Source organism: Dromiciops gliroides, chromosome 1 (assembly GCF_019393635.1).
Source record: "Dromiciops gliroides isolate mDroGli1 chromosome 1, mDroGli1.pri, whole genome shotgun sequence".
NCBI lineage: Eukaryota > Metazoa > Chordata > Mammalia > Microbiotheria > Microbiotheriidae > Dromiciops > Dromiciops gliroides.
In genome coordinates this window covers 386301061-386557388 of record NC_057861.1, presented here as the reverse complement: position 1 = coordinate 386557388, position 256328 = coordinate 386301061, and the positions used below count along the sequence as shown (strand labels likewise).

General features: G+C 38.5%; 1 protein-coding gene across 3 annotated transcripts; it reads left to right on the top strand.

Annotated features, from left to right (window-relative positions):
• Positions 1-21356: 21356 nt before the first annotated feature.
• On the top strand, positions 21357-255995 carry BCL2 (BCL2 apoptosis regulator). Of its 3 annotated transcripts, XM_043977400.1 has the most exons (3): positions 21387-22095; positions 22320-23273; positions 249781-255995. In XM_043977400.1, exons 2-3 carry the CDS (start codon positions 22641-22643, stop codon positions 249913-249915), a joined length of 768 nt encoding a protein of 255 aa, XP_043833335.1. In that variant the 5' UTR covers positions 21387-22095; positions 22320-22640; the 3' UTR covers positions 249916-255995. The 3 variants fall into 3 exon arrangements, with proteins under 3 accessions (XP_043833336.1, XP_043833335.1, XP_043833334.1); XM_043977401.1 differs by lacking the exon at positions 249781-255995 and adding an exon at positions 171977-172164 and having other exon boundaries at positions 21357-23273; XM_043977399.1 differs by having other exon boundaries at positions 21387-23273.
• The last annotated feature ends 333 nt before the right edge of the window (positions 255996-256328 follow it).

The following is a 256328-nucleotide window of genomic DNA, read 5'->3' as shown; positions in this document are numbered from 1 at the left end:
AGACTAAAAGTTAGAAGATATGAGCGCAAGTCTGTTAGCTACATGACCTTGGGCAAATCACAATCACTCAGAAAATGTTTCCTCTTGCAAAATGGGGATAATAATATAACCTCGTATTTCTAAAATAAATTAGAGTTTATGATGTGATTTCCTTAGAGCAACCCTTTGAGGAAGATAGGGTAAGGATGTTTATGTCCATTTTACAAAGGGGGATGTTGAGAATCAGAGATCAAGTGATTTGCCCAGGGTCATACAGCTGGTCAGTAGAAGAGAACCAGGCCTTGAACCCAAGTCATCATCTACTACACCAGCTTAACTACATCTCAGCATTGTTCTGAGGATCAAATGATATACAAGAAACTGCAAAGCATGAGTCAGGTCATTGTAGTATTTTCTGACCTGTGTTTGTTTGTACATCTCTTTCATTGGTAGTTCAAGTGAGAAAGAGAAAAGAAAATTTTCTTTTCTTTCTTTCTTTTTTTGAAAAGAAAATTTTCAATTTCAGTTCACAATCCAGTGATTTGGAGTTTAAATGCAAAGAAATGTCCTGCCAGAGCATAAACAGTACTCAATCACCAGCTGCCAAGTTATTATATCTTTATTTGACTACAAATGGCAACAGGTTATAAATACACAGTAACTCTTTAAAGAACAACTAATTTTGTTCTTCAATCTTTAGCTCAGAATTAATTCCCCCCCCCCCAGTGATTTAGAAATGATTAAGAGCATTTTTCTGCTTGGGTCATGTTAATGTCAAGATGGCAGACTAGATATTTTCTCTGATCCCCATGACCTATAAAACATCTCTATAAAACAGAAATTTTGCACCAAAGATAAAGCCACTTCAGCTGTCTCCAAGGACTAAGACATCCAGAATCCTAAAGAAAGCTTAACCCCCACCCCCACCCCCCAAAAAAAATCACCCAGGAACATCCCATTCACAGATTCTATTTATTCAGCTCCCCTACCTCCCATGCCACTAGCATTGAGGCTACACTAGCAGACTCAAGGTCATGACACTGCTTACATCAAAACCCATCCCTATACCTTGTGCCCCCTTCCCTTTTTCCAAGGCTGGAGAGACTCCAGTTCCAGGTTGCAGAAGTTTGCTTGGGGCTTGACAGCCAGCTTGGGCTACAGCCTTTCAGGAGCAAAATCCTCTAGAGACCCACAACTCAGAACCAGTAGCACTGCAAAGCTCTGGACAGGCCTGAGGGAAGAATCCAACATCCAGCTAGGGCCCAACCAGCCAGAAGTTATTTGGAGCTGGTGAATTCAAGCCCCCTGTGAAACCACAGTTAGAGGGAAGGGCATCAGGAAGTGATTGATAAGGAAAATAAGCAGGAAAAAAAGGACTGAAGCTACCAAAGATTTCAGGAAGAAGAAATCTCAAATCCTTGAACATAAGCAAATAAATCAACAGGAAAAACAGTAACAACAGAAGGAAATATAGCCTCCAGATCTAATAAATACGTTTGGGCATCAGTGAATAAATACTGCAAAACAAAGGAAAATGATACAACACTTGAAGAGATGACACAGGACCCTGTTAAATGTGAGGAGAACATGGTACCACAATAGGCTGTTCTTGACTGGTTTAAAAAAGAGAATTACGAGAGTAGGATTTATGTCCCACTCAGTAAAAACAAGGGGCAGAATAGAAGGATGAATCTACAAAGACAAGCAAAGAAACAAAAGAAAGAACAATAGATGTTGAATGCAAATACACAGAAGTGAAGGATCCTAGGAGGAGAGGAGCAAAAAACAATATTAAAAGAGAATGTGCTCCCTATCTATACAAGCAAAACATTCTGCTCTCAAAGACACGATGTACAGAATCACCCCAAGGATCATGGGTCTCCTGCATGACAGGCAAAAAAAAAAAACCCCTTAACATCATAATGAAGGAAATAATAGAACTGCCCAGAACTTCTGAACATAGAAAATGAAATTCCAATTGAAAGAATTCACAGGTCACCTCTAAGGGGGGCGGGGTGGGGGGGGAACTTAAGGCTGAAAACTCCAAAACACAGAGTAGTTAAATTTAGCAGTTTATTTTAGAAACAACAAATTCTGCAAGCCATCAGGAAAAAGACCTCCAAATTAAAAAAGGAGAGGACATTTGAATTCTGTACCCACTAGGAAAAGGAAGAGGGAATGGAATAATGTATTCTGAAGAATAATGGAGCTTAGGGGTAGTCCAGAGTGACCCATCCTGCACATTTGAGCTTAACCATACAGGACAGAAGATAGATGTTCAATAATATAATGTTAAAAAAAAGATTTTGAAGCATTTAAAAAAATGAAAAGCAGAAGTGAAGAAATTATTTGCTTCTCAAACGCCCCAAATAACAAAAATGCAAGAGGAGTGAATATACTGTCCTTGCAGAGGCAAGGATAGTAACAGCAAGAGAGTGACACAGAGACAAATAAGAGGCTTCTCTGTAGATGTACACAAGGAAATTCCGAAAGCAGAAATCTGGTAGAGGTAACAGTGAAAAAGCAGACAGGGGCGGGGCAGACAATAGTGGACAGACAATGGCAACACCCTGCCTACAGGTGAATGCTTCTTTTGTGGAACTACATTACAACATGGGATGGTATATAAAAAAACAGGGAGAGGAGCAGGGGGATAGAGAGGAATGTGTGATGGACTTGGGTCTAATCAAGGGCTAGCAATGAGGAGAATATGAACTCTAGTTTCAGAAAGACAAGAGCCTACAAGGGAGTAGATGAGGAACAGAGTAGAAAGATTGAAAAGGGGAAAGAAAGGAAGTCTGACTTTGGGGGTGGGAAGGGGTTCCACTACTGAATATTTCCATGAAGATAGTTGGCGAGGGAGTTAAGGATCTTACACTGGATGATGCCTGGGGGATTTGGTGCTTAAAAGTTTACTTGTCCTGGCTGGGAGGAAGTTGGAACCCTTGGGGGCAACTGGCACCTGGAAGAGTGGAAAAGTATGGACACAGGGAGGAGGTTTCCAGGCAAATTTATAAGAAAACAAAAGGTCAATAAGAGAGGTATATATTGGTAGTGGGGAAGGGACCTTGCCATGGGGCAGTGTCCTCTGAGACCCACAATACTTGGCATTGTTCTGGGAGTAAAGCACAGTAGAAAAGGGGAGTCCATGGAGAAAGCCCTACAGGGCAATGGGAAGAAAGCACCTAGGAGTGAGGGAGTTGAGGCTTTGGGACAGCCAAATGGTGGGAATTGAGTCAATCACACATTCCATCTTGTTATTCAGTTCTGGAGCTAGCTCAGTTCCCTTTCTATTCAAGTATGGGTCTAGTCCAATTTTTGTCTTGTGAGAGAAAACCTTATTGTGTGGTTTGAACCCTAGCCCTGTGTGGCTGGGAAACTGGACTCACTTCTACCTATTGTGAGAGACCCTTAAATAAGGACCTGGGTAGGTTATGCTGACCAGAAACTCAGATTCAAAGATTGATTAGCAACCCATATGTCTTAGCTGAAAACTGGCTCCATACTGATCAACCGGTTGTTCCTTTGAGTTTTCTTTTGTTTTTGTTTGTTTATGTGTTTGTTTTTCCTTTGATTGTTTACAGACACTTAGAGGGAGTAGGATACCGGTTTTTCTAAATGCAGGGAATCCACTCTCCCCCTCCCAACTTGGAAAGTCCCTAATCTTTCTTCCCATTAGAAATCAGATTACCTAATGTTTTAGTGGTTCCTTTTAATTAATTAGTCTTATTTGATTAATTGTTTTTAATGTATAAAAGTCTTTCTCCCTCTGTATTCAGGGTCCAGCCCAAGCCTGGTCTGGTCCTGGTTTGTTGAGCAATAGGCATGCATTGCTTTTTTTTTTTTTTTCCTGATAAAAGTATTTTTTTTCCAGTTACATGTAAAGATAGTTCTCAACATTTGTTTATACCAGTTTTCTAATTTCAGATTTTTCTCCCTCCCTCCCCTATATCAGGTAATCTGATATAGGTTATATATATATATATATATATATATAATAACATTAAACATATTTCTGCATTAGTCATGTTATAAGAGAAGAATCAGAGCAATGAGGAAAAACCTCAAAATAGAGAAACAACAGCACCAAAAACAAAAGAAATAGTATGGTTCAATCTACATCTATACTTCACAGTTTTTTTTTTTCTGGATTTGGAGATCTCCTTCCATCATGAGTCCCCTGGAACTCTCCTGTACTGTTGCATTGGTGAGAAGAATCTAGTCCATCACAGTTGATCAACATGCAATGTTGATGATACTGTGTACAGTGTTCTTCTGGTTCTGCTCATCTCACTCATCATCAGTTCATGCAAGTCCTTCCAGGTTTCTCTGAACTCCTCCTGCTCATTGTTTCTTACAGCACAATAGAATTCCATTACATTCATATACCACAACTTGTTCAGCCATTCCCCAATTGATGGGCAACCCCTCAATTTCCAATTCCTTGCCACCAAAAAAAGAGCAGCTATAAATATTTTTGTACATGTGGGTCCTTTTCCCTTTTTTATGATCTCTTTGGGGAAAAGACCCAAAAGTGGTATTGCTGGGTCTAGGCATGCATTGCTTAATAAATTGAAATGCTCAGAAGTTTGAACCTTTGTGCCCAGTCACTTCATCTTTCACCCGTCACAGAGGGGAGAACCTAAAATGGATATGTCAGGAGCCTTGATTACATGAAGAATACAGACAAAAGAGAGAGAGCAGATAATTATAGGGGTTATAAATCAGAGAATGAGAGGCCAAGGTAAACAAAAAGAAGGTGGATAATGAAGAGAATGAGAGAAATCCTTTTTGGAAAGTGGCACAAAAAATGAAATTTTAAAAACTAATGAAGAGGACTTGCTGAAGGGGAGGAGAATAAGAGGGCACATATTTGACTAACAGAGAGGAAAAAAGAGGGGGAAGAAATATATAATCAAATTAAAGCAGGAGAGGAAAAAGAGCAAGTAATGAAATCCTAAAGGGAAAGGGTAACAAACGTAAAAAGGGGACCAAGGGTAAGGGGAAAAGACCCAGAAGAAACAGGGCCACCTTAAAAAAAAAGATTATCATAAAGAAATTGAAGGAATATAATACTATGTTTATAGCAGAAAGGGAAAAAAATTTAACTTGAAAAAATACCAATTTTAGAGACAGATGGAGAAAAATGTAAACCTAACTTTTATAACTTTAAGTGTAAATGAATTAAATAATCCAACAAAGTGAAAAAGAGTAACAGATTGTATAAGAAAACAAAATTCTACAATCTGTTGTTTACAAGAAACATTTAAAAAACAAAAGACACACAGAAAATGAAACTGAGGGGTGGGAAAAATTTACTATGAATCAAGTAGAGCTAAAAAAAAAAGAAGTAAGAGTTGTCACCATGCTGTCAAAGCAAAAACATTAAACAACCAAAAAGACATGAAGAAGGAAATTATATTATGCTGAAAGGAAATATAAACCATAGACCAATATGAGAAATAAACTTATATGCTCAAAATACCTTAGCATCCAAATTATTATTATTATTTTTTTTTTGGTGAGGCAATTGGGGTTAAGTGATTTGCCCAGGGTCACACAGCTAGTAAGTGTCAAGTACCTGAAGCCGGATTTGAACTCAGGTCCTCCTGACTCCAGGGCTGGTGCTCTATCCACTGCGCCACCTAGCTGCCCCAGCATCCAAATTCTTTGGGGTTTTTTTTGTTTTTTTGTTTGTTTGTTTTTTAAGTGAGGCAATTGGGGTTGTGACTTGCCCAGGGTCACACAGCTAGTAAGTGTTAAGTGTCTGAGGCCGGAATTGAACTCAGGTACTCCTGACTCCAGGGCCGGTGCTCTATGCACTGCGCCACCCAGCCGCCCCGAGCATCCAAATTCTTAAAGGAAACATCTGACCTTCAAGAAGATATGGACAGGAACACAATAGTAATAGGAGACTTCTATTTTTCTATCAGTTTTGGATAAACCTAACAGAAAGAGAAACAGTAGAGAAAATGTGGAACTGAACAAATAAAGACATGTGGCATCTTCTAAATGTGACAGCAAAAGAATACACATACTTATCTGCAGTGTATGGAGCTTTTACAAAATTTGACTATATACATATTGGGCACAGAGATATTACAAACAAATGAAAAGAGGAAGAAATAATTAATATATCTTTTATAGACCATAATGCAATAAGAATAGAAATTGGTTCAGGGACTACAAACAAAAGATACAGACAGATGGAGACAGCAATAAAATCCTAAAATAACAAGTGGATCAAAGAACAAATCATAGAAACAATAACTATGGAAAAGAAAATTATTTCTGTGATGCAGCTAAAGCACTCTTCAAGGAGAAAACAATTTCCTTACAATCATACATTTAACAAAATAGAAAAAAGAGGACTAATGAAGCAAATATGCACTTAAAAATTAGAAAACCAACAAATAAATCTAAAAATAAGTACAGAAGAGGAGAAAACACTAAATAACACTAAAAGTTGGTTCTTTGAAAAGACTAATAAAATTAATAAATCTTTAGCTAATTTGATTAAAAAGAGAGCAGAAAATCAGTAAAATAGCAAATGAGCAAGGTGAAATCACAGAAAAACCAGAAGTAAAATAATCAAAACATATGCACAATTATGTGCTAAAGAAACTGAGAAAACAAAATAGAGCAATATCTTCAAAAATATAAGACACCCAAACAGCATTTTTCTTCATAAGCACTGTTGCCTTTCCTTCTCATTTTAATAATTATTTCTCTTTAACAGCTTTGTCAATAGCTTTTTTGTTTGTTTCTGGTAAGAAATGTTGAAGAGAAAATAAAGAGTTTTTTTATACAATGGAGCATATTCTGAAATCCAAGTAATTATGAAACAATATTGATGTTATTCACCCAATGTGTATTTAAGTCACAGATGAAATCTTAAAATCAAGTGAGTCAAGTACTGTATATGGTTCAACTAAAGTACTGTAAGTAAAGTACTATACATTTTTTTTTGGTGAGGCAATTGGGGTTAAGTGACTTGCCTAGGGTCACACAGCTAGTAAGTGTTAAGTGTCTGAGGCCAAATTTGAACTCAGGTCCTCCTCAATCCAGGGCCTGTGCTCTATCCACTGCCACCACCTAGCTGCCCCCAGTACTATACATTTAATGTTATGAAGTGTAAGGCATCTAAATTTGGAAATTAGGCTAATATTAGATTGCTGGTCCAGATTGGTAGGAGAAAGGGAGGGGAAAGCAATTATATACCACCTACTATGTGTCAGGTATTGTTTTAAGTTTTTTGTTTTGTTTTGTTTTGTTTTTTACAAATATTATCTCATTTGATGCTCACAACAACCCAATGAGATAGGTGCTGCTATTATCCTCATTTTAGTTGAGGAAATTGAGACAAACAGAGGGCAAGTGACTTGTCCAGGGTCATACAGCTAGTAAATGTCTCAGGCTGTATTTGAACTCAACTCTTTGCCTCTGGGGAGCAGAAAATGACTCTCCAAACCTGCTTATTCCTTATGCGCTTCAAGGTTAATTGACCACATCTGGATAACTGGAGTGCTCCATGGCTCTTAGAATAATTTTGTTACAACAACTCAGCCTACTCATCTACCCAACAACACATTCTTTTATACAATTAATGGTTTCTACCTTCAATTTTCCCCATATGCATCCCCCCAACACACTTCAGTTCCTGAAGTCAATTATAACATGACGGAGTTAGAGGCTGCCTAATTGCCAATATGGCTTGTCAATAGGGAGATGATTGCCACTATATCCTTAGGGAACCTTTAAGCATGAAGGACCACCTTCAACCATACTCCCATGATTAGGAGACTTTCCTAGAAAAGGTAGCAATTCCCTTCCCTGACTCACTCTATCTGTTCATTCAACAAATAGTAAGTGCCTATTATGTGCTAAGTGCTGGGAATTAAATGACAACAATGAAATAGTGCCTGACACTAAGATGTTGACATTCTATTGAGCATTAAGAACATGTTCATAGAAAAATATAAAATGTATACAAAATAATTTTGGGTGGGTGGGTGGAAAAGTTATTAGCAGCTGGGGAATCCAAATAGACTTCCTGTCGAGGTGATGTTTCATGTCAGGTGATGTCATGTGTCCAGACAGGTGATATTACCCCCTTTTCACTCTATATCTGCCCAGTCTTATTGAACTTGGTTACACCTCAACCTTAAGCTGTCACAACACACTCTGAATCTTTACCTACCTCTTACTGAATATGGGCAGGAAGACTGCATCTGTCAGAGAAGCATGATATTGATGTCCATAAGTATTGGCTGCCTCCAATGCCTAGGGGATTGGCAAGGATAGAGGCCAAGAAAAGACCAGATATAGGATGTAAGGCATATATTATGCCCTAGAATTGTTCAATTCCATCTACCAAACTATGATGTTCAAATCTGCGATGGTGTTTTGGTAAGAAGAATGACATCGGAGCCTCACCATCATACTGAGTCAGCAATGGGGTGATTCAGCCCATGAGCAATGCAAACAAAATAGGGTTGAGAAATAAGCATTGCCACCACAAAAGCTGAAACTTTGGGCAAGCAGATTATATTAGACAATGCCCTGAGCACCTTACTGGACATTGCCTCTACTGACTTCCCAAGTTTGTAATCTTTATGCCTGTGCCTTTCCCACTCTTTCAATACCATGGATTTTAGTGGTATGGAGAAATACAGATTTGAAACCTGACCTGGCCTTTGGCTTATGCTTGATTTGATCATGATTGGACCTTGTCCCTCTTTCCCCCAAACTGGGGATGACCTATTACATTGAGCCCAAGCAATAGCTCTCATTGCCAGCTTTTATCAGTCATCAAACATCAAATATGTCATAGCATTATATATATGCATACACAGATACATTATATATAATAAATATATGTATACATGTACGTATATGTTATACATGCAAACACATACATAATACATATGGTTGTCATGTGGGAAACATTAGATGTCATGTATATTAATATAATTATGTGTTTTATCATGTTACTAGCCACAAGGTGTCCCAAAAGTCTTAGTGAAATTTAAAATTGTAGTAGTTTAAAAAGGGCACTAAAACTTTTGGAACATCACACCATAAGCACACACATATCTACACACAGATCGTGTTATAGATAGCATGATGGCTGTCCCCATACATATACACAAACATACACACATAATACACACACACCCCCCTGGTTCATCTCCTACCTGTCTGACCCCTTCTTTTTGGTCACCTTTCTATGCTAACTGTAAGTATACCCCAAAGCTCTGTCCTGGGCTTTCCTCTCCCTCTCTACTGTTTCACTTGGTAACCTTATCAGCTCCCACTGATAGATGGTTATCTTTGTGAGAGATAAGAGGTTTATTTGTCTAGCCCTAACCTCCAGTCTTGCATCTCTTACTGCATATGTGACATCTCGAACTATATGTCTCATAGACATCTTAAACTTAACATGTTCAAAACTAAACTCAAATATTTTTCCCCCAAACCCTTCCCTTTTCCTAATTTTCCTGTTAGTGTCAAGGGCACCAAGCCTAGTTATACCCCATGCCTCCCAAATATCTTACCTACCATATCCAATCAGTTGTCAAGTCTTCTTGTTTCTACCTTTGTAAAAGCTCCCATGGGGCAGCCAGGTGGCATAGTGGGTAGAACATTGGCCCTGGGGTCAGGAGGACCTGAGTTCAAATCTGGCCTCAGACACTTACTAGCTGTGTAATGCTGAGTAAGCCGCTTAATTCTGATTGCCTTAGAGGGGAAAAACAGCTTTCATATAAACTCCTTTCTCTCTTCTGATACTGACACCTCCTCAGTGCTGGTCATCATCATCTCATACCTGCACTATTGTAATAATCTTCCAGTTGGTCTTTCTGCCATAAGTCTCTCCGCACTCCATCTGCTCAGTTGTCAAACAGCTCTTCCTAAAGCACAGGTCTGACCATGTCACATGCCCCCCCCTCACTAAACAATAGTGGCTCCCTATTACTTCCAAGATCAAATATAAAATCCTCTATTTAGCTCTTATACCTCTTTATAACTTGGCTTCCTCCTCCATTTCCAGTCTTCTTGTACCTTACTCCCCTCCACACACTTTTTGATTCAGTAACACTGACCTTCTTGCTATTCTCACAAAACACTCCACCTTGAGACTCCAGGCTGTCCCTTGTACCTAGAACTAATTTTCTTCTCATCTGTGGTGCACAACTTCCCTGGCTTCCTTCAAATCTCAACTGAAGTCCAACCTTCTGCAAGAAGCCTTTCCTAGTACTACTTAATCTTAGTTACTTCCCTCTAGGATTATCTCCAATTTGCCCTGTATATATTCTGTTTGTACATAATCGCTTGCTTCCCCCTTTTCACTATGAGCATTTCAAGGACAGGGACTGTTTTTTGCTTTTCTTTGTATCCCTATTGCTTAGCATAATGCCTGACATGTGGTAGTTGTTAGAAGCTTTTTGCCACATGTACATGTACACACATCTGTATCTACATGTACATACATAGATACATATATGTATAGATAGGTAAGTAGATAAATGGATAGTTAGATAGTTCCTATTCTCCAGGCTAAATTTCTTCATTACTCATATTGTCCAGTTTCTAGAAGCTCCAGCATTCTGATTGTCCTCTCCTGGAGACACTTGTTTCTTAATCAGTCATACAACAATGATTGTCTTCTACTGTGTGCCAAGAACTGTGCTAGGTACTGAGACTACAAGTACAAAGAATGAAACAATCCCTATTCAAAATGATTGAGACACTAATTATACATAAAAATGATACAACATATCAATATCAATAAATACAAAATAAGGTAGTTTGGGAGGAAGGGCACTGGAAGTTCAGGGCATTGGGAAAGGCTTCCCACAAAAGGTAGTCCTTGACTGGTTTTGTTTTTTTCATGTTTGTTTTTGGTGGGTCAATGAGGGTTAAGTGACTTTCTCAGGGTCACACATAGCTGTGTCAAGCATCTGAGGCTTAATTTGAACTCAGGTTCTCCTGAATCCAGGGCTGGTGCTTTATCCACTATGCCACCTAGCTGCCCCCTTTGACCTAAGTTTCAAAGGAAGAGACAGACTGTATGAGACAGAGGCAAGGAGGGAGGGTCTTACAGGAATGTAGATTGGCCAGTGCAAAGGCATAGAGGTGGGAGATAGTGTTGTGTTTGAGGAATAGAGAAAAAGTCATTCTGGCTAGATCAAAGAGTACAAGACAGTGAGTAATACCCAATGAGGCTGGAAACATAGATTGGGCCAGGTGTAGCTTTAAATGCTACACATAGTTTACATTTTATCCTAGAAGCAATAGGAATACACTGAAGTTAAGTAGGGGAGTCACATGGTCAGAGCTGTGTTTAAGGAAAATGACTTTGGCAAAAATGGGTAGCATGTTCTGAATTGAGGAGAGATTTGAGGCAGAGAAACCAAAAAATGAAGACCAGAACTGCAGCTTAGAGTCCACATGTATTCTGACCAATTTAAAGTACAGCCAAATTCTCATACTCATATATGTTAATAAAGCCTATGATTACCTTAGGATTTGAGGAGTGTAGCCATGTCAGTGTTGACTCATTAAATTTATAGCCAACTATAATCCTGAGTCATCTTCACTTATCTTCTGTTTATTCCATCCTGAATTTGTGTTATTCCTTTATTGAATCTAATAGTACAAATTCAAAATGTAATAGGGTTGGGGCAGCTAGGTGGCGCAGTTGATAGAGCATCGGCCCTGGATTCAGGAGGACCTGAGTTCAAATCCGACCTCGGACACTTAACACTTACTAGCTGTGTGACCCTGGGCAAGTCACTTAACCCCAATTGCTTCACCAAAAACAAAACAAAACCAAAACCAAAATGTAATAGGGTTAAAGACAGAGAGACCACGTGGGATAGTGAATAGGGAGCTGGCCTCAGAAACATATTGTTCTGCATTCTAGCTCTACCTCTAACATACTGACTATATAATCCTAGGCAAGTCACTTAACCTTTGGGCCTCAGGCAACAACCAAAATGTCAGAATAGTTACTAAGGTGCATTGTTAAAGGAGGCTTCCTAAACTGGGGTTCTCTTTGCCAATTAAACCATAGATATGCGCCAACTCCTCCTGTCTCCCCCACCCTCCAAAAAGAAAGAGAAAAAAAACAAAGCTTTTAGTTCTTCTGTTTCATCATTCTAGCCCGCCAAGTTCCTTTTAAATCCTATTTGGATATCTTTGGATAATAAGCATGACTTTTGTACCTTCAAATGGAGTAAATTCAGGAGCCTCGTTCTTCATCTATGGAACAGGGATGAGCCTGAGGAGTAGGGGTGAACTTTGGTAGTACAGGGGAAAGGGCATGCAAAAGCCTTAAGCTGTAGCTACAACATAACTTTAATTTCATGTGTGACTCTGGACAAGTCACTTCAATGTCTCCTGACCTCAGTATCTTTTATATGTAAAATGAAGATGGTGGATTAGAGTTATCTTTCAATTCAAATATTCTATGATTCTTTTTTTTTCAATTTCTTCTTTTATAGTAGCTACTCTACCACTCCCTCTTTTTCTTTTTTTTTTTGCCAGGCAATGGGCCCAGGTCACACAGCTAGTAAGTATCAAGTGTCCGAGGCCGTATTTGAACTCAGGTTCTCCTGAATCCAGGGCCAGTGCTTTGTCCACTGTGCCACCTAGCTGCCCCTACTCCCTCTTTTTCTAAAATATACGTTAAATCATTGCAATAATTTAAATGTAACTAATTAAATATTAATCACACAAGCTCTAGAAAGATCAGAATTATGCTTTTGTTTGTTGAATGAGACTGACATTCTAAACCCAAAAAACTCTGATGTTTAATGTGAAGGGGAAGAACATTTTTCACCAAACTAAATTATGATGTTGAAAACCACCAGTGGTCATTCCTCACTTGATAAATGGTCAAAGGGTATGAACAGGAAGTTTTCAGAAGAAGAAATTAAAGCTATCAGTAGTCACATAAAAAAATGCTCTGAAATGCTAGGAATTAGAGAAATGCAAATTAAAACAACTCTGAGACATCATCTCACATTCATCAGATTGTCTAATATGACAGAAAAGGAAAATGACAAAATGTTTGAGGAGATGTACAAAAAGTGAGGCATTAATGCACTGTTGGTGGAGTTGTGAACTAGTCTAGCCATTCTGGAAAGCAATTTAGAACTATGCCCAAAGTACTGTAGAAGTGTGCATACCCTTTAACCCAGTAATGCCACTACTATGTCTATATCCCAAAGAGATAAAAAAAAGGAAAAAATACCTATATGAACAAAAACATTTCTATCAGCTCTTTTTTGTGGTGGCAAAGAATTGGAAATGGAGGGAATGCCCATCGATTGGGGAATGGCTGAAGAAGTTGTGATGGAATACTACTGTACTATAAGAAATAACCAATAGGATGGTTTCAGAAAAACCTGGGAAAACTTATATGAAGTTATGCAAAGTGAAGTGAGTAAAATCAAAAGAACATTATACACAGTAACAGCAATACTGGAAAGAAGATCAGGTATGAAAGACTTAGCTACTCTGATCAAGACAATGATCCAAGACAATTCCAAAGGAATCATAATGAAAAAATTCTGTCCATTTCCAGAGAGAGGGGAGGAGGGAGGGAGGGGAAGAAAGAGAGAGAGAGAGAGAGAGAGAGAGAGAGAGAGAGAACTGATAAACTCTGAGTTCAGATTGAAGCATACTTTTTTACTTTCTATATTTTCTCTCCTTTTTTGTTTGTGTTTTCTTTTGCAGCACGAATAATATGGAAATATGTTTTGCAGGACTTCACATGTATAATCAATAACACATTGCTTGCCTTTTCTGGATGGGGGAGAAGACTGGAGGAAGACAATTTAGAACTCAACATTTTAAAAACTGAATATTAAAATTTTTTACTTGTAATTTAATAAAATAAAGACATCAAAAAAGGAAAAAGAAAACCACCAGTAGGTGGCGAAACGTGGCAAGTTAAAGTTTCAACATTTTAGTGAACTGAAGTGGATAATAAAGGGAGAATTATTAATCTTTCAGTTAAGGAAAAATTTGATTAAATAACAACCACTTAAGGGTAACAAAGAATAAACACTAATTAGAGTTAAGATATTCCTTTGAGTTGGCTCTTAAAGTATGGAAACATGTTTAAGAAACATTTATAGGAAGGAAGGAAGGTTGGAAAGAAGGGGAAAAAGGAAAATGATTAAGAAATATGTATAGCAAGAAGAAAGAATATACTAAGGCTTTACTATGTATCAGCCACTGTACTAAGTACTTAACAAATATTTTCCTATTTGATCATCACAACAGTGCTGAGGATAAATATTATTACCCCCATTTTACAGTTCAAAAAATTGAGGTAGACAGGCTAAATGACTTGCCCAGGGTCATACAGCTAGTAACGATCTGAGGCTGAATTTGGGTCTTCCTGACTCCAGACCTAATGTTCTATTCACTGTAGCATTTATATTTTTTTAAAAAATAAAAATATAGTTTTTATGAGGGTACTAGTTATATGAAAAATATTTGTTAAAGTCTCAGCACTCTCTTATGCTGCTGTTAGAGTTTAATAATTACTTAATAATGCTTGTTAATTAAATACAAATACCTTTACTTCAAAGCCAAAGATGAGAGTTTTTATGTTTATTGTTTTCATGTAAAAGACATTCTTGCTTTCTTTCTTTCTGTTTGTTTGTTTTGGTGAGGCAATTGGGGTTAAGAGACTTGCCCAGGGTCACACAACTAATAAGTGTCAAGGGTCTGAGGGTGGATTTGAACTCAGGTCCTCCTGAATCCAGGGCTGGTGCTCTATCCACTGCACCACCTAGCTGCCACCATTCTTGTTTTCTTTCTTCCTTTCTTTCTTTTTGGTGAGGCAATTGGGGTTAAGTGACTTGCCTAGGGTCACACAGCCAGTAAGTGTTAAGTGTCTGAGGCTGGATCTGAACTCAGGTCCTCCTGAATCCAGGGCTGGTGCTCTATCCACTGCACCACCTAGCTGCCCCCATTCTTTCCTTCTTTTTCTTTCTTTCTTTCTTTCTTTCTTTCTTTCTTTCTTTCTTTCTTTCTTTCTTTCTTTCTTTCTTTCTTTCTTTCTTTTTGGTGAGGCAATTGGGGTTAAGTGACTTGCCCAGGGTCACACAGCTAGTAAGTGTTAAGTGTCTGAGGCTGGATCTGAACTCAGGTCCTCCGGCTCCAGGGCCAGTGCTCTATCCACTGCACCATCTAGCTGCCCCCATTCTTGCTTTCTTAATGGAGCAGGTTTCTTCCTGAACACTGAACCACTCCTTCAATTACTCTTTTTAAACAAAAGGGCAACATTGACATTAAATACAGAAGTTAGAATGGACTAAATGACTTGCATAAGATCATGGAGTTAGTAAATACCAGAGATGGGATTTGAACTTGTCTTGAAGACATTAAGCACATGATTCCAATATCCCATTATATTAAATACTTGGGATTTCAGAGGCATAGTCAAGTTAGATATTCAGAAGCTTACCATAGCTCATATCCACTATCACTCATTACCTAACATAACAGTCCAGTGACTGACTATAAGAAAACAGATGCATTTTACAATTTTAGCTTATGGCCTCCTCCTATGCCATTAATATGATTATTAGTACTTATATTCTTCTCCCCTACTGTGAGTCTTTTTGCCTCCTATATTCTTGAGGCAGTAACAAAAGTACTTAGGAGACCTCAACTCCTTCAGTAAAGATTTATAGGGCCAGTCTTATAAAATTCCTTACAGCACTGTTTGGGTGTAAGACTACATCTTATTTGTTTTAGTGCCCACCTACCTAATGTTAGTGTTTTGATTGTCATACATAAAATATTATATTGATAAAGTATTCATAGTATCTTGTTAATTTTTAGGTTTTAATACTTTTGAAGTTCTTCTTACTCTTTGCCCTCATTTTTTCCCCCCTTGTTGAAATTCTTTTGGAATTTCCTTATCTTTGTGGTCTAGCTGTGAATCAGTTCTGTGGGTCAATAGGATAGATGTCAAAATGTTTCACTATCACTTTTAAACTCCTGTCAAATCTATTAGAAATTGCCATGTTAAGATTTATGAATGAGGAAACTTGCATGTAAAGAGATTAGAGATTATATGATTGCTTTAAAAACAGACCAAGTTAGTAAGAGTAAGGATTATAGCTCTGTTATTTTTTCTTTTCAATACCTTTAGCAACTGGGTTATCATTACAAAAGGTCTCTTTAGGTCACTTGAATTTTGTCTGAATTTAGGGGAGTCCTGAAGATTTGATAAACAAAAAGATGTTTCAATTACATTTATGTGTTCAAATGAAGGTTAAAATGCCTTTGGTAGATGGAAGGACATGTTCTAGTTTGGTGAAAAGAAGACATTGGATCAAGAATATGACAAAAAATATAAAGAGCATGATGAAAATCATGGTGAAAGATTTTTTTTTAGCCTAAAAAAACTGGTGGCAAGAGTTTGGGAATGAAAATTACCATGATTTCATCTTTGTTGTATGTTTTCAGGAATGCACAACATCAGGTAGTAGTAAACATAATATGAGTAACTTGGTCCTTCTTTCAAATAACCTTGTTTTAAAAAAAATCTTTAAAAATATTTGAACCTATAAGCTAACAAAAAATGCAATGAACTTTCACCTTCCTTTTTCTCTTGGGCTGATCTATTGAGACTTGAGAATGGAATTAATTATACTTAAATCATATCCTTTCTCTTGTCTTTTGATCATGATGGTGAAAAGGATTCTGGAAATTGCTTAGAATATCCTGGTTTTGAGGTGAGAGTACCCATCCCCATAAGAGATTTCTAATGTCAAATGTAGCAACAGTGCAAACTTTGTGAATTCATATTCTGTACCACTACCATGACAGGACACAAAGTTGAATACGTTTCAAGGGAACCTCAGACCTACTTAATCAACGAGTATCTTCTAAAGAACCCCTTATGAGAGAATACTGAGGACAGTCATATCCCTAGTCTAAATGGTACCTGTTACTTCTCAGTGGTTATTGAAACTATCAACTCTGAATTCTAAAGAATTAATGAATAGCCTGTTGATTCAAAAGTAAATTTTAAGCCCCCCTCCCTCCAAAACACTTAACACTTAATAGTTTGAATGGGTCATTTACTCATCCAAGTCAGCCATGGAGAAGAGAGTCAATTTAAGCATCAAGCTGAGAAACAATGTGTTTCTGAAGTATGTATTGTAATAACATAATGGAAATAGTATTGGCCTGAAAGTCATAAGATCTGGGTTTGAATCCTGTTCCAATACTTAACTGCTTTACCTTGGACTAACTTCTTCAGAGCCTCAGTTTCCTCATCTATAAAATGGGGAGAATAATATTGCACTAACAACCTCATAGTTTTTGTAAGGAAAGTTCATTGTAAGCCTTAAATTTCTACATAAATGTGATTTATAAGTCAAATGAGATCATATTTGTAAAGTGCTTAGCACTTAGCACATAGTAGGTGCTACATAAATGTTTAGTCTCTTTCTCTAAAACTGTTTGGAACTCAGAACATATTCTCCTTACCCCCCCGCCCCCCGTTTTATGTTATGAATGTTATAAATAGGGAAGTTTAATTTTCCAGGTTGATCCAAAGAATATTATTTAACTCATAAGACTGCTGAATCGTAGTACCGAAGTTTTCCATTGTTTCTATTCGAAAATGCATCCAGAGGTCAAAATGGGAACTTGGAAGGCCAGGAACTTATCTCCTCCCTTCCCTATTCCCTCCCCTTCCTTCCCGACACATACCTTAAGAGAGGATTCATATTTTTCCTTATTCTGAGGAGCAATTGGTAGGGAGTAGGAATTTGGGGTTTGTGGGTGGAGGTTCCCTGGGCATTGAGGAAGAGTGGAAACGAGGGGATTCCCACTATTGTCACCAGCTTACATGTTTTATTGTTCATATTTGCAAGGCTATCTATATTAAGAAAAAGTTAATTAATTTGGTCACAGGTAGACATTATTCTTTAATTCAGCATGTATTCTCATATTATCTCATCTTGTGTATGTACATCTGTCCTATGCTTCTAGTTTTACCTTATTTATCGTGCAGTTTGCTTTTATAAGATACTATTTAGCAAATTACTGTGATTTTGGTTCATTTGAGGGTTTTTTTGGGGTATAGTCTATCAGACTATCAAAAATAAAAATGTCCAAACATAAGTGATTGATGAGGTTGATAATAAGCCATTAACTCTTTGTCCCCTCCTCCTGAAAGCTGCTCTTAGATCATTGACTGGCAGTTCCTGGCATGTGGGCCACAGGCCAAGGAATTACTGCAAATGATCTAAAGATCCATATGGACATAATGCATTGTCATTTTGTTCTTCCTTTAGTTCCAACAAAATTTGTATCATACTAAATATTTTTTGCATAGATTCATTACTATTTTTCCAAATACATATATATACATATATATATAATTTAGGGGTGAATAAAATATAAATGAATCTAAATGTGTTATTGCATTCATAGTAACTTTCTGTCGTTTATCAAGCAACACATTAGAATAGTCTAACTGCTTTCATGGGGTCCTGAAGAATTTGATGTTTTTTTTTTTTAAAGACCTTTATACTTGAAAAAGTTGAGAACTGCTCTCATAAGTCACAATATTAGGGACATGTAATCAATCCAAACTATTCATTTTACAGATGAGGAAACTGATGCTCAAAGAGGTTGTAACTTGTCTAAATTTACACAGCTAATTAGCAACAGAGTTCGAATTAGAATATCAGATTTCTCATCTCCAAGTCGGTCCCCTGCTCTCAATCTTCTCATCTTTATATATAATAGAACCTGGGTTTCTAAAGTCCACCCAGTCCAGCCAACCTTTTATTAATTTATTTATTTTTGCGGGGCAATGAGGGTTAAGTGGCTTGCCCAGGGTCACACAGCTAGTAAGTGTCAAGTGTCTGAGGTCGGATTTGTGTGTTGTTGTCGTCGTCGTTGTTGTTTTAAATGAGGAAACTGAAACCCTGGGTGGTTAAAGTGAGAAATGGAATTTGAATCCAGGTTCCCTAACTCCTGAGTCACTTCTCACTGAACCATGCTGCCTCTCTTTATATTGATAAATAATTTTTTTTTTATCATAGATTCTCAGGGACACAACTCCTTTTATCAACACAATTTAACAATTTATAGTTTTTAGGATGTTCTGGGAAACTAAACTTGTCCAGGCTCACATAGCTAGTTCTTATTTAAGACAACTGCAAACATGCTGGCTGTGTGGCAGGATGGTCCTCGAGAGTCTAGAGGAGCAAGGGCAGCTCGATTCGCATCTTCTGGGGGTGGGGGTGGCAATGACACCTTCCTGCCTCCGCCGGGTCTCTAGGTCTCTAAGTTTCACAAGTCTCTAAGCCTCCTGTAGAAAATGGAGATAATTAACACCTCCAGTTAAGATTCAAATGAGATAATGTATGTAAATTGCTATATTACAAGACAACTATTGTTAGTAGCTGGCCTAGGGAAAGGGGCGAGCTTTCTACAATTTACTATCTTCTATGCGAATACACTTTTTTCGGGGGGGGGGGGGGAGGCAGGTGCCCTAAGGTTCCGGGACTAAATGCTCCAGGGCCACCAGCCTCCTGGACCCTCCAGAGCTAATTCCCTGTCAAATTTCTGAGAAAGAGGAAGGGGTGGGAGGGATATTTTACTTTAAACAGCAACAACAACAACAACAACAAAATCATCATAAGCCCCCCCCCATTCCTTTCTCACCACACCCCCTACCCCAAGTACACATAGACACACAGAGACACAACCACGTTCAGCCTCCTATGAGAAATAGTTTCGAGGTGAAGGCTCTGAGTGGCTCATGGAAGCAATTGCAAGGTAAACACGCCTGTTGAGAGGCCTAATACCCAGTCCTGAGTCAAAGTCCCTTCGGCACAGGGCGAGCGCCAGCAGAACGAGGCGCAGTCCGGCCCAGCCCTCGGCCTGAGCCAGGGTCCCCTTTCCAGGCGCCGGCCGCGAAATCCAGATCGGCTGGCGGATTGAAGACGACTTTTTTTTTAAAAACAGAATCGATTTTTTCCCAGAGCTCCAGCTGTCTTATTTTTTTCCTTCCCTTTTATGCTTATTTTGTTCACAGTGTACCAACCCAGCCAGCCGCTCTCAGTTTTCTGGTAGTTGTTTGCCTCGGGTTTTTCTCCGGTGAAGTTTTGTTTTTGTCATTTTCCTGACGCCCCCGCCTCCCCGAGCTTCGCCCCACCCCGCCCCTTCCAGCCTGGCATCTCGGACTGGAGCTCAGCCCTCCCGGCTCTCCCTGGCCAGGGCGCGGAGAGAGCCGGGTCCTCGCGGCGCGGCGAGGCCATTATGTAAATGAGGGGAGGCGGGCAGCTCCTGCCTGGCAGAAGAGGCTCCCGTGGCCGTGGCCGTCCCCGCGGTCGCCTCTCCCCTGTCCCCGGTGTGCGGATCGGGCTCCGGGGCCAGGCCCCGCGCGCGCCAGCAAAGGGAGGGAACCGAGAGAGAACCGGAGCCGGGCTGGGGCAGGGGGGGCGGGGGGATGGGGATGCACTCAGCTCCGAGGGGGTGGCAACCTCACCCCCCCCCCCACCCCCGACCGTGCCACCCACCAGCAAGCCCTGGGCGGGCGTGCTCCCCGCCCACCCCAGGCCCCCTCCCCCTCGGACTCAGCCCCCTTCCTAGCCCTACCCGCCTCGCCTGGTGGGGGGCGGGAGGAGAGAATGGGACGGAGATGGCCCCGGGGGTGGTGGGTGGGTGGGGATGACACGGCCACACCTTCCCCGCCGCCCCGCCCGGTGCACACGCGGCTGGCACCCCCACCCCACCCTCTCCCAAGGACGCTGGGCTCTCGGATCCCAGCTTCGTCGCTGTCCCTTTAATTGGGGAAGGGGAAGCTGGAGGAGTGGGGGGGAGGGGGGTCGGAGGAGGAGGAGGGTTCTTTCTTCTTTTTTTTGAATGAACAGTGACGTAGCCCCCACAGGAAACCAGTTGGTTAGTGAGGAGAATGAAGTAAGAGGCCAGAATATACCCCCCGCCCCCTTTCCCCAGTTCTCTTCTTCTTCTTCCACCCCCGCCCTCCCCGCCCCCCCGCCCTCCCTCCCCATCCCTCTCTGTCTGCCCCGCTGCAGCTGCACTGAACTCTCCCTGTGGCGCTGCTGCTGCTGCTGCCGCCGCCGCTGCCGCTGCCGCCGCCGCCGCCGCCGTTGCCGCCGCTGCTGCTACAAGTGAATGTGCATTAGCCGCCAGGACCTCCCCGTCGGCGGCGCACAGAGCCGACTCAGTCACCCCAGCCCTGACTTCGCTGCACAGGGGTGGAGGTGGTGGAGGAGGCGAGGAGGAGGAGAGGAGGGGGGAGGTGCCGGTGCTGGTGGTGGAGGTGGAGGTGGTGGAAGAGGAGAAAGGGAGTGCGGCAGCGGAGGGTGCCCCGGTGGGGTGCAGCGGAAGAAGGGGTTTAGAGGGGGAGAACTTCGTAGCAGTCATCCTTTTTAGGAAAGGAGGGAAAAATAAAACCCTCCCCTCACGGCTTTACCCCCACCCCTTCACCAGCACCACCACACACAGCGAGCTCGCCTCTCGTGGAGCACACGGTGGTGTGCTGTACGCTTTCTGCCTTCATTTACCAAGCAGCTTTTTGGAAAATGTCTTTTCTGTCCGGAGTTTAATCAGAAGGGGAATTTTTTTCTTTTTTGCTCTTCCATCTTTTTTCCTTTCTCTTTTAAATGGAGACGTGAAGCAGTCATTGGAATAGAGATCAATGCCTGTACGCGCGCGCGTGTGTGCGTGTGTAAATTGCACAGGGAAAACCACAGGACTTCTGCAAAATACTGGATTGAAAATTGTAATTCATCTGCTGCCGCCGCCGCCACTGCCTTTTTCTTTCTTTCTTTTTCCCCCCTCCTTTTTACTCCTGGATTCTCCGATTGGAGTTTCTAGGGTTTGACACTTCTTCTGGAGGTGTCTGAAACAGAAGTCTGGGAATTAATTTGGAAATTCTTCTAATTTTTTCCAACTCCTGATTCATTTGGAAGTTTCAGAGCAAATATAACTTGAAAATCCTGAAGATTTGTGGGATTTCCCCCCCCTTATGAGCTTGTTCTGTTTTCACAAAAAGGAAACTTGACAGAGGAGCACACAGTACTTAAAAGACAAGTAAGTTCCTTGCACAGGAAAAATTACTTTCTGTAACTTTTAATAGAGCTTTGAGGTTTTACCTAAAAGTGCATTAGAATATGTTTGATTCCAAAACTAGTAAATTCTTATAAGTTGTAAAATGTGTAGCAGTCGTGGTAGTTACGAACCACATTCACCTAGAGTATCTAGAAGAAAGTGCACCTGATTTTGACTCAGTATGAGCTTTTTTTTTTACCTTTCAGCATCACCGAGGAAATAGAATAAAATAATCTAAATAATAACAATAGCGTGCCTGATGAAATAAAAAAGATACAAACGGAATTTAAAACATAAAAATACTGTGCATCTCATACCAAGGGGGAAACACCAAGAAGAATAAAATATTCCAGAGAGACAAGACTCCCCCAGGGTCAAGAAATGAAAAGCACATCCAATAAAATAACCGGATTATAATTATTATTCTGTATTTTGGGGGGGTGTGGGGTGGGAAAGGGAATAAGAGGTGGGTGTTGTCACCATTTGGCTGCTCTCCTTGGTATTGACTGCTCCCTCCTTTGGGAATCATGGCTCACCCTGAAAGAAGAGGGTATGATAACCGGGAAATAGTGATGAAATACATTCATTATAAGCTGTCACAGAGAGGGTACGAGTGGGATGCCGGAGATCTGATGGCACCAGCCTCTCCAAGTCTTCCTCCTGTTGTTGCTTCTGCCCCTGCTGTTGGGATCTTCTCTACCCAGCCAAGACATACACCTCTGCCTGCTGAACCCCAGGATTTGGCCACTTCTGCTGCTGCTGCTAGAAACTCACCTTTGCCTCCTCCTCCTGCTGTTGCTGCTGCTGCTACTGCTGCTGCTGGACCTGCTGTCAGTCCAGTGCCACCTGTGGTCCACCTGACCCTCCGTCAAGCTGGAGATGATTTTTCTCGAAGGTACCGGAGAGACTTTGATGAAATGTCAGGTCAGCTGCACCTGACCCCTGTTACTGCTAGGGGACGCTTTGCCACAGTGGTGGAGGAGCTGTTCAGGGATGGGGTGAACTGGGGGCGGATCGTGGCCTTCTTTGAATTTGGTGGTGTTATGTGTGTGGAGAGCGTCAACCGGGAGATGTCGCCCCTGGTGGACAGCATTGCCCTGTGGATGACTGAGTACCTGAACCGGCATCTGCACAACTGGATCCAGGATAACGGAGGATGGGTAGGTGTCTGGGCTGCATGTCTTGTTCAGTGTGAGTGTGAGAGTCGGTATCGCGGGCTTGTCCATGGATGCTGTCCCTGCAGTGTGTGGTCAGTCCTCTGCCACAGATGATGGCAGCTAAACTATTCCAGGTGGGATCAAAAGTTTTCTCCACGTTTTTCTTTACTTTTCATCCACCCTGACCTTTCACACCCACTGGATGACCCCTTTCCATCAACATGGTTTCAAAGTATTGCTCCAAGTGGATCATTTGCCAATTTGTGGTGTCTTCTGTTAAGTTAATCTTGATGAAGGTTATGGGGCTCAGCCTATCATTTTGTGGGGATTAAAATTCACCGGAGAACCAGGGAATGCCTCTTTCAATTTCTATACCCTATACTGATTCACTGGTAAAGGTAAAACCTGAGGAGAGAAAATGTGAGCTGCCTTTTCCCCTGGAAAAAAACTCCAGGGTACATTTTAAAGCAGGAAGCTCACATTCCAGAAGTTCCATTGGCTCAAACCTGTAACCAACAGGACTGTGGGATATGTGTAATTTGTTACATGATTATGGGACTTGTCCATATCCAGGGAGATTGACATGTACAACAGTGTATTTAGGAAAGAACTTGAGGATATTAATGACTCACTTCTTGTGGTGAAATATTTTGCATTTTATTTGTATAACTGGTTAACCTAAGACTTTTTTTTAGAATTTTAGATTCTGTTCAGCATATAGCACCTGTACCTTTTGGTAAGCTATTCTGCTGGGCTTTTAAATTGACCATTACTCTGTAAAAGAAGGAATGTTATTGCTTAGTTATGAACCCTCATAGTCACTGATTGGCAGATGTAAAGCACCTGTGAAATGCTCTTCCTGGTAGGTTAAATAAATGCTTTGTCCATTTTTTCCAAATTGGCAGTCTAATCCAGGACTTGACCATTTCATTGAAACTTGAATAAGATTTAGAACTAAATTCCAACCTGGAATCTCAGGGCACACCTGAAGTGCAGAACTTTGTGTCCAGATTTCAGTTATGGTAGACAAAAGTTTCTTGTTCTAACTAAAGAATCTCATTCCATGTTTCTGGGAATGTAAAAGATTACCTTAGAAGATACCCTTTTTTTTTGTCCTTGGGAGAACTATTAATATTGCTCTATGAGACCTGATTACAGAAAAAGGCCTAGGGAGGACTGAAAGTGAAATGTTTTGCACATATCCACCCACAATGCACAGATGTATGAACATGCACATATAATTTATGCAAAGTATTTAATATTGTATTGTAAACTATGTGAATCATTTGTGTAAGGGGAGAGAAGGACCATAAAATGAAAATGGGACACATATGAATATAGACCTCTATATTTAAAAATGAAATTAACTAGATTTTCATAATTCAGCCCCACATAATAAAGCCATATGGGGCAAATTTATTCTTAGGCTAACTCCCATGTAGTTAGATCTGTGGTTTTTGGGAAGAATCATACAACATAGTTTGTATGTGTGTGTGTGCTTTTAAAAAAAGATATAAATTATGAAAACAAAAAGGTTATCATTGAAAGAATAGTTTCTTTGAACCATATTTTAATTAAACAGGTTATATCAAGAAGCTAGGTTTATTTTTTTCACAGCCAATGCAAAGAGTATTTATTGTTAGGACTTGTGGTCTCCAAAAGCATCATCTTATGACTAAAACCAAACTACTAATCATTGAGAATATACTGTCAAATGCTCCCTTCAAGTGGAAGAAAGCCCAGATGGCAACTGGCATCCATCAAATAATTTATTAATAAAATAAGTAAAAAGAACATATATTTAGGGATGGTTGCTAAATCATAACATTTATCTTTGCAGTTGAGCTATAGCATAGTCTATTTCCCCTCTCTGTGACCTTGAGCAAGTCTTTACCTCTTGGAACCTCAATTCCCTTTGCCGTAAAATGAGAACTTTGGCTCTAAGGTTCCTACCAGTTTCTGAATCCTATGAGAGTCAAATCATATGCTTGTGAATTTGTGTTTTTAATAAGGGCTCTTTTTCACTGGGGAGGAGGGGTGGGGAAGAAAGAGTGATCAGATTTTCACATATTTTCATGGTCCACAAGTGCTTAAGATTGACAGTGACTACACTTATGGTATCAAAACATACATACAGTGAAAAGCCCCAACATGGTGAAGGCAAGTTGTGACCAAACTTTGTTACCTAAAATAAAATCACAAATGGCTTAAAGCAGAAGGTTTGCTAGCTTTCAGAAGGAAATAGATTGGTGACTTCAAGGAAAACTAAAGGTTTTGCTGAAAAAAAAAATCACAATACATGGAAATGATAAGTTGTGGAAGTTGCTGAATAAAGATTGTGACATGGGATCCTTGTTTAAGAAATTAAAGTATTTCAAATATTAAGCAAGAATGGCCAATTGCAAAGTACAAACTCTCTCAACATCTCATTCTCTCTCCCTTCTCTCCCAGTAACATAACCCCTTATAGAAAATCTACTCAATAACCTTCTATTTTAGAAAACTTCCTCATTTACTGCTAGTCCAATATAGTCGAACCTTGCTTTGTCTTTCTGAAGATGTCATATAATATCTTATTCAGATTTAAGAACAAGCCACATAGCAGGCTACAACACAGTTTATTGTTTATTATTTCCAATTTGTTTGCATTATCACTTTGTATTTCTAGTTTAGTACTCTAATGGCACCTAAGAAGTAATTATTTGTCATTTGCTTGTCAGTTGCGTCACCTTGGACAAGTCACTTAACCTCCCTAGACCTCAGTTTTCCCATCTTTAAAATAAGGGACTTGGGATTATATACCCTCTGGGGGCTCTTCCATAAACCTATGAACTATAGATCATGGTAATATACAGTGTTAGAGTGATACTAACCTCTTTAAAAGCAGAACATAAGATTTTTCTAATCTGTAGTTTTCCCAGGATTTAATAAACCAGTTTCTAAACTGCTGTATCAGTAAGTTAGCTTAAACCAGTGGGATCTTGTTGCTTTAGACACAATGTAACTTTTTGACACCAAACAAACTTACTAAAGTAGTCTGAGCCTTGAGCACTTAACTAAAGAGAGAAATATATTACCTCTTTGGGAAATCATGGATTTGTCACAGAATGCCACATCTGCACTCCAAATCAAAGCTAAGGTAAAGACTCAGCTGAAGCCTGATATGTGCCTTATTCTTTAACCTGAATAAGGTGTTGTGTGACATCCTGAGAAAGGCAGAGCAAGGTTAGACTATGTTGGGTTAGCACTGAGTGAGGAAGTCTTCTAAAATAGGTTATTGGGAAGCTTTTCTATGAGGGGTTATGTTACTGGGCAAGAAGAGGGAGGGAATGAGATGTTGGGAGAGGTTGCACTTTGGAATTGGCCATTCTTGCTCTCTTGACAACCATCCCAAAACTTCAGGTGTCTGGATAAATTCCTGAATGCCCACTGGGGTAGCCTAATGCTGGGAAGAAGTAAATTAGAAGTAGAGAGAAAAAAAGAAGCCATTCTTAAGGTAGTTAGGCCTATCTAACCATCTGTGTTTCCCAGGGTACTAAGGCAATTTCCATGGGCATCAGCGGTCCATTTCAGGCAAGTTAACATTTCAGTTTTAAGTGTTAAAATTTCAAAGGAGTTGCCCCAGTGGTGGTCAGGTGGTTCGGCTCTTTTAATGACCCTGTTAACCATTATTTTATCATACTGCTAGAGTCTGATATTCTAAATGGCTACAGGGACTCTGGGACTCTACTTAGTGACAAAGGAGTTCTTACAAGTTAAGTGTTACTGATCTGGGCATCTGATGGTCAGTGCAAACTATTACATCTCTGCTACTGGGAAGAGAAGTAATGTTCAACCCAGTGCCTTGTGATAGTGTATGAGAGGATGGAGATCTTGCTATAAGGTTCTTATTGTTTCCATTCCATTTGCTTGCTGAGGTGGCAGTGTCTTTCTTTTTCAGAATCTCAAATTATCCTTGAAGAAAGCTTTTGCTAGGCCATGCTTTTGAGAGTGAGAATTTGGTTATCTGCAGCCCTTGCTAGTTCCAGTCAGATTTTTCACTTAGCAAGCAGTACTATAGCCAAGCTGAATGCAGCTCACAGCCACTGAGGCATCTGATTAACTGGATAGCCAAAGCATTCTCAAGCCAGTGTGCCAGATGATATGTGAAGGAACATCAATTTTCCAGCAGCTAAACATCAGCTGCTTAGAAGCAATTTTGGCATCAAAATGTTAGGATTAAAAATAGCCTGAAAAATATCTAGCTTTAAATAAAATAATGATGAACTTTCCTTGGGAAAGTACATTCTTTTAGCTGGCTAGGAATCACATGACACTCTTTAATAATTCATTGTGTAGATAAAAAATATTGCAGCTCCTACAATTTTTTGGATTGATGTATGAGAAAAACTTCTTTAGGCCTGGACCTTCATACAAGTTTATTGATTCTATTGTTAGTGAGTCCAATTACCCTTTAGTTTGGGTGCCTGTTTTGTTTATCATTGAGTTGTATCACTGAAAACATGTTTTCACTCAACCACCAGGTTTCTATTGTGCTTTCTAGAACCTGTTGCACTTTTTAGTAATTTTGGATTGAACTAATGCATTTCAGATTGTTTAAATGTCACTAGGCTACATAGCAACACGCAGGTAATAAAAAGCAATAGTTAAAAAAATACCCCCAAACTCCTACATTGTTTCAGATACCTCTTGAACTGTGAGCCCACTCACCAAGTAGGTGGGTGGGTGCTGCATATCCTTTCTTTTTTTTGCATATATTTTCGGTGGTTTCTCTCCATCACTGTCCTTCTAGGTTCACTTCTAAGTCCACCAATCATATTGTAGCAATAATGTAGCAACTGAAATTTATCAGAAGTGCATTTGTATTTTTTTTAAAAAACAACCCAACAACACTGTCTTTGTTGTGTACAACTAAAGTTTTTTTTTCTTTCTGCCAAAGATGTATTGCATTTGAAGTTCAAAGGTTATACTAAACCTTTTTAAGATAAACCTACTTTATTTACTTTATGTACAGTAGTTGTGACCTCCCAGTTCCTTAATCTTAGAGAAGTCATATTATTGATTTCAGATTTATTAGTTTAGTGACTGCTTTTGTGCTACTCTTCTCTTATACTGACTGAGATGAAGCTTGTGTTTTCATCTAAACAAAACTGATGATGATCATTAGGGGGTACTATTAATAATAGCTAGCGTTTCTACAACACTTTAAGGTTTGCAAAGAGCTTTACAAATATGACCACATTTTTTTTCTTTCAAAAATCCTGGGTGGTGAGTGTTAATTATTATCCCCATTTTACAGATATGGAAACTGAGGTAGACTTGCCCAGGGTCACACAGATTGTAGGTGCCTGAGCCAGAATTTGAACTCCCATCTTCCTGATTCCAGGTTTAGAGTTCCATCCATTACAATACGTACTGAAGACTCCAAGTAAGGAGAGAGCAGATTTTGATTAAGCAGAGATGAATTCTTATTTAATGTCCCTGACTGAACCTCAGAATAATCATTCCTGTGGTATCCACATACAAGGTTATTTTAATGTTTAAATAAGAGAATACTGTAAAACACTTTTGAAAAAGTGCCACATAAATGTCCACTTTACTCTTGGGAGGCAACAGGGTCTAAAGGCAAGAGTGGTGCATTTGGTGTCTGAGACCCTGAGTTCAAAACCACTTTGTACAATTTACCACTTCTATAGTAGTAGGAAAATCACCTCACCTCTGCAGCCTTTAGTTTCTTCATTTGTAAACTAAAAGGGCTGGCCACTAAGGTCTCTTATAATTCTGAGTATATGGGCTTATTATTACCCTAAGGAGAAAGAGAATACCCTTATTTTGAGAATTTTGGTGGTACCACCTGTTTTATTTTTGTATGACCCATACAAGGAATGAAAACTGACATTGCAAAAAATAGTTCTACTTTTCAGGAAAATAATATTCAGTCATACTAGGCCTATGCAAATACTACATGAATGCTCTGTCTCTGTTTTCATTTAACATTACTAGGGACTTTGAATGTCATGGACAATCTGGTTTTATTTGTCAGTTTAAAGAATGAGAAGCTTAAGAATTTTGTAAGCATATCCAAGTCACTAGGGACATATGCTGAATAAATAAAAATCACTTACTATATTCTGGTAGAAAGAACTCAATAATACTTGGACTACTTACCTGCAGGAGTGTTGTGAGAAAAGTACCTCATACACCTTAAAACAACAAACAACAGCTATTGAAACAACGTGTGTGTGTGTGTGTGTGTGTGTGTGTGTTCTCAGTTTAAGCACTTTTATGCCCTGCATATGCAGGGCAAGTGCAGAATTGGGATCATTTTCTACATCAGTGGTGTCAAACAAATAGAAACAGGGTCCTCTAACCAGATATAAGGATCCCTGGGCACATATTGTTTTAGAAAACTATATATTAACATCATCTATGTTCTATTGTACTTTTGTTTATTTTGTTAAATATTTCCCAGTTTACATTTTAATCAAATTCTGGCTGCACTGGGGAGTGTTACAAACCTTCCCCCATCAATTGTATTTGACTCTGTTCTATTTTATTCAAGTCCCTTCCTCAAAAAGAAGAAAGACCATTTTATCTTTTATGTGATGTTTTAGGCAATTTTTTTAATACCCCAAACCACCAGAGAATTTCTTTAAGTTCTCCACTTGCATGTTGAGACATACTTACCTAATATTTCAATGGTTTATAAATTTAGAGCTCGAGGGCAAAGTAGAAGAGTCTTAAATCTAATCCCCTCATTTTACAGATGAGGAAACTGAAGGACAGAAATTAAGTGTCTTGCCCTGGGTTGGGTAGCCAATAAATGCTTGAGGGTAGGATTGGAACCTAGTTCTTCTTCACTCTAGTCCAGTGCCCTATAGCACATGGTTTTCCAACTGGATCAGGGATCTCAATGATGTGTATATATCCTCTAATGATTTATTTTGCAGCTCATGCAGTGCCACATTGGTCAGTGGCCTCCTCTAAGTTAGTCACTCAATGTGCTGGAAAAGGAGGAATCTTCCTTGAGTTAGTCAAAATAAACCTTTAAGGAAGGAATTTTCATGTGGGGCTTCACCATGCTTACAGCACCAGCATCCACCTACCACCTACCTCCTTTTTAAAAGGAGACCAAATTTAATTTTGGGGTAGCTAGGTGGTGTAGTAGATAGAGTGCCAGCTCTGGAGTCAGGAGGAACTAAATTCAAATCCAGCCTCAGACACTTACTAGCTGTATGACCCTGGGCAAGTCACTGAACCTGGTTTGCCTCAGTTCCTCATCCGTAAAATGAGCTGGAGGAGTTAAACCTCCAATATTTCTGCCAAAAAACAAACAGACAAAACCCCACCAAATGCGGTCATGAAAACTCAGACACAACTGAAATGACTGAACAACAAGAGCAACGATTTAATTTTCACACTAAAATATGTTAGTATTTCAAAACACCTGTGATTTCATTAGGATGGAGACTCCTTCCATGAATCCGTATCACAATCCATCCCTTTCTTAGGAGAGAGATTCCTCAACTATTATGGTGGTCAAGATCTATAGCCTAGTAACCTCCCTCCTGGTGATGAATCTCTCACCACTTAGCTAGCCTGGTCCCGGCCCCCCCCCCCTCCCCCCCGCCCCCCCCATGACAATTATTGCCCAGGTCAGAACTTAGGATCCTTTCAGCTTTATGCTACCTGCTAGAGCCTGCCCTTTGCTGGCATGATGTTTGAGGGTCACCTCCCCACCAAGACAAGGCACTTGGAGGAAGTCTTTTATGGAGACTGCTGAGTTTCATTTGTGGAATAAATCATTTGGATTGTGGTTTCAGCTGAACATTCTTTTTGGTTTCCAACCCAGACTGAAAACAATAATGACAACAAAATCCTTGCTGTGGGGCATCCCCAAAGGCGACCTATGCTGAAATTCTGGCCCTGGCGGTATCAATTTTTATGTAACATATTTTGTCTCAAAGTGTCTCAAGAGTTCTCTGCCTCCTTGTCTGGCCAATGGTTCTTCAGAACCTTTCATTTGGGGCAATAGTATTATCTCAGCTTGTTTTGTTTTGTTTTTTTGCGGGGCAATGAGGGTTAAGTGACTTGTCCAGAGTCACACAGCTAATAAGTGTCAAGTGTCTGAGGCCGGATTTGAACTCAGGTTTTCCTGAATCCAAAGCCGATGCTTTATCCACTGCACCACCTAGCTACCCCTCTCTCAGCTGTTTTAAGGGCTATTCTGTTCAGTTTCTCTCTCTCTCTCTCTCTCTCTCTCTCTCTCTCTCTCTCTCTCTCTCTCTCTCTCTCTTTCTGTCTCTGTCTCTGTCTGTCTGTCTCTCTCTGTTTCTCTTTCTCTCTCTCTGTCTCTCTTTCTCTGTCTCTCTTTGTCTCTGTCTCTCTCTGTGTCTCTGTGTCTCTCTCTCTGTGTCTCTCTCTGTCTCTGTCTCTCTCTCTGTATTTTGGTGCCTTCCTACTCTTTGTCATCTGTAGACCAAGTAGACTTTGGAGGTTTTTGAGAATGTGTACCAGTTACTTCCTTCCTAGCTTTTCTCTTTTCTTTTTTCTTCTCCTTAGTCCATGGTTAAAAGGTAGTGCTCTCATACCTTCTCTTTTGCATCTAGGCTTGTTGCCACCAGTCCAACACAAGACATCTTACTTTTAGGTAGCACAATGGCAATATCAGTCTACTCTAAATAGATTTTTTTTCAAGGACATCTTTGCTTCCACATCCCATCTCAGTCCTGCTGCTACCACTGGAAGGGTCTTTTACTTCTTCTATGTCTATGAATGCACAGAATATGAGTATCTTAATACAAGTTGACTTCACTCCAGAACCCTGCCTACTGTATCAAGCTGGTAGTCATTGTGCTTAAAAAATATACTGGAACTTGTTGCAAAATAGGATTTTTCACATAACTTTTGGAATAGATCTCTAATAAACAGTCATGATGATGAAGATGATTTTTATAGCATGTTTCTTATACAGCCAGCATTTTGGTGATCTTTTCCTCTTAAAACAATCCTCACAGTGTAGAACTAGTTTCTGTAGCTGGTAAGACAATTGTATGGTCAAGGATTTTATATGGAAGAAAAAAAGAATTGGGGTTTTTATTGTTACTAATTATGTATATCTAATTTTGCTTAAGCTTAAAGCTATTTTTTAAAAAGGATTTTACTCAGGTGGCTGTTCACTTGTGCATTAGGCTTGAATTGAAAGGAAGAACAATGTAGATATCTTTAAAAATACTGTAACAGTTAATTTAATATGTATAATAAGAGAACTGAAAAGGAAGGGGACTTCCCTTTGTTAAATATTTGCCCAACTAACACTATTTATGTCCAAAAAGACTTAATAAAGTACACCCTCAAGTATCTAGGACATTCTATTAATTTTGTTACTGAAATGCAAACAAAGGTCTGAAGAGAATGATTAGAACAGTATGAAGAATTGTCTGTTTCATATAATAATGTGTTTATACACCAGAAAAATGTTGATGACAGGTTTTGGTCACAACAGGGTTTCTTCTTTTAACAACAAGAACAAAAAAGATGGGGCATTTCTAGGCTATGGTACTGTTATGCTTATCAGAAGCTAGCCTCCTAAAATGTAATTTGTAAGATTCACTGTTTCTTAGATTTTATTGGGTTTTATTCAATAAAAACCCTTTCTTTAACTTTCTTGCACATGTAGTCATCTATTAAATTTTCAAAGGGGAACATTTCTCCTTTTACATTAAAAAAGACTTTATAAATTTAAATATTTTTATGAAACCTTTTGATAATGATCCATCTACCCAACCCAATCCCTTAACTTACATGGTTTCTTTCATTTGCTGTGTACCTGGGCTAACAAAGAGATAAATTTCTTTGTCCTAGAACAGGACTTCTTAAACCTTTCCCCCTCATGACCCCCTTTTGCCCAAGAGTTTTTTACATGATCCCGGGTATATAGATATATAAAATTGGTATACATAACCTTTTACTGTTGCCAAATTTTTCTTGATCTCCACATTCAGTTACTTGATCCCATATGGACCCCACAATTTAAGAAGCTTTGTCCTAGGGTACTAATGGTTGCCCCATTTGAATTGTCACATATACTTTTGGGTCCATTTCTACCTTCAGCCTGTCACTTGGCTTCAATATATGTTCTAGAAGTAGTTCCTATAACCAACCTGTCAATGCCTAATCAATCAATTAACAAATGAGCATTTCATTGTCTAATATATGAAAAGCACCACATTAGACCCTGGATATATAAAGGCAAAAGTGTAGCAGACTCCTTCAGAGAGCTCATATTCTATTGTGCGGTTAGCATTACACATACATCTCTGTACAGTATATAAGTGGAATAAATGAAGAATAGGATTTAGTTGAAGAAGGCAGCAATAGAGAGGCAATGACCTTTGAATTCAGAAGTTCCAGGGTTCAGGTCCTGCCTCTGGCACATTATAGCTCTGTGACTCTGGGCAAATCGACTCTCAGGTTTTGTTTGTTCTTTTCCTTCAGTCAAGTCCGATTGTGACCCCATTTAGGGTTTTCTTGGCAAAGATACTAGAGTGGTTTCCTTCTCCAGCTCATTTTATAGATGAGAAAACTGAGACAAACAGGGTGAAGTGACTTGCCCAGGGTCACATAGCTAGTAAGTGTCTGAGGCTAGATTTGAACTCATGAAGATGAGTCTTTCTGGTATAAAACTCAGTGCTCTGTCCACTTTGCCACTTAGCTGTCCTCTTGGTACTCTAGTCTCGGCAACTCTAAGAGTATAAAGTGCAGTGATAAAGTACCTTCATTGGTAGAGAGACTGTCCTCATGTGGGAGTGGCTGCTGCCAGTGAAGTCACAGGTCTTGTCTCTACTGTAATACAAAATCTTTTTAAGGGTAATGGTCTTTCCTCAGGTAAGCAGATATTGAATTTTAAAATCTGAATACATAAATGTAGCTAAAATAACCTGTTATAAATGCTGATCCTCTTGGAAAAGTGCTCTTGAACCTGTTGGACTGTGATACACACTTGTACACTCGTGTGGAAATGGGAGCAATGTTACAGGTGTTACCTATGTTATTTTCTTGAATGATCTGTTCTTTGTTTCCATGAGGAAGTTACTATGGAATTTGCCTGTATCTCACACATCATCTGGCACTTTGCATTTGCAGCATGTGCCTTAATGGTTGGAGGTGGGGGGGTGGGGATAAGGGGGAAGCGCTTTATTTGGAAAAATCTGTGTTTCCATTTATGTCTCTTCTTCAGCCTCAGAATTCCAGTGATAGAACCATGTTCCATCTCTAGTTAATAATCAGCTCATGAAACTCTCTGGGGCTTTAATGTAATGAGTCAGAAGCTTATGACTGAGCTTTACTCGGCTCTTTATTATGTCTCTTGAAAACAATAAGAAACCACAGTGTCAAGTAGAACTTTAATTTTTCAAGGAAGATTTTTCCATTGAGACCAATTCATCTTTCTTTTTTTATGGAGCCCTAATCACTACATTTCTCTAACTGTATGTTTGTTAAAAAGCTGTGACAGAGATTGAAGAATCCACAAATACTTTATGAGATTAACTGCCTAGAGCAGAAACCAAAAATGTGAGTATTAAAGGTTATCTTTTCTTGTCTTCTTCTGTCTGTGATCTGCTGGCCTAAGATATTTTTCTATTCTGTGTCAGAATAAGAAAAATTATATGTTAATTCCTAATTTAAAATGTGGACAAATATACCATATAACTACTTGTGTACCTACATTAATTCAACATTCAGCAAGCATTTATTCAGTATATATGTATATGTCCACATATACAGATACATCTGTATGTATGCATGTATATATATATATATGTCAATTTTCATATATACACAGAAAAGAAAGTATGAAATGTATGTAAGATAGCTGCAGACTCATTTCTGGATGGGTCTTGAAGGAAGGTAGCTATTCCATGAGGCAGACCATGGCTTCCAGGCATGGACTCTCTTGTGTGTAAAGACATGGAATGCCAATGTGTAGGAAACAGCAAGTGGCTAGAACATAGCATGCAGGAAGAAAAATAATATGCAATATCTGGAAAGGTTGGCTGGAGCCAGTTTGTGAAGGATTTTAAAAGTTAATCAGAGGAGATTATAGTTAATCTTTGAGATGATGGGGAACCACTAGATCTCCTTGAGCAGAAAAATGACCTGGTCAGAACTTTGATTTAGGAATATCAATTTGGCTGCTATGGGGAGAATGGGTCAGACAAGAGAAAGACTTGATGTGGTGAGGCCAATTAGGAGGCCATTGCAATAGTTTAGGGCAAGAGGTGATGAGGACCTGAACAATGGTAGTGGCCACATGTGTGGAGAGGAGGGTATGGGTATGACAGTTATTATGCAGGAAGCAACAAAATTTGGCAACTGTTTGGGTGAAAGAAAAGATAGTTGAAGATGATTATGTTGTAAACTTGGATGACTAGAAGTCTGGTGATGTTCTGAACAGAAAAAGGGACATTAGGAAGAGGGCAGGATTCATGGGAAAAGATAACAAGTCATGTTCAGGATATGGTGAATTTAAGATGACTATAGAATTTGCAGCTAGAGATATCCAGTAGTAGTTGGCGATGTGGAGCTAGAGTTCAGGAAAGGTTATCTAGATCTAAGAGTTATATCCTTTGAAATGATAGTTGGACCAGATAGGAGTTGGTTCTTATCATCAAGAAAAAAAAGTATACAATACTGCTGTATATGCATAATATTACTCCTAAAACCCTTTGGTGGATTTCTCTGAATTATGTCCAAATTATTCATTGTACCTTCAAGATACTATTTATCCCAACAATTTACTATCTGTCTGCCTATTATATTAAATGAGATAAGATGATTTTTTCCCCGTGTCTCCTCTGAGGGCCCTCTCTTTCTGGTTCTTCACTAACCAAAGTGACTCTTGCTTGAAACTTTGTTCTTTATTTGCTCCACCAATTTCTTGCTTATTTTAAATTCAATTGAATTAGACTAAAGTAACTTGAGACTTAAATCTCATAACAACTTACAGAATCCTGCCATAACCTTTATTGTATAGGTGAAGGTTTCAGCTAGTGTTCAGTAAAGATTAATACCCACTAATGGTATTAAAAGTCCACTACTTTTCAGTGGAAATTCAAACAGTCTATAGCATCCACTTGAAATATGATCACTGTTGATTTTAAGATTTTATCTTTTGTATTTGACTTGGCAAATGAAATTGTACACATCTCCAGAGGAAGATTGTCTTATATTTTAATTTACATTAAGTATTGAACTAAGCATTCAGGCTAATCTTGGATATTTTTCCTTTGTTGAGAATTACCAAATATATACATATGTGTATATAAAATATGAAAAACCCTATAATTTATTAAACATATAGTTTATTTAATTAAATTGAATAATCTAGAATAGATACAGCTGTTTTGTTTCTGCTTTATGTCCCAAACCTAATTTAGATTTTAATGTTCTCAAGGGTAAGATTTTCTTTTCCATATATTGTGAATTTTTACTTTTAATCCAAATTGAATGATTAATTCATTTTTTCATTCAATGAATATTTATTGAGTGCCTTCTCATGTGAAAGATACTATATAAGGTAAGGTAGAAAAAACAAGAAAGAAAGTTGAATTGAATTGCAGGCATTGTCTCTGCTCTCACAGTTTGCAATCTAGTAGGATTTATTGATTACAATGATGGTGATTAAGGAATTATATTTAATTCAGTTCCACAAAGAAGTCAAAGGCCTGTCTATAGATTAGTCATTTGCTTCATTTTATATATCATGAATTAATTCTTCAAGGAGAGCATCAGAAGTCACCAGATGTGGAAAGCAACAAGACCCATCACACACAAAAAATGAAATTGACTATATTATGAGACAGGAAACAACTGGTTACGGATATGGAGTAATTTCAGAATCAGCACTCTCTGTAGTCAGATCATCACCTAGTTAGAACAAAGGTCAAAATCAATATCAAATGAGAGAGGGATTCCTCATAGATGCTGAAATTGTCTAGGTATTCTTTTTTGGTAGAGAGCATTGTGCTGATTGTATCAATTGATAATCAATGAGCATTTATTACGTACCTACTATATACCAGGTACTGGAGACACAATGATAAAAATAAAAAAACAGCCCCAGCCTTCATGGAGTTTTAATCATGTGAGGGGAGAAACCCCAGAATGAATACTTAAGAATATTATAGGTATGTTCTCCTCAATTATATCAGATCCATGGCTTCTCAAAAGAGATCTGCTTATCAATCTGTAGGGGAAAAAGCAAATGGATTAAGAATGTATATTACCTGGTTTTCTAGATAGCCCAATGACTTAGTCCATCAGTACATCTTAAACAGGCACTGCAGAATCAAAAAAGCCCCAGAATTGAGTCAGAGAAGGAAAGAAGGATGGATAACATTTGGGAAATTGTGTAGTACTTTCAATGATTGCAAGTTGCTTTATAATGCCAAAGTCCACTTTTTCATTATCAGCATTCTCTCAGAGATGATGTATAGTTGTGAATCATAGAATGACGTGATCTCTGAAGAATAAAAATTATAGGTGACCTGAAGGCATTGGAGATACATTGAGGGTGGCAGTAAATTGCAACATTTTAGCAGTGATGACTTGTGCATAAGAAGTGGCATAAAAGACACTATCCAGGAAATGTATGATTGGGGAAAAAAGAGATGGGACAGTCATGTAGCAAGAGCAAGGGAGAACAGACTGATGTATGGCTATCCTGAGTGTTGCTCTGGTTCCCATTCACTCCCTCCAGTTGTTTGGATGTACCTTTTATAGAGCATGTATGGAACAACACCAATGATATTTGCACAGGACGAGAAAGCATGGATGGGTTGTGATTCACATGGTGGAAGAAGTTCCCAAATCAATGAGATCCTGAATCTATTGTGATTTCAGATTCAGTTGATAATGTGTAAGGAATTATCATGTAAGCAATTATTACGTAAGCAATGTAAGCAATCTTTTTAGTTTTTCCTGATGACCAGTTGTCTTATGGGTACTTGAAGCTCATTGTATCCAAAAGTGAACTAATCATCCCTTCCCTCAAAGCCTTGCTCTTCCTCGTGTCTTTTGGCAGCACCATCATGCAGGTAAGCAACCTTATAGTCAATCTTTTTACTATGACTTTTCCCTTATCCCTTGCATTCAGTAAGCCATCAAATCCTGCCAAGTCTCTTTCTGTAACATCTCTTGCCTCTGTCCCCATCTTAATATTTCCACTGCCACTATCCCAATTCAGTTCTCTTTACCTGCTAACTTGTCTCCTCCTTCCCATCTTTCTAATGCCCAACCCTGATCACATCACCCCGCTGTTTAAAAATATTCGATGAATTCCTAATTTCACCGTGCAAAATCAAAGTACTTACCTTGACTTTCAAGACATTCTGTAATCGTCTCCAACCTACCTTTTCAGCCTTATATCATACTTTGCCTCATCTTACTATGATATTTTCAGCCAAGATAATATATTCATCTGGTACTTTCCTGCCCCTGAACCTATGATCACAATGTTCCCTACATCTGGAATGCTGTCTTCTGCATGGCCCAGTTTGGCCTGTTGAAATTCTATTGGTTTTTCAAGGCTCACTTAACTGCTACCTATTCCAAGAACTCCTCCCTCAAGTTGGAAGTAATCTTTCCCTCCTCTGAACTCTAATAACATATTTTTTACAATTCTATGAACCTAACATTCTGGTTTGTATCATTATTACTTTTATACATATTTTATCTCTCCATAGAGATTCCAAACTCTTTGATGTTTGATATTAGGGATTTTACCTTGTATCTTCCCAGTGTTCAGCATATCTTGAGCATAATGTCTTTAAATAGCTGCTTCCTGAATGTATGAGAGAACGCATAGTATGGCAGGTTAACTTTACTCTAATTACTAAGTATTTTTTCTTTTTTAATATTTTATTTTTATGATGAAAAACAACCACCAACATTTCGATATACAAAGATTAAAAAAGAGAATTATATATGAAACCATAAACTTGTGGGGTTTGCTTTTAAGAAGAGTATACATTAAATTAAATGCATTAGTAACAAAATTTATTTCTTTCCCCTTCTAGATTCCTTTTCCTTTTATTCTTTTGTGTTTTAAAATTTTTTTTGTGGATAATCTAGCCTTTTTTGGGGGGGGTGGGGCAATGTGGGTTAAGTGACTTGCCCAGGCTCACACAGCCAGTAAGTGTCAAGTGTCTGAGCTCACATTTGAACTCAGGTCCTCCTGAATCCAGGGCTGGTGCTTTATCCACTGTGCCACCTAGCCGCCCCTATTCTTTGTGTTTTAAAAATGTTGTATTATTATGCTTTTAGTGATTACTTATTATATTTCATTATTTATTTTAAAATATTTACTCCTTCCCTCTTCTCCCATTTTTCTTTCTCATTCTCTCTTTCTTTTTCTTTCTTCCCTCCTTTCCTTCTTTTTCTTTCTTTCTTCATCCCTGCCTTTTTTCATCCTTCCTTTCTCATTATCTTTCCCCTTAATCTCACCTTTTTATTGTTTCACTACTTCTGTTTTGAATCCTTAGAGTTAACTTCCCTCCCTTTTTTTCTTTATATTCAATTAGGCACCAATTTCTATAGCATCTATCTTTTCCATCCCTCTATTCCTACTGCCACCACCCTCATTACTTTATTAGAGGACCTTAACACCACCCCAACCCTCCTGAATGATCTTCTTGCAAATAGGCTCTTCTTATCTAACCTGTCTTTCAGACAATTGCCAGAATAATCTTCCTTAGGCATTGAACAGGTCATGTCTCTTTTTAGAAATCTTTAGTGGTTCTCTTGACTATTTAACAAAGTTCAAGCTATTCTGCTACACATTTAAGGCCTTGAACAATCTGGTCCCACCCAGCTTTTCCAGTTTTATATTACTCTCTTCCATGAACTCTGTGCTTCATCCTCACTGGATTACTTTTAAAACCCTGAAAATGTCCTATAGTCCCATTGTTCATACCTTTGCACACACTGGTCCTTATGCTTAGAGTGTGGCCTCCCTTCTATTTGCCTGCTGATTTCTTTGGTTGTTGTTCAGTTGTTTCAGTTGTGTCTGACTCTTCATGACTCCATTTGGGGTTTTCTTGGCAAATACACAGGAGTGTTTTGCCATTTCCTTCTCCTGCTCATTTTACAGATGAAGAAACTGAGACAAACAAGGTTAAGTGAGTTGTCCAGGCTCACACAGCTAGTAAGTGTCTGAGGCAAGTTTTGAACTCAGGAAGATTGATCTTCCTTACTCCAAGACAGGCACTATTCACGGTGCCACTTAGCTGCATAACTATTGTTCAGTCCTGCCTGACTCTCCATGACTCTGGACCATAGGCACATTAATGCTGTCCATGGGGTTTTCTTGGCAAAGATATTGGAGTGACTTATTATTTCTTTTTCTAGTAGATTAAAGAAAACCGAAGTTAAGTGACTTGCCCAGGGTCACACAGATAGTAAATGTCTGAGGCCGGATTTGAACTCTGGTCTTCATGATTTCCAGCCTAGAGTGCTATCTACTGTGCTACCTAGCTGCCTCCTACTCATCCTTTAAAGCAGAGCTCAAATGCCACCTCTTCCATGGGACTTTCCCTGATTTCCCCTTGTCAGCCACAATTTTCCCTTTGGGAATTTATTTATTTTATTCCTGTCTAATGCATTTATCATCACCTATACTGTATTATCCTTATTTATGTATGCATGCTAGCTCCCTAATAGACTGTAAACTCCCTGGAAGCATGAGGTCTTATTCAATCTAAATTTCATATCTCTTTTAGTCCCTCAACTAGTGGTCTGTCCACAATATTCTCTCTATAAGTATTTGTCAAATGAATCCTTTTTGTAACCCACATGTAAAGGAAACATAAATCCAAAGTCACAGGGACAAAAATTTCCCTTACCACTACCCTCATAAAGATGAGCAGTTAAATCAAGCATGAACTTTGGAAGTCAGTAGGCACTCATTGCTCAATCAGATCCCAGAAATGAGAGATTAAGCCTGAAAGTTTAAAGAGGAATTTTGTTGGCCACAGAGTATCACAAATTGTGAAAACCAAGAGAGCATTATGGGTGAAATTCATTGTGCTTATAGGTACTTGCCACTGACCTTAAGCTGCTACATAAGTTCAGATCCCCGAAATAGCACTGTTTGAAGAAATGGTGGAAATCTCATTTGAAGAAATTTCATCTACCTGAAAAAAAGCCAAGCTTGTGATTGCTTGTCACTTATCATCTGTCAGGAGATGATTATGTGATTTCTTTGCCAGTAGTGCATCTTGACTGTCTTTCTCCAGGGGCTCTCTTAAAAGGGAGATGTGTAGCTCACAGTTTTCCTTGTGGAGAAAAAATGTGCACATGCAAACACACTTTTTCAGTGGTCATCGAGTGCTTGTCTCTGCGAGTGAATTCAGAAACTTCAGAACTTGAAGATAAGTAGCCCTGCTTTCTTAGTATCTGCTCCCTCTATTGATGCCAGATTCCACTTTAATGAACACATTCAGTGACAGCAGCATCCTTGAGCTTGTCCCTGTGCGTGAGAAAATGAGCTTCTCTGTTTTCTAACAGCTCACCACTCAGAAATAAATGACAGGCAGTGAACAAGTTTTCATTCAAAGTAGTTGTCATTTCTGTGAATGATACTTGGAGGCCATAGTTAAGGGTTATTCGTTTTCCTTTTTGTACTTGGCTTGTGTGTGAAAATGACAGGTTGTCATGACAAAGTGTTAGGTAACCATCAGGCTTCGTCTTGTTAATGTGAGTGTTTGGAGCATTCTTCATTTGGTTCGTTTAAAAATTAACTAATGAAATGATTGAATGTCAACTAACATTTGGAAACGCTTTCTGTCAAGTTCTGGTTGAATAAGCTGGATGCTTTAATACTTTCAAAACTAGGAGAGGAAGGAACATTTGAAAGAAGCATTAAGGTCCTTGGGTGGTACTTCAAACTTGTCCCTGTTCTGCTTTGTATCCTAGTCAAAGTAGGACACTCCTAATTGAATAGCCCACTTGCCCCTGTTCCTTTTCCCATGATGTGTTGCTTTCTGACACCATATCATGACATGGTATGATAGAGGTGTATTAAGAAATGTTGAAGTCTCTTCTAATAGACTGGCTTTTTGTGATGGAGTTTTTGGGTTTTTAGTTTTCAGTAACAAACCTTAAAAGTCTATGGTTTCAGTTTTGATCAGGTAAAAATCTGAGGAATTTATTATTTCATTAAAAGTGCCATCATGAAAGTGTGGGGGGGGTGCCACAACGGAGATAGTGTTAGCACAGGATCTGGCACATAGTAGGTACTTATTAAATGCTTGTTTTCTGGCTGACTTCTTTATGACTTGTTGCCCACTGTACTTTCCCCTACACCATACTGCCTGCCTGGGCATATTTTAGCGACGATGATAATGTTCTTTAACACAATAAAAAGTTACTTCAAAAGTTACTGTGTTTATATATGGGGAATATATTTAATTTTGAAAAGTAGGACACATTAATAACATCCTCTAATATTTCATGTCACGGATCTCTTCAAGATAATTAAAATAGGCCCAGTCTTGTCTTTCATGTTATTTTTCATCCCTAGAATCAGCTTTTATGTTTTGTCATGTTCTTAGCATGAAAGAATTTAACTGCTTGGTGCTTTACACATGCACACACTCACAGACCTCTTGAGGGAGTGTTTGCAAAGTGTTGTTTGGGGCTTGACCATATGATTCTTATTAAAGAAAATGGGAATGATGTGTCTAAAGCCTCTAAAAGGGCTTTGAAAACACAAGCCCCACAAACAAGGGAGTAGAGGGGGCTTAGAAAAACAGGCCATTTTTGTTAGTTTATGATAACTAAAATAGCTCTTCGTTTTGTATTTTATTTTTAATTTTAACTCTCTTTTAAAAAATGTACTGCCTAGGGGCTCTTAATGTTTTCTTATTCGCATATTGTACAAGAAAATGATGATTCCAAGACACCATCGGTATTAATGATTGCAATTGAACAAATGAAGATTTGTTGGTACAACCTTTAGGGCGTGGTTCCTAGAGTCATATGGAAATTTGCAAAAATGGATGTTTAATTTTGATCTTTTCCCATAGTTGAAAAACTCCGCCCCCATCATACTCTGACTTGCTTTACTTCTGACATTATCAACATGTAACATTTTAAAATTGTTTTGATTCAACTCAATTTAGCAAGCGTTCAATAAGCACTTGCTGTGTGTAAGGCACTGAACTAGGTGGTAGGGAGAAAAAGACAAAACTGAACAGGCCTTGCTCTCAAGGAGCTTAGATTCTATTAGGGGTTTGAATGGGACATTTACTCATAAGAAAATACCTGTATAAGGGGCAGCTAGATGGCGCGGTGGATAGAGCACCGGCCCCGGAGTCAGGAGTACCTGAGTTCAAATCCAGCCTCAGACACTTAACACGTACTAGCTGTGTGACCCTGGGCAAGTCACTTAACCGCAATTGCCTCACTAAAAAAAAAAAAAAAAGACAATACCAGTATATATAAAGTCATTTCAAGGGAAAACACCAGTGACATAGTGGAGTGGGGAGTGGAATGTGCAGGGAGATAGGAAAGATCTCATTTATGAGAGGTGCCTCTTGACCTATGTGCATTGAAGGAACCTAGAGATCCTAGGAGGCAGATAGAATGAATTACAGACCTGGGCAACTACCTGTGGAATACAATATATAGTCAGGAAAAGTGAAGGCCAGTTTGACTGGAATGTTGAAAAGGGAAGACTATTAAATAAGATGGGAAAAGCAGATGGCAATCAGATTATACAGCCATTCTAAATGGCAGCCTTCATATTTAATCTGAGGCAATAGGGAGCCACTGAAGATTTTTCAAGGAGAGGGACACCATCAGAACAGTGTTTTAGGAATATCATCGACTCTGCCACTGGGTGGAGGATAGAATGGAAAGGGAGAGCTTAGAGGCAGGAAAAGACAGGGAGCTAATGGAGCAACTAAAGTAAGAGGTAATAAAACAGCAGAACTAGGGTAAGATGAGGCTTTGTGAATAGAGAAAAGGAGGCCAATGTGAAAGATGTGGGGGAGAATCCACAAGACTTGGCGATTGATTACATATGAAGGATTAAGAAAAAGATTCAGGAATGATTCCAAGTTTGCAAAACTGTATACACCTGGAAGCATAGTGGTACCCTCAAAAGAAACAGGGAAATCTGGAGGAGGGAAGATTATTAGGGAAAAAGAATGAGTTCTATTTTAGACCTGAGTAGAATTTGATAGACCTATGATACCTATAGGTGGAGATGTCCAGCTGATAGTTGGGGACGAATGTATAGATTTGAGAGTCATCTGCATAGTTATTTATTGCATCAGACACAATGAAGAATATAGAATTAAAGGTGGGATTTTGATTTTCTTTGCTAAATTATTTGGTCTATTCTCCTCCCCATCCCCTTCTTTTCCAGTTCTCTGAATTTCATTTCTTACAAATAGTGGTAGTTTGTTTCATCAAAGGTCAGTAGTTGATATGGCTTTCATTTACTTGAGTGAAGAATTAATTGGGACAGCTAGATGGTGAAGTGGATAAAGCATTGGCCCTGGATTCAGGAGGACCTGAGTTCAAATGTGGCCTCAGACACTTGACACTTACTAGCTGTGTGACCCTGGGCAAGTCACTTAACCCTCATTTACCCTGCCCCCCCCCAAAGAATCAATTGGTATTTTCTGCAATTAAAAGGAGGAATACATCAAGAAGATACTTTACCAGAGAATTTTAAAACTATAAGCACAGAACTGGTAAAGACAATATTTATTTAATCCATGTGCATTTTCTGTCTCTCCTGTGTTTGTTTAGGAAACAAACTCATTTTTAGGTTTCTTGGTTTTATTAGGAATCTTTCTCAGAACACTGAAGACTGCCTTTAATTTTTTTTAAGTCCTTGGTTATATTTTTTTGATTGTTGTATGCTGCCTTTTTCATCTTTGGCCTCAAGATTTTATGTGACTAAGATCTTTGGAAATATTTATTAGCTTCTAGATTGATGTTATAGCATGTATACTCTGGCTCACTATTCCAGAGTTAGGCTGCTATACCTGTCCCTTGAGGTTCTATTTTTGGGATATCTTTTTTTCTACTGCCATTCACCTAAGCCCCTACCGGCTGCATTATTCACCTTCACCCCTCACTTCTTAGGGACCTATGATTTGCTCCCCAGTTTAATTTAACAACTTAGTATGAGTTAATTTTTACAAAGAGATATTCACTTTAAAACTATACTAAGAACAAATATATAAACATTTTCTCTCAATACCTCAGGGACAAGATCTCTCCTGTACCTCCTTGGTCTTTTTTGGGGGGCGCGCCAGGGAAGGATAGGCTTAATTTAGCTCAGTTCTTACATAGCACTGGTCCCACCAAGTTCATGTCCAGAAGTGGCATGACTGCCAGATGTATACTCATTTAAACTCCTACTGGCCTGGGTCCAGAAGGTCATTCTTGCTCTTCATGGTACCATAAGTCAAGTAAGCTGATGGGGTCAGTGCATTTGCTTTATCCAGATTATACTTATATCTAGAAGAAAAAAACTCCCAAATTTGAAGCTCTCATACAATTAGAAATATTTAAGTCACTTAATAAAATTCACCATTGCATTTCTATGGAAGAAAAAAATGTCCAAGACATTTGAAATTCAGAAAAGATGACTGTCCAAATATTGTGTGTTTAATATTGGCTGTGTTTTGCTTTTGTAGTAAAAATGTGGAAAAGTCTTCAGCTGCACCTTTATTGCTCCTTTCCCCATTCCCCTGGTCTCATTTTAAACTTGATCTTTGTGTTCTTTCTGTAGTCCATAGGTGAAATGACATATCATTCCATTTTACAATATAACAGATCTGTTTTTATATTTAGCTATAAATTTCATAATTCTTGTAAACAAGCCCACCTACAACATCCACTCTGTATCAAGGGACAGAGTTGTTTCCATCTCTCTTGGTTTAATTTGGATGCATTTGGCATAGAACAGCACATTATTTCCACAATAACAGTTGAACAGGATGCCTGCTGTGTTGATATGCAGGACTAAGTGAGTTTTACCATGTGCCAGGAAACTATGTTCTTAAAAAGAAGGCTGAATACTAAATTCTGAACATAATATGAAGTTATCATCCTCCTTCTCCATTCTGTTTTGTTCCTTGTTTGAGTTCATTTGTGTTAACTATAAATTAGCCTGAAACTTTTACTAAAATTGAAGTTTTAAGAGAGAATAAAAGGCAACAGAAATTTGGGGGGGTGTTGAGGGAGGGTCCTTTGGGGTTTGTTTAATAAAGCACCTGCAAAGGAAAAAAAAGTGTTGAGTCTCTAGAGCACAAGCTGGTATGATTTTTTTTAAAGCTAAACTTCATGACATTTTATAAGGAAGCAAAAAAAGGAAGGGAAATTATTATTCAGGGCAGTGGGACAATAGTAACCTTTCATTAAGGGAGAAATAGTTCAACTTCTGAACTCCCCAAACTCTGGGCTCAGTATTAGGTGCATGGAACTAAGCACCAGGTATTTCCTTTTTCATATATATAGTGTGAAAAAAACCCAAAACAAACCTCTGGTAGAATGTAAATTGTAAGCTTTAATTTATATGCTGTAACATTCTAGTGTAATGTTTTAGGGAGTCTTTTTTGTTATTTGTAACTTATTGAAAATGCTGACCAGCTAAAATAATTTAGATCTGTTTTCTTTATTTTTTCCCCCTCCCTTCCCCTCTCATCCTAAAGAGGGCTTCAATTGTATGTACGTATGTATGTATATATGTATATATACACATATGTACTTATATACAGATATCTATAAACACACACATATACACTCATACATATATAAGACAATGTTTATTTGCACTTGTCATCTGTTTCTCTGAAGGTGGGTAGCATCTTCCTTCTTAAGTCCAAGTCTTTCCATGTTTTTCTTTTTTTTTTTTTAACGATTCTTTTTTTTTTTTAGTGAGGCAATTGGGGTTAAGTGACTTGCCCACGGTCACACAGCTAGTAAGTGTTAAGTGTCTGAGGCCGGATTTGAACTCAGGTACTCCTGACTCCAGGGCCGGTGCTCTATCCACTGCACCATCTAACTGCCCCCATGTTTTTCTAAATCAACCAACTCATCATTTCCTATACTACACCAATATTCCAATCTAATATCGTCCTAATCGAGAGATTGTCTATGAAAGTTTCCCCAGTTTTCTGCATTCCTTCTATTCTTGACAACATAGATCTATTTTCTTAACAATTGCATGAGTTCTAAGGTTAGAGTATGATCCCAGGAAAGTAGGTGTGAATTCTGAGCCCAACATCAGACCCACAGATTTTCAGCCTATATGAAGGAAAAGAATTTATTCTTTCTTTTTTCAGAACATAAGAGAATAAAGAATGAACACTATGTTTGCAAATCATTTGGAGAACTTTTTTTTTTGGTGGGGCAATGGGGATTAAGTGACTTGCCCAGGATCACACAGCTAGCAAGTGTCAAGTATCTGAGGCCGGATTTGAACTCAGGTACTCCTGAATCCAGGGCCAGTGCACCACCTAACTGCCCCTGGAAAACTCTTAAATAGAAGTCTTTAGTGTTCAGTAATACATCCAGAGTTTACTTATCTTATAATGTTGATTATTTTAAGCAAAAAAGAGCTTTTGAGCAAATAGAATTGATTTCACAAAGTCAATACTACAAATCTTTAAACACTTTACTCATAGACAGTAAAATGAATTCCTCAGGCTTTTACTCAGATTCTGTTTACTCTGATCTTATTGTAATTCTAACAAACTTAGTTTTGCACAAACAAAACTAATGTAACCAAGATTACAAGGGAAGCAGAAAATTGGGAAAGAATTTTTGAAACAAATATTTCCGATAAAGGCCTTGGTTTTCAATTATATAGAGAACCAAGTCAAATTTATGAAAAGACAAGTAATTACCCAATTGATAAATGGGCAAAGGATATGAACAGGCAGTTTTCAGACAAAGAAATCAAAGCTGTCTATAATATGAAAAAATACTCTAGATCACTATTGGTCAGAGATGCAAATTAAAACAACTCTGAGGTATCAACTCATACTTATCAGAGTGACAAATATAACAAAAATGGAAAATATTGGATGTTGGAGGAGATGTAGGAAAGCTGGGGCACTAATCCACTGTTCGTGGAGTTGCAAAAAAATCCAACCATTCTGGGGAGCAATTTGAAACTATGCCCAATGGGCTATAAAACTGTGCATACCCTTTGATCCAGCAGTACCACTGCTAGGTTTATAACTCAAAGACATCCCCCAAAAGAGAAAAATACCTATTTGTACAAAAACATTTATAGCAACTCTTTTTGTGGTGGCTAAGAATTGGAAATCAAAGGAATGCCCATCAATTGGGGAATGGCTAAACAAGTTGTGGTATATGATGGTGATAGAATGTTATTGTGCTATAAGAAATGACAAGCAAGATAATTTCAGAAAGACCTGGAAAGACTTGTAGAAGTTGGTATATAAGTGAGCAGAACCAAGAGAACATTGTGCACAGAGACACTTGATGAAGAACTGTGAATGACTTAACTATTCTTAGCATTACGATGATCCAAGACAATCCCAAAAAACTATTGATGAAACTTACTATCTACCTCCAAAGAAAGAACTGATATTGATGGAACACAGAATGAAGCATGCTATGTTTCACTTTCAATTTTTTTATTCAAGTTTTCTTGTGCAAAATAACTAATATGGTAATATTTTATATAATTGTACATGTATAACCTATATTTGTTTACCACATCGGGGAGCGGGGAGGGGATGGAGGAAAGGAGGGATAAAAATTGGAAATCAGAACTATAAATAAAAAAAATGTTTATTACTAAAAAAAAATTCTAAGAAACCTAGGCATATGATTCCTTAGCCCACAGAAGATTACAAGTGGCAAACAGGAAGAAGGGGTGTTTGAAGGAAGAATCCTACTAGATGTGAGCATACTGACAAATCTAAGAAATGGTGCTTTGTAGAAATACCATGAAACTAGGCAAAGGAAATTAAAAACACAGCAGTCTGAGGCTTACTTCAGATACTACCTTCTCTGTGAAGTATTTCCTGATATCTTCCCCTTTTGCCCCTACAAAATTTTCCTTATACTATGGTTGTCTGTTTACTTTTGTATTTTCTACTAGAATATAAACTCATTGAGGTTGAGAACTGACTCATTTTTGTATTTGCATTCCCAGAATTTAGCAAAGTGCTTTTGCATATAGGATGTGCATAATATTTATTTTGTTGACATGAATTAGAGTACAAACATTTCAGCACATCCAGTGACTCCTAAGGACATCTCATACAATAATAATTTTAAAAATCACAGTTTAATAAAACTGCAATAATAATTGATATTCACAATGGTAATCTTGAGTCATCAAGTACAGGTTAAATCATGGGATGTTTTATGTACTGTGTATATTACAAATACAGAGATCACATCTTGTAGTATACAAGGATCTAGCCTTGGATTCAGACCTGTGTTCAAGTTCTAAGATACATTGGCTGTGTGATCTTGGGAAAGTCACTTACCCTCTCTATCCCCCAGGCATCTTTCTAAGACTGTAAATTGCAGACTAGGTGCTCACCTGCATTAGTATAGGGATTTTCTTGACCAGGACCTTCTTGATTGGGCATTCCATATACCAATGTTATGCCAAGTTTGGTTTGTCACCCCAACACCCCACTCCCAAGAAAGTGATAAAATTATAAAACTTTCTTTTTAAGAGGCTGAGAAATGTGTGATACATTTTGAAAGATTTTCATCAAAAATGATTAAAATAAAGAAATGAGGTACCCAAAGGGATAAACTTCAGTTATCTGGGAAATTCACTTGTATGCAATGGCTTCTTCCTTAATGATGTTGAATAAACCGAGATGCTATTATACTTCTTTAAAACCATTAACATATGTTAAAGAATAGTACTGTGGTAATAGTTTAGTTTGGCCAGCTATAAGCTGAATTGAAATTGTACCTGAGACTCAGTGATATTTCCTTGCCATGCTTGTTATTGGTCTCATCCTAAATAACTTGATATTTGATGCTTTTAGAGTTGAGAAATAGCTAGAAACTTGCCAGAAGTGTTTTTCAAATATTATTAAATCATGGATCTTTAAAGCAGCTAAAACCATTTTTGTGAGTGTATGTGTTGTTTCCCATCTTACACTGGGTTAAAATGTATTTTTCTTAGGTTTTTCCCCAGTTGGCAATCCAACATTTTGTAAAGGTTTTGAACCAATACATGTAGGTGTGAGTGGGTCTTAACGTAAACACCAGCCTTTTTAAAAAATGAAATAAATGACTAAAAACCTTACTTCAATTCAATGTGCTTGTCTTTTTTAAGGAAAGTTTTTCCAGCCTTCTCTTATTTAGGATGCCTGAATTCTTTTGGCTCAGGCTGTTCTGTGTCATTTCTTCCTTCCTGCTACCCCACATAATTCAGTTGAATGTGGGGGGATGGGGAGTATCGCATAATAGTTCTTGCTATACTTGGGCTCCCCAATTTGAAGGGCTCTTGTGAGGACAGGATTTTGTAGACTGTCGAGTGCTATATAGGAATACGCTATTATCGAATGAACGAAAAAAACAACAAACAATTCCACATTTATTAACCACCTACTATGTACAAAAACACCGAATTACACACGGGGATCAAAAAGAAAAGCAAGACTCCCTGCTTTTAAGGAAGTCACATTCTCATAGAGGGAGATAACACATAGAGGTAGTTTCAAATGGAAGTCAGATGCCTCATGGCCCTGAGGACACAGCAGCAAAGGGGATGGCAATTTGTCTTTTTAAATGTCATTACAATGGATGAAATCATACTGCTGTCTGATGTTGAAGCATTTCACAGCACCACAGACTTTGATGGTGAAAACTTTCTTTTCTCATCTTCAATAGCTGTGTTTGCTTAGGAGAGGGCAGTTGTAGAAGCTGCAGAGGAAATGGTTAGGTCATGTCTCTGCAAGGGTCGTTTCTCAGGATTATAGCTGGGCCAGCCAGGCTGGAAGGCATCTTTTCATCACTGGCCCTTAGTCAGCAGTTGGTGTTTATAATGACAAATATAGCAGGTCCATTCTCCATTGAGGTTGTTCCACTCAATGGCTGCTGGGGCCAAGCTGGAAGTAGAGCCAATGACCTGGGGGTACTGTTATTTTCAGGGTTCTTGGGCCTAGAGTCACTTAAACTCTGTCTGCCTCAGTTTCCTCAACTGCAAAATGGGGATAATAATAAGTACCTTGCAGAAATGTTGTGAGGATCAAATAACATAATATTGGTAAAGCACTTAGCCCAGTGCCTAGTACATGGTAGGCACTATGTAAATGCTTATTCCCTTCCCTTCTTGGATTTAGAGTCAGGAAGACAAGTTTACATCCTGCCTCAGATATTTTCTAGCTGGGTGAACCTGGATAAGTCATTTAACCTGTCTGAGCCTCAATTTCCTCATTATATAAAAGAGAGAAAATACTACTTTTCTTATAGAATTATTGTGAGGATTGAGTCTTTGTGGCCCTATTTGGGGTTTTCTTGGCAAAGATTCTGGAGTGGTTTTCCATTTTCTTCTCCAGCTCATTTTATAGATGAAGAAACTGAGGCAAACAGGGTCAAGTGAGTTGGCCACGGTCACACAGCTAGTAAGTGTCTAAGGTTGGATTTGAACTCATGAAGATGAGTCTTCCTGATTCCAAGCCTAGGGCTGTATCCACTGTGGCACCTAGCTGCCAAAGGAGGTTATAGGCAATAGTTATAACTCTTATAATGCTCTAATTCCAATGCAGTTTATTTGTTGAATTCCCAAGGATATTGGGATGGGGGAGAAGGGAATAGAGTCAGATAAGCATTATATAACACCTACTATGTTCTAAGTCCTATACTAAGTGCTTTATGAATATTATTTCATTTAATCTTCACAACAACCTAGTGAGGTGGATGCTATTATTATCCCCATTTTACAATTGAGAAAACTGAGACAAGCAAAGGTTATATGACTTGCCAAGGGTCACACAGCTAATTAGTAACTGAGACTAAATTTGAACTCAAGTCTTCTTCACTGTAGGCCCCATGTTCTATTCACTGCACCTTCTAGCTGCCTCTGAGGTTTGTGTTTGCAGTTCACGGATTTGTTGACTGTTTATGAAAAATAGCAAGCCCCTGGTATATAACTGTGGCCCTTTGATCATATCTCTTTATGTATTCTGCAGGTGCCAAGTCTTGCCACCTTCAGTGATATATGTTGCAGAATTTCTATTGTTTCCTTGTTAATTTTCATGATTATTATTGTTATCATCATCATTACCATCATCATTAGTGGAGGACTCATCCAAGTCCTTTCAGTTTTTTTTTAATATATTGAAATGCCAGTTGTTAAAAAACACCCCTAAATCCAAATTATTTTAATTAGTTAACATACTCACTCTGGCTGTCCATGTGTTGTCTTTTATTCTTACCACATAACTGCCCTACTTCCTTTTCCAAACATATGTGCCCTCTTATTTCAGGAAATGTTGGTGACATGATACAATGCCACCTTTCATCTTTTATTGCCCCTTGGACTCCTTGGAATTTTGATTCTTCTGAAATCACAGCATTCTATGATTTGTACCTATGGAGCATGATCGAGACAGTATTGGTGTTGAAGAGACTGGCTTTTGTAGCAGCAAGAATTTTCATGAATTTTCCCAAATGTGATGGAGCCATTCTTTTCCTGCTGTTCTTTTCTGGGACCTGCTTCATACATATACTCACACATTGATTAATTTTTTTAACAGACTTCTGATTTCATGGATGTAGGGAACTCCAGTTGAGTTCTGCCCATCTAGATTGCTTGACGACTCTCCTACAATTGATAGTCTGGGGGAGTTCCCTGAGGCATTGAAAGGTTCAGTGTCTCACCTAGAGTCACACACCCAGTATGTAAAGAGAGAATTTGAATCCAGGTTTTCTTTGCTTTAAGGCCAACTCTCTATTCTCCATGCTGTTTTGCTTCATTATATATATATATATATATATATATATACACACATACATACATACACATATATACATATATATACATACACATATATACATATATATATATATATATCTGTGTGTGTGAGTGTGTGTAGAATGATAGGGATTGACTTGTGATTTTACTGGTATAAGGAACTCTCAGATAAGAAAACTCTTTCATCAATGCAGGTTGATATTTTCTGTAACTAATAGTCTTAGAGAGTTGCTTAGAGCACTGAGAGATTAAGTTACCTGTCCAAGGTCATATATCCAGTATGAGTCAGGTGGGCTTTAAACCCAGGTCATCCTGAGTTCAAGATCACTATGTTGTATTGTCTGTCATACATATACATAGGGGTATATTTATGTGCCTGCGTGTATATGTTTATATACATATCTATGTACATATATGCGTATATGTGATCTATGGGTATAGTTTTGTTATTTGAATAAATAAAAGTCAATTTTAAAAATTAGTGCTTGGGGGTGGGGCAGCTAGGTGGTGCAATGGATAAAGCACCGGCCCTGGATTCAGGAGGACCTGAGTTCAAATCTAGCCTCAGACATTTGACACTTACTAGCTGGGTGACCCTGGGCAAGTCACTTAATCCCCATTGCCCCACAAAAAAAGAAAGAAAAATTAGTGCTTGGCACAGGTTTGCCAAATTCAGCAGCAATTCAGTTCAAAAAAACATTTGCAGATCACCTACTGTATAAGAGCATTGTGCTAGGCACTGGAACAGCTATGGATTGTCTACATTCTTGATTTTGTTTTGGCTCTGACAAATATTAGTTTTGTGACCCTGAAAGACTTGAGTTCAAATGTGGCCTCAGACACATGTACTTTTTGATCCAGTGACATTGGCCTCTGTTCATGAACAAGATACTCTGTCTCGAAGCTTCATGCATTTTCTCTCGCTGTCCTTCCTGCTTGGAACACTCTTTCTCCTCTGCTCCTACTACTGACCTTCCTGGTTTCCTTTAAATTCCAACTAAAATCCCACTTTCTACAGGAAGCCTTCCCCTCTTAATTCCAGTACTTTCCTTCTCTTAATTATTTCCTATTTATCTGTATGTAGCTTGCTTTGTATATACTTGTTTGCATATTGTCTTTCTCTTTAGATTGTAAGCTCTTTGAAGACAGGGACTGTCTTTTGCCTCTTTTTGCACACTAAGCACTTAGCACAGTGCCTAGCACATAGTAGATACTTAATAAATGTTGATTGATTAATTATTTAAATGACCTTGGGCAAGTCACCTAATCTCAATTTCCTCGTTTGTAAAAGGGGAATAATAATAATAGCACCTAACTCCCAGAGTTGTTGTGAAAACAAGATGAGATAATATTTGTAAATCACCTTGTAAACTTTAAAACTTCTTATAAATGCTATCATCATCATGATTTAATTTATACACACACCTCACTACCTCAAGATCTATGATTTCATTGGTATGAGTATTTCCACTGTTGATGGAGGTCACAACCTGTCTACACCATCCTAGACTGTCTTCATGGATTATTAAGGCCTTCCAAACCATTGCCTAGTGGCTAACATTCTCATAATGAGTCTCCCCATCACCGGACCAGTACTCCAAGTTTTTCTAGCTTGGTAAGACCTGCTAGAGTTTGCATTCCCTAGCATAATCTTTGATATCAGCATTCTTTCCACATTGCAATGAATCAACAGTCACACTGATCAGCCAATGAATCATCAATCATACTTTTGTGGAGGAATAGTCCAAAGATATACTAAGCAGCAGGAATGATAGTCTTAGTACTACCTCCTTTCCAACACAGAGGGCTGCAACAAAGTACCTCCTTATTATAATAGGATTTAGAATATAGTTCCTTAGGGAGGATCAACTCATGATCTAGGAAGAGCTGTGGCAGGGATAAAAGAAGGGACTATGAAGGACCTAAAAAGGGCTTCTTTATGGGTCCTCCTTTCCCTCCAACCCCCTTCACATTTGGCTTTGCCATTGAATTAACTTTGTCCCTTCCTTTTATTTTATTTTTTTAGAATGGCTCATATTGCACTTGGGACTGTCATCTCTCACAGCTAAGGGGACGATAATCCATATTTGTATCACTTTTCCCTCTCCCCTATGCCTTGGTTATTATTATTCATATATATATATATATATATAATATCACGGTAGGAATACAAGTGTGCATGCATGTACGTGTGCATGTTTTGCTGGGGAATAGATTGTTGTCAGTTCCATTTCCCAAGCTGCATCTGTTCTGGTATCTGAGAACCATGGCGTTCAAGTGTGTATGCTGTCATGGATCATTAGAGTCTGAGCTGAAGCTGTGTTTTCCTGTTACAGGTCAGAGTCACATAAAATAAACTCTTGTCATAACAAATGACACAGCAGCCAGATCACAGCTAGGAGCTCCTTCATTGATCCACAGTTGTTAGGACACTGATTTACATTTCAGGTTAGGAGGAAAAGGCCATCATTTGTTGACCTAGAATGAGGCTCTGGTTTATTCTCCTTTCCATACTTTCCAGTGGTCTGCTGTAAGTAGTTGTTAGAAATAGGGGGATGGGAGTCAGTGAAAGCACTTTTAAGAGCTCTTTGCTCTACTTGTATGCAAATTATTTTACAGAATTCAAAGGATTTAGCAGATATAGAGACCCAGAAAGAGTCCTGCCTCTGATACATATAGAATGGGAAATCTAGGCAAGTCATATAACTTCTCAGTGCTCCATGCAACTCTTGGAGACTATACTTTTCAAAGAAAGCGCCAACCTTCATGGGTAGAGGGGGTTTCCTTATCCAAAAGCTCCCCACACCAATGAAATTGCAGGTCCAGTCTCTGTCCCTATTCACGTACTCAGGAAAGCATTCTTCTACGTCTTCAGCAAACTTTTTTTTTAAAGTGACTTGCCCAGGGTCACACAGCTAGTAAGTGTTAAGTGTCTGAGGCCGGATTTGAACTCAGGTACTCCTGACTCCAGGGCCAGTGCTCTATCCACGGTGCCACCTAGCTGCCCCCTGTCTTCAGTAATCTTAAAACTAAAACAGAAGTGTTCATTTGTAAGGTATTTATAGTGTCTATAATGGTCATGTTCAAAGAGAGCTCAAGAAAGGAATTGCAGACCCCCCAAATGGATTCACTTATACCCCAAACAGATAAATTCTACTCAAAGTTCTCACTTGTAAGCAACCCAGAGATACTGTTTCTGGAATAGAAAGGTTCAAGACAAAATCATTTATTTAAACCCCTTCTTGCTTTGGCCCTGGACTTTTTTTTTTTTTTTGGTGGTGGTTACACATACTTTCATTTATTCAGTTGGTGAATATTTACTGCTCTGTGAATGTCACTAGGTACAACAAATAGTCATTAACAATATAGAAAAAATGGCTTTTAAATTGCTGAATTCAAAGTTCAGAGTGTTAATCATTATTATATCATGGAACCCCCAAGTTTTTAAAGCATTCCTTTTTATCAGGTCTGATATATCTCTTCTCAGCCCAGGGGTGTTATAATCTAGCATCATTTTATGCTTACATATAAATGCATTCAAAACACATATGGAATATTTCCATTTTAATTTTAAGCTAAGTACATACATATGTATGCCGTTATGGTCAGCAATAAGCTAAAGTCCAGTATTAGCCTGAAGGGTTGACTAATGTTTGATATTCAGAAGTATAAATATAAGCTCAGATTATACTTTGACATGTGTAGAATTTAATTTACCAGAACATTAAGACAAGGTAAAATTACAGTTAAAGAAAACATATAGTATCACACAAATACTTCAGCCTAATGTAAACTAGGAAAATGCAAATACCAGTTGATGCTGATTTAAATATCCCAGCCTTCGAGTCTATCAGTTTTCTCAACTACTTGGCCTTCACCTTCATTCCGTCTCAACTACAAACAATCATGCCCTTGATCCAGCTGTTATTCATAATTGCTCTACTTCAATGATGAATCCTGAAATCTCTTTCTTTGACCTTAACCTCCATCCCTCCAACTTTCCAAGTGCTTCACTCATTTTAAACCCATTATTTATTCTCACTGTGACCTCTAGTCTCCTTATCCCTCTTCCTCCCTCAGTGTTCAGAAGACCATTACCCCTACTCTGGCTTTACTTTCCTCCTGTCCCAATCTTGACAAAGGGGTCAAGTTAACCACTTCAACTTTACATGATCTCATGCTCTATGATTCCTTATCCCCTCGTTCTATTGCTGCTCATGCTTTGCTGAACCCCAACTCTGGAATACTTCCATCATCTGCTTTCTTTCTGCCTACTCACATGGTGCTGACTAAAACCACTACAAACTTGATGTTACCTAATCTCAACTGGGCCCTTGCTGACACAAGGCAATCCATTTCCCCTTCAATCCTGACTGATTGTTTCAAATCTTATTTTCTCTTATTACTCACTAAAGAATTTAACACAGTGCCTGGCATGTAATAGAGGTGATATACAGTTATCCCTTCTACATTACAACTTTCCCCACTGAGGTTTTGATATGTCACAGGTCAGCATGAGAAATTAAATGGAAATTTGGGGGAGTTTTGTGGAAGCAGCAGACAATACTTGAAGACCAGTAGATAATACAGAAAAAGTTTAGAAACTCAGAAATGCATAAAATATATGTATTGTATTAAACAATATCAATACATTTTATCTTTTAATACCATAATAATTCAGACTTCTTCTCTGGTATGAAGAGAGGCCAAAAAATTTTACACAGATTTTCCAGATGGAGAGGGGGAGATGCTCTTAACTTCTATGATGTGGGGTAACTGTATATGTATATGTATAGGTTTTTGTGTGTTTATATGTATGCATATATATGCATGTACATATGCATATATGCTTGTGTGTACATATGCATATGTGAGTATGTGTATATGCATATATGTATACATACACATACTTATTCTGTTCCCTCCTCCTTCCCACTTCTTACTTTCTTCCTCATCAGAAGTACTTCTCTCATACCTTACTTTAAAAAATATAAAGGCCATTCAATATGAGTTCTTGTTCTTCACATCAGAATCTTCTGACATCATCCTTTATTCTCCTTTTTCTCCAGACTCTAAAAAGATTATGGCCCTTCTCCTTAACTAGGTTTAATAATCCCACCACTCCCATCCCCTCTGGGAGATTATGTCCAAAGTAATTTTTTTCCTGTTTTTTAATTACTTTCTCTATCCTATATTTTACTATCATCCTATATTTGTTTCCTTTCACAGCCAAACTCCTAGAAAACATTTCTTCATTTGTTACCTAAACTTCACCACCTCATTAATTTCTCAACCCTTTAGAGTCTAGTTTGAAACCTCATTACTCAATTGGAACTCAAAAATACCAATCATCTCATAATTGGACCTTATCCAAGGATTTTTTTTTCTCAATCTCTCTTCCTTGACTTTTCTCGCTGAAACATGACATTGTTGAACATTCCCTCCACTTGGATATACTCTCCTTTCTGTGATTTCATAAAATTTTTCTCATGACTATTTGTCTGGCTAGTTCTTCTCTGTCTCCTTTGCTGTATCATTATCCATGTCCTGCCCCCTAAATATGGGTATATCCCAAGGTTCTATTTCAGTTTTCTTCTTTGTCTATAATCTTTCTTTTGGTGATCTCATCAGTGGATTCAATCATTACTTCTATGCAAATGACTCTTAGATATTTCTCTCTCTCAGAAAGATTGTACACACACACAAACACAACAATAATCATCTCTTTCATAAACTCCAGTTGCATATTGCCAAACACTGATTGGATATTTTGAATTTGATGTCCACTAGGCAGCTCAACTCAACTCAAAATATTTAAAACAGAACTCAGTACCCACTTTTCCTAATTTCTCTACTTCTGTTAGTGATACCATCATCCTCTAGTTATCCAGGTTCACAACCCTAGAATCACCCCCAACTCTTCATTCACCCTCGTCCTATCTCTAATCATTTGCCAAGTCTCATCAGTTCCATTTCCACAATATCTCTCATATATGGACGCTCTCTCCTCTCATGTGTTCGAACCCTTATTGCCACTTACTTGAGGGATTGTAATGGCCTCCTAATTAGTTTTGCTGCCTCGGCTCTATTACATGCTCAATTCATCCTCTACATCACTGCCAAAGTGATTTTCCTAAAGCACAGGTCTGACCACTTCACTCCCATGCTCAAAATGTTCCAGTGGTGCCCTCATGTCTCTAGGTTCAAATGAAAATGCCAAAGCCCTGTACAAGCTGACTCCAGGCTACCTTTCCAAAATGATAACGTCACTGCCTTTACATGGATTGTGTGGTCTTATTAAACTGGCATACTTGTCTTCCTTATGCAAAATATTCCATCTCCTGCCGCCTTACTTTTGCACTGGTTGCCCCCCATGCCTGATAAGCACTCTCTCTTTACCATAATAATCTTTTGGAATCCCTTGTTTCCTTGAAGGCTTAATTCAAGTGGCAATTCAAAGGCCTCCTTGAGGCTTTTCCTGATCCCTCAATTACTAGTGTTTCCCTCCCGTTGCCCCCCCCTTTTTTTACCTTGTATACATTTTGGTTTTGCTTATATATGTGCATCTTCTTTTTCTCTATTGGAAGGTAAGCTTAAGAATGTTTCATTTTTGTTTTTGTCTCTCCATTGCCTAGATCAATAAATACTTCAGAGAGGCCAGCACAGATCAGTCAAGTGGGTCTGGGAAGTGTTCAGAACCTGAGAGGTCAGAGAGGCAGTCAGAGCAGCACAAGAGAGCCGGATTGGTTGCTTTGGGGGTCTGCTCACTTTCTAGCTCTTAATGGCTATGAATGGCCCTGGGCCCAAAGTTATTTATTATATTCAGAAGGAGGCCAGAAGCTTGTAGGTTATTCCTGCCTCTGATGGAAGCCTGCCAGGGATGCTGGGATTACCTCACAGTTTAATTCATTCATATACACATCTGTGTTCAGTATTCTTTGAATCTCTCCCCTTCTTTTTCTCCATCTCTTATCCTCTTCCTTTCCTTTCATCATTTTTTCTTTTTTCCTTCCCTCTTTGAATTAGCCTCAATTCTTTATCTTAAATCTCAAGAGCTGTTCATGTCACACCTCGATCACTGGAAGTGTACCAGGACAGGATGGATGACTGACTTTCCTTTAGAGGTGTTGTAGGATGGCTCTGACCACTTAAAGCTACAGGGGACACCCCCATCTCTGAGATTCTAAGATAATTGTCCATTCCCCCAAAATAAAAATAATTTAAAAAGATAATTGCCCACTCCCATCACGTTTCCTGTCCATAACAGCTCCTCTCCTGCCTCTTGTTTTCTGTCCACGAATAATTACCTCATCCATTCTTTTCCTTGGGATTAAAACAATACTTCTAGGATTCAGGTTAACTTTTCAACAGGGTAACTGCTTTTTATCGCTAAAGTTCATATTCTTTTTGTTTCCTTGCAATGAGGTTTAAAAACAACAACACCCCACACACTTGGGTCTGTCTAATAGTTGTTGTTTTTTCCTTCTGAAAAATCCCATGCCCAGAGAAAATTCCCTAACCAAGGCTAGCAGGGCTCTCCTTTTCTATTCCACAGTATGCTTGGCATTCCAGGGCAGCATGTCGGCATACTGACATTGCTTTGGTTAGACTTGGAAGTGATGAATGATGACCCAGACAGAATCATTCAAGAATCCTATGGCAGAAGGTTTGGTCTACATACTCAGGCAGCTAACGTGCTAATCAGATTCTGTGTGATCACAGAATAAGAGCTGAATTATTCTTTTGCTGTATTGTGTCTTAAGAGTGACAGGGTTGTTTTTTTCTGTGCCAACTTTTTTTTTCTGTTTTCGATGATTCAAAACATACAGAAGGGTGCCAGATTTTATAATTATAGGATGATATTAGAATGAGCTTCTAGAGGCCAGTTAGAGTAGCTACTCTTTCCAGGACGGATGATACATAAAGCATTTTAACAAAGGATATCTATACAGGCATACTTTATTGTGCTTCACAGATAATGTTTTTGTTTTGTTTTGTTTTGTTTTTTGGTGTATAGAAATTGAAGGTTTGTGGCAACCCTATATTGAAAGGGTCTATCAGCACCATTTTTCCAACAGTATGTCACATTGTGTCTCTGTGTCACATTTTGGTAATTCTTGAAATATTTCTGACTTTTTCATTATTATTATTATATATGTTACGTTTATGTGTGATCAGCAATCTTTGATGTTCCTATTGCATTTGTTTTGGGGATCACAAAATGCATTTAATCAATAAATGTTGTATGTGATCTGACTGATCCACTGATCTGCCATTCCCCACTTTTCTCCCTCTCCTTGGCCCTCCCTATTCCCTGAGATAAAACAATATTGAAGTTAGGACAGTTATTAACCCTACAGTGGGCTCTAAATGTTTAAGTGAAAGGAAGAGTCCAATGAATGAGGCAAACTTCATTGTTGTCATATTTTAAGAAATTGCCACAGCCACCCCAGCCTTCAGTAGCCACCACCCTGATCAGTCAATGGCCATCAACATCGAGGCAAGATTCTCCACCAGCAAAAAGATTAGGAATTGCTGAAAGCTCTGATGATGGTTAGCAATTGTAAGCAATAAGGTTTTTTGTTGTTTTTTGTTGTTGTTTTTTTAATGAGGCAATTGGGGTTAAGTGACTTGCCCAGGGTCACACAGCTAGTAAGTGTTAAGTGTCTGAGGTCGAATTTGAATTCAGGTACTCCTGACTCCAGGGCCGGTGCTCTATCCACTGCACCACCTAGCTGCCCCAGCAATAAGGTATTTTTAAAATTATGGTATGCACAATTTTTTACACATAATACTACTGTACACTTAACAGAATATAATATAGTGTAAATATAACTTTTTATGCACTGGGAAACAAAATAATTCATGTGATTTGCATGATGATATTGCTTTATTGTGGTGGTCTGGAACTGAACCTGCAATATCTCTGAGGTATGCCTGCAAAAGATCTTGGTGGAAGGAAAGTATCAATGAGCTTCCTCCATAATTCAGTAGTGCATTTTTAAAAATTATAAAAGTATTTTATTATTTTCCAGTTACACGTAGAGATAGTTTTCTTTTTTTTGTTGTTGTTGGTTTTTTTAGTGAGGCAATTGGGGTTAAGTGACTTGCCCAGGGTCACACAGCTAGTAAGTGTTAAGTGTCTGAGGCTGGATTTGAACTCAGGTACTCCTGACTCCAGGGCCGGTGCTCTATCCACTGTGCCACCTAGCTGCCCCCTAGAGATAGTTTTCAACATTTTTTTTTTAAGATTTCTAGTTTCAAATATTTCTCCCTCCCTCCCCTCCCTTCGCCCCTCCCTAAGACAGCAGGTAATCTGATATAAGTTATATATGTATAATAACATTAAAAATATTTCTGCATTAGTCATATTATAAGAGAAGAATCAGAGCAAAAAGGAAAAACCTCAAAAAAGAAAAAACAACAGCACCAAAAACAACAAAAGAAATAGTATGGTTCAATCTGCATCCATATTCCACAGTTCTTTTTTTTTCTTTTTTCTGGATTTGGAGAGCATTTTCCATCATGAGTCCTTTGGATCTATCTTGGATCATTGTGTTGCTGAGAAGAATCAAGTCTATCACAGTTGATTAACACATAATGTTGATGATACTGTGTACAATGTTCTCCTGGTTCTGTTCGTCTCACTCATCATCAGTTCATGCAAGTCCTTGCAGGTTTCTCTGAAACCTCATCATTTCTTACAGAGTAGTGCATTTTTTAAGATACAATTTTTAAGAAGTAGTTTTTATTAAGTAACCTGAATTCTGGTTAGTGAATTTAAATAGATTTCCTTATTTTTTCCTAATAATAGGAAATGCCCCCTTTTTAATCACTCTTAGAAAACATGAAGATAACTATTAATTCTTCCTCTTTATCTTAAAGTGAAGTGATCAATCCAAATGTTAATTTTGCCTTCTGTAAAAGTGGCAAATAGCATTGAATCCTGTAGGACGAAATCTATTAATTACCTGTTGATTGAGAATGATCTTTTGATAGTCTTGTCATACAATCTCCTACTCAGTTATGTACCCATATAACAAATAATTTGGACTTAATCCTATTTTTCTATATTATTACTGAATATGATATATGCCAGTATCCAAAGACTTGCAAAAATAAAGAGGGTGATATTTATCTTTTCTTAATTTATCGGTATATTCACTGGTTAGTGAAATTATATTAGATTAGTCAGTTAAACAGTAAACACTTATTAAAAATTATTTTTTGCTACCCAAAGGGAAAATTAAAACATTGATAGTTTAGCATAGTGTCTGGAACATGGTAGGCATTGAATAAATAGTAATAGACTTACTGACTGAGAGAGCTTACGTTTTATTAGAGAAGACAACAGTGCACATATCTAGGTACAAAAACATATACTGAAGGTAATTTGTGGGGGGCAGGAGGGAGGTGAACTGAGTCAGTCAGAGAGATCAGGAAAGACTTCATGTAGAAAGTGGAATGTGAGCTGACCTTTAAAGGGAATGAGTGATTCTAAGACTTGGTGGTGAGAAGGGGAATATATTCCAGTCAAGAGAGATACTTGTTTTTAACATGACTGTGTAAAGGTATTGAGCCCAGAAATGGACCACCACGTCTGAGGAACAGCAAAATAGGCCATTAGACTGGACCATAGAGTACATGAAGGGGAGTGATATACAATAAGATGGGAAAAGTCGTTGGGAGCTAGGTTTGTGAAGGGCTTGCTTTCAGTGTTAAACAGAGGAGTTTGTGTTTCATCTTTGAGCCACTGAAATTTATTGAACAGGGGAGTAACATAGCCAGACCTGTGCTTCAGGAGAATCCCTTTGGAAGATGGATTAGAGAGGGAAGAGACTTGAGGTAAGAAGACAAGTTAGGAAGTTATACCAATGTTTTACAGCCTAGCTTTTTTAAACTGTGGGTCACAAGGCCTTATAGGGGCACTTAACTGAAGGTGGGGGTTGCAATTGACAGCAGTAACAGGTTATGTATAACAATTTATATTCCTATACATCTGGGGTTGCATAAAAATTTCTGGGGTGAGTAGGGGTTGCATGTGGAAAAAGTTTAAGAAGCCCTGCCCGAGAGTGATGAGGTTCTGAATGAGTGTGGTGGCATTGTGAGTAGAAAGAAGGGTGCCAATGTGAAAGATGTTATAGAGAGATAATCAACAGGATCTGGCAATTAATCGGTTATGTGGGGTGAAGGACAGTTTGCATCTGCTGCCCTATCTGGTTTCAACTTTCAGGAACAAGTTGCCCCTCACAGGATAAGCTCATCATCTCTAAACTCACCACACCAGTGACAAGCCATGACTGACACCACCTCCCTCAGCCTCCTCTCCTTTCTGATTGGAGGACAGAGTACCAAACTCCTCCCAATGCCTTCATTTACAGAGGGCAGAAACTAGAATCAGCTCACTCCACTTTGTACCTGCTTCAACTCTCTGGAGCAAGATGCCCCCACACCAGGTACCCCCTGGTATCCTGTCTCCCTCCACCCCTTTGCTGACTCTTTTTGTGTGTTATCTCTCCCTTTAGAATATAAACTCCTTGAGCGTAGGGATTAAATTTATTTTTATTAATTATGTCTCCAATGTTTAGCATAATCCCTGGCACATAGCAGGCACTTAATAAATGTTTATTGGATTGGATTGGATTGAGGGAAAGTGAAGAGTCAAGAATCATTCTGAGGTTGTGAACATGGGTGACTGGAAGTGAGCTTGAAAACATTTGCACTTTATGGAGTCAGACGAAATGCATTGTAGTCCTAGTTTTGGCATTTACTAGCTGTGTGATCTTGGGCAATTCTCTTTGCCTGTGCGGGCCTAGTTTCTCCTGAGAAAAAACATCAGAGAATTTAATTAGGTGATTCTTCCAGCCCTAAAATTCTAAGTATCGTGTTCTTTCCACTGTATTTACAATTTGCTTGTCTAATCATTTTATCTATTAGTTCCTAGAGGTACAATAATAGATTTGTCTATTCCCATGTTACCCTCTTAGGACCTTCAGTTTAACTCTTTTCAAATTTCTGGGTAGAGATACCAGTCCTCTTCAAACTTTCAAAGTTACAGCTAATGATTCTTTAATTCTTGACTATCTTGGGATCCAAGTCATCGGGCTTTTAAAAGTCTATTTAAATAGTCTTCTATTAGTTCTTTTATTCCATTCTTATCTTCCTGATGTGTTGCTTGTCCTTTCTATTTCACAGTTCATGTAGAAATTTAGTGTGCTACTGGTTTTAAGAAACCTCTAGTTCTATTGGACTCTAATTGCACTTCCTTCCCATGAGATTCTTTTAATTATTTACTTAAGCCACTTTCTTGAAATTCATTTTGTTTAGGATTCTGAGAAAAGGAAGGTGCAATATAAGCCAACTTCTATCAGTTTCTCACTCTTTTCCTCCAAGGTTGTTTTCTAATGATTATTCTTTTAACTTGAACAATTCAAATTTTAAAAGGTATTAATTCTAGATTTTTTTTCCCTAACACTTGTACAGGGAAGTATACCCTCAAACTCACTAAGAACTTGTTAGATAGTTTGACCAAAACCATACATGACTTGCTTAGCTATTCAACATATTTGTTCTATATTTTGTACAATTTAAAGCGTATCTATATGTTTTCATTTTTTAATAGGGCAATGCTGTCTGGTTTAAATTGTAATCTTAAAAGAGGGTGGGATAGTGTTTGTTTAACTGTCTGTATAGCATCCAGATCAGTTGATGTTTGATAGTTTCCAAAGCAAATCATAACCTATACTGAGTGGCTGGTATAGATGGTGTAGGCCCTTGTAGACAGTGTATGTAATAGATGTCCAACTAATTGAAAGTTTATGTCATTAGGAGTTCTTAAAATTTTGGTAAGAAAGCTGATGACTTATTTTAGTATTGGGTTTTTCTTTTCTTTAACATGTGGTAGTTTCTCCAAAGTCAAATGTGGGCTTTTAAAACATTTTAGAGATTCCTTAACTATAAAATTGGCCAAGTAGTTGAAAATTAAAATTGAGAATTACAGAAGGGAAATAAGCTTACTTGTTAAGTTAAATGAACATTTGGAAGAAAATTAATTCAATCTTACCAAGTGACTCTTGTGGGGAAAAAACCCAACTAGTTGAAGTATTGCATTATCCTTTTCTTTTCTTTCTTTCTTTCTTTCTTTCTTTCTTTCTTTCTTTCTTTCTTTCTTTCTTTTCTTCCTTCCTTCCTTCCTTCCTTCCTTCCTTCCTTCCTTCCTTCCTTCCTTCCTTCCTTCCTTCCTTCCTTCTTTCTTTCTTTCTTTCTTTCTTCTTTCTTTTCTTCCTTCCTTCCTTCCTTCCTTCCTTCCTTCCTTCCTTCCTTCCTTCCTTCCTTCCTTCCTTCCTTCCTTCCTTCCTTCCTTCCTTCCTTCCTTCCTTCCTTCCTTCCTTCCTTCCTTCCTTCCTTCTTTCTTTCTTTCTTTCTTTCTTTCTTTCTTTCTTTCTTTCTTTCTTTCTGTTGCTTTTTTGCATTTTCAACCTGCAGCTAAATTAGGCCACAGGAAAAGGATGGTGCACCTTCAAAGAAACAGTGGGGTTGGCTGTGTTCTTTATATTCGTGGAAAACAGCTGTGGGTACAGAGGGTAGATGTCAAGCATTTGTTCCACGCAAAGATAGGAAGACTTAGTTGTGAGGCACATCGGTCTCTTGTGGAGGAGGATGCAGTTGTGGAGCTGCATTATCAACATCTTAGAGGTTTTAGAAATCTGATGATAATGACCCTAGGAAAAAGATTCAGGTGGGATAGAGGTGGGAGGGGGAAAGAAACAGACATCCTACACAACCCTACTATCTCATATTTTCTTGATTCTGGTAGCTGCAGATTAAATAAATAAGGCGATTCTTTTCCATTGTCTTCTACCCATTAGAAAGTATTGTTTTACATACTTTTTCCCCCTTTTTCTGCTGAGTGAAGCACTAATTCAACCTTCTAGAGGAAATCTATAGAGAGTAGAGGTTTATGTTTCCTTCTTTCCATCATGATGTCTACCTCAAATGAATTTTTAGCTTTAGATTTGTCATTGTTTTGGCAAAACTGATTACTGATAACTATTTTGTTATGAAGAATGTGCTCTTTAATGCACTATAAAAATAAATTTTAGTTTATTATTATAGGATCATAGATTTAGAAATTGAAGCCCAGCCCCCCTTTCTTTGGGAAAATAAAAATTAATTCAATTTTTAAAACTTTTTTTTTTTGAGGCAAATGGGTTTAAGTGACTTGCCCAGGGTCACACAGCTAGTAAGTGTTCAGTGTCTGAGGCTGGATTTGAACTCAGGTCCTCCTGACTCCAGGGCCGGTGTTCTATCCACTGCGCCACCTAGCTGCCCCCTTTTAAACATTTTTTTTTAAATTAAACTATTTTTTTCAATCAACAAAAATGTTTTTCTTTCCCTCCAGCTCCTCCTCCTCAATGTTACAATGCACAGTTAACAAAACACCTTCCCTTATTAGCCATGTCCAAAAAGTATATGTTTCATTCTATACCCTAAATCTGTAACCTCTTTTTCAGGAGATAGGTAGCATATTTCATCACCAGTCCTCTGGAATCATGACTAGACATTGCTTTGATCAGAGTTCTTTGATAATTTTTTAATGTCCTCATAGTATTACATTACATTCATATTCCATAATTTCTTTAGCCATTCCCCAAATGATGGGCATTCCCCTAGTTCCAATTTTTGGTCCTCACAAAAAGAGCTATTATAAATATTTTTGGACATATGGATCCTTTTCCTCTTTCTTTGATCTCTTTGGGGTATAGATCTCTTTGCAGTATATATAGAGGGATAGCTGGGTCAAAGGGCTACACAAAGTTTAGTAACTTTTGGGGGCATGGTTCCAAATTGCTTTCCAGAATGGCTGACCCAATCCTAAGCTCTACCTACATTATATTATTGTGTCTTTCACCACAGCCCCTCCAACATTTCTCATTTTTCTTTTTTTGGTTAACTTTGCCAATATGCTGAATGTGAAGTGGAACCTCAGAGTCACTTTAATTTGCATTTCTCCAATTATTAGTTATCTGGAATTTTTTTGTGTGACTATTAATAGCTTGTATGTCTTCCTCAGAAAAGTGCCTGTTTATATCTTTTGACCTTATGTTAATTGGGAAATGCTATCTCCCTTTTTTTGCAGTTGAGGAAACAGATTCAGAGAAGGGAAGTGACTTGTCCAGAGGCAACAGAGGTAGCAGGTGTTAGAGATAGGATTCAAAACCATGCCTAACTTTGTCTGCTGCCTCATGGTGGCAGAAATTTAATTTTGCTTTGAAGACTTATGAGTGAATGAAGAATTAGACTGAATTATTTATTTTACAGTCCAGTTGATACTCTTAGCATTCTACAAGGCTCTACTCATCTTTAACTTTGTCTGTTTTTCATCATACTTGCCTGGAATATATTACAGCCATTGATGTCTGACTCATCTTCTTGAAGCACAAAGCCCAGAAGTGATTGTGTCTCCTCCCCTCAGAGGCCTTCTGGAGTTTTACATTGTGTATTGATTAAGCCCAAACTCTGTTTTGGCATCAAAGATTTCCAAGACTTTGTCCCAGTCTACCTTTCCAATTCATCTCTTCCTGTCAAAATCCTGTTTAGCCTTCAGAGCCCAGCTTAAACACCCTTGCTTTACAAAACTTCCCAGATCTGTCCATTTAAAAGCAATCTCACCTTAGGACTCCTTTAGCATTTTCTCTCTACCCTTATCATGGCACCAATACATACTGCCTTGTTGGCAAGGGGGTTGATGGGACACATATTTTTTCCAACTGGAGGAAGACACTGAAACATCATGGAAAGTGGAAGTGTAATGTTTAAAAAGTTTGAGAGACATAATTTCTATGTAATTAATCATTCAGTAATATTAGCATTTTATCAATAAAAGAGATCAATGGTACTCTTGAATGTCAAAGACCTCTCATGGCAGTGGGATCACAGTTTATATGTCCTTGGAAGAGTGGATTCCTGAGAGTGGCAATCAACTCTGATTGGTTAAAAATTAATGAGAGAATGAATATTATAATAAGAGGTGGGTTATATTCTATTGAGGGTCTTAAGGTGTGTGACACTGAGTACCCCAAGTATTAGTCAAAGAGATAACAATATACATAGCAAAGAAGAAATCCACTTCTACCTCAGACCTGTCTGACCAAACACAATGAACAGGAATTAACCAATTCTCCTGAGCTTACAATTTCTTTTACTATCTTTGATTATATCTTAGCCTGGCTAAGTCTTTGACCATGATTTCCCACACTGGTTGGTTTCTGGATGAGGAAACAGAAAAGTGAAAAACCTTGGTCGCAATACAATACAATATAATACAATACAATGCAATAGGTTGTTATTAAATATCAGAGATAAATAATCATTTCTCTCAGAAGCTACAGGGAACTGGAATCCCAAGGTTCATCAGGCCAGTCTAACAAACTTCAAGGGAATGACACGACTGTCCTGAACTAAATATAATCATAGGCATTCAGAGCCTTGTCAGACTCATTTGACCTGCATGGATAGAATTTGCTACTCTGCTGAGACCTGGTGATTCTATCCCCTCTCTACTTCTTCCCCTCTCTACCTTGGTAAACTGATGTTACTTGCTCCAGGGAGTTTCCTGCTCTTTAAATCTTGCCTATTTGCTGCCTGTACTTTTATAATGGACTTTGTCTTCTGGTAAAGACAAGCTAGTTTTTACTGCATTCTGAGTAAGTTTTTGTTGTAAATTACTGGACCACACTATGGGAAAAGAGACTCAAGGGAATTCTTGGGCCAAAATACCTAGACTTAACTGTGAGGCTTCATTGAAGTGTTTGCTTACTCTCTGGAGATGGAGAGGGTCTTAATTAATAAAACATGTTATCTCCTCTGCTCTACTGCAAACTTCTTGACGACAGGGAGCTTTCATCATATTTGCTGGCTTCTTAGCACCTAGCCCAGTATCATCACATAGTAGCCTCACAGAAATATTTTTTGAATGAGTATTAGTACTTTTGAATCACCTGTCCTTTAGATCTTGCTAAAGATCTCATTATAATATCCATTCTTCTCATTAATTGTTAACCAATCAGAGTTGATTGCCACCCTCAGGAATACCCACTCTTCCAAGAGCATATAAGCATTCAGTCGGTTCTGTGAAGGAACTTGGGCATTCCAGAGTGTTACTGTTCCCTTTTTATTAATCATCTGCTAGCATAATTAACAAAATGATTAATTGCCCAGAAACAATGTCTCCCAAACTGTTTATAAGTCATTCCTTGAAGTATCAGGAATCAATTCATGTTAATGTTACTTGAATTAAAATCTTCTGTTGCAGCTTTGTCCTGTATTTATCATTGTTTTCTAGGACATTGTGTTTCTTGGATAGCTTAGGTGACAAGAGATGCCTTTGAAGTTCTAGAATTGAAACTTTGGCATGTGCTCTGATATTGCTTTCAAGCTCCTCAGAACTATAGCCCCCTTTTTGGGGTCTCAGTTTAAGTGTAGATGGTAGGTAGAAACTCCCCTCTTGGGAGCAATCGATTTGATCCTGGCAGCCTTCCAACAAGGCAGTAAAAAATGTCAGATTGTCAACTTAAAGTCACCAGTAAAGAACTCAGTGCACAAGACTGTGTTCATAAAACAGGGTTTTAATGTCCCTTCCTAGATCTCTATATTTTGAAAGCTGTTTATTCCATGTAGTTTGGAGATAAGGAGGGTTTGGTATAGCGACATCTATTAAACACATTCTCAAATTTTTACAGAGAAATACCATTTCTTAGTGATTATGGGCAACTGTTCTGTCTACATTGTTGTTATTATAGCTATTATTAATTTGTGGACAATGATTTATTATAGGTTTCAATATGTAGAAATATAACAGTAGAAATAAAGATCATGTAGAAACAGTATAAAGTACAGATCATCTCCATTCTTTTGCCCAGTATTCATGAGGTGCCAAGAATGATGTGATTTGCTGAGCCTTCAAAAGATGAACTTACATCTTAACACTTTTTATTCATTGATAAAAGTAAATTATTTTATTCACCTGTGCAATAACCCAGAGACATTAAATATGAAAGAATAATAACAGCATAGTCACTTTTCCAGGATGATTTCTCCTGAACTCCATTGAAAAAAGACGAAAAAAGACAAAATGAATAGCAACAAAGAATTCCTTACCAGGAGAACTCAGTGCACACACTACTGTTGTTGGGGTTTTTTAAAAATTAAATTAAATTTTTTTTTGGTGGGGCAATGAGTGTTACGTGACTTGCCCAGGGTCACACAGCTAGTAAGTGTCAAGTGTCTGAGGTTGGATTTGAACTCAGATCCTCCTGAATCCAGGGCCAGTGCTTTATCCACTGCGCCACCTAGCTGCCCCCACTGTTGTTTTTTTAAGGAATGCAGTCATTCGGTCAATCAATAAGCATTTAAGTGCCAACTTTACAATGCCAGGCTAAGTGCTACTCATATAAAGAGTGGCAAAAGACAGTCCCTGCTCTCAAGGAGCTCACCCTCTAATGAGTATCCACATATTACTTTTTTAATTTTTCTATTTAAAAAGAACATCTGAACCAAAATCCTGCACCCCCCCCCTCCATCTCATATACACACATATAAACTGCTAAGTCTCCTGGGTGTTGTAGCTTTCGGTGAAAAGGCCTAGGTTAACCTGAAGAACTGAACAGAAGAGGTGGGAAATCTCATGTGTGGGGGCCCAATTATTCTGGATACTCTGTAGTTTGTTTCCAGCAAATGTTTTTTTGATGTCCCTCCTCTCCCCACCCTTCTTTTTTTCCTCTGCAACATAATATCTTCTGTGTCAGAATGCTAGGGAATCAGCCCTCCCTATCATATGGGGTTTGTGTAGCTTGAAGGACAAAAGTCATTTAAAGCTGGATTATATGCTGCTATTTGAAGAAGGGTGAAAACCATCCATTATTTCATGTTCTTTCCCATTGCATTATGACTGAATGTTACCCCCAAACCTGGTCAGTATGTTAGCCCTTTGCCCTCATCCCCGTCTTCGTTTTTGTATAAGTATTCAAATTTCAGGTACAACTCACTGCTATCTCTTCACAGCTCTGTAAATTTTGTGTTTCTGAATGAATTATTTGTCTCATGATTTAAAAAAATATATATATATATATAATATCTGACACATTTTGACCAGGTTGAAATCAACCATTGGGAGACCTACTGAGTATTTCAGAAGAACACTTACTATCGTACGAAGTGGAATTTTCCGTGATATTTGCTTTGTAAAACGATTGCTATAATGTACACTAGCATGAACAAGATCTCAACATTCTCTTTTCCCTTTGGAGTGACAGACTCTTGTCCAGAGATCTTCAGCCAGCGTATTATGAACTGGAGGGGACCTTGAAGCATTGGAGGGCTTTCTTATTAGCACCACTTCTCTCCCTTTATTGAAGGTATATCCCCAAACAAATGCTTCCCTCCCCCACTCCATGTCATCACTCATCAAAGCACCGGAGAGGTTATTATTAGGATGACTTTTGGTTAACCAGCTGTAGCTAGAAAATAGGAAATCTTTTGATTAACTGCCAACTACACAAAGGATTGACTCAAATTTGCTTGAGGCCCAGAAAAGTAAGGATTGCTTCCTATTGCTGCGTTCTCTGAAATACAGGTTTTCCCATTGGAATAGGAAAACAAATGTCCAGTTTATTTTTAATGGGTTCTTGATCTAACTAAGCCTGCGAAGTACCAGGAAATTCCATGGGAGTCGGTCTGGTCCCCTCTTAAAGGATTCTTTGAATCCTCTAAAACAAACTTTTAAAAGTTTATTCTTCAGCTGAAAAGATCTGTGGCTAATTAGGTAAACCATCAAACTTCAAATTCAGGAGCTGTGAATTCTAATTTCTGCTCTGTTGCCCTAGGGGATCTGTTATTAAACTATTTTTTTTGTATCATATAAGTAATTTGAAGATTTGGTTTTAAAACTAGCAGCCTCTCCAAATCCCAGTTTGCCTATTCTCAATTGTAATGTCCTTTAGGTAAGCAGTAAGATAATTCCTGGTACTGTATAGTTAAAGTCACTGTTTATTTTAAAGCTCCAAAAAACTGAGGAGATATAGCACATTTTTATTCTATGAACCACCACAAAAATATTTTGAAGTCAAGAATATAAACAGTAAGATCAGTAGTGCTTTATTAGGCACTTTGGCAACAGACTCTCCCTCTGGTAGGAAGAAATTTGGCCCCCAAACTTCAAAAGGATAAGGCATCCTTTCCTTTCCTTTCCTTTCCTTTCCTTTCCTTTCCTTTCCTTTCCTTTCCTTTCCTTTCCTTTCCTTTCCTTTCCTTTCCTTTCCTTTCCTTTCCTTTCCTTTCCTTTCCTTTCCTTTCCTTTCCTTTCCTTTCCTTTCCTTTCCTTTCCTTTCCTTTCCTTTCCTTTCCTTTCCTTTCCTTTCCTTTCCTTTCCTTTCCTTTCCTTTCCTTTCCTTTCCTTTCCTTTCCTTTCCTTTCCTTTCCCACACCCCCTGCCTTTTTGAAAATGAAAACTCTTGAAAGGTACAGTTCTAATGAAATTAGAACATCATCCATTTGACCTTCAAAAGAATCCTGAGACTTTGAGAGCATGTAAAATTCCTTGATAACTGGGCTTTTCGGAACTCTGAAATGACATTAATTTGGGCATTTGGTGTTCTCCAAGCCATGTTTATGGGCCCTGGGTCCTAGTGGGAGTAGCTTTTGCCCCTCATTACTTAGGAGACAAAACTGAAAAAGTAGTGGGGGTGGGGAGGGGCAGGCTAAGGCGATGTCTTGAAAGTTTCACTAATTGCAAAATGAAGTTAAATGGAGCATTCAATAAAAATACTTCTCAGAATTGATGGAGTACTTCTCAGAAGGGAATCCATTAAGTCTGGTTTCTCTAAAGTAGTGGAAATCCCGGGAACAAAAGCCAAATGCCTCAAAATTAAGTTATTGGAGAATTTTTGCATCGCTGAGGCCCAGTAACTTATAACATGGAACAGAGCAGCTGAATGTTCTAAAGTCTGTACAGTTGAAATAGGATAATATATTCAGGACATGTAAAACTTACACAGATTATAAACACTCCACCCCAACTATAATAAAGATTCAGTGCCTATTCTGGAAGCCTACAGTGGACTGAAGAAGGGTCAAAACAATGAATATATGGCATGTTGAATATTAATAACATCCAATACATTATTTAGAATTGTGTTAGATCAACCTTAAAAGGAAGTTTACCAGTTCCCCCACAGTTCCAGATTCTCCTTACCCTGAGAGGAACAAGAAGAAAAGAATATGTGAACTTAAACTTCTTAACTTCTTTACCTTAACCTATCCTAGGTTCCTACTCAATTACTAGTTTCTTATAAATCACCACTTGTCATGGGTAATTGGGCAGGTGGCTGTTTACAAATTTTTTTAAAATTAGAAATGCAGTTTTTAAAAATTGAGCAAAACCTGTACTGTGTAGGGAACTAGAGATAAAAGGCAAAGATAAAATACTTCTGGCCTTATAAGAGCTTACCTTCTATTTTTCACTAGAGTTGCTATTACCTCTAACTATGTATAGTAAAATACATGGCTTCAAAGGGTTGACTTATAGGAGGTCCTGCTAGTTTTAATGAAGAGATAAGAATGATTCTAATTAAAATATTGGTTATTTATAATACAAATCATTATTCAGTGTCCTTGCAATGAGCTTTTTCTTGTAATTTAAGCAGTTTACCCATATCCTTGTTTACTAACTTAATTTCTACTCTCAGTGACAAGGAAGGTATCAAGGAAGAAGAAATAGTTTTACCTAAGGTGCTGACTGTATCATGGTGGATGTCCTACATAGGGTCTAAATTAAAAAAGGATTTTGTATTTAGTGCAAGGCTTCCAAAATTTTATGACTCACAAAGCACAATGCACAAATTGCATTGAACTGTAGAACAAGACCTCATCAGTGATATTCACAACTCTTTGCAAAAGACTTCTTTTGGCTATTATATGTTGGAAGGTTGGTTGTTGTTTTTTTGAGAATTTGGAAACAATCCTAATGATTTTCTGTAGATACATTTCTAAACTTCTGGCAAATAGGAGGAATTGATTGGAATTGAAGTTTTAATGAAAATGCAGACATCCTTCACCATAGGGTTGTCCTTCAGCCTCTTAATTCTGTTCTTAATTGTATATATGCCAGGAACTTGGGCCAATGCCCATAAGTAGTTAGCTATTAGCAAATTCATGAAATAAGATAATGTTCATGCTTCTATTATCGACAATTTGCCAGTTTGAACTGAGGTCTTTATAGTTTATTATAATCATTAATGCCTGTCATTGAGAGATAGGGGTAGGGGGATAGTGGAGAGGCCATTGTTTTCACCTAATGAGAGATTTCAACAAAGCATAAGACCTTACCAAAGCTGACAAGTTATTATTATCCTTTAGAGTAGAAAGACAAAAGGACTCTCATTATTGACTTTCCTAGTTATTTTTCCCTTTTGTATGGTTATTAACCCTATTTAAGCTGTGTGCAAGGATATGTTGGCATATGTGTAACAACTGTCTCAGCACAGGGGAAGAGATGTGTACATCTTTTACATTTAATATGCATTATTAACATTTTCTCTCTTACCTTCTAAGTCAAGACAATAAGAAAATATAAATCAGGCCTTGATTTGTAACATTTGATCATTCCCAAGGTTTAAATATCTATACAAAAAAATGTTAACATCCAGCTCTCCATATAGCCCTTGCCTCTGAAACGTAGCTTACTGTAAATTTTATTGTATATGCATTGTGGATGAAAAAGTACTATGTGGAACCAATATAGTTTTCCACAGTATGCAAATGAAAAAAAACCACATGGTTTATAACTATGCTTATGCTTAACTTGGTCTGATACTTTCGTTCTTAGAAGATCTTCCTGATAATTTTGGTTCTCCAAAATAAAATTTAGTCCTTGAAAATAAGTAAAAATGACTGTGAAAAAACCTGGAGCAGACTGAATATGTGAGGGTCTAGTGTTGTCTGAGGCAGCTAGGTGGTGTAGTGGATCGAGTACCAGACATAGAGTCAGGAAGATCTGAGTTCAAATGTGGCCTCAGATATTTACTGGCTGTGTTATCCTGGCAAGTCATCTGTAAAATGAGAACATACTGCAGAAGGAAATGGCAAACCACTCCAATATCTTTGCAAAGAAAACCCAGTGGACAAGTCCATGAGGTCATGGAATGCCGGACACAATTGATTGACTAAACAATGACAAAGTGATGTCTCCTTGGTAATTTTTATCTCTACCCATCTCTGGGTAAAGATCATACTGATGAAAGAAAATTCACGGGCAGCTAGGTGGCGCAGTGGATAGAGCACTGGCCCTGGAATCAGGAGTACTTGAGTTCAAATCTGGCCTCAGACACTTAACACTTACTAGCTGTGTGAGTTCAAATCTGGCCTCAGACACTTAACACTTACTAGCTGTGTGACCCTGGGCAAGTCACTTAGCCCCAATTGCCTCACTAAAAAAAAAAGAAAGAAAGAAAGAAAGAAAGAAAGAAAGAAAGAAAGAAAGAAAGAAAATTCAGTCCTATCTGTCCTTTTTGAGTGGCTCTTGTTGACTCAAATGACATCAGAAAATTTGGTAACTTTTCTAGCACATCTGCCTGGAAGAATCAGATGTCTGCCTCTGATACTAAAGAGAACAGTTGCGTGCATTCTTGCAAGAATATGGAGTAAGTGACCCAAAGACCTAAACCATTAAGTCTTACATGGAGATCATGTTTCTTGAGAAGCTCATAGGGATAAAATTAAGGGTGTTCTTCACTTATCCTTATAGCAGCCTCTTTGCCTTTTATTTCTTTTAGACTTGGCAAAAGTTGAAGTGTTGGGAGCTGGGGATAGTAGTGGACAAGATGCCCTTTACCTACAAAGGTCCAGCTGAACCTTCTCCAATCCCAGGTGCTTTAAACCTAATTTGGACGTGCATTGGATAGTGTATAGACTAAAGAGCTCAATCTCTTTGCCTGGAACTCACTATACCCCGTCCCCCCTTTTTTTTTTGTTTTGCCCACCAACCAATGAGATTTAAAGCCTGAGCAATCCAGTCTTTTAACTTTTGTTTCCTCCCAGATGTTTGTTTTCCTGCCAGATCTTCAGGAAGGTACCTGTCACAAAGGCCCCTGCTTCTGTCTCAGTGATTGTGGAATCTGGGTTTTAGAGTACCTGTTAGGTTTTAATAGTAGCATTGGTTTTCCTTAAGATTTTCTATTAGCAATAGAGGTCCTGGCAGTCACCTCAAGCAGATTAAAGAAAAAATCTACATAGTACTATTAGGTTCATTTATTCTACCCTCTCCCCAACCCCAGATGCTCCTTCAATTAAAAGTGAGCTAGTGGTAAAAGTCGTTTTGTAATGAGATCTCACACTGCTTGCTGGTCTGATGAAGTTGTATTTTTAATGGTATATGGTTATTTTGTTAGCAGGCTTCATTTTCCATGTCTTCCCCCCTTCCAGCACCCCTAGGTACAGTCCTATTGGATCAGTTACCATCTGCTCTAGTGTTTGCATTTAGCCTGCAGGGCCTGTGATCTCAGAAACATTTCCTGTAAATGGAATCCCCCATGCCAGGCTTGTCAGACAATAGATATATAATTGGATAAATCCTAAACTGGAAACTACAAATAAAAAAAGAAAACTACACATAATGTACATATACAGTCCTCTCTGCACTCAACTGTTTACATATGAAACTACTTAAGTAAGCCCTTTATTTTTCTAAAACAATGAATCTGGCTTAGCAATGAAACTCATGGGTACTTTAAAAAATATATTTATTTAAGAAAAGGAGCAGAACTCTAATGTTGAGTAAGAGAATCGAAATCAGGAATCCCAGACACTATTCCTTTTTGTGAGTGGTGGTTTGGTTGGGGGGTGGGGAGGAGGAAGAGCAGGAAGACCCAGGTCTGTAAAAGTATAGCACTGCATTCACTATGCAGCACCACAACCACTTAGTGGATGATCCTTAAGAATTGCTATGTATAACTCATATCTGATTGCTTACAGCCTCAGAGAGGGGGGAGGGGAGGGAGGGAAGAAGGGATAAAAATTGGAACTCAAAACTATTAAAAATGTTTATTACTTTAAAAAAAAGAATTGCTATAGTGGAAAAAAATTATTGCCTTATGGCAGACCTGTTGAAAAAGTTCTCAGAATCTAGCTAAATTGTGCCTTGGATGACAGACCTATAACCCATTGCCAGACCCTTACACAAAACCTTTTTGGTTTGCTGGTATGTACCAGAGCTTGTATTCTATGGACAGAGCATCAGAAGAGAAAAATGGAGGAAAATGGCATTAATATTAATCTTATTATTCTGCCATGCTCAGTGATTCTTAGACGAGGACATTAGAGAAGGAAAAGCATTGTTGTGCTTTAATATACAAACAATAATATGTAACTTAATTTGCCTTGGCTTAAGTGGCTGCATGCTCTGGCCATTAGAAACTGCAATTGACTTTCTGCTGCCTTTGAAGAGATGGACATTCTAGCTGGGTTCACATAGTAGCTGCTTAACAGGAGCATGAATCTAGAGATGGCAGGACCAGCTTGTCCAGCCCCCTGATTTTACATATGAAGCTCAGGGTGACTTGCCCAAAGTCATAAAGTAAGCATCAGAGGCAGGATTTGAACCCAAGTCCTCATTAGCCTATTAGGCTAGAAGTAGGTTGAGGGAAAATGCACTTCAAGTGTTTTTACCTGCTGTTCCCCTTACCTGGAATACTCTCCCTTTTTTATCTCTGCCTTCTGGCTTCCCTGGCGCCCCTCAAATTTCAGCTAAAATTCTACCTTCTGCACAAAGCTTTTCCCAATTCCCTCTTCCCCATCCTAGTGCCTTCCCTCTGAGGTAATCTCCAATTTATTCTGTATAAATGTTGTTTAGATATAGTTGTCTCCAGAATTAGACTGTGAGCTTTTTGAGGTCAGAGACCAGGTGTTTGTCTTTGTATCCCTAGCATTTAGCAAAGTGCCTGGAACATAGTAGGCACTTTACTTAGGAAGGTCTGCTGAGATGAACAGACTCAACCCTAGTTTGGGGGGGGGTGGTTCATTTTCATTTTTTTTACTTCAATGATCTGATTAGATTTGTAACGATTGGAATGACGCCACCTGCTGGAGACTTACTGTAGAAGAGTTCCGCCCATGAAGCGAAGGTCTTTGAGGGCAAGACCAGGAGTCTTTTCTTTGGCGTCAGGAAGTGACGCGAGCTAGTGGGAGGAGGAAGGAAGAGACTGGCGCTTGCTCTCACTCTCTTGCCTTTGGACTCTGGTGGAGAGCGGAGCTAGAAATGTGCTCTCCCTTTAATAGATAGGAATCTAGGCCTTTCTCTCTCTTTACCAAATTCTTATTTTCCTTAATAAATGCTTAAAAGTCTAACTCTTGCTAAAGCTTATAATTTATTGGCGACCACTCATTAGATATTTTAGACAGTTTAGCTAGAATTTTAGCCCTTAACAGATTGTTGTGTGTGTATTCCCTGAGCATGCAGATCACAACCCCAACCATGCTCCCTTACAAATATACATTCGTAAACTGTCTTCAAGAGTTGATGTTCTTCTAAAACAAAACATTTCTTGGTAGCTAACTCTTTGGTGAGGACTCCATCTGAATCAAATCAGCTGGTTCTTTGATAACTGACATACTGTCCATCCCAGCCTAGCACTCTCAGTTTGTAGGCTGTAGAATCATAGGCATTCGAGCCAGGAGAGATGCAAATCTGATTTAGTGGGACACCCCCTCTTTTTATAAAGGTAACAGTTGAGACAAAGAAAGAAGTGCTATAAAGTCATACAGACAGCAAGAAGCAGAAATCGGAGTGAAACTTCTGATTCCAAATCCAGAGCGTCTTCCATGATTCCACACTGCCCTGCTGGAACTCTGCTCTTCTAGCTTAGTTTTCAGGAACCCAGGGTTACCTCTTCACTACAATAAAGCATTAAAATAGGATTTTCAGTGGATATCCATTTATAGTGTGCAGTATGTTATGTCAATTTTCTTCCCAATCAATCAACATTTGTAAAGTATCTACCGTGTTAAGTGGTGGGAATACAAAAAGAGGCAAAAAATAATCCTTGCCCTCAAGGAGTTTACAGTCTAATGGAGAAGCTTTCAATCTAATATAATAAGCCCCAAAGGAGTTTCTATTCTACTGGAGGAGATGGGGGTGGTACAGGGAAGAATATACACAAAGCCATGATTTGGAAAAAAGTTATTTGATTTGACATTTAAGTATAGTAATTAATAACCTTTGAGCTAGAATTTTCAGTCAGGATAGGATTAGAAGAAAGATTACAAAGGTGTAAAAAGTGAATAAGTAATAAAAAATAAAGGTCTAGACAGATTATTTGGAGTTTGGCAGTGAATGGAAGGAGAGACATTTGAGGAGATGAAGCAGGGAAAGATTCAGTAGAGTGACAATGAGAGAAAGGAATGGAGAGGGAAGAGGAGAGGGTGGCAGAGGGAGGAAAAAGAAGGGGGGAGAGAGACAGAAAGAGAGAGATCTTTATAAAAAATAAGCATTATCCTTTTGAGACTCACTCAAAGTAGAAAAGGAGAGGTGAAGCAAATGCACATACATTCCATTCCTTTGTGTTGATCAAAACTTTCTAAAAGATTACAAAGATACAAATTCATTTTATCTACTTTTAATAAAAATAGCCATATCCCCCAAAAGAGAAGAAGAACTATTTGTACAAAATTTTCATAGCAGCTCCTTTTGTTGTGGCTAAGAATTGGAATTCAAAGGAATGCCTATCAATTGGGGAATGGCTAAATAAGCTGTGGCATGTGATGGTGATAGAATATTATTGTGCTATAAGAAATGACGAGCAGGATGATTTCAGTTTGCTCATTTTCCCAATCTATTTCTTGACTTTTGACTCCTTAAAGTGGGGCACTGCTTGGGGAGGGGGGGACCGGCCCAAGATTCAGGGGGTCCCAGGTGGTATGATTTAAGGAGAGGCACGTTCACCACTCCCCTGGCCTGTGCTCTGGTCTGCAAGCAACCACAGGCCTGCTTGCCCTCTAACCTGGAAGAAAATCCAGTTCTACTGTGGCTGCATGCTCTGGTGTGCCTTCACCCCTCCCCAACCTGGGCTGCCATCCAAGACTGTGACCCAGATCGGAGCATGGGCAAAAGAATAGAGTCCTGCCTCAGCACTAGGAAAGAGATCCCTGTAATCTCCCCCTGGACAACCTCTCGACCCCCTCACTGTCCATGGGCTGAGTTCCAGAAGCAGCTGCTGCTCCAACTGATTCAGAAACTCCCAAAGCCTGATTCTCTGGGGCTGGGGCTGGGGCTGGGGCTGGGGCTTCACTCCACTCTCACCGTGGTACAACAGACCTTTCCTGCTGACCTTCTAAGCCATCTTTGGCTGGAAAATGATCTCACCCCATCCTTTTGTGGGTTCTGCTGCTCCAGGAATTGTCTTATGGCATTATTTGAAGGTATTTGGAGGGGTCTAGGGGAGAGCTCTGGGAAGTCACTGCCTTTAAGCAGCATGATTTCAGAAAGGCCTGGAAAGACTTGTATAAGCTGATGGATAGTGAAGCGAGCAGAACCAAGAGAACATTGTGCACAGAGAAAGCAATATTGTTTGAAGAACTGTGAATGATAATTGTTTTCAGCAATACAATGATCCCAGACAATCCCAAAGGATTATTGATGAAACATACTATCTACTTCCAAAGAAAGAACTAATATTGATGGAACACAGACTGAAGCATGGTATTTTCACTTTCTTTCATTTTTTCCTTTGTTCAAGTTTTATTCTACAAAATGATTAATATGGTAATGTTTTACATAATTGCACATGTATAATCCATATCTGATTGCTTACTGCCTCAGGGAAGGGAGAGGGGAGGGAGGGAAGGAGGGATAAAAATTGGAACTCAAAACTCAAAATTAAAATGTATATTACACTAAAAAAATGGCCAATTTCTACATATTTTCTATACTTAAGTTCTGAAATAGACCTGTGAATTTATTGATATGGATGTAGGTACTCATCCCAACAATATTACACTTTCTTACATTTACCAAAATCCAATGTAAAAAAACCATACCATATAATTTAATGGATTTTCTGCTCATACTTATGTGGGCTAAAAGCTAGATGTTTGGTTTAAGCACTATTGTCTTTAGTTTTCATTGGTTCTCCAAGTGAGTGTTTGTAATCTGTGATCACAGGCACATTTTGATTCAAGTCATGTGTGAAGATGTTAATTCACAACAGGGCTCTTATATGGTGAGAGACCTTTTTTTTAAAGAGTAGAAGGAAGAATTTTGCTAAGTTTTGTGTGACTGTATTACAACCACTTTGTAGTGGGGGGAAAAGGGTAACAAAATTTTAGGGAAAAAACCCTATTTTATTCAATTTATATTTCTATATTCATTGTGTTAGCAAAATTGTGTGTGATTTTATATTCATTTAGGTGGGTAAAAGAAAGCCAAAAATGAGGGTCCACAAAGGAAGATAAAAGATGAATTAGACATGGTCCCCACCTTCAGGGAGCTTATTACTTTGGTAGGAATATGAATTGTTCTAGGCAGCCAGGATGCTTAGTGGATAGAGTACTGGACCTGGAGTCAGGAAAATCTGAGTTCAAATCCATCCTTAGACACTAGCTGTTTGACCTTGGACAAGTCATAACCTCTATCTGCCTTGTTTTCCTCAACTATAAAATGGAGATAATAGTACCTTCCTCTCAGGGAGGCTTGTTGTGAGGATAAACTAAGAAATTTGTAAAGCCCTTTGCAAGCCTTAAAGTATTATATAACCCTTAGTTGTTATTTTTTTATTCCCACTCTCACCCACTAATGTTGGTCTGAGATTAACAGTAATAATAATAGCTAACATTTATATAGCATTCACGATGTGTCAGGGACTGTGCTAAATGCTTTACAAGTATTATCTCATTTGATCCTCACAACAACCCTGGGAGGGTAGGTGCTATTATTATCCCCATTTTACAGATGAGGAAACTGGCAAACAAAGGTTAAGCTACTTGCCCAGGGTCACATTGGAAGTATCTGAAGCCAAATTTGGACTAAGCAGTCAAAAACAGAAAATGAAATATTGATCAGAAAAATTCCCAGTATAATTATAAGCACAGACGTAACTGGGCAGCAGGGAAGGGGGTAAGGGCATGGAGGGGAGGGAAACTTCGTCCCAGGGGATGACTTGAGAGAGAGAGAGAGAAGATGGGCCACCATGATTTCTCCTCCAACTCCGCCCTCCCGTCACTGTAACTGAGGTTAGAATCTCTCTCAAGGCTCAACTGCCTGCCTCCTTTCCTTTTTGTCTCTAGATTCTCTGGAGAATGGTGCCTGGCACTTCATCCCTCCTTCCCTTTGGGATTGCTAGCTACAGTTCTAATCATGGGTATGACCATTGCTTTTTTACTCATCCTGGTGGTTTCAAGAAAGTCCAAGTTTGGAAATCATTGGTGACTAGTCTGTCAAAAAAGCACTACCAATAATAAAACAACAAAACAGCAGAGAGAGCCAATTTTATTTTTTTTTATTTTTGGTGTAGAAATAGATTTTAGAATAACAGTATATTATTTATAAAGACGCCTTAGTGTTCAGCTGGTCTGACCAATTTATTTTGCAGATAAAGAAATTTGACATTCCAGAGAGGTTCTCTGACTTTTTCAAAGTAACTCACTTGTTTAGTAGCTGAAATGGAACCAGAACCCAGCTTCCCTAACTCTCAAGTTTGGATCTTAGATGAACAATTCCTTGGTTCTTTTCTTCAGGCTGGGAAGGTTTTTATTATATTTCTGAAAATTAGATTTTAAGCTCCTTGATGGCAGTGATTGTCTTTTGCCTCTTTTTTTCCTATCCCCAGTGCTTAGCATAGAGCCTGAGACATAGTAGGCACTTAATAAGTGCTTACTGACTGACAGACTGACTGAAAGGACATTTGCATATCAAAGCTGGAAAGTTGCCTTTAACTATATACTGCTTTTAATCTTCTTCGTTGTCAGTTTACTTTGGGCTGCCTTTGACCTTTACCACTACCCCAGCTGTTAAGTGTAAACTGCAGTTGTTAATGTGCTTTCCTTGACATGTTTGTTGGAGACGATCATTTTTAAGGGGGTGGTAGCGTTTAGAAGAAAGGAGTGTTTGTTTCACATTCCTCCCTTCTTCTGTAGCATTCTACCTGGTGCTGTATTTTTAGTTTACACTAATACTCCTAGTAGGTTGACATGATACAGGCCCTATCCCATGTTCCTAAAGAGTCTGCATTGCACCTATGCTCCTGGTTGTTTTTGTGTTAAAATTTAACATCATCTCTCACCCATCCCAGTTTAAAAAAATCTGACAGTAATATTACCCTCCCTTTTTATGGAATCACTTTGCATTCTCTATTTCTTGTCCATAAAAATTGCTCCTAAGAGGAAATATCATCTATCTTAGAAAAGAGACTCGCTTATTTTATAGCATTATGGAAATTTTGATGCATTACCAAATCCTTCTAAATGGTTGGAAAGTTTATTTTTATTTGATCCCTGTCATTCTTGTGATTCTGGAATAGATTATAAACAAGCTGTAACGTGGAGAGGACTGTTAAAAGATATACAACAGAAGCAGCATCAAAAAAAGAATTGAATTTATATCCAGTGAGATAGGCTAATTAGTTTTTATATTTAAAAATATCCTCCAGCCAGATGGTTTCTCTGTCTCTGAAAGAGAATACAATTGAGTTTGACTCCCAATACCTCAAATAATAAGTCTAGGGTCTGCTTTGTGTGTGTATGTTTATGTGTGTGTATAGTTTATTTTATCTGCCCCACCCCCCAAACAGGCTAATTGTAGTCTCAGCGTAACTTCCAACTGAGGATTATTTGTATAAATTCAAATCCAAATTGATATTCTAAAAATAATTTTCACTTTTAAGTCCTTAGAATCAAAGACTAAACATTGTTGATATGGCTAATCTGACTAGTCTACCACCTGCCTTTTTCTTTATTTGGGCAATGAATACTTGCGTGAAATTTAGAAAAAACAACATAAAATTTGCTACCTATCTCTGAGTGGAAAGAAGGATGTGTTTACTATTTACTGCACATATAACATCATTAATCCACATCAGTTTGATAAAGAAAGTTCTTTTTAAAGAACATACATATGATTAAGAGCATCTAAAATGAATTAGAAAACACTTTTAGGATTTCCTCCAGTCTCCTGAAAATATTGTTTATCGATCTAAACTGTGTTCATTCAGTCCAATTGTAAAAGTATATACTATTGTCATTAGTCAAACAGTACTTCATCATGTAACCTTCAGCAAATCACTCCAACTCTCTGGGACTCAGTTTCCTCATGTGTAAAATGGGTAGTGGAACAATGGACTACATCATATCTTCTTTCCCTTTTCTCTCCAAGATTGTGATTCGGGGGAAATAGTTGGTGCTGTGTGGCATTGGCAGAATCCTGGTTATGTTCCTGGGTGGCATGCTGTACTTTTCTGGGTACCATTATGACTCTTAGGATGGGAGATTGTGAGAAATATACAGTTTATTCATTGTTGCTCAGCAGAGACAAGAATAACTATTTGTTAACTGTGCTGGAGCACACACATGTGAAGTGAGTCATGGTTTCTTTGCTTAGGATTCAGCTCATCAAAATTGCTACTGCTACTAGTGGTATGTGTTGGCCGATGAGGGGAAGGAGATGGAAGGGAAGGGAACAGGACAACGCTGATTCAGCAGAGGAGAGGGAAGAATGGGATGAGCCTAAAAATGAAGTCTTTCCTAATATTTTCCTACTGCTCTCCCCAAGTTCATTGAAAGGCAGCTTTCAGGAATGGTACTGACTGTTTCTCATTATAGATAATAATATATAATAGTTCTTAGCTATAATTGTATGTATCATATATGTTACATATATCATATAATAATTATACAATAACTATTATCTGGTTGTACTATTATTAGGGCAGCTAGGTGGCACAGTGGATAGAGCACTGGGCTTAGAATCAAGAAAACGTGTTCAGGGGCAGTTAGGTGGTGCAGTGGCTAAAGTACCAGCTCTGGATTCAGGAGGACCTGAGTTCAAGTGTGGCCTCAGACACTTGACACTTACTAGCTGTGTGACCCTGGACAAGACACTTAACCCTCATTGCCCTGGAAAAAAAAGAAGACTCATGTTCATGAGTTCAAATCTAGCCTTAGATGTTTACTAGCTGTGTGATTCTGGGAAAGTCACAACCCTGTTTGCCTCAATTTCCTCATCCGTAAAAAGAGCAGGAGAAGGAAATGCCAAGCCACTTCAGTATCTTTGCCAAGAAGATTCCAAAATTGGGTCACGAAGAGTCAAGCACAACTGAAAAATGACTGAATGATAACAACAACTGATTACCCAGGGAGTGTGTCCTTATTCTGGGGCTTAGCTGAAGACTTTGATCCCTGGAGACTGGGCACCCTCATCTCATTTTCAGCAAACATTTTAATAGAACCTCCTTGTGCGGTGCTCTATCCAAAGCCCAGAGAACAGAGATAATGCAAACATATTTTTTTTATATAAATAATCATATATTTACATGTAAAGCATGGACTTTAAATGAGACATGAAGCACTTAAAATTTAGTAGAGATGCTCTTTCCCAGCACCAACCTCAATTTCAAAGTAAAAAGGTAAAACCCCTTTTTCAGTGACCTCTAGGTCAAATCCTGTTTCATCAAACTGCAAGGGAATGTCCAAGTTCTCTTGTTGTAATGGAATGCTGTGTAGGTTATTGTTTGAAATAAGTGAGCCAATCCCCCAGGGGTTGGAAATCAATCCGTTTTATCAAGACTCCTGGGTTATTGCTGAGTCTGTTGTTATTTGTGGAGAAGATTCTTTATGGGTTTAAAAAAACAAACCCCCCCAAAGCTGGATTTAACCTGTAGTTACTAATACCTTTCTAAAGCAGTAGTATTTACTATGCCTGAGAAGCAAAGATGCCTAGGAGAGTCCAGCAGAGCTTTGAGAGCTATTTTTGTTTAGCTACATTTCCCTTTGGTTGAGATTTTCTTTTGGTTTGTTGAGAGTATTCACTGTCAGGTCAGATTTTATTTGTTGCATCCTTTTACACCTCTTTTGCAGACTGTTAATTTCCATTTCAAGTTCTTTTATATAGTAATGCTCTGTATTAATTAAAACATTTATCTCTTCCTCATTCATCCAGAGAAAGGACAGATGATGATTTATGTCTCTTTAATTAGTGTTCCTCTGAACTACTCTCCTTGACTTATAGTTTAATAAGCAAAAGAGGGGTTAGACTATCAGGTCTATTCTCTATAGCTTTAGTAATCCAAACTTTCTCACTGTGGCATGGAGGAATATGGTCATTGAAGTATATACCTTAAGTACTAATGCAGCATGCAGAGCAATACTCACTGATTATTAAGAAACTGTTAAAATATTTATATTAATGCTGTTAGTTGAATAAATAGAGTATGAATTTCCATGACAGAAGTGTATTTAAGCATTTTCCCCATGCCCTCAAGGCTCTAGTAAACTATATATGGTTTCTAGTAAAATAAATGCCTAATTTCTATATTGCTATGTGATTACCAGTAAATCTATGTGATCGACATTGAAAAGTACCCATTCTTCTCCTTTATATGATTGCCAGAAAACAAATTGCTCAAACCAGGTTTCTACTAAAATTATTTCTCAAAATAATTAATTTCATGGTGTTAAATCAGATTTTCATATATATATAATAGTATGAATTTTTTAAAAAGATAAATTAAGGTGAGATAAATTGAGGTTTGTTTGTTTTTTTGCGGGGCAATGGGGGTTAAGTGACTTGCCCAGGGTCACACAGCTAATAAGTGTCTGAGGCCGGATTTGAACTCAGGTACTCCTGAATCCAGGGCCGGTGCTTTATCCACTGCACCACCTAGCCGCCCCTAAATTGAGTTTTAAATAGGGACAGGAACTGGACCTTCAAGTTCCTTTTCTTCATAAATCTTTCCCAAGCAACTTCAATCTAGGAATAGATTTTCCTTCCTCTGAACTCATAGCACTTGTTTTTCTTACTCATAGGATGATAGCTAGAACCATAGAATTATAGCTAGATTTAAAGGAAGGAACCTCAGAGGTCAGATGAGGAAACTAAGGCCTAGATAGATTGAAGGACTTCCCCAGTATCACACAGCTGGCTAGTGTCTGAGATGGGATTTGAACCTACACCTTCCTGACTCTGACTCCAGCACTTTATCCACTGTTTTACACTGCCTCACAAAGCATAGTGAACCTAGAATCCCTAGGTGGTTTCTTCTCCATGTACTGATCTTGCTTAGCTTGTTGACTAAGTTAGCTAACCAAATTGGGCTCATTCAAGGTGGTACAGCCTTGCTCATCTAGAAGTTAATCATATGGTACCTTGAGATACTTCTGTTATTGTCTTGTTATTCCACTTTCTTGATATGCACTTGTTATTCCTCTTCCCAAGTACATTTTAATTTTCCTTCCTTCCTTCCTTGGCAGTGAGGGCTAAGTGACTTGCTCAGAGTCACACAGCTAGTAAGTGTCAAGTGTCTGACTGAGATGGGATTTGAACTCAGGTCCTCCTGAATCCAGGGCCAGTGCTTTATCCATTGCGCCACCTAGCTGCCCCCAATTCTTAAGGGAAGGGTATTTATACTCTCCATTGCATATAGCACAGTGGGTCTTAGCACACATAGGTGCCCAATGAATAATTGATTGATTTTTTTAACTGATTGATTCCAAAACCCCTATGAAAGCAAACCCTTTCTTTTTTTTCCTTCAAAAACAATTCTTTCTCAACTTGGGCTAGGTAAAATCAGACACAAGGATATAGTAGAATATAGTATTTTTCTTCTGCTTGCTTGCAAATGCAGATACAGCTAAGTGTTCAAAGGCGGTTTTTCTCTGTGTTTACTAGATGATTCAATTTAATAATAATTAGATTGAAGTGAAAAAAAAACTCAGAAAACTTAGCAGATTTAAATTGAGTTATTTACCATCATTTGGGGTAGGAAAAATTGAGTCAGATTTCATTAGAGGAAAATTGTGTGATGTTGCCACCATCTTGCTTCCTGTAACTTGGTATTGTCAGACTTCTTTTTCCCCTTTCAATTGGATTAAGCAATCATTTGGAAAATTGGATATTTCAGGTTCAGTGGGGTCCTTTGAGTCAAGAATAGCATCCTAGTGGGGGCATTAATAATAATTATTCTCGGGAACATGGTGTTATTACTGATTTCTGGGAAAACACAAGTTTGGACCTTTATTTTTTACTGGACCACCTTGCCTTGTGGATTTAATTGAAGCATAAGTATTACTTTTTATTCTGTGCTCCAACTTTGTTGTATGATGGTGCCCTGATTTATTAAGTAATTATAATGATAAGATAGACATAGTTTTTACATGATTGAAGATCACTTGAATAGAGCACAGGACAGAGATTCAAGAGACCTGAATTCTAGTTATAGCTCCTTAGTTTCTGCACCTCTTAAGTGGGAGTGAAATAACTCCCTCTTCCCCAGGGGTAGTATGAAATAAGGACCAAAATGCTTTTGTGCATTTGGAGGTAAGAGACTATATAAATAAGTTATATTTTATTACTAGTGCAATATAAATGTCATGAATTGATAGAGCCCAGGACTGGCATTCAGGCTTCTAGGTGCACAACTAACTAATAGAAAGGATGCCTGTGAACAAGATGTCCCTCCAGGTTAAGCTCATCACTTCTAAACTCACCACCATGCTGCTGACTCAGGCCTTGATTAACACCACCTTCCTCAGCTTCCTCTTCCCTCTGGAGGACTGGAGGGTAGAGTGCCTTCCTTTATGGAGGGCAGAAAGTAGACTCTCAGCTCACTCCACTTTGCATTTCTTTCTAACTCAGAGGCATACATGTCCTTGCAAGAGTTTTTGATTATCAGTTAAGGGAAGTCACCAAAGGATCATTTTAATAAAAGAACAACAAACAAGATTAGGAATTAGAATGAATTGTAACACTTACCAATATATAGATAGGAATTTTTCCTCTTAAAAGTCTTACTCTCTGTCATTATTACCTTCTAAATATAAAGCTTGTTAATACTGTTAAATTATTATTTCATTTTTTAAAAAATAAGTTCTATTTTCATAAGGGAAGAAGTTTTCTCATCTTGATCTCAGGTAATCATGCCAACGACAAAGCATTGTTTGTATCTCGTGGTCATGAGGAGGACAGCATCCATGTCTGTCTATTAGCAGATTCCCTGAGCTTTGTTAGCTGAACTGGCTCAGTTCTTTTGAACAGTGAAAACCCCTTAGAAGTTTAGCCTGCATATATAAAGTGACAGTGGGAAGCACCACATTTGCATTTTTAGTTCTCTTTCCACCCTGTTAAGCTGTGGCCTACTAATTTAGTTGGGTGGACTATGGTACTGAGTTTAAGGGAGGTAGATTCAGAGCTAGCTAGCTAATATAACCTTTATATTACTTATATATAATGGGTCATATAGCCTTTCTGTTAATACATAGATAATACAATTTTTAGAGGGCATATAAATACTATTTAGTTGATCTCCACAGAACCAGGTAGAAACTGGTCAATTAAGAGAGAAATTAAATGTTGTCTAAAATCCATGGCATATAGATTTAGACTCTAAACATTAAATTTGATCTTGGATTTAGCAGTAGGGCACGTTATTCTTTTTACATACACAAGTACTTGGTGAGCTGTCTCATAAAGGCATATTGTTGGTGTAAGGGAAATTAAACAAGGAAGTTTAGATGGATCAGCACAAATACATCTTGTTACTAGAAAAAAAATTCAGATGCTAAAGAAGGAAGGAAACTAGCATTTATTAAGTGCCTACTATATGCCAGCAATTTACAAATATTGTCTTATGTGATCCTTACAACAGCTCTAGGTAAGGTAAATGCTATTGTTATCCTTATTTTGCAGTTGTGGAATCTGAGGCAGACAGAGGTTAAATGACTTGCCTAGGATCACCCAGATAGTAAGTGTTTGGGGCTGGATTTGAACTCAGATCTTTCCAACCCCAGGACCAGCACTGTATTCACTGTACCACCTCCCTGCCTCAGGTAAGTACTATTATCAGTAGGATAATAGATTCAGAGCTGAAAGGAACTTTAGGGATCATCCCATCCACCTTCTTTATTTTGTAGCCAAGGAAGCTGAGGCATGGAGATATATATTTTTTTAATTTGCAAAGGGTCATGTAAATAATACTTAGCAGAACAGAGATTTGAACCCAGGTCTTTAGGTTCCAAATCTAGCATTCTTTTCTCTTAATGCATGCTGTCTATGAATGCTTTATTATGATTTTGCCACTATTCTGGGGCTCATTTTGATTATTTCATCATTTATTTTGCCTTTTGAGTGAATTTTAGTGATCTTGAAAGTGAAAGATCAGTAGCTGTGGCCAGAGCCACCTGGGAGTAGAACAGGTGCTTCCCCATTGAATATTGATTTGCAGGGCACCTGTTATGTCAGCCTTGAAAAGAATCTGGCCACCTTGCTGGGCCTTGCACGTTTCTTTCTCCCATCAAGTCTTCTATTAGGCTTCATTTTCTCCACTTTGGACATCCTGCTCTTTGAATAAGTGGATTAAGCTGTTTGTTGTCTAAATGCACTATATTTGTACTTGTTAATATCTGGACCACTTATGTGTTCTCAAATTGTTTAGTATTTGCTTTATCTCATTGGCCATATTATAAAGTCTTCCAGGGTAACTACTCTTTGATTTCTTTTGAATTTCTTACATCCCTCACAGAATTGCAATAAGGAAAACACTTTATTAACTTTAGAATCTCACATAAATGTGAGTTATTTACATTTCAGAGCCTTCATTTTCCTAGCTGTAGAATGGACCTTGATTTCTGATTGTTTCTTGCTAGCTTTTCTTGAATCTCCTTTGCCTGTTTAAGGTATTCCTTTGTAATGGTTGTGTTAAGAATATCCTCTTTTTGTCCCCATGGTAAAATATTATAGCATAGCAAAAAAACACAGTAATAAGCAATCTAATTTTGTGACTACTTGTGCCACTGAGGAAAAAAATATTTGCCAGTACAAGTGTAAAGTTCATCTACTGGAAACGTAAAATGATTAACTATGACTAACTTGAGCCTTTTGAGTTACCTTTTTTTGTGTGTGTGTGGGGCAATGGGAGTTAAGTGACTTTCCCAGGGTCACACAGCTAGTAAATGTCAAGTATCTGAGACTGGATTTGAACTCAGGTACTCCTGAATCTCAGGCTAGTGCTTTATCCACTGCACCACATAGCTGCCCCCTTGAGTTGCCTTTTAGTAAGCATACTTACTGGCTGTTGGTTGGTGGGTTGCTGTTGGTGCAGAAAGGAGACATTTGTCCATATGGACATTTCCCACGTTTCTAAAATTGCAGGGTTCCATTTCAGGTGTCCAGGGAGCCCTTATAATGATGCTGATATAGACTGATCCTATGCATAGGTTCTGGCATAATCCAGATGTGAGACATTTTGCTATTTTAATTATTACTCATTTTATTTCTAAGTTTACAAGGAGGTTTCTCCAACATAGGAAATTAGTTATGAGCTTTGGAACTTTTACCCTCAAACCCTAAAAATAGTTGTTAAATTCTTTCCCCAACTTATACCAGGTAAATGGGAAGAAATGCCAGGTTTATCTATCTTATTTACCAATTACATTTCCATGACAGCAATACACAGGTTAAAAAAAGCTCCACTGGTGGACTGATCATTTATTTGTACTCATAAGACTGCCCTAAGTGTAATGTCTCTAGAGCATTTTTCTTTTCCCATCTTTTAGAACAAATAATATCTGTTATCAGTTTATTAAAAAAGACAAATATTCATATCAATATACAGATCGAAAACATTTAAATGCCCCCCCACTTTTCATCTTGTTCTAGTTTATTCTATTTTTGCATCATTAGAGTTTTCCTGTGAAAAGAAAATGTATGATCAAATATGGGTGAAAAGAAATTCAATCTCCCTTTGTTTCTTTCTGCTTTGGGGTATTTTTGTGCATACAATTATAGAGCATCTAGCTCTGGGACAATATAGTGGGGAAAATCCTATATCTCCTCATTGCTTCCTCCACCCCGCCCCACCCCTGCAAAGATTCTTGGGACTAGACTCACTTACAGCTTTCAAAACAGATTTAAAAAGTAGGTTGTACTTTCCTGGCAATAACCCCAGTAGAATAAAGCAAAATTAGAACAATTTAGAACCACAGGTACCAAGTGAGAAATAAAGAAAAAAATTGGGGTTCTTGGTTTCCTTTGCTATGTTCACGGAATGACTGTAGCCTTGTAAACTCTTTGGCCTTGGAACATTCCTGTTCCTGCACCTATTTGTTGTGTCTCAGTCTCCTGGGAGAGAAGTCATTTGACTTTATCTATACTCTGCCTTGCCTACCCATGCTGCTCTATAAATGCTTGGCTGTCTTGTCCCCTAAGAATGAGGAGGGTTCAGTTCATCCCTTTTGAAGGATTTTAGCAGATCATCTCTTCTGTTTCCAGGGGCAGCTCTACGTAGGCTTGAGGTCTCACTGTATTCTGAAGTGTTTTGGAAACAGAATGTACAGAGAGAGAATTCCTGCTTTGTGACTATTAGATCACGTTGTTCCCTGGCACGACAGACTCTCGTTTGTATTAGACATCTGAGAACAGAAGTCCTAAATAACATGTTTCTATTCCCTGTTCTTTTATTAAACTCATTTGTTGATTAACTGGAATTATTTTAGGATAATAGTTGATTGTTTCTCTATCAGAGGCGATGTGCTTCCTTTATCGTAGAAGATTGCATAGTACAGTGGAAAGAATGTAGGATTGAAGGACAGAAGGCTACCACTTTGTCACTTTTGATCTGTGTAACCGGGGGTTACATTTAATCTCTTTGGCCCTTACTTTCCTCATATGAAAAATGAGGAAGGAAGGAAGCATTTATTAAGTATCTACTGTGAGCCAGGCACTTTGTAAATATATCTCATTTGATACTCACAATAACCATGGGAGATAAGTGCTTATTATTATCCCCATTTTATGGTTAAGGAAACTGAGGCAGACTGAGATTAAGTTTCTTGCATATGGTCACACACCTAATAAATATCTAAAGTCAAATCCAAACTCAGCTTTTCCTGACTCCAGGCCCAGACATCTCTATTCATTGTGCCCCCTGGATGCCTCAATAAATAAAGGGAGTTAGATTATATAACATCTTAGGTCCCTTTCAATGCTAAATCTATCATTTTAAGATGATGCTACTGTTTTATCCTGAGTTATTTTTATTTTTTTACTTTTTAACAATTATTATTTTTATTATTATTTTATTATTTTCCAGTTACATATTACATATAGGGATAGTTTTCAACATTTGTTTTCACTGGATTTTTAGTTCCAAATTTTTCCCCCCTCCCCCTTTCCCTCCCTCCTCCCCAAGACGGAAAGCAGTCTCTCTCTTTCTATATGTGTATATATATGTATATGTATATATATGTATATGTATATATATACACATATATGTATATATATAGGTTGTATATGTACAATCTGAGTTATTTTTAAATACATTTTTATTATCTTTTTCATATAAATGACATTTTCCAATATATGCCCCCTATGTTCTCCTTCCAAAAAGCCATTCCTCATACCAAAGACTAAAGAGGAGGAAAAAAAAGTTGAGTAAAAAATTAACCAACACATCAAAGAAGTCTGACATTATATGCAGTGTCCCACATTCATAGTCTCCCACCTCAGCAAAGAAGTGGGGAAGGGGCAGGGGTAAGAGTGCCTTCTCATGTTTTCTTTGAAGCCAAGCTTGGCCACTATAACTTTTCAGCATTCAGTTTTGTGTTATTGTTACCCTTTCCATTTATGCTGTTGTAGTCACTGTGTAGGGCAGCTAGGTGGTGCAGTAGATAGAATGCCAGACACAGAGTCAGGGAGACTCATCTTCCTTAATTCAGATCTGGCCTTGGACAGTTAATAGCTGTGTGACCCTGGGCAAGTCACTTTGCCTTGTTTTCCTCAGTTTCCTCATCTGTAAAATAAGCTGGAGAAGGAAATGGCCAACCATTCCAGTATCTTTGCCAGGAAAACCCCAAATGGGGTCATGGCATAGCATGAGTGAACAACAATAACAAGTCATCATGTAGATTTTTTTCCTGGTTCTACTTACTTAATTTTGTATCAATTCACACAAGTCTTTCCATACTTCTCGGCAGTCATCATATTCATCATTTCTTACAGTGTAGTAATGTTCCATGGTATTCATGTATCACATTTTTATTAACAACTATTTCCCAGTCCATGAACAGAGAGCCATTGTTTCCAGTTCTTTTCTACTATAAAAAGTGCTACTGTAAATAATTTGGTGTTTATGGAGCCTTTCTGTTTATTATGGACCTTGAAGCATAAATCTGGCAGTGGGACACTAAATTGTTCTTTTAAAAAATGAATTTATACTAATCTTCCCACCTCCCAATAATAACAATAACACACATTAGTGAGATCAAGACTGGCTAGGTTCAAAGGTATAGTCTGTGATTTTGGAACAAAACCAATATAACTGGTCCATTGTGAGCCCACACTAATGGCTGTGGCCTCATCATCACAACTGATGTGGCTATACAGCCACAGAGAGATCAAAATAGCTTCTTACTTATCATATTCCTGGCAGGCGATGACTCTGGTTAAGATGGCTTACAAGAACCCAGTTTATGCAGATGATGCAAAATATAGAGTTGGTTTCATAGTTAAACAATGCCATCAGGTTCAATGCCATCTATTATAAATTGCTAAGTTAGCAAGCTATATTGTTAATAACTAACTGGGGAAGACAAAGATTGCCATTGTCTACACTGCAATTCTTTTGTGTTCAAATGAAAGTTCTTTTGGGTTTTTAGAAATACTGTTTCTCAACCTCTTATTTCTTTCTCTCCAAAGAAATTAAACATGTTGTCTACTTTAAGCCAGTTCAATATATGAAAATCCAAATTGGTAAAAATAAATCTATTTGTATTAACAGGCAGTTTTCTGATGAAGAAATCAAAGTTATATATTGCCATGTGAAAAATGCTCTAAATCAACTCTGAGGTACCACCTGACACCTATAAGATTGGTGTAATATGACAAAAAAGGAAAATAATAAATGTTGGAGAAGTTGTGGAAAAATTGGAACACTAATGCATTGTTGGTGGAGCTGTGAACTGATCCAACCATTCTGGAGAGTAGTTTGGAACTATGCCCAAAGGGCTATAAAGCTGTGCATACCCTTTGACCCAGCAATACCACTATTAGGTCTTTTTCCCAGGGAGATCATGGAAAAGGGGAAAGGATCCCCATGTACAAAAATATTTATAGCTGCTCTTTTTGTGGTGGCAAGGAATTGGAAATCGAGGGGTTGCCCATCAATTGGGGAATGGCTGAACAAGTTGTGGTATATGAATGTAAAGGAATACTATTGTGCTGAAAGAAACAATGAGCAGGCAGATTTCAGAGAAACCTGGAAGGACTTGCATGAACTGATGATGAGTGAGATGAACAGAACCAGGATAACATTGTATACAGTATCAACAGCATTATATGTTGATCAACTGTGATAGACCTGATTCTTCTCAGCAATACAATGGTCCAAGATAGTTCCAAAGGACTCATGATGGAAAATGCTCTCCAAATCCAGAAAAAAAAAGAATTGTGGAATCTAGATACAGATCGAACAATACTATTTCTATTGTTTTTCTTTTTTGAGGTTTTTCCTTTTTGCTCTGATTCTTCTCTCATAACATGACTAAATCAGAAATATGTTTAATGTGATTATATATACATAACCCATATCAGATTACTTGCTGTCTTGGGAAGGGGGGAGGGAGGGGAGGGAGAAAAAATTGAAACTAGAAATCTTAGAAAAACAAATGTTGAAAACTATCTCTAAATGTAACTGGAAAATAATAAAATATTTATATGGAGAAAAAAAATAAATCTATTTGGGAATGGCTATTCATTTTAAGGAAGGAATTACCACAGGATTCTTTAAAAAATTAAACTCCAGGGCAACTAGGTGGCACAGTGGATAGAGCACTGGCCCTGGATTCAGGAGGACCTGAGTTCAAATCCAGCCTCAGACACTTAACACTTACTAGCTGTGTGACTCTGGGCAAGTCACTTAACTCCAATTGCCTTACCAAAAAAACCCCCCAAAACAAACAAACAAACAAATAAAATTCCACTGTTCACAATATGATTTAACTTAGAAAATTTCTCCCCAACTTTTATGCAACACATCTCTATTGTAAAGTAAGATAGCCCTGTAACTCTAGTTCATAGCTATTGAAAAGAAACACTTTGAAATTGGTATTATATTCCATTAATGCAGAAGTGTATTTCTCTCCCAGTCCTTTTTTGCAAATACCTTGGGTTTCTTGATTAGGAATCATTGTTTAGAGTGGTACTTGGTTTTAAACATTTTGATATTTTTTTCATTGGAGAAATGGTCAATGGAGCTTCCTCTCTACTTCTCCCACCCCCACCCTCAATCAAGCAGCTGGTACTTGGGACAGCTGGCACATCTCTTAGAGGGTTTAATGCATCCCCCTATAGGGTCACTTGGCTCTCACAAGCCTCGGGCACTTTTTGCTGAAAATGCTCCAGAAATTGGATTATTTTCTAAGTGGAGGAATATCCTGGTTTTCCCATTTAACCTCTACTTAGTCGAAAGCTAAAGAGAGGGAAATTGTTGTATTATCAGACATGTTAAAATGATGATAGAAAATGCTATATTCTAGGCAGCTTGACAGTACCTGCATTAGTCAACCACTTTTTGGATAAGAACCAACCCCTTGGGGGAGAATGCAGTCCTGCCCCAGACCTTAATTGGTTTTTATGTTCATTCTGTTTCTTCTAATTCTTTATGAAACAGTGATTTGCAGCACAAAGTAGTTTTTATATGTAGTGCACATTTTATTATTCGATGTAGTTCTTATCAAAAGATCATTTCTGCTTGCTTTTCCATTTATTTCTCTGACCTATCTCATGTTTGTTTTTCTTTTTCATTTGATTTCTTCTTGTTTGTGCTATTGCTGCTTATTTCCTTCCCATGCACTGGGATCAGAATATCCATGACTTTCTGTAACAAGAACAATATTGGTGCCAACAACAAATTTCTTTTGCTGTTATTAGCTGACACAAAGATGTTTTTGTTCATTTTTTCTTTCTGATATAAAGAATTCAAGGAGGAGAATCTGCCGATTTAATTTGCCTGTGTTTTTGATCAGTTGGCTAGGTAATGAATACCTTTCCCTTCATCAATTTGTCTATATGATGCAAAGCAACTCACTCATTGTGAACACACTCTAAAAAGATGCTTGGTTCTATTTCCTATGAATGAGGAACTGGGATTAACCAAGTGATTTGACACAGTAGATAAGATACTAGATCTGGAGTTGCAAAGACTTGGGTCCAAATTCAATCTCTGACACTTATTCACTGTGTGATCACGGGCAAGTAATAGCTTTGTTTTCTTTATTGGTAAAATGGAAATGGTAATGTTATAGGATTCAAATGGAGTAGTGTATGGAAAGTGCTTTGAAAACCTTCAAATTTTGAAAGCTTTAGTTATTTTTATCACTAGGTTTACCATTTTAAACCAAGATAAGACCTGCTTTTGAACAGGGAACGTACTTACCTTAAAAAATAAAAAGGTAAGAAGGTTCTATAGAATGGTAGCTATTTCTTATGTCAAATACCTGATATTTAAGAGTTTGGGAACTACTAGTAAGATCTCCCTTCCACCTGTCTACTAGGGTATAATTTACAGTCTTAGAGAGTATCTTGAATCTCAGAGAAGTAGAATGACTTGCTTATAGTCACATAGTAAAGCATGAGAGGCATTTGAACCCCATCTTCCTGACTTTGACTCCAGATGCTATCTACCATGTCCTGCTGACTCTCAGGTTTTTCCTTAAAACATTATAAATGACAGTTCCCTTATTAAAGTGAGATTTTGAAATGCTACTTTCTGTCATGTAGTCTGTTAAATAGCTTATGTAATAAACTGGAAACTCGCAGTCCCAGAATCTGTTTGCATGTTTTTAGTTGTGTTGCTAGGGAACTTAACTTCACAGTGTCTGTCAAATGGAGTATGGCTCCTCGCAAGTATATATTTTAAATGATATGAGAAAGTTATATATTGGTTTTATGTGATGTTTTAAATTTGTGTAGTGAAAAGACCCATCTTGGCTCTGCCATTAGTTGGTTATATGACCTTGGGCCTCTATCTATTCGTCTACAAAATGGGCTAGCTCAGAGGTGCTTCACATTTTTCTTTGTTTCATCAACCCCTTTGACAATATAGTGAAGTCCTCAGGATAATGTTTTTAAATACACAAAATAAAATGGAAAAGAAACCAATTATATTAAAATATAGTTATCCATATCTATCTGTCCTATCTATATCTATCTAAATGTCAACTTTATAGATACCAAATTGGGCTAGATTATTTTTTGTGGTCCTTTCTAGTTCTGAAATTCTATGCTTCTATTCTACTTTTTACACTATAGTAATAATTAAGGATTTATGAGTATTGTTGACACTAAAAAAACTCAATGAGGATGATGGAGATAATAATAACTAGGTGGTTCAGTAGATAGAACAGGGCCTGGAGTCAGGAAGCCCTTAGTTTGTCAGGCCTCAGACTGTAATCAGCTGTGTGACCCTGGGCAAGTCACTTAAACCTCTGTTTTGCTCGGTTTCCTCATTTATAAAGTGGGTATAAAGAAAACACCTACCTCCCCGAGTTGTTGTGAGGATCAAATGAGACATTTGTAAAGTGCTTAGCACAGTGCCTGACACTTAGTATGTGCTATATAAATGTTAGCTCATTATTATTAAACTAAAAATAAGTAATGCACAGGCATCTTCAAAACATAACTGACATATCAGGTTATTTTCCTGGAACATGTGAAGTCTGAGAGTTTGATCTTTATCACCAAATGTTGAGCAATAAGGTTTAGAAAAATTAAGGAGAGAAAGTGAGCTATGGAGAAAGGTAACTTCAACACTAAGAGAACATATGTGTAAGAGTTAGTTCAGTCAGCTGTAAATGGATCCAGACTCTCCTCCATATAAGAGATATGAAGGCAATGCTCCAGTGAAGTTCACATAATGAAAAGTGAAGTGTTCTTTGGGAGGGAGGGAGGGAGAGAGCCAGTCTTGGCTTCATATAGGTAAGATTCCTTTGAATTCAGATCTTGCTTCTCGACAGGATTCACACTCGTTCTGAGAGGGCAACTAACAAAATGATCCCAGTAAATTGCAACCCAGGGTGAAAGAATGTGGCTTTCTTCTTCTGGATCTCTGATAACTAGGCATATCCGAGGGGCATTTGCTTATCAGAGATGTTTGTAGTAGGCAGCTCAAGGAAACTGAGAAATTAACTGAAAATCTAGCAAATGACTTTCCCTTGGGTGGTGACTGTAGGTAGAATTCTGATGGAATACATAGTAAATACTTCCCCCTTGGTCTGATTCCCACACTATCCACAATAGTGAGAGCAGATAGACACTTATTTCAGTTTTTGAACAGCTGGTGATGCTTAAGAGCCAACCAAGGGTCTTTTTCAGTTGCCATGGGGCAGTTACAAATAGACTTTACCCGAGGCCCTCTGACCTGACAACTGTTTTACTGTACATTTTGTTTCCCTTGTCTTCAGAATGTGTGGTAAGCCCACTAATAAGTAATACATGATATTATTAGAAGTCTATCTGTAATGTCTCAATTGTTCCTTTGCATTAGATTCTCATTAGGTCATCATCAACAAACTTGTTCATGAGGGAGATGACAATATTTTGGAGGCAGCACTGCAGCATGTGAAGTATCAATGTGGCCATTATTCCTTTATTGACTGGAGGGCATGGGACTGGTTAAGGATGAGAAAGTCACAAACTGTCCTTCCTATAAAGAAAACCTCATCTAGGCATTAGTTAAGAACTTGGTATTTTCTATCAGTCAAAGGAGACTTGATGAGCAATTCAGATTGTCTTGTGCTCTTATGATTAAGTTCTATTATCATGTTTGCTTTAAAAAATTTTTTTAAAGTCTTTCAGGCATTGTCTTGCATCTTACTTTATAAAAGAAGCTGGTGACACACTCTATGGCTTTTCTTTTTCTGTTTTCACAGTCAGCTTTTTATTAGCCATGCCAATGGAGGCAAACAGACAGCATGGATCATGCAAATCCCATAGATTATTCAGAAATAATTTTTATATGATTTTGTAGTGTACTGAGGATAGGACTTACAGCTAAGAGAGACCTTGAAGATGATCAAGCTCACTCCCTTCTTTTTCCAGATGAGGAAAGTGAGGTCCAGGATGGTGAGTGGTTTGCCAGATGTGAAGTTGCTTGCCTAAGGTCATACACACAGCGAGAGAAGAATCAGACTCATAGAATCAGAGATTTCAACCTGAAAGGAGAGGTTAAATGAGTGGTCTGTGGGCACACAAAAATTAAGAAGAGTCAGGATTGGAAGCCAGGTCCACTGACTTCAAATCCAATTTGCTTTCCACTACATGGCTTCTTCTAACATCAGAGCTAGTTGGGCCCCTATCTTAGCTCCAGGTTCTAACTTTCCCCTATTCCCTTCCCCTGCCCACCTTTCTAGGTGGATTGTTGAATGGATGAGCATCTAAAGAAAGAGGAGGATGAAAGAAGATAATCCTCAAAAGGGATGGGTTTAATCATGAATAAAATTAGCCATTTAGGGACTTCAGTTGTTATCAATAATTTTTCAATCACATCCAACTCTTCATGACCCCATTTGGGGTTTTCTCGGCAAAGAGTGGTTTGCCATTTCCTTCTCCAGTCCATTCTACAAATGAGGGAACTGTGGCAAAGGGAGTTGAGTAACTTGCCCAAGATCACAAAGCTAATAAGTGTCTGAGATGGGATTTGAACTCATAAAGATGAGTCTGCCTGATTCCAAGCCTGGGGTGTTCTATTGGCTCTGCCCTATTGGGGGTCTTATCAGTCAATCAATCAACAAGCATTTCTTCAATAGCTACAATGTGCCAGCTATTGTTCAGGGCTAAAGTTACAAATATGAAGAAAGAAATCACCCCTGTTCTCACGATGTTTACATCCTAAACTTCCCATGGATCTTTTCAGAGTGAGAGCTTACAGATATACTTTCACTTGGATTCAATCAGTTTTGTGAGTCTACATATGCATTTTTGAATCATTCATTAGAGTAGACATATTATTTTAGCTTCAAATTTTGGAGATATTTTGTAACAGTACAGTTTGGATCAACCAGTTATCAGAATCAACTTGATAAATACATATGTGAAAATCTAGCTCTGGTGGGAGCATTTTCTTTTGTTTAAACTTTGAATTTAACAAGCACTAAACAAAATGGCCCATTTGCATAGTATAACAGAAGATGATGGTACACAGAATTGCATCTATTATGTAGAGCTTGCTTTTCTCTTAAAATATAATAAATTCAACATGTAACTTTTAAAGCAGTCCAACTTGTCTGTGATTGTTTCTGGCCCTTCATCATGTTTTCTTCTGTGTACTTAAAGATCCTTCAGTGGCTTTCTTTGTTTTGTTTTTTGTGTTTTTGTTGTTTTTGTTTTCACTTCTCCGTCTCTAACCTACCTTCATACTATATCCTTGTCCTCACTGGGAAAAAAAGAAAAATGAAGCTTATTTGACAAATATGCATAGTTAAGGAAAACAAATTCCCACATTGACTCTATTTGAAGATGTATGCATTAGTCTGTACCATTAGTCCATCACCTCTGTCCCAAGAGGGAGGTGTGATGCTTCATCATCAGTCCTTTAGAATCACGGTTGGTCATTGCATTGATCAGAGTTAAGCCTTTCAAAATTATTTTTCTTTATGTTGTTATAGTATGATTGTTCTCCTGGTACTGCTTACTTCACTGGGCATCAATTCACATCTCCCCCAGTTTGTCTAAAGCTCGTCATTTTAAAATTTCTTCTGGCAAAAGAATATTCCATTACATTATACTGTATGACATTTGTTCAGTAATTTTTCCCATTTGATGGATGAACCTTTAGTTTCCATTTATTTGCTATAATAAAAAGAGCTCCTTTGCACATTTTTGTATGTAGAGCTTCATTTCCTCTTTCTTTGTGTTTTGGGGCTGGGCAAAGGCCAGCATTAGTATCACTTGGTTCAAAGGTCATAGTTGAGTGACTTTTTGGGCATGGCTCCAGATTGCTTCCTAGAATGCCTGGACCAACTGATTCTCAGATCCAGCAACAGAAAAATCTGGAACATTTAATGAATTTGAGTACCACTCCTACACACATGCTAATCTTCTTCTATCTATTGGTTCCATTATAATTTATGTGCTACCAAAGCATTTTAATGCCAGGTCTTGACAGCTGTGATGGGCCTTGTGAAATGACTGCTTGGTGGGGATGGATGCGGAGGTACGTTTTATGAGCTCCATGTAGATGGTAGGCCAGACTGGAGAGTAAATGTGACAAAATCTGCTGATCAAGAAACAGGCTCTAGGGGCAGCTAGGTGGCGCAATGGATAGAGCACTGGCCCTGGAGTCAGGAGTACCTAAGTTCAAATCTGGCCTCAGACACTTAACACTTACTAGCTGTGTGATCCTGGGCAAGTCACGTAACCCCAATTGCCTCGCTAAAAAAAAAAAAAAAGAAACAGGCTCTAGTCTCAAAGAAGTTCTTAAGCTGGGGCCCATAAACTTTTTTTAATTTTGAAAATTATATTTAAATTGGTTTCCTTTCTAATCCTAACTATTTTATTTTATTCATTTAAAAACATCATCAATAGAGGTGCATAGACTTCACCAGATTGACAGAGCAGTCTATGACACCAAAAAGGTTAAGGACCCCTGATCTACTAGATGTGGTGCTGGAATTAGAATCAGGACGACCTAGGTTTATATTCTGCCTGGAACTCTGATTAGCTGTTTGACCATGACAATGCACTTATTCTTGCTGAGCCTCAATTTCCTCAGCATACTAAAACCTGTAGCACTTACTTTTGGGGTTGTGATGCTGAAACGACATGATGTATATTAAAAGTCTTGCAAACCTGAAAGTGCAATATGTAATTCTTGATTATTATTTTTAGTTAGTCTGTGACTGGTTAGATGTGTGGGCTGAGGCCAGGAACATAGGTACCTTCTGCCTAGCTTTGTCTTTTCTGTCCTCTCTCTTCCAATACCCCATCCTAGGAGAATCATCTCACAAACGTGTTCTGTAGGTCACAAGAGCGAATGACAGAGAATGTGGAAAGATGAGTACAAATCCACTCCCACTATCCCTTGCATATCTCAGGTACTTAATATATGTGAGTGCATCCACACTGAGTGAGTGCTTACTCACCCCAATTTCTCTTTCAAATACCTGTGAAATTTTGTTTACTCCTTACTTGTGATGTCATTAATGTAGAGAACTCAAGGGATGGAGACTCTTCACCAGTTCAGACTGGTATAGTTTTTTTGCAACTCAGAGTCTTAGAGAGTTGCCAGGGTTGCTGAGAGTTTAAGGGGTTTAATTAGGGTCTCACAGCCAGGATACATTAAACAGGGAGGGTAACTTGAGGGTCTTTCTGACTCCCACACCTACCAGAACTTTTACACACTGTCCCATGGGTACCTTTCACCAATGTCTAGATACCTATATATGAAATACCCACATGTATTTAAGTGGTGTGTTATCTTGATCATTTTGCGTTCTATAGACATTTATCTATTGTCATTTATGAGCTTGTGATCCTGGGAAAGTTAACTGCTTTTTGCCTCGGTTTTCCTCATTTATAAAATGGAGATAGTAATAGTACCTACTTTCCAGAGTTGTGAGGATCAAATGATATGATATTTGTAGAGTGCTTTGCAAAACCTTAAATCCCAATGTAAATGCTACCTATTTTGACTGTTTATTATCTTTGGCAAAATTTACAGTTTAAGCATTTATTAAGAAAACAAGAACCGGGGCAGCTAGGTGGCGCAGTGGATAGAGCACCGACCCTCGAGTCAGGAGTACCTGAGTTCAAATCCGGCCTCAGACACTTAACACTTACTAGCTGTGTGACCCTGGGCAAGTCACTTAACCCCAATTGCCTCACTAAAAAAAACCAAAAACAAAACCCAACAAGAAAACAAGAGCCACATTTCTACAAGTTCCTAAAATGTTTATATCTATTCTATTTTTTTCAGGGCAATGAGGGTTAAGTGACTTGCCCTGGGTCACACAACTAGTTAAGTGTCAAGTGTCTGAGGCTGGATTTGAACTCAGGTCCTCCTGAATCCAAGGCCAGTGCTTTATCCACTACACCACCCAGCTGCCCCCGTTTATATCTATTCTAAATAAAATATTCCTATTATGAAAGGTATTTCATCAGTTATGCAGATGATTAAGATCTTTTCTTCTTAGGGAATCTGTTTACTAGGGAAAAATTTTTCTTTTTTTCCCCTCTTTTTTCTTTTATGAAAAAGACTAGCAACTCTTTGTTTTATAGACCTAACTGAGTCTGATATTTGGAGGCAGATGCTGCATTTGATTCCTAGCTCTCAAACTTAATCTTTGTGTGACCTTGGGCACATTATTGAACCTCCCTGGGCCTCAGTTTCCTTATCTGTCAAATGAGGGGACTGAACTAGATGACCAAGCATTAGACCTTTGATCCTTATGCTCTAGATATTTGTAGAATAATAAATACAATTGTTTATTGAAATATGGAGTGAAATTTGACAACGAGAATGTTTCTTATATGAATGTACTATGATTCACAATCTTCAAACTATTAACTTAACCAATTCTTTGTTTAAGGATTTTTTTTTTTTGGTTTGATTTTGTTTGGGGCTGGTCTAGAGGGTGGCAAGAAGCATTGACATGCACTTAAAACCAGCCTCAAGTGATCATAGTGAGGATAACATGCAATGCTTTGTTCTTTCTTAGGCCCACAGAGTTTACAAACATTAATTAGCTAATCTTCAGAACACCCCTGAGAGGGAGATAGACATAATTTTCCCACGTTTTCATATGGGGAAATCCAAGGTAAACCAAGGTTAAGCAGTGACGTTTACTCAGCAAGTCTGTGGCATACTGAGAAAAGGAAGTTCAGGTTCTTGATTCCTCCATTCTCTGTCCTGCCCAGTCAATAGTATTTTCTCTGAATCTTCCTTCTTTCTTAGGATGCCACTTTAGGTTATTCCTGTCACTGAGGAATGAAACACTTAGATGAAAATAGTAATTATTCAATTGTGGCTATTTTTCCAGGCAGAAGGAAAGAAGAACATAAAAGAGTGTTTTGATTATGAAAGAAATATATAATATAATAAGTATGCTATATTGGTTTGAATATAGACTATCTTCAAATTTTATACAAAGATATCAATATATATATATGTATAATACATGTATATATATATATGTCTATATCCATATATGTGTGTTTGTAGGCTATATGTAGGTTTTATATAAGCCACATTTAGGGGAAAACGGTAGCCTATATTGAGATAAGTTCTCACTCTTTCAAATGCCATATTCCTTTACTTGACCCTTAAATTGAACATTTAGTATGGTTCGATTCCAATGACTTTTTTTTTTGCAGGGCAATGAGGGTTAAGTGACTTGCCCAGGGTCGCAAAGCTAGTCCAATGACTTTCATAGCAGTGATTTCATACTATCACAATTAGATAGATTCAATCCTGGCTAAATAACGGGACCTAAAGAGTATTTCCTTTATGGCTTCATGTCAGCTTGGAAGGCTCTGCTCTTAGTCCAATATTGTTGATTTTTTTTTAAAATCAGTGACTCGGATAAAAGCATAAAGGGCAAGCTTATTGAATTTATAGATAATCCAAAGCTAGATGCAATAACTAACATGTTGGATGATAGTGTAAAGAATATAGAAGATCTTGACAGGTAGTGGCTAATTAATAAGATGAAATTTTAACTGGGGTAAAGGTAAGGACTTACATTCAGGTTCAGGAAATTGAGCTCATTAGTACAAGATGGCAGAGATATGACTAGACAGCAGTTTGGAAAAGATTTGGCAGTTTTAGCTTATTATGAATCAATATTGTGATCCAGTAGCCCAGAAAACACTAATGCAATCTTAGGTTGCATTAAAACATTAATAAGAGAGATGATAATACTCTTGTTTTCTATTGTAGACACACCACATATAGAGCTTTATGGGAAGAATCTTGATCAGGATAATAATCTAGAAGGGAACAACCAAGATAGTGAAGGACCTTGAGATCTTACCATATGTAGATTAGTTGAAGGACCTGAGGATGTCTATCCCGAAGAGGAAAAGACCTAGGGGCTGGGGTAGTAGGAAGGGGAAGAGAATAAGATTTATATAGAGCCTACTATTGTGCTTGGCACTGTGGTAAGAAATTTACAAATAATATCTCCTACAACCCTGCAAGTTAGGTGCTGTTATTATCTCCATTTTATAATTGAGGAAACTGAGGCAACAGAAGTTGAGTGGCTTGCCCATGGTCCCACAGCTAGGAAGTGTCTGAGGTTGGATTTGAACTTAGGTCTTCCTGATTCCAGGTCCATTGTCAACTAGCTTCCTCATGATAGTAGAACATAGTAGATAAGTATTTTGAAGAGCTATCACGTGGAGAAGGGATTAGATTGATTTGGATTCCATTCAGAAAGGAAAACTAGAAGTAGTGGTAAAATTTGTCAAGAGACAAATTTAATCTTAATATAAAGAAAAACTTCTTAACAATTTGAGCTATTCAGGAGTGGAAGAGTTGCCTTAGGAGGTTGTGGATTTCTCTCCCTCTAGTCTATCAATCAATCAAAATTTATTGTTTAAAAATTCATTATTTATTTAAACATTAATTTCTTTCTTGAGTTCTAGGTTCTCTTCCTCCCTCCCATTGAGAAGGCAAACCATATAATATCAATTATACATGTGAAATCATTTAAAATATGTTTCCATATTAGCCACATCAAAAAAATTTAGAAAATTTAAAAGTGAGATAATTATACTTCAGATTGTACTCAGAGTTCATCAGTTCTCTCTCTGGAGGTGGATAGAATTTATTTATCATGAGTCCTTTGAAATTTTCTTTGATTATTGCATTGATCAGTAGTCAAGTCTTTCACAGTTGATTACCATTACAACATTGCTGTTATTCTGCACAATGATCACCCCCAGTTTTCACTTGACTTTGTATCAGTTCATATAGATCTTGGCTTGCTCCCCCGCTGAAACCACCCTTCTTGCCATTTTTTATAGCACATTAGTATTCCATCACAATCATATGCCACAACTTGTTCAGCCATTCCCCAGTTGATGAACATCCCCATAATTTCCAATTCTCTGCTATCACAAAAAACTACTACAATTATTTTTGTACATATAGGTCCTTTTTCTTTATTCTCTTTGGGATCCAGATGTAGTAGTGATATTGATGTGTCAAAGGTTATGCACAGTTGAATAGCCCTTTGTGCAATTCCAGTTTCAGATTGTTCTCCAGTTCACTATACCACCAGCAGTTCATTAATATACCTATTTTCCTTCATCCCCCCCAGCATTTGTAATTTCTGATAGGTGTGAGATGGTGCCTCACAATTGCTTTAATTTGCCTTTCTCTAATCAATAGTCATTTAGAGCATTTTTATATGACTATAGATAGGTTTGATTTCTTTTTCTTAAATTGCCTGTTTATATCCCTTCCCATATAGAAATGAAAATGGTTTGATTCCATTGAGTCCCTTTTGATTACTCTTTAATGTTTATGTTTTTATGCTTGAGTCTTCTGTTTAAATGTCAAATTTTTTATTCAGATCTGTTCTTTTAATCAGGAATGCTTGAAAGTCCTCTATTTCATTAAATATCTATTTTTCCCCTTGAAGGATTATATGCAGTTTTGCTGGGCAGGTTGTTCTTGGTTGTAATCTCCTCCTTTGCTTTCTGGAATATCCTCTTCTAAGCCCTCTGCTCCTTTAACATGGAAAAGGAAGTATAAAAGCTCAATGAAAAAAATAATTCCTTAAAAATTAGAATTGAGCAAGGGAAAGCTAATAACCTCATAAGACTTCAAGAAATAATAAATAAGTTGTCTTAGGCTGAAAATTCTGATTTGAGGTGTTATTTTGAAGTTGTTTGGAGGAAAATGTCCAATCAATTAAAATTGAATAGGCACTTACTATGTACTTGGCACTGTGCTAAGTGCTAGGAATAAAAAAAGGCAAAAGATATTCCCTTCCCTCAAGGAGATGAGGGGAGACAACACACAAACATAGACATATATATATATATATATATATATATATATATATATATGTATATATATATATATATATATATATGTATATTTATATGTGTGTGTATGTATACACACACACATACACACATATAGTTCCTACGTGATAAGTAGGAAATAACTAAGGGAAGGCACTAGAATTAAAAAGAGCTAGGCTAGGTCTATGAGTAAAGTCTGGATAGTAGCAGCTTCTCAGGTAAACTATAAAGGGGTTTTATATTCAGGTAGGCTTGGCTTAGATGAGTTCTGAGGTCTGTTCCCTCTCTTAGAGTCTGTGATTCAGCGAATTCAATAAAGGAAAAAGAGATGGAAGGTCATTCTAGGTTCCAGGCACAGTATAAGCCAAAGCAGGGAGGGTGTGGAGAATCTCAGGATGTGTTCAGAGGTCATGGTATACTTGAATTAGAGCATAGAATGTGTTGATGGGAAGAATATGAAAAAATAGAGGACAGCTGTCCAATGTAGGAGGGTCTTGAATACCATGTGTAAGAGTCTGAGTTTTATTTGGTGAAAGTATCTCAAAAATAGGAGATTTGGAGACAGAAGAGTCTAAAGAGCAGATTTATGCATGAGGGATATGTTTAGCAGCCATATGAAGAATGGATTGGAATGGAGAGAAAGTGAAGACATAGCTAGGTTATTGTGATCCAGGTAGTTGGTAACAACAGCTTGTACAACTAAGGGTTATGGCAGTGAGACTCGAGAGTGGGAAGCAAACTTGAGAATGCTGGGGCTTTCAACACAAACATGGTTACAGTCTTCCTAGCTTTGTGGAGTCTGTTCAGTCTGTTTCATGACCAAAGGCTGTCACCCATGATTGGGTGCAAGAGAAGAGTTAAAAACAGCTTCAAGGCTATAAACATGGGATTTAGAGTCATATGCAGAACTCCATAGTCCCCACGTTTCCTGCTTTGCATTTGGTGGCTCTGCATCATACCTTTCTTTTTGTTTGACACTCTCCTATCTCTTCACTTCAGTTCTTGACACATGGTACCCATACATTCAAAAGTTTCCTCCAGTGTCTGAACTCAACCTAGAAATGAACAACAGTGAATACATAGTAAAAGTACAACAGTCAAGATTATACCTTAAGGTAATCTGCTCTAACAGATGGTCTCCAGGGATACAGTCAACTAAAATGGCGGCCATCTGCAACCGTTTACATGGTATTTCTGTAGATTTGGCTTACACTGAACATTGGAAAGCCTCTCAGATTTTTGCTGAAAGTCAACTTTAACCTATTTATGACAAATATCTAGCATGTAAAAACCTGGAAATTTCAATTAGCTAGACATGTTAGCAGCAAAATAATTGGTGTTCCATGTATAACATATATCTGATTGCTTACTGCCTCAGGGAGTGGGGAGGGAGGGAAAGAGGAATGGTATTTGGAACTCAAAACTTAAATAAAAATGTTTATTATTATCCAAAAAAATAATTGGTGTTCATTATACAGACCTAGAGTTGCTTCTATATGATCTGAGAATGCTTTATTAATCACTAAGGGAAAAAGACCAGATCTATGATTTCATTAGTATAGGGAAATCCCAGGAAATTCCCTTTACCAAAGCAGGTTAGCACCATCTCAGGAACTTAGTCTAAATGAGTTGACTAGAGCATTGAGAGGTTAAGTGACTTTCCCAGGGTCACACAGTCAATATGTATCAGTGAGGTTTTTTATGACTGAGGCCAGTTCTATATTCACTATACCAACTGCCTCTCTATGAATCATCAAAGAAAGATCAAATTCAACTTCTTTTCTGTGTTAATCATATTTGATCATGTTTTCATTCTTTGTGGTAGTTTCCATTTAAATAGAATATTCATTTACTCAGGGCCTCTATTATTGAAACATTCTACAGAAATGGGACTTTACATAGGAGAGGCCTTTCATTTAGTATCATTCAAACACATGTTTTCCAGACCAATTGTGACACTTCAGAACAGAGACCCAAGAAAGTATCCTTTAAACAGTTTTCTGGGGGTGGAAAATAAACAGTGAATTTCTCTGTAGTTCAGGAAAGAAAAAAAAAACAAATGGAAAATTCATTCTTCCAGCTAAAGAACAATGTCTCAGTAGGGAAAAAATTATAAATGTCTCCTGCAGTTTATTGAGAAGTGAAAGTCCAAATAATTTTCTCTTTTTTGATAGCTATTCACAGCCACAAAATATGTGTATTATTTCCTTCTTGCCCACAACATACTAAGAATGATCTTGGAAATATATCAATGAATTCTGTCCCCCTCACCTCAGTCTCATTATTCTGAACATAGAAAATGTCTTAGTGTACTTACTGAATTAAGTTATTCATACCTACAGTTTGAAAAGAACTAGTATATTTGATAAACTTATTTACATTCCACAACAAATACGTTGTTCTTTTAATAATATGTTAAAAATGGTTCAAGGGAGTCTGGGAAGAGAGGTTGTCAGGGATGATAGTCCACATATACCATCTTTTCATGTAACTTTCAGCCCATAGTTTCAAAGACCACGAAGACAGTCCAGTTTATGTCATTCACAAAATAACATGATTTATTCATGAGGGGCAGTATGACATAGTGGATAGAGGGCCTTGGGGTGAGCATCCATGGGTATAAATTCTACCTCTGGCACAGGTCAGTTAAACTTTCAAGGCCCCCAGACAACTCCCTAAGATTGTGTGTAGTCTCAATAATGTTGAAATAACAGATTTGGACCCCCCGAAAAAATTCCCCTTAAAAATTTTGAAGAAGGTTCTCAAATAAAGAATAATTAAAAACCAGAATGAATATTCTCAGTATGTAAGTAGTTAACAGTAACTAGAGACTTTTAAATGTCAATTGTTCATTTTAATAGAAAGGTTAGAAGAATGGGTTGTCCAGATTAGCAAATTATTCCACAAGTCATTTATAGTTTCCATTTGGGATAGATTTTGTGCATGTATTTGAATATTGATATGTTTTTTATTTCTATGAATTCATTTCAGATAAAATTATGGAAGCCTGAATCACGAGAACTTGGGAAGCTATCTATTTTGCTCATCTTGCTTCTCTCTTTAATGTTTCCCTGCCACACATTCAGTGGTGGGAACAGAAATCTTTTTTTTCACGTGAGGCAGACTGACTTTGGAGCTGAGGCAGTAGCCAAGCTTTTGTTGTTTTAAGACCTTCCACACCGGGTGACAGGTTGTATGCCTAGCTAGAGTAAATAGCGGGAGTTTTAATGGTTAACAAAGTAAGTAATAAAACAGAATAGGTGCTAAATGTCAACAAACTTGAAAGCAGGATGTGCTGCCTTTAAGTCTTGCTGTGGATAGTAAAGATGACTAACTCTTTTTCTTTTCAAGATGGCTCTGTTGTTCTTTTTATAAACCAGGTTAATGGATGCAGATCACTTTGAAGCAATTTGGAATCTCAGAACAAAATTAGCATTAATTACACTTGGAGCTAGTGGAGAAGTAGAGGCATGAACTTTACCCCTTGAGAACAAGAACTTGTTTGTGGTTTGGGCTATTATTTACCAGATGAAAAACCTATAGCTTAAGTATGCTGCTTTTGACTAACAAAAAGTCATGACATTCAAACTCAAAATGTCCTTTTTCTACCTGTTAGTCATTTCTTTATGGTCACGCAATTGCATCGATGACTTTTAAAACCAAAATGAAAAAATCCCTCTTCATTTCTCTGCCCAGTTAATTTAGAAACTCCCTGTTATCTGTAGGTATTCTTGTACATTCATCCTTATGGTTTTGAAACCATGTTTTATGATAGGAAGCAGTCTCTTGAAAGCAAAGTTTTTATCTTGTAAAGTAGGTGAATAGTTCCTAATATATGATTTGATCCAAAGAAGGAAAGATCTTACCAACAGATCAATGAGAAGAGTTAATTTTCTTCGTAAGGATGAACAACTTAACTTAATGTATGAAAACTCCCTGGTGCCATGATTTTATATTATTCTGCTCACTATGGAATAAAGGTCATACTTCTTTTTTTTTCTTTTAAATGTACTTGGAAGTCACATCTATATGGCAGAATTTTTCTGATGAATAAAAGTCCTCTAGAAAAATAATTGTTTAAATAAGTACTCAAGGAAAGAATTTACTTTTCCCTGGTAAATTCAGTAGTGAAGGCAGGTGCTGTTTTAGGCCTGGCTTTATTATAAACTCGATGTGTCACCTTGGGGATGAGAGCTATCTGAGACTCACCTTTCTCATCTGTAAAACGAAAGGATTGGGTGGGTGGGGAAGCTGGGTGGCACAGTGGATAAAGCACTAGCTCTGGATTCAGGAGGACCTGAGTTCAAATCTGGCCTCAGACACTTGACACTTACTGTGTGACCTTGGGCAAGTCACTTAACCCCCATTGCCCCACAAAAAAAGAAAACAAAAAAACAATTGAGTAAAATGAAGGGATTGGAATATCTTGTCCATTTATTTATTTATTTAGCTATTTATCTGTTTATTTATTTGTTTGTTTGTTTATTTTTAGTGAGGCAGTTGGGGTTAAGTGACTTGCCCAGGGTCACACAGCTAGTAAGTGTTAAGTGTCTGAGGCTGGATTTGAACTCAGGTCCTCCTGACTCCAGGGCCGGTGCTCTATCCACTGCGCCACCTAGCTGCCCTGGAATATCTTGTCTAGAAAGTCCCCACATTATAGACCCAAGGAAAGAAAGTTTTTACTGAGAAATTCAAGTTACTCAACAGACTTCAGAGATGATGCTAACCTTTGTAAAGCATATAATCATTAAATCTGTGTACTTCACTTTGCAACCATACCTAATAACTCCTTTCTGTAAATCTCCAGTAGAATAGAATGTAAGCTCCTTGAGGGCAGGGAAATTTTTCTGTTGTATTTCCAATGTCTAGCATGTATCAGTGTACCCTACACCTAAGGAAACTTATTGTTTATTGAATTAAACATGCATTACTACAGAAGCAAACTCAAATTGTTATTCTGGTAGTTGGGATGAAACCCCAGGAAATAAAAACAAAGGCTGTTTTTTGCACAAACAACCAGACAGACAACACAGGCTTCATTTTGTTTATGAGTTTGGGTTTGGATTTTTTTTTTCTTGGGGGGCGGTGTTCTAGGAATAAAATGTATTCTTCCAGAAACCCAGTGTGAACCATTCTTGAAGCTAGTATTCATTTCAGGAAACATTTAAAAGCCTATACCCCTTCTCCTTCTAAAAACAATTGTTTATATCCTTATTTGAAACTCTTAAACTATGAATATTAATTATTTGTAATTAACCACCAGCAAGTAGAGCAACTGGATAAATTCTAATGGTTTCTAATTCTAATTTCTTACAATTTATATACATTCTCCCTTTTCTATGAGGCAATAGAGATTAAATCAGTTTCAGCAATTTGAGTCAATAGTAGCTTTCTAGTTTAATTATTCTACTGGCCTTTCTTTCTACTACAAGGCTATCTCTTTAATCCATGTATCTTGATACAGACTGGACAAGTCAGAGAATGTGGAGGTGGAAGAGACCTAAGGATAAGTTTGGCCAGACCTCAGCCCTCTAATTTTACAGATAAGAGAACTGAGGCTCAAGGTCGTACAACTAGTTGTCAGTCATGATGATATTCAAACCCTGATCTGACCAATTCTAGTACTTTTTCTAGCATACCAGTTGTTCCCATTGGTCTTCAGAACTGGGCTTTTTTTTTTTGGTAGTATAGGGAACTCAAAGAGCAAGGGATTCCCAGATTTTGGTGACTAAAAGATCATAGGACCCTAGATGTAGATCTGGAAGAAACTTCAAGGGCTATCTAGTTCAATGCCTTATTTTACAGATAAGGAAACTGAGGCCATGTAGGGTTTATAATGAGAGTGTCATAAACGGTTGATCACTTCTGGGGAACTTTTAATTACCTATTAGTCCCACTACTATCTTTATTGCATTTGTTTTATACACATATATTGCATTAGATAAATGTGTGCTCCTAGGTGCTACTTTTATGACTCATTTCATGAAGTATGTGAAAATTACAAGTTGATAGGAAAAGCCATTGCTGAAATCAGTATACTATAATTGTATAAAATAATTATAAACAAACTTACTAATATACTAAGTACTTAATAATTTTAGACCTTCCTTTTCCAAGAACTACACCATTTCTTACTTGATTATCAATCTATTTTTTCATTACTATGGGAAATTCACAATTTTCCTGTTTATGGACTTTAAATTATGAAATTTTTGATGGGATATCCTACCAGCTCAGACTTAATAATAAAACAATCAGCAAGCATTTATGAAGCACTTATTTTGTGTTATCTCACAATATTATTATTGACTATGAAGCAGATAAAAATTTGCATGGTCCTTATTGTTAGAGTAGCATCTTGGGAATAAGGAGATCAAAATGTTTCCTTTATTTTCTCAATATCTCAGTATCTCTTTGTAACTGTAACTTTGTAACTATAATTTTGAAGATGCTATCATCTGAAAATTAAAGAATATAATGTGTTCAAGGATTTTTTAAATAAGGAAATAAAGATATTATTCCTCTCATGAGGGAAATCACAGTTGAATAAACATTTTCAGAAAACTGTCTTTTTAAAGTGTGTTTTTTAGTTCATAGTTTTTCAACAATCATATCTGATATGAAGTTAAAGATTGTCCAGAGATGTATATCTTCAGAATGTGCAGGTAAGGGATCTTGTTCTTTTAAAAGTGATGTCCTTAAATATTCTTTCAGTGCTAATGATCTGACCCCATATTTCATACACATATTGCTAAAAAATCGTATTTTTATTGGCATCTATTTTATTAGGAGATCTCATTTTTCTCCCTTAGACAATCTATCTGAGTGTTTCAGTTTTGGACTTTTGCAAAGTTTCTTGGTACATAGCAAAATGTTTGACAGGTAGGAAGTTTATTTTGCTTATACTGTGATTGGTATTTCTTTGACCTTTTGCTATTTACCAAAACAATCTTGCCTGTTTTCTTCTAAGAAGGGTGTGAAATGACAGGGAGTCAACACATGATGACTTTGGTACCAGTAATCTTCTTAACTTTGCACTAGTTCTTCATGTACACTGATAAAAGTTATGAGGCTGTCTTCTCTGTTGCTTCTTATTCCTAGAGAAATGAGAATTGATAAGCAAAATTTATGTTGAAGTTATATGTTTGGGAAAGTTTTCTCCCCATTAAAGTTAGAAAAATTTAATGGCATTTTCTCACTTCATACATTTAAAGTATGTTACCTCTGCTGCTTCCTCTAATATATTTAACAATATCAAGTGTCCTGAATCATTAATGTGAACGGTCACGTACCATGGCCATTTATACCTGGACTAGGATTGGATTAGGGAAGGAGACCAGTAAAGACATTCAAGAAGTTCCTAGGAGTAATTGGTGCCACCATACCTTGACATGATCAGCATCCAGTAAATAAACCTAAATAAAAATCATAATAATAACTAAACCATCATGGAAATCATATAGCTCTGTCCTTGAAAAATCCCATAGTCAAATGATTAGAGTCCCCACTCCACAATGGACCTTGTATGTTTTTGTAAAATAGAATTGCTGTCTGATGTGTTTTTACCTCTCTGGGTTGTTCTGAAGATAACGCATCACTCATTAAAACAACAAACAGTTACTGCTTTCTTTGGCTATTGATCAGATGATTGTTTCTGTTTGGCTTGGTTGAGCTCTATGGGCTGCCAAGATACCAGGCCTTCTTCACTAGGAGGCCAAGACACAGACTGGGAAACAATGGGCAGTGTGTGGGCAGTTGCTATAGGAGCTATTGAAAAGATAGGTTCATTTTTCAACTAGGTTTGAAGTGAATCCTGTATTATATGGTCTATATATCTATTGGGAGCAAAATCCCTGGGTTCAAAGGACAAAAGTATCCAACAGGATTCTCTTTATTTACATTAATTTGCTTCCAGGCTAGAGCATAGCCTGATACATACATCCTAAAATTAAAGTTACAGTGAGAACGAGAAAATCCCCCAACTCCCCCCCCCCAACCAGTTTCATAGTAGGGTCCAATTCTGCTTCCCTTCTTCTCTACTTCATTGACTGACAAATGGGACGACTTTGTGGGACCTGTAAATTGATCTGACATAAAGAGCCTCTACCACAGCCTAGAAGCCAGGAAGTACCGGTCTGAATTTGTGCATCAACAACACAGTAGCAACCTAACAGATAATTGATCCTGGTCCCTAAATGATTATTTTGAGAAGACCATATGACCCCAAATAGTCTACTTTCTGAGCTAAAACCTATTCTGGCGCCACCCAACTTTGGAGACTTAATAATTTATAGGATGCTTTTACCACAGCATTTAATGCATGTGGAAGGACAAAAAAACCCAACAAGCCAGGTAAAGTGGTAACAGGTTACCTAATCAATGCATACCCAAGTAACCCAACCTGTGAACAGTGTACAGAAAAATCACCATTAGTGTGTAGAAATGAAAAATCACCAGAATTGGCAATAATTACTAAGACCAAAGAAAGGTACAGGCTGAAATAGAAACATGTCATAAACAGATTAAGAGAGAGACAAGAGATATAAGGGAAAACATCTGCTGGTTGGACTCAGCATCCAAAAGCAGCATATGCACATGAAGATCAATCTCATAATGTATTTTTAAATTGTTTAAATTGGCTTTTTTCATAATGTATTTTTTAAAAGTTTTCAGAGGAGCTTAACTAACAGCTCTGAACAGTTTTTTCCTGAGATTTGATAATCTAAGAATCCCCTTTTTGCTCCAGCCCACATAATATTCAGGAGCCGATGCATATCCTAAACAAAGGACCTATCTGCTTTGCTAGATGAACTTTCTGGAATTCATGGGATGAGCCATTTAAAACAATAATCTTTAGTGTTAGTTTGGGAACTACCCTTTAAAAATGTACCTATGAAAGCTCAGAGAATATCAAGACTGTGTTTTCAAGAGCTCAAATGTAACAAGCTGGTTTTCTGATGTCATGCAAAGAAAACAAGTGATTGAGGTTTTCTCCTTTGGTTGGTTGTTTTGGTACTACAAAGGTATCGTAAAGGAAGGAGAAGTAAGGTGTTCTCTGAAGGACTTTGCACAGATTTGGTAGCTTTGAACCATCTATGCATTGAAATGACAAAAAACTGAGACCAAACTGAGGTTCCACATTTTGTAGTGAGATACCATCTCTTCTCATGCATTCTCTAGTGCTACAACTTTGGGAAATGATATTAATACTTCATATTAAATTATTTTACTTGAATATAGATGTATATATACACACACACATACATATATATTGATGCTACATATGAAATAGGCAGATTGTCTGTGTCATTCTAATCACCATATGTGAAGTTTTATAATTATTCTCCACTTCATAGACTCCTCTTCCTAATTCTCATCTTTTCTTTTCTATGTCCCAGTGCAGACCAAGTCTGCAAAGAGCAAATAGAGAATTGTTACATTGATATATCTTCTGCTTGGAGGCTTTAGGTAACCTGCATTAAGCTCTTCATGTTTACATTTACATAGTAATTTTTAGTTTTCAAAGTGGTTTCCTCATAACACCTACAAGTAGTAGGTGGTAAAAGTAGAACTGTTTCCATTTTAGACAAAGAGACAGACTCTGAGGAATGAAATGACCTACACACACTAATCCAGCAGAAAGTGGTAGTGCCAGAACTTAAACCCAGGTATTGTGACACCACTAAATCCTGCTGCCTCCCTCAATACACAGGTCTAACGTTATTTACCAGAGACCCACTTCAGAACAAGGAGGAGAAATGGACAATAAAATGTTGGACTTGGACTCAGGAATACCTGGGTTCAAATCCCTCCTGAGACACTTTGTAGTTGTGTGACCCTAGACAATCATTTACCTCTCTGATCTCCCTAATTTGTAAAACTTAGCAAGTTGGACTTGATGGTATCAAAGGTTCCTCACAGCTTTAAATCTAGGATCCTGTAAGAAGAAGGATGATCCCTTTTGTGGGGAGAGGAGTTTTCCAGTTGGGGGCTGCCATATAAGAATGAGCCAGCAAGGGGGACTATAAATACACCCAAGAACGATGGAGGAAGGAAGAGTCATATGCCATGCAGTTCCTTCTGTGTGTGCGTTATCTGGCCTCTACTGAGCTCCCCAGCACCCCAGCCCCAAGAAAGCTGACACTCTGGGATACAAGGCCAAGAAAGGTTATGTCATCTACTATATTTATGTTCACTGTGGCAGGTAAAACCATCCAGTTCCCAAGGATGCAAACTATGGTAAACCTGTGCATCATGGTGTCAATCAGTTGAACTTTGCCAGGAGCCTTTGGTCTGTAGCAAAAGGGCTTGCTGGCCACCACTGTGGGACCCTGAAAGTCTTTTTTTTTTTTGGTGAGGCAATTAAGTGACTTGCCTAGGGTCACACAACTAGTAAGTGTCAAGTGTCTGAGGCCGGATTTGAACTCGGGTCCTCCTGACTCTAGGGCCGATGCTCTATTTGCTGTGCAACCTAGCTGCCCCCAACCCTGAGAGTCTTGAAATCCTACTGGGAGGATGAATATTCAACCTACAAATTTTTTGAGGTTATTCTTATTGTCCCATTCCATAAAGCTATCAGACGGAACACTGTCACTCAGTGGATCCCTAAGCCAGTGCACAAAGAGAGATGTGTGGGGCTACCTCAGCTGGCTGGAAAATCCGGGGTATTGGAAAGGGTCACAAGTTCCATCACTTCCTTGGGGAAATCTCATCGTTCTGCTTGAAGAAGGCACAATACTTTCCAACTACATCGATGCCATTAAGTAGGGCAGATTAATTTATAAACTTAATGTTTAATAAACAAAATGTGGAAGGGGAATCTGAACCAAGGGAATCTTGGTAAGTTTGGAAATTATCAGTAACATTGGGGCAGCTAGGTGGTGCAGTGGATAGAGCACCGGCCCTGGATTCAGGAGTACCTGAGTTCAAATCTGACCTGAGACACTTAACACTTACTAGCTGTGTGACCCTGGGCAAGTCACTTAACCCCAATTGCCTCCCTAAAAAAAAAGATATTACAACAAAATGAAATCTAATAGCTTGACTCTGAGTCATATATGTTTTAAGTGATAAGCTAGGGATCTCCTGGCCCCTGCCTTTTGTTTGTTAGGACAAGTGGCTGTCAAACTTTCTTATAATCCTTCTTCTCTTTTTCATACCATGGCACCTCAAATATGGGTATAGTATTGGGATGCAGATTGGGATAATGGAGACTAATTAAAATTGTCCATTCTTTCAAGGAACACCTACATACCAATATCTTTATGTACATTCACTTCTATAAAGACTTTCTGTGTTCAACCATGTGATCATGAAATAAACTTAGAGCTGCAAGAAAGCTCTCTATCAACTTACTAGGTGACTGTTATGAAATCATAATCTTGGACTGTCACTTGAGTTTTCCAAGATGATCAAAATTTCTTGAAAGACTGAGAAACAGATGCCTTCGAAAGGGAACCTAACCTTTCTTGAGAGTTTCAAAATTTTACTTAAGCAACTAAAATCATAGACCTTGTTATGGTGTTCATTTATTTACCAGATATTTGATGAGTGCTACATTAGGTTCTGTGAAAGACACAAAGATGAGTAGGACACATAGTTTCTGCCCTTGAGAAGGTAAAATAGGGAGATAAGGTATAAATGATGGTAACACAAGGGATGGTATCATGGGAAGAACAAGGATAAGTGTCATAAGAAAGATATGAAAAAAGTGCAATGGAGGAAGAACTAATGATAAAGGAGAGGATTGGGGAAATACAAGAAATGTGGCTTTTTATAAATGACATATAAGTAACCCTCAGCTAGGTGGCACAGTAGATTGAGCACCAGGCCTGGAGTCAGGAAGATTCATCTTCCTGGGTTCAAATCTGGCCTCAGGCATTTACAAGCTGTGTAACCTTGTAACTTAACTCTTTTTGCCTCAGTTTCCTCATCTGTATAATGATCAGGAGAAGGAAATGGCAAGCAAACCACTCTAGTATTTCTTCAAAGAAAACTTGAAATGAGGTCACAAAGAGTCAGACATGAGTGAACAGCAACAACAACTCTCAAAATGAAAATTCATGAGAAGTGAGAGATTAACTTTTAGAAATTAATTTCCTAAACTGAAATATAGAAGGACTAAAATGTTAAAATTATTCAGGTTATTTCTAAGCCTTTCATACTTTTTTTACTATTAAGATTTTATGGGCTATAGGAAGCCTAAGGAAGTCAGAGCTGGAAAGTATTGGAAGATCTAAAGGAAGGCCTTCTATTACAGGGTAGAGTTAGAGAGACAATTTAATTAGATTATATCAGTTAGGAATTTAGAGACATCAAATCTCATAGTTGGAAGGGACCTTTGAGTTCATCTTGATGCAAGAATTTTCCTATATGACATTCCCATCAAGCATTCATCTAGCCATTACTTGAACACATGTAGTACAAGGAACTCAGTACCTACCAAAACAGTACATTCCATTTTCAAACTGCTCTCAGAAATGATTTTCTATGATGAGCCAACATCTGGCCCCTGTAACTTCTAATCATTGATCCTACTTGAAGGAGGAAGAAGAAGCACAGTAAACCACCCCACTCTTTGACCTAATCATCCTTCAAATATTTAAAGATAATTACAAGATTTCCCCACCCAAAATTTCTCATTTCCAAGATAACCATGACCCAGTTAACTAGTTATGCTCCTTATATTTTATCATTTCAAAGCTGTTCATCATTTTGGTTGCTATCCTCTAAAAGCCCCCCAGTTTATAAGTTCCCCCCTCCTAAATATGTACTTTCCTAAATGTAACAAGAGTATTCCTTGAAGGAATTAATTCAGCATGGTGGCACAGTAGATAGGAAAACCTGAGCTCAAATCTAGCCTCATACACTTACTAGCTGTGTGACATTGGGCAAATCACTTAACCTTTGTCTGCCTGAGTTCCTTCATCTGTAAAATGAGGATGATAATAGGTTGACATGAGTATAAAATATAACATTTTAACGTGCTTTGCAAACCCTAAAATGCCATATGAATGCTAGCTATAATTGTTATTTTTTGTTGTTGTTAATATTACTACTGATAATGTCAAACACTATGGCTCTTTATATATTAGTCCTGAAAATGTTTTGGGGGGTTTTTTTTGATAGCTAAACAGGGCAGCTAAGTGATGTGGTAGATAGAGTTCTGGGCTTGGCTTTAGGAAGACCTGAGTTCATATCTAGCCTCAGATGTTTACTAGATGTTTACTGGATGTTTACTGGAAAAGTCATTTGACCCTATTTGCCTTAGTTTCTTCATCTGTAAAATGAGCTGGAGAAGGAAATTACAAACCACTTCCAGTCTCTTTGTTGAGAAAATCCCCAATGGGGTCATGAAGAGTCAGACGCACAAGTGAAAAAGAAACTGAACAACAGCATCATCATCATCCTCACCATCGCCACCACCACCACCATCATCATCATCAACCCTTGAAGAGCAGGAAGTTAAAAGCCAAGTAAGATTACAGAAAATCCAGGTTAGAATGACTTGATGACAGTTGCATCTCTTATCCAGAGTACCTTGAAACTCAAGACAAATATTTTGCCATCTTTTCTGGCTTCTGGTTCTGTGGGTTTGTTGCTTTTGAGACTATCAGGTTAGTCTTGTAAAGCTAAGAAAGACAGATACCTCTCCTCATCTGCATCCTGCAACAGTATCTAAGTTGTCAACTAAATTCTAGTCACACAATATATATTTTTTTGGTATTCTGTGATACAAACATCAAAAGGGGATGCAACTTGATTTTTATTCTGGTGAACAAAATGAACAAGTTGCACAAGGAGAAAACAATTAATACTGGACCCTCACCAGGTTGTTCTTTGTAATGTATCTTTTTTATTTTTTATTTAAGCCATGAGCCCTGTTCTCTCTCTGCATTCAGGGAACACAAACTCCTGTAAACATCCTTGGACCATCCAGCAGACATTCCACTTGCTCTTTTTCCAAGCATGAGCACTGTGGTGGCATGCGCTGCTTACACATCCATGCATACACCTAGGCCTCCCACTACCCAAACAGCAGAGCTAGAGGAGCATGTAAGAAATGCTCCACTGATGTAATTCCAGAGCTTTCGGATGGTCCTAGTCTCAGGTCGTGTGTCTTCTGGCCAAAAGTACTACTTAAGAGAATATGGGATGGAGTTAAAAGCTGCTTCTCCCCTCTAGCCTCACAAAGAGAGAATGCCATTCTCTCCTTCCCCCTTCACAGACTTTAAGGGGAGAATCAGGCTGATTATTTTTGAGGAATTGGGTTCAAGGCTTTCACCTTCATGTTGGTGCACCTATCTTTGTGCACCTGTGTGTATTGTATCATGCAATAATCCCTGAACAAACAGAAACTTTACCATTTCTTTTTGAGTCATGCGATGCCCTTACGAATGATTTTGTCCCAACATTTTGTAAATATTAAATATTCCTGCTGAAACCGGTATGGAACTTCAATATCCACAGAGTAGTGAAGTAAGTAATCAGAAAGTTTTACCACTAGAACAGGGAAAGAACCTCCCAAATACATACATTTCTAACCAGCTGCAGAAGGAACCAGTAAACAAAGTTACTTCATCCAGTCACGTGCCAGATCCCCGAGGGATTTTCCTAAGTTTGTGATTTATAACGATCACTTTTGAGGGACTCAGAAATGCTTAGGTGAGGTTGAATTACTGATTTTTTTTCTAAAGTTCTGTTTTCTTTAGAGTCTCTTCGGACGGTTTCTGATTCTGTTCCGTTTAAAGCCTTTTGTGGCATGAACTCACTGTGTTTCTGCCCACATCACTGCATTCCTGGGATGCCTTTCACAGGCCTTAGCAAGATCATCTGACAGCAGCCAGTGAAGTCAATGAACTTTATACATAATTAAATACCCGAAGCTGGGAGAATTAATTATTTTTTTCCCTCTGTGAAGTTGAGAAAAAATACATGTTACGTTACCCTGCCTTAATGGAGTAAATGTTATGTATAGTAACCAGGCTAGTTTCACATGATTTAATACTAAACAGAATAAGAAAGTGATTGCATCCTTTACATGGGCCCCACAGAACAGTCACCACCCACACTGTTTATTCAGACTCGGATCTTTGCCATTCAGGGTTTAAGCCAGAAGAGGGGGGAGGAAAAAAAGAGAGAGAGAGAGAGAGAGAGAGAGAGAGAGAGAGAGAGAGAGAGAGAGAGAGAGAGAGAGAGAGAGAGAGAGAATCCTGCAATGAAAGCTTTTGAAACTTTGTATTCTCAGTGAAAAGTGGCTGAGATTTTTGTTAAACCATTTAAAATCAATTACTCTGGATCCGATTTTCATTCACAGCAGCTTACAAGCAACTGTTAATTTTCTCCATGCACTCCTATTTGGAGTTAAGGCTGTGAGAGATTGGAACTGGGATAGTACTTCTGATCCGTTTAGGCATCTGATGCTACTACTAAACTATGTATGGGTAATTGGGCAACCCTGACCTCTGACCAGGTTTCTATAAAAGAGCAAGAGAAGGTGTTCAGGAGACAAAGAAATTTTATGAAAATGATTGTGGGATTGAAATAAGCATGTTCTAACTTCAAAGGAGAAAAAATCCCTGAGCAGGAACAGACCGAGGGAATGCAAAATGTAGAAAGAGAGAAGTTGGGACAGGGGGAGGAAGTATGGAGTCTTAGACTGGAAAAGATTTTGAGAAGGCACCTATTCTACCTTTATGTCTCTAGGACTGTATGCAAATAATTCCAAAGAGCCCCCCCCACCACCATTTTAAAGGATATCCAGAAAAGATTCAATAGTTTCTGTTGGTAATCCTGCCACAATGATTAACAGTTCCTCAATGATCTGATAGATCCATGATTTCTTTGGTGTGGGTATTCCTTCCATAAATATTCATGTTTCCTCATCGTCCCTATCTTTCCATGAATCTTCTACAGAGAATTTACTCAGTGCACTGGAGGACTTGTTCTATTTCTTTTAATATATTAGGCACACCCATAGTAAACACGTTGTCCATTTGTTCTCTCAATTCCTAGTGTCAGGAAAATGTTCCCTATTTCTAACCACCTCATCCCTTGCAATGTGTGTATAGGATGGTTCTACACTTCAGTGTACCCAAAGCTGTAACTAGAAAGTGTTTTCTCTTTGGTAAAACATTTGTCTGGGTGGTAGGGCAAGGGTAGCAGCAATACATTGGACAGACTGACCACAAACCCTGTCACCTGGGGAGGGAGATCTAGCTCCTCATCCCTATAGAAACTTTGAGGAGAGGGGATCCTAAGAGAGGGTCACTCCATTAGGATCCTGATGGACTGAGAGGGGGAATATAGGGTTGGCAATTGATGCATAGAAGACCATACTATGAAGGGAACATCCCCCCTTCCTCTTTCCTTCCCTCCCTCCCTCCCTTCTTTCCTCCCTGCCTTGCTTTCCCCTTCCTTCTCTCTCCCAGTATCCTCCTCTTCCTCCCTCCCTCTTTCTCTTCCTTTCCTCTCTCTTTTTCCTTCCTTTCCCATCTATTTTTTCTTCATTGCATCCTTCACTTCCTTCTTTGTGGACAAGATGAAGAGATGTGACTTGATTATAGTAGAGTTAAGTAGCTTTCAAATTGATTGATCTATACTTCTCTTCAGTGATATGACTTCGTTTTCCTCTGTTGAGTACCATTCTTGCCTTTTGAGTATGGATCCACTAGGTTGGGTTTTAAGTTTAACTATTCAACAATTTTAGATCAATCCATTATTAATGATTATTTGGGGTTTGTTTTTCAGCCTTTTTGAATCTACCTAACTATACTGTTATCTTGTAAGTTTCTCCCTATCCTGTCCCCAAGAAGAACACAAGAGATTTTATCAAAGGTTTTGTCACAATCTTGGCAAATGCAAATCTCTAGTATTCATCTGATCTGCTAACCTTGTCAGAAAGGAAATGGGCTTAGTCTCATGTGTGCTATTTTTGATGAAGCCATGATGGCTTTTTATGATCACTGTTTCTATTCCTAATAATATCTTTTCACAATAATATCTGATATCTGTTCCTAATCATATCTGTTCACAAATAATATCTTTAACAATATGTTCTAGAATTTTCTTCACTTTTTGTCATCTATTCTTATCATCCCATCTACACTTAATCTGTATACATCAATCCTTTTATTACCAGACCTCTAAAATGAAGCATCTATGTTCTGTCCTGTTTTCTCACCAACCTCTCATATTCCAGCCCATTGCAATCTGGCTTCCAACCTCAGCACTCAAGTGAAGCTGCCCTCTACACAGTTACTACTGATTTCTTGACTGTTGTGACAACTTTTTCATAGTCTCTCTGTTCTGCTTTTGACATTGTTTTACATTACTGTGCCCAGTCTGACTAGCATTTATTAAACACCCACTATATGCCAGGCACTGTGCTAAGCACTGTCCCTCAAACTGGGCTGTTCCCCTTCTATGGCATTTCATCTCCTGCCTCCAGTACTTTGCATAGGCTGTGCTCTATGCCTGGAAGGCTTTCCCTCCTCACCTCCATCTCTTGGAATCCCTACTTTCCTTCAAGACCCAGGTCAAGTACCACTTCCTTACAAGAAGTCTTTCCCAGTTCTCCAAGTTGTTGGTGTTTTCTCTCCCCCAATTACCTTGTATTTATTTTATATTTACTTAAATGTGTACATGTTCTTTCCCTCCAGTATACTATGTACCACTTGAATTTTGAGACTACTTTGTTTTTGTCTTTGTCTCTTCAGCACCTGTGCCTGAAATATAGTAAACACATAAAAAGTACTTGTTCGATCGAATTGAATTGACTTGAATTTGCCATCCCCTTCTCCTGGATACCCTTTCCTCCCTTGGCTTCTGTAACACAGATCTCTCCCCATTCTCCTTCAGGTTTGATCTCACTTTCTTAGTCATTATACATCTCTCCCCATAAATTAAACTCTCTGGTCTCTTTCTTCCCTACACTAATTCTCTTTCTTTTTTTTTTTTTTTTTTAGTGAGGCAATTGGGGTTAAGTGACTTGCCCAAGGTCACACAGCTAGTAAGTGTTAAGTGTCTGAGGCTGGATTTGAACTCAGGTACTCCTGACTCCAGGGCCAGTGCTCTATCCACTGCGCCACCTAGCTGCCCCCCTACACTAATTCTCTTTCTTTTTTTTTTTTAAGTGAGGCAATTGGGGTTAAGTGACTTGCCCAAGGTTACACAGCTAGTAAGTGTTAAGTGTCTGAGGCTGGATTTGAACTCAGGTACTCCTGACTCCAGGGCCAGTGCTCTATCCACTGCGCCACCTAGCTGCCCCCCTACACTAATTCTCACTGGTGATCTCTTCTTATTCCCATGGGTTTTAAGTCGGATCTCTATGAAGCTGATTCCAAAATCTATGTATCCAGCACAAATCTCTCTCAAACTTTAGTCTGACATTGTCAGTTTCTTACCAGACATCTTCAGCAGCTCAAACTCATTATGTCTAAAGCATAATTCATTATCTTCTCTCCTTCCAAATCAACTGTACATGTAGTATAGATGCTCAAGAAATATTCTTCATTAATTCATTGATTGAGAAAATAGCCTATAGGTCATATGGTCATCTGGTCAGAGAATCCAGAGCTCTGTGCCCTTGAGCTATACTGGTAAGGAAATCTAGATCTCATTCCTTTTATCGCATTAATTCACTGGGCAAACTTGGACAAACTATATTATCAGTTCCTTTTTTTTGTTTCTTAAATGAAGTGATAATAACTCTTCTTTAGAGGGATGTGCTGCTGATTACTGAAACAATTCTCACAATTCATTTTGTGATATTTAGAGGAAAAAATACAATCCAGCTGAAGTAAAGGCTTATGAATGGCAAGCAGTTTTTTAAAAAAATAATTACCATCTCAAGAAGAAGCTTCAATTAGCCTGTATTTTCCCCATGAAGCCTGTATTTCTTCCCCATGAAGATTCCATGGGTAATAAATGAGCATCTTTTCTTAACCAGTACCTTACACATAGTAGACACTCTGTAAATATCTATTGAGTTGAAATTTAATTCCTTAATTACCAGAAATGATACTCACTCACCTAGCATAATTGCTACTCAACCTCTCTAAGGAGGTAAATTGCTATTTTCCAGGCTAAAAATGGTCTTTTACAACTGAATCTAAGGCAGACAGTGATGGCCATGAAAAACCCTCTCCCTGTTGCCTCCACATAAATAAGTATTATTGATTACTTAATACCTTATTTTTTTTTACCTCTGCCATCACTCAATCACTTAGCAAGAGACTGAGGGAAAACTGAGATTGGATATATGGATATGAGAATTATCTGCACAGAGATGATAACTAAAGCCCTGGGAACCTTACTAAGGGAGAATGTAGAAAAGAAAGGACCAGGACAGAATCTTGTGGGACACCTATACTTAGGGGTATGATGGATAACCCTCCAGGAAGACTAAAAGGAGTGATTAGATAGCATAGAACAAAACTAGGAGAGAGTAATTTTCTGAAAACCTAGAGAAAGATAGTATGCAAGAGGAGAGGGTGGTCAGCAGTGTCAAATGGAACAGATGGGTCAAGAAGGATGAGGAATGAGCAAAAACTATCAGATCTCTCTATGGTTGCTAACTGGAGTGAACAGTTTCAGTTGAGTAATGGGGTCAGGAGACAATGCAAAGGTTTGAGGAGTGAGTGAAAGGAGAAGAAATAGAGACAAGTGGAAATAACTTTTTCTAAGAGTTCAGTTGAGAAACAGAGAAGAGATATAGGATGACAACTTGAGGGTACAATAGGTTCTGCTAGTATGGTCTCTTGCTTTTGGAAGGGGCAAAGAAAAGTAGCCAGTTCCAGAGCCAAAGGCCACCATCCTTTTGAAAATGCCCTGAAACTTTTACTTCTTTGCTTACCATTGCAGGAAATGTTTAAAAGTTATCATTGACTTGCAAAGAGGGGTTATTTTTCCAAGAGAAATATAAAGTTGGTCAGGAGAATTACCATATTAAAGGGAAAGTAATTTTTAGAAGACTATTCTGAGCCTTAGTAATCAGTACAATCACCTGGTAACATACTTTTCTCTGCGAAGGAAGTAAATTGATCATTCACTAAGATGCAATTTTGTTGTGAGATATTTCTTGGATTTCAGTGGAGCACTTTAAAAGGAGAGTAATGGCATATGCAAGATTCAGATACTTTGTTAATTAACCTGACTCTTTAGTCATGAGATAAGTTTCATATGGCTTGTAGACTCAGTCTCAACATTTTGTACTCACTATTTTTTAAAAATACTATTTTATTCTTTTCATAAATTGATAAAATAGCAAAATGTTTAAGCCAGGTTTTATGGTATGTTTAAGTTCTATTTAGTGATCTGTTCTATTAGTGATTTAGTGATAAGTTCTATTTAGTGATCCTGGTGGAACATGTACTATTGCAATGCAAGTGGCAAGAAGGCTAGTTCTAGAGTCAGAAGATGTGGCTTCAAATTCTGGCTTTGTATCTTACTTGCTATGTAACTTTGATCCTTTTGAGGCCTCAGTTTCCTCATTTGTAAAGAACAGGGGCAGGTAGGTGGCATAGTGGATAAGAGTGTTAGACTTGGAACCAGGAAGACTTGAGTTAAAATCCTGCCTCAGACATTTAGCTGTAACCCTGGACAAGTCACTTTACCTTTGTCTCAGTTTCCTCATCTGTAAAATGTGGATAATAGTAGCATCTCTCTTACAACATTGTTGTGAGGATCAAATGAGATAATATATGTAAATAGTTTTTCAAACTTTGAAATGCTATAAAATGTTAGTTGCTGCCATCACCACTGGCACTGTCACCCCACTTCTACTACTGCTACTACTACCACTGCTACTACCACCACTACTGCCGCTGCTGTTGCTGCTGCTGCTACTGCTACTACTACTACTACATGATCTTTATGTTCTCTTCTGGTTGTAAATCTTTTGCTTTTTTAGCTTCTTGGCATGCCTAGATTATAGCAATTATGTTTTCCCCCTTAAGTATCAGTTCTTTGATATTATGTCAATCAATAAATAAAATCTTTTGTTGAGTATCTCTTGAAAGAAGAATTGCTACATAGCATTTTTTGGAGGTGAGAAAGACATACATGAAATGAATAAAGAAATACAGTCTCCTATTTAGAAAAACCCACACAGGTCAAAAATTTCTACTCCCATATAAAACCTGATTCTCTGCTTTTAAAAACTTAATTTATTTTATATGCATTTATAATATGTCACTCCCACTACTTCTTCCACGAAACCAAACAAAAAACAAAAACCCACATTAACAAAACTTGTATCATAGCATGCATGGTCCAGCAAGCTTGAATCTCTTCTAGCAATATCCCCAACAAGTGGTTATCCTGCCCACGGTCAAATAGCTATTAAATGTTGAATGTAGGTTTTGATTCTAGATCTTCTTTGACTCCAACTTTCTGAATCCTGAGTCTAGCACTATTTAACACACCATGCTGCTTCTTTGGGGTGCTCATGTGGTAATGGGATGATCACTTGTTGTGGATGTAGCTAAAGGATTAAGATTTATGGTAGAGGGGCGGCTAGGTGGCGCAGTGCATAGAACACCGGCCCTGGAGTCAGGAGGACCTGAGTTCAAATCTGACCTCAGACACTTAACACTTCCTAGCTGTGTGACCCTGGGCAAGTCACTTAACCCCAATTGCCTCACTAAAAAAAAAAAAAAAAAAGATTTATGGTAGAAGTATGTACCTGGCCTACAACAGGTGTTTATGTTTGTTGGCAGATTGATTGATTCAGGTAAGGAAGGGTTGGACTTTGTAATCTGAAATGTTACTTAACTTTTCCTAGTCTTAGTTTCCTTGTCAGTAAGGTGGTGGTTATAATATCCACCTCCCTGGGTTGCTGTGATGCCCAATTGCAATAATGTTTATAAAGTTTGGGAATTATGCCACTTTTAGATAGAAATGCATAAATTATATTTCTGAAATTGCTTACTTTCTTTTGAATTGTCTCAGGAATTTAAGGCACAAAGATAATTTCATGATACCTAATATCAATCAGTAAGACATCAGGCCCTCTAAGTGGTAAATTACATATTTTAATTTATTCACTATCAAAGAGCAGGAAAAGAAGGAAGAGAGGGAGGAAGGAAGGAAAGAGAGGGGAGGAAGAAAAGAGAGTATGAAAGACAAAGGGAAAGAAGGACAGAAGGAAGAAAGGAGGAAGGGAGAAAGGAGAAAAGGAAGGAAAGAGAAAGGAAAAGAAGGAGGGAGGGAGAGAAAGATTTATTAAGCATCTACTATGTGCTAGGCATTGGGCTAGGTGATTCTTTACAAATATTTTCTCATATGATCCTCACAACAACCATGTAAAGTAGTGCTATTATTATATCCATTTTACAGATGAGGAAACACACATTAAGTGATTCACCCAGAATCAAAGAGCTAGTATATGAGACTGGATTTGAATTCAGGTCTTCCTGACTCCAGGTTTAGTTCTCTATCTGCTTTGCCACTTGGTTGCCTCTAGGGAGTGGTGGACTTCATGGGTGTGAGCATGGTTACAGAGTGAGGGAGCAGGTTGGAAACTTGAAAATTCAAAGGTGCGTAGGTGAGAGGAACCAGAGGCTTAATCAGTGAGTGGCTTGACTCACAATATGTTTTTTGTCTCATGTGTGATATGGGTTACTGTGGGAAAAACCTGGAGATCTTCAGGAAAAATATGTGTTAAGCTTTCAATGACTTAGGAATAGATATATCTACCTGAAAGCAGGAAGTAGAAGAGAAGTGGTAAAACCTCTAGGTCTTTCCTAGCCCTTAGGATTTTTTGATTAGATTCAAAGTTCAAAAAAATGTGTTTGATGACTATCTACTGCAAAGTGCTTAAGTATTTGGTGGTTGGAGCAGTGTGTGGTGTAGTGAGATCTCTGGACCAGTCATCAGGAGAACTGAGTTCTAGTTCTAGCTCCACCACTAATGAATGTATGACCTTGGGCAAGACATTTTATTCTTCTCTGAGATAAAAGTTTCTTCATCTATGAAATGGAGATGTGAAGGGGTAGAGATAGAAGATCCCTGGTAGATTTAACATTTTGGATTCTCTGAGTAGGAGGTATAGCTTGGAGGTGTGTCTCCCCACATATGTACAGGACAGATATCCAGCCCTTAGAGTCATGGCCATGTGCTAATTTTTGAGCTGTTTCACAGGTCAGGCCCACACTCTACCCGTCGGTCATATCTGTGGCTTACTCTTAGAGTTGGAGCTATCAGTAGACAAGATTGGGCACAGTACAAGTATGGGTAGGGGAAGAAAGAGGAGGAATCACAGCAAAATAAACTTTTCATAAATGCACATGTTTTTAAAGCCAGAAAATTTCATTCCCCGAGGCATGCAGATATTTATTTTGTAATGTCAAGTCATACATGTTACGGTGAAGACATGGAACCTCCAGTGGATATGGCTACATGAGGAGGGTATGATTTGCAAGTCTAGTCAAGGACAACTATGCCTGTTATTGAGATTTATTTATTCTGATGTCCTTCTGCAGCCATGGGCTTCTCAGTCAACTGGTGAGTAATTGTCCATGAGAACCAGTGTGCTGAGAGCCAGAACTGTATTGGGGTGCCTCTCACCACTGCCCATGAACTTTCAGGATGGCACAATCAATCAGTCAACAAAGAGTTATTGGCCTCCTACTACGTGCAAGAAACCATGAGAGATGCAGAGAAGCAGCCCGGCTTAATTAGTGGATGAAATGCTGGACTTGGCATTGGCAAACTTGGATCTGAATTCCACCACAGACACTTATGAGCTTTTCCCATAGACTGTCACTTAACCACTGAGAACCATAGATCCCTCATCTGTAAAATGTGGATAATAATATTTTTGTACTACCTTCCAAACCCAGGGTTGTTTTGAAGAAAGCACTACATCAAGGACTTATTAGTACTATTGTAAATCATGGCCCCTACCCTCAAGGATTTAGAATTTAGCTGGGGAGCCAAAACACATATGAATGTGTCTTGGATGACAACTCTTACCCAAACCACTCTTGGATTCCAAGAATGTGCTTCTTTTTTATTAACTGATAGACAACCTGTGGTCAATACCCATTTGTAGCCTTTGAGAAAACTTCTCCATACTGTCACCTGGCTTCTCCCTGCCATGCCACCTCCTCCCACCCTCATTGCCATCCAGTTGATAGGACAAAAGATGGGCTTCAGAAGCTGGGGAGAGAATGTTTCTGTGCACGCCTCACTCTGCCTTTCATGGCTGGGCTGAAGAGAACAGATGCTTGGCAGGTCGCCGGATGGACATCTGTTTTCACCAGCCCAACCACTTGCCACCAGAAGAGTCCGAGGCTAAGGCAGGTGCAGAAGTGCTCTCTCCCTTTGTCTCCTGGGACACAAGGCTGAGCTGAGCAAAACAGCTGTCCAAAAGTTAGCTCAACAGCTGTTTTCCTCAGCCCATTCAGTGGGGCAGATTTTTGTGGTAGCTGGTAGTGTCCTGGCTGACTTAATTCTAAGAGCTGATTATAATCAATGATAGTGATGAACTTATTGCTATTTGACAAAAGTAAACACTGCACCCTTGGTTACAGTAACATTAAGCAGGGGTTTGGTTAGCTCAAATTATGGTTTAAAAGCCTGGGTTAGGCACTCAGGAAAGTCTCATATTCCATATCTAAACTTGGGCTTTTAAATTTCCCATTCTTTTTAAAAAATTCCATTCTTAAGAAAAAGGTAATGTTATTTTTGCAGCTTCCCTGGATATAATGAATTTGGGTTGGTTCAGAAGAATTATGGTTTCTCAAGATCAGCATCAGTACTACATGCATCTATGATTTTGTTGATGTGGGAACTCCTCTCACCTTTGCAGATCCATTTGTAGATAAATATTAGACAGTTGCCTGAGGCTCAGAGTACTTGCACAGCTAGTAAGTGCTAGGGGCAGCATTTAAACCCACATTTTCCTGATTCCAGGCTCAGTGCTACTGTGCACTATAATAGTTTCCTCATTAAGGACCTTATCTATTTTGTAAAGTAAGGTTACATACAACTGTGCATGTGAAGTTAAAGGTCTTCTTGGGGATGTGCTCAGTGGCATTGCTACTGTGGGCAAAAACCATCATCTGATGTGGTCAATGGCTGCCTTCTCTCAGATTTTGGTTTTCTGCTTTGTCCATGCCATTTCTCCATCTCCCACCTGCACCCTCTTCCTAAGCAATGCAATAATCAATAAATATTTATCAAGTGCCGATGTTTTCAAGACACTTCTCAGTGACCAGAAAGCTTCTTTTAAATTCAATAAATAAATCAACAGGGGCAGCTAGGTGGCACAGTGGATAGAGCACCGGCCCTGGAGTCAGGAGGATCTGAGTTCAAATCCAGCCTCAGACATTTAATACTTACTAGCTGTGTGATCCTGGGCAAGTCACTTAACCCCAATTGCCTCATAAACAAACAAACAAACAAACAAATAAATCAACAAACAAACAAATAAATCAACAAACAAACAAATAAATCAACAATCATCCATTAAGCTCTGACTATGAGCCAGGCATCAGGAATATAAGTACAAAGAATGAAATAATCCCTATTTGCAGGGAGCCTACATTCTGATAAGGAGACAAGAGCATCTATTAATATGTGAAGGATAAATATAAAGTGAATAAATATGAATAAAATTATAAAATAGTTTGGAAGGGAAAGCACTAGCAGTTAGAGGATAAGAAAAGGCATCATGCAGAAGATGCTACTTGAGCTGGGTCTTTTTTTTTTTTTTTTTTTTTTTTTTTTAGTGAGGCAATTGGGGTTAAGTGACTTGCCCAGGGTCACACAGCTAGTGTTAAGTTAAGTGTCTGAGGCCGGATTTGAACTCAGGTACTCCTGACTCCAGGGCCGGTGCTCTATCCACTGCGCCACCTAGCTGCCCCTGAGCTGGGTCTTAACGTAAGAGGTAGAGCTAATGAGAGCATCTATTCCAGGCAAATGGGATGGCCATTGCAAAGACAAAGAAATGAGATAGGATGTTATATATAAGGAACATAAGAAAAGGCCAGTTTAGCTAAATTACATAATGAAGGGAGAGCATAATGTCCAACAATGCTGGAAAGATGGGTTGACATCCAAGTTGCACAGGACTTTAAAAGCTAAACAGAAGTTTATGTTTTATTCTAATGATAATAGGAAGACAGAGTAGAGTTTCATGGTTGGAACTTGCTTTGGAGAAAATTGCCATTGACCCTCCATAGGATGGAATAGAGTTGAGAGAGACTAGGAGGATGGAAACCAATCAGGAGGCTTTTGTAATAATGTAGGCATCTAGATAAGAAGTGAGGAAGGACTGAACTAAGGTGGTAGCTATATGAATGGAGGGAAAGGGGTCAGATGAGAGTTGTTGTGAAGGTAGAGACCTCAAGATTTGGCAACTAACTGGATATGTGATGCTAGGGAAAAAGAGGAGTAGAGGCTAATGCCTAGATTATTTGGAAATCGAAACCTGGGAAACTGAAAATATGGTGTTGCTTTCAACTGAGAGGGGGGAGTTTGGAAGAATGGTGGGTTTAGGAAGAACAATGAGATGTTGGACATGTTGGATTTGAGATGTCTCTGGGGTATCGAGTTTGAAATATCTAGTAGTATTATATGATTGAATCTAGGGGGAGAGGTGGCCTAGATGTATAGATCTGTAAATCATATGCTTGGAAATGATAGCTAAACCTAGGGGAGCTGAAGAAGCCACCAGGAGAAACAATGTAAAGGGTGAAGTAAAGAGTACATAGGGCAGGGGCAGCTAGATGGTGCAATGGATAAAGTACCAACACTAGGTTCAGGAGGACCTGAGTTCAAATCCAGCCTCAGACACTTGACACTTACTAGCTGTGTGACCCTGGGCAAGTCACTTAACCTTCATCCCCCCACCCTCCCCAAAGAGTGCATAGGGCAAAACTTTGGTGTTCACCTATTGTTAGGGGCTTAATATGGATGATGAGCCAACAAAGGAGATCAAGAAGGAACAAATAGGCAGGAGAACCAGGTAAGAGGAGTGTCACAAAAGCCCAGAGAGTCAAGGAGGACAAGGTGATCAACGATGTCAAATGCAGCAGATAGGTTGAAAAAGATTAGGACTGAGAAAAAGACCATCACATTTGGCAATGAAGAGATCATTTACAACTTTGGAGAGAGCAGTTTTAGTTGAGTGATGTGGGTGGAAACTGAACAGCAAAAGGTTATAGAGTGAATGAGACGAAAGGAAGTGGAAGCTGCAAGTGCAGACAGCTTTTTAAAGTAGATTGGCTGAGAAAGAAAAGAGAAATTTAGTTTGAGGGGCTGATAGTATCTAGTGAGGTTTTTTAAGAATGGGGAGAACTAGTAGATAAGGAGAAGTTGAAGATTGGGGCTAGGGAGTGAGTATGCAGTGTGCTAGGGCACAGAGGAAGGGATGGGATCAAGCACACATGTACAGAAAGATTGGCCTTTGAAAGGAGAAGGACTATCTGTTAGAGACTGGGAGGAAGGAGGAAAAAGTAGGAAATGCTGAGACAAGAATGGAAGTGAGAGTTCTTTCTACTCAGGTGCTCTTTAAAGAACATGAATAAAGGAAAAATACTAATCTTATCCTCAAGATGTCTTACAAGCTATTTAAGAATTTTCCTTAAGTCTGCTTTCAAAATTCTTTAAAAAGGGGGAAAAAGCCATAAGATTTTACAAAATGGTCCAGTGTCTCTTAACTGCCCACTTTTCCATTTAGGAAAATTATCCTTGTAAAAGTCATTTCCACAAACTTTCCTTTTCTTTGTAGCTCCATAATCATAGTAAGAATAAATATAATTACATGTTTATTGCATGATATATAATTACATATTTATTATAAATAGTAGTTATAGCGTAATTATATCAGTAGCTATATAATAGTATCTGGCACCTATTTATTGTTTTAAGTTTTGCAAAACACTTTATGTGCTTCACTTGGTCCTTTGAAGTAGGTACAGGTTTTATTATCCCATTTTAGGATTAAGAAACTGAGGCATATAGAAATGAACTGGCCAAGCCACCAAGCTAGAAAGTGTCAGAGATGGGATTTGAACCCAGGTTTTACGTGACTCAAAATCCAGTGCTTTTTTGCAAACATATTTGTTCTGTATCAGATAATCTCTTTATTTTCTTATCATTTTCCAACATGCCATAAGACTTTCTACAAGATTATACTTCTTCCCACAAAGTCACCTTGGCTTCTGTTTCAAGATATATTTGTTGTTACATATTCAGGAAAGTAACTGGGTACAAGATTTGACTCTTCTTCTCTGGGACCTCAGTTTTCCAATCCATAAAATAAGGGGGCCAGATAAGGCAAGGCAACATGCATTTATTAAGCATCCACTATGTTTGAAACACTGGGGATATTACAAAAAAAGGCAAAACAGTTCCTGCTCTCATGGAGATCTCACAGTCTAATGGGGAAGATAGTCTGCAAACAATAATGTAGACCATAGAGATCATCTCAGAGGGAAGGCGCTAGCATTAAGAGGGATCAGAAAAAGCTTCTTGTTGAAGGTGGGATTTTAGCTGAGACTGAAGGAAGCTGGGAGGCAGAGATGAAGAGGGACAGAATTCCAGGCAAAGAAAATAGCTGATGAAAATGCATGGAGGCAGCAGATGGAGTGTCTTGTGTAAGAATAGCAAAGAGGCCAGTGTCATTGAATCACAGAGTACTTAGAGGAAAGAAAGATATAAGCAGACTAGAAGGGTAGAAAGGGATTAGGATATGAAGGGATTTAAAAGCCAAATAGAGGACTTTACATTTGATCCTGGAGGCAATAGAAGTCTTGAGGAATTTATTGAAGGGAATGCTATAGGAAGAGTGAATTGATAGCTGAATGGAAAATCGACTGGATGGAGTAGAGAGAGACTTGAGGCAGGGAGACAAACTAGCAGGCTTATTGCAATAGTCCAGGGATGAGGTGAAAGCCTGCATAGATGAATGGCAGTGTCAGAGGAAAGAAGAGGACATAAAAGAGATATTATGAAGGTAAAATCAACAAGAGTTGTTATTATTATTATTATTTATTACTTTATTGGATATGGAGGGTGAGAGAATATAGAGTTGAACCTGGGTGACTGGAAGGATGGTGGGAGGTTTGGGAAGAAAAATAATGAATTCAGTTTTCGGTAAGTTGAGCTTACAATGTCAACAAAACATCAGAGACAATTAGAGATGTGAGACTGATGATTTCCTAGAATCTTTTCACCTTTAGAATCTATGATCCTATAATCCTGAATTACTCCAGCATCCCAAATGGGTATATAATTTTTCCAGCTATCTATACAAACATTTACAAAGTTAATACTAATCTGTCACCATATCCAGCTAATTATTTCTTTGTAAAAACTCTCACTTCTGTCCCCTCCTGTATATTTTCACTAACACCATGTAGCTAAGGGCTAAGCAAGCCATCTATAAGCTAGGCCCCTTATTGTACAGATGAGGAAACAGAAGCTTGGAGTTTTGACATGCCATGGTTACTTGTCTTGCTAATGTGTTAGAGGTAGGACTTGAACCCAAATCCAGTGCTCCTACCATGCTGCCTTCCATTATTTACCAGAAAAGGGATTTTTAACCTTTTAAGCCTCCAAAATTTTATTTTAAGCTATATACTACATTAAAAAAATACAACTCTTTCCAAATTGTATTATACATCACTGCTTTTCATTGCATTAATTTTACTGAGCATAATTATTCAGTGCCTCATGTGCCTTATTATTTTGGGAATCATTTTTTTTTTGCAATGTGCTTTAAATATAGTGAGGTCCTAAGGGACTACTAAAGCAAACAAACAATTTTCTGCTGTGCTAAACAATTGTCTTCTTGCCCTCTCTTCTTCTCTACTGTCAGTATCTGCTATTTTTAAGCATAACTCCTGATTCTAATCTCAGTTGCTTCCATAGCTTTTTCTCACTGTCGCATCTCTCCTTCTCTGTGTTCTTTCTTTTCTTGAATTCTTGTTTCTTTTGTCTCCTTTTTCTCCTGTTTCTTCCATGAATATTGGCTTTTACACCAAACAGCTTGCCTTTTGTAGTCAATGTCATGGAATGAGCACCGACGGGTCTTGTTGGCAAAAGCCTGGCTTTCTTTACCCTTACTAGGTGCGTAACCCTAGGCAAGTCATTTAAATTCTTTGAACCTCCATTTCCTCATCTATGAAATTAAATGAATACTACTTGCATGATCTACTATGCTTCACAGGGTTGGGAGGAAAACACTTTAAAAACCTTAGAGTCCACAAGGGTTAGGATTATCTATAGCCAATGGGTGCTTTACTTCCGGTTGATAAACTGACTAATCATTGGACTTGATGAATCTCAGGGGTCACTTTCAGGCAATCAGTCAATCAACAAACGTTTACTAATGATAACTTTCTGCTCTAATATTCTCAGTGTGGATCAACAGGATCATATGGCAGTCAAGAATAACACAGCAGTTTTAGGCTTCATGCAGAGCGGACAAGTGCCGAGAACATGGGAGTGGATTATACCAATATACTTTGCCCTATTCAGACCCCATGTGGAGTACTGTTCAGTTATCCCTTTCACATTGTGGTTTTGATATATCGAGGATCAGCACAAGAAATTAAATGGAAATTTGGGGGGAGTTTTGCAGAATTTGCAGACAGCACTTAAATGGCTAACTACTTAACCCAAATTTTATAATAAAGTTCCATAAACACCCCCATGAAAGAAAAAGAAAAAAAATAGACTTCTTCTCTGGTAGGGAGGGTAAAAAAATTTTACATGGATTTTCCAGATCACGTGGGATCTATGCCCCTAACCCCTGTAATGTGGAAGGGATAACTGTACTCAATTATGGAATCCCTATGGAGTAAGCACATTGATAAGCAAGAGAGGTTTCAGAGGAGGACAGTGTAGTGAAGAGCCTCAAGATCATACTGTATGAGGATTTTGGAAGGTCCCCAGGATTTTTAGCCTGGGGAAGAAGACCCAGGGGAGACCCTGTAAATGTTTTCAAGTACTTGAAGGATTTTTATGTGAAAGAAGGATTAGATTTGTTTGCTTAGCCCCAAACGGTTAGATCTGGTAGCAGTGAGTGAAACTTCTGCAGAGAGGCAGTTTTCAGCTCAAAGTAGCTAAAATTTTTCTAACAATTAGAGTCTCCTCAAAGTACAATGGCTTGCCCTGGTAATGGCTCATCCCTACTAGAAGTTGGCTGGATAAGCACTTCTTGGGAATATTGTAGAGGGGATTCTTGGTAGGATTAGGTTGGTCTTAATGGCTTCGGATACTTCTTTGGGCTATGTGATTCTCTGATCTCAAGGCCTTTGATTCTTTGGGGTATGTTTTCATCTAAGCTCATCACTCAAAAATTCCTTCCTGCTTGGGATGCTGCTTCTTTTAAAAGTGGCCTTTGCATGGGATGCTTCAGGTTGATCTAAGTAATTGAAGCATTACCATATTTGAAATGGAGAAGCAAATTCAGCCATAACAAGAGACATGTCCCTCATAACTTGTCCATTCATCCTGTCATGCTCACATAGCATTTTGTATTGTAACTGTTTAATTAACCTATCACACATTGTGAAGCAATATTGCTAACTATGATAGTATCTTAACTCCCTACTAGATTGTACAGACACTGTCTTATCTCTATTAAGTGTAAGCACTTAATAGATATTTGTTATATTTGTATCTTACTAAAGAACACTGGGAATCTTAACAATGGATCACCAAACCAAGGACATCTCAGGCTATAGTAGAGTGTTTCTTTTATGGATGATGGCACATTCTTAGAAGCTGGGTATGGCATTTTTTAACATGGCTTCATCATTATGGTGAATCTGGGATAGAATTCCAGCTTTAGCTTCTGAATTCTGAATTCCCTTATGTTTGTGGGTTTGCCAGACCCTTAACAGTATTTCAGTGTAATTTTTTGTGGTTTAATGTGCACACCAGTCTGAACTCAGTAGCTCTGTGGTTTATCATTTACTGAGAACTGTGTTTTTCTAAGAAAATGCTTTCTTCCTGGTGCATTTCTAAACTAAAGCCTTTTTTTTTTGTGAGTACATCAGCTTTAAGGGTTACTATGTGGAGCACCGTTGGTGGTAATAAGACTAAACAATCACCCAATTCACGCTGCAGGTGACTTTAACAGAAATCATATTGACTGAAATCGTATTAAGCACGTGATGCCGGCATGTGACTTTTGAACATTTGCCAAGAAAAGCACACAAGTGGCTAAATCTGGCTGCAAGAGCAAGGGATTTGCTTGTCTTGCCTCATGAGTAAGTAAAGTCCTCCCACACACGTTTATTGGGAATGTGAACCTAATCTTTATGGCTTTGGAGGGAAAATAATAACATACACAGTCCACATGAGCCTGCAGACATGCTTTCCACTTTCACTACCTTCAAGTATGTAGGTCAATTCTTGAGTCCTGGACTTAGTAGTAGGGAAGTATATGTACCATGAGATGAAAGCATTAACAAACTTCAGTTGTATTTTACAGAACTTCTTTCTCTTTATAGAATCAGATTGGGAGAAACCCTGGATTTTTTTGGGGAAACTTAAAATTTCCTTAACAGGAAAGAGAGTGTTTTGTGAGGCAGACACTCATTCTTTTTTCACTATTGGGCAAAAACTCACCAACTGACTATTCTTATGACTATTGTTATTATTATTATCTGTATACCCTAGATAAGGCTTAAGTGAATAAAAGGCATGTGTTGTCTGCTATTGTATGACTTAATGGAAACAAGCTTAAATGACTTGAGTGACTATTAGATTTATTTTTTTAACAGGGGAGATTCAGTTGTGTCACTGAAGGTAGTTACCTTTGTTTTTGGCACTCGTTCCTCAGTTCATTCAGTGAACATTTATTTTAAGTGCCTACTATGTGTAGAGCATGGTGCTGAGCACTGAGGGACATAATGAAATTTAGACAAAGCAATAATCTTTCCCCACAAGAAGTATATAGTCTGGGAAGGAGATAAGAAATGCAGGTAATCACATCAGCAAAGTATGGACACAACCTGCTGCCAAGCTAAAGTAATGTGAAATGTCATTATATTTTATTCCGGAAAAAAGGTCTCACATCAGCTAAATGTATTATGGCTTAGTACATATATCACTCTGCATATCTAAAGTGCTATATGAAATCAATACAATTGTGTCCAGAATGGACTGTGGAAAATAAGAACTTCTTGAAACAAGAATTCTTTGCCATTGTAAGCTGTAGTCAGAGTAAAAGGTGAAGGCGCAGAAACTAGGCTTTCAGACTTACTGTCACCTGGGCAGGTAGGAAAGAAGGCATCCAGGCACAGAATCGTGTTGGTCAAAGAGATGTAGGCAAAGACATTATCATTAAGTGACAAGTATGACTACATAGCACTTTTTTTGGTATAGCTTCTGAAAAACACAAAGAAGTTTAAATGTCATAAATTAAGACTGGTGCAAAGCAAGCAGAGTGGAATAATGCTGGAGCTTCACACTTCATGTCTGGGATGAGTTAAAATAAGGGGAATAAGTCAGCTAATGAGGTCAGTGAACTGGGTCAAAAAAGAATCGGATCACATGTGAGGATCCAGGGTGTGTGTTACAGGGGCTGACTGTGGGAGAACAATCTTAGTAGTTTTAAAGGAGAAAAGACCAGATTTAACACAGCCATGCAAAAGTGAATAGGAAGAAAACAAGAGGATTCAGATATCTGAAAGAATGACAGTAAAATAGGCCAAGAAAACAGTGAGCTACAAGAACAGAAGGCATTTGAGAAATATCAATTAGTCTTGGACATATGACTGAACCGAAACTAAGATAAAAACATTATCTCTCAATCCAGATTCTTTCAGTAGTCAGTAATTCAGTTTCTTTTTTTTCATTCATAAAGCAATAACAACAAAAACCCATTAATTAAACCCATTTGACCATAGTGTTAAGATTTGGGATTATGGAAATTGATATTCATAAAATGCAATATGAGTACGACTTTTAAAATCATTAAATAAGATATTCAGTAAAATCAGTATTTTGTCATAAGTAGTCAGTTAATATTAATCTTACATTTGCCATACAAAAATTAAAATCTTTACTTCTTGAGCCCACAAAACCAGCCCCATCTCCTCTCAACAGAAGACCTTGCCTTCTATTTTACTGAAATCAGAGCTACCTAGTATGAGTTTCTCCTTCCTCTCTTTACCTCTGAATATTTTTGACGGTGTCACACCTTACTGAGTAAATTTTAGTGTCTCCCTATTACCTCCAAGATCAAATATAAATTCCTCTATTTGACATTTCACCACCAGGACCATTTCAGTTTGTTACACTTCACTCACCTCTACACAAACTATTATGTAGCTATATTGGCCTCCTTGCTGCCCCTTACACACATACTCCATGTTGTCAGCACTATTAGATATGAGATCCTTGAGGGCAAAGACCATTTTTTTTGTCTTTTTGTATCCAGGTCTTTAGCACAGTGTCTGGAACATGGTAAGATCTTAATAAATGGTAGTTGACTGATTGATTTCACCTAGTTTCAACCTACCATTCCAGATATACATTACCCTTTAACACACTCTCTGGTCCAACCAAATTGCTCCATAGCCCATCTCCCTGGCTTTCTTTTTCTTTTTTTTTTTTTTTTGGTGAGGCAATTGGGGTTAAGTGACTTGCCCAGGGTCACACAGCTAGTAAGTGTTAAGTGTCTGAAGCCGGATTTGAACTCAGGTCCTCCTGATTCCAGGGCTGGTGCTCTATCCACTGTGCCACCTAGCTGCCCCCCATCTCCCTGACTTTCTACAGGCTATTTCCTGGGTCTGGAATGCACTCTCTCTTCACCTTTACTTCTTAGAATACCAATTTTCCTCCAGAGCTTAGCTCAGGTGCCATGTTAAGTAAGCTCCTTGAAGGCAGGGACTATTTCATTTCTGTCTTTTTATGCCCAGAACATCTCACAGCATTTGGCACATAGCAGGCTCCTGATAAAAGTATGTTGGCTGAATGAATTAGTAATGTTCTCGGTATCCTTGGGAAGAGGTGGATGACAACAGTATGCATTACAAACAAGAAAAGATTAATGGTAGAGTTCAGTCAGTTGGCCATAGACTTATCATTCAATAGTCACCACAACCCTCTTACTATCTTACAAACCCCTTTTCCATTCATGAAATTTCTATAACCTTTACAGCATGGTTTCTTTTTTAATTTAATTTAAATTTTTTTGGTGAGGTTATTGGGGTTAAGTGACTTGCCCAGGGTCACACAGCTAGTAAGTGTTAAGTGTCTGAGGCTGGATTTGAACTCAGGTCCTCCTGAATCTAGGGCCAGTGCTCTATCCACTGTGTCATCTAGTTGTCCCTCTTATTTTAATTATAAAAGTATTTTGTTATTTTCCAGTTACATGTAGAGATAGTTTTCAACATTTGTTTTTATAAGATTTCTAGTTTCAAAATTTTTTCCCTCCCTGCCCTCCCCCCACCCCAAGACAGCAAGTAATCTGATATAGGTTTTATATGTACAATAACATTAAATATATTTCTGCACTAGTCATGTTATAAGAGAAGAATCAGAGCAAAAAGGAAAAACCTCAAAAAAGAAAAACAACAGTACCAAAAACAAAAGAAATACTATGGTTCAATCTGCATCCATATTCCACAGTTCTTTTTTTTTTTCTTCTGGATTTGGAGAGCCTTTTCCATCATGAGTCCTTTGGAACTATCTTATACCATTGTATTGCTGAGAAGAATCAAGTATATCACAGATGATCAATACACAATGTTGATGATACTGTGTACAGTGTTCTCCTGGTTCTGCTCATCTCACACATCATCAGTTCATAGAGCATGGTTTCTTAACCTGGGATCCATGCCACAGCCCCATCTTTAAAGGGCCCTGGGATAGTTTGCACAGAGTCTGTGAATTTGGATAGTAGGGGAAAGATTTGCATCTTTTTTCCCCTTAACCATTAATTGAAATGTATCATTTTATTCAGTTTTTTAAAAAACAATATTCTGAGAAAGCTTCACTATGCTGCCAAAGGTACTCCTGTCTCACACAAAAAGGTTAAGAACATCAGATCTCAAGTATATATGCATTTTAGTTTTAAGTTCCTGTGTATTACCAAGGACATTATTGCCTTTTTTCCTTTCTTCCACACTTCAGCCCCCTTCCCAGTCCTCCATGAAATGACTAGACTCTTTTCTTCCAATACTAAGCCCCCAGGACTTATTTCATTGGCCACTCCTACTGGTTTGGGGCAGTAGCCACCTCTCTGCTCTCATAAATAAATAGCAAATAAACAGAGAGAAGGCCTGTATATGTCTTTTTTTTTTGCGGGGCAATGGGGGTTAAATGACTTGCCCAGGGTTACACAGCTAGTAAGTGTCAAGTGTCTGAGGCCGGATTTGAACTCAGGTACTCCTGAATCCAAGGCCGGTGCTTTATCCACTGTGCCACCTAGCTACCCCTCTGTATATGTCTTATTGATCAATCCATTTCTTGTAGGGAACTAGGTCTTGCTTTTTCTTTGGTTATATTATCTGTTTCTAGCAAAAAGCTTTAGTTTAGAAAGTTCAGAAAATTGTCTATCTTAAGCTTTATAGATTTTTATTTCCTTTACTTTTAGTTTTGTATATGAGATGCCCTGGCCTTAACAGCCACTCTACTGCGTAAACTCTAGTACCCACCTGAAACGAATCTTTCATTTCCTGGCCATAAAACTGGGAGGTATCCTTGTCTTTGTTTTTCTGTCTTCCTATATGAGAAAGACATTTCCCTCTTGGGCTTGAACAAAATTTTATCTCTTGGGCTACCAGCTTTAAGAAGCTTGCTGTCCCATCACTTATCCCTCTTGGAGTTCTCAGGGTCCTGACCTGGCTGGGACTCCTCTCTCCTCAACTGTTGCCTCATCCTCTTTGTCCAGGTTGGTTTAAATTTAATTCAGTTAAAAACTTACTCAGCATCTGCTATGTTCAAAGCATTGCTATTGTTCAAACCATAGTTGATGGAGATATATAGTAGGTTAGAATTTGAGAGAAAGATGTGAACAGTCATGCTAAAAGGGAAATTCAAATGTTAATCAGTCAACATTGACTAAGCATTTACTATGTGCTAGGGCACTGTGCAATTAGCTGGGGATACAAAAAGAGGAAAAAGACAATTCCTGCCCTAAAGGAGCTTATAATCTAATAGATGAAACAGCATGCAAATACGTATATACAAAGTGAACCATGTACAGGAGAAATGTTGTTGTTTGGTCATTTCAGTTGTCCATTCTTTGTGATCCCATTTGGGGTTTTCTTGGTAAAGATACTGAAGTGGTTTGCCATTTCCTTCTCCAGCTTATTTTATAGACAAGGAAACTGAGTCAAACAGGTAAGTGACTTTCCTAGGGTCACACAACTAATAAGTGTCTGAGGCTGGATTTGAACTCATGAAGATGAATCTTCCTGGCTCTGGGACTGGCACTCTATCTATAATGTGCCACTTAGCTGCCCCTATAGGATAAATTGGAAATAATTTAAAGAGAGAAGGCACTGAAATTGAGAGAGGTCCGTGAAGACTGATTGTAGAAGGTAAGATTTTAGTTGGGACTTAAAAGAGGCCAGGGAAAAAGAGGATATCCAGGCAAAATACCATGAAAAATTTGAAGAGGGATTGTGATCAAGCATGAAAATAATAGCTGTTTCTTAAACTGCTCAGTCTTACCAGGGATGGGAGTAGGGTAGAGAAGGAAGGAGCAAGGAGAGAGTTTAAAGGGATTCTTCTAAGTTCTCAAACCACTTGTGATTCTTAATTTATAAGGTAGGATTTTCTGCCCAGTGGCTGTACATTTGCATTTGAGCCCATTGCTCTCTGTTGACCATGTCACCTTGTTACCCAGCAGCCTAATCATAAGGTATAGGCCATCACAAGCCCCTCTCCTGAGCCTTAAGTGCTCAGGCTTCTCTTAACACAAGTCTTCCTTCCAGATTCTTAAACCAAAACCCTCTGGTGGCCCTCCCATCAAATTTTTATTTTCATACTTCCTTTCACACTGAGCTTTTAGATCATTAGTTGTTGTTGTTGTTGTTGTTTATCCTTCATTCTCAAAGAGGATCAATGACATCAGAAGGGTGATGTGTTGAATTGCAAGTGAATTGGATTTAAATGAGGCAGGTAGCTTGAAGATGGTAGATATAAACCCTTGGCCCCATTAGCACTGGACCCCTTTTCTGGGCTTTCCCTCTTGTTCCAATCATCTCTCAATCTTGGATTGTTGTATCACACATGGAATTTATTTATTATGTTATAGGCTTCACAAAACAACATATTCATATAGAATGTTATTAGAACTGAAGGAGGCCTTAAGATTATCTAGTGCTATGCCCTCATTTGAGAAAGAACTGAGGCCTGAAGTGATACAGTGACCTGCTCAAGGTTTCATCTCTAATTAGTAGAAAAGTTAGAACTCAAAACTAGGTGTTTTGAATATATCCATTTGATACACGCAGTTCATATCGACCAATTTTTCTTCCCCAATGATCAAGACTGAATCATGGTACCCCTATCCCATTACTTTAGGTCTTTAAAAATGCATTCTATGATTGACATATATCATAATATCCCACTTGTAAATATTAATTCTTGCATCAATAGGCTCAATTTTGTCTGTGCTTGGTCAGCTCTCTGGGTTGATGAAGCCAAGACCATAGAGTCCTTGCATGGACTCTTTACATTCTCTTCCTTGTTTACATCAAAGCTAAGCCCGTAGATCTTAGTAATCTTTTAATACTCCTACTAACCAAATTGGATGGACTTAGAATGTGAGCATGTATCAGTGCAAATCCATCACCAATACTAGGAAAATACTCCAGGTATATGCCTCTCATAATGAAGGGCAGGATGATGATGATATGTTTCTCAGTAAATCTATATTTTTGTGATTAAAAATGAGCTGTTTGTTTTTCAAAGTCACATGAGTAAAAGGGAAGTTAATGTTCAATTTATTACATGTTTAAGATATTGCTTTCCTTAACATGCAATTTTTCAGCTTGAAGAAGTATGGTAAAATACGTCGACTGATATGTAACAGAGATCTAGAAGCAACCAAGTAATGTTAGGAAATGTTTGTCTGCCATGGTTACTCTATTAAAATTTTTCTGATTTTTTCCCCTCCAGTCAAACCCTCCAATGTTTTAGCTGCTAGAGGTATATTTAGTATCTTTGATAATATTTAAGTCACAATTGTCACATGTTTTTTGCCTCTTTTTTATGAGTAATCATGGAAGAGTTTTGCCATCCTGATAGTTACCCTAATTGAGCTACTCTGAGGTAGCATGAACCTTTCACATTTTTTCAAACTTTTGCTATTTGGTGTGTTAGCATTTAACAAGAATGATTTTTTTAAGAAATGAAGTTAAGATAATCAAGCCCAAGGATTTGTTTTTGCACCTAACAAAGCCACCTTAGTTCTATATGCTTAGTCATGCTAATTATACCTATCATGGCAGAACTTACCACAAATATTAGTCATCTAAATTCAGTCTTATTTGATTACCAACATAAACAGCCTTCAGAGTCATTGCTATGTAATCTAACAATCTGGAATTTCAGATGTACAATTTCTAGGCAAATATTTCCCCTGTGGGAATCTCTCCTTCATTTTATGCTATTAGCCACTCTGTCCTTGAAATTTTCTCATTCCTTGTCTAACTTATGTAACATTATCCTTTCCTTGTCTATTTTCTTCACTGACTCTTCCTCTTGACCCTTAACTATGGATTTTTCTCTAGGTATTCTTCCTTGAATAGCTTTTCCATCCCCACACTTCAATTATCTCCTAAATGACAACTCCCAAATCTCTGTCTCTGATTATGTTGGAGATTCTATTCATTCGAGCTCTAGTCCCATAGTTTCAGAGGCCTTCTGGAATTTTCCTTGCAAACATTCTTTGGTAACCTCAAATTTTTCAAATTTTAATTCTCAAATTTCAGACACCTCAAAATTCAAAATCTAAATCCAAACCTCAATTTATTGTCATACCTCTTAAACCAGCCATCCCTCACAATTTCTTCAATGACACATCCAAATTAAAAACTTGGGAATTATCTTTGACTTAACCCTTCTCTCATCATTTGAAGTCAAGCATTTATTATTATTTCCACCTTGGAATCATCTCTTGTTTCTGTTCCTTTTATATTTTCACCACCAAAACCATTTCACTTCATATCTGGATTATTCCTGTATACTACTGACATGCTAATCTTCCTCAAACATTCTTTCACAATGTCATTCCACTGCTCAGAAATCTTCAGTGGCATGGTCTCTGTCTTCACATAATACTTTGCATGAGGTATGCCATAAATACACATGGATTGATTGAAAAGATGCTAAAATGAGTCCATGGTTCAAGGTTACTCTTGTGGATATTGTCTGGATTTTCATTGTGTAGCACCTCTAGCCACTGGCTTTACCACACACACACACACACACACACACACACACACACACACAGAGTGGTTTATTGATAAGGACTCTTAGCTCAGACTCAAAAGATCTGGATGGTAGGCCTGGCCCTTCCACTTTCTAGCTATCATCTAACTTCTCCAAACTTCAAGTTTTCCCATATATCAAAAGCAAAATGACAACCTCTGCCTATATGATAGGGCTATTGTGAGGATCAAATGAAGTAAAAGATATAAATGTACTAAAATCTCCACATTGGTACTATCATTACATTTTAAGGGTTTTCACTATTTTAGATACAGAGGAACAACAAAGATTCCAGAAAACCACCTATTTGAAAATGAAAGCTATGGGCAAAGTTAAAGGAATTAGAATTATTTAATATGAAGAAGAGAAAGATACAGTTTGACCTAATAAAATAAGGCTATCATCTATTCTCTGCCTCTAAGGACAAGCTTTTCATATAAATTATGAATTTTGTTTTTGCTTCATCTACTTTGCTAGAAGTTTCCTTAGTCCAATACATGAGAAGTGAAATTTGCTTCTTATGGAACAAGAAATGGCCTTTCATTCCCTTAGATTTCCATTAGTCACCTGTTGTTGCTGCTGCTGCTGCTGCTGTTTAATATCTGAATATAGCATTAGCATACATTCTCATTTTCTGTCCAGGTCCAACAGAGATCAGTAAGTCATTTGTTTCTCTACTCACTGGTACCATATTCTCATCTTTAGCATAACCATTTTCAGTATCCTCCTGCCCCCTTTCCATATCTTGCTCTGAAAACTGCAATCAAAACACTATCATTATTTATGGGAAAGTATTTCAGGGATTGCCTTATTGTTCCACTCACCATCTTGTGACTCTGAAGACCATAACTCTCTTCCCTAGCCAGTATTTCTCCATATGTATTTTCCCCCCATTGGAATATGAAATTCTTTGAGGTCAGAGAGTGTCTTGTTTTTGTTTTGTTTTGTTTTGTTTTTTGCAGGGCAATGGGGGTTAAGTGACTTGCCCAGGGTCGCACAGTTAGTAAGTGTCAAGTGTCTGAGGCCGGATGTGAACTCAGGTACTCCTGAATCCAGGGCCGGTGCTTTATCCACTATGCCACCTAGCTGCCTGAGTGTCTTGCTTTTGTATTTGAGTCCCTAGTACTTAGCAAAGAGCTTGGCACATAGTGGGTGCTTACTAGATATCTTTCATTTACTTTTTCTGAAAGAAAGGAGCCCAGAGGAACTATTTACATCATTCTATTTGAAGCCCTCCCTTGGAAAGAAAGAGATGTCAGGAATAGGTGTTTACATTCTTCTTTGAAGGGAAGGTAATATAAAATAAGGTTCTCATATTAGGTCTTACACTAAATAAACAGACAGGTGTTTAATGATAATCAACTATGCTATTTCTTCATTCAAATATAGGCTAATAAACTTGAAATCCATCCATTTTAGGTAATCACCAAATATACATATGTAACATACAGGGATGGTTCTTTGTTCATTTCTATGAGCCACAAAGAGTCAGACATCACTGAAGCAACAGAACAACAAACAAGCCTAGCAAAGCCCTGTTATTTATGTGTAAGATTCTTCCCATCCCACCCCACCCCCAAATGCCAAAATATAATAAATCAGATGTGACCAGAAACCTAATTGTTGTTTACTAAAAGTTTTTTTGGTTTCTTAAATTTGAAAATTAAAGATGAACTAGAAATGAAATAGTTTTTTTTGTTTTGTTTTGTTTTGTTTTGTTTTTTGGTGAGGCAGTTGGGTTAAGTGACTTGCCAAGGGTCACACAGCTAGTAAGTATCAAGTGTCTGAGGCCGGATTTGAACTCAGGTCCTCCTGTATCCAGGGCCAGTGCTCTATCCACTGTGCCACCTAGCTGCCCCTAGAAATGAAATAGTTTTAACTAACATGAACTTGAATTTAGCTTTTGATACAGAATTTATATGTGAATCCAACTATACTATTTTTGTCTATCAGGATGGTGGTGTGTCGTGTATGTATCCAAACTTTAAAGGCAACATTATTTTATCATCAGCCAGTTGTTGCCTAAATATATCATAATCACATAATGTACCTGGTAGGTATTTTTTTAAAAAGCATACAGTCTGCTACAGTTTACTTTCTCAATATTTAAGAATTCTTTAATTCCTTTTGCTATTTAAGTCCAGTGGTAGTTTCCAAAAAAAGTCTTGATATTAGTTACTAAGAAATCTTGGATGATAAATTTTCCTGAGGTCTGTATACTTACTTTCAAACTCACAAGAAAGAGAAATTTGTTTTGAAATAAAATTTTGTCTTTTGCATATAGGAATAAATATAGAGGGCATCTAGGTAGTGCAATAGATAGAGCATTAGGCCTGGAGTCAGAAAGACCTGAGTTCAAATGGAGCCTCAGACATTTACTCTCTATGTAACCTTGTGCACATCACTAAACCTTGTTTGCTTCAGTTTCCTCATCTGTAAAATAAGCTGTAGAAGGAAATGGCAAAACATTTAAGTGTCTTTGCCAAGAAAACTCCAAATGGACTTAAAATTTTAAGCCATGGCCCCCAAATCCTATTCCCACTCCCAGATATCACCTGCTTAACCAGCTCTTCATTTTCCAGTCAACCTTTCTTTTCTGAGGCCCCTATCTTCAATTAGTAGTAGTAAACCAGTGTTCCTAAGATCTTTAGTTTCTTGCCCAGAAATGCATTTACTCCAGCAGTGTTTTCTGGATTTTCTCTAGCAGTAGTCATGGTTTTAATGAACAGGACTAATTAGTGATCTTCAGTGTGGGTCTCAATAGGTTCAGCTGCCAAATAATTTTTCTAAAGCTCAGACCATATCACACCCCCACACCTCTCACTCAATGAACTCCAGTGGCTCTCTACGACCTCCAGTATCGAATATAAAATACTCTGTTTGGCCTTCAAAATTATTCATATTAGGGGCAGCTAGGTGGCGCAGTGGATAGAGCATTGGCCCTGGAGTCAGGGGTACCTGAGTTCAAATCTGACCTCAGACACTTAACACTCACTAGCTGAGTGACCCTGGGCAAGTCACTTAACCCCAATTGCCTCACCAAAAAAAACCCCAAACAACTATTCATATTGCCACCCTGCCTCCTTAATTAATTTAATTTATTATTATATGTCATATATATTATTATTTTTGTATCATATATATTATTATAGTATTTCTTACTCCTCCTTACACTTTTATTCTTTTCCATGTACTCAATCCAGTGCCATTGGCCTTTCTGTTACTTGAACAAGATATTTCATCTCATAGCTCCTGGCATTTTCTCTGGCTGTCTCCTATGCCTGGAATTCTTTCCCTTCTTATCTCTGCCTCATGGCTTCTTTCAAGTCCCAATAAAAATACCATCTTTTATAAGAAACCTTTCCCAAATGCTCTTCATTTTAGTGCCTTCCTTCTGTTGATTATTTCCTATTTATTTTGTATATAACTTGTTTGCTTGTTGTCTTCCCTGTTAGATTGTGACCTCAAGAATAGGAACTGTCTTTTGCTCTTTTTTTGTATCCTCAGCACTTAGTACAATGCCTGGCACATAATAGGCACTTGAGAAATGTTTAGTGGCTGTCTGCATTGCTTCTTGAATCCATGCTGTTCAAACCAGATGGGCAGCAAACAGGAAGACTCTCATGCATATGATATAGCCTCATACCATCTGTAATACCTATTCCTTTCCTTCCTCTTCATTCTGTTCTTTTTTTTGGGGGGGGGCAATGAGGGTTAAGTGACTTGCCCAGGGTAACACAGCTAGTAAGTGTCAAGTGTCTAAGGTCAAACTTGAACTCAGGTCCTCCTGAATCCAGGGCTAGTGCTTTATCTACTGCGCCACCTAGCTGCCCCTTCATTCTGATCTTGTAACATGGTGTAAGATTCCCTTTTTCCTTTTTCACCTTTGAATAGCTTCTTTGATTCCTTATAGGAACCCTTCACTGTACCTTATAACTTACACAGTAGAGAGACATTTGTCAAAATAGTTTTTCAACTCTAGGAAGGAGATTAACCCGCACTTTCTGTATTCATAGGTGTTAGTAACAGAAGCAAACAAAAACAAGAAAAGCATACTCTATGCAAATCACTACAAAATTCCCCGTTTCCATACTTGCTGGAAGTGAGAACTGTTGATACTTTTTGTAGCCAACTCTTATGTAAAATTTCCTGCTCAGTTTGTTCAGTGCACTGAGGGCATAATTACCGGGGGCCTCTGAATGAGGCTTTACTTATTTATTGACTGTGGGACTCTCAACTTTTCCGGAGACATGACATTACCTTTGGTTGGCAACTAACAAATTCTTTTCAAATCTCCAAAAGCAAGCAGAAGCCGCCCACAGCCGTTGTCCCCAAGAGGAGCTTGAGCAGAATCTAATTACCAGCCAATCTCTTCTTCCTACTGAAAGACTTTCCTATACCACTTCTTGTCAATGAGAAGTGCTATTAATGTAAACTGAATATAAACATAGCAACCAGACCTGAAATTCCCCAAGAGGGGTCAGACTGGTGTAAGATTACACCTTAAGGGGCAGCTAGGTGGCGCAGTGGATAAAGCATCAGACTTGGATTCAAGAGTACCTGAGTTCAAATCCAGCCTCAGACACTTGACACTAGCTGTGTGACCCTGGGCAAGTCACTTAACCCCCATTGCCCCGCAAAAAAACCCCAAAAAACCCAAACAAACAAAAAAAACAAAACAAAACAAAAAAAAAGATTACACCTTAAGTTTGAATCATCTGTTATGATTCTATCGTTTCTATTTAATATTAAAGATGCTTGATGTGATGATGATAGCTAATACTTATATAGCACTTTCTAGGAGCCAGGCACTGTACTAAGTGCAATATTATCTAATTTGATCCTCTCAACAACCCCGGGAGGGTAGGTGCTATTATTATACCTAGTGTATAGATTAGGAAAAGGAGGCAAAGAGAGGTTAAATGGCTTGCCCAAGGTCACTCAGCTAGTAAGTGTCCAGGTGAAATTTGGGGACCAGCAGTTTGAGGTACATGATTCCTCATTCAGTCTTAAAGTTTTAGGTCAGATATAGCTCTTAACTATTTTACTTTCTTGTTAGAAGAGGGAGTAGGACATTTTGTGAGTTCCTTTAAAAGTGTTTCTAAAAGAACATCTGAATCTGAACCAGTCCTTGGAATTCTTCTGAATAAAGTATAGCATCTGACAAGTGAGAGTATAAGAAGGGCCTTTAATTTTCTCCACAAGTTTTGAGATAGTTACCGTTAGAGCTTTTCCATGTGTGTGGATTTTTTTATATCAACCATCTCCTATATGTATGCATAAATAACATTTACTCTGTTGACAGCCATTAAGAATATCATGAGTTTATATGTCATTATCTACAGCAATGTCTCATGTTTGGTTTCCTGTGTTTTAAAGAAAAGTCTGTAAATAGCTTAAAATAGGGATTCCAATGAAATGTGGTTCTACTTAATTATATTTGGTCTGGGAGGCTATATAAGCCGAACTCTAAGAATACCGGTAGTGGTATATATCTACATTCTAAGAATTTAGGGAGGCGAGGTTTGTTCAGAATTAAATCATCTCTTCATATCTGTGAGGCTTCCTGCACTTCAAACCAAAACACACACACACACACACACACACACACACACACACACACACACACACACATAAAAAAATACAAACAACCCCCCCAAAAGGGAAAATGCCTGAGAGTCCCATTTATCTCACAACACTGAAAAGTCCTTTGTAGTCAGTTATTTCAGAACCTGCATTTATTTCTTTGATCAGTGGAAGAATTTTAACTGATATATGCCATCCTGTGTATATTTTAAAATGTGAAAACTTCTTGGTAAAAAGCAAGGAGAGTTCAGAGTTTCTGAAACCCATAGTGCAAAAGATAACTAGAAGTCTGAGAGAATCATTTACCTTTAGCTTTCTTGGTTAAATTCATTAATTATATGTATATATTTAACTCTTTAGCATTAGTGTTTCATTTGGAACTGCTTTACTTTCTTTTTTTTCCTTTTGTTTTCTTTGTAAAGAAACATTACATCTAGGTTGGATTATTTCAGAAAAAGTAAAAGCAGAGGCAAAATCTCAGAATTAAAATTATCCCATGCTACAACATTTTAAACAAAATAGAATGAGTATTGAAATGCCATGATGAAAATCCTAAGTAAGGCTAATGGGGGAAAAAGTTGATTTTAGTAAACATTTAATTTGGATTTTTGTTTTTGCATTCCTTCTATTCAACCTTCCCACAAATCTTCAACAACATTCCCAGAACCACAAATTTCACATCTTAATAACTTCTGATTCTTGGTTTATTATTCTTCTTTTGATGGTAGGAAGAGAGTAGGAGTGAGACATGAAATATCACATTGTCTTCCAAAAGCTTTGTGCTTGTATAATGCTTGCTGTCATTGATCCATTTTGGAAATACAAGGCCAACCTTCCTCTGAGGCCCTAAACTTATCATGCTATTTTCTTTTTTCTTTCTTTCCTTTTTTTGGGGGGTGGTGGTTGTGTGGCAATGAGGGTTAAGTGACTTGCCCAGGGTCACACAGCTAGTAAGTATCAAGTGTCTGAGGCTGGATTTGAACTCAGGTCCTCCTGAATCCAGGGCCAGTGCTCTATTCACTGCACCATATCTGCCCCTGAGGCCCTACTGTAAAGAATTAATTGTTATTTGAGGTTTCTGTGCCTCAGCTCGCACTGGCCTGGGGCTCCGCAAACTACACGGTGCTCCACCCACTGGTTGTAGCCACTGCCTGGGCTCTGGCACCTCACTTCATCACCACTCCCGGACGCCTACATAGGCCTGGCAAAATTATAATGATTGGAAGCCTAGTGAGGGCAGTCATGTGACTGTCAGAGCGGCCATCCCATTGGCTGGGCCTGTGTGGGGTGTTTCTGGGATTGAGGGAGGAGAATTGGGCATTCTAGCTGGACCCTGGAAGGCGACAAGAGTTCTGCTGCATATTCTTAGCTGATTCCTGGGCAGTGGTATTTTTTCAGGTTGTATAATTTCCCTTTCCCCATTTTATTTCCTTTCCCTTGATCCTACTGATCCTGTTTGTGGGTTTTTTTTTTTAAGTTCATTCTTGTTAAAATAAATCCTGTTCTGTTTTGAGGGAGGCTGCTGGTCTCCTTCCTTGCCCCAATATTGCGGGGAGCCGTTTAGCTAACCCTCCCCAATTAAAAATTGGTCCCCACACTATACTTATAATTTGGATGGTTGCCACCCTGTGAATGGTGGTGCTTGCTAATAGATCCATTAACTTAAGGTTTTCTTTAGATGTGGAAAACTGAGAGCACAAGTAACTGAAAACAATTCCTCTTCTTAAGCCTTTTCCATAAAAATATAGCTTAATTAAAAGAATAATTGTTAATAATTACTTGTCAAAGTCAAGATAAAGCAAAAATTTAAGAAATATACTTGGGAATAAATCTTAACTTTTAAAAAACTAATTTAATAATGATCAATTACTACTTAACTAAATCTTGACTTTCTTTTCTATTATTCAAAAGAGAACTTTTATTATATTTCACCTACAATGCTTCCAGGTATTGAAAAGCCCCAGGCTCTCCACCAGTCTATAAGTTCCCAATATGCGATGATGATGATATTAACTAACTATGCAGTACCTTAAGGTCTTTAGAACATTCTATGTATATTATCTCATTTGACCCTCCAGAACTAACTGAGCAAATATATAAAGGGAGATTGAGAAAATACAGGACAAGGGCTACTCTGGAGGTAGAACAAATTCAAATTCAACAAACATTTAAAATGACTGGTTGAGGGGCAGCTAGATGGCACGGTGGATAGAGCACCGGCCCTGGATTCAGGAGGACCTGAGTTCAAATCCGGCCTCAGACACTTAACACTTACTAGCTGTGTGACCCTGGGCAAGTCACTTAACCCCAATTGCCTCACTAAATAAAAAATAAATTAAAAAAAAATAAAATGACTGGTTGCAATATAGAGATAGGCATTCAGATGGTTTTTAGTGAACACTGTTAATTGAGTATCTGAGAGCTGTTGGAAACAAGGAAAGGAAGAATATTTATTAAGTGCCTACCATGTGTCAAGTACATGTCCTTAATACAACCCTGAGAGCTAGGTGCTATTATTATCCCCAATATACAGATGAGAAAACTAAGGTTGAGAAAGCTTGTGGGATTTGCCCAGGGTCTCACAGCTAGCAAATGTTTCAAAGATTTTCCTGTAGTACTAGTAGTTTGAAAAACCCTCTTTTGGTTCTTCCTATTGCCTGTTTTAATAGCAATGCAGTGAGTGTCTCAGGTCTTACAAATTACTTCTATGGCCCCTGAATGAGGTACCTTGAAAACTAAACTAAGGGGAAGCCTCAGACTGTTGCTTTCCTACATCCTTTATTCCCTTCATCTTTCCTCTTCATGATCAGAAGTAAAAATGGCAAAGAAAGAATTATATTTTTTCCCTCAGTCTCCTTCCAGTCTCCTCAGTGATTTTCCTTGCAGTTAGAAAAAAAACCCCTACTTTACCAACCAAGTTATTAATTTATTCATTTAACTCTTCCTTTCCTCCTTTGTCAGCACTCTGACACTGACATGGTTGAATAAACCTTGCAGTGATAAGCTTAGGTCACCAGTTTCTGTAAAGGGCCAAAATTTCCCCTCCATTTCCCCAACCACCCCCCAATTTTTTAACACATCTGAACATAACAAAACAGTTTTCAAATCAGTTATTCAGTTGTTTCTTCACAGCATTTATTATTGCCTGCTGTTGTTTTTTCCCCCGACATATTTCCCATAAAAATTCTTCAGAGTGTGAATAAAGTTTCAAATTGTTTAACATATGTTGGTAAAATTATAGTTTCATTAAACATTGACATGACTTTTCTTTCCCTATGTAGTAAAATATTCTATGTATATCACCCTACAGGTAGTTTTTTAAAGCCTCTTAGCCAAATACCATACAAGTGAGGATTAATTATATAATTTCATGCTCTATTTTTTTTAATTTAAAAATTTATGCTTGCTTTTTTCATTTGTTGGTTGGTTGATTGATCTGGATTCTTTTATTAGGGTTTTTCTTTGTTCTAGCTATTATTAGCTGTGTCATCATGGGCAAGTTAGTGAAGCTCTTTGAGCCTCAATTTCTTTATCTGTGAAATAGGGATACTAATATATGACCTGTCTTAACTGTGTGATGCAATGGACAGATAGCTGCCCTCAGAGCCAGGGAGAAATTCAAGTTCCATCTCTGACACATACAGGCTTTGTGACCCTGGGTGAGTCACTTAACTACTCAGTCCACAAGTTTCTGCATTTAGAAGCAGAAAATGCTGATATTATCTCATGTAACAATGGCATGTGTGGTCACTGTCCCTGGAATCTACTATGATTTACTTCAGTGGGGCAGGGGCTGTGAAGATTCCATATCAGCCCCCTCCTTTTCCTCCCTCCTCACTAATCCTTTGGGGTCTTTAATCAGGGTAGCTCCCTCCCCCTTCCTCATTTAAGTTATAACCCAAGTTGTGGCCAGGGATGGGCAGATTGCCTTTACCCAATTGTGGGAATAATACTCTAAAAGGCTCAACTATGCCTTCATCATCATAATACATGGTGGTTTCTGTCTTTACCCACTCTGAGAAGAGACACTTATTTTTATAGCATTCAGTAATTGGTACCTATTCATTAGAAACCAAGATGTCTTTATCTGTCTTCCCAATGTTGACTTGCCTAGCCCACTCCAACTCTATAGCCATCTAGTTGCTGAATCTTGTTTCTACTTCCACAATATCTTTTTATGTATCCTCTTCTCTATAATCACAGTCATCACCCTAGTTCAGGCCCTCATCTCTTCCCTGAGCTATTTATTGCATCAGCTTTCCAATTAGTTTTCCTGTCCCAAGTCTCTCCTTTCCAATCTACACTCCACAAAGATTCAAAAGTGATTCTTATAAAGTAATAATAAACTCCCTATTGCCTTTAGGATCAAATATAAACTTCAGTATGACTCTTACAACCCTTCACAAACTACTTTTCCAATCTTCTTATATTTTACTCCTCTCCCCACATGTTGATAGCCAGCCAGACTCAGGTTCCTCACACATGACTTTCTATCTCCTTTCTCCATGATTTCATACTCATTGTTCTCCCTTCCTCCCTCTACTCTACCTCTTTAAAACCTCTGGTTTTCTTCAAAACTCAGCTCAAATGTAATTTCCTGGTGCTCTTTGCTGCTAGGGCACTCATAACCCAAATTACCTTGTGTTTATTTTGCAAATTTTTTCATATATGAGGCTGCGTGGTGTTTCGGATAGAGAACTGGTCACAGAGCCAAGAAGAGCTAAGTTCAGGTCCCTCTTCTCACACACATCGGCTGTGTGACTTAGCAAGACATAACTTCCCAATGCTCTAAGCAACTCTTTCTAAAAATTAAATTTTTATTGATGTTTTTTGTTTCTTACATCACTATAGTATCTCACGTATCCCTTCCTTTCCCCCTCCCAGAAAATCATCTCATATTACAAATAGTATATTTCTGGAGAAGGTGGGGGGGGGGGAGAAAGTCAGCACAATTTTGTACATAGAAAAAAATCTGAAAACATTTGCATTGTAATACCTGTGGACCTTCCACTTCCATGAAGGGGTAGGGTTGGGGGTGTCTTTTCATAACTCTTCATTTGAGTCCCACTTTATCTTTATAATTTTGTTACATTTCTTTTTGCTTTTTGAGGGGTGAGTCATTGTTTTTTCCAATTACATTTGTAGTTTCTATGTGTTTTTGACTCTGCTTACTTTACTCTGCATCAGTTCATATAGCTCTTTCCATGCTTCTCTGTATTTAACACACACATCATTTTTTTTACAGCTCAGTAATATTCCATTACATTAATGTACCATAATTTGTTTAGCCATTCCCCAATTTATGAACATCTGCTTTTTTTCCAATTCTTAGCCAACACAAGAAGTACTGATGTAATATTTTGGAATATATGGGACCTTTTTCTTATCAATGGCTTCCTTAAAGTGTAAGCTCAATAATGAAGTGTCTTATTCAAAGGATATGAACATTTTAGCCAATTTATTTGCACAGTTCTAAATTACTTTCCATAATGGTTATACCATTTTACAGATCCACCAACAGTGTATTAATATGCCCATGTTTTCACAATGCCTCCAACATTGACTGTTTCCATTTTAAAAATAATTTTTGTTATTATGTAGGGTATGAGGTAAAACTTCAGGGTTGTTTTGATTTGCATTTTTCTCATTATTGTAGTTTTGAATATTTTTATGTGGTTGTGAATATTTTACAATTATTCTTTTGAGAACTATTTATTCATATTCTCTGACCATTTTTCTATTGGGGAATGGATATTAGTCATATACATATACATACATGTGTGTTATTTATTTATCTTAGCTACCAAACATTTATCAGAGAAATCTTATACAAAGATTTTTTTCCCTCCATTCAACCACTTCCCTTCTTATCCTGATTCATTAATGTTGCCTGTGCAGAAGCTTTTCAGTTTCAAGTTTCCTCTTCTCTATTATGTTTCTTCAGTTACTTTCTTTCAGTCTCCTTTAAGGTGGCCCTATTCCCATCCACTCTCTTCCCCTAACCTTTGATCTCTTCTTCTCATTTGATATTCCCCTTTCCTCTCCTCCCTGTCAGCTAGTTCTTTAATTCTTCAATTAAGAAGCATTCACCTGTAGGCAGGGGGTCACCAGGTTCTGTCCATAATACCCCCTATTTTCCTCTTCACTGTCATCTCTACCAGATTTCTGCCTTCACCTAGGTCTTCTATATATTTAGAAAGAACTTTCTTTATGGTCTCCTTGCTGTCACTATTGCTGTCCTTGCCTGCTGCATTTATTTACCTTTTATTTTTTTTTTTGGTCAGGCAATGAGGGTTAACTGACTTGCCCAGGGTCACACAGCTAGTAAGTGTCAAGTATCTGAGGCTGGATTTGAACTCTGGTCCTCCTGCATCCAGGGCTGGTGCTTTATCCATTGCACCACCTAGCTGCCCCCCATTTATTTACTCTTTATGCATTTCTGTCATTTGGGGTATTCAAGAGGCAAATGATATCTTCATTTTTGGTTTTCTTTCTAAAAGTACTTAAAAAAATTTTAAATTAAAAAATAAGTACTTTAAAATCTTCTTTGGTGTTGAACATTCATCTTTAGTTTTATATAGGTAAGCTCAAATTTACAGGACAGATCACCACATGCTGTATCCTGAACTTCATTGCTCTTCAAAACACATCATTCCATTCTTTCCTCCTTTTTTTAGTGGTTATAGAGTAGCCTTGTATTATTTGAATGTCCTTTTTTTATTAGACTATCTTTCTCTTGATGGTTTACAGAACTTCTTGTTTCTGAATTGAATTATTACATTTAACTACTACATATCTTGGAGTTTTGGGTATTTCAGCCTTTTTTTTTGTTCTGACAGTGATATGTGAATTCTTTCCATTGAAATTGTAAAGTCAATGTTCAGAAGTTCTGTGCAGTTCTCTTCTATTTTTTCCTTCATTATTGTGTTAAGATTTTTTTTTGTCCTATTATATTTTTGGGGATACCTGGATACTTAGTTTGTCTCTGTGTACCCCATCTTCAAGTTCAATATATTTCGATTACATAGTGAGCATATTGGGGGCAGCTAGGTGGCACAGTGGATAAAGCACCGGCCCTGGATTCAGGAGGACCTGAGTTCAAATCCGGCCTCAGACACTTGACACTTACTAGCTGTGTGACCTTGGGCAAGTCACTTAACCCTCATTGCCCTGCCCACCTCCCCAAATAGGAATCCTTACTATAATATATTTCCTTTTGTTTTGTTTTTACAGGGCAGTGAGGGTTAAGTGACTTGCCCAGGGTCACACAGCTAGTAAGTGTCAAGTGTCTGAGGCCGGATTTGAACTCAGGTCCTCCTGAATCCAGGGTCGGTGCTTTATTCACTGCGCCACCTAGCTGCCCCCAATATATTTCCTTTTAATGTTATTTTTAATTGCTTCTCTTCTTCTAGATTGTCCTTCACTTATGTATATTTACATTCCCAATTTATTTTTGTCTTGTTTGTTTTATTGATAAGACTTGCCATTGTAGACTCCAGCTTTTTTATTCTGCTCATTGCTTTTGCTATGCAGGCCATAAATTCTGCTCTCATAATTCTCATTTCTCTTTTAAATCATTCAAGAACAGCCTATTGTGGTTCTACATTCTCTTCAAATTCAGTAGGGTCCTCTTGCCTCACCAAATGTTGGATCATTTTCTTTTATTTTGCAGTATTTGTTCATAGACACTGACCTCATACTAGATTTAGAGACCATATTTTCTTCTGTTGTTACTATTTTTCCTGTTGACTTATTTGTTTATGTGCAAAGTCTTTGAGATTTTTTCTTCCTGAAATCTTTGGTAATTTTAGTCTCACCACTCCTCCCCCCTTTCCCTTATCACTCACTTCCTGACTCCTTCCTCTTTCATTGTTGTTTCCTTGGGGTCTGAATATCAAAGCACCTCAGCCTCCTCCCACTCTGGGCAATTCACAGTTCACCAACCTTGATCTCTGTTGCATCTGATTCTTGGGTGGTTAGAACCAGCCCCAGCTGGATGCTGTGCTCTTTTCTTCAGGCTTGGTGGAGTACTGTACAGTGTCCTATCCTGGTGATCCTTCTCACTCCCTCTGTTCCTCAGTTCTTTGGCTTGGCACTAGCACTTCAGAGCCTGTTTTCTCTGGCACTGACAGTTAAGAGTGTGGCAGCATTGGTGCTTCCAGGTTGCTGCCCCTGACTGGCTTTTGCTTATGAAGGTCTGTGGCTAAGCTGACTCTTGAGGCCTGCAGCCTGGAGCTGGATGCTCTCTGAGACTGGAAAGAGGGAGGGAGGATCAGGGTGTAGGGGCAGGTTTTGATATTAGCCTTTGTTGTGTCTTTGGGTCTACTGGAGCAGTTTCACTGTGGATGGGGCAGGGAGGATGGGTGCTGAGTGAGCTCAGGGTCAGGGAGCATTAGTTCCTAGGTTTCAGTTTTTTGCCATTCTTTTGGATTCTGGGTATCCCAGACCAATGAAACAGCTGAAGTTGCCTTATATTTGGTACATAATTTCTATTTTGAAGAGATCCAAGAGGTTGTGGGGATTGGAGAAAATGTCTAGTCTGCCCATCTTCTCTGCAACTCTTTAAGTCTATAAAGTTCATACAGAGGTCCTGACCTGCATTGATTGAGAGAGTTTCCTCACTAGAATTTTTCTAATACCAATGAAAGTACAGGTCTAATCCTGATTTCTGTATTTCATGTATGCATATATGTATGTATGCATGCAAATGTATAAACACATATGTATGCACACGTGCATACACACACGCATATGTGTGTGTGATATCCTTCCCCCAATAGAATATAAGTTTCTTTGCTTTCAGTCTATAGAAAGCAAACATTTATTACACACCTACTATGTGCCAGGTCCTTCCATACAAGAAAAGGCAAAAGATAGTCCTTGATTTAAAGGACCTCACAGTCTAATGGGGGAGATAACACATAACCAACCATTTACAAATAAACTATAGGTAGGATAAATTAAAGATTATCAACAAAGGGAAGACACTAGAATTAAGGGGGGGGTGTTAAGAAAGCTTCCTATATGAAGGTTTGATTTTACCTAGGAATTAAAGGAAGCCAGGGAGGAGGCCAAAATAAGGAGGGAGAGAATTCCAGGCATAAAGGACAGCCACAGAAAACATTCAGAATCAGGAGATGGAGTATCTTGTTCAAGGAATAGCAATGAGGCCAGTGTCACTGGATTATAGAGTATTGGGCAGGTGAGAGGAGCAGAAAGGCAGGGGCAGATTATAAAGAGCTTTTGAAAGCTGAACAGAGGATTTTATATTTGATCTTGGGTACAATTGGGAGCCACTAGAGTTGACTGAATGGGTGGGGAGGAGTGACAAGTGGACTGGAGTAGGGAGACACTTGAGGCAGGGAGATCATCCAAAAGGGTATTGCAAAAGTCCAGGCATAAAGAGATGAGGGCCTGCACAAGGGTGGTGGCCATGTCAGGAGGAGAGAAGGGGGCACATACAAGAGATGTTGTGAAGGTATAAATGACAACCACTTAAACATTGGGGGCAAAAGAGTAAGGGGTTGAGGATGATGCCTAAGTTGTGACCTTGGGTGAATGGGAGGATTGTGGTACCCTCCATAGTAAAAGAGAGTCTGGGAAGAAGAGAGAGGATGTAAAGGGGTGAAGCTAACAAGTTTGACTTGTTGAATTTAAGATGTGTAGGAGACATCCATCAATAGGCAACAGGAGATGGGAGACAGGAGAATAGCACAGAGGTCAGAGCTGTACAAATGTGCCTGAGAATCATCTGCATAGAGATGACACTGGAAACATTGGGAGCTAATGGGATCACTAAGTGAAATAGTACAGATGGAGATGCCCACAGTTAATGGGAATGACCTGGATAGAGATCCAACAAAGGAGATGAAAAGAATTGGTCATATGGCTATGAGGAGAAGCAGGTGAGATCAGTGTCATGAAAAATCTACAGGGTATCAATGAGAAGAGAGTAATTAATAGTGTCAAAGTCTGCTGAAAGATTAGGAACTAGAACATTGTTAGAATGCTCCGTTTAACTAGAAAGCATTATTCGGTCCAAGGCAAGCCTCTCTTAGATCTTGTCTAAGAGGCTGAGTTATGGAAATAATGTACATCATTATAAGGTCTTTTTGTTTACAAGATAGGCCCACTGTATGTACCCCAAAGGCATGTCTGAGCATAGGATATGGTATAAAGTTAGGGAGATTCACACAGCTAAGGGACTCAGTGGGTATAGTGCCAGGCCTGGAGTCAGCAAGATTCATCTTCCTGCGTTCAGATCTGTCCTAAGATACTTCCTAGTTGTGTGACCCTGGGGAAGACACTTAATCCTGTTTGCCTTAGTTTCCTAATCTGTAAAATGAGCTGGATAAGGAAATGGCAAAGTACTCCAGTATCCTTTTTTTTTTTTTTTTTTTTTTTTTTGCTGGGCAATGAGGCTTAAGTGTCTTGCCCAGGGTCACACAGCTAGTAAGTGTCAAGTTCAGATCTGAACTCAGGTCCTCCTGAATCCAGGGCCAGTGCTTCATCCACTGCACCACCTAGCTGCCCCCCTCCAGTATCCTTACCAAGAAAATGCCAGATAGGGTCACAAAGAGTCAGACACTGCTAAAAACAATTGAACTAAAATAATAATTGGGAGAGTCACGCACATATGCAGCTAAGTAGTTATGCATCTATCTCTAGAGGATAATAATGCTCGATAATAATTGTAAAGCATTTAGCAAAATCCCTGTCACAAAGTAAGAGTTATAGAAATGTTAGCTATTATTACTAGATTACTATTACTAGCTATTGTTACTACAGTATTACTATTAGAGCAATGGAATACAGTATTTCATCTCAGGAGTCCTTTATGCTCTTAAAAATTATGGAGTAGGGGCAGCTAGGTGGCGCCGTGGATAGAGCACTGGCCCTGGAGTCTGGAGGACCTGAGTTCAAATCTGGCCTCAGACACTTAACAATTACTAGCTGTGTGACCCTGGGCAAGTCACTTAACCCCAATTGCCTCACAAAAAAATTATGGAGTGCCCCCCAAGAACTTTTGTTTATGTGGGTTATATATGTGAAATGTTTTCCCTCCTCTTCTCTGTCTATTGGCTTCTCTGGCATCCATTAAATCCCAACTTCTATGGGAAGCCTTTCCCAAACCCCTCTTAATCTAGTGCCTCCCTTCTCTCACTTATTTCTTATTTCTCCTGCATATAGCATGTTTCCACAATTTGTTTGCTTTTACTTTTTGTACTGTGTTTTCCCCTCAATCCAGTTTTTATAAACTTGAGTGAGGCTTATAATTGTTTTAAATTTCAATATATACATGCTTTTTTTCACTTCCAAAGACTTTTCATTTTAGGAGTATGTCTAATAGCAGGAGTCACTTATATTTGGACCCCCTGCCCAAAACTCCACCTTCCAAATGGAGCTGTAGTTCATAACCACTGCGTTATCCTATTGGAAATGGGTTGAATTAAATGCCCCTGGAGGTACATTTCCACTCTTGGATTTTGTGTGACTTGCTCAAAGTCACACAGCTAATTAATCAAATGTTCTAACTGATAAATTCCCCAATTTTGTTTATCATTCTATAAAAATATGTAATATAATGCACTTAACAAAACTAGCTAACCATGATGGAATTTTTCTTTGAAAGTTCAAAGGACACTTATGGCTCACCTGATGCCCCAGGGGCTTAATGGTGAATGTCCCACATCTCTATATTCGAAATACAAAGTAGTTTTCCTACTCTCTACCATGGGACTCCAGCACTCCTCTCTTCTTTTTGCCCTTTCACAGTCTGCTTCTGCTGCCCACAATGCATCCCCCCTGAATCTCTGCCTCTTAGGATCCCTAGTTTTAAGGCTCAGCTCAAACACCTCCTTTTACAAGGAGCCTTTCTAAACCTCTCGGCCTCCAGCTATAAGTGCCCCCTATTGTCTTTTGTCCATTTTGTTTATATTTTGCAATGACTTATATGTAGTGTACATATCTCCCATGATGACATTTTAAGTTCCCAGAGGGTATGGACTATTTCAAATTTGTTTTCTTATGCCCAGGACCCACCATAATGGCCACTACATAATAAATACTTAATAATTGCTTGTTTATTGACTGGAAACAATTAATTGGGTTTCTGGTTGACAACATTTTGGAAAGTAACATAATTGGTGATTGAAAGCAAGAATGTTTCCTGGATGAGACAGTATTAAGCACATGATAGAGGATTCCAAGTTAGGAACACCTAACTTGGAATCCTCTATCGTGTGCTTCCTTCTAGGTGACCCTGGAGGTCACTTAACCCTTCTTAGCCTTAGTTTCTGTACTTGTAAAATGGGATTAATAATAGTGTCTACTTTCCCTGCTTATTATGATGATCAAGTGACATAACGTAAACACTTCACAGAATGGTATATAACTGTTAGGTGTTGTTATTGTTATACAGGAGCTATTCAAAAATGTTATCTGCTAGAAGCAAAGGATAATTTATATTTTCTTGAGTTCCAAGAGGCAAAGTGTGATGCGTCTGTGATTATAGATGGTAAAAAAAATGGGAAAGATTCAAACCCTGGCTATAGTTGTATATATTCCAAATGCTGGTTTTTCTTTCATGGGTCAAATTTTTCCCTTATTTGGATCAGGTTGACAGGCTAACATGGGATAGAAACATTATAACTAATTGCATCTGAATTTTTAAACTTGCTTTATAGATGAGATTTCACTGATCAGAGAAGTTCAATGAACAATTATCCTTTGAAAGTTATTAGCATGAAATGACCAAGATTTAAGTCAGCTATTCTTTTGTCTTCAAGCATTGGGGGAAATTAAGAAAAGGGAGGCATATGGCTCTGATAATTTCTTTTCTTTTGACAAATCTGTTTTGCTCTTATAACAGATAATGTTGTAGAATTCACATTAAAGAAGACTTCTCCCCAAATTATTTATTCCCTAATGTTTTGCTTTCTTACATGGTCCATTTTAGTCCCACCATTCTTATTTATTAGTTGCCATGTAGCTCAAAGAATTAGAATAATCATGTTTGGTCGATCACATATTTACAAAAACATATGGAAAATAAATTCCCTAATCTCCTTTGAGCCTGTTTATTCTTTAATGTGTGAAAGCCAAGTCTAGGCTAACTGGATCTACATAGAACACACTTTCTTGCAAACTGTTCCAGTAATTCCTGATGGATCTAATTCAGATAAGAGCTATGTAATGTTTATTTTTCTGAGACAAAAGAACAAAGCAGACTAAAGTACACAAATCTATATCTGAAAAATTTTGTGTCATTTTTTTATATTGTTACTACTGAGCTAATTTTAGGTATTGCCTGGTTTTCATTCAATTCTTTTCTTCAGGACAACAGGGTAGACATAACATGTCCAAAAAAGTAAAAACAACAGCAAAAGCCAGAGCACTACTCATCTCAGGGTCATTGGACGTGTTTCCCAATGTAAAGAATTAATTGTTATTTGAGGTTTTTATGCCTCAGCTCGCACTGGCTTGGGGCTCCGCAAACCGCACGGTGCTCCACCCACTGGTTGTAGCCGCTGCCTGGGCTCTGGCACCTCACGCCATCACCACTCCCCCAAGCCTACATGGGCCTGGCAAAATTATAATGATTGGAAGCCTAGTGAGGGCAGTCATGTGACTGTCAGAGCGGCCATCCCATTGGCTGGGCCTGTGTGGGGTGTTTCTAGGTTTGGGGGAGGAGCATTGGGCATTCTAGGTGGAAGCTGGAAAGGGCCCACCAAACAGGTGTTAGTATCACCTTTGATGGATGGGAAAACTGAGACACAGATGGGTTAAAATACCAATCTAAAGTTAAATGATGGCAATAGCACTATAAGGATTTACTCCTAAACAGAAAGCAGTTTCCTCACAAATTCTTGGGAATTCTGCATTACTCATTCCATTATTTTCAATACAGTAGGTGGGAACTCCAGGGATGGTTCAGAGAACACTGTAGAGTTGGTCACACCTGCCTTGCTGTAGAGATCTAACAGCAGTTCACTGGCCAAAGGCAGAATGTGCAGAAAGTAGGTGCAAATCTGAGTTGCTTCTCAGGAAGAGATTCCAGTGACTATTTGTTCATTCTTGAAAAAAAAAAAAAACAAGTGAAAAAGAAAAAAAAAAGGGTCATTTATGTAGGAGCAATGAATTCACAGGATCACAGAATTTTAGCGGTAGAAGAAACCATAGCAATCACCCAATCCAGTCCCTTCGTTTTACTAACGAAGACAGGAAGGTCCAAAGAGGAAACTACTTCAAGTCTATCCCAGCCATTGTCAGTGGCAATGATGATAAAGCAGGAAATATTTATCAGATTCATTTGGGAAGGACCTTAAAGATTCACTGTTATTTATAGGGGTTCTTAACCTGGTGTCTGTGAATTCTGTGTGTGTGTGTGTGTGTGTGTGTGTGTGTGTGTGTGTGTGTGTGTGTAACTCCATGTTGATATATCTTGTTTCCTTTGTAATCCTATGGACTATATTTTACTGTGTGCTTTTAAAAACAACATTCTGATACGAGATCCAGAGGCTTCACCAGCCTTCCAAAAGAGTCCATGAAACAAAAAAGATGAAAAACCCCTGCTCTCTGGTCCATATTCTTCCTTTTACACTTGAGAAAGTGAGCTCCTTAATGAAGTCAAGTGAATAAGCATTAATTAAGCAGCACTGGAGCAGGGGGTGTGTCTTTATTTCATCTTTATCTCCCTCCTGTTTAGTGTAGCATTTTGTATATTCTAGGAACTTGATGAATAAGTCTATGTTTATTGAACTGAATTAATTCACTTATGACTTTCCTAAGTTTATGCAGGTATGTGTGAAGAGTAAAAGAAAATCAGATAGATGAGAGAGAGAGAGAGAGAGTAGGATGGAGGATATGCTTTTTATGTCTTTCATTGAGCTAAAAAGAAAGTTGAATTGAATTTCTTTTTCCCTCTCTTTAGTATTTTTCAGGATTGAAAGCATATTACCAATTCTTGATTTCCACTGACCCCTAACAGGATATTAAGCTAGTTTACTCACTTATGTACTCCTTGGCTTCAGGCCCTTCACTTTGGCCCAGAGAAGAAAGCTCTTTTTGGAGTTGTGTTGTGTTTTTTTTTTTTACCGTCACTATGACTATCTCATTATCTAACATTTTCACCTGTAACAGCTGCAAATAGGGATGACCAAGATTGGAGGCTGCTGTGTCTCTGAGATCTAAATAACTATGTGGAAAAATAATCAGAAAGTATACTTTATGTATCCACGACCAGCCTTTGGTAAATCAGTTGAGTGAAAAAAGAAAAACACCCTAGGAGTTTAAAAATAACAGATCCAGTGTAGTTCATGGCAGCCATAAAAGGAAATTGCAGGGAAGAGGATAGGAAAATCATGTATGATTAATATTTAGGGGCAAGAATGGTTAGGCCATGTGCTAAGAGCAAGCTCAGCAAAGAATCCTTGTTTTAAAGGAGAAATGGCTTATGGGGAGAAATGCTAAACACTCAGTGGAATTTTCAGAAAACCTATTTTAATTGTAAATTAAGGGCTGTCAGTAAAAATCTATGGAACAAAAAGGATCTATAGAACAAAAAGATAGCAGAAAACACAGGGATGTGTAAGAATTGAGTAAGAATTGAGCCTATTTAGTACTAGGCACTCATTAAGTGCATATGACAATGAATATAAATCTGCTGAGATATAGAGAGGATGAAATAATTGTGCATAAAATACTGGGCTCCACAGAAGTCAGCCAGTTCTCTATAAATAGAAAGTATGCTCATGGCACAGAACTATGTTAGCACTTGGGCAAGTGATCATTTTATTCCTTGAGTTTTCTAATCAAGTCAATTTTTATACTTTACTGTATATGAATTGAGTCAAAAATAGTCCTTGCATATTACTGTCTTGGATTGATTGCATAATGATCAGCAAAAATGGCTTTATCAAATGACCTTTAGGACAGAGCAGAAGACTTTGTGGTATTTTAAGTTTTGTCCTGGGAATGTGTTCCTTTTGAAAGTGTTATAGCTGTTATGATTCTCACTAGGTTGTAAGGGAGACTAAAATTACTTGGTCAAAGACCTCCTCCAAGAAGTCCTCCCTGGTTTAAATAATCCAGCTTTGTTGGTGTCTCCTTAATACTCATAGAATCTATTTACACCATGCTTTGACATTATGCTTTTGATGCACTTTTTTTTTGGTGAGGCAATTGGGGTTAAGTGACTTGCCCAGGGTCACACAGCTAGCAAGTGTCAAGGGTCTGAGGCCAGATTTGAACTCAGGTCCTCCTGAATCCAGGGCTGATGCTCTATCCACTGGGCCACCTAGCTGTCCCTTGATGCACTTTTTAAAGTGTTTAATGTATGGGTAATGTGTATCCCTCTAGCTACATTGTAATTCCTAAAGATCATTAGCCACTGTGTTTTCTATTTCTTTTCTATCTACAGCACATTATTAATATAATAATCTGCATGCAGTGGGCACCAAATATACATTTTTGTACTGAAGCTGGTATAATTGACTACAGTAAAAGCAACCATGACTGGAAGGCTTTAGGAACCGATTTGGGAGCATCATGAAGGCTGTCATTATGATCCAGAGACTGATGCTTCCTGATTCTCTTCTGCATATTATGAATTAGAATCACAAAAGTTTCTGGTAATGTCTGATTCTTTTGTAACAATAGTCAAAATCCAAACTGGAAATAAAAGTTCTTACTAGTAACACCTGCACTGGCTTATACTCCATTTCAGTTTTCCTGACTCTTGAATTTTCTTCCTTCCATTTACAGTGCCATTTCCTGTATTCTTGCTATTTGCTTTTTAACTGATAACCCTGCCTTCGGTTTGTCTACACACCCTCCCTACCTCACCAAATACACTAACCTTCTGGGTTAGCTCCTTGAACTTTCCGTCCTTCTGGCCAGATGAACCTTTTTTCCCCAAGCATGCTACAGAGTAGCTGGTACACAAGGCGGCAACCCAAACACTATTATCATTATAAACTTTTGCTTTCATTAGGTCACACTTGTTTCAGCCAGCTCTTAACTAAATCAAGTCCATACACCTCATTCTGAGGTTCAAGGCCTTTTACAATCTCATCTCACATTGTTTGTTGTAGAGCACTGGAAGTGGAATCAGAAAGACCTGAATTCAAATCCAGTCTCAGACACTTATTAGCTATGTGACCCTAGCCAATCACTTAATCTCTGTTGGTCTCAGTTTCTTCAACTGTAAAATGGAGATAACACTAACATCTATCTCCCAAGGCTGTTGTAAAGATCAAATGAGATAGTATTTGTCAAGCACTTTCACAGTGACTGGTGCAGTGTAGCTATTTTTATTACTACTTGAGTGCCCTTGGCTCTACCTGGGGTGGTCTCCATCCTAGCCCAAAATGTCACATTCATTCTCACCTTGATGATTTTGCTCATGTGATTTCCCTACCTTTTCTCTCCCTGCTCTGCCTATGCCAACTCTACATCTTCTTCAAGGCCCAGCACATATCTTACTTCTCCCACAAAGTCCTTTATCTTTCCCAGACCCCTGCTATATTTTTTGTTTGTTTTTTTTTTAGTGAGGCAATTGGGGTTAAGTGACTTGCCCAGGGTCACACAGCTAGTGTTAAGTGTCTGAGGCCGGATTTGAACTCAGGTACTCCTGACTCCAGGGCCAGTGCTCTATCCACTGCGCCATCTAGTTGCCCCAACCCCTGCTGTATTTTAAGGCAGTGTGGATGTTGCAGTCGATGGAGAATTAAAGAGAGAGGTGAGTTAAGCCATCAATTCCCTGCCCAAAGCAGTAGACTTCTGGACTACCAGTGGTAGACAGACAACATGGGTTCAAATCCTAGCTCAGCCACTTGGGGGACCACATGGGACCATGAGCAAATCGCACCTTACTGAGTTTCAGCTTCCTGTAAAAACAAGGTTCCTTAGTCATTTTCAGTCATGTCTGATACTTTGTGACCCCATGGTTTGCCATTTCCCTCTCCAGGTTATTTTACAGATGAGGAAACTGTGGCAAATTGGATTAAGTGGCTTGACTAGGGTTACACAGCTAGTAAATGTCTGAGGTCTTATTTGAACTCAGGTCTTTCTGGCTCTAGGGCTGGCCCTCTATCAATGGTACTACCTCGCTGCCCCGTAAGTACTTCTTACTTAATAGTATTGCTAGGAAGACCAAATAAAGAGAAGTGTATGCAAAGTTCTTTGTAAAACAATTAAAATATAAATTGTTATTATTATTGCACAATTTATCACTTAATTATATACTTGAACTTTATAGTTATTTCACACACATATCATGTCTAGTCTCCCCAACAAGATTTCAAGTTGCTGGAAGGTAAGAACTTTTGTCTTATATTTCTTGGTACCTCTTCACTGCTCATAGAACTATTCTGGAGCACTTAGGCATCTAGCAAATCTTTAATGCATTATTTGATCTGATTTTCTATATTGGTGGAAGAAAGTAAGAGAGTCGTATAAAAAAAGAATAAGTCATTAAAGGACAAAATGCATAGCTGGTGCATTTGAAAATTTTGGAAGACACTTCAGGGCTCATCTAGTCCAAGCTCCTCATTTAACAAATGAGGAAACTGAGCTCTGACACCAAACACCAAAGGCATGACACTGCCTCCCATTGTCTAATCTTGTAAACAAAAGTACTATTGGACAAAAACTTTTAAGTATTTTGTCCTACTTTTATATCTCATGTTACCTTCTTAAGTGTAAAGAAACAAGAGTAAAGAGGCAGATTTCATTCCTTCTTTGGAAAACAAGTAATTATCAGAAGAGAGATGTATTTCTTGCTTCCTGGTTAAAGAAAACAATATAAATCCCAAATGGGAAGGCTTGCATGTCAGTTTCAGCTTCTAGGCATTGACTGAAGGCCACACCTATGTGCTTTTTGCTTATATGGATTACAGGGGAAATCAGAATTCAGCTTTCTGGAACAGTGAATTGCCACTCCCTGAGCCGTAATCGCTGAAATGGCATTTTTTGAAAGAGCATCTATTTTAGCCTTTTCACAGTGTACTGGTTATTGTTATTCAGTCATTTCAGTCATGTACAATTCTTCGTGTTTTCTTGGCAAAGATACAGGAGTGGCTGGCCATTTCCTTCTCCAGTTCATTTTACAGATGTGGAACCTGAGGCAAACAGGGTTAAGTGACTTGTCTAGGGTTATTACGCATCTAGTAAGCGTCTGAGGTCAGATTTAAAGTCAGGTCTTCTGGATGCCAGGCCCAGTGCTCTAACTACTGCATCACCTATCTGGTAATACAGTACAAAGGTGTACATAAAAGATGTTTCCCCAAAGTTCAAGTTCATTGTTTAAAATAATTGGCATACTTGGAGGAGACGTTGTGCCTTTGATCAATCAACCATCCAAAAATTTCTTATTGAGTGTCCCCTGTGCATTCAGTTGTATGACAGTCTGTGTAGGAGACACAAAAGAAAGAGAAGTGAGAGGAGGGTGAGAGGTCATATAGGAAGGGGGAAGCAGCCTTTGACCTAGGGAGGGGAGAGCCAGGAGATCTGGACTCTAGCTTCAGATCCACGACTTAGCTGTGGTGTGACCTTGGGCAAGTGCCTTCGGTCCTTCAGACCTCTGTTTCTTCATGTATAACAATAAAGGGGTTTATTGGACCAGATGATCTCTGAGGCCCCTTCCAGTCCTGGGATTATCTGGTTCAAAATCCCTGCCTTCCAAAAGCTTCAAATCTAGCGGAAGAGCCAAGGACTCTACACTAGACAGAGAATGGAGACAATATGTAATTAAATGCCCAATTGTGAGGTAAAGATGAAATATGCTGTAGGAATTAAGAGGAAATGGAGATTGTACCACTGCCACTCTGTGTGGGGTCAGGAGAAAAAGATGTTTAAAGAACTGTATTCTTTTTATAGACATTAAGGATACACGGAGTTTGAATAGTAAACATCTGCCTAGAGAGTGTTCTTTTGCTCTGTTCTTTCTTCATATCTCTTGTGTATATTAGTCTGGGTGATTTATTTTAGCAAGGACAATTGTACTCTTATATCATTGCTCTATTGAGCTCCACTCGATGGCAGCTCATAGCACGGACACTGACACTCCTCTGGAAGGTAGAAAAAACCAGCACCATTGCCTCGATCCCTCCAAATATGCCTGGTATCCGGGACCACACAAGCATTAGAGAGACAGAGGCTCCAGCTTGGTGAGAAATAGATTTCCAAAGGAATTGCTGTCCTGCCGTCAGTCCCGAATACTTGGAATCTAGCAGTCCTTTGTAAAATGACTCTGATTCTCAATCTCTTTCAATATTCTCACTGTGGCCCTGTGACAAATAAGTGACAGACACAACCAGGTTGGGGGGTGCAGGTGGGGGGGGGTGTGGGAGCCCATCAACAGTTCTCTTGCTCTGTCTATAACAGATGTCTTAAGTGAAGAGAGCAGGGTCTTTGCCACCTAAGCAGTTCCCAGTTTCATATTCAGCCAGATCATTCTTTGAGTTTCTCAGGCACCATTTCTCTCCCCTCTCCAACCTGGGCAGCTATAACAGGTGCCAGGGCCAAAGTGAGGTTGCTTTAAATTTGGTATGCCCCTCCCCCCCATGCCTCTCAGTATATAAAAGGTCTTAGTCTTTATCTTTAACAAGGGACAGAGAACTAAAGGAAGGCAAGCTACATATCTACCCTGCCCTTTCCCTTCAGTATTCCTAGCCATAAGCTATATAGAGAGGAAAAGTGGGAGAAGGGAGCAGAATTCAGAAGAATATATTCCTAAAACTAGCTCTTCCCCCCCCCACACACACACACGCTTTCTTACTCTACCCAGAAGGCCTCCAACATATCCTTCCACCGTTAAACCTTACCTTCAATGTCACTTCTGTCTGCCATATGATGACTACTGCAATGATCTACACCAATTTCAGAGATAAGATCAGAATAGATAATAAGATAATAGATAATAGATAAATTATAGATATATAATAATAAGATAGAATACTGAGGTATTCTATGTTGCTTCCCTCTGGTAGAGTGACACAGCACCAAATGAGAGAAGAGAGAGATTGAGAAAGACAGAGACAGAGACAGAGATAGAGACAGAGAGAGGCAGAGAAGGAATAGGGTCTTTTTTTTTTTTTAAGTGAGGCAATTGGGGTTAAGTGACTTGCCCATGGTCACACAGCTAGTAAGTGTTAAGTGTCTGAGGCCAGATTTGAACTCAGATACTCCTGAATCCAGGGCTGGTGCTCTATCCACTGCGCCACCTAGCTGCCCATGGAATAGGGTCTTAACCTATGTTTCATCAATATGAGGAAATACCAGGCAAGGATACTCCCTTAAAGTTGCCCAAACACAAGGAAGGTAAGTGACCTTCCTAGAATCACCCAGATCCATCTGAACTTCAGAGCTAGCTCCCTATCCATCATACCATGCTGCATTTCAGAAGCACCAAGAACATAATAAGCAAATTAAATCAGATCCAAATGCTCCATGGCTAGCCTGAAATAAAATGTTCTTGACCTTGAACAAGCAGATTTGTGGTTTGGCCAAGGTCAGCTGCAGTGAATCTAACTTTCCTATGAAGTGGGTGTGAGTGATGCCACCAGAGGCATATCAGATTGATTGGTGTTGGGACTGTGATGACCCTGGAGAAAAAGGAGTACGGGACTGGAAAAACAAGACGGTCCAGAATCCATGTGTGTTCCATTGGCATCCCTACAATAGCCATATAATGTTATGAAAATTCTAAGCGTGTTGGGAGGATCCCCTGCCGTGAATTCACAGGGCAGACTTTGGATGAGAGTCACACAGAAAGGAAAGGGATGGATGGATCCCAGTACACATTGTTGGAGGCAATACTCACATCATTGAGATCACAGAACCAGTGGAATGTTGGAATATGCTCTAGCAACATTTTACTGGCAAATAATTCACCAGGATAAAGTAAGTGTGTGGGTGTGTGCTTGTGTATGCATGTGTTTGTGTGTGTGCATGTGTGTAAAATAAAACTGTGGAGCTGGTCTGTAAAATTGACCTACAAAACCAGTTTTACAATCTGGTTTATAGCAAGACTCTCCCTGAGGTCTGTGTTCTCACAGTCATTCCTTGTTCCCAGTAGTTTAAATGGAAAGAGATAGTGTGGTCACTGTGCACCCACCACCACATAGCCCTTGGACTGACATAGATAGCCCTTGGCGGTGGCTTGACCATGTTTGTTTTTTTCACTAAGCCCATTTTGTGGAATCTAGGTGGTGGTGCCTTACAGTATTTATAGCTATAGTTTTTCATACCTCGTGGCTAGCCAGTTGGTGAGCATCAATCATTTCCTTAGCATGAGACCAACAAGACAAAACTCATGACACCTTTAGGGACTTAACTATGCCTCTTGATCTACTTCTCTCCCTTTAAAATGGTATAGGCCAGAGGTCAGCAACCTCCTTATCCCTGAGTGCTACTGGTGGGGATCTGCAGTGCCCCTGCTTGGCCATCATTAGCCCTAGAGCACAGTCAAAGGAGAAAGAAAAGGAAAAAGAAAAAGGAAAGAGAATCGAAGAGGATGGGAAAGAAAGCAGAGAAAAAATGAGCAAAAGAGAAAGAGAAAGACAAAAGAGGCAGGCGCCTATGATGGATAAGGGTGGTGCTCCCAGCAGTTCTATAAAGTGTCAGCATGATGGTGAGTGGTCTAACCTTTGTGTTGGTCATAAGCAATAGAGCCGTTGTGGGGGAAAAAGAATTATTGGACTGTTGCTACATTATTAAGAACCCCAAGGAATTTATTTCTAGCACTCTACCTTTAGTAGAGTCTTAAGAACTTTTCTGATCAGTTACTCTTCCATTTATTCCAGGAAGAAAGCTTGGGACAATTTCCCATCCCCCACCCCCCAGCTGACAGAGGAGTACAGTGAAGCACAAAGTGGTGTGACCTAATTAGCCTTAGACCTCAAGGTTTCTGAAACACTGTAAAATGCTGAGCCTGGTTGCTTTCCATAAACCAGTTTGGAACTCCTAGTTACCTGACCTTTACAGTGGGTTTGCCTAACTCCATGTCCCACCCCAAAATAGAAAAGAAGAGGTCTGCAGGACGTGTTTGGGCCTGCAGTTATGTGGCTGGGTAATTTTGGCTGGATGAGATCTTTCATTTCCAAATCAAACTGAGTAGGACTCTCAAGCTGGCCACCTATGAATCAGTGACCCTCTAGCCAAGCAAGGCAAAAAACCTTTTCATTTCTGACTACAGAGGAAAAAATGAGCTGTCTCTCTCTCTTTTTTTGCACTTGATTGCTTTGAAAGCTTTTCATTTAAAGTTTTCGATCATCACCTACAATGGCAAAAAAAAAAATGAAACAAAGAACCTTCTCAGTATTAGTATTTATTTTCTAAAAACATAAAAACCCTTTGGATCAAAATGAATAAAATAGCCTGCATCATGAAAAGTTTTCATTAGGCTTTCCGAGCTCGTGGGTCTGCTGCTAGCCCATTTATAAACTAGATTGTCTTATGGTGCACTGTTTTTCTGAAACTATAATAAGAAAAAAGAGTTTAGATGATGCTTCTGCCCATAATAGTGTCTGCTGCCAAATCACCCACTGCAAGACCTGTAGGTCTAGAAACAGAAGGAGCTTGGCTCATAGCAGAAACACAGCCCCCTAGGCTACTCTAAGGGTTTTCTAATTCAACCGAGTATGTGTGCAGACTTTTATCAGACCTGTCAAGTCTCCAAAATAATTCAGTTCATTATTTCATAAATGTAGGCACATTTACTAAGTGCCTAAAACAAATGTGGGTAAGGGGCCGGGGGGAGAGACAAAGATGAAGAAGATTTAGACTCTGTTCACCAGACATGTATGTATAATTTTATAGGGGACACAAAAAAGCACACAAGTGTGATACAAAGTAGATTATAAAACAAATGAATAGAAGTAGGTAACTGTAAGGGGTGATGTACATCAGGACTTTGAATGATGAGTAGGCACAAAGGAGATAATACATGTACAGTGCTTTGCAAACTTTAAAATACTATATAAATGTCAGTTGCTATTATTTCAATAAGTGAAAATGGAAGGGAAGATATTCGTTATAGGAAATGGCATGTGCAGAGATGTAGAGGCAAGAAAATTTAAAAAAACATATACCGAAAATAGCAAGTCATCTCCTTTGCTTGGAGTGCAAAGTGTGTGAAAAGGAGTACTATGAGAGAAGACTGAAAAAGTAGGTTGGAACAAGATTGAGATTTGGGGGAGGGGGAGGGCTAGTTGAATTAGACTTTATTTAGGTTAAATTCAGGCTGAATTATCAACCTTACCAAACACTTATGGTAGTATTTGAAATGGAAAGGAAGGTAGGGACACATGAGAAATATAATATCTAAAGAGGAAAGGATGGTTAAAAATACAAAGATGTTATTAGATATGAAGGAGAGCGGTTGGAGTCAAATCAAATTCCTAGATCATCTCAATAAATTAGGAGGCAAGGTCATTTGCTGAGCAAGGTAGGGCTGAGGACTTACATAAATAGACAAAGCTTATAATAGTCACTGTGGGGAATGTGATAGGAGAACATAGATTTAGAGCTGGAAAGAACCTTAGAAATCTCACCCCTTCTTTTTGCAGATGAGAAAATGGTGGACAGGAGAGGTCACATGACTTACCCAGGTTTACATTCGTTAAGTAGCACAGGCAGGATCTGAAATGAGACCCTCTGTCTCCAGATGTGGTGCTACACTTACCACAGTACGCCACTGCTTCCAGTGAATAGAAGGATTACTGAGAAGCAATGAGGGTTCAGATGGCATTAAATAACCTTAGTGTGTCTCCTGGGGGAACAGGGAGCAATTGATGGGCTGCAAGTGGTAATGAAGACAAAGAATGGGGTCAGTAAGAGGGAGAGAGTGGGATAGATGAAAGGGCAGGAATGTGTTAAAAAGAACTTCAGAGTTCAAGATCTTGGAAGTGGTGTTTTATTTGTTGTTAAGGACAGGGTCCAAGGAGTGGCCACAGCGGTATGGTAGCCCAGCTTGTTGGTAGGTAATGAATGTGGATCAAGTTGAAGTGAGAGGCTAGTAGAGTTAAAGATGTTGAGAGACTGTAGGCTTGGGTGTGAGACAAGTCACCAGTGTATCTGTTGAAATTATTAAAGATATTTACAAGTAAATGGCATATGGAAGGAGAGTCACAACATTTACAATGATAAATAAGTGCAAGGTAATATGAGAAGGGGGAGCAGCCTAACAAATGGGGGGCTATAGAAAGGTTCCTGGTAGTAAGTGGCATTTGAATGGAGATATGAAGGAAGTTAAGGATTTGAAAAGAGAGAAGTTAGGTGGAAATGGTTTTTTGTTTGATTGGGTTATTTATACTTAATACTATACTTATACCCACATCCCTTTCACCATATATAGGAAGCACTCATTATCACTTAAGATCAAAAATTCAACTTTGCTCATGGTACTTTGGTCTTCCTAAAAAAGTAGACAAGACCATGGAGGATAAATCAGTCACAGAAAGGAGAAAAATCCTGTGTCCTGCCTTCTTCATGGATGCAGGTGCCACCAAAGTGAACCTACAAAGCAATTCACAATGCAAAAAAAGGTCTTTTCTAATATTTTTGTTTGGGGATGGACAATTCTAGTTATATCAACTTATTTTTCCAAGAGCTGTTGTTTTGCCATTTCACTTTTCTCCTCAAGTTCCCCATTTTGTCTCAAGAGCTAGAGGTCATCTCAGTCAAATAACTTTCATGAACAGACTTTCGCTCTCATATTAAGAAACATAAATGCATGTACATGTATACTATCCTAGTGTCATTAAAGCATTTGATAAACATTTTGATTTAGCTTCTTTACATATTTGGAGGGAAAAGGGAGAGAGAAAAAAGGGAGGAAAGGATTAACACATTGGTAAATGCATGGTTTTGTTGCTGTTGGGTACTCCTTCTCCTCATGCGAATCTCACCAGCTCCTCCAAAAACTTTCTCATCCAACCTTTCTAATTTAGGTTTTCCTCAAAAAACCCCACAAAGGGACTTTCTAACACATTAGAAGCCTTCCTTGTATTCATAGGATTGTAGAATCAGAGTTTGAGGGAATTTTAGAGGACATCCAGTTCAAATCACTATTTAACAAACGAGGATACTGGGGTTCTGAGTGCCTAAGAGACTTCCATGAGCTCATACAGAGAATAAGAATCAAAAATAAGATTTGGGGGGCAGCTAGGTGGTGCAGTGGATAAAGCATCAGCCCTGGATTCAGGAAGACCTGAGTACAAATCCAGCCTCAAACACTTGACACTTAGTAGCTTTTGACCCTGGGAAAGTCACTTAACCCTCATTGCCCCGCAAAAAAACCAAACCAAAACAAAACACACAAAAAATAGGATTTGGACCCAGGTCCTCTGACTCCAGACCGTTACATCATTTAGGCTATCTGTCGTTGTCTTTCATTTTTGCTTTATTATTGGGTCACCTCCTTTCCCCACTCATCACTGGATTTTGTTTTGCTTTTTAAAATTCCCCTTCTTGTACAAAAATAGTTATTGGTTGTATACTCTGGCTTGCTCATACACACCATACAACTTTTCATTTACAAAGAATAAGGTTTGGGTCTGGACCTGTGATTTCATTGGCATAAGGAACTTCCAAGTGAAAAAACTTCCTTCACCAGTGCTGGTAGCCATCCTATCTACAACTTAGAGTTTTTAGAGTTGTCTAGAATACTGAGTTGTTAAGTAATTTACCCAGAGCAGCAAGGCTAGTTATGATATTATGGCAAAAGATATTTTTATCTTGTAAAATATAGTTAATCATATTTGATTACCTAATTTTAGGTTTGCATAAACTTACTTAACTTGGACCTGGAGTTCTTTAATGCTAAGTACATGAAAAACACATTGAGCTTGAAGTGAAATATAATTTTAATCTTATAATTCTTGGGCAACAGTAGAAAAGGAACAACTATATGAATACTCATTAATAAAATAATTATACTACGTATGTCAGAAAATACAATCATATTCCACTAAAACATGAGGTCTGGTGAAACAACATCATCGGGGCACTTACCTCAGATCCTAACCTATAGCAGAGAACAATGGGACCAACTTATAAACCATCGTCCTGTCAAACCTCCCCCATATTATGTTCATGTAGTTGGGTTGTATTTTAAACCCAAGTAAAGAATTTATACCTATTACTCATAATCACATTAGAGTCAGCTCCTCCTTCTAAGTTAGAGAACTCTTCTGGGAGACTGAGGCTGTCATCCAGCATGTTAACTATCCCTCCTTTGTATGGTCTTCCCGTTTGGTAAGATCATCTATGTAATCATTCAAGTCACTGATAAAAATGGTAAACAGGATGAGGACAAGGACAGAACTCTGGGGCCTTCTACACTGACATTGATTCTTTCATGACTACTTTGGTTCTCATCATTAATTAGCTCTGAATATGCCTGACTAACTTATCATCTAGTTCACACTACTCCATATTCTGCACCAAGCCAAGGAAATAATGAGACTATCGAACGTTTTGCTATATTGATGGCATTAGATAGCATTCAGTTAAATTCCATTCAACCAACAAAGGGGCAGCTAGGTGGCGAAGTGCATAGAGCACTGGCCCTGAAGTTGGGAGGACCTAAGTTCATAATCTGACCTCAGAAACTTACTAGCTGTGTGACCCTAGGAAAGTCATTTAACCCTAATTGCCTGAAACATATGGGGCTATCTCCAGTAGTCCTGATAATGTATCTTGCCACTGGACCCAGATGGTTCTGGAGGATAAAATAAGACTGATGATATTGCATAGCCCTCATTCACTTATATCCAAATTCTTTGCAAGTCATGACATCACCTCCATGCATGTCATAGTCCTCTTTGAAAATGAAGGACAAACAACAACAATTCAACCAAGATTTATTAAATTCTTATTACATGTAAAGCCTTATGCTTGGTCCTAGGGATGCAAAGAGGAAAGTCTCTGCTTGATTCAAGATGCTTCAGTCACTGGCATTCATCTGAGTAACCAGTCTTACATGACTTGGAGACCTATGTTGGATTATAATGCCTAACTACTGCTTCCTTTTCTGAGTGTTTACAAACCATCCCTTTAATAATCTATTCTAGGGGGCAGCTAGGTAGCAAAGTGGATAAAGCACCAGCCCTGGATTCAGGAGGCCCTGAGGTCAAATCCGGCCTCAGATACTTCACACTTACTAGCTGTATGACCCTGGGCAAGTCCCTTAACCCCCATTGCCCAGCAAATATATATAATCTATTTTAGAAGTTGGCCAAGAATTGAAATCAAGCAATCTTTTGATTTATCAATATCAATTCTCTCTCAGACATTTTCCTCCTATGCTTTCTAGTCTAAAAATAGTTTTTGTTTCTCATAGTTCTGCCTTTTGTCTATCATCATGACATCCATTCCACTACAAGTACCAGGGCCCCTCGAAAAGCTAAATAAATCCTACTTGTTGTCCTTAGCATTTGTCACTTTTCCCAGTTCCTTCCCATCTTTTGAGTTCTTGACATTATTCTTACATGAATGTGTCACTCTTGTATTCGTTCTTAGTTATCATCTTGGTTACATCTTCTGTTCATTTACATTTGTCTCTATAGACAGCCTCCTCATTACTTCTCCACTGGAACATCTTGTCCTTACCTTGAGACAGTCTGGGAAGAATATAAGAGGGTGGAGGAGAAAAGAACTATAAACTATGAATAACTCAAGTGCTCCAAACACCTTGTACTGTCACAAGAGTTATTCATGTAAAAGACTGCTTAGGTCATTGAAAATACACACATTACACCACAGCTGGAGGGTGTTCCCAAAGTAAGGCTCTTTACTCAGTATGTAACAGGAGCTTAGGATGTGTATGCTAGCATTGTAAACACTCATGTATATATCTTGCTCCTTATACAAAGGGCTTTAAAATGACCTCTGGCAAGCCCATCTTCTGCAAATAGCTAACGTAGAGATTTTGTTCCAGTTTTCACAATGCTGTCATGTAGACTCATATCCAGATCCTTTCTGTCTTTCACAGCCCAGCTTCTCCTCTTTCTCTGACCACTCCCTTAACCCTCATCATTCTGCATTCCCCCTCCCCCAGAATTCTAGCAGTATCATCACCTGTATCACTATAAGGTAGCACTCAGTCAATCAATAAGCTTTATTAAGTGTCAACTATATGGCAGACATATAATGCAAGTGTAGACAAAAATAAAACAATCCCTTCCCTCAATGAACTTGCATTCTATTGGGAAAGACAGCATTTACACATTTAAGTCTAGACAAAATATATACAATGTCTGGCACTATTGTTTTCCATTTGCCAGTCTCCTGTTCCCAAAAGGATTGGACATGCCTTACTTTTTTTTCCCTCAGCTCCCTAACGTGCCTCCAATATTGAGCTGCAGAAATGGAATTGAATCAATTCTTGACAAATGGATAGATTTAGGCCAATGCCAGTTTCCACTACAGACTGTTTTGTATCAAAGAAAGATGAGCAATTGAAAAAAGCTTGAACCCAGACTGCTTTAGAAAGGCTATGCTTTAAGGCCACACAGCAGGCACTGAGAACAGAAAGCCAATGGACACTGGTGCCGAGGGAAAGGGTAGCATTGCAGATTGATTTATTATTTTTCAAGTTGCGGGTTCATGTTTTTCCATTTCTTTTCATTGCATCAAGTCTCATGACTTTTGCTATCCCCAAATTCTCCATAAACTTGCTGCAGTTTACTTCCTCCCCTCCACCCCCTACCCCCTCCAACCCAGTTTTCTTCCCCTCCCTGCCTGGGAACCTGCCCTTTAAATTTGACATGGCTGGGGTTTTAATCACTGCACAAAGACACAGTGGCAATTTCACAACAAAAGAGGGGGGAGGAGTTTTGTTTTCTACTCTGATTAGGAAGGAGAGCAACTGTTCTCTCTTTGCCCCATGGGGCCCATTCTTGGCACCAGGCTATAGAGACCTCAAACTTGGTGTTGCAACATCCACCAGGCCCAAAGTCAGACTGGGGCTCCTTGAAGGTGAACTGCAGCTGTTTGGAGAAAATTCTAAAAACTTGTTTGTGAGATTCTCAACCTCCCATTTTAAAACAACTATACAGTGTCGCTCTCCTTGGCACAGTGTCTGGGAAGCCTGCAGCTCAGCTTTCTCAGGATCTTGGGCAGGTAAATTGTTCCTTCAGATTGTGCTATAATCAGTAGTGGGAATGGAAAATTCTTTACTCTGGGAACTGTCTGTCTATACTTATACACCATTTGTGCTACATTATGGGGAAGGTATATTGGAGGGGCAGATAAACCCTGGAACAATATCCCACAATTTATGTAGTCTCTGCCTCTTCACATTTCCACCTCGGGTTATAATTTGGGACTATTTACATCTCTAAACAGAAATTCTAAGCTTTTTAGTTCTGGGGACTTCCCTATTAAGTGACCTGCCAGGTGTTTGAAGATCCCAGGAGAATTCAACCAAATTCCTTCCCTGGTACCACTTTTGAACCCAACCAACTTACATTTATACAAACTATTGCAAACTCTATGACTCCAGTCACCAGAAAGGTTGACTAGCTGCTAAATCTTCTGTGGAGGTATCATGACCTCTGGCTATATCAGAGACTTGATTTGGTTCCCAGTCTAACATAGATTTACAGTGTGAACTTAGGTAAATTCTTAATCATTAAAGGCCTAGATTAAAACTTGCTAGAACTACATATCACAAACAGTCATGCACCCCGGGCTCAGTCATGCCTTGATAATTAATGCTAAGAAGAAGAGGTAAGCTAGAAGTCTCCCTCCCTTATCTCAGCCCCTTAGAATTTATGGCTTCCTTTTAAGATCAGGTCAAGCTCCCTTCCTTCCTTCCTGCTTGTCCCTCACTCCTTCAAAAATTACCTTGTATTTATTTTGTATGTATATAATATATACTTGTTATTTTTTTGGCGGGGCAATGAGGGTTAAGTGACTTGGCCAAGGTCACACAGCTAGTAAGTGTCAAGTGTCTGAGGCCGAATTTGAACTCAGGTCCTCCTGACTCCAGGGCCGGTGCTCTGTCCACTGTGCTACCTAGCTGCCCCTATATATACTTATATACATACATGCTGTTTTCCCCAATAGAATGTAAACTCTGTTGGCACGGACTATTACATTTCACTATTTATATTCCTGGAACCTAGGATAGCTCCTGATGCATTGTAGTAACTAATAAGTGCCTATTACTTAGATTGATTGAACAACTTTTTCACTTTTGAACCATACTGAAATCTCCCCCTGGATTTTCAAGATTCTGTTTTTGTCATAATTTCAGCATTATAAACCAATGGATATCGATTAAGCAACAAATATGGATTGTAGAAGATGGCACTTGGTTGTTCTACTAGGACCCAGAGGGCAGAACCAGAAGCTATAGGTGGATATTACAAGAGATGCTCTTTGGATCCATGTAAAGAAAGCTTCGTAACAAGTGGAGTTGTCTAAAAGCAGAATTAGTTGCCCTAGGAGCTAATGGGTTCCAGGATATTGTGGAAAGATTAGATGTGTCAACCAATCGAGACAGAAAGTAGTATAGCCTTTTTTGCATGTTTAATGGAAGACTCCAAAGAGAAGGCCACCTGTTTTAACAGCATATGTCCAGGTGAGTAGGAGGTATGTACAACAAGGGAAGAGTAATCAGTTTGAATCTCCTAATAATGGGGCGAAGCACAACATCAGAGTGCCCTTCATCCCCATAACATGGATCTAGGATTTATATCTCCACACTAGGACAGTCCACTGATTCCAGTGGAAAACTCCAGACACAACTGGTATATTATAGTAAGGATTTATTTTTTTTTTGCAGGGCAATGAGGGTTAAGTGACTTGCCCAGGGTCACACAGCTAGTCAGTGTCAAATGTCTGAGGCTGGATTTGAACTTAGGTCCTCCTGAATCCAGGGTTGATCCACTGGGCCACCTAGCTGCCCCCAGGATTCCTTTTTTAGATGAGGGTTGGTGTAGGTGGCTGCTCAGGACCCCTTTCAATGTTGAGATTCTTTGATTATTAAGTTCTATGACTTCCATTAGATGGGGCCTTCAAAGAGAAACTGGGAAGGGATAAGAAAAGGATTTCAACCAGGGACAGGATGGATGTCTCCAGATAATGAGCTTAATTAATAAAGATAACTTAAAAAGAGGAATCTGTCTCATTGTCACATTATTCCGTTGGAACTGCAACTTTCACAGACCCTCATCACATTTTACTACCAAGGCCTATGCAAAATTGAGTGCCCCCTCACCATAATTTAACTAAAATGAAAAGATTATTTGGAGGATCAAGTTTAATTTACCATAATTTAGATGTTTTCAACCAATAGATACTTGTTAAGTATCTATTACAATAAGCCACAGTGAAGACATCATAAGGGAAACAGAGAGATTTAAGTCATAATCCTTTCCATCTATCACATACTAGTTGGAGAGACACGTATGTCTACCTAAAACATAACTAAAGACATGCCAATATGCAGAAAGTTCCAAACTGGTGGTTCAGACAGCAAATGCATTAGGCGGGATGATTTTGAGCTGTGAAAGACTTCATGAAGGAAGTGAGACTTGAAAGAGCAAGAGGAAAGAAGGAAAGAAACAAGCAATGATTAAGCACCTAATATGTGCTAAACACGTTTGTAAATATGATCTCATTTAATCTTCATAACAACCCTGGTAGGTAAGTGCTATCATAATCCCCATTTTGTAGATGAGGAAGCTGAGACAAACAGAGGTTAAGTGGCTTGCCCAGAATCATACAGCAAGTAAGAGTCTGAGGCTAGATTTGAACTCAGGTCTTCCTGACTCTAGACCCAGCGCTCTATCTACTGGGCCACCTAGCTGTCTCTGAACAGAATTTAGACAGTTTGAAAAAGAGGGACACTGTTTAATCTACAGTAATATCATGAACAAGAGCTTTGCCCAAGGCTTCTTTGGTAACATAGTGAGTGTACCAGTCTGGTTGTCTGTGTCATCATGTATGGTACCTTTAAATACATTCCATTCAGAGCTCCTAGCTTATTTATTTATTTTGTTTCTTCAAGGTGACTCTTTTTATGAAAGTACATAAATGGCTGTGATGATGAACATAAGAATAGGTAAAAGGATTAAATATTCATAGGCTGAATTCCTCTGCTCTGCAGGCAGGGATTTCTGGGGTTAGAATTTGTCCCCACCCTGGAGACAGGGCTCTTTAGGCATCAATATCATTCAGACAATATCGGATATTTCTGGCACAGCTTCCTGGCAATCTTAGCCAGGCCACAGAGATCATCATGCTTCTCATAATAAAGTGGTCTGTGTCAGGAGCAGGTCAGTGAACACCAACTTTGTTGCAGTTGCCAAGTCTAGCAGTGTTAGGCAGACTTACGCCATGTGTCTCGTGTACACAAAGTTGTCACGGAGGGGTAGAGGATGGAGCACAGGTAAAAATAGTGGAGAATTAAAAATGTATGCCTACAAATATCATTTACCACCCAAGTTCAGCATTGGTGAAATAGTCATGTCTTACTAGAGTGTGCCTCTTTCTTTCTGTTCTTTCCTCTCTCTCTTTTCTTTTCTTCCTTGTATCTTGGTCATGAAATCCTAGACATAAAATGTTAAAACTGTAAGAAACCATCAGGAATTGCCTAGTCCAACACCTGCATTTTACAAATGAAGAGACTGAGGCCCAAAGAATTGAAAAAACTTGGGAACATCATGCTCCTCATAAAGAGAACTCTTGTCAGTGGCGGCCAGAGCTTAGTCCTGTCTGGGTAATAAATATCCAATGCTTTATAAAGGAATGGCTCAGCTACATCTCAGGTCAGCTCCATTTCATGGTTCATCCACAGATTTTGCAGCAACAGAATTTCTCTTGAAAATTCCTCTGCTGGGTTGGCTTCTCAGATCTCCCTCCTTTTATCCTCTAATTTGAATCATTGACCTAGTTTTCCTTAGTTCTATATTTCTTCATTTCCCCCCAGTGGCATACAAGTGACTAAATTACTCTGCTCTCCTACATGAAAATTATCTTTCAATTTTTTTTTTTACTGTGCCCTGACACGTGCCAGTTGAAAAATGTGGTATTCACTTAATAATGAGTCTCTCCTCCCAACACACCTGCCTCTGTGGTTCGTTCATTCACTAAACATTTTTTTTAATAATAAATATTTTTATTTATAGTTTGGGGTTCCAATCTTTATCCCTCCTCCTCTCCTTCCCCTCCCCCCTCCCTAAGGTGGCAAACAATCATATATGGGTTATACAAGTATGATTATGTAAAACATTACCATATTTGTCATTTTGTACAAGAAAACTTGATTTAAAAAATGAAAGAAAGTAAAAAATAGCATGCTTCTGTCTGCGTTCCATCAATATCAGTTCTTTCTTTAGAGGTGGATAGTATGTTTCATCAGTAGTCCTTTGGGATTGTCTTGGATCATTGGATTGTTTTTGTTTGTTTTTTGTGAGGCAATGAGGGTTAAGTGACTTGCCCAGGGTCACACAGTTAGTAAGTGTCAAGTGTCTGAGGCTGGATTTGAACTCAGGTCCTTTTGAATCCAGGGCCAGTGCTTTATCCACTGCACCACCTAGCTGTCCTGGATCATTGGATTGTTGAGAATAGTCAAGGCATTCACAGTTCTTCATCAAACAACATTGCTGTCTCTATGTGCAATGTTCTCTTGGTTCTGTCCACTTGACAATACATCATTTCATACAAGTCTTTCCAGGCCTTTCTGTAATCATTCCGCTTGTCATTTCTTCTAGCACAATGATATTCCATCACCATCATATACCACAGCTTGTTTAGCCATTCCCCAATTGATGGGCATTCCTTTCATTTCCAAATCTTACCTACCACAGAAAGAGCTGTACTAAGCATTTTTAAGGGCTTACTATGTGCTAAAAATCATACTCAGTGTGGAGGAGATAGAGACAAAAATAAAGTGGTTCCTACCTTCAAAGTGCTCACATTCCACCAGGGATAAATGAAGTATTTGAAATAAAAAAGTAAATACAAAATATATGCAAAGTAGATACAAAATAATTTTGGGGAAGTGGAAGAGGGCAGCAGCAACTTGGCCTCTTGAAGGAGATGGCACTTGAACTGAACCCTGAAGGAAGTTAGGCATTCTCCTAGTTGAAAGTTAGGAAGGTGTGCATGAAATCGGAGTCTATAATGTACTTGAAGGCCATGATCTAATGATGGAAGGTCATGTATGGAAAACATCAAGTAGAATGGTTTGGCTTGGAGAAGGGAGCACTGTCCAATGGCAGGCTGCTAACCTGTTCTGCACTCCCACTGTGGAAAACAAGGAGAGACACACAGTTCCCAGACCTAACTCCAACCATTATGCAAATTACTTAACGGCCTGCAAATGATTTTACAATGAGGGTTTTCTGAGAAAGTAATTTCCATTCTCTTTTCTCTGTCCCTCCTTCCAAGTTCAGAGATAGAAAGCTGCAAATGACATGATATTTGTAGGCAGCAGAGCGTGATGATTTTTAAGGGTAAACTTGAAAACCTGGTCTGAAGAGAGGAAAACAAACAAACGCGTGTGGCATTCCCAAGATGTGACTATTGCATGGCTATGCACACTTGGTTTGTAAATAATATTTGTCCCCATATATTTTTAATCTTCCATAATTCTCAACTGCCCCATCCCCTCCATCAGCTTTGTGTATTCCAGACACAAACGTGCCTTCTTCCTATTGCAAGGCAGTGACAACTGCAATAAAGTGAGTGGATTCCCATTGACCTGCCCCAGGCACAGATGACTCTATTTGAGAAGCATGATGACCCCTGTGGAATGATTTGAGATTGCCAGGAGGCGGTGCTAATAGCATTCTGGCCCCTGGTTTCCAGGAGTTCAGTGAACTCAGAGGATCTCTGGATCACCATCATTTCATCAGTGTTGAGGCTTTCCACCTACTCACTGCAAGATACCCCACCCAGAGGCAACTCAGTCACTCCAGGGCATAGTCTTTTGGTCATCTATTGACATTTGGGCAGACTGTTATTTCTAAGGCTGGCTTAAAGCAAGTTAGTTGTGTAAAGTCTATTTTCATTTACCAACCAATGGATTTGGATTCTGAAAATTAATAGCCTGGTTTTGAGAATCAACAAAGGGAAGAATTGTAGATATTTAAGATAAAACTTTTATGGGCTGTGTGATGAGTCCCTGTGTACTTAGAAAATAGACAATTTGAGCTCTTAGGCTGAACAAATAAGTAAGGTCTCCTTTCTGAGTCTGCTGCCCAGAATTTTATATTGGCCCGTCTCCATATGTTTGTTCCATGTTCATCTGTTGAAGAAGTTGACTGTCTTGATGAAATTTGGTACACTACAAAAGGAATGCAAGATGCACCTCAGTTTCAATTTGGGCCTTAGTCCACCACTTCAGATAAGCAGAGCTGTTTAAAGTTTTGGAAAAGGCATTGCTTCTTTAATTTGTTTTTGTTTGTTTGTTTGCGGGGCATTGGGGGTTAAGTGACTTGCCCAGGGTCACACAGCTAGTAAGTATAAGTGTCTGAGGCCAGATTTGAACCCAGGTCCTCCTGAATCCAGGGTCTGTGCTTTATCCACTGCATCACCTAGCTGCCCTGCTTCTTTAATTTTTAATGGACTTCCATGAAGTTGATTTGTAGTAGAAATTATAGAGATATATTATTATTTAGAGTGGGGTCTGTAATTACCAGGACCACCATTCAGGCAGTTTGCAATGGAAAATGAATGCTCTATTCCTTGGGAATATTTGTTTCAATCTAAAGAAAAGAAAAATCCAGGAAGGGACCATGGATTTCATTCTACGTTGAGATGTGAAACTTCCTAAGGCCTAAGAAATAGGATGGTTTTCTCTTTCAGGAGACAAGAAAATGTGTTGTATCATCTTTAACTCAGTGATAATGCTCTTAACCCCAAAATCTGTTGGGCTGTTTGTTATCTGATGCATTTACTAGCTTAAGTACCCTTGGATCCTACCAACAAAACAGAATTGTATATCTTTCTTAATAATTCACTTGCTTTGTAGCATTGCCCAAGTCATTTAGCATTTCACTGTCTCACCTCTTCTACTTAGTAGAGAAATATAGAACTAATCTCATCTCAGCCAATGGATTATAACAAAAAAAACATTTTTCTAAGATTGTTCTGATGTCCAACTTAGATAACATAAAGAAGCTTAGAGATAACCTAGTACAGTATCTTCATTTTTCATAAACGTAAACCAAGAAACTAATTGACTTAGCAAAAGTCACTTTGTGAGTTTCTGGCAGTTCAGCAATATCCAAAGCAAGAAAATGTTAGTATAACCCAAGATCTTGTGTGATATGGAGAATAAAGATCTGGACAAAAAAAATTAGTATAAGGAATGAAATGATTTTTCCATCTCATGGCATAAGATATAGAAATGATAGGCCAGGGACAGAGTATATCTAATAAGAGTAGAAAGCCTGGTGACCCTAAGAGAGTTTCAAACTAAAAAAGAGGAGAAGTATAAAAATACAAAAGCTTAGCTACCAACCCACAGAATCTAGATCCATGGTGTCAAACTCAAATAGACACGGGTATCATGAAAACAAATGGAAGGATTTCTGTGGGCCACATATTGACTTAGAAAACCACGCATGTTTACATATTTCTTTTTTTAATTAACATATCAACATGTTAAGATCAGATAGGATCTACATTTTAATCTGTTTCAAGCCACATGAGGCCCACAGGCCATGTGTTTGATACCTCTGATATAGATTCTGACATAAGAAGAAGACTATGAGTAGAAGTACTTCAATATAAACATAGTTTAGTGACCGAACCTGTACCTAACAGAGATACTGCTATGCCTTTGTACTGAGCATGAGTCATCTTAAAAGTGGGGAAGTAGAAATTACCTCTGAGGTATAATCGAGGCTTGGTTGAAAGCAACTCATGACTGGAATAAAACAACTAAAGGCAGGAGAAATAGGTTATTAAGCAGACAGGTAGCTGAGGTAGCATTGTCAGTAAAGAATGTATTTGCAAAGATGAATCTGAGGGAGGACAGCAAAGTGGGTGAGGATCAAAGAAGGGAGATACGGAGGTGGGAGTATGTTACAGGTCTCCAGACCAGCTGGGAGAATTGGATGAGTTCCTGATAGAGATCACAAAGCTGACACCATGGTAGTATATAGATATAACATGGGACTTCAGCCACTGACACTAGATGTCTCGCTCTGCTGCAAAGCAAGGTAGCTGATAAATTCTTGACTTGGCTCTCCTGATAAATTTCATCTTTTTTAGAAGGGGAAAGAGACGACAAGAGGATGGTTATTTTGAACCTCTTCCTTAAGGAAAAACTGTTTAGTGAAGTAGAAATGTCAGAAGCCTTGGAAAACTACCCCCACGTTATCTTAGAGCTTATGGATAAGAAGGGTTCCTTGACAATGGTGTGATTTATGCCCTGGCCTTTAAGAGAATTTAACTTTTAAAGAATTCAAAAGCAGGATTAGTGGAATCCCATGGCCTATGACTAGAAAAGGGAAATTAACTTAAGGGAGGTGCCCAGGATGAAATTCAGGTGGAGTACTAGATAGAGAGATACAACATTTAGGGGCAGCTAGGTGACACAGTGAATAATGCACCGGCCCTGGATTCAGGAGGACCTGAGTTCAAATCCAGCCTCAGACACTTGACACTTACTAGCTGTGTGACCCTGGGCAAGTCACTTAACCCTCATTGCCCCACCAAAAAAAAAAAAAAAAAGAGATATAACATTTACTAAAGCCTCACTGTGCACCTGGCACAGTGCTAAGCTTATTGTGATTGAATGACAGTGAGAAAGGAAAAGGGGGCACTGATGTGGCCAAATAGGAATGTCATCAACAATCTCATATTTCTAAGAAGATATTTCTAAGAGAAGGAAGTGAAGGCAAATGTAAATAATAACTAATAAATAAAATAGTCAACATGTAATTACAACAGTAGCTAACATTTATATAGTGTTCGCTGTATACCAGGCACTGTGCTCAGATTTTTACAAATATTATCTCATTCGATCCTCATGACAACCCTGGAAGGTAGGTGCTATTATTATTCCCATTTTACAGTTGAGGAAACTGAGGCAAACAGAGGTTAAGTGATTTATCTAGGTTCACACTATTAATACCTGTCTGAACCTGTTTGAACTCAGGTCTTCTTAAATTCAGGCCCAGAGCTTTATCCACCATTTCACCTTGCTTCCCCTAACATATATACATACACACATATACATACATATATGCATACACACATATATGTATGTGTATAAACATAGATATAATCTCATTTGATCCTTGAAATGCTTTTATTATCCTCATTTTGGAGATAAGGCTCAGAAAGATGAAGCAATTTGCTCAGGGTCACATAGCTAATAAGCATATCTGAGGTGGAATTCGAATTAAGAAAGGCCTTCCTGTCTCTTATACTCCTAATGTTCTATACATTCCATCACCCAGATGTCTAAGGAAGAATACAATAATAATAATTGGTACTTATATCATGCATTAAGGTTTGAAAAGTGCTTTGCATACCTTCTCCCACTGGATCTTCTCAACAGTCCTGTGAAGGAGATTTTGTTAGACGAGCATCTAAAATTTAGTATGAACTGAAGTTTGTGATAAATGTTAAGAATAACAAAATGGTATTTTTAAAAGAGATGTTAAAAGCCACAGGAATAAGAACAAATGTTTAGAAAGATCAAGGCCTGCTTAGTGTGCCTGCATCATGTGAATGGAATGATAACAGATAACAGAACAACTCCACAGCTTTAGTTTGAGGAGGACAGAACAAAAATGGTGAACAAGGAATTGAAACCTAAAAAAAGGAAGGAAATAGCACGAGAACCCCAAGTTGTCCTCAATGAGTTCATGTCACCAGGCTCTGATGAACAGCATCATAGGATACTGCAGTAACCGGCAAAGCAGATTGCTAAGCCATAGTCAGTGATCTTCAAGGAATCTCAGTAAGTGAGAGATGCCAAATGACTGAAGGTAAGCAAATATTTGTTTCTTTTTTTTTTTTTTTGCAGTGCTATGGGGGTTAAGTGACTTGCCCAGGGTCACACAGATAGTAAGTGTCGAGTGTCTGAGGCCGGATTTGAACTCAGGTACTTCTGAATCCAGGGCCAGTGCTTTATCTACTGCACCACCTAGCTGCCCCAAGATAAGCAAGTATTACCTTGATTGTTAAAAAAGGGGAAGAAAGTGAATACCTCAAACTATAGACTATCAAATTTTACTTTGATTCCTGGTAAAATTCTAGAACAGTTCATCAAAGTGATGTTTTATGAGTAATTAGAAAAGGAAAAGGTAATCACAAAGAGCTAGCATGGGTTCATTGGGAACAAGTGTTGTCATACTAACGCTAACTTCAATTACTTTTTTGTATCAGGTTACTAACCTAGTAAATAAGGGAAATATCAGGAAGATAGTAAATTCAGAAAGGCATTTCACAAGACCTCCCATAATATCTTTATGGACAAAATCAAGAGTAGTGATTATTATCCCATTAGATCCTTATAAACCCTTGGTTTCAGAATTATTTAATTAATTGGATCAAAAAAATACTGATTGGTGGTTCAATGTCAACTTGGGCCAAAGTTTCAAGTTCACTGCTTCATGATTCTGTATTTTGCCCTTTTCTGTTCCAATTGTTTATCAACAACTAAATGAAGGAAAGGATAGTATACTTGTCAAGTTAGCAGATGACACAAATATGAGAGAAGTTAGCTAATAATTTAATGATGATAGTATGGTTCCAGAAAGATCTCAACAGTCTAAAAAAATGGGCCAATTCTGATAAACTGAAATTTGCTTGTTTCCATGTTTCAAAGATCCATAATATTATTGATTTGTACAATTCTTCTACTGAAAAAGATCCCAATCTCCCCATGCTGTTGTGGTAGGTTTTCATGGGTTGGTAAAGCAAAAAAAAATCACATTGTAGTCAACCTACTGGTGCTGATTCTCTCTGTACTTAGGTTGACTGATAAAAGCCAGTTTTTAGACTTAAAGTAGAAGAAGCCTTTTCAGATTGGCAGCACTTCGAGAAATCATGTTTTCCTAGTATAGTGATCCTAGCCTAACATCACTTCCAGGCCATAGTGAAGCATCAGAGTAAGATTTTAGTGGAAGGAAAGGAAATTTTATAATGTAATGTCTGGCATTGTAAAGTACAGCAATGTAAAGTCCAGCATTTGGGTTCAAAAAATCAATCTAGAAACATCTAGAGACATCTAGAAAGCAGATCATGTGAAAAAGACCTAGAAATTCTAGTGGACTTCAACCTTTGTGTGAGTTTGCAATGTGATATAATTACACAATTCAGTAAACATTTGTGGATGTGGTAGCTAACTGATCTAAAGCAGCATTAATGGAAGTATGATGCCCTGCCCTGAGGCCAGACCAATCTGCAGTATTGATTCCAGTTCTAGGAACTGTGTTTGTTGAGAAGAGAGCATCCAAAGATAGTGAGATAACTTTAAAAGATGCCACAGTCAAGGTGAGTTGAAAGAATTGAAAATGTTTAGTTTAGAGAAAAGAAAACTTGATGGAAAGAGTAAAATGGTGGTTGTCATCGAATATTTGAAGAGTATATGGAAGCAGATTTAGATTTTTTTTGATTGACCCAGAAGAGTAGAACTATGAGCACTTGATGGAGGCAGGGAAACCGATTTCATCACAACATAAGGCAGAACTTTACAGCTGTTCAGAAGTATAATGAACTACTTGGTGGGGTAGTGAGTTTCATGGCACTGGATAGCATCAAACGGATCCTGAATGATCACTTGCTGAGGGCATTGTCAAATGGATTTGGGATTTAGGTAGGAATTGGACTAGATGACCTCTTAGCTCCTTTTTAACTCTGATTCCAACTCTGAGACTTCAGGATTTTGTTGAGTTAAGAAGGTTATGATTTGACTTAAAACAATTACATCTGACGAAACGAGAGAACAGTCAAGGTATGGAAATGGCCAACGTGTAAATGTTTTTAATAATTTTTTGAACATGCATATTTGTTACATGTTAATTATATACTTTTTGTACTTTCCTTTATTCATAAGCTTACTAATAAGTCAATATGGGGGATAGGTTTTCATAGATCATTACACATTTGTGAAGCACACAGACATGCTTTTCTATTTCTATTTGTTTTTCCATTTCTATTTAGAGCAAGCAAAATAGGAAAACTAGAAAACAGGTCTTGAAATATACTTCCTTAGCTCATTTTCTGTACTCTGTTCCAGCCCTGACTAGTATAACTTTTTTTATTGTGCCATTTATTTTTATTTAAATCTAAATGTCCTTTAAAAATTGCAGGGGAGGAAAAACGTTTTTAGCATGGCTAAGAAAAACAAACAAGCTTAAACAAATAGCAGATGCAAAATATTCAGGTAGAGTCAGTATTTTTTTTTTTCATTTTGTTTTTACAATGCGTTCTCTATGCTCCAATGGAAAATAGAATTTTTTTCATTTTAAATGAACCCATTCCTTTCTGGAATAAAGCAGAGAATGCAATTGATCACAGCCTCTGTCATGTGTCTGAACTTTTTTTGTAATCTCTAGAGATCATTTCAAACTAAAAAAAAAAATACCCATTTTTCCCCATTGTTCTTTATTGTTCCTAATCATATCACTTAAAATCAGGTGATTGCCGGTAATGGTAGAGGTGAAGAAGGCTAGTTAACCAGGTTGCAAGCTATCATTTAGACTCATTCACTTTGCTATAAATGCATGCTTTTCTAACTTCACGGGATTCTTTTCTATTTTAAAGTTGGAATTGATTATTTAAAGCATACTACCTCAGCTGAGGCTATGTATAAGCAAGGTAGGCAGCCACTTAGAACACTCTCACTGGAGTTGTTGGAGGAGAATCTTTGGTAGGGAATTAGTTACTTTTTGTTTTACATTTTATAAGTGTACATTAACATTTTTCAAATTAAAAAGCATTTGTTTTCTCTCCCTTCCACCTTACCTCTACCCCCTTGAAAAGAAAGAAAAACAAAACCCTTATAACAAATATTCATGTTCAAATTTTTTTTAAAAATCATTTACACATTGGCCATTTCAAAAAAAAGTCTCATTCTGCATCTTGAGTCCATCAGTTCTCTGTTAGGAGATGAGTGGCCTGTTTCATTATCAGTCCTCTGGAATCCTAAGTTGCTACTGCACAGATCAGAATTCTTAAGTTTTTTGGTGTGTGGTTTTTTGTTTTTGTTTTTTTATTGAGGCAATTGGGGTTAAGTGACTTGCCCAGGGTCACATAGCTAGTAAGTGTTAAGTGTCTGAGGCCAGATTTGAACTCAGGTCCTCCTGAATCCAGGGCTGGTGCTCTATCCACTATGCCACTTAGCTGCCCTGTGTGTGTTTTTTTTTTAATTCTTGAGTTTTTAAAGTAATTTGCCTTTATAATGTTGATGTTATTATATAAATTGTTCTTCTGGTTCTGTTTGCATCATTCTGCCTCAGTTTATACAAGTTTTCTCAAGTTTCTCTGAAACCAGACCTTTAGTTGTTTTTAAATTAATCAAATATAACAACAACAACAACAATATTTAGCATTTATATACTGCTTTAAGGATTGTAAAGTGCTTTACAAGCAATATTTAATTTAATCCTTACAAGAACCCTGTGAAGTAGGTGTTATTATTATCCCCATTTTATAGACAAGGAAACTAAGGCAGACAGAGCTTAAGTGATTTACCTAGGGTCACACAGCTACTAAGTGGCTGAGGTAAGATTTGAACTCAGGTCTTCCTGACTCCTGATCCAGTGCCACGTCATTACCATCATTTTCTATGGCAGTATTTTGTTACATTCGGATACCATTACTTTGCTCCAACTCCCCAACTGATGAGATCCAGTTCTTTGGCTTTACAAAAAGAATTGCTTTCATTATTTTTGTTCTTATTTGATCCTTTTCCCTTTTCTTTGATCTCTTTGGTGTATAATCTAGTGGTGGTATCACTGGGTCAAAGTTTATTCTCATATTTTTAATGCTAGACCTTTCCACTATCCGTAGTACTTTGTATTTTATTTTATGATAAGTCAAGTCACATGTGTTGCAGCAAGTGTGGAAAGCCTTTGTTTGGAGGAGGTACAATTTTGAAACAAGTCAAGGTGTGTGACAGGGTCAGGGGAACACAGTTTTCAATCCTTATCTAGGACACAATTCTTGATTTTCCCAGCTCTGTTTATTCCTTTATATTTTGGCCCACATTCCTGAGTCTGGGCACAACCTGTCAGCCATCCATCACTTCTCTTCCTCCCATTGTCCACCCCTCCTCCAGCCTCCACCATAGAAATTAAGATTCTATTGGCTTCATAAGGGAGATAAAACATAGATTAATATTTATATTTTTCTTTGAAAACAAGACCTATACAGGGCTCTTACATCTTCAGTGCCTAGCACTCAAGATGTTTTTTTTAAATGCCTATAGTTAACAACTAGTTAACTAGGTGTTATGAGGTATATTTATAATCCATGGAGGGTAGTGCCCTCATCAGACAGTCTGTGCTAAAATGACCCTAGCTTTTAAGTCTAAATCAAAAATACCTTTCCACTGCCAAGTAGTTTAAAGAAGTCAGTGAGGAAGAGTCTGATTCATGGAATATAATATTCCTTATTTATGAGAAAAGATTTTAGAGATTTTTCAACATAGAATGGAATAATATCTGAGTAATTTTCTCTCTAAAACCTGACCAAATTCATCTTGAAAATTGCCTCAGATTGTTTTTTTGCACTATATCAAATTATCAGGTAGTTATTTTTGTAACTAATGGTCATCATCTCATGAATACAAACACATTTCTGCAATTTTAAGGCTTAAAGCATTCTTGAAGCCTGTGTTACTATTTTTCTGTGTCACCTTTTCAGTCTTTCAGTGTTAAAGTTTCTAGGTATTTTCATTACCTCCATTATCTTAATTTATTGCCCCAGCTTAATTCAATTGTCTGTTTACTCAGAAATGAGTTGGGCACATTCATATTATGATGATACTATTGAGTGGATATTACGAAATTTACAAATGGGCTATTGAAACCTTTAGGATGCTTTTATCTTGCCATGTTTTCATGTGCTATTAGGAAAAAAGGTTAATTATTAGAAATAAAGGGTTGTTTATTTTTAATCCATTAAGACAACATGGTGGTGAGAGCATGAAAAAACTGGAAATTCTTCCTGTGAGATAGGACAAGTTCTAGTTCACCTTGTTGTCCAAGTCTTCTTTTAGCAAGGGAGGGGCAAAAAACATTGACAAGAGGGTAACTCACAGGCAATGAATGTTTTTGGTCACAGACTTCATTAATACTGACCATGAACATTAAGTAGGGGTGGTGATCTGCAGCAATGGAAAGAGTACTCACCTCATGAGCCTTTTTAAATGTTGAAGGTTACATAACTATTGGTGCAAGCTTGGTTTTTATACTTATGCAAAGATAAAAGTTCAGTTTGAGTACAACATAGAAAGAGAGGTTAAAAATCATTCCGAAGAGTAAGAAAATTCTGTTGATTCAAAAGTTTAGATTTTCATCACATTTTATTAAGTAGATAATAACTTGGATCTAGAAGGGACCTCAGAGGTCTGCTAGCCCAACCTCCTCATTAAAAATAGGGGGAAACTGAAACCCAGAGAGGTTACTAACAAGAAGTTACTTCCCCCAGATTATGCAAATTACAGGCTAGGGTTCAAATCCAAGTCCCCCAAGTACTAGGGGCAGCTAAGTGGTGCAATCTGGGACTGAAGTTAGGAAGACCTGAGTTCAAATCCAGCCTTGGACATTTAACAGCTATGTGACCCTGGGCAAGTCATTTAACCTCTGTTTGCCTCAGTTTCCTCAAGCTTAAACAACACATGTACCTTGTAGAGTTGCTGAGTGTCAAATAAAATAATATTTGTAAAGTTCCTGGCACATGGGTAAGGCTATGCAAATAAATGTTTATTCCTTTCCCCACTCCTCCAAATTTCTCTATGTACCCCTATTATGCTAAAAGAGAAATCCTGTTACATTCAATATACATTTATTAATCAATCAAATAAACTCTATTAAGCTTTTACTATGGGCAGCTAGGTAGCGCACTGGAAAGAGTGTTGGACCTGAAGTCAGGAAGACTCATCTTCCAATGTTCAAATCTATCCTTAGACACTTACTAGCTGTGTGACCCTAAGCAAGTCACTTAACCCCTGTTTGCTTCAATTTCTCATCTGTAAAATCAGCTGGAGAAGAAAATGGCAAATCACTCCAATATCTTTGCCAAGAAAATCCCAAATGGGTTTAGGAGATGTCAGGCTTGACTGAAATGACTATACAACAACAATAACAAAGCTCTTACTATAAGCTGGCCCCTGTGGTAGGTATTGGGGATACAAATTCAAAGACTCTAAGAATTGTATATTCTAATGTGGATATAAGCCGTCCGTAGATGAGTATATACAAAATAAATAAAAAGAATAACTATCTATAAATTCAAAGTAGTTTAATAAAAGGTTGGCGGTGGTGGGGTCGGTCTTTTTTTCTCAGAGAGGATCAGGATGGTGATTTCTTCATTTGCAAGTTAGTTGGATTTCAGTGAGGCAGGGCTGTGTAAAGTCATCAGCCTCCAAAAAAAATAATTTCAATAAAATTAAAGTGGGAAGGAAGACACTAGTAGCTAGGGGTGGGGAATCAGGCAAGGCTTGCAGAAGGAGATACTTGAGTTGTGTCTTGAAGGAAGAGGGATCCTATGAGGTTGCCATAAGGAAGGAGTAGATTACAGACATGGAGGACAGTCAGCAAAAAAAAACAAACATCCAGATAGGAGATGGAGGGTAATATGTGAAAAACAAAGAAAAAGCTAGTTGACTGGATTGAGTCAGGAAGGGCTGTGATATATAGAAAGGCCCAAAAAACAGGTTGGGTCCAGGCTGCTAAGAGTTTTAAAAGCCAAATAGCATTTTATGTTTCATCCTAGAAGCAGTGAAATTATCATGATGTTCATTTTGGAATTTATTAGCTGATCTGCTTTTGGCTGAGAGAGAGAACTGTGGCAAATATCTAGGTGGTTAAAAAGTTTCCTATCACTATGAGATCATCCCCATTTATCAAGTTTGTAATCTGATTTCATTCCAATTCTATTTTCACTTCACATTTCTTTTTTCCCTTCAGTCCAATGGCCTGTAATATAGCCCTGTGGCAATATCAATTCTATTTCTCTCTCAATTGATTTTCTTTCAAATACTCTCTGCCATGCTTCTCCCCTCCGGTTTCTGGATTTCTTCACTGGAGTATATTTTCTTGATATGCAGTGTTGCTTTAGAACCTTTTTGTCTCTTCTGTTACTATCTATCTAGTTAGTTTTGAATAAGTTCATATTCCAGTCATGAGTTCCATTTTACCAAGTCTGGGTGATAACTCACGTGACTGAACTTACCTCCTCATTGTAGGATATCTACTCATCCTATCTAGATTAGAACTTGTTGCTCTGGACTTTCATTGAGTGGCTAATGAAAAGAAAAAAGTCATTCATTAGCCCAGTCAAATATCTGACATTATTAGCAAAGGAAAGAATTATAAGTATGGGAAACCCACCTAGTATTCTCTTCTTCTCTTCAGAGAAGTACTTGCCTAAACATTGACAGCCAGGTGACAATTAATCCTATGTCTAAATATCTTCAGAGAAGGAATTCTCACAACCTTCCTCAGTAATACATTATTACTCAACAACAATAACATGTAAGAAGTCTTCTCTTATTGCTTAGTTTTCCCTCTAAGAAAATAGACATGCCAGGTTATATTTAAATAGACAACAGATCCGTGGCAGATAACCAAGCCCCATACGTGTTGAAAATGTAGTCTTAGAACTAGAGGGGATGTTAGAGTTCATGCCATCCACCTTGGAACCAACCAAGGCGAGCACAAACAAGAAATCACACACACACAAATCTCACACATGATAATGATGTTGAAGGAGTAATTCTGAGAAGTTTGGCACCATGGAAAGAGCACTGCAGTTAGGGTCAGAGGGTCCTTTTTGAATCCTGGCTTGGGCTCTTATTAGTTGTGTGAATTTGAATTTGTGAATCTTCTTCATCTATCTGAACCTCAGCTACTTTATCTACAAAATTAAATGACTGACTTGGGTGACTTCTAAGGTACCTTTCAGCTCCAAATCTTTGATTTTCTTTTCCCTATATATACCTGTTATCATATAATGCCCTTGGTTCTCAATATTTTTCTTTGCCCTCTTCATCTGTCAAAATTGACTTACTCCATATCTCATTCCTCTCAATTTATTATCAAATTCAAAAGCAAAATGAGTAGTCAATTTCCTTACATGATTAGTGGCCAATAACTTAAATACTGAGTTACCATACTATTTTACTTATTTAAAAAATCTTCCTTCCCTCTTTCCTCTTCCATCTATTCACATACTGCCCAGCCTCAATACTTTTTCTGATCACCCCAACCCACAGGGACAGCTTCCCTCTTTGAATTCAAGATGCTTAAGATCTAGCTGGCCAAGCTCTTCATACCATACTTGACTCAGCCAGCTGTCTGCCTTGCTGCTGCACTGCATCATCTTAGCTGGACTGCCAAGTACCCTGGGAAAGCCAAGTCATTCACCTTTGAAACTACTACTCTAGGACTTTACTCTCCTGATTGGTGAGAGACAATCCAGTCCTATCCGCTTGAGAATATTACACTGAATTATTTTCCTGATGTTGAAGTTTGGTGTGGAGAAGGCGGGGGAGGGGAGGATGTCGCACCTCTTACTCAGAATACTCAATTCACGCTGTCATGCCTTTTGGAAAGGGCATTTGTGCCTTTTGGTACAACTCATCAACTTTGTGGTATCTAGGCCAAAGTATGAGTTCTTTTTTTTTTTTTTAGTGAGGCAATTGGGGTTAAGTGACTTGCCCAGGGTCACACTGCTAGTAAGTGTTAAGTGTCTGAGGCCAGATTTGAACTCAGGTACTCCTGACTCCAGGGCCGGTGCTCTATCCACTGCGCCACCTAGCTGCCCCCAAAGTATGAGTTCTTAACCTTTATTTATGCCATGGACCCCTTTGGAAAGTCTGGTGAAATCTAGGAAGTTCTTCTCAGAATAATTTTAAAATTATATCTCACTTTTGGTACTTAAAATCCCCCAACACTGACTAAAAACACATGCTACCATGTCTTATTGTTAGGAAGTTCCGTCAATCAGGTCACTTAATAAATATTTACAAAATATCTACTATGGACTCAGTACTATGTTAGGTACCATAGAGAAGACAAAGAAGCACAAGACAAGTTCTTTGTCCTTCAAAAAGTTGTATTATGGTGGAAGAAACAAGATTAGCAAACATAGGGGGCAGCTAAGTGGCACAGGTAGGTGGTAGATAAAGCACCAATCCTGGATTCAGGACAACCTGAGTTCAGATTTGGCCTCAGATACTTGACACTTACTAACTGTATGACCCTGGGCAAGTCACTTAACCTTCATTGCCCACCACCAACAACAACAAACAAAGATTAGCAAACATAAGCAAGCAATTTAGGAATGAGAATAATTGAGTGCTAAATTGTGTGGTACCACCAGATGGTAGGGACTATGGAATCTTAGAAAAATTGAGAGATCATTGAGGGCTGGAATGGTCAGGGAATACTTCAGAAAAGTGGGAGTACCTTCCTTAGAGAGAGTGTGAGTATAGACTAGGGAAAGAAACTGGCCTGTATCAGGACTAGTGGAAGGGTATCTTGAAAACTACATTAGATTCAGAGTCAGAGAATCTGAACTTGAATCCCATTTTTCCAAATGATCTTGTTGGGAAAGTAGGGAACGGTGAACTTTTTTTTGGATTTCAACATCTTTAAAATAAAGGGGTAGGGACAAGATAATCTCTAAGATCCCTTTTAGCTTTGGGTGCCATGATCCTGTGACTAAGGTTGGCAGGCCCAGGTATAGATAATGCCTCGAAAGCCAAGTTGATGTGTTTCGACTTGATGAGATAAAAATGAGAAATAAGCAAATAGGAAGCAGCCAGGAGGGTCACAGCAGCGTTGTTTGCCTGCCCTGTCCCTCTTGGTCCTTTCAGTAACAGTGATGTCAAAAAGCCTAGGCTTAGGCCCCTTATCTTATAAAGAGAATAATGAAAAGGTGGAGAAGTAAATATCTTCCTATATGTGAGTTACCAATTCAGATCAAAGGACAGTTCTATTTCAGAAGGAGATTTCTGTTTCCTTTTTTTGGTGAGGCAATTGGGGTTAAGTGACTTGCCCAGGGTCACGCAGCTAGTATTAAGTGTCTGAGGTCAGATTTGAACTCAGGTCCTCCTGACTTCAGGGCCAGTGCTCTATCCACTGCGCCACCTAGATGCCCCAGGAGATTTCTCTTAGAAAATGTCTTCCTCATTAAAGATCGATTGTCCTTGCTCAGGAAACAATCTTATTTGGTATACTGTGCTCCTGGAAAGCATTTGGTTTATTTTGCACTTGAGTAGGGGGTTACTGGGGGGTTAGTTTCTCTTTGCAATTCTCATTGGAGTGGTTTGTATGAGCTTTTCTCCGTGGCTCCAGATGATGTACTATTGTGGTACATGCCTCTTTCATGCTTGCCCCCTCCCCCTTTTCCTTCCTCTTCTCTTCCTCCCCTTCCATTATCAGTTATTGGCTAATTGCCTTGATATCCACAAAGCATATTCCAATTTTGGTTGCAGAGTCAGCAACCTGCATCAGCTCATCTGTATCCTCTTACCTCAAGGTGAAGTCATGTGTAAGAAACAACACCTTGGGGGTGTGGGGAGAGGTGAGATGAGAGTGGGTGGAAGGGCGGGCAGGACAAAGATAACTTGTGTTCTAAGAGCTGCTTTGGTTTATACTTCTGTAGATACACTCCCCACCAACACTTGCTGATCACATGTGCTAACTAGTAAAGCTGAGGGTGAGTCATTTACAATTACTCATAGAAAATAAATAGATTTTTTAAATCAGATGCTATTTGCTTACACATGGAACTGTGATGGTGAGCAGGCAACTTTGTGAAGTGTGCACATGTCATCCCATGACAGCTGAAGAGCACAATAATCCCCATCAGGTGAAAGTAAGGGGTCATGGGACATGATCACTCTTCAACCGTGGAGTGTGGTTAGTGATGAGAATCAGGCATTTGTATCTCCAGCACTTAGCATACAGCTTTGCATGTAGTAAGTGCCTAATAAATGCTTCATCCATTTGTTGGTGGTTTGTGCAATTGATGATTATGTTATGAATAAATGGAAAACTTGCCTGAAATGGAAATAGCTGCTTATCTAGAGTTTTCTCTCATGTTTTCATGTGGTTAATTAACAGGAGAAATGGGTATCAAATCAATCAGTCTGCCTTGCACATAGTTGATGTTTCATAAATGCTTATTGATTTAGCTAATAGATAGCTATATACTTGGAGGATGGGGCACAGGCTTATTCCCAAAGGTACAGTCTAGTTAAGGAGATAAAGCTAAGAAGTATACAATGATTGGAGTCCTCAGCTATCTTATACTGACTGGAAGTACAGTTGTAGTTCAGACAAGGGTGAGAGTAGGAAAGGCTGGAGTATTGCAAGAAGACTTCATGGAGGAGGCAAAATTCATTTGGGGCTCTAAAATACGGATGCTTAAGCTTTTTTGTATTATGTATTTTTTTGGCAGTCTGGTGAAGCCTATCCATCCCCCTCAGAATCATGTTTTTAAATAATTGAAAGAAAAGCTAAATTTCAGTTAGAAATTAGTAAAAATAAAGATGTATTTTTTCCCTACCCAAACTCAGAGATCCCTTGACATTTATCTGTGGATTCCTGGTTAAGAGCTACTGCTTTAAAGGACTTTTTAATACATGGGTCATACATATAGAACAGTACTTTAGGAGAGGGATTAACCAGCCTAATCCCCTCATTTTATACACAAGAAAATGAGACCCAGAGATGTAAAGTGATTTACCCAAGGTCATACAAATAGCAAAACTGGAATTTAAAGCCAGGTATTCCAACTCCACCACTGCATCACCTAGAAGAGAAGTGAAAATAGACCCTGTGGAGGGAGCAACAAGAACAAAGAAAGACTGACTAAATCGTGACGGGACCAACAGGTCAGAGTGTGCTCTTTTTACATTATTTTTAAGCTTGAGTTAATTTAAGGGAATAACATGTAGCAAGCAGGAAAGCAGTCATGGAGGAAGCCTGAGGCAGTGCTTGATGAGTTGGGTCCAGGGGAAGGGGGGGGGGGTGTCACCAAATGCAAATGAACATTGAACAATATGTGTGACTCAAAATCCCCGTTGTGCCTTCGATGTGAGACTGTGGGAAGCAAGGGGTTGACCTTTTAAAGGTATTAAAATTACAAACGTATTTGACCACATTGTTTTTTTATTGCTAGTGTATTTAAGTAAGGAGTCCCCTCAGAGTCTGCAAGGGGAAAATGATTCCTTCGTATCCCAGATAGCTTTTTGGTGATGTTTTCCTTCTCACAATTGAGACAACAAAAAGCCAAGACTCCTCAAATCTTCCTGGACCGAATCCCAAAGCTATAGTTCTCCCTAAATAATACACTTCCAGGCAGTGAGAGGGAGTCTGCACAAGTCAAGGGAGCACCTACCAGAAGAAGGTAGGGAGGGCCCTATGGCTAAAATGTTTTCCAGTCAGTTCTTTCTAGGTGATACAGCAGGCTGGAGTGCCAGACATGGAGTCAGGGAGTCCCAAATTCAAATCCTGCCTCTGATACTTAATAGTTGTATGACCCTGAGCCAGTCACCTAATCTCTTTACTTCAGTTCCCTTGTATATAAAATTAGGGGGCTTGGGTTCAATGACCTTCCACCTGAGACCTATGATCCTTTTCTCTAAGCATATAAACTTAGGTGCCTGAAGGACAAGGCCAAAGAAATTAAATGAACTGCAGCCTCTGCGATAATATTACCACCACTTTATGATTTCATCCTAAAATAGCTTGTGGAGGCCTCTTTGTGTGGCTGAGGAAATGGAGGTCACCAGAATCACTTCTAGAGAACAGGAGTCCTATACAGACCTTTTGCCCCATCTTTGGGGACTTCTCCAGAGCTAGCCAAAGTATGTATTAGCAGAATGACAACTGCATAATTAATAAAGAGTCTCCTTGCACATCCTGCCTTGATAGTTTCCAGGCTTTCAGACAAATTCTCCAAAAAAAAAAATAATAAAATGAGCAGATTTTTTGTTTTTCATTTCGGAGGCAAAGGGGACAAATGAACTATGTTTTGAAGGTGATGTCTGACACAGGAGAGCTGGCCAGCAGGGGAAGAATAATGAATCCAATATTGGCTGTCCTAGCTGCAGAGGGAAATGAGGTGAACCTGAGATTTTTAGTCAGAGGACCCCTGTTCAAAACCTGGATCTGCTAGTCAACATCTTGTGTGCCTTTGGGCCGAGGGTGTTGGATGAGATGCCCTCTAAAGTGTCTTCCAGCTGTAAATATCTGATCCTACAATCGTTATGAGTGCAAATTGGGAAACACCAGCCTAGCATTCGGAAAACTACATCTGTTGTTGGTTATATGTGTGTGTGTGTGTGTTTGTGTTTGTGTTTTCTGTATCTGTTTATTTGTGTTTGGCCCATTTCCACCATTGAATTGGACCATCTACTCTTTTCTTTGCGTAACTCCCCCAAAGCACCTAATGGAGCTACGATGGAGGAACTCAATAAATGTCAGCCTACCAAAAGAAATGGATCTATTCCACTTTCCCCAGAACATTTTTATTTAAATTGGCAAATAGAGACATGCCTTTAATGCAGGAATAAAAATGGAACACTAAAGGGAAAACAGCTTTACCTTTCCTATGCTTTGTAAAAGTTCTCACAGATCCATGCATTTAAGCAGCAAATAACAGATCTTTTGCTTAGGAGCAGAATGAATTCTTTTAGCCTGCCAAGGTAAGACATGAAAGAAAATGTGATTGTATGTAGAGAGATGTACTCTAATAAGTAAATTTTTAGTCATATATAGAAAGGGAGAGCAGGGAATTCATAGTTTTTTGACATTTTTTTCCCTTTTATAAACAAAATCTAGAATGGGAATTCCCCCCCACCCCCACCCCAAGTTACTCTGTGTCAGTTTGTAGATTTATACAGGGAGTTTCGTTTTCTTCTCTTTTTCTGACAAATCAGCCTTTTTTGTAGTTGTATCATCTTGAAACTAGAGAGGAAGGGAATGGAGGGTTGAATTGCTAATATCAGTGACTTTTGGAAATTCCCCTTTTATGATGCATGGGTCTTTCTTTAAAAACAGGGTGGGTTTTTTTAGCTGTATTTTTGAGATTTCATGGCAAAAGTAACTTTGACCATTTCTAATTCTTGGCTGCAGGAAAGCTGAGCTTAATTCAGAATTCTCTCTCTGGGTATTTATTAGTGAAGAGTAAGGGAAGGGGGAGGAGAGGAGCATTAAGGAGATTTGAATTGCTTAGGAGAAGCGTGCTAAGCACATGCATAATATTTTTAAATGACTCCCTATATAGGAGACCCACATATTTGATTGCAAACAATGGATAACATGTGAGCAATAATCCAATGCCTGTACATGATCCTCATTTAGGATCTGGTTGTTATTATATTTACATCATAAAAATACTTGCTTATAGTCTTGGGGATATTAAATCCCATGCCCATTCACCAAGAACTACTGTCCCAGGGAATGTACTACGTGCATACATATTCATGTAAATGGGTGCACGTGAATATATATGTGCATATATACATGTATCTGTGTATGTATATGTACTTCTACTAGTATTTGGCATGGTAATATGCCCTAGTGACAACTTTTATTCTTACAAAAGACAAAACCTATTTTAAAGCCATTACAATGCAAGGCTATTCAAAATAATGGTCAACTCATAACATAAAAACTTTTGGAGAGAAATATTAGTTGAAAATGGATTATTTCCTTAGGTCCTGGTCACAGGCAAGGCTTGTGTTTAGTCTGTAAAGAGCTGCTTCCAGGTAGACAGGTTTAGCGTAGTTTTGGCAGAAGACAGTTCAAGGAAAGAAAAAATCCCGTTGTTCATTGGTTGGACTGTTGCCTAGAGAATATGCAGGTCCCAACTCAAATTGACAGCTGGAATGCACGTTATAGTGTGACACCCAGTCTAGAGAAGGATGAGGGGGTTATGCTAATTAATTTAAGGCCCCTCTGGGATCAGTTCACCAGTTGGCTAAGTAAACAGTATCAAGTTGTTCTACATTGGCAAAGAGATGAGAGTGGTTACATACCTTCAGTAGCAGACTTGAACTTGGCAGTGGGTTATTATTTGTGCCTACCCTAGTCACCTTCATGGTAGGAAAGAGGAAAGTTCATTCAGTGACTTTCTCTGCAATGTTTTTCATTCCCCACCCCCTGCCCCTCTCTACCACCACCCCCAGCTCAAGAGAAAATTCTAGTAGGAAGGAAGAGACAAGGGAAATGTCTCCACAGGAAATCCCTTTTTTTGGGAAATGGGGAGGGGATGAACCTAGGGTTCAGTCTCTATGGGCCTTCCCAACCTTCTCAGTAAAGAGAATTCTCTGATACAAAGCTTCTGCCAAGTGAATTAAAAATACATTTAGCTTTTCTTTTGAAATGTCTCGATTCTTGGGTTTCTTCTTCCTCCTTCATTGTGTTTGTTTTACTTCTAATTTTGGCTAAAAAAAGAATGTTTGGGTACAGTGTAAAAGTTTTCTCTATTCAGATTGGAAACTCCCTAGTCACTCTGAAACTGTACAGGTGCTGAGATGTATTTTTTACTCTGTCAATAAACAGTGTGTACATATATGAACTAAGAGTAAACTCAGCCCATCCTATGGCAGCAGGGTTGTAGTTGGCCTATTTCAAATACAAAATCTGAAGGAAAATTTAAATAAAGAGTAATGACTATTTTTTACTGTTTATTTTTGGATCCGACGATAGGAGCCATATGACACAGAAACACAGGTGTGACCCTTATGCACTGCCTTATGCCTTATAATAAGTGAAAGAAGATAAAGTCAGCTGCAGTTTAAAACTAAAGCAAAAGGCTCCACTAATGTTCATTTTCATTGAAAAATCTGAAGGTGTAGGTGTCTCTCCTCAAAATGGGTTTCCATTTAATCCTCCCAGTTTTTCCCCTGCTGCCTTGCTTTCTGAAGAGCTTTCCCTGAAAAAGCAAACTATTGGTGTTTTATAAACACACATCCGAGAGCTGAAGATTTTACAGGTTTATGCTCAAGGTTACATGTTGGGTCCTGGGCTGAATGGTAGGGTAAACTTGGTTTAACTGTGCTTGGAGGGAGGCAGCGTAGTGAAGTCCAAGGCAAACAGATCAAAGTTCTAGTCTTGGTTTCCTGGCATTCTGTTACCTGTGTGAGTTTGGACAAGTGTCTTAACCTTTCTCGGCCTCAGCTTCTTCATCTCTAAAATAAGAGTAGAGGGAATTAGTTTAGATGATTTCTAAGGTCCTTTCCAGCTCTGAAATTCTCATCATGATTACATAATATGTCCAAAAAGATCTGGAAGCCTATCCCTTAAAGGTGAACAGAATTCTCTGGGTAAATTGCCTTTTCTCCTCAATAACTAGCTAACTGATCCCAATAGCTAATTAGGTTGCTACATATAGATGCAAATTATTTATTTTATTTCTGTAAGACTTGGCTATCCAATTTTAAAATAGTACATAGCAAAATTGTTTTGAGACACAGAATTTTTGAAATCTTTTTCTTATTGTGTACCATGTAATGACCAATCCTAAATACCATCTTGGGGACAGATAGAAAGGAAGGTTCTTTCCAGATCCTGGATGCATAAAACCACTACTTAATGGTGTGTTTTACGTGCTATCTTCTGGATACAACCTGTAGAATCACAAATTCTGATGGTAGGCCAAAGGTGGCTTAAATCAATGGAATAGCATTCATTTGACCTAGCACCATAACCATCACCAACTAGCTGATATATAAAGAGAACTTCAGCTTCCCCCAACTCTTCAACTCCTAGTCTGGGCTTTCAAGGGTGGTTTTTTTGGGGTTCACTTGCTTGTTTGGGTCTTTGTCATCTGTTTAGAGTTGACAGGAATACTGGTTTTATGATGCTTATCTGATTCATTCGCATATGAAGATACTACATGTTAGCTTTAGTGAGAAATGAGTAGCATGAAGATTAAAATATTTTAATGCTACAATGGAAAGTACATTCTTTTAGTTGGGCCCAGTAATGTTTTGAGAATTACAATCAGAATTACTTAGCAAGGACAGAGGACCATGACAATTTGTACTGTGGCAGTCTTGTTCCTGAATTTCAATTATTAGGTAACAGGGCGTTATTAGACACTGAACTGTTATGTTAAATATGACTCTGAACAACAAACTGATAGTTGAGTATAATTAAGAGAAATGAAATTTATCAAAAAAAGTTTTGGCAGGGGAGGAGGATCTTTATTTTTTGCTATGGTTAATAATGCCAATAATGTTAATTCTTTGAATCCCCCTGTAATACAAGTAGAAAAACGTCTGTGAAGTTTAACAGTAAGAATTTGGGGAGCTCCCACGTGGGTTGTGACAGTAACCTTGTCCATCTCGATGATGTTGTCTTCTATACAAACATGTCTGTGATCCTGCATCCTGCATGGGCCATGTCAGCATCCTTCTGACCTTCCCTTTCAGTAGGCCAGCTGGCTGGGGTTCAGTGTGATTGCACCCAAGCCCATCAGCACCCTGAATAACTCTTCGTCCCTCCTTTGTGAACCCCACCTATAACAAAACCTAGAGGATCTTCTATACTGCAAATATGATCTGGATTAACTCCCATTCTGCAGATAAGACTACTTCTTTATGACTGATATAGTCAAAGAATAGTGAACACTGCAAAAAGTGATGAGAAGGTAAACTTTGTGTATCTAAGAATGAGAAAAATAGTATAGGAATTGTGTGAGTGGGTGGTGAGTATGGAGGATAGGAAAGTGAGAATTCAAAATTGGCTAAGTAGGGTGATGAAAGTGTCCCTTTTGATAAAACAAAATTAAACAACGCCCTACAATCTCAGTAATAGTTATGAATGGAAGCTTATCAGGCCTAACCTAAGGTCAGAATTGCGATTGTTGAGGTTGTGCCAATATGACGTTTTCTTATTCTCTGTACCACAAATTTTTTTGAATTAATGACAGATCTTCCTTTTTAGGAGATGCTCAAAAGAAGTTCCCCAAATCAGTGCTATCCAACTCGAATTGAAATGGGGGCACACGAGGATACATATAGGTCATATATTGACATAGTAGAGATACTGCTTTAGTAAATAGATAAGAACATTTTGTAAATATTATACTAAAGAACCCAAACTCATGTTACATTGATTTTGTGTGTATATATGGTTCTCTATACATGCTTAACATTCCCTTGCTTACCAGGAGCACATAATGAATGTTAAACATTTCAGGTTATAAGAACGTACAAGAGTTGTTTTGCATGTAGGTTGATTGATTCAATACAAATTTTTCTAGCCTTAGTGTAGTGGATAGAGTGCTGGACCTGAAGTTAGGAAGCCTCATCTTCATGAGTCAAATTTGGCCTTAGACACTTGCTAGCTGTGTAACCCTGGGAAAGCCACTTAGCCTTGTTTGCCTCAGTTTCCTCATCTGTAAAATGAGCTGGGGAGGGAAATGACAAAACACTCCAGTGTCTTTGCCAAAGCAAACAAACCCACAGGGGGTCACACAGAGTCAGACACAACTGAAAAATGATTGAATACATACATACTTTTTTTCTCTAAGTTATGTAAATGATCTTTGATACCTTATTTATTCTATAATCTTTTTCACAGTGTTACAAAAATAGCCTTCAGCCTAGCATTTACCAAAATACTCACAATTCCTGAAATCTATATGTATCTTTTGAAGCCAGCCTACTATCACTCTATAGTACTTCATGTATCCAGAAGAGTAACCCAAGGACTTTCTGCAGAGGTAAATGGCTTGCTTCTCTCTCTCAGCACAGTTCATTTGGTCCACTGAAGCAATAAAGACCTTCAGATCACAGAATTTGAAGGGCATTTGGTTTCCACTCGCTGATTTTTAAACATTCATAAATCACCTTAAAAACTTTATCCTATTCTGCCAAAAGAATGAACATATATCTACATTACTGGTATGTATTAGAAAGTGGACTATGCTCAAAGAAATTGAATGAGTTCTACCTTTTCTTTCTGTTACCTTTTTCCTAGGTTTTGATGAAATGTTATCTTTATAGGCACCTGGAAATTAGGTGAGTTTACTATGTCCCATGTGCACTTGTCCATTCTTGCCTACATGACTTTTCATGAATATTTCCCCTACCATTCTCTTCCCACAATCCTTCACATATTGACATCTTATCCATCCTTCAAGTCCAACTCAATTACTACTTTCCACAAAGCTTTCTCTCGTGGCTCCCAGCCAGTAATCTCTTTCTTCTCAGAGCTCATAGCACTTAAAATCTATGCTGTGGAACTTGGCACTCAATTGTATACTGTCTTGTTTCACTTCATGTATCATAGTTCTTTTTCTTCAACTAGTCTGTAAGTTCCTTAAGAGCATGTCTAAGTCTGCACAGTAGACAATCTTCATCCACATGGCTTTTTCCTTTCTGGATAGATAGATTGAATTCTCTTGGCTAATAACGGATCCCATTTTGGGGGCTTTGCACTGCTTTGGGGCTTGATGAAGTTGGTACTATGACCCTCACAAACTAGCACCTACATATGGTTAAAAGACCTAGAGAAAGACCCCCAGCTCAAACCTACATGGGAATTCATGGACAAGAGCCACTGAGAAGACATTGTTGATGAGTCACAAATTCTGTGACTGGAAAGAGTCCCCACATCAGTGGGGTCAGAGATCCATTGAAGCAGTGCCTAGAATAACGTTTGCTCAATATTCAACGCTGTGTTTGCGCACACCAATATGATATGAGTAGCAGTCAAATAGGGATGTACAGTAAGTCTAGATGAGTGAAATGGTAGGGGGAAATTTGGGAAAGATTAGTAGAGAAATTTAACCACTTTGTAAAGCTAGTAATTCCCCTTCACAATATTCCTATAAAGTATATAGAGTGGACAAGTAGACAGCCTTGGTGTACTGTTTTACAGAAATTTTAGTGATATATGGAGTTCTTGATTCAAGATCACAAATGTGTGTGTGTGTGTGTGTGTGTGTGTGTGTGAGTGATTGAGACAGCTGCTTGGTAATCTTTGATTGAGGGGTGTTGCCTGCCACACTAGAAAAGTATGTTGGGAGTTGCCAAATGAAACTTGGTGAAGCTGGTCCCCCAGTTAACTCATTCCTGCATGGCACAGCATTAAGTTCCAGCCTTCCAGCTGATTCCTTAATTTCACTGCCATGGAAGCCTGACAAGTCCCTTTGTCCACTCCCCCCACTCCCCCACCAATACCCTACCTCCCCCAAACCCTTACTAATATCTAGCTTGTTACTGAATTCATATTAAGGTCTCTTCCCTGGGACTGGTAGAACAAGCTTAGAACTGTTCCATGGAGTAGGAGAGGCTGGTTTTGGAAGTGGTGGATAGCTTGAGGGGAATGAGCAAAAAGGAGTGGTGATGGCAGTTTCAAGAGTTGAGACATGACTGGGGAGAGAGAAAATGGAGGAATTGAGTGGAGGGAGATTATTTAATAGGAATAGGATAGGAAGGGGGAGATTTTAAGTAAAGAGGCCGGGAGAGGGAAAAAGAAGATACACATATGACAGTAAAAATAAATAATAACAACAACTAATATTTAATAGCAGGTTGAGATTTGTAAAGCATTTTACCAACATTTCATTTGATCCTTGAAACAATCTAGTGAGGTAGTTGCTATAATTATCCCCGTTTCTCAGATGAAAATACTGAGGCTGAGAAAGATAAAATGGCTTATAACACAGCTAGTAGGTATATAAGGAGGAATTTGAACTCAGGTCTTCTGACTGCAAGTCCATTGTTCTATCCAGTACACTCACGAGACTGATAAAAGGAAGGAAAATGTAATAATTACTGAAAAAAAAGAAGTATTGCCCAAGTGTTGCCTTAAAAGCAGTTTCCATTCTCTGGTTCCCCCATGACCCCAAAATATTAGGGTGGATACAAGTGAAGCTCTTTTCCTGGTGACCATTTCAGAAGGCAGGAAGAATAGAAGTTGAGGGACCCTTTCTACTTACCTGCACTTTTCCTCTTTCACTCACCTGATCCCAAAAGAAGAAGGTAGGAGAGGTTTGGTTAGATTGGTTGAACTTCTCTCTTCCTCTATCACAAATGACAATATAAAAATAGCTTTGCTTGGAGAAATATATGTCATTAAACAACATTGTTTGTCTCTACAGAAGGAAAAAGAGGAGAGAGAAACCAAGAGGGGGACAGAGGGAGGAGAGGGAGAGGAGAATGGGACGGAGGGAGGCAGAGAGGGAGGGAAGGGGGAGGGAGAGAGAGAGAGAGAGAGAGAGAGAGAGAGAGAGAGAGAGAGAGAGAGAGAGAGAGAGAGAGAGATTAGGAATCTATCTTATTAGAGTTATAGCCTCATTTCTTCTCTTGAAAATGTGCAAGTCACTTGACCGTTCTCTGACTTTGGTTTCTTTGCTGCCAGGTAGACATAACAAGGATGCTATCTCATAATTTGAAGCTTTGACTCTTTTAACTGAATGCTTGACTATTTTTTATTAGTAGTCATGGTAATAACATTAATAACAACAACGATAATATAATAGGCAATTCCATCAGAACAAATGGACCACCAGGATGAGTAGAGATAGAAATTTAAATCAGATTCTCATTTAAATTTTTTTTTCACAGCTATCCAACACATTTACTAAGCACCTACCTAGAAGCCTGCCTTTTATAGGATACTTTATATAACCTTAATTTTTTTTCTTGATATGAGGGCTATAAATTCCATGATATAAATCAACTCACTTCCATATTCCTTTGGTAGTACCAGTTGTTTCATATCATTCCATTTGCCTGCATTTAATGCTACATTTACTTAAATTTATGAACCTTCAAAATAATGGGAAAAGAGTTTTGATTTTTTTTAAGATTGAAAATGTGTGGTTTGTCTAAACCTGTAATTTCATTGGCATAAAAAATTCCCAATGAGGAAGTTCTTTTGGCTAATGTCAGTTCAAAAATCAAATGTATTGTCTCAGTTATGTGAGGGAAATTCAAGATTAAGAGACTTGCCCAGAGTCATACAGCTGGTATATGTCAAAGGCATCACTTGCACTCAGGGTATGCTGACTCCAGGACCAGTCCTCTATTCCCTATCCTGCACTCTCCCTCCCTGGATAGTCCTATGAATTTATGGAATTACCAACAAATGTATGCCTTAGATCTTCACAGTCCCACTACATAGGGCAGCATTGCAATGAGCCTAGCCTTTGGGGTAATCCTATGAATTTTCTCTTCCATTATTTTCTTTATACTTCCCCAAATAGCCTGATCAATCCATCAAAGATTCAGCAGCCAAAGACAGATTAAGTAATAAGCTAATTTGAAGAATAATAAATCCTCTTTTCTATTGTCTCTTCTCATTTGTGTGTTATGTGAGTAATTTTTTTTTTACCATTTAATTTTCTTTTTGGCACCTTATACCTAAAATGATCATGTTCTCTCTGTCTTCCTTACTTGGATTTCTTTTGATTCTAGTTTATTATGACTTGCGTATCACTGACACTTTTTTCTGGGAATGTTAAAAGTATATATCATTCAGTTCAAAGGCAAAATAGCCCTTTTAAAGCACCAGAAAATGGATATTTCTTTTTTTTTTTGTTCTAAACAAGGCAAAGTACTTATTCCTCATTCCTAATACATGCCAAAGTTGATGTAATGAACCCAAACCCGTTTTGAGTTATCTGAGCTGAAAAAGGCAGCCCAACAATTTTCTGAAGCTTGAAAAACAACATTTTCCACAGTCTGATAACTCAAAAATGACTGAATGGTTTTTCTTTTCACTTTCCAAGAAGAGAAAAGAAAACATTCTGGGAAAAGATTTTAGTATGGAAAGTTTCAGTTAAATGGGGAATAATCTCAAAGATATAAGTAACTATAAAGAGAGTCACTGAATGGATATATAACAATCAACACATTGCTATTACCACGGTTAACAGGGATGAAGACCATATTGTTCCTTAGATTGTTTTCATAACTGGTCAAAAGAGGTTACCATTAATTAATTTGGGGGGCGGGTGGTTTGACCTGTAGGAAACTCCTTTTAGACAGATCAGCAACCATCTCTAATTTACAATCTTCGAGAATTGCCTGGGGACACCAAAAAGTTTAAGTGACTTGTTGGTGTTCATATATTTAGAATATATGTTTCAGAGTCAGGATTTGAACCCATTTTCTTATTCTATCGACTCTACCAAACTGCTTCTTATCAATCAATTAATATCATTTGCATCAGTCTCCATTTCAAACTCAATATGTCTTATTAGATATTTCAAACTTGGAATGTCCAAAATACAAGTCATTGTCTTTCCCCTGAAACCCAACCCTCTTCTAAAATACCCTATTTATGTTGAAGGTACCTCCATTCTTCCAGTCATCCAGGTTCACAGCCTTGGGTCATCCTTGACTCCTCATTCTCTTATCCCCCATATCCAATCATTTGCTAAGTCTTATTGATTCTCTCTCTGTACTCACAGAGCTATCATTCTTGTTCAGATCCCTCATAACATCTCAACCTGACATTTTCTAATGGCTTCTGGCCTTCCCCTTCTCTAATCCATCCTCCATATAGCTGCCTAGATGATAGTCCTAAGTATGGGTTGGACATCAACTCCTTGAATGGTAAGGTTCAGTGGCTCCTTATTGCCTCTAAGATAAAATACAAATTTGCCATTTATAGCCTTTCTCAACTTGATTCCAGCCTATTTGTCCAAGCTTATTCCTACACTTTTAATCTTTCATTAATAATCTCAGCCATGTAATGACATGTGGATTTTGATATCTTTTAACGGTGTTTTTAATCACACATTTAATCCTGTGTAGGACATATGCCTACTATTCCAAGCTCAGTCACTTTAAGATTTTGGCAAGTGAATATTTTTTATGTTTACTAGTAACTCAAACATATTAATACCTTATATTTTACTTCAGTTACTTTTTGACAGCCTTTTGTGAGTTAGTTCAGTTCCTGCAGCTAGGTGGCACCATAGTGTACAGAGCACTGGGCCTGGAGTCAGAAGACCTGAATTCAAATTCAGATTCAGATATTTCCTATCTGGGCAAGTCACTTGACCTCTATCTCAGTTTTCTCAGCTGTAAAATGAGCATAACAATAGTGCTTTCCTCACAGGGTTGTTGTGAGGATCAAATGAGATAATATTTGTAAAACTCTTAGCACAGTTCCTGGCATTCAGCGAATAGTGACTTGGTCCAGTGGATAGAGTGCTGGGCCTGGAATCAGGATGACCTAAATTCAAATCCCCCCTCAAACACTGAGTAAGTGTATGACCCTGGGCAAGTCACTTAATCCTGTTTGCCTCAGTTTCCTCATCTGCAAAATGAACTGGAGAAGGAAATGCCAAATCATTCCAGTATCTCTGCCAAGAAAACCCCAAAATAGGGTCACAGAGAGTTGGACATGATTGCAAATGACTGAACAACAAATGGTACATAGTAGGTATTTAATAAATGCCTATTCCCTTTTCCTCCTCTTCTTTACTTTTGTTATTAATACTCATGATCATAACCCTTCGATCATAAACTTAAAAAAAAAACAAAACGAGAGACCCAAAGAGCCAGCACCAGATCACACAGTTGCCCAATGGAATTAACCCTTTTATGCTGCTTTCTATACATTCAATCTGTGGTAACATAGATTTAGAGATGCCACAGGACAGTGCTCCCCAGTCTACAACAAATCCATGAAGTAAAAAAAAAATGGTATAGGAAAATTAACCTCTAACACAAGATTTCTAGTCCTACCTTTGCTACAAAATACATGGATGACCTTGGGCAAGATATCTAACTTCTCTGGGCCTTAGTTGTCTCATCTATAAGTGGATGGGTTTGGATTAAATGACTGTTAAGTGACTTTTCCAGTTCTAAATGTATAATTCTATGATCTTTCCAACCTTGCAGTCTATGATGCTAAACATCCTGTTTCGTAATGTAACCATCAGAAAGGTGCTTTTCCATGAAACACAAAGAAGCATTTTGCCTTTTCTTAATAAATCATTAATCAAAGTAATAGTATAGGTCATGGACTATAATGATTTTTCTTAATTTTCTTACTATGTTAAAAATTACAGTTTTGATAATAATAAAATTATTTTATATATACATATACAAATATGTTCCTATTTATTTAATGTATGATCAAGAAGAAACAAGTAAATCCTCCAATTATATTCTGACACCTTATTCTGACATGTTGATATTGAGTTAAAGACTACATTGTTGGAACACAAACTATATCAGATTCTATTAAGGTGGGAAAGTCTCGAGTAAAAAAAAATTCATCAAAAGATGCTGCCTGGTGTCTGAAGACCAGCCTAGCTTAGTACTGAATGGCTGGATCATCACCTGAGGGCTGACTATGATGTGGAGGGGTTTTTTGGCCATTGGGATCCATGAATCATAAAAATACAAAACAGCCTTCAGGATAGCTCTTCCCACTTAAGTAATGATGGTTGCTGGGGGCAGAAAAGGGCATAGAGGGTTCTAAGAATCACCTAAATTTTAAGCCATACAGAAACTTTAATTTAAAAATAGATACTCTAAATATGAGAAGCTTGTCTAACAACCAACGAGGACTGAGGCATAGCCAGAGGAACTGAACCACATTGAGATTGACAGAAGATGAAGACACAGCAGACAAATGGAAAGATGGTTCACAAGTTATTCTCAAAGGAGAAGATAAAGGAGTTGGTAAGACTTGGAACAAAAAACATCATTTCATGGAACACTTGGTCATTTCATCTTTACAGTGTTTCCTGAGAGACTGGTAAGAGAACCAATCAAGCCGGATTACCCCAAGACAAAAATGAAAATAGTCACTGTGCTTAAGGAGTTATAGTCTACTAAGTAGAAATCTATAAGTCATTATCAAAAGCTAAGCATAAAAATTAACTTTGGAAAAAAACTAAGTTAATTCACATGGACTTTGATAGGTAGCCCATTGAGTCATCATCAGCATTGCGGTGGTAGCTATGAAATAGTCAATGAGTTCAAGAAAGATCTCCAGCATCTTCTATGGAGAGTTGGTTTTTTGTTTTTGTTTTTGTTTTTTTGGTGAGGCAGTTGGGGTTAAGTGACTTGCCCAGGGTCACATAGCTAGTAAGTATTAAGTGTCTGAGGCTGGATTCGAACTCAGGTCCTCCTGACTCCAGGACTGGTGCTCTATCCACTGCGCCACCTAGCTGCCCCTATGGAGAGTTTTTAGAAAAACATGGACAAGAATCACATAAAATGAAAAGGCAAAGAGGGGTTGCATTCTGCACCAGTGGAGAGAAGCCCACATCAGTGAGCTCATGGATCCACCAGAGTATCAATGTATATTATATACAATGAACTGAGCCCATTTGCAATCTTTTGAATTATGGACCTACATTCTATTTAAGTCTTGAATTGGGAGGGGGAGAGGAGAGGGATTTATAGAATTTAGAGTGTTAAATACATGTGAACTGCTGTCATTGTAAGGGTGTGTCCTTTTCACTCTGTGACAATTTTTACTGATTGGAAGGGGAAAAGACAAAGACAAATGTGAAAATTGCATAGGAAAAACTTTAAGAAAGCAGTCCAGAGAGACATTGTACTTGCCTAAGGGAAATATTGACCTGAGTGCCTTGTTTCCCAGCTGACTGATTGCATGTGGCCAGCAGAACTTCAGTATTAGTAATTGGGGAATATTTTTTGATTATTGGACAAATGTATATTGCCTGGTTATGGATTAGCTGGCAGAGATGAAGATTGGGTAGTATACTAGTTAATCACCTTAAATTAGATAGCCAAAGTAGTATTTCTTGTTGGGAGGACCCAGCTCTGAAGCAGAAAGGGTTGGTAAAAAAAATACCTTAGAGCTTGGTAGAGGAGAGGTTTTACCTCTCTTTGCTACCATCTATTACCTGGAGGAGTTGATTGGCAAAAGAGTGACTATACCTGTTTCTTGGATTTATAGAAGCATCTTAAAGCACAGGTGAGGGAACAGAACTGGAAATGTTTCTGTCAGTCTTAGGATAAGTATTTCTGCTCTTTCTGAAAGATGTATATATTAGTGTGGTTGAAGACATTAGCTAAAGCTGAAGCAGGAATTGTAAGAGACCAATACACCTGCCATAAAGGAACAAGCCCAGGTGAGTAGAGGGCTTTCCAATTTAGCAGCAGAGCTGCTCTAGAGAGGGAGTCTGGCAGAATGAATGCAGCCTAGCTTACTAACAGAGAAACCATTGGGCTTGTCAGTGAATAAAGGGGGTAAAATGGTCTTAAGAAAAAGTAAGGGGGGCAGCTAGGTGGTGCAGTGAATAAAGTAAGATCCCTTACATCTCTAAATACAGTGATCCTTTGAATGGATGAGATCACCAAAGGGAATGCAGAAAGGAAAGATCAGAGAAGAGAACTGAGGACAGATTATTGGAGAGTCTCCATTCTCAAGAGGTGGGAGGGACAAGCCAAACCTGCAAAAGAAACCGAGAAAGGGCAGTCAAAATAGGAGGGGAGAACCAAGAGAGAGCAGCATTATAGAATCCAAAAGAAGAAAGACTCGAAAAGGCGAGAATGGGCATCAGGGTTAGATGCTACAAAAAGGAAAAGGCTGATGAGGATTCAGAGAAGCCTGTTGTGTCTGGCAATTAAAAAGTCCTTGTGAAGAGTGTTAAAAAGTTTAAAATTAAATTAGTCGATTTGAAATTTAAATTAACAAGCAATTAAAGCAATTAAAAAGTTCTCAGTGAAGAGAGCAGTTTCAGGAGAGTAGTGGCATACTTATTGATGTTAGGAGCCCTAATATTTTCTCTCAGAGCTGTAAGGCAATTTACTGGGTCAGGATCATCTCAAAGTGATATTTAAACAATGCGTTAGCTTCCAAAGGAAATGAAAAATCCATAAAGTTGTGATACAAAATAATGTTGAGACTGTTAGATAAGAGAAAGAAAATTGAAAAACACAAAAAAAACCAACTGTGGATTTTTCCTCTCATTCCCCCTGACTGAAAAATTTCCCACTAGTTGTTTCTTATTAAAAATAAAACACTTGGGGCAGCTAGATGGCACAGTGGATGGAGCGCTGGCCCTGGATTCAGGAGGACCTGAATTCGAATCCGACCTCAGGCACTTGACACTTGCTGGCTGTGTGATCCTGGGCAAGTCACTTAACCCCAACTGCCTCACCAAAAAAAACAAAAATAAAAAAAATCAAACACTCTTGGGGGCAGCTACTCTTGGTGGATACAGCACCAGCCCTGGATTCAGGAGGACCTGAGTTCAAATCCAGCCTCAGACACTTGACACTTACTAGCTGTGTGACCCTGGGGAAGTCACTTAACCCTCATCGTCCCACCAAAAAAAAAAATCAAACACTCTTCTTATTTAAGTGTGAAGTCAAGTCAGCAAGTATACATTAAGCACTTACTATGTGCCAGGCACTAAGCTTCCATAATACAAATAGAGACAAAAGATAGCTCCTGGCCTCAAGGAGTTTTATTTTCTAAGGAGATTCACAGAATATGTATTTGGTTGAGACTGGTCAGGAACTCACATCTGGCTTTTTGTCACGTTTGTTGGTCAGCTAAAAACAATAAAAATACTGTATTGCAAAATGCCGCCTTTTCTCTAGAGACTTAGCCAACATTTATATCATAGTATTTTTCATTGGTGCTCACAGTAGATCACTGCTATACTGTGAAAATGGCTGGAATATTCAAAAACAAATAAAAAACAATTCTTCCACAAACAAATACTGGATTATTGTTGTGATTTTACTTTTTTAAATTACTCAAGATTATCCCTTTAAATCATAAAATCACAGAATTTCAGAGTTGGGACAGACTAGGTAGGTCATCTATGATAAAAATACATCTGAGTAATACCACTACTGGATCTATTTCCAAAGATAATTAGGGGGAAAAGGAAAAAATCTATATGTTCTAAAATGTTTATAACAGTTCTCTTTGTGGTGGCAAAGAACTGGAAGTTGAGGAGATGCCCATCAATTTGGGAATGGCTAAACAAGTTGGGTATATGATTGTGATGGAATATTACTGTGCTATAAGAAATGATGAGCTTAATGATTTTAGAAAAAACATGAAAAAAGAAAAGAAAAAAAGAAAAACGTGGAAAGACTTGCATGAAATAATGAAGAGTAAAATGAGCAGAACAAAGAAGATATTGTATACAATAACAGCAATTGTTTTAAGGATGACTTTGAGTGAATAAATTGTTTGACTATTATAAATACCCAAATTAACTATAAAGGACATATGAAGAAAGATGCTATCTGCTTCAGAGAAAAAACTGATAAATAGAAGTATATCTTGAAAAAATTTAGCCATCTCTAGGGCAGGGTGGGATGAGGGTAGGGGGAAAAAGGAGAAAAAAAAGAAATTTACATGATAATTTTGTTGTATATTTGAAAGGAATAACAAGTTGGAAATAGTAGATTTACAGTTTCATGTACAATTATCTTTTTATTATACTATGTTATAGAAATGCTTGTTTTATTTTATAGATATGTATTCATGTAATAAAAAAATAAAAGGGAAAACCACACCTTTTATGACATTTGATTCAACAGGCATTTATTAATCATCTACAGTGTCCCAAGGACATGTTAGGTGCTAGCAATGTAAAGACTAAGTTCCTTCAAAGAGCTTATAAAAATACTTCATGAATAACTAAATAAATAGAAAGTAGAGACTCTAGAGAGATCTTAGTTTTGTCAGCTAATCCTCTTATGGCAAAGTCTTCTCATCCCTTAGCCATGCAGGTTTCAATACCCTTAGCAGCTTTTCAATATCCTTCCTAAACAATATTCCAGGTGTGTTCTGATCAATAGGGTATAGGAGTACTGCAACGTTCCTTGTTCAGGACAATCTGTTTCTCCTTTTTTTTTTTTTTTTTTTTTTTTTTTTTGCGGAGCAATGAGGGTTAAGTGACTTGCCCAGGGTCACACAGCTAGTGTCAAGTGTCTGAGGTTGGATTTTGAACTCAGGTACTCCTGAATCCAAGGTCCGTGCTTTATCCACTGCGCCACCTATCTGCCCCCAAGGACAATCTGTTTCTATAATAAGAGCCTAAGACAGAGAGTATTCCCTTTTTCAGATGTCATTTTCTGCTATTGTCTCACTTTGGGTTAGCAGTCCACCAAAACCCCCAAATCTTTTTCATACTTTTTGTTTTGTGTAGGCACATTTCTTCCATCTTGCACTTCATCTTGTACTTTACTTTCTGAACCCAGGGTGGGGTGGAGGAGCTTTACATTTATCCCTATTAACTTTCATTTTATTAGATTCAACCCATCTTTATAGCCTATAAAGGGCTGTGTGTGGGTGGGAGATCCTGATTCTGTTATTCAATGTGTAGGCTATTCATGCCAATGTTGTATTTTCTGATCATTTCATAAGCATATTATATATGCCTTCATCTAATTCATCAGTAAAAATGTTTACTAGAACAGACCCAGGAGAGTCCCATGGCACTGCACCACAAGTCCCCTTGAAACTTACAATGACTCATTAAAGCCCCATTCTTGCCTGATGGTATGACCATCCAGCTCACTACCCCGCTCCCCAGATTTTCTACAAGTATCATTAGAGACTTGGTCCAATACCTTGTTGTAATCCAGACATATTATATTTATGGCATCTCCTAAACTATAGCTCTAGTAGGGATAAGAACTGGACCTGGGATTTAATAGGTATAGGGAAGGACCTACTCCGCCCGCCAACAACTTTTGTGCAACTCACAGTCACAATCACAGCCGAGAACAATGAGAGGTTAAGTGACTTGCCCAAGGTGGCATCGCCAATAAATGTCAGAGGTAGGATATGAATCCAGGTCTTCTAGGCTCCAACAGCAACTCTTCATTCCTTATATACCACAGTGCCTCTCATAATCCCATTTTAAATGGAAATTAGGTTAAATTTACAAGGTTTATTCTGAATGAGCTCAAGTTGGATCAGAGTGACATATTGATTAATTTTTAAGAGCAGGCCACATTTATGTGCTTTTCTAAAATGTACATAATCCCAGCTAGGAAGTCTCACTCAGAACTCAAACATAGTATTTTTATTTTTAAAGTTTTATTTATTTTATTCTGAATTTAAGAAATAAAACAAGCTTTTCTATAACATAGTAGAATAGAAAAAGAGATTGTGCATAAAATTGCAAATCTATTATGTACAGCTTGCTATTTCTTTTAAATATACAATAAAGTTATCATGTAACTTTATTTTTTTTCTTCCCTCCCTCTGCCCCGCAGAAATGGTTACCATTAGACACAAATATGAAAAGTAGATATAGCCATTGCTTTAAAAAGCTGCTCTAGAATTTTGTCTAGGATAGTAATCAAGTTCATTAGCCCATAGTATGAAAGATCAACCTTCTTCCTTTTTTTTTTTTTTTTAGTGAAGCAATTGGGGTTAAGTGACTTGCCCAGGGTCACACAGCTAGTAAGTGTTAAGTGTCTGAGGCCGGATTTTGAACTCAGGTACTCCTGACTCCAGGGCCGGTGCTCTATCCACTGCACCACCTAGCTGCCCCCTTCTTCCTTTTTTTTAGAAAAATAGGATAGCACTTCTTTGTGTAGCCCTTCTGCTGAGGACGCTTCCCCTAATCAGACTCTCACTGATGGCTTAAGTCATTACCGAAAGGTCAATGACAAATGCTTTCCTCAAGGATCTAGGGAGAACCTTAAGAGGTTGGGATGTCTAGTACTGTTGCTCAAGGGTGTACTTCGCAGTATCAATAGAGTAGAGCTCTATTAGGGTATTTAGTTTAAAGGTATAGCAAAAACAGTAGTTATAAAACATTTGCCCCAATTAGGGGCACATGCTTCCCTTGTACACTCAAGGTTCCTGAGAAGGAAGGAAATAAACATTTATTAAACACTTTCTATATGCCAGGTACTATGTTTCACCAACATCATTTTATTTGATCCTCACAACAACCCTTTGAGGTAGGAGCTATTATTAGTCTCATTTTATAGTTGAGAAAACCGAGGCAAACAGCTGTTAAGTAACTTACCTAATTGGGAAAGTCTGGGGACAGATTTGAATTTAGGATTTCCTAATTCCAGTCCCAGTACTCTATCCAATGGACCACTTAGCCACTCCTGGGGAGAATGTACTCAAATTCAAAGTATAATGAGAATAAAGCTTATATTTAGAAAAAATAAATGACCAAGATATGCCTCACAATTTCTGGCCATGAAAGTCCTTTTCTCCTTTTATGGAATTCACATATTGTTCCCCATTAGGGAACCCCCCCCCTCATCTGTGCCCCCCCACTCTGAGTGTCAGTGTCTTTCCAGAGCCCACAGCCAGCATTTCTCTCCATAACAAGGGAATCTCAAGACATGGAGCAACTGCTGCCCATGTTAGACTGACTGTTTCCTCTGTCATCAATAACTACCACTGGCAGATTTTGTTACTAGTTCTGTTTACCCATGGGAATAGGACTTTTCTGGTGTCTTCAGAACTCACTGGTCCCACAGGCATTCTCATGTTAGGATATTCTCATTCATCTATGATCAGAAAAGAATAAACACAAAAAAGTAGAGGCATCATGTACTCAGGGACAGGTGGGTGCCACCTGTGAGTGTGTGTGTGTGTGTGTGTGTGTGTGTGTGTGTGTGTGTGTGTGTGTGTGTGTAGTGGCTAGCTTCCCTTCCCCATGCAGAAGTTCTCAGCAGCCATATTCACATGAAGGCTGAAGGGAAAGAACATGAGAGATCCTAGTTAGCTGGAATCTTTTGTATGCACTCAGTTTTGCTCCCTCCCAGCCTCCCAAGTTCATTAGTAGATTCTTCATCATTTCACAGTACCAGGCCTTCGGTCATTTCCTGGCCAGAAGTTAGTTCACCAAGCTTCCAGATGTTGGAGTGGAACTGGGCAGGCAGAAAATATGTGTGCATGCTCTCTATAACCCGCCTGGAAAGGTGGTCTAAGGACTGGCCCCTCATTGGTCTATCTCCCAATTACATTTATCTCTGTGTCATCTCCTCTGTCCTATAGTATTACTTAATGATCACTGAAGGTGACAGTAAAATATGGGAGAAGGAAGAAGAGAGAGCAGACCACAAGAAGAGCATGAGGAAAGGGAGGCAAATGGGGAGAGGGAAGAAAAGATCATAGTATTTGGAGCTAAAGGAGATATTAGAGATCACCTGGTTCAAATCCCTCACACTACAGGTCAGAAAATGGCATCTTGGACACGTCTTCCATAAGGTCACACAGGTTGTAAGTGGCAGAGCCAGGATGCAGCCCCAGGCACCCTGGATCCAAACCCAATGCTCTTTGCATAATGTAGTATGACCTCGATGATGATGTGGGCATGTCATGCTTTAGAATCACTGAGTCTAATGACATGGACCATTGCTGAATCTTTTGCTTTTTCTGTGAGAGTCCTTCCTAAAAATGCCATTCCACATGGTACCTTTATGTCCTTTGGCTTCCAGAGTTTAAGGATTCTTTTTTTGTGTGTGTGTGAGGCAATTGGGGTTAAGATGACTTGCTCAAGGTCACACAGCTAGTGTCTGAGGTTGGATTTGAACTCAGGTCCTCCTGAATCCAGGGCCGGTGCTTTATCCACTGTGCCACCTAGCTGCCCCTAAGTTTGAGAATTCTTGAATCATTCTGTCACCTGTAAAATGGGGACATTGGACTAGAGATGTCTCAGGCCCTTCCCAGTTCTAGATACCATGGTGCTATGTCTAGAATCGTGTTGAGGAAAAAGCAGACTAAATTGCAAGCTCTTGAAGGACAAAATCCTTGTCTTAGCCTTTCTTAGATCCACAGTGCTCAGCATGGATCAAGGCACAGGATGGGGCCTCCACGAACACCAGGTGACTAAATGCTGACATTTTTGTGAGTTAGTCCATCAGGGGCCAAGCTCCAGACATCTTTTCTGCTCCCAACATGTGTGTTCTATGCAATCCTATTTCTATGTCTTTAACCCTTAAATGGAAGTGCTAAGGAGATATATTTTTTTCTTTTTTCTTTTTGGTGGGACAATGAGGGTTAAGCGACTTGCCCAGGATCACACAGCTAGTAAGTGTCAAGTGTCTAAGGCTGGATTTTTAACTCAGGTCCTCCTGAATCCAGGGCTGGTGCTCTATCCACTGTGCCACCTAGCTACCCCCTAGAGATATTATTGAATGAAGCATTCCCTCTTATGGTCCAATGAAAAATTAAATGGGGAACATGTAAAAGGAACTTTTTAAAAAAGACCTGTTTGTAATTGCACATGTATAACTTATATTTGATTGCTTACCAACTCAGGGAGGAGGGAGAGGAGGGAGGAAAGGAGGGATTAAAATTGGAACTCAAAACTTTAAATAAAAATGTTTATTATTTTTTAAAAAATTGTTTGGGGGGCAGCTAGGTGGCACAGTGGATAAAGCACCGGCCCTGGATCCAGGAGTACCTGAGTTCAAATCCAGCCTCAGACACTTGACACTTACTAGCTGTGTGACCCTGGGCAAGTCACTTAACCCCCATTGCCCAACAAAAACAACTTGTTTGGCGTAATACTCCAGTCACATACTTGCTTCACAAACTTCACTTCCTTCAGGAGTAAACCTAACCTGAGTTAAAAGCATATAGGTTCTTGCAAAATCTGCCCAGAGCAGATTCGCAGACATTTTTAAAGAGTCACCTTTGTAAATTGGTGGAAAAATATAACTTAAGACAATGGAATGACCTTTTATTTATAGGCTGGAGGTGTGCGGGAAGGCATGGGACATTCAAAAGAACACCAAGAAACAATGATTGCAATGCTTTCATTGACAGAGGGTTAGGACTACCTAGCTATTTTCTTGTCTAGTCACTTTTTTTTAATGGGGCAAGGAGGGTTAAGTGACTTGCCCAGGGTCACACAGCTAGTAAATATCAAGTGTCTGAGACCGGATTTGAGCTCAGGTCCTCCTGAATCCAGGGCCGGTGCTTTCTCCACGCTATTTTCTCAATGATGCATTCCCTCCCCCACTCAGTGTTTCTTTCCTCACTCTGATATCCATGGGAACCGTTCCCATTCATCTCAGTGTGGACACAGTTTGCCGCTGTTGATCTGAGCTGGAACAATAGGGTCTGGGCCCTTGTGGAGAATCCAATTCATGGCAAGATGCTATTTCTTTCTGAGTGTCCTAACTGGGCAGCAGTTTAGATTTCTGTCCTGTGGCTCAACCCAAGTTTTGCTTTTCTTTCTATTCCCAGATCCTTTTCCAAAGGGAGTCTTGAAGTGCAGCAGCCAAAAGGGCATGAAGGCGCATCACTGAAGGGCATTGTGGGGTAGGGGTGGGGGCAGAGAAGCCCTCTGTCCTAGCAAAAGTGATGCCAGATGAAGCCTTTGAAGATTCACATCGGGGCTGTGCCTCAGACTCAGGGACACTAAGGCCAGGGCTGCAGACTCTTGTTACCCAGCTAAGTTAAGGGCACTGCCCAGGGCCTGAGCACTACAGAAGGTGACGTCCTTCAGTAATGGAGGCCTGGACATAGCCAGCCAAGGTTTGCTTTATATGTCTGCCTGTTGGCCAAAGGATGACACACAAATGCCTAAGTCACGCTTTCAAAGGCAGTTGTTTGCATTTGTCTTGCATTTAGAGACTTACAAGCACCCCATACAGTTTCTTTATTAGACCCTGACAACTGCCCTGTGAGGTTGGAATTGAAAATATACATATTTTGGGGGCAGCTAGGTGGCACAGTGGATAGAGCACTGGCCCTGGACTCAGGAGGACCTGAGTTCAAATCCGGCCTCAGACACTTGACAGTTACTTGCTGTGTGACCCTGGGCAAGTCACCTAACCCTCACTGCCCCACCACCCATATATATACATATACATATATATATATATGCATATACACACACATATTTTTTAAAGAGCCAGATTGACTTATCCTCACAACAACCTGTTAGGTAGGCAAAGTAGGGATTATTATGCCCATTTTGCAGATGTAGAAACTAAGGCTCAAATAGTTAAAATGACTTTGGTCTAAGATGTCACAGCTAGGAAGGGATGAGACTTCTAAATCTCAGGTCAGCTCCAGCTCTTACCCTACTTACTTGTTCTCTGCCAAACTTTACACACTGCCCATTTGCAGACCGTGGCTGCAAATAGATGGGTGGTTTAAACTCTATCTCAAATCCAATCATAAAATCATAAATTGAGCATCTGCCATTGAATTGGGAATAGGTGATACCTTTGCTGTTATCCTTAAGAGTTCAGCTATGAGAAGCACAACCCTCCCCCCCGCACCCCAACACACACACCCCAGTCATTTTAAAGGCTTTTGCCTAAATCGCAGCCTGGCCTTCCTCAGGTCATAAGCACATATGGGTTTTCTGAACGTGTTTACTCTGAGGGCCGGCTTGTTTTATTGCAAGAGGAAGCCCTTTTACCATGTCTTCTGCCAGCTGCCCCACTGGAGATTTGCCTGCTGGAGGATATTGTAGCCTTTTATTCTTTGAGATTCATCTACAGTTTCTTTTGGGGATCTTGTTGTTTTTTTCACAGCTTGGATTTATTGTGCTGGCAGTAAGAGCACTAACCATCATAGGTCATTGACAGCAAATATCTATTCAAATGAGAGGCCAAATCAGGGCTCTCCATCCATGTGTTAATAAAGTCTGAATCTATGAACCGTTGAACTGACCTTGCCCTGGGTTTTTTGCACTGTCCCCAGCAGCTGCTGTCATTGATGAAGATTTTGTGCTTTCCTGTTCACAGAGGACTCTATAGTCTTCCCATGTCATAGGGGGATTTTCTTCTTTGTCATCTTTTTTTTTTTTTTCTGATGGGGAAGGAAGAGGGTTGTCAAAAAACCAGGCAGCGTTGCTTGAAGTGCATCTGTTTTTACTCATGTTGAGTCTTTCCAGGTGAACTGAAGTAAATCATAGACTGCAAAATGAAAGCAGATTTTCCTAAAACACCAATTTAGAACATTTGGGGAGAGTTTAGTCCCCATCCCTTCCCATTCCCCAACTTCCATCCCCTAACCCCTGGCCTAGGCCACCAGGTATGTAATTGTTCGTTGCTTTTTATGATAATTTGATTAATTGTGTTGCTAAGATCCTTTTCTCCTCAAGGAGTGCACTATTGGTATTTCTGGTCCTCACAGAATGATCAAAAAGGTCAAAGAAACTTGGAGGAAGAAACAAGGGGCAAACACATCTCTCTCTCTCTCTCTCTCTCTCTCTCTCTCTCTCTCTCTTTCTCTCTCTCTCTTCACACTACCTCTCTAAAAAACCCCATAAAATTGACATAAATACACATATAAGATATACATGTTATTTACATGTGTCCTTATATCTGGATTATACCTACATGTGTACACACATGTTAGTCAAATGGCATGAACTTTAAACAAAGTTTGTCACAGTCGTTATACTAGGCCAAGAGCAGCTGTGCTAGCACCATTGGAGAGCCAATCGAGGCCTAGACAGCTGTTGCTTAAGGATGAGGGGTAGGTCAGGCAAGGCAAAGCCATTTGGAACCAGGGCAATGTTGTATTTTAAGAGGAGATGGCTGAAAGGCTATTTCCTAATCAGCCTTAAAAAATAAGAGGCAGCAGAGGCATGACGGGGAGCGTGTGCTGTTCAGCTGAGGGTATAGCCTGCTCAAACTAGTTCTATTTTGCTCTTTTCATTCTGACATCCTCCTCCTTTCCTACCTGACCTCCCCCCCCCCAGTTATGAGGCCACTTTCAGCAAATTCCTATTAGAAAATACATGTTCTTTGTCCTTTCCGCCCACCAACCTCAATCAGCACTTGGTGATTTAAACAAGGGAAAATCAAACCTTCATCCCCCCCCAACCCCCACTTCAAGTTCTGCATATTTAATAAATGAAGAACCAACCTCCATCCCCAAACCATGGCCTGCCCGCCCCACCCCCCCCCAGCCATGGCCTGCCGATGACAGCCATTAAGCCAAGCTGCAGAAGACTTAAACAAGCATCTGCTTTCAGTTCCCATTTTTGGCATATTTTAATGAATTAACTCTTGCAGCAGTTGTAGTACAATAAGGCAGGACAGCAAACTCATGCAGGTGTCCCTGCTCTGAAGGTTTGAGGACCTACTTCTAGTGCTAAAAATTATCCATCTCCTCTGGCAACATAGAGAGACATTCCCCCAGGCACCAGAGAGCAAATCAATGTGGTGGTGGATTTCAATAGGAAGATCTGTTCATATAGAAACACTGCAATATCTATAGAGTCAGACAAAAGGCTGTGCTGCTCAGAGATTTCATGATATAATACCTGCCAGACATTTTCTAAATATTTCTCGGATCCTCAACTCATGTCAGGTAAGAGGGAACCCTACCCTGTCACATACGTAGAGAAAGTTCATGCTTCTTACTCTTTTTTCATTCTGAATAAACTCCTAACTTGGACTTGTTCTGCTTGTCTCCAGAGGGCCTCACTAGGACTGATGGGTGGAAATATCAAGGGGTCCATTTCAACTCAATATAAGGAAGAACTTGAGAATTAGAGCTGCTGAGAAGTGGAATATTCTACTTGGACAGATAGTGAGTTCACTGTTACTGGAGGTATTACAGAAGCAAATGAAAAACCACTCATCAAGTGTGTGATAAAAGGAGTTTCCAGCTTTAGGTGGGAAGTCCCTTCCAGCTCTTGATTTTCTGTAGTCCTATAAATTATATTCAACTGGATCTTATGACAAAAAAGGAAAAAGAGGTAGAGTCAGCCTCTGAAAATTATTTATGAAAAGAAAGGATAAAATAAAGTAAAGAGAACATATTTGTATATACAGAAGCGAGGAACTATAGGAAATTGGTTGCCACAGGCAAGGACTCAAATTATAATTATATAAAGATCTGGGTTCCAATTCAAGATGATTTAAGAAGATATATGAGTTAAGAAGGAAGGGAAGGGAAGGGAACAGGAATAACCCTATTTGGGTTAAAGAAGATTTGATTTCACAGTAAAGATCAGCTTAGTGTGAGGGTTTTGGTGATATACTGGTGCATACTAAACCACTGGCTACGAAATAGAAGATTCAGAAATTGTAATCATGTACTCCTCAAAATTAAAGTGAGGTTTATAAATTTAGGGATGTAAGGGACCCCAGAGTTCCCCTAGTCAATGTATTCTTAATCTTTTTTGATGTCATGTATCCCTTTGGCAGTGTGGTGATGCCTATGAACTTTTTCTCAGAATATTTTTAAATGCATAAAACAAAGTACAGGAAACCAATTACATTGATGTAAAGATTACCCTTTCCCCCTACAAATTTACAAACCCCTAAAATTTATCCACAGATCACCAATGGGTCTACATTCTCCATGTTAAGAACCCATATTAATCAAACTCCCTCATTTTATAAATAGAGAAATTAAAGCTAAGAAATGTAAGGGATTTGCTTGAGGTCACACAGGTGGGCTTCATGATAATATTAATAATAATATCTGTCATTTATATAGAGCTTTAAGGTTTACAAAGCTTTCTGTATTCACTATCTCATTTGATCTTCAAAACCCTGTGAAGTAAGGACTCCCATGATCTCAACTTTACAAATGAGGAAACATGATCTCAGGGAGGGTAAGTGATTTCGCATGGTCAAAGCAGCCATATTTCACTCCCATTCAATCCTACATTGGCTAGATGGCATTGAAACCCACTAGCAAAGAGCATCCCCAGAGGCAAACTACAGTTTTGCTAAGTCCCTTGATAATTTGGAACAGGGAATTTAAAGGGAATTTAAGTTCCTCATTACATAGATCCAGAGACTAACATACAGAGGTAAGGTGACTTGGCTCACCTAGGAGCTTTCAACCAACAGGACTTGGGCCCATTCTGACTCAGTGCAGTGCTCTTTCTACTATACAATGTTACATCATCAATTTCTCTATCTTTAAAAGGTAAGTGATAATGATCCCAAGATCCTTTAAGCAAAAGCAACTCATTCTACTATACAGACTTTGTGTCTGAGAGTAATGGGTCAAATAGTGCTTTTACAAAATGTCAGATAGGCATGATTCAATGAATCAAAAATCATTCCTTAAGAACCTACTATGCACCAGGCACTATACAAATCACTGGGGGTACAAGGACAAGAATAAGATAGCCCCTGCCCTCAAGGAGCTTACACTCTAATGAGGAAGACTACATGCTCATGGGTGGTATATAAATATAAAACACACTTAAAGCAGTTAACTGGGTAACCTTGGAGAGGAAGTCACTAACAAGCTGGAGGGACAAGCATAATAAGCACATGGTGGTGCATGAACTAAGTATCGAAGGACCCAAGAATTCCAAGGGCTAGAGATGAGGGACAACATTCTAGACATAGGAGAAAGACGGCAATAGCATAGAGATGGACCACGGAATCTTATGAGAGGAATAGTAAGCAAATCAGTATGGCTAAATGTAAAATGCTTAGCAAATGAAATATACCACATAAATGTTAGCTGTCATTACCGTCATTTCTAGCGCAGTTACTCTTTCTAGTATGTGACTCTAGCTACTTAGAACTCTGTTGAACTTTGGTCTCTTCATTTGTAAAATGGAGATCTCGATACTTGGTACTACCTACATTTCAAGGCTGCTCCAAGGAAAAATTTGGTTATCCTTAAAACACCAGATATTATCAGTGATCATTCCTCCATTCAAGTCCTATTTCAACACCTCATCATGGGCTGGAGGTACCTCTGAATTCTTTAAGGCTCTGTCAGCAGAACACAAGCTCTGGCAGGTGTTACCTAGGGAGGAAGCCTTCAAATCCTAGTTCAAGGCTGTGTATTTACCATTCGTTAGGATAATTTAATATAAATAAGAAAGGCCCCTCTAAATAATTCAAATCCATAACTATTTTCCTGTTCAGAAAGAGGTCTTTAAAAATAGAAGCAATGTTCCCCCATTGAATAAAGGACATTCATAGCCCCAGAAATGGCTGGATGCCATACCATTCAATGACTTTGAGTAGCACATGGTCTGTAAAGAAGGAAAGAAGAATAACCAGAGGAGTGGAGGAACCTTACTGCCAGAGACCTCTGGTAAGGCACAGAAAGGCTGGGCTGGAACTTTAGCCCAACCATTGAGTCATGCTCAGTTCCCTCATTAGGTTCATGGGGAAGTCACTCAGCCTTTCTATGCCTTCATTTGGATGATGACTGTAACATGTGGACAAGAGGACTAGTCCTCACATACCTCACAGGTATTTTACAGTGGAAATGAATTCCTGTTTCTGAAGGGCTTTTGGCTCACTGGAGAAACATCCCCACATGAGTTGTTGGCATCATTTTTGTTATTTTCATTAATAGTGATTGAAGATGCTAGAAACCAGGGACAATCTCATCCATTCTTGCATCTCCAAATCACTAGGAAATTGTGGAAAAGTAGGAATAGCCTCTGAGAGACATGGGATTGAAATGTTTCTCCATGTCATATCATCTTCTAAGACAGGAAAGCTGTATGACACAGAGGAAAGAATGCTCAAAATTGGCATCATAGGGCCTGAGATAGAATCCTGCTTCTGTGTGACCTTGAGTAAACCACTTCATCTGCTTTCATATGTAAAATTAGGGAATTAGAATAGATGACCTCTACTGTCTCTTCTAGCTTTAGATCTATGGTTTAGATTTATAATTCTAGACCAGTGGTTCTCAAATTTTCCAGTACCAGGACCTCTATATACCCTTAAAAAGTATTGAGGACCCAAAAGTGCTTTTGTTCATAAAGGTCATATCTTTTGGTATATATTGTATTAGAAATTTAAATGGATAAATTTGAAAAATATTTCTTTATTAATTCATTTAAATAACAATAATAAACCTATTACATATTATCCTACATTTCTATGAAATATGTTTTCTAAAACAAAAAATTTAGTGAGAAAAATGATATGATTTTCCATAATTTTGCAAATCTCTTTAATGTCTAGCATAATAAAAGCCCGCTAGATTCTTATATATTCTTCCATGTTCATTCTGAAAAACTTAGCAGTCATGAAGAGACCTGATAACATATCATCCATCTAGTTACTCCTCCCTTACCCCAGTGGTTTGCAAATCTGCTACGGGCTTGGTGGTTGACCCTAGTAGTTGTACTTAACAATTCCTTTGATACTGAGAGATATAACCAGTACTATGTGGCCCAAAGTCTTCCTTCATATATTGACATAGTAGAGAATCCTCTGAACCATCCTGATGCTGCAGACTTTTTGAAGGACAAGGCTCCTTTTCAGCACTTTATTAGAACTTCATGCAGCTAAAGCAAACACAACAGTTTGTCCTTTAAGTGTTTGTTTGGTTTGAAAAGAATAGCTTTTTTGTGTGAGGCAGTTGGGGTTAAGTGACTTGCCCAGGGTCACACAGCTAGTAAGTGTAAAGTGTCTGAGGCCGGATTTGAACTCAGGTACTCCTGAATCCAGGGTCGGTGCTTTATCCACTGCGCCACCTAGCTGCTCCATTGTCCTTTAAATGTTGAGCCTTTCCAACATTAAGCCCATGCTTTGATAGATTTAGACCCTATTTTCATACTTACCCAGTGTTTGTGTATAACTAAATACACCAAAACCGTGGTGGGTGAACTGCAATAGAAGTCTGAGTTTTGTTCTTTTTCTTTTATCTCCTAGTTCCAGGCCAGATGACATAGGATTTCCATTTTCTATCACTGGCCTGTAACTCATCTTATCCCTTTCCCTTTCTGCCCCCAAAGCATCTCTAAAATCAACCACCATTCATAGAGAAAGCATATGAGCAGCCCTAGTGTTCAGATCCTGGAAGAATGCAAAGTCATGTAATTTCTAACTCTTGGCTTGATTCTCCCCTAATGTACAGGCTAATCAGCTGCATGTCCTTCAGCCTTTTTGTGAGGCATTTGGGATGCTTTCTGACCCCCTCCCCCAACTCCAACCCCCAACCGCCTTCTCCTTCCCCTTTCTCTGCATTTCCTCCCCTACCCCAATCATGGAATCAGTATTTTTGGTGTACTGTCAGTAGGGGGGGATGAGGAGAAGAGTCAGGATGAGGACAAAATAGCGAAAAGCATTACTAATTCAGCACAAGGAACCCTCAGCCCTTCATTCAACACAATGTGGCTGAAGAGGATATCCTGTCAAACCAATGATAACGAGGGAAATAAAGTCACTTCCTCACCAGCTGCTTTATTCAGGTATAAAAAGGAAGTCTTTACTTCCTCATGTTGCTCTGCCCACCACCCACTCAGAACTGTACCAGAGCTGCTTCTCCCTTTTTCACAAGTTAATTTGATGCAACTTGGATCAGGGTTTATGGAACTTTTGTTTCTATGGCACGAATAGTGCTTGCCTCCTTTCCTGGTCATGGCATGTTATGCTTTCTTATGTACCATAAAAACTGTAGGTCAGTAGTTGTATGCCTCTATTCATTGCCATGGGAATAGGAGGGAGGAAGTTTCTTCTCTGGCCTCTGCTCAAAGGATAGGAAATAAAGAGGGTAAAAGAGAAATACAAGGAAGTAGATTTAATTTCATAGGTAGCACTGAAGATAGGACTTTCTACTAGAATATGGCTCTAGAAGGGCATACTTTATTCAAAAGGAATATACTAGATAAAAGTAGTCTCATTGAATATTAAGAAAATATGCTTAGCAGAGGAGAAGAAAGTGGCAAGAAAGTGGCAAGTAGGGGGAGGAACAGAGGAAAAGATTTGAATTAAAGATCAGTAGAGGGAAAAACAGAATGTTGTTGTAGGGGTATACTACAGACCACCGAGACAGAAGGAGGAATTAGATAAGAAAAATTCTGGAAACAGATCACAGACCTTGAATAGAAGATGATATAGTTCTGATGGGACACATTTGTAGGAGCTTTCTCTGGCTCTCTCTGGCTCTCTCTGTCTCTCTCTTTCTCTCTCTGTCTCTGTCTCTCTCCCCAAATCTCTTTCTCTCTCCAAATCTCTCTTTCCTTATTCTCTGCCAAAGAAGATCAGCTGAGAAATTCTGATTTGCCTTAATGATGAGTTCATCCTTTAAAAGGTAGAGGAAATGACAAAAGGAACTACTATTCTGGACTTGATTCTGACCAATAAAGAGGAACTGGTTGCTGAAGTCAAAATGACAGAAACTTTGGGAGTTAAATGACCATTGCCTCATGATAGAGATATTCAAAATAGAAGAAGGGAGTAAAGCTGGGCATAGTCTGCTGTGCATTTGAAATAAAGCAAATTTTAAGAGGTCGAAAAAAAAAAACCTGGTAGATTCTAGTGGCCAAATCTGCTTCAGGGGAGGTTGACCAAAGAGGAATTAGAAGGTTTTAGTAAGTCTCTCTCCATTCCAGTCCATCCTCCACTCAGATGTCAAACTGATCTTCCTAAAGCTCAGGTTTGACCATTTTACACCCCCCCAACCCCCACATACACATATGTTCAGCACACTCCAGGGGTTCCCTATCACCTCCATGATCAAATATAAAAATCATCTGATGTTCAAAGACCTTCATAACCTTCATAACTCACTACCACCTCCTTTCAAGTCCTCTTTTATCTTACAGCTTCCCCACACACACACACATACACATATACCCTGTGATCTGTGACACTGACCTCATTGATGTTCCTTCCACAAGATGCTTCATCTTCCAACTCTGGCCATTGTCACTGATTGTCCCTCAGACCTGGAATGCTCTCTCTCCTCATCTCCTCCTCCTGGCTTTCCTGCTTTCCTTCAAGTTCCAGCTACAGTGCTATAATCTACAGGAATCCCCCCTTAATTCTAGTGTCTTCCCCCTATTGATTATCTCCACTTTATCTTGTCAATAGCTTGTTTGTACATAGTTGCTTATGTGTTGTCTCCCCATTAGATTGTGAGCTGCTTGAGAGCAAGGACTGACTTTTATACTTTTTTGTATCCCTGGAGATTCGCACAGTGCCCAATGCAACATTAGCGCTTAATAAATTTTAATTGACTGTTTCACAGACAAAAGGAGAAATTATTTTATTTTGAGGAGAAAAAGAGGGATCTGTCTAATGAAATCAACGTAGCTATTGTCTAATGAACAGCAAGGTGGTTCCGAGGATTGAGCTCTGGGCCTGGAGGCAGAAAGACCTGAGTTCAAGTGTTTACCTTAATCCACCAGAGAAGGAAATGGCAAACCAAGCCAGTATCTTTGCTAAGAAAACCCCATATGGGGTCACAAAGGGTCGGACATGACTGAATGATTTAACAACAAGAACAATTGTCTAATGAAATCAATATGACTATGTATGATCAATGAACTCATTGGTCAGTTCAGATTCTAATTTAAAAAATGGAAGCCAGGGTAAGTATTAGGGTAAGTAACTCTTCAAAAGAGTATCATGGCACTTTAAGACTGGGACCAGTAGCCCTAATGAGATAATTAAGAACAGCAAAAAGGTTTTGTGGGGTTTTTTTTAACTCTTTTGGGAGCAAGATGAGAGTCAAATCATAGATAATATTCCTGCTGGGAGTAGATGTGATGATATTGTCATTAAAAGTGAAAAAAGTCTCCATTTTTTCATCTAAGGAAAATTATCTTTGGCCTGGAAAAAGTGAAATAAAAATTTCGTGAATGAAAAATGAATAAGAACACAAGATCTTTAAGAAGGAAAACATCGTGGGCTTGCCCTCAGTGAGTTAAATTCCCCAAGCCCAGATTAATTTTGCCCAAGGCTTCTGAAAAAACTGATAGGTGTGCTTGCCAAGTCATTGCTGCTGATGTATAAAGATCTTGGGAAATAGGAGAAGTATCCAAGCATGATGGACAGCAAACATCCTGATTTTCAACAAGGAAACAGGGGTGCATTCTGCAAAACTATCAGTCAGTGAACTTGACTTCTATTCCTGGCAAAATTCTAGAACACATTGTTAAGGGGACAACTTGTGAGCCCTTAGAAAGGGAAATAGTGACCACTAAAAGCAAGCATGACTTAACCAAGAACATTCATGCCAAGCAAACCTCATTTCCCTTTTTTATTGGGTTATTAGACTGGCAGACCAGGGAAGCGCAGACAAAGGATACTTAGATTTTATCCTAGCATTTGACAAAATCTTACATGTTATCCTTGTGGACAAAATGGAAGGATGGAGAACTAGATGAAAGTACAATTAAATAAATTAGGAGCTGATTGAATGACCAGAACTGATCATAGTCATTAAATGGGAGATGCCAATCTGGAAGATCTCCAGTAAAATATCTCAGGCATCTCTTGACCTGGTGCCATTCATCATTTTCATCCGTGATTTAAAAGGAGGCAAGCTTGTCCAATTTTCAAATGACACAAAGCTAGGAAGGATACCTAACATGTTGATTATTTCAAAAAAGATCTTGACAGGCCAGAACAATGAACTGAATTAATCATAAGACTTTGGCTCAGAACTCAGATCTGCTACCTATGTGACTTTGGGCAATTCACCTAACCTCTCTGGGTCTCATCTGTAAAAGGAGAAGGCTGGTCTGGCTGGCTTCTGAAGTCTTTCCAGCTCGAATTCTATGACCCAATGAGAAGAACAAAAATAAAATTTTGAAGGGAAAGGTGAAAAGTTACACAAAAGTTTAACAAATCAATTTCATAAATACAGAATTGGGGAGGTATGGTGGGGGCGGCCATAGGAAAAGGATCTGAGAATTTAGCTGGCTATGGGCACAGTATGAGTCATCAGGGGGTCATGGTAGACAAAAAGTTCATGCCCTTCTATATTGCATTCAGCATAGTGTCCAGAATAATAAAAAAGCAAGAATTCTTTGTGCTCTGTTCACATCGAATGTGCTGTGTTTGGTTCTGGGCCCACTTTAGGAAAGACATCTACAAGCCTGAGTGTGTTCAAAAAAGGACACCCAGAATAGTGATAAGTGTAGAGACCATATGCTTTATGAAGACTGAAAGAACTGAGCATCCTCTTAACAGAGAGGTGATGGTCTAGACACATATTCAGACATAGCCAATATGGAAATATGCTTTGTTTGATGCATATTTGTTACAAGGCTTTTGTTTTTCTTTCCTTTTCTTCCCAGTGGAGGGTGAAGGAGAGAGGAGAGAGAAAAATAGGTACCTGATAATTGAATAAAAATTTAATTAAAAAAATAACTAGGTGATGACTTAGGGAGGACATGCCAGTTCTCTTTCTTCAAACATTTAAAAGACTGTTCTGTGAGAGAAGATTTGTACTGGTTGGCCCCCAAGGAGCAGAAACAGGAACATTGGGTGTAACAGGTACAGAGGGTAGATTTAAACCTGATGGAAGAAAAATCTTCCTAATAGATAGAGCTGTTCAAGAGTGTATTGGGAATTAACGGGCTTCCGTTCACAGGAGTACTTCAAGCAAGAGTCTGAGTTATGTGCAGAATGAACTAAATGGTTTCTGAAGTCTCTTCTAGCTCTGACATTCTGTGATTTTCTTTCTTCACAGTGGTTGGCACATAGTAGGGCATTCATTCATCCATTCTCTCCAACAATGCATGCCCTAAATAGTCTTGTTTAGGACATAGGACTTCCCAGCAGCTGTAACAGTGCTACTTTGATGGACATTTAGAAAGGAATCCTAAAAAATGAGAAAGACTTTATCTTGGAAAATTAGCACCAGATTTACCCCCTTATTAAGGTTCTAGATTAAGAGAAATGTACCCTTTGATTGAGTACACTTGCTTATAACAGAATAGAAGGCAGAAGAGCAGGGTACTAATCCCTCCCTCTGCCTTTTATCATCAGCATGTCCTCAGGCAAGTGGCTTAACTTTATGAAGCACAATTATATCACCCTTAGATCAGATATTTAGTAGTTGTATGACCCTAGGCAAGTTACTTAACTTCTGCCTCAGTTTCTTCAGTTGTAAGGTGAAGATCATATCATATCTACCTCAGAGTTGTTACAAGGATCAAATGAAATAACGTGTAAATCCAGACACATAGGTATTTCATAAATACTTATTACCTTCCTCTTAAAAGGAAGATAATGATATGCCACCTATGTAGAAGGGCTGGGAGGCAGAACTAGTTCAGGTGAGCTCTTTAAGATACTTCCAGGTTAAAGGTCTAGATCTAAACTCTATTCCATCCCTTCCCATAATATTAGCTAGCATTTATATAAAGCTTTAAGGTTTGCAAAGCACTTTACAATTATTAAGTCATTTTATTCTCATAACAACCCTGAGAGATAGGTGTTATTATAATACCCATTTGACAGATGAGGAAACTGAGATGGTGTTTAAGTGACCTGTTTAGGGTCAAACCGTAAGTATCCCAGCTCACTTCTTTATCTGCTGCACTTTTATTCTCTTAAGTGGGGCAGCTAGGTGACACAATGGATAGAGTACTAGCCCTGGAGTCAAGAGGACCTAAGTTCAAATCTCACCTCAGACACTTACTAGCTGTGTGACCCTGGGCAAGTCACTTAACCTCCATTGCCTTAAACATCTGGGCCCATCTCCAATCATCCTGATATAAGATATATATCTTGCCACTGGACCCAAATGGCTCTGAAGGAGAGAGTGAGGTTGGTGACCTTGCACAGCCCTGTCTTACTTCATTCCAATTCAGTGCAAGGTCATTACATCACGCTGATGTCATGGTCCTCTTCGAGAAGGAAGGACAAAACAACAACATTCCCATAAGTACAGAATCCCATGTGAAGTACACCAAAAGGTAATGAAATCATCAGCTCATTTAATGTCTTTTAGCTAACAGTTGCTGATAAACCTTTTGGTATAGCCTCGTTTCTTTTGGCTCGCTTGCATATGCCCTAAGGCTTTGATGTTGGAAGGGCCTGAACATTCGTGTGTATATATATGAATATATATATATATATATATATATATATATATACACACACACACACACATGTATGTATATATTTTTTAAGCTGACATTTTAATATGACTTTATGGTTTTCATAAAAGATAAAATTTAACAAGGCTAAACGAAAAAGCTTTATGCTAAAGTTCCACTATGATATGAGGTTCCTTTGCCAATTTACCATTAGAGATGGGAGTTATTGTGTATTTGGGGGGTGCTGATAGCACGTACTGACAGATTGTTATATTTTCAGTATGAACATTATACCTTGGAAATCTGAAATCGCTACAAACCAGTGCTTGATTTATTGTTTTGGTGATTGTCTAGATTTTAGAAAATGGTGGAGAAAATGTTCATAATTCAGGTTAAACTTTAAAGTGTGTTCATGGGAGAGTAGGTTAACACCCTGGGTATAGGTGACAGGCCCAGTAAAATCACACTCCCCGATCCCCATGCCCAGCCTCTTCTACACAGGTCCTCTGATCCTATGGCCGACATACTTTGTCACTACTGCTGGGGAAGGAGGAAAACCCTTGTTTTAATGCAATTATGGGCTGATTATTATATGCATGTGATGATTTTCAGAATATTTTTTAGCAAAATCTTTTCATCTGTATTATTGTTCAAGGGCACTGTGGGAGGATGCCTGGGTTGGCCAGAGGGAGCTCACTTTAGTTTGCAATACCAATTTAATGGTGTTGGTCCAGGATTTCTTTAATCCGGGGCCCATTAACTTGTTTAATATTTTGATAACAAGATTTCAATATAATTGATTTCCTATGTATTTTATTTTATGCATTTAGAAACATTTTTCAGAAAAGGGTTCTATAGGCTTCACCAGCCTATGAGGTCCATAACACCAGAAAAAAAGAAAAAAAAAGGAGCTGAATTCCTGCTTTTGGCAGAGCTGTTCCACAATCCAAAGTCTGTGGAAGAAGGAGGTGTCAATGAATTAGATACTGTGCTGAGACAGTAGTTGATTAGCTGATGATATACCCATTAAATACACCATTAAATATGGGGAAATCTCACCTCAGAATCAGAAAGAAGTACAAGTCCTAACATGAAAAGCATGAGAAAGTGGCATAATGCCCTTTTTGATGGTTTTTCTCAGAATTTCATAAAAAATATATTCAGTGTCTTCCCTCCTCCACTGCTTTTAATACATGGAATAAATTGTTTTTACATGTAATTTGGGAAAAAATAAAATTCTAAATAAATGGGAGAAAAATACATGGAATAGGCAAAAAAATTTATTTTTAATAGCATGGAAATTTAAATAATTATTGACAGGCTGTTCAAACACACTTTAGCTATAGGCCTAATCAGGATGTTTGAAAAAGAAAACAAAAAACAAAAAACCAAATCACTCTGAACATGTCCTCTTAGAACATTCAAACCAAAACTTGCATCTACAGGCTAATAGGAAGTCACTGAACCTAAGCTTGGTTTACTGTGATATTGTAATCATGGTTTGTTATGGACCTTAGAGATGATCTAGTCTAGCCTCTTCATTTTTCAAGAAGCAAAAACCCAGGTCCAGTGAGGCTGTGACTTCTCCAAGGTCACACCACTATAAATTCCTTAGGAAGTCTCAGTATTTTTAGCTGAGCATCTTATATTGGCATTTTTCATCTTCAGCAAAAACATGTGACTTAGACATTTTATGAATGTGATATAGTTGTCAGCTACTGACCATCTTCAGGACAACAAAAATCCTCTTAAAATAATCTGTTGTTGCATTGCATCAGTGTGATTTCATTCAATACCGAAGCAGAATTTTTATTGATAACTCATATTAGAAAGAAAATTAGTATCTAGAATATGAATAGGGTTAGACTGTAATTTATGACTGTGTTTAGAATGTGGTAGGGTAGGGAGGAGGTAGTTGGGGGAATTACCGAGGCAGAGCCCCAGAGGCAGAGATGGGGTGGAGAAGTGCAGGTGGAACTCCTATAGCCCATGACACAGGGTACCCTTCCAAGAGAGGAAGTGATGACATTGGTGGGACTTCCCTCATATTATCCCCACCCTTACCCTTGTTCCCTTCCAAGAGCATAAAGGGACTAAGTGATGACTGCGTCCAGTCTATGTTCAATTTCATCGCAGCAAATACCATTGTTTTTCTTTCAAATTTAAGTATAACAGTATTATTTGGGTTGTCTTAAGTGACATAAGATCATAGAATCATAGAGTTCAAATTTAAATGCACCATAGAAGTCATTTGGTTCAACATTTTACAGAGAAAGAAACTGTGGCCCAGAGAGGAGAAATGATCAAATGTGGGGCTGGAATTCAAATTCCAGTTCTCTGAGTCCAAAGCCAAGACCTTTTTCCTCTGCACCTCCATCTCAGCTGCCTTCCAACTCTGAGATTCCATGATTTACAAGCCCTAGCCAATGGCCCACTTCATTTCAATCAATACTCAATACAACACAGCAATCCCATGGCTGCCGGAAAACCTGGACTTCCTCCAGAGTTTTCTCTTGTAGGCTCCCTCTGTGATTGTGTTAGAGAAGATAGAGCTATCCAGAACTTGAAGACATTTCTGTGGGATCCTGAGGCTCTCCCTCCTTACAGGTATTCTATCCATTCATAAGTCACCCAACTCTGTCCTTTGTGGGAGGCAACAAAGTATAGTAGAAAGAACATTAGATAGAACATCTGAGTTCAAGACCTGGCTCTAACACCATGGGCAAGGCTTAGAACTTCTCTGAACTTCAGTGCCCTTATCAGTAAATAAGGATGATAATATCTGCACCCAGCCTCACAAGGCTGTCATGAGGATCATATGAGGTCATGTTTGGTGACAACTCAGTTGAAAACTGTCAAGCCCAGTACAAATAGAAAGAAGGGATACTTGCCCTTTCAAATATTCAGATAATTTCACTAGAGGCAATAAAAGTAACCCACAGATCCATTCCAAACAATCATCCTAGAAAACCATATATCTTAAATACATATTTCTCTTAAGAATATTGTCTTTCTAAGAGGCAACTTTATGAAAGGGTTATATGAAAAGGTTAGAGGGAGTCCTTGCTCCCTCTTGTGGCAAAAATGCAACTTTACCTAATTGGAAGGCTGAAGCAGCAACCAATTGCTTGTGGCCGATTAGTTCAGTCAGGTTAGATTCTCATCAGGATTAGTCTAATCATGTCTTTGTTCATTACTCATCTATTGGTCCACATAGCTTGACTTTGTACTATGGGGGGGAGACCAATTCTTGCTGGCTGACCAGGTGAGAGAGTATAGATGAGTCGTGGCATCTATTGCTGCTCCTTGAAACACAATTTGATGCATACAGGAAATGTACAAACGGGATTGTGGAACTACAAAGTACTGTACAGGTCAGTAGTGGGCATGTGTTGTACTGCCATGTCTAGCTAGGTGAATCTGGGTAAATTTCCCTATCCCTCTAGCCCTACCTAATGATAGTGCAGCAAATTGAGCCATTTTTTATCTGAAGGACATCTACTAACAATGTATCTCAAAATTGTCATCAAGGTCCCTCTGTGCTTACTAGAGGCTGTTACAATTTATACAGTTAACTTGGAACAGAAGAGATTAAAAGGCTGGCCCAAGGTCTTAGAGTCAAGTCGGTACTGAAGTCAAGGACTGAATTTAGGAGAGGAAGCTTAGTTCCCCCGCTCACAAGCCTGGCAATATTAAGTCCACTATTTAGAATCCAAAGTGCAACTTTCCCCGTGATTTTCATAAGAGTGTGTCACATAATGATGTCTCAATTAACAACTTGTTACTTTCACCCGTCACGAAATGTTAGGTTTTCATTTAAAATCTGTTGGAAACAACTTGGTCCTTCGCCTTCCTTTTCCTTTTAATACCCAAATAAACAAACATGTCAGTGCTAGTGTTGCTGCTGCTCCTTCTGCTGCTGCTGCTAAGTGTTTTAAGTGCAAATATTCCAAATGGAAAGCATTGGACATCCTATGCTAAAGCCGGAAGAAACTTAACAGAACATTCATCCATGACTCAACTCTTAGATGAATTTAAAAAAGAACTCATATTCTATAGTGTTTTAAGGTTTACAAAGTCCTTTGTCACAACAGTGCTATGATGTAGGTTATATTATTATCCCATGTTTTTGTTGTTGTTCAGTTCTCTCTGACTCTTCGTGACCCTGTACACCATACTATCCATGGGGTTTTCTTAGCAAAGATACTGAAGTGGTTTGCCATTTCCTTCTCCAGATCATTTTACAGATTAGGAAACTGAGGCAAACAGTTAAGTGACTGGCCCATGGTCATACAGTTAGTGTCAGATCAGATTGCAATTCAGGTCTTCCTGACTCCAAGCCCAGGGCTCTTTACACTGAACCATCTAGCTGCCTCCCATTTTACAGATGAGCAGATTCAGAATCAGGGAGGTCAAATGCACATAATTTGCCCATGGTCACAGAACATACCATCAAAACCTAGGTCCAAAAGACCTGAAAGATGGAAGCTTTTCATTTTTTTTCCCCAGCCTCCAATGTGTTTTCATTCCAGCAGCTACATAGTGTCAGATGTTTTATAAACTTCCCCATGAGTTCAGGGCAGAAAGCTATGGCACCAACACTTGGACAAACGAAAATGGAATCTTTCACTGTCCTTCTCAAGGAAAGTTCTGTCACATGTTACAAAAACCACTCTTCCCCTCCATGTGGTTACTCTGTAGGTACCACCTTCGACCGGGTCTAACTGGAATCTTCAGTTTCACATAGCCTTGGATGTCATTGTATCATATTCAACTCCTTTGGGCACAGTGGGCCCTAAATCACTTACCCAAGGGGCACTGAGGGATTCAAAAGAAATGGCCCTTATCTGATTGGTCCATGGAACTGGGGGCATTTAGCCCCCAAGAAAAAACATCTAAGGGAAGGGTTTTCATATGGAAGAGGGATTAAGCTTGTTCAACTCAGTACCAGAGGAAAGAATTAGGAGTAGTGAGTAGGTTTTGAAAAGATGCAAATTATGACTTTCACGTAATAAAACTTCCTAACACTTAAAGCTGTCCCCAAACAAAATTGAGCACTTTGGGAAGCAGAGGGTTCCCCCTCATTTTTTAAGTTTTTATTTATTTATTAATTTTTTGGTGAGGCAATTGGGGTTAAGTGACTTGCCCAGGGTGTCAAGGGTCTGAGGTCATATTTGAACTCAGGTCCTCCTGAATCCAGGGATCTACTGCACCACCTAGCTGCCCCTTCCCCCTCATTTTCAAGTGGATGACTTCTTGTTGGGGTTGCTGTAGGGGCTACTCTTGGACAGGTGCAGATAGAAGGTTGCTTCCCACTCCAAGATTCTGTGATTCTTTGAATTGGTGGAACATAATTCCTACTGACATTCTGCTTTTTCTTTTTTTCTTCTCCAGGATGCCTTTGTGGAATTGTACGGCAACAGCATGAGGCCTTTGTTCGATTTCTCCTGGCTGTCTCTGAAGACTCTCCTGAGCCTGGCTCTGGTGGGAGCTTGCATCACTCTTGGTGCCTACCTGGGACACAAATGAATCAGCAAATATGCGGTGGATAGATATGCAAAAGGCTCACTAAACTGTAGAAATAGTATGCATTTTTTCAGTGATATGTAATGAAATTTGGGCGTGGTCTCTCTTTAAAAAAAAAAAGGAAAAAGGAAAACATTGGAGAAAACTTCTGGGCAAAATATTAAATCAGCTATTTACTGCCAAAGGGAAATATCATTTATTTTTACATTATTAAAAAAATTATTTATTTAAGACATTTACATTTAACCTCCTGTCTTCAGAAACTCTGCCGCTTACAACAAAGTAACACTTACTACGGCTCCACACAGAATCTCCTGTGCCTATAAACGCTGATTTGTTTTAGACCGAGTTGGCTGGACTGACTCAATCTCCGAAGAACAAACAAAACCGACAAAGGACCTTACTGTTGGGGAAGCGCTTTTTTAGGCTGCTTGAGGTTAGGGAGGTGGGTGCATTTTATGTGCATTTATTTGCCCCAAATGGAAGTCGAATTATTTCCTTCTGGAAAAAAAACAGACACTTTGCATATGATTTTCATGGTGCACACACCATCTGAAGAAGAAAAAAAGGATACTTTGGGGCAGACTTGTGATCCATTAAGATTCTTCACCCTTCCTCCACCTCCCCAGGACAGCTATGGGAAATAGAATCTTAAACCATATATGAAAGTATTTTTTTAAGCTACCAATTGTGCCGAGACAGCCTTTTAACAATTAAGACAATACCGTCCAATACCTTAAACACTGATTTGTCTGTTCAGATACTCAGAGATACATCTGTCCAAATACTCCCTATCTGAGTCGGAAACTGGCTCCTTTGGAACGTCAAGAAATCAGCGTCAGTGATTTCTTCAGCATCAGGGTGTTTGGGGGTTTTGTTTTGGGGTTTTTTTGAGCTACTCACACAGAAACATCAGGACACCATAAGTGCCTGTTTCTCCAGGGTAAGACTGCAGCTTTCAGGCCTGTCTTGTGTCCCAACTAAGTGGGCTCATTCCTGGAACCGAGCCCATGCAGGCACTGGCCTCCATGAGGGTTTTTAAACAGTGCAGTGTGGTCTCTGAATCTTTGGAAGTTAGAAAAGTTTTGAATTCCATTGGCAAGTAAAAGAAACGGGTTTTTTTCCATTCAAGAAAGAACTGTAAGTGGGGCTCTGCTAGGGCCTGTTTATCAAATTGTAGATAATGAAATCAATTTAGGCTCATTTTTCCAATTTAAAGTGGAGCTTTGGGACAAAAACCTTTTTTCCCCCCACGTTGGTCATTCCTTAAGATTGCAGCTGAAGAAGAAAAAGCTCACAAGGTCGCCACCCAGATCATCTCAACAACTTCAGAAAACAGCTTCAGTCCAGGAGGAGGCACAAAGAAGACCCCTTCTGCCTTTGTGTTGGGGAGGGGAGAGAGAGAGAGAGAAAGAGAGAGAGAGAGAGAGAGAGAGAGAGAGAGAGAGAGAGAGAGAGAGAATATAAATGTGGTAAAGAATGGAAAGCTTTGCTTCCTTTTTTCATCCAGATTGTAAATGTATCTCAAACAAGGCAGACAGATGAGGAACAATAAACTGTACCAAATACTGTCCAAGCAACATGCCCATTTTTGGGGACTGAGCCTCTGACATATCCATGTGGTTTAAAGGCAGGTTTTAATAAAGAAGAGAAATGTCAAAAGGAGTGTTGTGGACTAACTGACTTATGCCTATGGAATTTGATGGTAAAACTCATTAGCTCATCATTATTATTATTTGTTCTTATTTGAAAACCTGGAAGGGGGAGGGAAAAGTTCCAGGTATGGAATGTGGAGATTATCTGCACATCCTGGGAGCAAGGAAAAGAGAAGGGAAAAAAATGGTGGTTAAAACGATAGAGGAATCTCAAAAGAGATCTGACCTCCAGCTAATAAACTAGAGAAGAATTTGTTTTTCGTTTAGATTTCACTCTGTGATGTACCTGAAATACATTTGAGGCATTATGGCATTATATACCATTTATCTGTATTAACTATGGAATTTATTTTGTTCAATGTTTAATGCTGTAGTTGTGTTTTCAAAGCTGCTTTTTTAAAGATAGTGCATCTCAGCATTTTAAAATGTTTTATTTAGTTATGGCCTCTACACTATCTGTTAGCAAGGATGAGGATTTTCCATTTGAAGTTTTGTATTTTGACTCTCCAGAAACTCTTAACAGCACTTCCTGTAGCCTTTGGACCTTGGACTGCTGAAGAAGAGAGAAATGTAGCTTTTATGGGCATTCATCTCAACATGTAATGTTATGTACCTTTGCTTTGAAACAGAAATGTTGAAACAAAGCAAAACAACATTTTCTGTGGTTCCCCCGGACCTTGTTCCTTGCAGCTTTACTTGACCTGGGCAATTCCGAGTTTAATAACTCATTTAATAACTTGTTATTTGAGATAACATGCACATTTAGCTATAACCATGGGGTCCATTTGGATGAAAATCAAGGATAGAGATTTTCTAGGGCCTTATAGCAATTAAGAATCTGGCCCTGGAAGTGTTTGACTTTTACAAAGTTACATCAAAATGGCCCATTTCAATCCAGGTACCAAGTAAAGCCATGGGAGCTGATTTAAATGGGCCATTTTTCTTGAGAGTTAGTAGCACTTATGGGTTCACACTTGGAACAGAATAGACTTGTAGAGTGGAAAATGGCATGACTTAAAAGTCACTATTCAGAACCAAATCAGTAAAGAAGATGAATTAATTTTTTGGTTTCAATTTTGAAATGTTTTATTATTTTGTGAAAGGTTTACATTATCAAAAGTGGCAAATATTGAACCGAAAGCCCTGTGCTGCTATGCCAACAAGATCACCTGCATGGAGTTGGTTTTATATTTCACTCCAAGTGTCAAGATTCTCCAAGCTGCTTTATAGAAGTAATATGAAGTACCTTATGGACATTTAAAAGATAAAGTCTGATTAGTGTCTGATTGTCTTTGTGGTTGTTATTGTTATTGTTCTTTTTTTAAAAAAACCTGGGCTTCCCAGTATATTAGTAAAGTGTATATATATATGTATATATATATATTAAAAAAAAGTCATGGTGGTTGAAGTTTGTTTGTTTGTTTCTTGCTGTTGGGGTTCTTGTTTTCTGGTATTCCCCACAGAAAACTTTTGCCACCTGACTCTAGAATTGTACAGTATTGCCATGCCTGCACTTGCTCAGAGACTAGTTGATAATGTATTTCTTATTGTTAAACATACTAGAAATGATGAATGTATATAAAAGTCTGAACTAATCAAATCTTTTTCTCCCTCTTCTTTACTAGCGTATTGTTCTCTATTTCTATTCCTTTGGGCATACCCTCACTGAATCATTTACACCTAATTTTTATGTGAAACACATACATACCTCACACACACCACACACACACACACCCCTCACACTAAATGTTGGCTAATAGCCATTCTTCCATCCTTGACAAAAAGTGATTCACATATTGTCTAGGACAGAGATATAAAAGATACACATTTCAACTGGGACCATTGGCATTAAGAAAAAGCTATGAGGGAAAGAGCACTCCACTGTCTTCATGAATAAATAAACCCTTATTTCCTAAAGGCTTTGAAAATCTTTCATGTAGAAAAGGACCACTTCTACATTAAAGAACCTTTAGCATAGAGGAAGAAAAACGCTGTGTTGGTTAGTCAACCAAGTTGTACCAGCCAAAATATTCATAAAGGGCAGAAATTATTTTTAGACTCTTTTTGTGGAAAGTAAAGTTCAGAAATGTAGCAAGTACTCAGAAAATTCTGGGAGTGGGGGGGGTGGGGGTGGAACCCAAACATAAAACAAGAGCTTGCTCTCAAATCTCTATTTCACTTTGTAAGTTTCAGACATGCCCACTGATTTAGAAATGGTTTTTAATCACACAGTCAATCATCAAGCATTTATTGAACATTTCCTCTCTTCCCCTTAGTAGGTGCAATGATAATAAAATCAAAAGGGATTAAGAATCATGTTTAAAAGGGAAGGATCAGGGCCCTCCCAGCAATACGACATCCAGGACTGACTAAATTTTCAAGAGTCTAGTAATGCTTAATTTGCCTTGAAGCAAACAATTAAAAACCTCCACCTTAAATCCTGATTTAACCTGTTCAGTCCTTTCAAGGTTGTGCCTGTGGTTACTCTTTCTTATCACTTAACATTGAATGATTTACATGGGCCCAGTGAAAAACAGAGGAAAGCCTTTGGAAAGTAAATGGTTCTAAGGATATTAGGGAACAGAGTTGAAGCTCTGATTCCAATTTTATCTTTTGGTGTCTTAGGCAACAGGAGATGAATGTAATTGCCCATGTAAAAAAAAAAAAACAACCCAACAACCACTCCCCTCCCCAACGCACAGATCTCAAATACAAGTCCATGTAGAGTCCAATCAGATGATTCTTGTTACTTTGAATTGCATATGTATTTAGGAGTTTTTATTGTAATAATGCACGGGGGGGGGATTAACAGTAACATATCAACATTTATTGAGATCAAATTAGTTTTTGTTTGTTTTTGGTTTGGTTTGGTTTTTTTTTGTTTGTTTTTTGCAGGGCAATGAGGGTTAAGTGACTTGCCCAGGGTCACACAGCTAGTAAGTGTCAAGTTTCTGAGGCTGAATTTGAACTCAGGTCCTCCTGAATCCAGACCCGGTGCTTCATCCACTGTGCCACCTAGCTGCTCCCTGATCAAATTAGTTTTAACAGATGATTTACAGAATAAGCAGACCTGACTAATTTACTGGAAACTAAATATGGAAAAATTGAAATAGAACCTTTACTAGTACTAAAAAATAATATCACATAATAATGATCCAATGTGATAAGTGAATGTGTAGCATCTAAGAGCATTTTGCCACTCTCATATACAGCTCAACTGGCAGTGGAATTGGAAGTTCATTTCAGTATGATAGTCTTGATGATAAAAAACAACAACACACACACACACAAAACTCCCTTAGAAATTACCACTGGATGTAAATTTGCATTGCAGGTGCGTGTGGTAGGTATTTAAACAGTTGTTTGTTTCAACCAGTAGGATAATCAATGACACAGCCTACCTTATAGTAGGGACATTTTTTCCCCTTATTTGCTTTTATAGAGCATGATGATAAGGATGACAATGTAAATCATGATTCTTTCTCATTAAACGGAGTAAATGATGATACCAGTCAGTTAGGTATGCAAGACAGAAGTATCCTTTTATGTGATCTGGTCCTCTCTTTCATGTTCACTCAATGTATAGGCACTTAAAAGCAAGTCTCCCCTGTCACAATGGGAATTGGACATTGTGGATGGTTCAGCAGAAATTCATCATAGCTCTCAGAAAAATAACTCAAAAGTGTCTCTTCTGCTGCTGGTAGGTAAAACATGCCATCTCTGTATGTAATACCCAGCACATTAATGACATCAAAGGCTGAGACAGAAACTGGGTATCCTAGTCACTTGTATCAAGGTACAAGGGTTGTGACCTTGTAGATAGATGATAGAGCTATTATGGCAGTGATTCTTAAGGCTGTGTTACTACAAGTTGACTCCAATGCAAGTGGGCATTAACTCTATGCATTTCCATTTTTTCCTTGGGAAAAAGTTTATAGCTAGTTTGCTTGATGGAATGTAATACAATCTTCATTTATATTGGCCAGGTTAGCATTGTGAAGTGGTTGTAGCTGGTCTGATTTCCTTTGGGGAACCTAAACAGCTGCATTCATTACAATTTTTTGAAGCCTTCAAAATATCGAAATACTATCTGCTTGGACTCTTCCCCCACCTTAAATTAAACTTTATATAATTCAACTTTATGCTGAATGTTTTGACTTTTACCTCCCAGGAACTCCTCTAAGTTTTCTGTTTTTAACTTGGGAATTGAGTTTTCATTATCACCAGCATAATTGTACATAAAGCAAATTTTGTTTACGCAGTACCTTGGATATATATGTATGTGAAAGTAAAGTAGTTTTCCAGTTTGCTACCATTAAATACAATGGCATTGTTTTTATGTTAGTTGTTTGGGGGGGGAGGGGGAATCACATTGCCATTAAATTTGTTGTGTCTGTCCAGTTATTATTGTGAAACAAGAAAAATAAAGTGCACTGTGAGCTATTGGTTATGTACCTGAATTGTTTCTAATTTGTTGATGTGAGCTAGGTCCCTGCTAAGAATCATCATTGACCAAGACCCCTAAGAAACAACTCTAATGAATCAAATTGACTATGCCCCGGTGCCATAATGTTATCCTCAGACACTAGACGTTGGGATCACCTGACAGGTGAAACCATCTTATACTGAGGTTCTTTGGGTTCCCTGATGCTGAAGCTCCTTGGATAGGTCCAAGGAGGACATGCTTTATACAGAATCTCACTCTCCTGAGGAATACATTTGCCAGTTAGATTGCATTCTGCAACATGCAGTGAGTCATTT

Bases quoted from the DNA above. Each gene is read 5' to 3' on its own strand.
- BCL2 (XM_043977400.1), top strand. From the start codon at position 22,641: ATGGCTCACCCTGAAAGAAGAGGGTATGATAACCGGGAAATAGTGATG. The intron at 23,274-249,780 runs GTAGGTGTCTGG...TTTCTTCTCCAG, and splicing joins TCCAGGATAACGGAGGATGG to GATGCCTTTGTGGAATTGTA.